The sequence below is a fragment of the Melospiza melodia genome, chromosome 4, assembly GCF_035770615.1.
Source record: "Melospiza melodia melodia isolate bMelMel2 chromosome 4, bMelMel2.pri, whole genome shotgun sequence".
Lineage (NCBI taxonomy): Eukaryota > Metazoa > Chordata > Aves > Passeriformes > Passerellidae > Melospiza > Melospiza melodia.
The window spans coordinates 91,469,009-91,757,366 of record NC_086197.1 but is presented as its reverse complement, the minus strand read 5'-3'; the positions used below and the strand labels follow the sequence as shown (position 1 = coordinate 91,757,366).

At 38.9% G+C, this 288,358-nt stretch overlaps 5 protein-coding genes and 1 long non-coding RNA gene across 9 annotated transcripts; 3 read left to right on the top strand and 3 right to left on the bottom strand.

Moving 5' to 3' along the window:
* Nucleotides 1–2,246: 2,246 nt before the first annotated feature.
* Nucleotides 2,247–72,042, bottom strand: PTPN12 (protein tyrosine phosphatase non-receptor type 12). Its single transcript, XM_063155576.1, has 18 exons — nucleotides 71,882–72,042; nucleotides 40,317–40,425; nucleotides 37,176–37,252; nucleotides 35,877–35,972; nucleotides 34,828–34,866; nucleotides 34,033–34,104; nucleotides 32,597–32,656; nucleotides 29,990–30,132; nucleotides 28,539–28,605; nucleotides 27,871–27,948; nucleotides 27,685–27,783; nucleotides 18,446–18,531; nucleotides 10,127–11,082; nucleotides 7,115–7,192; nucleotides 5,702–5,787; nucleotides 4,748–4,778; nucleotides 4,131–4,247; nucleotides 2,247–3,554 (listed from the first exon to the last, which is right to left on the bottom strand). Exons 1-18 carry the CDS (start codon nucleotides 71,978–71,980, stop codon nucleotides 3,493–3,495), a joined length of 2,355 nt encoding a protein of 784 aa, XP_063011646.1. The 5' UTR covers nucleotides 71,981–72,042; the 3' UTR covers nucleotides 2,247–3,492.
* A 33,375-nt stretch (nucleotides 72,043–105,417) lies between these two features.
* GSAP (gamma-secretase activating protein) lies at nucleotides 105,418–150,853 on the top strand. Of its 4 annotated transcripts, none has more exons than XM_063155573.1 (32): nucleotides 105,418–105,502; nucleotides 108,980–109,053; nucleotides 112,502–112,558; nucleotides 113,260–113,329; nucleotides 113,748–113,801; nucleotides 113,931–114,019; nucleotides 114,438–114,507; nucleotides 115,514–115,563; nucleotides 116,868–116,972; nucleotides 117,903–117,962; nucleotides 118,598–118,641; nucleotides 120,225–120,313; nucleotides 124,800–124,877; nucleotides 126,992–127,069; nucleotides 127,541–127,633; nucleotides 128,918–129,135; nucleotides 129,430–129,499; nucleotides 130,134–130,216; nucleotides 130,832–130,885; nucleotides 134,556–134,681; nucleotides 135,092–135,147; nucleotides 135,571–135,602; nucleotides 137,117–137,178; nucleotides 137,810–137,980; nucleotides 138,710–138,805; nucleotides 143,189–143,259; nucleotides 143,877–143,971; nucleotides 145,089–145,208; nucleotides 146,531–146,592; nucleotides 148,488–148,592; nucleotides 148,743–148,836; nucleotides 149,394–150,853. In XM_063155573.1, the coding sequence occupies exons 1-32, from the start codon at nucleotides 105,418–105,420 to the stop codon at nucleotides 149,492–149,494; spliced, it is 2,712 nt and encodes a 903-aa protein (XP_063011643.1). In that variant the 3' UTR covers nucleotides 149,495–150,853. The 4 variants fall into 4 exon arrangements, with proteins under 4 accessions (XP_063011643.1, XP_063011642.1, XP_063011644.1 ...); XM_063155572.1 differs by having other exon boundaries at nucleotides 113,745–113,801; XM_063155574.1 differs by lacking the exon at nucleotides 137,810–137,980 and having other exon boundaries at nucleotides 113,745–113,801.
* An 82-nt stretch (nucleotides 150,854–150,935) lies between these two features.
* CCDC146 (coiled-coil domain containing 146) lies at nucleotides 150,936–208,846 on the bottom strand. The gene is made up of 17 exons (XM_063155570.1): nucleotides 208,377–208,846; nucleotides 186,043–186,125; nucleotides 181,615–181,821; nucleotides 173,941–173,998; nucleotides 173,237–173,410; nucleotides 172,574–172,647; nucleotides 171,292–171,519; nucleotides 170,213–170,399; nucleotides 166,845–166,940; nucleotides 165,695–165,865; nucleotides 164,962–165,050; nucleotides 164,681–164,845; nucleotides 161,252–161,480; nucleotides 155,854–155,982; nucleotides 153,862–153,999; nucleotides 152,238–152,483; nucleotides 150,936–151,309 (listed from the first exon to the last, which is right to left on the bottom strand). The coding sequence occupies exons 1-17, from the start codon at nucleotides 208,839–208,841 to the stop codon at nucleotides 151,130–151,132; spliced, it is 2,919 nt and encodes a 972-aa protein (XP_063011640.1). The 5' UTR covers nucleotides 208,842–208,846; the 3' UTR covers nucleotides 150,936–151,129.
* On the top strand, nucleotides 195,715–200,654 carry FGL2 (fibrinogen like 2). The gene is made up of 2 exons (XM_063155569.1): nucleotides 195,715–196,453; nucleotides 199,154–200,654. Exons 1-2 carry the CDS (start codon nucleotides 195,715–195,717, stop codon nucleotides 199,858–199,860), a joined length of 1,446 nt encoding a protein of 481 aa, XP_063011639.1. The 3' UTR covers nucleotides 199,861–200,654.
* Nucleotides 208,847–215,985: 7,139 nt separating the features above from the next.
* On the top strand, nucleotides 215,986–253,298 carry FAM185A (family with sequence similarity 185 member A). The gene is made up of 8 exons (XM_063155563.1): nucleotides 215,986–216,352; nucleotides 223,355–223,464; nucleotides 226,662–226,754; nucleotides 231,072–231,210; nucleotides 235,321–235,362; nucleotides 240,746–240,841; nucleotides 243,128–243,262; nucleotides 252,717–253,298. The coding sequence occupies exons 1-8, from the start codon at nucleotides 215,986–215,988 to the stop codon at nucleotides 252,830–252,832; spliced, it is 1,098 nt and encodes a 365-aa protein (XP_063011633.1). The 3' UTR covers nucleotides 252,833–253,298.
* LOC134417841 (uncharacterized) lies at nucleotides 241,376–281,137 on the bottom strand. Its single transcript, XR_010027634.1, has 4 exons — nucleotides 280,924–281,137; nucleotides 271,113–271,205; nucleotides 267,364–267,595; nucleotides 241,376–241,456 (listed from the first exon to the last, which is right to left on the bottom strand). It is a non-coding gene; the product is annotated as an uncharacterized LOC134417841 (long non-coding RNA).
* Between the last annotated feature and the right edge of the window lie 7,221 nt (nucleotides 281,138–288,358).

Genomic DNA, 288,358 nt, shown 5'->3' with positions numbered 1-288,358 from the left:
TGCCTCAAGCCTTGAGAAAATTCTCAAAGCCTGATTTGTGTGACATTGTATCTGGTTGTTCAGTTCCATTGTCTGAAGTCCTTAAGTCCATAACCACTTGTTCCTCCTCAAAATTCCCTTTTCAAGGCAATATTCATTGCTTTCTTTCCCCAGTCCAACCCCATCTTCCCTTTCTCTGGTGTCAGGGCTATGCTGCAGGCAAGAGCTTTGTGTTTGGCTGCTTCCCAACAGTCTGACCTGCAGCTCCAAGCAACTGCTCCAGCACACAGGGTTATCACACTGCCCAGTCACTGCATTGCACTTGATCTCACTCATTCTTTTAGGGATTTATCTCCAAAGAAACCCAATCCAAGATTCCAATATACAAAACCCCAGAGGCAATTCCTCGAGATTTTAATTGTTCTGCCCAGTTCCCAAGTTAGAAACTTCTTTTAAGGAAAATTACATGTAAACACAGCAGGTTTTCCTAGCAGATAAGAAACAAAAATGCTGGTGTAAGGCTCTAGTTACTACCAAAATAGAATGTTACCTGTCAAATTAATGCACAACCTTAAATATGCTGAGTAACAGAGATAAGCAATGGTATTAGTAGAGGTCAGCTTTCTTCTGAGCCTTGAGAACTCACATTTCTAAACCACAGAGAACTCATTCTTTTCATGTGATAATTCACTGCATGATTTAATTAAATATTAATATCTTTAGAAAAAATTAATAAATTGTATATTACTGCTTCTTGCTACAGTGATCAAGTCCATGCCTGAAAAGCTGCACTTCAGAGATGAAAGTTGCAGATTGCTTTCAGAAAAAGTAACATGTAAGACTGGAACTAAATAGGATTCATTTCAATATATGCATAAAATGACTTTAGTGATAACTGGCAAGCCAATGTCATGCTTAAACCCTTTTAGACTCCATTTCAAACAAACCACAAGTGAAGATCTAGGGGTTTTTTTGGATGAAGCTGTTAAGAAGATAATATTTCAAAGTTATGATGTGAAACTCCTGAGAGTGAAGCACCCAGAGCTGCAGTTATTTCTGCACCACCACCACCAGCAGATAAGCAAAGTAATGACATTGGGCAGGTTTCACCTTGCTCTTCAAACTGCCAGCTTATCTGAAATACAAGAGGTGAAAATGTAAAACTCATAGCAGGGAACAGCAAGTTGTGAATCAGCTCTGCCAAAAGAAACAGAAATATGTACTGGACAATTGCAGTTTTTTAGCAAAGGCTACAACCTTCCTCTGAGGTTTCTTCTGTGACAAACAGCCTGGAATATGATCCACATCTGTGCAAAGCAAAGAGGGGAAAAAAAATATGAATCTGGATGTCCTTTAATTAAACATAACAAGATGGCCTGTATGTAGTGCACAGATTTGGGACAGCCTTTGCTGTTAAGTGAAATTCATCTGTGAAAACCAGAAAATCTACTACCTGCACAGATTTGTGTTTTATTGGTGGACAAATATGGAAGAGATCCTTGAAAAGTACATCCAGAACATATTTGGAAATTTTCTTATTTAACTTTGTTCCCCGAATGTTCCAATGATTTGGTGCTGACAGCCCATCTTGCCTTACAAATCCACAGGAGCTCTGTAAGAGTGCAAGTCTGAGCTAATCATCTGCAACATGAGGGGAGGAAGACAAAGTTCAGGCCAGCCTTATTCTGCCAACTGCAGAACATTCCAGCTGTCTGAGCTGTTTACAAGTCAGGAATATAGTTGATATAGATTATCCCAGATGGCACATATCATTGAATTATTTATTTTTAAATGAGTAACTGCAAAACTACATCCATGGGAAGTATTTATAGTGCACACAGTTCTTTGAAAGAGCTCCCCAGCTTGGCAGTCTGTCACATGCACAAAGCACATGGTGATTAAATTCAGAGTCAGTAATTGCCAGTTCCATCCCTTCAGGGTTACAACAGAGCTGCTGTCGGGCATTTGCTCTCTACCAGCAGAGACACTCAAGGTACAAGCAGCACATCAGACAATGTTCCCAACTCAAGTTCACATTCATATAGTTTCACTACCCAAAATGAACATTTTCTTCTAAACATTCTTCTTTGCTTCTCTGGCATTCTTGCTAGCCAGAACTTTTAAAGTAGTTACTAAAAATAAGGTTCTGAGTGTCAGTGTTCTGTTCAAGTATGAGATCTGTAAGCTAAGCCAGACTGCCATCCTTCACTGAGTTACACCTGGCTTTTGGACACAGTTTTCTTTCCTAACAGTAAAAACACCCAGAGTGAGATTTTTACTTTCTTTAATTTAAAGATTGTATTACAGAAAAGTTTATGTAAGGAATCCTTATAAGGATTAACTCTTGACATAATATATTGCCAAGATACAGTGTAGCTGCAAGGGCTCCAGGTGAACCTTCATATAAGTTGCTTTCTTACATACACAGTCGCTGAACAACAGAAATTGTATTCCCCATCTGTAAGAGAACACAGTGGTATTGAACAGTCCTTTTAGCAGTGTGTTCTGGTTTTCCCAAATTAGAAACACGCCCTAGTAAAACTGTGAAATCCTACTACACAGGAAGGTGATAGAGATGAACTTTTGAAAGATTGCAACTGATGAAACACTAAAATGAAAACTAAGGAGTGTTGATTATGTGAAATGGTTTCTCTTTTACTGGCAGGTCAAATATACTAAGAAACGTACAAATCTTTTTGATAATCTAATTCCAGATGAACTCAAAACACTGAAGAAACATACACAGGCTAAGAGAATTCAATACTGTTCCAAGGCACTTACTGAATCTCCGTGACCAGATGAAAACCAGAACAAATCAGGTCTGACAATTAAACAGTATATAATATAAAAATAACCTTTTGCTTACAATTTACAAAATGCATTACAATCTTAATCTCTGCTAACCTGCAATTCTGGCTGTGTGTGTCCAGCAATTTTTGTAAAAAACCCCAGAAACTATTTTCTAAAACTTCAGGGCAAATAACTTACAAATAAGGTACACAAAAAATTTAGATCATGCAGAGATTTCTTACATCTTCTGTTAATATTTTATGATTGCAACTTTATCAAATTATATACTTACTTGCCTTGTACATATACAAAATAATGCATACATGGTAATCAAATGTTAGCAAAAAGTAGTCCATAAACACAATCTGTCCAAAGTATTACTATATTAACATATGTCTACAAGCAGCGTGTAACAGGGTTAAAAGACATTAAGGCAATAATACTTGAAGTTACAAAATAAATCATATGTAATACTTTCTCCTAAGTGTAGTAAGGCAGGTAGATGGCCCCAGCAAAAGGTTGTTGTAATACTGGAATCCACTGCTGTGAACCATGTGCCAGGCTCTGCGTGGGATGCACTGCAAGGATGTACCATTGACAGTCAGATCTACACTGCCCCGTGTTAGTCGCCCCCCAGGAAAGTGGAACTCTATTTCTCTAGCTCTCAGTGGCACTTGAGTTTTCCAGTATAATTTATTGATAGTATGTCCATTGCTTCTTGGATCATGTCCATTCTGAGGGTGGCTCTCTTGGTCCCCTGGGCTTTGCACAGCGGTTACCAAAACCTAAGGAAAGAAATGCATTTAATACTTCTGTCTGCTGGGACAACACAGGCTCACAAAGGCTGGCAGCAGTCAGAAGAGCACTGAGACACAGCTTCAGCTCTTACAGAATAGAAAACAACTTTGTAATACAAGGAATGCACTCTGGCCATAGGAAATACAGATATGAAGAATTTGGATACCATTGTAGTTCAGTACTTAAACCTCACTGGAAAGTACTTTGCATTAAATACAGCATTTGTTATATTTTTCCCCCTCCTTTTCTGCATACCTAAGCTGTTATCAGGTATTATTTCTGGAAGTTTTCAAAAATTTACAAAACTTTACAAAAATTATAACCCATTTGACAAATTCTATATTTTATACACTTAGTTTTTTTCAAAGTGTAACATTCTTTTATCATTTATTCTGGGGAAAACTTCTTCAGCACTGCTGAAGAACTGCTGAAGGTTTATTTGTCTGGGTTCTGCACCTCAGTGAGTTGGAGGTGGCAGCAGTAGCAGCTATCCAAACCAGTACTGATAGCCAATCCCCTATTTAAGGCATCTAGTGATTATATTTTGAAAGAATTGTAATTACCAATATCTGTTACTTCTGCAGGAAATTCTGAAATTTGACCTCTTGTGTCAGTGGAACCAGAGAAAGGAATCTGAGGTAAAATGTCAGTTGGTGTTTTGTTGCTTCGTTCAGGACGATCTAGAAAACACACAGACCCCTCACTGTAACATCCCCTCAGTCACCACTGTGCCAATGCCACTTGTTATTACACTCCAGAAAACAACTGGCAGCAAATATTATTTACAAAAACAAAGCTTTGAAAGACAATTTCTCATTTCCTAAAAGCAAAACTTGAAAATTGTTTATGAAGTAAATGTTCAGTGACAGCAACATATTCCTGCTTTCCATATCTGGATTATTATTTTGTATTAGTTTGTATGGATACTGAAATCCCACATAGCATCTGTTTATAGCAAAAGCTCACAGTGCCATTTAATACATCAACATAAAGGTTTCAGTTCATGTTTTTTCTAAACTAAAGGTGCATACACATCATAAGTAACAATATATTTAGTATAATATAAGTATATTTGACAATATATTTAGATACCTTCAGAGCAAACATCAAATTCAGGCAAATTGTTCAGTAGGAAAAATGTATTTTGGAAAAAAAAATTAGAAAAGCTTCCACCACTTACCAGGTAGTACAGGTGAAGTTGTTTTCAAACCCTGTTAATGAGAGAGATATAAAATAATTACACAAACCACTTCCAGAAAACTAAAAGAAAGACAGAAATGTAAGATTATGAAAACATCACCAAAAATCATAATATTCATGGAAATACTAATTTACCTCTACATTTTTGACTTGACTCAACATTGATAAAAATGCTATAGTAGTTAGTATGAGAATTTACAATTAGAACCTTAGCATTTAATAAAAATTTGAAAATATGACACTGCAACTTATTTGCAAATTTAGGTAGATTGGTACTCACACTACATTTACAGTGCCTGAAAATTCACATGTCTTTTTTGTCATATTTTTAAGAGAGATATTGGGAGCACATGAAAAAGGGACAAATGCAAAAAGGACTTATGTGCTTTTAAAGTTTTGCCAACTGTTCATGCAGGATGACTCTTAGCTGGATGAGAGAAAAGTGAAATCTGATGGGCAAAAATGGTTTAAAATAAATATGGACACAAGGAAAAACCATTTTCAGGCAGCAAAACAGGTTGCCCATAAGAAGTGTCCCTCCCTGGAGGTTCTCAAGACCCAGCTGGAAAAATCTCTGGTTAGCCTGGAGCGAGGCCCTGCAGAAGTTTAGATGAGAGTCTGCTGTTCCCTTCCAGTTTGAATTGGCCTAGGATCTATTAAGGGCAGACAGCAAGCTCCCTAAAAGCAGCAGATTTACACTCTTAAGGCCATAGTTTAACATATATTTAGGAGTGCTCCTTTTAAAAACACCGCTGACCTTGGAAAAACAGATCATTTATTGGAAAGAAAACATACTCTTCACATCAATTCAGCAGCTCAGGCAGAGGAAAACCTGGCCAGCTGTAGATGACCAACAGCTGCAAGTCCTCACAAGTATGGATTTCACTTGTAGCTGCCCAGCAGAGCAGAGCAGAGCAGAGTGATGAGCACTTACAGGGGAGGCCGTTTGCTGCGGCTGCTGCTCCCGCAGCGCGCTCCGCTCCGACCGCGCCGGCCCCGCTGCCTTCAGCGACGGCGTGCCTGGGGAGAAGGAACCAGCTCAGCACACTGCTCATCTCCTCAGCATGAGCCCTTCATACACACCATTACAAATGTGCTCTAAACCTCTAAACTCTTTTTATTTTTTTAAGATTAAACGCCTGTAAAAACATGAAAATCTCTTTACATGAAAAGTGCTCCAGAAAAGGCAAAATGCCACAATATAACTCAAAGCACAAGAGTACTGTGCTTGCATTGTGGGTGTCATTTTGTTCCTTTGGAGGCTCCTAATGAACAGGGAATTGGCTTCATTTTCAAAAACAATTTAGAACTTCTGTTACATCAGCTGGGCAGTAATAGTATGTGTTTTACAGATCTCCTAAGTAAACATCCAAGTCAGGACAGCCACACCTGTCCTTTACTGACATGGTGCAAAAAGACAAACAAAATGAAAGTGGTTTTAGTGATTCCAGTCCTGGAGAGAGATTTTTAAAGAAAGGAGCTTTGTTCCTTGTGTGGTCACAGAAAAGCAACAGGTCCATAATAGCCAAAGGATCACTTTGACTCTGAACTACCTATGCTTATACTGCTCAAAGAACACATTTACAAAACTTCAGCATTTTCATGCTGAAAATATTTAGATTAACTACTTGGGCCAAATTTTTTTAAATTTCAAAATGACACTAAACAAAAGTGTCAGTAAACTATATCATTTTAGCTTTTCTGGAAAGTACCAAGCATCAACCTAATTTATCACTTCATTTCAATTCATCTGTTTTGTATTCTGCCATTGCCAGCTTGATGAATGAACTATGGCAATAGGAGCACATCATCTGTGTCAGCTTTCTCTTGCAGTTACCCTTTTGACACAGTCAAAGAGTGAACTACATAAAACTTGACTAACTGGGCTTGTTCACTACATGCAGTGCAGAATGAAGTGTCATCATCTTTCCTTTGCCCAAGAAAGGGGGATCAGATAAACACAGTTCATGTGCACACCCACTCCCTACCTGGGAGCAGTAGGAACTAAAATAGCTGGGAAATTCCCTGACCACACTGCATTTTCCCACTGTATCATCTCATTTCCATACCCTGCAGACTGAAAACCAGCTTTACTAATATTGGAGTCCCCAATTACTTAAATATCATATAACACCATAGTCAGAAAATGAAAAATAATTTCTCTGTGTTCAAGGGTGTGCAAAAGTTAAATAAGTTAAATCCCAAAATAAGCCACTGCACATGCTAGATTTCATTCCATTTTATAAATTACTCCAACAGACTAACCAAAAATCAGGGGTACTCAAATACAACACTGACATGCTCTTCACATTTCATCTCCAATTATCAGCAAACATCAAAAACTCACTCTGTTCACTTGCTACTACAAATGATTCTGGTGTTCTTTCTGGGAGCGGGGGAGAGGAATCTTCACTAGCATCAGCATCTAAATCAAATATGACATTTAGATAAGTTAAAATACATAGATTTTTCTCCTAGAATTTTAGAAGTTGATCTTTTCATAAATGCAGTAATCTTAAACTTGGTATAGTATTTAAAGCAAAATAAAAATTTGCTCCAAGTATTATAAAACATTTTGGTTTACCACACTAACACTGTGGAGCAACTTCATCTACCAACATTAACTTCACATTAAGGCAATAGGATCAGTCTGTGTGTTATGCAAGCAAGAAAACAAAAACATTTTCAGTCTAAATAACATGGAGGAAAAAAACCCCTCAGTAACTCAAATGAATACTTTTTGTTCATTCTTTCAGGTCTCAGTTTTGCTTACCAAGTCCATGCTGAGGCCCACTGGCTCCCACACCACAGTTAAACAGCCTGGTGCAAGGTTCACCAGGCCAAAGGGTAAACAGGAGCCAGAGATGGCTGCTGTTGGTGCCAGTAACACATCCTGTCCCCAGCCTGCTCCCTCTCACCTCCCAGGAGTGCACTAACACAAGCCATTCTGGCAGCAAAAGCCCCTCTCTGACCTGCTAAGAAATTTGGAGTGGTAATTAAAGGTTTAAAACAATTTAAAGTAGCTGCTGCCATAAGCAATCTCATCTGACAACTGTACTCTGCACAGGATTCAGAAATACAAAAGACAAAGACACATTTTAACTAATAAAGCCATGAAGCTTGAGCTGCCAGCATCCCCAGCTGCTGCAGGGACAGAATTCCATCAAGTTGTACAAGCCATCATTTTCCAAGTGACTTCTGAGGCCTGCTCCATCTCAAGTTTACCAAAGAGTACAAGAAAACCTTCATTAACAGAAAGGGCCTCTATAAAACCATCAAATAAAGTCACCATGGACATGCACTAACTGAAAGGGAGTTTTTAGGGTTTTGTTTCGGTGTTGTTTCTGTTGTATTGTTCTCTTTGTTTTTTTCTTTTCCTTTTGCCTCAGGGTACAACTACTTTTCACTTCATTTGAATGAAAAGGGATTTAACCGTGTGGTAAGATCGTGCACACAGCAGTTCTGGTTAGGCAATCAGGGTGCTGCTGAGTTCACAGACAAGTTTCACTGGTGATGGCAGCCACATTCCCAGCTTCAGACAGAAGAGTCCTGAGCCAGTATGAAAATGAGAAAGCCACTGTAAACAGGGTTTAGGATCACTGGGGCAAAGCCATCTAACCCTATCTTCTGGAGTGCCAGAGGGATTACAAAACCTACAGCCAGAATGTAAAATGGGAAGTGTTCACTATCAAACAAACGGAGAAGAGATACACCCTTATTAACAAGATAAGAAAAATTAATGTTAGAATTTTAATCAATTCCTGTGAAATCATCAACATACCAGCAGCACAAGGGCTGTACTGTTATTTCAAGACGTTTCTGACACACAGTTACATAAAACAAATCTAGAGTGACATTTCTCCAATTCTTTATCATATTTATGACATATCACTTATTTTATTTGCATGTTCTTACAGCATCTACATCATGAGATGCACAGAGAAATGATAATTTCCAAACAGCGACAAACAATGATTGCTCTGGGAAAGAAGAAAAAAGTCCTGGCTAAAAGGAAAAATACAATAGCCTGCAAATCTATGAAACAGATCCAAGGAGGACTTCTTGCAAAGTTGAAATAATTATGACAAAAGGACTTTGTCAGCTTTGCAGAGCATCTTTTAAGTCACAGTGTTAAAGATATACAGGTATGTGCAAGTATTGCCCTATGTTTACACAATCTAAACCAAAATCTATAGATCTATAGGTACAGATCACAATATCTATAGATCTATATGAAGATCTACAGAAACAGATTGTTTTAAGGCTGCAAAACAGTTCATCTCTGGATATATGACTTTTGGTGAACATTCAGTTCACAAAGCCAGAATTTTTAATTCAGCTGGTTCTGCATCTTGCATCACACTGAGCCCCATTTCACTTCAGAAAATCATGAAGTCTGCACAGACTCCTGAGGTGAGGCCATCATGTCAGCAGCTCCAAGCACAGCAGTCTGAGCTGGATCCAGAGGTTCATGTTCTTCCTTCAGCTCCACAGCTTTACTTCTTGTTTTGTTGGGCTTTGCACAAGCAGCTGCCAAGGCCTGATCTCTTCTTCCCTGCTCTGTCCTCCATCTGCTCTAAGTGAGCCAGCCTGACTGAAATCTGCACCTGCATGTTTTGGGACCCTTCTGCCTTCAAAAAATGATGTTCTAACTTGCAAAGGTTCACAAAAAAAAACCCTCAAAAAAGTCGTAAAATATAGAAATCCACTAAATAATTTTCAAAGTGCTAATAAAAGAATAACTTGGATTTTTAGATGAACAGCTGTATTAGCTTGTCACCCCCAGCCATGTACAGAAAAAGAGGAAAGCACAGCTAAATATTTACAACATCATTAAAATGCAGGAGCCAAATCATGAACAACTTCAAAGACCAATGCAGTGAATGAGGTTACATCTCCATTTTTAGGAACAGCACATCAACCAATAAGCATGAAATTGTTATGTATTTGCACAAGCCTGTTGAAAATGCTTTGACTAGTCAACCCCCAATTATTATAGACACTTCCATGAAACTGGGCATAGAGAAAAAATATGCACCAAATAATAACACAGAAACCTACAATTACATACAAACCTACAGGAATGCATTATAAATAAAGCATTAAACAAATGCTCACAAATAAAGCTCACAGTACAGCTTCTGAAGCAGCTAATCATGGTCTGTAGTACTTTATACCAAAAATAGCTCACATGCAAACTGAAAGCTGTCAGGAAAAGAGCTGTGCCCTCTCTGAAGCTGCCAAACTACACTGATTAAATTTACATTTAGAAAATTGCATTGCAAAGGAATTTACGTCATCCAGCTCTACAGATGCAGCTAGATAAAGAGCAGCACTTCTGAACCTCAGTGAAACCTACCTTTGCCATCTTCAGAACATGTTACAGCTGTTAAGTCTTGCCTAGCAATAGACATTGGCAGTACTTTTCTGGCAGCAATGTTTTCAGTGTTAGTGGCAGCAGAGACCGTGGCACTTGCCGTTGACACGCTGGACGTGCTTTTGCTCGCGGCTCTGTCGAAGTCCAGCTCATCCGAGTCAGAATCATCTGCATGGAGGGGGTTAGTGAAACACAGGGGGGCTCGAACACAAACAGGAGTGTGATCAACAGGATCACTGCAAGGGTGCTCAGCTGGGCTGCTGGATACCAGAGAGAGAGTCTGAACACTGTGACACAAGGCATCTGAAGACAACTCTTCAGACACGGAGGTTCTTTCAGGGCCCTGCAGTGCCCACGTGGCGTGTCCCTTTTCTGTCAGAGGCAGACGGTCTGGTCTGGGTGGGGCATCAGACACCTGCTGACTCTGCACTCCTTCTGGGGAAGGTATTAAGGCTGTGTTAGACTGTGGCACGCTGTACTCCATACATGAGTTTTGAGAAGCATCTACAAACGAATCCCCTGAAATCTGTTCCTGTGGCTTAAAGCTCTTATCAATTACACAGGATGACACAGGCTTAATTTTAATTGCATGTCCCCTGTTCAACAGGGAGTTGCCATCAAAGCTTCGTGGTCCCTCCTGCAGAGGGACCTTCTTGATCTCAAAGCTTAGGTTGCGCTCCAGCCTCTTCTCTGTGTGTTCGCTGGCTTCGTTCTTCCCTGAATGTTCTGTGGATTTATTGTAATTCTCGTTGAGGTCTGTTGAGTGCTCTGATGAAACCATGTGCAAAACTGGCTTTGGATGGTATCTGTCATTGTCCTGCCACACCGTAGTGACTGTTGGATAAGCTGATGGGGGAGATGGTGTCAGGATTGGTGGTACTGGCTGAGGCTCTGGAGGCTGCAAGATTTCTTCTTTAGCATCTCCTTCTACAAGGCAACTGCAAAACAACCAAGACACAATTGTCTAAGTTTTCTGCATTTTGACAAGATTTTAGCTATTTATCCATCTCCCACTGCAGTAGTTAATGCTGTAACACCAATATCAAACTCCACACAGAGCTTCCATTGCACACAGAAAATGGTTATAGAATATGACTAGTGAGGAATTAAGTCAACACCCTCAAAATGTCTTTCAGAATATCACAAGGACATTCGTTCAGGCCACAACTAATCCTCACTAATAGTTCAAAGATTGCTCACATCCTTTCCCAGAAGCATTTTGCAAAGACATTCTAAGACAGGCCCTCTTGTGGCAGCATTTCACTATATTTTTCCTTCAGTGGCTCTGAGAAACTTGACATATGGAATTCAAATTTCAGTAAAGGCAAGAAAGATTTCTTTAAAAAAACAACTCTAATAGCCCACTAAACATCAAATATCTTCCTTCAATTTTATTTTTCTGTACATGCTCAAGAGGATTTTATTTTTATGTTTGTGTATTTGATAGTCTTGGCTTAGTTGCAAACCAAATTTAGTCAACATGAGGTATATACAACATAAAAAGTAATTCCAGTAGAATTTATGATCCGAATTACAGTGCATATTAGTGAAACCACAACACTTAGAACTGCAGTTCATCTCAAGCTACTTAGAAGGAGTTGTTCTTCAAGCATATGGTCAGATTAGATGCAGAGTTGTTGACTACAAACATTTAGCACACCTGATGAAGGCAGTTTTATAATTTCCATTCCTTTAAACATCCAGGATGAACTGGACAAGCTTAAGAGCTGGGCCCATGGGAACATCATCAGGTTCAACAAAGCCAAGTGCAAGGTGCTGCACCTGGGTTGGGGCAATTCCCAGCATCCATCCAGACTGGGAGCAGCCCTGTGGAGAAGGACAGGGGGGCTGGTGGAGAGAGGCTGGACATGACCCAGCAGTGTGCAGAAACCAGCCCACAGTCCAAAAACCAGCCATGTCCTGGGCTGCATCCAAAGCAGCACGGACAGCACACAGGAGGGAATTCTGCTCTGCCCCTCTCTGCTCTCATGAGACCCTCCAGCATAAGAAGGACAAGATTGCACAAGAACTATGTCTACAAGAGAAAGGACAGGCTCTAATTATTTTCTACATGCCACATAATGAGCAAAATCAAAGTACTGCTTTGGCTCCCCTATTTTCAAACCATGCCTAAGAAGGACTCAGCAAGTGCAAACACTTGAGACTATCATGACATATAGGAAAAGATCCCAAAACAAAAAAAGCCCAAAGACTGTTTCATAACTGAGTCTTGTAGAGCACTAAAAGCAGACCTGACTTGGGACAGGCTACAGCATGTGTTTCATCCTTGTGACTTTAACACCAAGGTACAGCAGAATGGGTTGCAGAACTAAAATCTTTATATAAGAGATTCCATGGTAAAGAGAATCATTTGGATTCTCAGTTTGTGAAAATCCAAACCCCTGAAGTCCTGCAACAGCTTCCAAATGATCTTCTACAAGTTCCTGTATCTTTGTATCTGGAAAAGCCCAGGTCCCCTTGCAGTCCTGGGTGATCTCTTTCATTCTCTGCCTGACTCCTGTCACAGAGTTGTGCCACAAATTCCTTCTCTTCCTCTCCTCCCTGCACTTGTATATTGCTGGTTTTCTTTACATTAAAACAGAAGAAATACAATCATGTCTAAGCAATTTAACTCAAGTAATTTGGGAATTCTTGCCTCTAGTTGTAGAAAAATTAATAAGGTTGAGAATAAGTTGTTTGCCTGAATTAGTAAAGGAAAGACAGTAAAAAAAAAAAAAAAAAGACAGTAAAGAAAGTAAAGATAAAATGAGGGGGCATTAATTTGCTCCAATTTAATACACACCAAGGACAAGAGAATTCCCTCCTCTTGGATTTCTCTCCTCTGTTCCAAACGGGGAGAGGAACACAGGGAGGCAGACAGTGAGTGCACTTGCACAAATGTTTACATGCCCCCTTTTACCAGCAGTGGTGTTCATCAGTAATCTCCACTAAATCCTCCTACTGAAAATCATGGTTTTCCCTTATTGACCTGATTTTCCTGACCCAGAGTTATTTGCAATCAGCAAAACTAATTCCTTATCTGGCACAGACCTAACATTATGCATTACAATTAGCTAAAGGAGCAAATTAGCATTCAACTAGATATAACAAGGATATAGGTCCACAATACCAGTCAAAATTCATGAGGTTCTTCATCAATTACTGGTCAATAAAATCACTCTACCCTTTGAGTTTACCCTCTGGTAAACAGAGCCTCAAACAGTTATCTCAGATGTATCCATAGAATTGATGATAAAGGAAATGTTGCACAAATCAGCAGCCCAAAAGTTGATTAAACACCTTCCTCCTACACATCTCAACAGAACTACTACAATGTTCCCCATTACATCTGAAGTTAAATGTCACTTCTTCATTTTTAGATGAGAGCTTACAGTGAAGAAATGAGAAATTATTTGTCAAAATAATTCTTTGCCTTATTAATATTGAAGGGTATCTGTCCTCAGCAAACTGAGATGTCCAAATAGCATCTAATGTATTTTTTCTCTTTAAATTAGGAAATAAATCCCAATAGGCAACATTTTCCCATTTTACTGACATTTTTAATATTACTATTTCACACGTTCTGCATTGCAAATTATGTTTCTGCTCATTTTCACACTGCAGAAATATAAGGATATGAACACATTCAGAAGATCTGTGTTTGGCAGTAGCTTTTTCTAAAAGTCTTGTGAATCTTGGGCATTTTGGGCTGCTGCATAATGCTGTCTTTGGGCATGTCCTTCAGCAGCTGTGCTCCACAGATATTTCTGCCCCCAGAGGCAGAAAAATATCTGAAAATGAGCTACTAATACTCAAAAACAACAGGAGACAGTAAGACCAGATTGATTTGAAGTACCAGGAAACTCACAGAAAGAGATACTCATGAAAGAGTATCTGAAACTCATGAAAGAGATATTGAGACAGAAAAGAGTCAGTGAAGCAAAGAAAGCCAGGCAATTCAAGTAAGAGAAGCTTCCCTATATTATACCTTTAAATAAACACATAGGGTTGCAAAACCTCATGGTGTGATAAAAAAATAGAAAACTTTGTCATGACTCGGCCTTCAAGTGCCTCCTCAGATCCAAATGCTCCTGATAACCTTGGAATGGCACTGCCTTGGCACTGCCTCATTCACAGCTGGAAATGGAATTCCCCTGGGTGGTTGGGGCAGCCTTTTCATACACTCATTGCCACACAGCTGAGGCAGTGCCCCAGTGCCTTCTCAGGTGTCAGGTAAACCATGGATTAGGCAAGAACACCTTTCTACAATTATTTCTCATAGTAACAATTACACAAAATTTGTCAAAAGTACTATAACTTGTCCGAAAAAAAAAACCTTCCCACAGCTTTCAAAAAATGTATACAAGAAAAACAAGCCATTTATTGCTTTCTGCAATACATTATAAATTTTCACAATGTTTTAAAATCTAATCCATTCTACTCCTAATGGAAAAGAGCTACATGACTGAAACTGCACACAATGGGTTCAGATTTAAATGAAACTTGGCCAGTGTTGAAAAGAAAAAAAGCCTTAAGTAATCCATGGTTATTCTATGCAGCATACTGTAGGATGCTTCAAATAAAAGAGAGTGATGCCAAGGTCATGGAATGCAGCTGATATGAACAACCAAAATTAGATACCAAGCTCTACATCCTCCCTCATTAAAATAGGAAAATTAAACTCAACATAAGCAGGCTGAAGCTAAACAACCACATTATTCTACTTTAGCATTAAATCACTGCCATCCACATGAAAGAAAAGCAACAGTCCAGGTAAGTGAAGCTGCTGCAAAAGTACTACAAAAATTAATGTAAAAGTACAATGAATTAATAAAAATAACCAGCTGGTGAATTTATCTCTTAAAATTTACTTGAGGCTTTTTGTTGTTTTAATTGTGGCATACATGCTAGAGACAGTTTACTAAGAAGGAACAGCCATCAATGAGTTTTGTCTTAGCTTTGTAGGAAACAGAGATGGTTTGCAGGGCTTGAAATGAAACAGAGTAACACATAACCCTGGAAATGTATTTACTATCATTAGACTGAAGTCTGAACAGAATCTGATGAGAAGTTAAAATGCTACAATATTTTACCTTTCCACCTTCAGACAGCAGCACATCGCTCTTCATTACATTGCATACAAAAAATCTGTTAAATAATCTTTGCTTTTCATGAGTTTAGGTCTAAGTCTATGCTTTGATTTCAAAATGCATTTGAACTTGAAAATAAAGAACTTTTTGTAACCAAGCCTGGCTAAAATAAACCATCTCTTTCCCCCAACACTTTAGAATCAACTACTAAGCACACAAATATTCCATGGACTAATACTGAAAGGCATTAAGGTGCTCCCTCTGAATTCTGACACATCAGTCACCTAAAATCAAGTACAGTCTGAAACTATAAACTTAAAGCTTAAACTTTTTGCAGTCTCTTATATAACAAAGTTAAACCTTACTTATGCCCTCTTCCTACCTTAACCTGAAAATAATTAAAACATATCTAACAAAGACTTTCCATCCCCCCCAAGTCCTCTAAAGAAAGTTGATTCCACAAGAAGTGATCATCAGCTGCCAAGCCAAGCAATTTCTAGTGCTGGTGTATGCACTGATGAGCTGTTCTTGTTTACCTCTGTAATAATCAAGGAGTAATATTAGAATATTTTTTATGTTGACATCAAACAGGGAGAGACATTAAGCTAAATGACAACACTCACATAATGTACAGCAAGTTTAATTACACTAAAGCATTACAAGGTGATAAAAGCTTGGAAGGCAATACAATTCCAAACCTCTGCAAAACCACTACAGTTAGATGCTTCATGGAGACCTAATAAAATACCAATTTAATACCAATATAATTACAATATCCTAAAGATACTTCTACCTTCCAAGAAGACATAAAAGCAGCCTAGAAAGTATCACTCCTTCCCCAATACATGCCCAGGCCAAAGCAAGCACTAAAAGGATTAATGACACCTCTCTGAGTAAGCTTCCTACCTCTCATGGTAAAAGTGTTTAGTGACATCTCATCCTCAGCACAGACAAGAGCTACAGGATATTAGCTGCACTTTCAGAAGAAGAGATCCTAAAGTCTAAAGAAGATCCTGAGATGTTTTCATTAGAATATTACAAACAGAGCAAGAGAGAGTGAGAAAGCCACCTTCACAGAACAACTCTGCCGTGACCTGCGTGGTTATCCAGTGGAAAGGGCTGCAGAGGAGATGTCACCACCTCACCCAGCACATTTGGGGCTGTCAGAAAACCACTAACAGATACCTGTCTAAGCAAACATGGCTTAGTCCAGTAACAATATGGAAAACAAGCATCCTGAGGCCAAGAAAAAAATCCCTTTTGTTTTTTCCTGCTCACTCAGGATCACCTGAAGCAAGTTCAGCTGAAACCAAGCTCCCCCAAAGTACCCTGCACTATCAGTCCCTATAGCCCTTGTTGCTTTAGAAAGCAAAGCAAATGTTAAACTTCCCTTAAAAATGCATTTTGGTTTACTAAATATACATTATAAAGGCATTTACAACATAGGTTATAGAGAATGTAAAGCCTTATTTCTTTTCAAAAATAGTAGCTTTAGCAACTTACTTGTAACTTCTTCAGAGACAGTGCATGTAAAACTCAACTACACATTTGGCTGGCAACCTAAAAACGTTTCCCTGTGCATATGGGGATTAAATTAAAATGTTTCACTGACTCTGCTCTCCCATCCTCCCCAGGAAAAGGATGTTCATCTATGCCAAAACATCCACAATGCACAAAACCTGGCTCTATGTCCTGCCTCAATCAGGCTGTAGATTTGTAAAATTACCCCCCACATCAAGAATAAAACATGCTCATTAGGGGGTATTTTGAGCAGATGTGACTAATAGCAAATAAAGTCTTTCCTCAGAAGCATCTTCCAGGAGGAGTTTAATTAATTGTTTTTCAAAAATAATCTCCATTTTAGAAAGACAACAGCTTTGCTAAAAGCTTCCATTTATTCACCTCTAGGAAATCAATCTGCCTGCACTGCTGGCAGATGGGAAAGTATGATTTTATGGAAACAGGCCCAAAAAACCCCAGGCTTTAAGGAGAGATTAAAAGATTTTAACTTAATGCAGCAAGTAAAGAACAATGCAGTGCAGATAAGACAGATGTGTGCTTAAACACGAATTACATGAATTATACATATGTTAATATGACAATAATATATTAAAATGATAAAAACAAAGGTACATCTAAGATTATTTCAAGGAACACTAGTAAGGAAATCATCTATTGGACAGAAATTATATTTCTAAACTCAGTGATGAAGTTTCAAGAGCTTGGAACTCATCATGAACACAGGGTAACTGACTCCTCTGACATCATCTTCATCTACACAATTGAATACAATCACATTACCATCAATCCAAACAAGGTAACAAATATATTGCCTACATAGCACCAATCCTGTCATTTGTCTGTAAAAAGCCCTAACCTACTTCCATCTCTTTCTTTGTTTTAAAGGAATTAGACTTTACTTCTGCCTAAATGTTATCCAAGAATATCACCTGGTTGATGGTTCCTTATGTCATTCAGCAACTTTAGGAAACCCAAATTCTCACCTCATTCTGTTTACCTACAGGCACTGTAACACAGGCAGATCACCTGCCAAAGGCCACTCTAAGCTCTGCACAAACCAGCTGGGGGACTTGGACACCTTGTTCAGGAGAGCTGCTTCTTTAGCTGTCTCAACACTTGGGTTGGGTATCCATTTTAGGGTGATGAATCTGTTGGTTCAGATTTACTTTTGGGTTCTGTAAAGCTATGCCTAGGCATTTTAGGAGCTAGAGAAAATTTTCCTCTGCTGAATGAAAGGATTGGTGAGACCAATTCTTCTCAATAATAACAGCCTTTGGTTGTCATACTCTAGTCAAAAGCAGTATTTGTCTGAGATTTTTCTAGGATAAATGGGTATGTGTCATTATGGTTTTGTCTCCAAAAAGGAGGATTCAGTCATTATTGGAGGCTATTTGAAGTTTGTTTTGCTACTGTCACCTAGCAGAATTAAAACACAAGTAGATTTAACACATCTGACTAGTAAACATGTCTATTCACAGATAATCATTGCAACGTTGGTGTAAGTAAACACAGACTTCACAAAAATATTGTAGCTTATATTTAGAGTCAATTATATGACTTCTATTTGCATTTTGTATATTTCTATTTATAAACACAACATATTAATCTTAAGGTTTTATGCTATCAGTAGCTTTATTCTATTTTTTATTAATCTTTCAGCCTAAAATAGTAAAGGATCACAGTTAGGTACCTGCGGGTCCGTGGAGGCTTTGGTGGAGGAGAATCCTGTTTCTCAGCATCTGAAGAACTGACAGCATTTTCTGTATTATTTTCATCCTGATTAAAAGAAAAAAGGATACTTTTACTCATGGCTGTAAAGCTGATACATAGAATATGTGAACTGTGAGGTCCAAAGATCTGTAATGACACTTGGCAGGAATACATAACAATATGACCTATTTTTGGCTGTCATATTTTGTGTAAATGTACAAAATTATTTTTAACCTTGTGTATCCAACTTCACATTTTTCTGACTGAAGATTTTGGTCTGTTTGCCATTGAACAATCCACCAAAGAAAATACTCAAAAGCTGATCTTTCTTTGGTAGTGAGCAAGCTCCCGTACACCCTCCCAGTTATTCACCTTGAATAATTAAATGAATAATTGGATAATAAGGCATTTATTTTCCAGTCAGTCTAATTATTTACACTTGTACAATCACCCCAATGAAGATAAGAGTAATCTACAGTGTTGTAAGCAAAAATGAGAAAGATCTTGCCCACTTGTCTCCTAATGCATTGATCTGAGACACTTTCGAATAACCTCCCATTTGTGTACGAGAAAGTTCAATTTACTCAGCAAAGCATGAAGATTTTAATTTCCCTTTAGGACCATAAATATAAAATATTTTTTATATATGCACTTACATGTATATACATGTAAAATACTGTTGTGTGTTAACCCTGACAGGCAGCTAAACCCCACAAGAGCCACTCTCACTCTCATTGCTCCACTCCACCTCTGGAAAGAGGAATGGCAGGAAAACTTATGGGTCAAGACAAAATTGTTTAGCAGGCAAAGGAGAAGGTGGAGAAGATAAAAAGAAATCACAGAAGCAATGCAAAAGCAATCACTCATAACCTTCCACAGGAGGGCCTTTGCCAGTTCCTGACTGTGCAAACCCTGTTCAGCAAGAGCTGCAGCATTAGCTACAAACAATCTGCACTGCTTTCACCACAGATCTGAAACACAGCACCCCAAGAGTGGCTGTGAACACTGTTTAATGACAACCAAGTCCCTAGGCAAAAATAAAGAAAGAACTACATATGATTAAGAATCAAAGCAAAACATGCAACAGCCTAAAGCTGACATTCTATTTCCAAACATGTGCCACAGCCAAAGACCCAACAAAACCAAGGAGGACCTTAGTGTTATCTTAATTTTAATGCCTATTTTACCTAAAGGCTATTCCTGCAGGAGTTCTCTTTTGAAAAAGCAATCTTTAAAAAGAACAACAAATATCCCAAATGGGTGTAATAGATTTCAAAGCCCAATACCATGTTCAGGCAATAGGATCTGCTATCTGCCAGCCTGCCTGCTGAGACTGGTGATATGGACTGACCTCCTTCAGTCTTATAGAACAAAAGAGAATTCCCTGTTAAATTTCTGCTTCAGATGTGATAGTTGCATTTGAATTCAGTGAGCAATTTTTGCTTTGGAAGATAAACTAAAAGTTGCCTCAACAGTTAACTAACTTTATTTAAATTCAGATTAATTAGTTATATGTTTTTAACTTCCATTACTTGTCTTAAAGGTTACCGTACTGCTGCTGGCTACTGTGAAGAGTCTATTACCAAATTCTATTCCTCAGTGTACTAAGTGAAGCTTTACCTGTGAAAAAATGGAGACAAAAATGAACTATTTTGATCTTTCCTACTGTTTTTCCCTAACTGCCCCCATTAAGTTGCTGTCAAATATAACATTGCACAAGTACTCCAGCAGAAACACTCCATTGTTCCTTAATGAAAGGATGGTGTCAGCCCTTTCAGGGAATTGCACAGGGAGTTCATTGTCCTGCTGACCACTGGCTGTAACCATCAGGAGCTTTTTGGAGTAAGATTCAATTAGCAGATAAAAGCCACTCACATTTAAATGAACACCACTGAAGCTCCCACTGCAGTCAATCAAGGTTGTTTGGTTTCCCACAATCATAGAACAGTTTCTGTAGGAAGGGACCTGCAAAGGCCATTTAATCCACACCTTCCTGCAATGATCAGGGACATCTTTGAAAAGATGAAGTTACTCAGAGCCCTGTCCAAGCTGGCCTTGGCTGTTGGCAGGAATGCCAGGATGGGGAATCTGCAGCCTCGCTGGGCAACCTGTTCCAGTGTTTCATCACCCTCACCACAAAACATTTCTTCTTTCCATCTAGTCTGAATGTACTGTCTGAATTTAAAACCATTGTTTTGCCCTACTGCCCTGCTAAACAGGCCCTGCTAAAAACCCTGTCCCCATCTCTCCCCCTGGAAGCACTGCAAGGCCACAATGAGATCTCCTTGGAGACTTCTTTTCTCCAGGCTGAGCAACCACAACTCTCAATCTGTCTTCTAAGGAGACCTGTTCATCCCTCTGCTCATCTTTGTGTCCCTCCTGGGGACTCACTCCAACAGGTCCCTCCTGTGCTGGGGACCCCAGTGCTGGAGGCAGAACCCAAGGTGGGGTCTCAGGCAGGGAGCAGAGGGGCAGAATCCCCTCCCTTCACCTGCTGCTGCCCATGCTGCTTTGGATGCAATTAATAACTGGGGAAAAATATGAATGTGTGCTGTTTTGGGGTTTTTTAATTAGTATGTCTACAGTGGTTTGCATCCAAATTTAGGGTCCCCAGCACTGGAAACATTACCATGGGGCATGAACATCCAATCCCTCTACCAGCTTCTCTCAAAAATGTAAAAAAGCAATTTCCTACTTTTTGACATCAAGTAATGAGTGACCATAGAGATCATTTTGCCTTTAACAAGTATGGACATTAATTTTATTGCCTCATTCAGGCAGAGGACTATGCTGAAGCTTGGTGCCAAAGATGCTGAGGCTCCCAGCATTCAACAAGAAACTCTGTTTCCTGCTCAATGGTTGTGTCATGTTCCTCCCCACTTCCCCCAGTTCTGCAATGCAAACTCTGAATCTCTCCCTTATGTATTTGTCACTATGGCTAGCACTGAGTGCATTGGTGTTGTGCTGAAAAGGCTCCCCTTACTCAGAAGTGCTAACAACCAAAGCTAGAAATGAATGCATCCTAAACAACTGCATCCTGAGCACAGAGTGGGCTGCTGGCCTTGCTTCAGCACTGCAGCCCATCCCAGTTGCACAAAACAGAAAGACACTAGAGAGACTCCACAAGAGTTCCAGTTCCTCCCCCTCACCACCAACCTCTCCATCCTACAACAGAGCAGGAAAGTCTCCCAGTTCAGTTCCACCAGCACAGAAATTTTCAGGAACACATTTCTTATTTATGCATTCATTTTTCTAAAGGGTATTGGCAAGGGAAAGGGTGTGCCTGTTGGCTCTAGACTAACTTGTCCAGAAAACAAACCAGCAGCTGCATCCCTGTCCTTCTATGTTTGTAAAGTGAAGTGTTTGTGAACAGAATGTTTCCTGAGACATGCTTTTCTCACAGGCAGAAGCAAAAGCTTATTAGAGAAGCTAACATATGTCAAAGCTTTTTAAAACTCCACATATACAGTAACAAGCTGTTTCTAGTTGAGACAGGCAGAAGTAGCTGAAAGGGCACTGCCATTTTTGTTACTGGTAAGAAAACATAGGTGTAAGCCTTAAAAAAATGTATTTAAACTCAAATGTCCAAGGCACATGCACAACCACGGAGTTTACAAAAACAATTCCTTGAAAAAGAAAAATTTAAAACCCAGCAAGAAAATCTGCACACACAAAATGGTACTTTTAAACTTAACACCAGAAAAACCAGTGGTTACCCCGATTTTGTACACAGGGAAGGCTTCAGACAGAGAGGTGTCAAAAGTTTCACTTGTGAATCAGGTTCAACTCCAGATCCATTCACTGTTTCAGTTACACTGAACGAGGAGCAAGAATGATTACAGGATTTACTGTCACCAAAAAAACAGAGGTACTTTGCTACTTTCCTTAATTAGCTCAATGGATTGATGTTTCTGTGAAGGCTTTGTTTACTTTTAGAGAAGTCATTCCCTGTCACTTGTTCTCAGTTCTGTGTTACAAGAATAGGGAATAACCAGTATTTTGAGTATTTCTCACCCTTGAGTGACACCAACTCACAGATTTCCCTGTCATATACATCAAACTAAGCAAATAGGCAAACATGCAGAACAACTAGCACAGAGCAGAAAGGAGGAAGCTCAGCTCTGAAAGTGAATACAGGGTATCTCACTGGGATGACTGCATCTGTTGAGAGGAGCAGATGGTGGTATTAAGAAAAAGCCTTCCACAGCCTTCCTAAGCACAGCTTAACATCAGTCAGCACTCCCTTGCTTCTCTAGACAGATGTTGCATTCTCAGGCAGAGCACAATTTTTAAAAGTATCAGCTCAGACAAACCAGGACAACACACGTAGCTCACAGGGGATATCATACAGAATCACGTTTTAAAAATAGATTAACAAATGTGCAGTTCACTAAGTGTTCAGTGTAGCACCCTGCTTTCTCACAGAAGACAGCTACCCTACTGTCTCACTGCAGTGTCTTCTCACTGTAACACGGGGAAAGAAAAGGATCTTTCCCCAACCTTTGTGTCTATTTGCATCAAATGTTCAACAGTTCAAGAGTTCCCTTGGAGTTGCTCCAGTGAAGGAGCAGCTACTGAGATCAAGTGAAAGTGCTCATAGTTAGGAATTTCTAGGTACTCTGTTAAATTGCAGATATATACAACGAGCACATACCTACCTACAAAGACTACATTAACAAATGACAAGGCCATAAACTCAAATACTGTGTGTAGATTGCCCCTAGTCTACTAAAATGCAGAGTAACTTGTGTTCCTGTAGTAATGAGGAGAAACAAGGAATTCTCACTGGCCAAGGTAACCCAAACTGTGCTATCACCTCCCAAGGGGGGTTTTTCTCCCACCTGCTTCTGCCCCTGGCTCAATCACCAAACAGTGCTGTCACTAACTTCAGGCAAAGGGAGGATCTCAGTCTTAGACCGAGATTTCACACACACTGACTACAATTCAAAACCTTTTTCTCAGGAATTGCAATGTATCATTTTCTTTTGGAAACTCACTGTGGAAATATTTAATGTCATTCAGAAGCTTTCTGTACTAGTAAAATACTGGCAAATTTACTGCAAAGACTCCTCCAGAAGTAATCTCATGTTTTCCCTTAAAAGGAATTGAGGCATTCCTTTTGCCCTTTTTATAAAGCAGCATGGGAATCACTGAGCATCAGTAGATAAAAAGAGAAATACTTCAGATTGAAATGATACACTCAAGTGACTCAGATTTAATAAAACATTCCAACAGAGGCAACAAGATCAATGTCGCTGAAGAAATACATGATTTTTTAGAAGGCTGCAATGACAAAAAATATCCTTCCAAGCTGCCAAACAGCAAAGAGAATATGAACAGCACAGTCTTTTCACTTACAATTTCTAAACCATTAATGTTTCAAATAACAACATTCTTCTTATAGCAGCTGATTCCTCTGTGACTTCTACAAGTGCAGTCAACCACAGCAACAGAACTCTGTTGCTTTTACAGCACAAAACGCAAGAGACGCTGAGAGCACCAGCACTGCCAGATTTTGGAGAAAGTGTTCATTAATACAAACTTCTAGTCATGGATAAGGGCAAAGCAAGGACTTGCAGTACCCTAACATGCTTGGTACTGTCAAGAGAAAAAATTCAACAAGAAACATTTCTGAATTGAGAGTGAGCTTGGTTGTTTGTCTTTTAACCAATTTTCTTTTTCTGACTTCCAAACAGAACATCCAACTTGATGAAATTCCATATGATTCAGACTTTCCAAGACAGCTACAATTCACAGCTTCAGTTCACTTTAGCTCATGAAGAACCTTCTCCAATCACTCATAAAATATTTTACTGATACAAATCTGACTGATACCTTATCAGATGACCAAGACTAATGATTTCACATATCGTTCAAGGCTTCCAAATACAACACCAAGTGTAATATTTTCCCAGCAGTACTAACAAAGCCAATGAGGGTGAGAAGCACAGCTACTGACTTGAAATACATGACAATATGATCAAGAATTTCAGTGTGAAATGCTTCACTCCAAGACTCTGTTCCAATTTAATTGTTTGGTAACTTGAAAGTACTACTAAGTATGGGAAGAGAATAGTTCTGATTATCAAATTCAGCATCTGAATTCTTTCCTTATCACAAAAAAATGGCTCCTGAGTAGCAATTCTTTACCCTGAAATTTGGCTGCTTGGGGAACTGTTGAAATTACTGGTATCTGAGGAGAGCTTTCCTTATTTCATTTCATTTAAATACTTAGTGTTATGTTAAACATTTGCAGTTCTACACGTTCACAATAGGTATAACTACATGGTAAGACTATACATTTCCTACATATTGTGTATTTCTGACATGGTTTGGGATCTATCAAATTCTGAGGGGAATTCTAACCCTGTCCTAAGTCCCTGTTCAAACCCTGCATGCCTTGCTGCTGACTTTTTCCAGCATTGTTTCCAGCAGGGCAGAGCTGGCAGGCTCCCAGGAACACACGTTCAGGATTGTGTCTGAGCTACTTGCCCATGAATGCTGCCCCTCAGTGCCAATCAGATCAACCTTTTACTGGGATTTACTGGGATGTTGCTGGCAAGCCCTGCTCACAGAGCTCTGGAAATCAACCCATTTCAACACTGCCTGAAATGAGAACAGCAGGAGGAAAACAAAACCATGAAATCGACCCTACGGAGCGCTCCAGCTCTTCACAGTATTATCAAAATAGAATAAATGACATTTCCTTTTCAGCCCAGTAGCATCTCCTACTTAACCAACAGTATTATAGCCAAAGTAGGCACATAAATTTATTTGGAATTGTTTTCATTGGCCATAACCAGAACTGTTCACATATTGAAGATTTCATAGTTGCTGTAGCATCTGCAGGCAAAGTAACATACATGAAGGAGCTTTAGAATACTGCATTGTATTTAATAAAGTTACTTGAAAAATTCCTGCCTCAGATTTAGTTTTTTAAGCAGGATACATCCCAGATTGTTTGTTTGGTTTTTTTTTAAAGAAAGCAAACTAGAAAATTTCTGGGGAAAATCAGACATTATATACAACAGATGCTACATACACTCCTGCAAGTAAAAATGGAGCTTTATCAGAATATCAAAGTGATGTCTCAAGTGAGCTTCAAAGATTTGAGAATCAGGTTAAAACTACAAGAAAATATTTAACCAGATATGTGAAGTTTCCCTTACAAATCCTGAAGTTAAGCCTATACCAGTTAATTCCTTGAAAGCAAATTTTGTAACAAATGGACAGTAACAAATTTAAGTACCAAACTTTTAGATACAGAAATTTTTCACCTTTGAGATTTTTTTCCCCTCAACCTTTCTGCAGAATGATTCAAGTAACAGTAGGAAGAAGCATCATTTCCCAAGATAAAAAAGGCTCTGCCTAGTCAGACAATGATTTACTTGGCCCTGCTTCCAGCAGTGACCAAAAGGGAACTTCCAGGGAAGAATAAGATCAGAGCAGGCATACTGGGATCCTTCCCTAGAATGTTTTCCAACAGATTTCAGCTCTGGAATTTCATAGGTCAGAGGCCAGTGAAACTCATGGAAGAAGACTCCAAGATGGTGAGATATTCACCCAAAGATACAGGCTGTCAGCTGCGAGGAGCTCTGCAGCTTCATGTTGCATTTGTTATACAAATGCCACTTTTTTATTAAGTCTTTCAGGTCTCACTGGTGTCCCTTAGAAAAAGTTAAGGGTAATCAGCATTCTGTTGTTAGTCAGCCTCTGTTGTATTTAACCTCAGCCATTTTCTTCACCATCTCAGTCTGGCTGTTCTTTAGATTGAGCCTTCCAACACCTCTGATCTTTGTCCAGTTGTTTAATGTTCAAATTCTGTAACATTTTTGAGATAAGCAGACTTGACATGCAGTCAGTAGTCCAACTGCAAGTACCCACACAAGGACATTACATTCTCTGCTCTCACCAGTTTCCCAGTAAAATTTGCTAAAATTCAATTTCCTTTACAACTTGTTGATCATAAACAAGTAAAACTCAAAACTCACACTCCACCACTGCCTTTTCAGAGCTGGGATTTACCCCTCTCTCACCCCCATATGCATTACCTATCCATTTTCTATCAGGTCTTGTTTTATTAGTCAGCAAAGCTCTCAAGCTGTGCTGAAGACAGCACTTGCCTTTGTTACAGAGTACCACCAGACTTTGCCACAGCTTTATTCATCTTCTGGAATATGCAAGTCATTTAGTGTATATATAGTAATAGGAGTAAGTAAATAAGAGACATTTTTGATCCTATATAAGAGCACAGACATAGGTCAGATTTAAGGCAAATAACCAGAAGATACAGTAGACTGATCTATTATTTTATAATCAAAATTCAAGTACTTAGAAATCACTTCTGTACAAAGCTAATCAATCTGCATATTCCAAACCCTGCTATGCTCATTTCTCAAGAAAAAAAATAAAAATCACACCCCAGCTTAATCAAACCTGTAACAAATAAAAATAGCCAGCCCTATCCATACTTCCATATTGCATTTAGTCAACAAGCTCCTTATCATGACTAAAGACCTCATAAGTACTGCATGAACAATATAAATTCTCAGGAGTTAGCAGAAGGGTGGATGCATTTAATCCAAGAATTGAAAACATTCTAGACTTCCTAGAAAGCACATATAGGATAGCTAAATCCCTAAACTAAAATGAGATGCTTATTAGAGAAGCACAGTTAAAATTGCTTCCAGATATTTCAGAGTCCTGGAGATACCACTCATACTCCCTCTAGAGAGCTATGGAATCTGCACCAATTAGGGACAGAAAATCACTGAATAAACAAAACACAATCCAGGGACAAAGGGTGGTACAGAGTTCTGGACTGTGGGAGAGAAAGAATATATTAATCCAAAAACCCATTTTTCATACAGTGTACAGCAACAGCCAAGAAAACATACCTAAACATAAAAAAAGATGATAAACCTATAGGAGACATGAAACTTAAGGGGAAGGATAGAAAGACAGAAAAATCCTCAAATACTGTAAATACCAATGAAGAATATTTTTTCCACTTCCTTCTCCTTTGTTAAAAGGGTAGAACATGAAGCTCTCTGCCAAAAGCATTTTAAACTTTTATTTCTCTCCCCTAACCTATTTTAATGCAAGCAGCGCTTTAAAAAACATGAGAACTTAATAAGATCACACCATTGAACACTAAAAACAACTTCACAGGAGAATTTTCATCAGAAGCTAACAGCTACATATGGGAAAGACACCTACCACTCCATCTGCAATCTTCCAGTCTGCACAACTTTCATATTTTTGCAGTTGCTTTTCAAACAGTTGTGCTATGGCTCGATGGACAAGCTCATACTGCTCCTGTGAGGTACCAGATAAAAATTAATGCACAAGATCTTTTCAAAGAATAGTGATATGTTATCACACTTATTTTAAAAGAAATTATACCTTTGTTTGCACTGCAGAATGCCTCTGTGTCCTCATTTCCTGTATTAAATTAAATACATTGAATTCTTCAGGTATTTTCTGAAATACAGAAGCAAGTTATTTACAATGACATAACTGTCACAGCAACAACACAAAACCTGTTAAACATCAAAAAAAAAGTGTAACTTTTATAGGTAACAATAAAAAAAAGCTAATCTGTTCTCTCCACACTGCAACTATTAAATATTTTTTTCAAAGCAACTCCAAATTTACCTTTGATTTAGACCAGATGAGAGCATTTCAAGCATTTTTGAAATGAAATAGCCAATGCCATTAATATGGCACTGCAATGTTAACAATGCTTCATAAACTAAAAATCCCAGAATGAAGTTATGCCTTTACATATGAGCTGCATGATAGATCAGAGAGACTGAGAAAGTTAAATTTAAAAATCAATTTATATTGAAATAATTTTTTTTAAATTAGAATTTTATAGTGACCTATTTAGACAAAAACTTGCTGTCAAAGGAAATTCATACTAAAGCATGAGTGCAATGAAACTAAACATGCAACCTGTAAACAGCTCCAGAATGTCCTAAACATTTCCCTATTTTTGAACACTTGGAAGCTCAACCAATCATTGTTATGAAATTACAGAATGTCATAAATCTTCTTGTAGGATTCCTTACCCCAGCTTTAAGCAAATTCCATGTATAATCTATGGCACAGATGGCTCCTGTTCTTCCACACCCTGCACTATAACATAAAAAGAGAGGTGTTAGATATTATTTAAATTTGATTAAAAAAACCACTATAAGCCTCATATTTCAAAAGTCCACATTAAAAAAAATTACCCAAATCCCTCAACTATCATTTTAATTTCACTCAGCCTGACACTATAGTGTCCTAAAAATAAAATGAGCAGAGCAAAATGAAGCACTGAATCTTTTAATGCAAGTTTTCATTGCCATTTGGAACTGCAGTCATGAAAGATGATTCAGTGTTGACAATTTTATTGCCTCTCCCTTTTGTCACACTATTCCCAGCTACTACTGCTTCATCAGGTGTGGTCTTCTCCAAGTTTAATGATAAATGATGTAAAATGGCAAAACAGAAGATATTGAAAGACTTGCCACATTATACTGATTTAGTATCACATCCATATTTTTTCCTCTTTAGCTAAAAAAATAAATCTGAAAGTTTAAGAATGACAGCAAACTATCTCATTTATTTTTCCTAATTGTATGAATTCCTCTATTTTACACATGCAGAGTTATAATTAATTAATATTTATTACATTATAATTACACTGCTGTAAAGAATCAACATTCAGAATTATATTGACATTCAAAAAGAACAGGACAAAGTGAATAGATTTCAGTGCTAGGTCAGTTTATGTTTTTAGACCTCACTTAAGAGTGACAACTCAAAAAAAGAATGCAGCCCCTAAGAGAATAACTAAGCTCTAAAGACTTAATAACTCCCACGAATTTAACATGTCCTGGCTTATCAATCTGAATTCAATTTTCCCTGACATAACACATGAACTTTTGTTGCTTTAGAAAGCATTAAAAACAATAGGCAAGATTTTCAGATAAATTGTCAGAAAGTGTCATTGCAGCAAAATATTTTCATAGCAATTCAGTCTCAACAGTTCTGGCAGCCAAATTTCGGGTCAATCATGAAACTGTTGTTTAGTAGTAAAGACTTCCCAACTGGAAACTGCAGTTTCATAAAGATCTTCATCATATTAGAACACAGAGTTCTTAGTGGTGGTATGTAGTCTCTCCTATTAAAAATGGAGCCTTTACTCTCAAGCTGATTTGCAGTGATCTTCAAAGTCTGTTTTGTCCTCACAAGGATTTATGTCTTAACTTCAAACCAGGTCCCCTTTCAAAGGTTCATTCTTTTCTGATTGATATTCTGTCTTAAACTAAAGTAAAAGCAAAATTTCACTGTGGCATCAGTTTTAAGAAAATGAAGTCTGTATGATTTTGAATTAAATTTTGTCATGAGAATTTTTCAACTAAAACAAATAACTCAATTCTGACTCAAAACCAAAACTAGTGCATCCCATAACAAAAGTCTAGACTTCAAAAAATGAAAATGCTTAAAATGAAAAGATAAATCCATTTGATACCTGCAGTGTATGCAAATAGGAACATCCTCATGTTCCTGGTATTCTCTCATCAAGCTGATCATGTCCAGAATAGAATCAAAAGACGAAGGGACGTCGTGGTCAGGCCAGTTGACATAATGGAATTGATAAACACTGCGAGTCTCCTGAGGGAGGGCAGGGAGAGAGCTCTTGGTGACAGCACACATTTCACTTTGCACCACAGTAGTCCTATGAACCTTTGCTTTGACAAGTCATTTACTGGATTAAAAAACCCTACAGCTTATACCGCTTCCAAAAATAGAAGAGAAATTCTGAAATCATATTTGAAGTGCTGATAATGCATAAGAAGATGCCCTATGGGACAGTTCAGAAGGCCCTTTCTATTACATGGGTAAAGGCCCAACAGTGCTGCACCACAGGAAAAGGCTCTATGTCCTTACAGCTATAACTTGGAAATGGAGAAAGAATCTTTTATCTTTCTTTTTCTCTTTGTACTTCAGTAACTTACATTAACGAAGAAAAATGGGGGCAAAGGTGTTGTTTTGTCACACTACAAAATAAAGTGTGTGCATGTGTGCACAGGCTCACAGAGGGAAATTAAGAAAACAACAGAAACAATCGAGACCATACCTAAATATGGATCACACTTGCACTTTATTTTGGCAGAAGGAGCCACAATAAAGGCAAAGTAAGAAGCAGCTTTAGAACAGCTTAGTTACTCAGCTCCCTGAATCCCTGAAAATCCTCCCTTTCATCACTATCCAAAGCATCTGCAGCTGCTACCAGCAGAACCAGCAGCTCGTTCTGCTGCACCTTCCCATGCTGGTGTTCACCTCTGGGTTCCAGGATCCCCCTCCAAGTCATGTACTGCAGAGCATGAAGGTTTTGATCCTCATTACAGCCTACAGGTTTCAAGACCTACACTACCTTCTGTTTCATTATGTGAGAAGAAACATAGCAGGCCTCTTGAGCATGAAAATTTATCTATTTTTGAGGCTTGACTTTTCCCAGCTCTCTGAAAACACCATAGCTAGCTAAAACAAGAGAAAATACAGCCTAAGAAAGCATAAATTTAAAAATCTAGGTGATTATGTAAAACCAAGGTCATCACTAAAAAGGAACAGTTACAGCTATCTATTAAGGTCCACCAATAAATTTCACTTAATTACTTTGAAAAAGACTATTGATTTTTCACATAAGCAGAATGGTCAGGGGAAAAAAAGGATTTGTTTTTTATATGAAAATCAAAGAACTTTTAGAGTCCTTTTTCTCTACTGCCACTTATACACTAAACAACCAAAGTTCTTTCTTGAAAATAATCAAGTTTCAGTCGAACTGGTTTTCCTCCTAGAAACTAAAATAACTTTGTAGATTTATGGAAATTTTAAATCCTTTTGCATAGCTTCTTTTTGTATGATAATCCACTGCAAATGCTACAGAAGTGACAAAACATATAATTATTCTGGAAAACCTGAAAGCAAACTTAAAAGGATATTACTTTATACCACAAATACACTTTTCCTCCCCAGTGCAAGGCTATGCTTAGAATACTTCAAAGAAAGATGAAAAGTCTGCAGTTAATTTTACAGGAATCCTCAAGCAAATCTGCTACATAAATCTGAAGAAAAACCACTTTATCAGATGCACAGATCAAATATCAACACATCTCATTAACCCTTTCAGTTAAATTGCTCCTCACAGGAACAAACTTGTTTCCTTGCTAAGATCAAAAGCTCAGCACAAACCATAACTTTGTGTTGCTGCTCAGTTTTTAAGCAGTACACAGGCTTCTAACTGGGACAGAACTCCCCAGAGACAACAGCCAAACATCATTTGCATGTGTAGTACAGGCAAGCAAAATCTACACCAGCCACAGTCTCTGCTGCAACTGGTTCATACAATATTTGGGTATTAAAGGAAGGCAGGTTCTGCTTTGGGGTTTTTGGTATCCAGTTCTGTTTTGAAATGCACCATTTCAAACAATGTCACAAACCCCAATTACTACACAGAATTTCTGTTATCTAACCTGTCTCACAGCCCAGTCAGTTATTCAGTTTCTGTTACTGTTTATAAATTCATGCATTCCCAGCAAATACTGCAGACAAAAATTATTCCCCTAAATCACTCCCCTCATGATTAAGCAGCTCTCATAACTGCTGTGGTATCCATTGTTGAAAAGGAACAAAGCTTTGATAAAGAAAACATAACCACAAATGAGACTAACCTGAAATAAATAATTTATTAATGCTGATTGACAATTAAAATGACAGGTATTCTGTAAAACAGACTGTCATGCTTTGTGTTTTTACAGGAGGGCTCTACAGTTTTTGTTTACTGGTAGCTGTTTTTCAGTCAAATGAAGTCTGACATTTGACATCTGACATTTCAGTGTAAGTTTACAAGAAAAGCTTAAGCCATTTGGGTAAACAAGAACATAAAAAAGGCAAAGAGTTTCACTATTCCTCCTTTATATACTAAGATTTTAAAATCTCTTCCAAAATTTATCATTTACATCCACAATCAGCCCCTAAAAAAGTGAAGATACTTTCATGAGTTTCTGACATTGTATCATTTTGGAGACTTTTGAACATTCATTGAAGGTAAGACCAGAAGTAACTGTGTACTTACATTTTGAAATTCAAGTAATAATGTTCTAATGAAATAATCTGTTCTTGCTTGCTCAGCTTCCTAAACATAAGAAAACAACAATGCATTGGAAAAAAAATATTAAAAAATCAATATGCAACACACGGGGCATAACTAAAACATCAAACTTGAAACTCAGGATTTTTTTTTTTAATTTATTGGTTTTGTATATATGATTTCCTCAAGAGAGGGGCAATCAAAACACTGATTAACCAGCAAGTCAGCTTGCTGCACAGGATGTGCAAAATGGGTTACTTTTAAGTAAAAGTGTGAGTTTTGAAATTGTCTGTACCAAAGTCATCAACAAGCCATATAAGAATATTTCTAAGTACCTCTTTTGCTTTATTTTTCCATACTTTTAATTTACAATTGCCTTTCACAGCCATCCCTCTATAACACTTTTGCTGTATAAATTTCAGCCTCTTACTACTCTCTCCTGTGATGTCTCCTTTAAGGGTGCATCTAAAAGAATCACTAATTATCTTGGTTGTAGACAAAAAAATCTAGCTTCTAGCTCACAGAATTTTCAAATCTTCCTCTGGAATATCAAGGAAAGTTTATTCTGCAGAAATCAAACAGTATTATTGTACTTTAAGTACCAGTAACATCAGAATTTGAAGATGCCTTTAAAAACTTTGCATTACAGCTTCTCACAGAGACTTTAGGAGACTGAATATATGCTTTAATGTGTTTCTATCTCCTGGGAATTTACCATTTCCCATCAACAATTGCAACACTGCAGGTTTTAAAGCTATGCAGCCCACACACACCAGAGTACCCAAAGGTAATAGATTCTGCTGGAGCTAAGGCAATTACAACACACAAACCCCTTTCCCCAGTATCTCAAGGAACAGGGCAAAAAGCAGCAAATTTGAATCAATTTACCCTAGGAAAAGTTACTCAGAATCTTTATAGGCTAAAATTTGCAAGTATGTATTTTCCTGACAGGATGAAATGAAGTGTACTTAATTCTTGTTAGACTATTTCAAAGTAGTATTAATAGCTGAATAAGCAGGCATGTAAACTCTTTCTGAACACCTAAAAACATGTCATGTTAATTCACTTAATAAAAATAACCTGTTCCAGTGGTACTTTCAGCTCACTCAGGACACACAAGTCATAACACACAAAACAACTGCACAAGATTTTGATTTTTTGAGTCTGGTGCAGACATTCAAGCAATAATACATAAAAATATACAAGAGCAAGGGACACAGGTTCCCTTCTTTAAAAAAAAAAAAAAACAATCAAGGAGGATTCGAAGAACCACACAGCTTAGATGTGCATGTTTCTTTGAGAGTCCTTGTGTAAAATTTAGTAGTGAACAACTAAAAAGCCTACTACATACATTTCATTGAATATTTAAGTTAGAAACCCACTAAATACTTGAAAATTAATTTATAAAGCTTTATACTTACACAAGAAATACGAAATGGTCCAAAAGTTACAGCTGCTTCTCCATAGAGAGGCCAGTAACGCTCACATTTTTTCTGTTAAATAAAGAAGCACAATTTAATTCATGCATGGTATTAAAAGATGATTAACAGAAGCAGAGCAGACAAAATCACAACCCTGAATGCCTTATTCTGGACTTCTTTTAAGATAATAAAATAACTTTCCTTTTGGATAACAAGAGAAAAACAAAACCAAGACCTCAAACAACCCACAGAAATACAGGCAAAAGACACTTGGCAAATTAGAATGCAAACTTCATGTCTGCCTGTACCATATGCCTAAGCATCATGCAGGGGGGAGCAATGAAAGCTTAGTTTTCATGAAAGTTGGGAATTCACAATTCTGAATTTCCTTCTAAGGTCATACAAATAAAGAAGAGAGATTTAAAAAAAAAATTGTTTTTGCAGCTGTATGAATTGACAGGAAATTCTGAAGGACTTGGGATTTTCATAGTTGGCCTCCATCCCACAAGGAGCAAGACACTTTTTCCACAGTGACACAGCCAGAAACAAACCCTTGGTACAGTTCTGTACACAAACACATATTCCACTGAGATGACACCTAAATAATCAGATAACCCTACAAATGGGGCAGAGAAATGCAGTCTCATGAACCATTTCCTATGTACAGACATGTAAGGACAAGCATTCTCACTTCATCTGGTATTATTATCACAGTTACAGATTTGGCATATGAAGTTTCACAGCTATTGCCCCATATGGGCACAGCTCATTTATTTTTGTATTTAGGACACATACCCTTCCCATTTCAAATTCTCGACAGGCCATTACAATTATCTGAAAAGAAAAAAAAAAAAAGACATTTCAAGTTAGATGGTTTTGGATCATGTAACTTAAACCCTTGCTTCTGTCAGGAGATACTGATACACTTGAAGTGGTTACTACAGAAGAGACTAATTATTAACAATTTTTTCTTTCCTGCATACACATGTTCCTCTGATTCTAAAACAGCAGCCAAATCTCATCTTTCACAAAATCTACATCACTAATACAACACTTCAAGGCTACTTAATTCAAATTCACTGTACAAATACCTTATTTATTCAGTCTGACTATAAAGTCTAAATTTATAAAAATATAGAACCATTTGCCAGCTGGAAGAAACATAGCTATATTTGCTTAAAGGAACACAGAAAGCATAAAATAGGAACATTCCCCCCCCCCTAAAAAAACCCTTGACCATCAATCAAATAATCAAATTTCTTAGGTGAAGCTATATCAGAAAGCATGAGTAGCACAATAAAAATGCACCAACAGGTAAGCTATTTGTAACAGTAACAGTAAGTAACAATGACATAAGTGTCAAACAACTACCCCTCCAAAAAAAAATTGTCAAACCTATCCAATTTCCACAAGTATTTAAAAGTTAATTCCTGACAAAAGCTGTTTAAACACACATAGAATATATAAAGCAATAACTAACCCAAAATTAGCATAAAAAGAAAGGTAACTGGTTTGGGGTTTTGTTTGTTGTTTCACATGCTGGTTCTGTATTTGATTTTGTCAGTCTACATTAAGTCAGAATTGTAAGGTCTCCTACCTTACAGACAAAACAAGCAAGAACTTATTCATAAATATGAAGGACTTAATGTTCATTAAAATAAATTATTACTTTAAATTTACATTATTAAACTGAATAAATTATATTAATTCCATTTAACTACAAAAGGCAACATCTGGGAAGCAATAATCTAAATTACTGTCAATATTTTGATAATAATAATAAAAAATACACAATCACAGTGCCATGAAATAAGGTAACACTGAATTTTTCTACAGCTACTTACAGCAACGTTGTATTCCCATATCATCCTCCAGAAGTCTATGACTGTATTGGCTAAGGGACCCTGGGTAGCAACATATGCTTTTGGCCCATGTACTCCCTGGATTGCAGAAAGGAACCATTAATGTTTGTAAAGAACATTTATCTGCACTGAATTAAAAAAGGGTTTGGGTTATAGTGGTGTAAAATTAGAATATCCTTTTTTAAAAAGATATATATGTAACAGGAAGGGTGAATACAAAACATGACTCCCAATTACATTAGTGGGAATTTAGCTGGTAATCCCAAGGAAGCCCAAGATCACAGCAGCTACAGCACTGCAGAGACTGTCACAGGAAATAACTATGTTCAAACTCTGAAGATTCCCTTTAAGTCTGCATTTTCTTTGTTACTCAAACATTTAGTGATGAAAAATTGAAAATCTCTCTGTAAAAAAGCATCCTCTTGAACAAATTTAAGTTCCTCCCTCCCTGTACTACATTTCAAAATTACAAAATTTTTGAATTTATATTAATAAATATAATTTTATATTAATTATATTAATTACATTAATTATATTATATTAATTATATTAATTTTCAGTACATTAATGTTCAGCTTTTCAAGATAATTGCTCATGACAGAAGATTTATTGCAGGAAGATTTAGATTTTACCTGTTTCTGAAAAATAAATATTATGTAGATGCAGCATCAGAATAAAGCTACAAAGACAGCTAAAGATATTAAGACTTTGAAACAAAACTGTAATAGGCTTTTAGTCAAATTCTGACTTCTCTTTACAAATGCTGGATTAATTCCTGGCTATTGTTAGATTAAAAATGTTAGAATATTAATTCCTTTGCCACACTTCTTCCATGAACAGAGTGAAATGTACATTAACATACACAATTTGTCAAACACCTCATTTATAGTCCCTAAAAATGTCACCTGTTAAAACAACTGCATCTGAATTTTCCTACGATAAAAATCTCCAATGCACTTGCCTGTCACTTTAAAATTAAGTATTTTACATTAATTTTAATTTTACATTAAAATTAGGTGTTTTACATTATATTTTATAATATATTTTACAATATATTATAAAAATATATTTTACATTATATTTCCACTTAGGAGTAAAATCAAAGCTTTAAAGCTTTGTGTTATAAATGGCATCATGTTTGCAAATTTATTCAAGTCATAATAAAAGAATATCTTCCCTTACAGCTTTAAAGTCTTATGTTAGACTATAATATTAAAACTGCACTGACAAGGAAAAAAAGCTTAAAAAGAACAGAAGAACTGTTAAACCAGTAGCACATACCTTAATAAAGTTTGCATTGATGTAATCTGAATCTTGTGGAGGAGTTTTTAAGGTCAGTTTAACTCTGCTGTGATCAACTAAAAACAAACCAGATCAAAAAAAATTTTTGAACAAGGATTACAACACATGAAAATCAATACAGAATAGTAAATATAATATATACAGTAAAAAATATAATATATATAGTTCATTAAAGAACATTTTCCAAAGGTGAGTCACACAAGCAAGTCAATACATTTGAATAATGTAAAAATGTAAACCAGCTCAGGTAGTGAGTGACAAGCAGAGCAGCTCCTACTGCTCTGAGCCTCTGATGCTCAAGCTCACAGGGTATCACCTCCTGGAATTCCAGAAGCAATTCATCACAAAGAGGCAAAACACAATTAATCAGAAGCCATCAAAAGTGCAGTTACACAGCATTGACAGAGATCCCAGTGGTCAGAATTAAGACACACTTAGGGAAAGCAGAAAGCACAAACACCAGTGCGCAGTTAAGCAGCTGGCAGCTCTCATATCTCTGCCAAGGAGGATTCCATCAGCTATCACAGCAGGAAGCAGGACCAGGGTTTACTGCTCAGGCACAGAATAACTCCTATACTCCCCAAATCCTGGGCTAGGCTCCTTGCTGGAGCACTTCTGAACCAGAAAACAGCAGATTCCTTCATTTAGGGGGTTTGGGACATGTCAAGTTTCTGCCTCAAACATTACTGACTGTCTCAGAGAAAGCTTCTGATAAAAGCAGCAGCTCTGGAGATCAAAATCCTCAGCAATATAAAAATAGCCTTATTATTTGTTGACAGAATAAACGAAACATTTTGTTATTTTTTTGGCCTTAAAAAATTGCATATTTAATACAACAACTTGATTGTAAAAATGGTGTAGGTGGTTGCTAGGTTTGCCAGTCCTTCCAGCTCTTGTTGATAACAACACTTATTAGCTACAATATAAAAATTGTTCAGACTATCTTTACACTAGAGGTTCTTTTAGTTGAAAATCCATATCAAAAAGGAAATTATATTTAAATGGGGCAACAGAAGTATCTGTAGAAACAGCAGCTGCTCAAGCAATTTGTTACTTTTTGCTCTCAGGGTCAGTTCCTCAACCACAGAACAGCTGCTAAACCTTTGATTAGACCTAAATTCAAGAAAAGACCAAGAACAAATATATTTCAAAAGAGAAAATACAGTTGGGTTTTTGTTTTGTCAAAACATCACTGATAATAAAACAAGGAATCATGCCTAGAAGAAGTAAATGCTAAGAATTATTTCTATACAGAAAGCTCTCCCAAAAAGCTTGCAAAATTGTGAAATTTTTCTGCCAGAATACCCATAACATGCAAAAAAATCTGTTACCATGTAATGCTTCTTGAAAAAGCACAAGTGTAAATTAGGAGACTTTTGGATCACAAATCTAAAGACAACACTCTCATATAAAGGCCTAGAAAAACCCTTAAAACACATTGCACTGTTACACACTGACACAAACACTGTAAAAGCAAGAACATTCTCTAAACATGAAATGGTGTCATGGACTTTACACTAAAAACTGCTTTTAAGTGGCAGAACAGACTAATTAAAGAAGCAGGCTAATGAGGGATCCTATCTTAGCACAGTAGATCCAAAATTCTGGAGCAGTTTCCAAATGTCAACATCACCATCCTGTCTCTGTGTGCCACAACTCATCTGTTACAGAGCTTAAGGTCTGGAATAGAATTTCCCCCAAAAAATCAACTGCAGTTCTCAGCTTCTGTAGATGAAGTGCTTGGATGTTGTTATATATTGTTATAAAGGCTCAGCTCACAATAACTAATTGGTTCCTCAGGTGACCAGTGAACACCATGTTGCATTTAGCTACCATTCAGGATGGCTCAGTAAACTGTAAGGGGAACAAGCATCCTACTGTGAAGCCAGTGTTGAGTTGGTGCTGAGGTACTGATCTCTCTGGTAACAATTTCTAATAAATCTCTGATTAAGTTATAAATGTATATAATTTCCTGGATTTACAAGAGATAGACATGGGTACTTTGCCTTCCTCCTGCTTCTCATTTCAAGCTGGTCTCCCATCACTTCATTGCTGGAGACTTTGGATGTTTGAGACATTGACTTAAACTGAAAATACATCTTCAGTTTTCCTCAATATGTTTGAGGAAACTTTAAAGTTCACTCATTTCCCCACTGTGGGCTTTATTCCCTCCCAGATCCAGTGGCTCAGGTTTTATTTGCACAGGAATAAAACCACTGTCTCACCAGTTCAGCCTGGCTGCCACCAAGATTTCTCTGTATTGTTCACAATCTACCAAAATGCCAGGACACTGTTAACAAGATGACAATAACAACTTCCTCTCTCTTTTTCACTCTACCTATCAAACATTTCCTCCCAACTAATAAGCAGAGTAAAGCCTACCTGTTGCTGACCTTCTGGGACAAGAGGAGTGGCATTTGTCAGAAGACTGCCCTTTAATCTCACTGCCAGCTGTTCAGACCCAGAGGCACAGTGAGCTGTGCCTCAGGAGCTACACAAACTGAGGATGTAACAGACAATCTTGTATTTCAGATCACTGATCTGTAATATCCACACGGTGGTGGGTTTAAAATCTAAATTGTGCTCTGACTTTTGCTTTCTGTGTCCACACATTAAAAAGAATTTCATTTAGACTCTAGCAAAATAGAAACCAAAGCTAACCCAGCACTGAAAGTTTTTCAACACCATCTGCAGGATACAAACAGGCAAAAAAGACCTATTTTACATAAAACAGGTTCATTAAGCCTCCTTAGAATTTCACCTAGAGTATATGCTGACATTTCCTTGTTTTCTACAATGAATAACATGTTCCTAAGGAAAACATACATTTAAGTATCTAGTAAAGTTCTCAGCTACTCTGAGCTAAAATGAAAGTGTCAGCTCGATACAGCTTCAGAACCAGAACACCTTTATCTTTGGGTGATATCTCTCCTGATAAAATATAAGAATATTCAGTCACTTTGCCTTCCAAGCTAAAAATAAAAATAAAAACATCTTTCAGCAAATTATCTCTAATTTTGCCTTTCAGTAATAACTAAAAAGTAAAATTCAAAATACATTCAAAATTCAGAATAACAAGTCCATTCCTTTGTCCTCTATCAACATGTAAATCAGACTTACATGGTAATATATCCTTGTATCTATTCTTTTTAACATTTTCTTCTTTTTCTCCAGTGGCTGTTGGGTAGATCTTCTCTGTTCTGTATTTTGTTGATAATCTTCTTAACCTCTGGAATAAAAGATTTCAATTGTTAAATTTCCAAGCCTCAAGATAAACAGCACAAGGGATTAGTTTCATTGACGAAAACGATCACTTGAAAAAAAAAAATCTCTTCTCTCCTTTTATGATATTCACTACAATGAAGTTTAAACACCTTTAGTTTAGTATTTTACTTTAGTACTTTACTTTAGTACTTTTAGCACATCAACAGGTAGCACATACCCAGGTTGATGCCAGCTCTATGCATGAGACATGGAATTTTGGAAAAGCCACTAGAGCACCTGCATGAACTATGGCCATATTTTACTTGGACAATACATTGCCCTGTTGAGTAACAATTTAATTAAGAATACCAGTGAGAACCAGAAATATATCAGGGTACCTGGAGGAAGAGCACAGCATGGGCTGGCTCAGGAACAGCTGGTGCTTGGCTCTGAGGCACCAAGCTTCCAGCACTGACAACTGAACAGAAAGCAAAATCTTGCATTTAACCAGTGCCAACTCCTAACACCCAGCTCCTGTGGAGATTCAAGCTCAAAGAAAGAAGGTCCCTGTCTCTCAGGCACAAGCTATTCACAATTAAGATGAGTGACAGGAGGTCTGCTCTATTCACAACTTTCCCCCTCCATCTATTTCAAATCCTAGAAGTGCGAGAGAGTCAAAATCTCTAATAATAAAAAAAACCAGTCCCTGCCTTCCAGTAATCTAGGAAATAAAAAGAGCAATACAGCTTTTATCATTCCAAACAAGTTAGGCCTTTGCAACCTTAAAACTGAGGAGTAAAAGTTCTCATTGAAAAAAATAAATACAAGAGGAGCCAGCAGTGCTTGTTGTGTAGACATTCAGATTTAAAAAGAACACCAAAAAACGAAGAAATTTAACTCTGGTGGTTGCAAAGCCAGCCACTCTATCAACACTGACATGGTGGTGCTGCATAAGACTGCCAAAAGGAAGATTGAAAGTAGCTCCAAACAAATTTAGCATCTCCAGTGGAGGATGTTCTGCCCAGGTAGGACAGACACTCTTCATGTTTCCCTCCCTCTATATTCAATTCATCACTGTACACCTGAAGACTCAAAACATTTGTGATTTGTGCTCTTTTGGGGAAGGGGGACAGTGGGAGAGGTTTTTTGCCAGTTAAAAATGTAAATCTTGTTTGTCACTGACTATGCCAACAACCTACAGGCAGGAAGGCCTGTAGATGATCTGTCTGTAAGCCAGTTTTAGTAGCTTTAGAACAATTCAAGAAGAAAACACCTGGGACACTCACTGCACATTTTAATTAACAAAATGTTTTCACAACTCAAGTTCTTCAATAATTCCTCCTAATTTATTATGCAATTGAGGTGACTAATTACCCATATTAGGTCCAAAATTGTCCTAGCCCACTCTCAACTTTAAGAATAAAATCACATAAAACTTACCATCTCTCTTACAGAGAGAAAAACATTTTCATGAAATTTATATGGATATAGCAAAAAAAAAAATCAAATTACCTATGCACATGTGGATAAAACCTGTCATTAATTTAATCGAATACACATCTAATAAACCAGAAAAGTGACGTTTGCAGAGCAAAAATAAATGGCAAAGAAAAAAAAAGGCAAATCAAGAAGCACCAGTTTTCAATTTTTTTTCTCTTCTGCAAGGACTTAATCACAGATTCAATCACTGAACACTAAAAAGAGCACCAGAAATAGCCTGCAACTCCTTTTTTTTTTTTTTTTTTTTTTTTTTTTGAATGAATGAAATGAATTTTCTTAAGAAATCTGCAATATTAACCAATGGAGAAAAACAATAAAAATCTGGAGATGTGGTAGTGTCTGACCACACAGTGACCAAGCTGCTAAATATTTAACCTCAAAGTATTGTGAGAGTGAGGTACAGGAAGATTCAATTCTTAAAAAGACACAAACAGTTCCTGAAGCCCTCATGGCAGACTACACTCATCTTTGCAACACTAAAAATAAATTCACAGCATAACCTGAACACAGCAGGCAGAGAAAGCTGGTTTCTCACACATAACACACAAAGAATGCCACTGCATGTAGGAGACTGCCCTACATAACACTGACCTTTCCTAAGTCAAAAAATATCACTTGTGCTAAGACTGAGCACACCCAGGAGTCTAGAAAAAGCCAAATGAATGCACATAATTTGGCTAAACCAGCTATGAACTGCAAGGCTGAGAAATACTTTGAAATAGGCTATGAATTCCCAATTAACAGGGGAAAAAAAACAAAGACCAACAAGGATACTTTCCAAGCACAGTCATTAATATGGTATTGTGCATTGTTCCAACATGGTTGTGAGTCCTACAGGGTTTTCCCCTCCATCTTACTGATTATTATAGGGCAAATGCCATGATTCTGCTTAAAAGAAGTTTACAGAAAAAGCACATCTAGAAACCATGACTAAAAGCAGAAGTTATTTTACCTGAGAAAGAACACACTCAAGGAAGTCAGGTTAGGTACCAAAAGTAGGAAGATGCTCCTTCTTGGGTAAGCCCATTTTAAAAGCACACAAGAAAAAAAGGCATGCACTTCCACCAACACAATTTGGACAAACTCTAAGCCAAAAAGGTTTGAGTGACTACTACCCACTCTCATTTTCTAGAAAACAATGCTATGAGAGAATCCAACAGATCCTTCTTCCCTACATGATTCAATCTCCCCTGCTCTGCAGTTTGCTAAACAGATCAGAAAGTAGGATTAGCTTAGCTCAGCTCCAAGGCAAAACCTGAAAATGAAATACAGGTTGATTTTAGCACACATCTGTTCCTAAAACGCTTCAGGATCCATGCTTTTAATGCAGGTTTGCCACTTGCTCTGTGACATAGGTAATAGAAGATACCTAAGTACAGTCCTGAGAGCAACCAAAACAAGTAAGGAGCATTCTTTACAATTTACAGTAGTATCTGCTACATAGAATAACACCTATTTCATGCTTTGGAAGAGGAAGAATTGACTAAAGAATAAGGAAAGAATTTTTAAAAGTGAGCTTTGAACAGACTACCAGAGGAATGGAGAAGAGCCAGACTCAGCAGAGCATTCTGCCCTACATGCAATAGAAAATTCCTGCAGAAGGCTATTGCAGTGTGTGCTGACAGCCTGCTGTGGGATGCAAAGGATCCAGTGCTGCCTAGGTTACAGCCCAGAGTGACCAGGAGGAGGAGAATGTACTCAGTAGCAGAATGGGGGTAATGACAGGGCAGGAGAGAAAAGAATTCTGTTCAGACTACACTAAGCTGACAGGACAGGCAGCAAGATCCGTCTCAGCCCAGTTTCAAGCTAATTCTCAATAAACAACTCTCTAGAGTATAAGGCAAAACTCATTTGGGTTAAGTCAGCCAACTGCCCAAATGCTTCCCTGAAGACACTTGGGCACCAAAATGCTTCCATGAAGATACAAGAGCAGGGACATGGCAGGTCCAGCCTGGTGTCCCTGCAGACAACCCTGGGTGCCTCTGTGACACCCCCTGCTCTGTGGGGCTGCTGTCCTGGTACCACGGAAATCCTCACTGGCATGTCCTTTCAAGAACAAACAAAATGCTCAAAGACAAGCATGATGAGCCAGAAATATGCACTTGAAGAGCTGCATTCACAAGGCCTTTAGTTCCAGTCATTAGCAAAGCTCAATTTTAATTCTGCTTATTCATTGTGTGACAGAAGTGGTTTGTGGGGTGCTGACAAACACCACATGTGACAGTGAGGAGATGAGTCTTTGAAACAATTTAAGTTTCAGAAACACAATTCCAACTTCTACAGTGGTTTTACAATCTGTACTACAAATCAATTTCAGTTTTTACAAAAAGACAAACCAGCTTTTCAAGATCAACTTGTGTAATCCTACCATATTAAGAAGAACTTTGTCCAATCAGTTCAGGAAATACAGATCTTTGACTTTCATTGTCAGTTCATTTATTTATTTAACACTTTAGAAAGCCTTTAAAGACACAATGCCTAATATCATAGAAGTGCTGTTTGTGGATTAAAGAAAGCATTTATAAAGCCTACTGAAATTTAAAGAACTCACTTCAGAAGCATAAGCTTTATTTAAGATATAAAAGTTCCTCTGACTCCTTTCTGGGCTTCTTTTCAAGGAGAACAAGACAAATATTTCACCAGAGTTTCTTATCTCAAGTCTTCAAACTGCCTCCCAAGCCTTGTCAGACATTTCTAATTGGCAAAACAAGTGATAACAGAACAGAGATGTTCTCTTGACTCTCCTTTCTGACCATTCCTGAGGAGCAGGACATACCAGAGTGCCAGAACTGAGGTGCTGCAGTGTCCCACTTGCCATGTGACAACAGGCCATAGAACCAGGCTCAGGAAGCTCCACACAGCCAGATGTGGCAGTGGTCTCCTGACATTGTGCCAATCACACAGGAACATATTTTGTTCTGCAAAATTTGCCAAAGTGCATTAAGAAATACTCAAAGAAACAAGAAATTAAAGAAAAGCTTCCATTAATATTACCTTAAAAATCAGAGCATAAAAGAAGATGCTAGGAAACACTTAAAAATGTTGTATAAATGCACTCATTTCATTAAATAAGACAGCTGTCTCTATCATAAGGTGGGCATTGCATTTTTCTTACTAACAGGAAGGGAAGAAAAAAAAACAAGAATTATGTGCAACTCTGGTCTCATTCAAATAATTTAGATAAAGCTCACCAGGGCAGAGTACATTCCCTAGTACTTATACAGTGAAAAAAATGTACCTGTATGGAGCAATGTGAACTAAATTACCACAAAAATTTCAAAATTACTATCTTCTGGTTATCTGTAGTCAGATAACTCAGGTTTCAGGTTCTGTACCTATGAATGAAAAAATGCCAAACATGCCTTTGGCAACAGAGTTCATTGCAGACTTTGGTGTCAGTGCTCCAATGGGGCTCTGACTCCCTAAAACTGCTTTGCTTCCAGAAATATTTCAAGTTCAATGCCTTGCAAATCCAGCTGGAGTTTTCCTATACCACCTCTCATCAGTGAGGTGAGAAACACCAAGGAAACACCAAGACCAGCTGATGGGGGTAAACGCAGGGGGAGAATGGACTATTCAGGAGAGCAGCTCCAAGCTGCAATAACAAAGAATAAATGAACACAGTGAACACCACTTTGTCTTAGGAGTACTTGTAAAATAGCATACACTTGTGACCCATGTCAATATTTCCTCCTTGATTCCTGTCAGCTTTCAAACAGCAATTGTTTTTGCAAGAGTTCCTAGCCCTCATGAAGGAGGGAAAAAGCCTTCCCAAACACTAGCCAAACATAAACACTGAAAGGAGAATGATTTGGTTTTATAAAACTTCACTGTATCTTAACATTCACCAATGGCTTTGGCTGCAAAAAAGCCAGGCTAGCACTGGACCTACCTCTGAAACAAAGCCCTGGAGGGAGATTGCAGGCTCAGCTGATAGAAGGAGAAGTTTTCACTGCCTTGGCACTCTCTTCTGGCAGCACCAACTAACCCTGGAGCTCCAGGTGCTCCAAGGGAATCTCTGCTGAAGTGATTAACACACACGCCTGGTAACTACACTCCCTTGGGAGCTCTGTCCTCAACATTTCATAGCAGGACTCTGATGAGCCCAACAACCCCCACGGCATTCCAGGAAGCTTGTGGGAACCACACAGAGGAAAAATCCCTCCAAAATTACCCAGACAGCTAAAAACAGCATTATTTCAGTATTAGATTGTATAGTGTGTTCTATGCAGGTGTTGGACTTCAGTGAACCTTGTGAGTCCCTTCCAACTCAGGACATTTAATGATTTTACATCATCTTAACTCCGCTATTTTCTCAGGAAAGAGGTGCATTCATGTTACTACACTAATTGGAGATTTCTATCCCATAAAGAAGTAGCAGCCAATGGAGACAATGCTGGTAGATCCTCATGCAGAGAAGGCAAAATGATAATCCTGCAAGCAGCCTGTTAAGGCACACATCCCACTGTCTCTGGTATCACCTTAAAACCAGAATCAGGTAGGAAACTCCAACCAGCAGAATTACTCTCCAGAATTAGCTACTGTCAGAGTAAAACCAACATTTCCTATCTTTCCAAAGCTATATTTTCCCCAAGAAAAATGTTAGAGTTGGACACATCTCCCACACTACCAATAAAGACAGCTTTACACAGACGCTATCAAAATGTGGGATGACTGCTTCAAGTCTCCTTCCCTTTCCCTCATTTCTAAATGAAATATAAAATTTATAAATTTTTATAATTAATATAAAACTATATTTATATTAGACTAGGATTAACATGCAAATAAATTAGCAGTACTATCAATCACAGTTAGTTTATGTTCAGCATTAAAGTTAAGCCACACACCTACTGCCCATTTTACAGGGTTGGAGAAGACTAAGTAGATCTGCGGTTTGGCAACCAGCAAGGAAATAATTGAGCAAAACAGAACATTAAATTACTAAAGCATATTCTGGTTTTAGCTAGCAGGTTGCTAATGTATGTTCTGAGGTATTTTAGAAAGTCCTGCAGCACACTCATTAAGAATTGAGATTATAATTTCCCATCTCTGAACCATACTGCTTCCCCAGCACACTCACATTATTGCAGTGAATACTGTGAACATATTACAAGAAGTGAAAATGTGCTGGACAATGAAACAGTAACAGTTCTTTATGGATGATGAGTGAAAGAGCATGAAAATTTTCTATTAGTATGAAAGCACACAATTAGAATTGACTGCTTTGGACTCAAGTCTAGGAAATACCTTGATACAAAACCAGAAAAGATTAACATTAGCACACACTACAACTAGGAGGCTTCTTAAGTGTTAAAGTAATTGCAGAACAATTGTTGATAATTCAAAACAGAAATAAGCCTCAAATTTTTTTTGCAACAAGATGACTTTTTGTCTTCACAATATAAACTCTAACAGTCTATGGAAGCAAAGCAGTTGAGAAACAAAGAAATAAAACCCATAAGCCAGGGAATCCCTTTGTTTAAAATAATAATTTCCAAATTACTGGATTATTTTCCTGTTATTCCTTCAGTATTAGGCTTTATGCATGCTGGAAGCACAGGCATATTAAAAGTATCACATTTAATCTTTATTAATGTGACAGGAACTGGTTATAGGTCTAGGTAAACTTCTTTTTAAGAGTCACTCTGAGCTATCCAGGAGAGGTCACCACACAAAAAGTCCACTCCATCTTTACAGTCTATCCCAGACTCTGATGCTGAAGTAAATCAAATTTTGGCATCCTGGATGTGACACTACTCTGTGAGCACAACATTGAGTGCAACATTTGAGTGAAAACTTTTATGGACCATGTCCTTCACCCAAAATAGAGATGAAGCAGATATTTGTCCTCCTCTCTGTTACACACACCAGATTTACTTCAAAACCCAGCAGCTCTGATGTAACAGGAACAGATACCAAAGTAACAACGTCCCAGGACCAACCCTTGGAAACCTAGAAGGAAGTATCTAAAGTTGAGTTGAGACTTTTTCCACAAAGAAACACCCCATAGGCAAGAGGTTTTATTCCAGGTCAATCAGGCAGCTAAACAGAACAAAAGCCATATTTTTCATGGTCACAGGAGGGGCTGGACCAGTCACTATTTGTGACAGCTTTGTGGCTCTTCAGCTTCAGTGCTTGTGTCTCAACCAACACAGCATCCTGAAACACTCAAAAGCACCCTGTGAGAAGCATTCACAGGAAAACCTGCACAGCAAATACACGAGGTACAATTCATATCAACAAACAGCATGAGGCTCTAAGTACTAGCTTCTATCATTGAAGAACATTGGGAGTTTTTAACCATAAAAATTCTCCCTGAAATATTTCATCATCTATCACCACCTATTACTCCCCACAGTCTTTACCATTCCCTTGCCTGTGACTTCATAGTCTGTGGCATGAAGCATTAAGATCCATGAAGAATGCATCTTGCTTTTGTTTCTGCTCAGCACCAAAGAAAAGGGGGGGAACCAACCCAAATTCTCCTCCCTCTTCCTTCACAAGATGCAAAACCCTTCCTCTTTTCCCACGCCTTGGAACACATTTCCTTGAGGTCAGTGTTTGTTTTCCAAGCAATTCATACAAGGTGGGGAAAAAAAAAAACAAAAAAAACCAAAAAACAGCACTATGACTGAAACAGGAAACACTGAGCTTTCACTCCAACAGAAGTAAACTAGAATTTCCTACCTGCTAGTCCTCCACTACCAAAGCTGCCATAAATAAAGGCACAGGAGAATAGTCTTAGAGCCTTATAAAAACCTTGTTTAAGCCTCTTAATAAATCTGCACACACTCCCTCAAAAAAGGTCTGCCATAGCAGTTATGTCTTGCCTTCCCTAAAGAGTTTTAACAGCCATGTCTTGCAAATTTATCTGAAACACAGATCCTGCCCTGTAAGACTTCCACTGAGAATGATTTTAAGCTGAAAAGCTGGAGCCTAAAAACTGCTCTGGGTAAAAAACAGAGCTGTTTGTGCACTCAAGAAACACTGTAACTGCAATCTAGTTCTGAGCCCAAATTACCTTACTGAAACATCTCTAGAGCTCAAAGGAGCTGCTCCTTTCAGTGACATCCTTTGGAAAACAGCTGAATTGCTATTCAATGACACATGTTTAGTGTTTAATATACAATTCAAATAAAAATATGCCAATTTTGTCTTTCACCAGAAGTCTTAACTACTTTTTTTTTGAAGCAAGCTTGAACCTTGTAGACAAATATTTCACCAGAGTGAAATATTTTTTAATATTAATATTCACACAGGATTTTTAGAGACTTTCAGCAATTTAGGACCCCCACTATTCTGCAGATAAGACTAGGATACTGATAATACTGACAGTTATGCCAGTTCATGATTGGCAAATAAAAGCGCCACTATTTAATAAATATTAAATAAAAATAAGAAAAATTTTGACAAATACTGAATCAGTACTTCTTATGCAGCAACTCGTACACAGGGAATATATAAGGGATTGCGAAAAAAAGATAAGACATCAAACAGAAAATACATTTTTACTATCTGGAGAAAACACGTTTACAACTATTTTCACCCGTTCTTTGAGGCTGTGTTTGGAAGCCAAGGAATGTGCTAGCCATAAAGAGGCCATTTATGATAGAGTTCAATAGCATTTTAAGGGCTAGAAAGAAGCAGCCTCATTAAAGTCACAAACTTGTACTAAGATTTCAACTGTAATAACCCTAGCTAATGACCAGCACAATATTTACAGAGAGACAAAGTAATTTTGTGTTGTAATCATTTACATTTGCAGTATCTGTCAATTTTTGCCTAACAAATTTGTCCCCAACAATTCAGAAGCACACACCTTCCAAGCATAATTCTGGTCCCAAAAACAGACAGGAGAGGGAATCCAATGGCCAACAAAATTCCCATAATTCTGGCAGAAAGAGCTATAAAGCAACTATTGAAATCAAACCAAAGCAGTAAAGGCTAATACAGAAACAATAAATTCATACAACCAGTTATTTCCATGCATGACTTTAGATTATTTCTCTCCATTAAAGTTCTTGTTTTAATGGCTGAACATTCAAGTAGAACTGCTAAGTGTTCAAATGCTTGAACAATATGAACTTTGCTATTTAATTTGTTTCTGCTGAATTCAAGGAAAGCTCCTTAAATCTTTTTCACTCATGCTATATTGTATGCAATTGTCTCCTACCAAAAAAACCACAGGTATTTGCACAGTATTACCATTAAGAGTACATATTGTGGTATTAATATAGTGTTACAAGTCAAGGAGAATGTTTCTTACTTGCCTCATATTTTGTTCAATAAGCACTTCAAGAAAAGGAAAAGGCTGTGCTTCTCCAACACAATTATTTGTTTGACATACCATTAACACTTTGAATTCCATGGTAACCTTAACCCAGGTATTCCCAGGCCATACCAACCCAAAAAGAAACAGTTTTCTCTGTGGCAGGCCTGTATCTTGACAAGATACAAAGACAAGAATACCTCAGTGAAGTCACCAGAAAGGAAATGAAAGTGATCTTTTAATCAAACAGTTTGAAGTTTAACTTTAAAAATCATCACAATTTTTGAGGAAATTTTTAGTTCTGAAGACTCACAAAAGCTTGTACCTAAAGGATAAAGTAAAAGACATTTATTGTACATCCTCTTAAAACCACTATACTCCTCATACTTCTACAATAAAGCCTTTATACATATTTTTTATTCTGTACATCAAAACCTCAGTTCAAATTTTAAATTCTTTTCCAAATAGTTTGTAAGATGCCTTTTTTACATTTATAATGCAATCATTTCTGTAATTTTTATATTTTGAAGAGCAAGGAAAAAATTACCTCATATGAAGTATAGGCTCAATCACCTAAAGGTTTTTAAGTATTCCACAACTTAAATTTGCTACACAGCTAATGTGCAAAATACAGTCCTTCCTGCCAAATTTCAACAAATAGAAAGTTCCTCAATTCAACTGGTAAGAATGAATCTGGTTCAGACAAGGGCCTTGTCAGTCAAGCTGCTGATAAATTTAAAATAAACCTCAGCTGCCATTGCTTTGAAAAGATGAATATTTACAATCCAGAATGTACAAGTCGATAGTTTGTTTGGTAAACAATAGCACAGGGTTTTTATCTGATCCACAAACAACTTTATTCAACACCTCCAGGTTCTGGATGACAGATTTACTTCCAGGTATTTCAGAAACACACAGGAACACCTTCAGATCCCACCTCAAGATCTTTATCTATAATTCTCGTCTATGTGGAATATGTGACTCTGCTTCCTTTCTTGGAAAAGGAAACTGTTCCAATCTGAGCCTCAAATAAATATTTGATATGTTGCCAATTCAAAAGAAGAGTATGTGAATTTCTACAGGAATTCAGTCCAGACTAGTCTCTTTAGTTTGTTTTCACAAGGAAAACTTTATAAAAAAAAAAAAATCATCTGACTGAAGGGATTTCAGAAGCAGAGTTTATCAAAAGAACTTCCCAGACCAAGCAGGCATTTTCCTTCATGACCTCTCCAGCAAAGCAGTGCACACTAACAAACATCTGATGACAAACCAGAAGACAGTAAGAGATGAAGATGGGAATATAACATTAATCAAGTGAACCAATTTTCAGGGTAAAAGAAAAAAGAATAAACCTCAAAAGTGCCAAATAAAGTTGTAGGCTAGAAGTTATAATGAAGGAAACACAAATACATATCATAAATAACTAAGTAGCAACTCAAGAGTTATAGAAGTAACCAAGGGGAAAAGGCACAGAATAGTTACTGATAACCTGTATTCAGTAGTTAGTCCAGCATGCTGGTAAAGTACAGATGGGACAATACAAATTCTCAACAGACAACAGGACACAGAAAAAAAAGTTTTTCTTAATTAACATAACAGGTTAGTTAAAGGTGTGATTCTTCTGTTTTGATGGACTATGTTTTTAATTTTCTTTGTGGTCTGAAATTAGTAAAACAAATTCAACTTGAAATTAATGAAATTTCCCTCTTAGGACAGAAGCATTCACAATCTACTATTGCTTGCATTGCCTAAATGCACACAAAAAGTGTTAATAGCTTTTACATTTGTTTCTTGCTAACTCATATAAAACATGAATTCTTTTTTATGGCAATGGTTTTGGTTGTGATAGTCTGGTTTAATTTGGAGATACTTTCAAAGTGACCAAATAATGCTAGCAAATATTAGCATCTTTCAGGGAAAAAAATAGATTTATGTTTACTCTGGATAAGGAAGCAATATTTTCCTTTTTAAAAACAATCCCTGAACATTTAAGTCTAACACTCTCATCCTAAGAAATGTCAGGCTATACTTTCTATGACCCTTGTACCATGAAAGGGGCCTGAAAGACTTTTCTTTGATTTTAAATCCTAATTTAAGTTCCTTGAAATTGTCTCATTGTAACCACATTTACAAAGTTACCAGATGGTAAAGAAACCCAAACCCAGTCCATTACTGTTTAATGAGTACTAGTGCAGAATAGTTGAAACACTTGAGAGATCAAACAATAATCTGCAGCAATACTTAAGCATGACATCTCCTGCTGTCAAGCTTTAAGCAGTGTTTATTTTCTCTGATAAAGAAATGTGGATTTTATTACTTCAGAAACAAAATGTCTATTTTTGTCTTTAAAGAAATACAAACATTTTGACGAATATTTTCAATAAGTTTGATTTCTAAGCACTGTTCTCTGCTTAGGAACATTCCTGGAAAATCTGTGGTTTTGTTAAATCTTCTGCTACTTGGTTCCCAGTTATACTAACATGGACAAGCTGCAAGGCAGCTATTAGGCAATTATTAGGCTTCAAGTTTCATAGAAAGAACAGGCACAGAACTGGAGGAAACTCAGAGGCACTGTGTGTGTCAGAGGTGAGAAGCTGGAGCAGCTGCTGGGAGTTGGGGTTGTTCAGCCTGGAGAGGAGAAGGCTGCAAGGAGACCTTAGAGCAGCCAGCAGCAGGGATGGAGAGGGACATGTCCTGGTTCCAAGGACACGCAGCCACAGCACATGGGCAATGGATTCAAACTCAGAGGGCAGGTTTAGATAGAAGGTAATATATTTCCTCTTCCTTATATATTTCTATAAGGAAGATATATCCCTTCCTAAGATGTTAGGAAGAAATGCTTTACTATGAGGGTGGTGAGACACTGGAACAGGTTGCCCATAGAAGCTGTGGGTGCCCCATCCTTGGAAGTGTTCAGGGCCAGGCTGGGGAGGATTTTGAGCAGGACGTCTCTGCCCATGGCAGGGCCATTGAATTAGATTATCTTTAAGATCCCATCCAATCCAAACCACTCAATGATTTTATGATCTACCTCTTGCTGTGCTCCAAAGATATCTTATGTTCTTCACAGGCTGGGAGGACAACTGCCAATGTTCTAACTTGAATAATTTTATTACAAACAACTGAGGCTCATATGCTGGTGACCTGAAGGAACAAAAAACCCCAAAACCCAACAACAAAACACAACTACTTTAACTGCACAGACATCTCTCCTTCAACTCCAGAAGTTACATAAAAATTGACTGGGCTCTGCCTTTTTTTCCTTTTTCCTAACAACCCCAAGGATCTAAATGAAAGAACAATTAAGTTTAAAAGAAAGACAGCCACTAAGCAGCTGGCTTAGCAGGAGAGCTGTCAGTGGATGGGTTCCACTGACAGCTCTCCTGCCCTGTGTCAGTGGAACCCATCCACTAGATGTCAGTGTCCTCCTGGGCAGAGGAAAACCTTGGATCCCAAAGGAAAGAGGGCAGCTGGAAGTCCCTGGTTATCAGGCCAGCTGTCCAGGAGGAAATTCTTACAAAGCATCCCTGGGCCACAGCAGGAGCAGCCACTAACAGCAGCATTTGTGGGTAAGAGACAGAACAAATATAGCACCAACACAAAGCTCAGCCAACAGAGTTGAGAACCTCATGAATAAGAACTCTTTTGTGAAACATTACTGACAGTTTTCAGGATGCTGAACATGAGTGTTAAAAAACCTGAAAGATAAAGCTATTTCTGTTTCCTACTTCTTTAAATACTCCAAAACACCAACCAGTGGTTTTGGACCAAAAAAAAAAAGCAACCAAACCACAAGAATGGGTTCCACCTCTACTAAAATATGTCAGGCTTAAAGAAGCTTAGACTTGGAAGCAATAGTGTAAATTATTACAGCATAGTGTGAAATCCTCTGAGACAGGCATGAAACACCACACCCTAAATAAAGGGCAGAGCCAAAGTCAAAGTTCAGGCACATTAAGTGACTGCTGTCAGAAGAAATGGGTAGAACTTTCTATTCACCTGCACTACATCTAGATATCAAGGCAAACTAAGTTTTGAATAGAATATTTCAGTTGGAAGAGACCTAAAATTATCATCTAGTCACGCTGCCTGACCTCTTCTACAGTGTCCAAATTTAAGTCTAAAAGGAGAATACTGATATAAAAGGAATTTTGAACTTGACTGCAGGACTGTACTTGTAAACCAATGACAACTCTACAACTTCTGTTGGGCTGATGGGCAGGGGTATGGCAGAGGGGAAGCAGCATCATGCATTACAAAAGGAGACAGACAAACAAGGAAGGTGAGAGAAAACAAGCCATGTTTTTATGCTATATTTTAATGCACCCAGGATTGTAAGAAACCTATACAAGGAAATTATAAATTATCACTGTAGTGGTAGCACACACAAGAAACCTCCTGGTTCTTCTGGAGGAGACTGGGAAGGCTATGAAGTTGAAAAAAAAAAAAAAAAAAGAAACTAAGTATTTCAGAGGGTTATGAAGTACAGATTTCTTTCTTTTTGAAGATACTGGATCAGTTTGCCAGACCATCTTTCAATCCCCCAGCAAGAAAAACACCTTGAAGCCAATCTGAACGAGCACAGGACCTGGCTAAAGACACATGCTGAAGAACCACTTATAGTTACTGCACACTTACATCTGTAATGCTTGCCAGACAGGAAAAGGCTAAAAAAAATTCACCACAACTTTTTCTCTTAGAGAAAAAAAAAAAAAAGAAAAAGAAAATGGGGGAAGTTGAATGAAAGGAAATTATACAGAACCAAAAAAGTGAAACACTAGCAAGCAGTCCAGGGCCTGCTGAGACCTGCCAGGTATCAGTACCTGCCACTGTCCTGACCAGGGCTGGGCTCTGTGTCCTGTGCTCATCAACCTGCTGCTACCAGCCTGAGCTTCTACTCAGAATCTGCCACTGAGAAACACTGGGAGGATGGCTCCATTTCATTCCTGACATTCCCACAGTATCCTACAGTCACAATAAAGTATTAGACTAGGTGCATATTTGATTTGACACATGACACCATTTTAATACGATGAAGAACCTGAAAAGTATCCTAAAATTTATCTCATCTTCCTCCCTCATTACTAATATACCTATTGCACTATGTACACCAGACTGCATTGCACTCCCTGGAAAGGATTAAAAAAAAATCCAATTAATGTTATTATTTTCTCCCAACCACCACAACTGCAGTTATGATCACTTGAACTGTTCATTTTTTTCTAACCAAGTTATTTTTAAGTGACTGTCTGTCTTCTACTCATACTATTTGCCCATGAAGTCTACGACAATTTTACCCTTTTGCTCTTATGCTGCAAATCCAAAGAAATCTCAAGAAAATTGCCCTCAATACAGAAATAACTCCAGCTTTTATTTCCCATGTGCATGTATGCCCTACAATAACACTGTGCTTGCTAGTCCATCTCTTTCCAAGATAATTGTTTTGATAATCTTAATGAACAAGTAGTACTTGAGAACAGCAAAAAAAGGCAACCAGGGGAACATCCTGGCCAAATTCCAACCCTTCAGCACTTCCTGTAAGCCTTATTTAGATCATGTCTTCATCCACCTTGCTGATAATATTGGTTGGTCACACACATCTGTGGATTTATCTACTCATCTTCTTTCCCAATTATGAATATACCTATTGTACCATGTGTAGCAGATTCTAATTCCAACAGCACTAAAAAAACCCCAGACACCTCACACCTCTCCCCCAAAAAACTCAAAATGTTTAGAACATTTTGAGATCCTTTCCAGGCAGCATAAGACAATCCCATTCATATTATTCAATTGTACCAAACACCACAACTATTAATATTCAATATATTCAACTAATTTACTGTGTTCAAGTAACAAGCCCAACATCTCAGCACAAGCAGCCTTTACAAAGGAATACTCCTTTCATGGTTTATTGATTCTGATTTCATTATTATTAATTATGTACATAAATGTTTAGCTACCACCCAAACCCTGTGAATTACAAATGCTAAAGGGTTAGTGAGACTGAATGGAAACCACAGGTTTCTTATTCTAAGAAATCCTCAAAAAAAGGAAAAAGCAGCTAAAGTAGATTCTAGGCTTTTCTACCTTGTAGAAAATGGCAAGTTACCACCTTGGATACAATTCTAAGGCATACTTTAGATTTTAAAGAAGTTTCCCTCTAGCTAAAACCACAGATGCACAAACCGCTATTTATCTGCTTCCTTCCATCCTATATTGCAGAAGCTGACAAATGGGATACAGGAAAGACAGGTTTTGATGGTCTACATGATTATAAGATAAGGAGAGAGTGGTTTTTTTCTTTATAACTTTGGGATTCTTTAAGTTTGGTATGAGCTATGCTTCATTAATGCAAGTCTGTTCAGTTTCTGGCACAATGAACTAACACAAGGACAGGGTTTCACTCCCACCCTACAGACATGGGTCAGCTGGTTTGTCTTTCTGCACCAGAGGCAATAGTTAATACCAATGACAACAGCTAATCATATATTGAGATTTTCTCTAACTGTTGCATCGAGTTTTAACAATATTTCACAGTTGTATTACACTATTTCACTTCTTAGCTTTTTACTCCAATTCGTCACTTTAATCTTATTTCCTAAACCACCAATCTCCTTTATTGTCATTCCTTCCTCATCTCAGAGCAAACGTTGTCTGTACAGGAACTTGCTAGGGACACTGGCTGCAGCCCACACTTGCCCATCTAGGAACAGGAAAGCTGCTCTTTTCTTGGCTTACACCTAAATTAAAAAAAATTCTGAGCTGTGGTCCAATTCACATTCTAATTCTGGAAAACCAGAACTATTTCAGCAAAGCCACAGAATTAGCAATGTGACTTGGTGAGACACTGTCAGAGGACTCTGGAAGAGCAGCAGCCACTGGACTGGCATCACAAAGCCCCAGTGCCTGCAGAGACCAGAGCCAGGCCTTGTTTGAATGCAAAATGCTGGTGACAGCTCCTGGCACAAGCAGAACTTCTTCCACATTTTTACTGTCTCTTTCACCTCAGTGCATTGCTCAACACACATTAGTCATGGAGAGAGCAGCAGGCTGCCAACCTGCACACAAATAAGCCACAAACACCTTTCCTGCTTCAGGTCACTAAAATACAAAGCAACCTCCACAAACTCCTCATTTTGAACAGCTTCTTCCTAACCTTTACTCTTCTCTGCTGCCTTCTCCATCAAAATGTTGTTTTACCTCCCTCAAGAAACACGCATCATAGCATTTTACTACTAAACTTACATTTCTATTATTTGTAAGTGTAATTAAGTGCCATTTCTCCAATCTCCAAATTTGTGAAACTGCTAGTCACAGCTCTTCAGAAAGACAAAATAAATAGATAAAATACAGGAAAGGAAGAAAGTTGCATTACCAAAATTATTTCCTCCAATCTATCAGAGCCACTCTTGGGAAAAGTTAAATAAGGAAGAAAGGAATTTAAAATTTCACAAAGATAGCAAATATTAAACCAAAGTGGGACATTAAAAAAAAAGAAAAAAGGCAACTGGGAAAAATGAGGCTACATAGCACTACACAGCTTAAAAGGAACAAGTAGCATTGCTGCTTACAGCCACCAAAACTATATGACTTGCTCTTCAGTGTAGAAATAGATGTCCCTTTAGTCAGAAAAAATCCAAACTTGTAAATTCCTGCAGATGTTGAGGATTGCCTATAGCAGGGTTTCTACCTAGAAAACAGGCTATGGATGTTGTATGAAATTTGGGGAGAAACAATGACCCTTTCCAAATACCAGAATTCCCTACAATTACTACTAAGAGAATTATTTAAGCACAGTTAAATAGGACTCAAAATTTCTCAATCTTATTTTCCCTTAATGGAAGTGGCAGCATTCCAAACCAGATCCATACCTTTAAAAGACCTCAATCCGTTTTCAGCACATCAGTTAAATCCAACATCAACTTCTGTATCTGCTGCTGCAGTTTGACTTTAAAGAACAGTAGCATTTTTCTAAAGCAATGCCCTCTTTAATCCTTCCATTGTGACTTCCCTTAAAGGCTACCTTCTTCTCATTCTCATTTCTAGCATTGTGCATCAGTATTCCACGAGGCACCCAGAACAGCTATTAATGCTAATAAGCCCAGACAGGAATACACATTTGTTCTAAAGACACAGTAACTGCATGACAAGTAATAGGATGAGACATACAGAATTGCTAAGTCCTGGCTTTAAAATGCAAAATACAGAAACACATACTCTACAGCCAAAGCAAATTAATTCACAGGAGCAGTGAAGTATCACAATGTCTTCTCAGGATGCAAGTGCTCCTTGTAGCAGCATTCTGGTGAATAGCAGAGGATGTGAGCGTGCTGAAGTGCACCACTTACTAGAGGATTGCATCCTGGCCCCAGTGCAAGCCTCACTGCTGTTCCTCTGAATGCTGACTGCATTCCTTGTATTTATTTCTGAATACTCAAATTAGGCTTTGGTCTCCATGAATCTCTGTAATAACCAAGTTTTGACAACAGCTCAACATTACAGAGGAAAGGGATCCATAAACAATATTACCTGGTCCAATACAAACCCTGAAATGTTATTCCTGGTGAAATGAACAAATCACAACAGGAAAATTCATAAGGGACACTGCATGAACATTCTCACAAAGACCATTTAAACCAGACAATGGTTAAATCTCATTGTCCACAGTCATTAAAAAACCAGTGACTATCAGAGCCAGGTAACATTCATAAATGTAACTTGCTCTTTAAGAGGATAACAAGGTCAATAAAATGTGTGGCTAAGCTACTCTGCTCTGAATTTAAAACCAAGATCCAAATAGACCAGCCAGTTCTACTATGACCATTGAATTAAGAAAACAGACAAAACCCCCACACATATACTTTCTTATAATCCAACAGTAATCATGCAATACTCACAAGCTTAAAAGGGTACCAAACTATACTATAGATAATAATTTACCTTCAGTTCATCAAATCCAAGACAACCTGCATGAAGCTAAAGCTTGTTCTGAAGAGCTTCTAGTCTAGGAGTCAGGCAAAGTTGAAGAAGTGTATGAAACTTATTCACATGGTTTTCCACTCATCATGCAATGGCTTCTATCATCCACAACCAGAAAAAAAACAAAGGTTTTAAAAAAATAAGGAAATAATTTTAGCAGCCCAGGGATAAGTTAGCACAAACAGAAATGAAAAAAAAATAGTAAAATCCAATCACAACATAAAGAGAGGAGAATAATTAAAACATTCAAGACAGATCAGAGTTGATACAGCTCAAAAAAGCATGTTGCAATTTGCATAAGGTCTGACAGAAGTACTGTGCCCAGTGGAAAACTACACACTTCATAGGATGATTCAACAACTAGCTGACATAAATACAGAATTCCTGAAGGATATCTTGTTTATATAATGTCCAGAAGCTAGATCCAATAAGCCAAAGACAAGTCAAAGACAAGAGTATGAGTACAAGAGGAAGCTCACATGAGCAAGCATTTCTGTCTTGTCTTCTACAAAAATCTTTCCCCCATGACCTTCGAGATAACATCCAGAAGCAAGTCAGACAACTTTGTGCAAAATGTTTTGTGAATTTTAAGGGTTTTTCAAGCCTAGCTGGTAAATTAAAAGATTTTAGGTACTTTTCACACCATATGACAATCCTATATCCACTAACCTACCAACCTCAGGAAGGAGAGGAGGTGGGATCTCCATCCAAAGAGATCTGCAGCTCAGGCAGATGATGTTGGTAAGCTGCTGTGGTGAGTTAACCCTGGCTGGTGCCCACCAAAGCCACTCTACCCCTGTCCTCTGCCACTGGACAGGGGAGAGAAAAATATAACAAAAGGCTCATGAGTTGAGATAAGGACAGGGAGAGGTCACTCACTGACAGCCAACACGGCAAAACAGAATTGACTTTGAATTTACCTGAATTTATTGCCAACAAATAATGAAAGGTAAAACAAATATTAAAAACAAGCAAAACAAACCAAAACCTTCCTCCAACCCTCCCTCCTTCCCGGGCTCTACATCCTCCTCCCAAGCAGAGCAGGGAGATGGGGAATGGGAGTGACAGTCACTTCATTACATGTTTTTCTTCTGCCACTGCTCAGGGAGATGAGTCCCTCTCCTGCTGCAGCATGGGACCCCTCCCACAGGAGAGTTCTCCAGAAACCAGCGTGACCCTCTCAGCTGTCACCAATAAACACCAGATTCCAGTACCACACTAAACAGAACCTGTTAGCAGGGGAAGGAGGGGCAAAACAACCCCAAGATAATAAGTAAATATTGTCTGCTTTGTTAACATGTTTCTTATTCAGGTGTTCCATGCAAACTATTTCATCTACACCATCAGTACACAATATGGAAAGTCCTGACTTCAGCATCAAGTTCTGGGGGTGTTAAAGTGGTAAGTAATACAACAGCCCCATAAAAAATAAACCACATGGCACTCAAAGAATAGAAGAAACTAATTTTTGCATTTACTTACAAAAGCCAATTCCAGTGCCTCCCTGACATGCCCTACAAGATCCTCTACCTAGCAAAAAATCACGGTTTGAGTTTTAGCTCAAAACTTACTTAGAAATAGAAATAAATAAGTCTCTAGAAATAAATAAATTCTTTACCTACTTATATCCCTTCACCGAATTCCCTTGTTACTTCACTGCTGCTTTTCTCACTTCTAAACATATCCTGACCTCAGATACAATTTATATATCTGGAAGTTATCTTTCTCTGTAAGAGCTAAAGACATCATAATTGAGATTTTTTTATACCCACATACCTTCATTGGATGATCATATCATTGTACTGTATCAGACAGAATATTTTTTCTATGAATCCAGGAAGGGAAGCCCATTATGTATGCTGTAAGGCTGGAGAAACAGGATGCTGGCCTCATTTTCACAGGATCACCAATTTAAACAGTGCTAATGCTTTCTAAATTGCCATGCCAGAAAGGCATGTTGCTAAAGCTTTGCACCAAAAGTACTGCAGTGTTTGATCATACATAAGGTACAAATGCAAGCTCACGTTCAGGATAATCCATATCAGAATTAGTTATGGAATTAGCTAGCATTTTAGAAAGAAAGAAATATTCTTTCCCTTCAGGAAATCACACTGATTTATGGCAACAGACTTTGGGATACATACTTGTTTCTTTCAGTGTTATTGGTCTCTCATTTAAATCATTCATCAAGAGGCTCTAGATTTCTGTAATTTGTAAAAAAGACAACTAGGCTTCTCTGCCACAGTTTTACCTGCTCTTTTTAGAACAACAGAAATAGGAAGTTGACATCTCAGACAACTTGCAAGCTGCATTGGTTGCATTTGCAACCACAAAAGGGAAAAGAAATGAAAGCTCTCATTTCATCATCTTAGTCAAAATATTAAGAAAATAGATGGTACCAGTTAAAGAAGCAACTGTAGCAGGGTTATTACAGAATGCCAGGGCAATTTCCACAGCAGTTCTGTAGAATAGCCTCTGGAAAAGTTCTTCTGTTTATAAGGAAAATATAAAAGGTTGTGATAGGGCTTAACCTGCAGCTTAACAACAACTTCTTCCAGAACACTCAGTTTGAAAAGCAGACTCCTGTCCAAAGCTTTAAGTGCCTGTGTAGCACTCGATGCAATTCTGTAGCAAAGAGCTATTAAAGGAAAGAACATATATTCCTCCCTTCTGGGCCTAGTCTTCATGAAGTAGAAATAACAGAAAAATAAAGCATCTATAAAACACCATATTTCTTTACTAAAGTAAATTCCAGTGTGTGCCTACAGTACTTTCCAAATCCTTTCTACCTGCCTAAAACCAGACATTTTTCTCCATTAACATTTTCATATAGTCCCCTATATGTCCATTAACATCACAGTTCTGTTTATGCAATCTCAAAGAAAATGAGTTAAAATTGATTTTACAGTCTAATTTGGTCATAATAAAAACCCACACAGTTTTGTGTAACCACCTAAACTACTAAACTTGACATCTTAGAAGTAACTGTTGAATACTTAGAGTTATCTGGGGACATTCTCATTTTCTAAGAGATTATTTCCCTCCTTTAGCAGCTTGTGCAATAGGGGTGCTGCCCTATAGACAATTTATAATTAATTCAACTCTGCAGGAATTCTTAGTTTTCTTGAAGCAGTTCAACTAACCTACATATATCCTTCCCTCCAGAACAGTGTTTCCTTTTCCAGCTTTATTTCGAGCTAAATGTTTCCCCTGAGTATTCCTGCTGGACAACTGTATTCATTTCAATTAACAATTACCTATTGGCTAAAATAATCAGCGTATACAAGAGGGAGTAAGTAATAATGAAAGCATTCCAGTTGCAATCCTGTTTCCCACGTATGAAGATAAAGATTCAAGTAGAAAATATAGGAAGAATTAAAACTTATTTTCTACACATGTAAAAACAGTAAAAAAAGAGCTGCAAACATGCAAGACGTGATACATTTACCACTGAGACATCTCCATGATTAATTTTACTGTCACAGAGCAGCCAGTCATCAGTTTCCAACCCAGCCTACCCACAGACTGAGAGCAGTGCACTGTTCCTATCACTTGTTCTTCTGTCTGTCCTGCTTTTTAGATTAATTGATCTCTCAGTTTTGTGCAGTGAAACAACTAGACAACTAATCCAATAAGAACCTTTGTCTAAGTAGGAAGCTATACCCAAGTACCACACGTGCTACCCTCACACTCGAGGAAAAAAAGACACTGTTCCATCCCAGGGTAATGCATTACAGAGTCAAACAATCAAATAAGAAGTGAAACATTTAGGACAGAGTAGAACACTATTCAGGCTTCTCAAGAGCAGTGCAGTTCCCACAGCAATCAGTCATTTTAACAGGATGCATAATCTACACTGACAAGTCCTCTGAACACTTGGACAGGAAACCCATGAAACATCCTTTCAGTTTGGAACCAAGTTGTTCAAAGATAGCTGTGTCCTCCAAGAACTACCAGGAGAATTAAAAAATGCCATACTCTCATAAGGGAAGACAAAATGTATTTTAAAATGTAATCAACAATGGAAAACAATATGAAAATTCTGGAACACATTTGAGATTCTCAAATGTGACAAATAGCTGAAAATCATGCCAGTAAGTCCAGGAAAAATGTGCATGAACCAGAACCTAGAACTAGTCTAGCTCAGCACAAGAAATTAATTTCTCATCCATGATATTGACCCTAAAGCAAATAAGAAGATAGCAAGGACAGCAACACCAGCAGAGGTGCTGAGTGCTCAATATCAATAAAAGCAGGACCATAAGACATCACTCATCACCACATTCCTTTCAGCCTCTCTTTGGCCGTATTAGCTGCCCAGAGGGACAAGCCTTGCCAGCTGAAAGATGGTCATTTACCTCTCCAGACCCCCAAAAACCCCACTCTTCCACTGATCCACATAAAAGCTGTCCTTCTAGCGGTCAAAAGGGTCCAAAACATCTGTGTGTTTTCAGAAGAAAAACAAAAAGCAGATGTCACCCACATGAGGCAGCAAGAATAAAGACAGCAGGGCAAATGCAGCAAGATGGAAAATTGTTTAAGAGGACACCACTCTACTCTGACCTTAGAAAAACAAACTCAGCTACACCTTACGAGACTACATAAAAAGGAAGTTAATGCCAAAAAGTTTGTTTTAAAATGACAACTTCAGTGTCATAACTAAATGAAAGAGGTTAAAGCAGTACATACATTCTTTAAAGCAATATGGTTTTAACTAAGCTGACTTCCCCTTAGAGGCTGGTGCTTTCCAAACCATGACTTTAGACACCAAAAATCATAGCAAAGATCAGGCAATTAAAACAAATTTCAATAATGTTTAGGAATCAAGGCCTGCTCTCCAACATGTACAACATAAAGCATATAGACCTTCTGCCAAAAAGGAAGGAACACAAGTTAGATGGATACCTTCATGTATTAAGATTTCTCCAAATCACAGCAAATTAAAAATAGCACAATCCAACCAATCCATACAGCACTTAAAACTTTCAGTCTGCTCATTCTGTTGCCCTTGGCCCATTCCTAACACTAGGCAACTCAACTCTTTCTGCAGAACCAAGGGAGCTAAGAAGTAAAATTAATATAGAAAATGAACTGTCAGAAGCATTATGGTAGGATTTCCTTCAAAATTATTGATGCTTCCTTACAAAAACCTGAATGAATGAATGAATGCAACACATTTCTTTATTTGCTTTGTTCCTAATGACATGTGTAGCCCATGAGGCAACATCATTCATAGCTTCAGTCATCTTGCAATGGGCAGATATTTTCCCCCATTGAAATAACTGCCTTGCTACTTTTAAGAGCTGATAACTAAATTCTTCTAGGTTTTACTTTCACAAGACACTTCCATTAGGACAATATTGTCTTGAAGTCTTCTCATAAATTAACACCAATAAAATTGCCTTTTAAAGAAATTAAAAGTATTGGCTTGTAGGAGGACAAATAGGAGCAAAAATTAGGTCAGCTAAACTAGGTCATCCATTTATACCTCTATTTATCTGGTACCTTTTGGGAAACATTTTTCTCTACTTGATCTTTTTAGCTGTGTAAGATTTTTTTCATTCTAAAGCTGATGACAAAAGAGCAGCTAGAACAAGGCCCTCAGGGACACAGGCAGTAACCTTCCTATGCAAACCTCAATGACTGAAACATCCTGACATTCAGAGATACTTCAAACAAGTTTCCAACCCAGAATGACAGCCCTAAAGTCTGCCAGTCCTGACTCTGCTCTTCTGCTCTCCTAACTTTTCCCTTATCTCACTGCACTCTCAGCTTCCCTAGTGAAGCTACTGGCTTTGCACTCATTGTCTCACCAATAGTGGGTCTGAACAATCTGGTTTCCTTTAGGTGCAGAGGGACTCCAGACACAGCTCCAACAATACAGCTGCTCTCTGTGCCCCAGGTTCCAGATCCAGAACTCCACAGCCACACCAGAGGGCTCTCTTTTCATAAACACATTCTGATTGCTCAAATTTGAACAAATAATTCATGAGTTAAGTTTATATTAGCAAGGGTTTTTTTTGTCAGATGAAGTAGGAAACCAAAGGGCTTAATCTCTCTGCAACATTCACGTGCTAGTTAAAAGAAACAGAAATGCAGGTCCATGCTTCATTTCAGGCAAACACACACAGCTGAGTTATCCAAGCTTGTGCTGGCATAACCACAGCAATTGTGGAGTACAGCAGCTTGAGGAAAACACCAGGATACAAACAATGCACTTCCTAATGGCACAGAGCTCCTGCTCTATCCAATTCACTTGTGCTTTACTCAGTTCCTTATCTGACCTTTAACACTGATGCCTCTCCCTAACTGAAGGGCTGTTATATAAGACCAAGGAAAAAACCATCATCTACCATCTGATTTCAGTTCTAGAAATGCATACCCAAGGTACTCCACAGTTACATGTTTTCCCAAGACTAAGAAGAAATGCATTTCTATTTTCCCTATGCCAAAAAGTCCTTTGTACTAAGCATACTATAGTCAAACTGTAGCAGCACACAATGGAAAATCCACAAATCTTAAATAGTAACAGAGAAGAAAATAGAACATAATTTCTGTTTATTACAAACTAACAGCTTAAAGAGATTAATAAAGAAGCCTCAGACTTCTGTTGCACTCGTGATCAACAAATGTATACACATTAGATAATCTGAATATCTGCTTACCCTTCCCCTGCTTGCAGAGCTGATAACTTAGCTATAACAGCACCAAGAAAAACAACCTGAACCTACTGCAATTCTAAAGTAAATTACATGCAATCCAAACCAAGAAATACATACTACAGATCAGTGACACATATGCAGAGTACTACACTGACTTACAACCATGCTTATACAAATACATAAGCATGTACATGGAGCTACAGAACTATAGATTAGGGTCTAAGGTTGATGAATTATGGTCACATGAGACATATCCATATATAGGTATCTACTGATATGTATCTATCTACATAGATACATAACTTAATACAGCAAAAGGTGCTGCAGAATTGAGGTAAGAATAAAAACAAAGTATGTATTTGACATGCTATTTAAATTATTTGGATTGCATGTAGTATGCCATGAGGTGCAAGGTCAACACTACCATTTGCTCCTCCTGAACAATTCTTTAATATTCTGCAAAATCCATACCCAAACCTTTATTCCATGAGAACAGTAGAATTATACACTGCTGTCTTTCGAAAATGAGCAAACAGAACTTATTACCACACAAGCCATTTGACACAACCCAGAGCATTGCCTAACTGACTGGGTTTAGTTTCATGTGCTGAAAGAACAGCAATTTTAGGCAGAGTTTGCAAGTTCTTACACCCCAGGGTCACTACAGCAGCCTTGTGGCTGTGTTCAACCACCTCTGTGAAAATTCAGAATGGCATCTTTGAAGCAACAGAAACAGCACTCATTTCCTCAGAAGGGGACAAAGGAGCTGAATATTAAAACTGAATGATTGTTCATGCAAAACTGTATTTTCATATAACATGGAAGGAACAGTATTTCACAAAATTTCAGAAGCCTCTAAAGTCTGGGCTTACTGAAATGACTACACAGTGACATTGCTCCAACCAGCTTTGGTCCATGTAAAAGAAGCTTTATGAATGGCCTTGATGACTACAGCCACACACAATGGAGTCATGTGCTGGGGTGTGCCCCCACAGACAAATTAACAGCATCTAGCTGAAATATGTCAAAAAAACTTTACAAATACATTTACCAGCAAATTTAAGCATAATATGAAAGGTGACTACTAACAGATCCATTCTTTAACCCTGAAATGATAAAAATGCACAAGGCATATCTGAAGTGACAGCTGCCTCTGACCTATTAACTGATTGCTAAGAGCAGAGTTCCTTCTGACTGATCAGCTGTACAGCACACTCAGGGGTCATTTTCTCCCAGGCAATTACCCCTTCTGTCACTCTCTAGGGAAAAGAAGTGCCACAAACAGATTTTTCAGAAGAACCCAATTTACAAGAATTCCATGTAAAACTCTGCTTACACCAATTAAATCTTGGATTTGAAGTTTCAAGAAACAGTTTAGCATGTAGTTGATTCTACCAAAGAATTTTTCCCAGTTTAACCTTTACAGATACAAATATCTCTTGAAAAGACAGCATGTATTTTATAACACATATGACAAAGCATTAGTTTTTCTAACAATATATTACAAGCACCAAACTCATTAAATAGATACTAGAAAACATCACTTTCAAAAATGTCTATACGATGAGATCTTAAAAAAACTGCAGAGACAGTAAAAAAAAAAAATGTTTTATAAGTTTCCAGATTATATGCCTGTCTTATAAATTTGAAAAGTATCTTCACAGATACTCAAGAGGTGCACTAATAGCATTTGAATCAGCAAGGCTTATGCAAATGCACCTTAATACACAGAGAACCTTCAAGAGGGGCATTTCTGAAGTGCTACAGTTAAATAGGTATTTCTGGTACCCCTAATGCTGCTCCAGAACCAGAACAAAATCTATGTCATGACTGGCATCAGTATGTGGACTTTCACTATGTTTCTTAGTAGTTTTAATCAGTGATTTAGTATAGTGTAGACTGTTCATTCATTTTAAGCAGTCTTTAGGCACTTTAGAAATTGTGCTTTTTCCTAAGAAAACTGCCCAAAAAACAAAACAAAGACAAAAGCCTTTAAAAAATGCACAAAGCAAGTTTTATAACATCTGGTGTAGCACTTCCTATGAGCAGCTACATTTTATCCTTACAAGTCAAGCACATTCCATCTCCCATTTTTAAAAATAGCATTTTCACAAAACAATCAGTTAGAAGTGCTTAAATATAAAAATGTCAAAACCCAAACCAACGAGATGTAAAAGGCATAGAAACTAGCTTTTTACCTGTTTCAAACCATTCAAATTCCCTTTCATACTTCAGAAAACGGCAACTTGAGTACTTTACTGTTTCCAAAACTAAAAGTTTCATTTTAGACAGACTGAACAGAACACAGACACACAATATTCAGTTGAGTTAGTTACCTGAGCCCTCTTGAATGAAAGGTACAGGGATCTCTGACAAGGTGTAACAAAGTTGTTAAAAAAATTATTATTATTTAGACTGATGATCTAAGACAAGACTATTTTGGCACCACTTCCTCAAAACATCAGCTGAGGATCCCCTACACAGTATCCATCACAAAAAAAAAAAAAAATTCTCAGCCACACACAGTATTCCATGACAACAGATTAGCCAGATATATAACTCAGAAGATGAAGCAAGACTGTCATATACTACAAAGCAATTGAAACATCTGATTTTTGAAGGTAAAACTTCACACTATTCATATTTCACTTCTCCTATAACAATGGCAGTCTACATCAAACAAGAGAAATGAGTGTCAGAATGCTTTTGTCATGACTATAACATAAGAAAACAAAAATGTGTTTAATCGCGGGTAGATTAAAATTTAAAATAAATCAGCAAATAATATTTATCAAGATCTTTCTAAATTCTAGAGTAGCTGGTTTCTGTTCTTCCATATGGAACTTTGACTTCCAACCTTTGCTTGATGTAATACACATGTTCATTACAAAAAAATCAGAACCTAGACCATGCTGGTCGTATTCAAACAGCATGAAACACCAAGAGGAAGCAATCTATACTTATTACCTTCTACCCAAATAGCAACGTCAGCAAAAACCCAGGGAAAAATAAACTCCTGGGTGTAGTACAACCATGGTAGCAAAGTCCTAACCTGCATTATTTTAGGAAAAAGCCCACTTGCCCCATGTCCACATACACATGATTACTGGCAAGGCTTACAGACATGTCTGTCCTGTTTTCAAACTATCCACTTCATTTAATCCTAACTGTGCACACCCAGAGTACTGAAGTGATCCACTAATAACTCCTGCTTACTTCCTAGTGCAAATTAATTAACTGCATTTGATTTCCAGTAACAAACCTGCCGCTGGTGCCCAGATCATAGGGTTTATCTTGCTGTTGGGGGCAGGTGGGGAGGCACTGCTGGAGTGGGTAATAATCAACTTTCCACCTTCCAAGAGGAAGTTGTTTCCAGCTATACCAATGGCATTATTAAATTGCAGCCTTAGTCATCTACACTCTGGACTTTCAATAGCAATCAGCCAGGCTTATCAGCCTACCTGTGCACACCTTTAGGTTCTCTGCCCTCTCCTCCAGCACTCCTGGGCACCCAGCATGTCCCTTCAGTTCATTCACTCAGGCCTATGTACAAACCTCTAAGCCTATTACTCAACTATTGCCTATTATTCCAAGGCAATAAAGACCTAAGAGTAAAGAATTGTTTTCATTTGCATTCACCCACTATTCCATTCATATTTTAGATTACATTTTGACTTGGAAATGAAGCGATGAGTAACAGCAATTCCTATTCCACAAACCTGCCACTATTTAACAGCCACAGAACATCCTGCGCTTGAATGAGATAACACAACTTCCTCCTCACCCCTCAAAAAACATCTACTCATGCTTTAACTGAACAGAATACTGAAACTTAAATCCCCTTTACCTCTCTTTCCTTCTTCCTCTTCCATCATTTCAAAGAAGACCTAGGCACAGCTCTATTAAGACAGCCAAATACACCCCAAAACACATACTCCAAAAATTCCAAAATACCCCAGTACATTCAGAGTGAAAAAAAAACCTTAAAAATCAGCAATTATAATTCTTGTCATCACACTAATCTATGTCTGCTTTATTACATAAAGATGAGTGAATATTAGAACTGAAGATCCTAATTTCCTGGTTTTCCTTTAATTTCCAATACAAAAATCAAATATGAAAGTTTGAAATACAATGTGTTAAAGGATAAAATTTTCAACAATTCTCCCCAAAACATTCAACACTCTTTCAGGTAATGCATCTTTCTCCAGAAATGTCCTGCCTATTAGTTCCTATAAATCCTATTTTCCCATTTTTACCCATATTCTCTTTTCTTGCTGCTACAGGAAAGCAATGGGAAAACTCACTGTCTATGCTGTTGAAAGCCACAAAAACAACATGATGTCAAATAGAGAAATTGAAACAAAAGCTATTTTTCCATACAGGGGTGCCACTGCTTCAAAGAAAGGATGATAAAAAGATCAATTATATATCATTTGACTATAACAAAGCTAAAACATCAGGATAATTATCAGATATGAAATGGTAGAGGTGGATTAGGAGGTCTAGAACAAAGTGCTTAACATAGAGATTATTAAAATGTCCCTCATTTTGCAGTAGCCTAGGCCAGCCTTTTTGTAAAGTATATATAATCTACATGAACAAGACAGGCTCATCATACAAGGCAAGATGTCAATTCGTGTTAAATAGCAATTCTATTGCTAAAACTACGACTTAATGAAAAGCTTCTGTCAAATTCTGCAACCTTTAAGCTCCCATGTGAAGATTTAAAAGGCTCCTATCGCTCCAATGGCGTTCTTCACTTCACACTCCTCTCTTCCTTTCCCACACGCTCAGATGTTTCAGCAGCATACTTTTAGCATTTGCAAAATCCTGCCCAAAGAGCGTGGCCGATTTCCCACGGGCTCGCTCCCCACCCTGGATGAACTCGCCACTTCCCAAAGTCCGCTTCCTCTTCCAGCCCTGGAGCTGCCAGCGCTCCCAACGCCCCTCGCCTTGCGCAACATCCGCGGCCTCCTCCCCACATTTCGGACAATCTCCATGCGACGCTTACATTGAGATATTTTTTGGGGTTTTTTTTTTGTTTTTGTTTTTGTTTGGGGTTTTTTGTTTGCACAGACTGACAGCTTAAAGGGCTAACGATGCGCTTTTAATCCCAAAGAGCCACACATAATAAAACGAGCTACAAAGACAGATACGGAGGGCACCGACCCGCTCTCCTTCAGCTCCTCTCCATTTTGATATTAAGTATTTAAATGATATTGAAAAGTGCCAGCAACATCTGCCCAATCAAAATTATTATTGTTCACAGCTCAGACGACCAATTCAAAAGATAAAACTCCCGATATATTGGAGCAGCCCTATTAAAGAGCTAAAATAAACCAGGAAAAGCACTAATTCTCCGACAGAATTTTTCCCCGAGCGCACACGTTAACCAAAGGCTGACGGTGAACTGATCTGGAAGGAAGAAAGGACGAGGGATACAGGCAGGGCTGCGATGGGGGATGGGAGACGTTAGCGAAGGGAAGATGAATATTCCTCCAAGGACTATCAATACGTTTAACACATCTCCTCGGAAAGAAGAGAAATCTCAAGCAGGCAGCTACAGGGGCAAATCAAAGGGGAAGGAGCGCCCGATTGTCCCCAGCTGCCATCACAGACGGCAGCCCTGCAGAAAAGGGGCTGCCGGGGCGAGGAAGCGCTCGCAGCCCCCCCGCCTCGCCTCCGTCCCCTTTATGTGCTCAGGGAAGCAGCGGGGCTGGCGGACGAGCAGCCTCGCGGTGAATTTTGCAAGAGCCGCTGACCACCGGCTGCCCAGGAGCGGGGAAGGGCCGGGGCCGCGGTGACAAACCTCCCGGGGCTGGAGGGCAGGAAGGAGCTGAATCCAGGCGGACACTCTCCCTCCCCCCGCCGAGCTCCGAAGCGGCGCTGGGCGCAGGGAGCCGGCCGAGCCGCGGGGCACACAATAGCCGGTCACCCCCGGGGATGCGAGCCCGCCCGCCCCGGCAGCCCCCGCCGGCGGGGGACGGGGAAGGGGCTGCGGGTCACCCCCCCGCCCCGGGGGCGGCAGGAGCCCCGCCCGCCCCGCCCGCGCCGCCGCCCCTCACCATGAAGTCGCTGGCGAAGTTGTCCTCCCCATTGTGGTCCGTGTCCTTCATGGCCTGGACTCGCTTAATGAATTTCCTCAGGATCTCCTCCTGGCTCATCCTGCCCCGCCGGCCGCCCTGCGGAGCGGGAGCCCCGGCCGCCCGCCCGCTCTCCGCCCGGAGCCCCGTCCGCCGCACGACCCGTCACCCGGCTGCCTTCCTTCCCCTCCCTGCCTCGCCTCTCCCCCGCCCGGGCCTGCCCGCGGCCTGCTGGCCCCGCTCTAGCTCCGCTCCCGCCCCGCTCACGGCCGCCCAGCCGCCCGCTCCATCCTCCCCTCCCTCCGCCCGACCCTCCCTGGAGCAGCCGACACGGACACGACACGGCCCCTCCTCCTCCCGCCCTGCGCACGCGCGGAGCCCGCCCAGCCCCGCCCTCTCCCCCGTGCCCCGCCCCGACCCGGCAGCGCTCCGCGCTCATTGGCTCTCCCGACAGTCGCCTCGCTCTATTGGCGGTCGCGCACGCCAATCACCGGCCGGCCAGGCTTCGAGCGAGCGCTCTCTAGGCTCCACGCCTCGCCCTCTCCCGCCGGCCCCCCCCCGTTTCCCATGGATGGGACCGCCCGAAGGGAGCCTCATGGAGCGCTGGAAGGGACCACTTGGCGCGCGAGGGGGGGGCTGAGCGGAGCGGAGGGGAGCGCGGTTTCCCCTGGCTGGAGCACAATGGGCGGCGGTGGGTGCCCGCGGCGCCGCGCCGGGAGGCAGCGGCATGTCGGGACATGTAGTCGCGACAGCGCTGCGTCCCGGGGCTGGGGCTCCTGCAGCATCCTACTGAAACGGCCGATCAGACGGGTCCCGCCGCGGGTGGGAAGCCCGCAGCCGTGGGAAGTGCCGGGGGTCCCTGCCGCGGCGGGGCCGAGGCGCGGCGGCGGTGGACGCCGGGCAGCGGGAAGATGGCGGGGCGGGACAGGGGACGGGCGCGGACACCTGGCCGGGGACCGCTCCTCGCGTATTTGTATGTATGTATATTAAGTGTATCTATATGCGTGTGCTTATCTTAGTTTTTCATACATATATGTAAGTGTATACTCTTTATGAAGTGTGTATATATATATGTATGTGTGAGCGGATAGATAGATAGATAGATAGATAGATAGATAGATAGATAGATAGATAGATAGATAGATAGATAGATAGATAGATAGATGGTAGATCTACTTAATAAAAGTGTCCGCAGGCGAAGCTGGTTCATGGAAGTGCCGAAGTGCCGCCGGCCGGTGTCTGAGGTGGCTCCGGGCCGGTGCCGGGCGGGGAGAGGGTCCCGCACCCCTCAGCACTGCAGCGAGAGGGCTCAGGCACCCCGTGCCTTCCTATTTTAAACATAGCCTAAAATCTCTGTCTTACGTGGTGTTGGAGGATTCGACAAGGTGCTATTTCGTTCCTGATGTTATATGGAAAAGTTAAACTCCTTCATGTTTGGTGTCCTGATGACATTTATTATAACTTCTGCTTAAGCAAAGCAATTGTGGAGGTGTGCATATGTATAGCCTTATAGCTTAATAAATAATCCAAGTGAAGTTGTTTAAAATGTAGTTTCATTGATGAAGATCTACACAGCCTTGAGTGACGCTGTTGATGCAGCAGAAGTTTGTCACACAGGCAGATGGCAAAGGTCCAAGCTGAGGAGCATATCCCGGCTAAGTCACTCCTGCCCGTTCCCTGTCCCGGGAGCGTGTGGCGCCTGCAGTGCCACCAACACAGCCCCTGTCGGGCAGGACATCAAACCGAACCTGCTCTGGGAGCTCACTCAGCTGCAATATAAGTCCATAGAAAATCAGTGTGTTTTCTTCTCTGTTCATTCCACTCTTTGTTACCAAAGGAAACCTACAGAAAGCTTGATCCTCCTGTGTTGGTGTAAGATATTAGTGTTTTAGAAGGTTCCCAAAGAATACCACTTCCACAGCAGAATGAGTCCAATGGCACGTTACCACCCTCAGCCAAACTCATTGCCCACTAACTCACCATCTTCCTAGTGGAGACAAGTTTTGAGATACAGCGTAGGAACCTGAACTGTAGCTGCTGATGCATGGACACACATTTCCTTCTCCTGCATCTGCCGCAGACACAGCCATCTCTGGCAGAGGGGTAGGCTGGAAAATTGAGAGGCTTAGCATTTTCACATGACCTGCTGCAGACTTCAGCATCTTATTAAGGGGTTGGGGTTCTTAGCTGTTGATATTCATCAGCAAATATACAGGAGAGAGACATAAGGACACGTGAAGGAGCTGGGAAGGCATCAGCTCTGTGTGAGATTTAGTGAAACCTTTATGAGCACTCCACACAAATATATCAGCTGTCAGTGCTCAGTCTCCTCTCCACGTCCTTTGCCCTGAAGAGCCACAAGGATATCTGCTTTTCTTGTTTTAATTCCTCTCTTCCTTCTTTTCCAAATCTCCTTTTCTACAATACCAAAAAGCAGCTTTAAAGGGTAAGACAGAAATTAGAGAGAGACCTGAGACTGCAAGGATAGCTGGGGCTTGGATCATCAGATAATTTTTCTATGCTACCTTGCTGGATTTCCATCTGCTTAGGAAGGTTGCTGTTTGCTCAGCAGTTGTCCTGGTAAACCTGCTCCCAGTGCCAGATGGCAGGTAACTTCAGAAAAGTGATACTTGAGACTACACAACCAATTAAGGAAGTCTGGAATGTTATATGGTTTTCTTCATTTATTCACGCAACTGAGTTATAGAGGAGGAAAAGAAATATCATTATGAACCTGATGTTGTTATTGCCTAACATGGAAAGGACCCAGCTGTTATTCTGGCCTCATTCACAATCTGCAACTCAGCTGTAACAAACTGCTGTGAACCAGCAAGTGTGGCCTTTCACTTGGTTTAACTGATAAGGTTATCAGTCTCAGAAGACAAAAAAAGCCCCCAAACTAGGCACGTGTCACTAGCCATAACAAAAAGTAAATATGAAACAGAGAAATGAGGAATAGCGTGGAGAACTGTGCCTGGCATTGTCTGCCTGTGCATGTGTACCTGGACCTGGGAGAGCTGCAAACCAAAGAGCGCCAGTTTTATCTCCCACAGCCCTGCAAATGGTGCATGAGGTTGTCTCATGTCTGTGCTGTGAACAGACACCTCAAGCCTCAGCAGCAAAAATAGCATTTCAACCCAGGCTTTTGATGTGAGGCTCACAGTATCTGGGTTAACCCCAGACATCTGACCAATGCAGCATGTGTGCACGAGTGCCTATTTGTGTAGCTGTAGGAGAGGGGCGGAAAAACAGACACACAGCGTGAATTACTCACCCTAGACTTAGAACAGGAAGTTTCAACCCAAATCTGTAGAAGAAAATTCTAGTTTTGTCTTAACAATCCATATAAGTATGGTCCTTGGAGAAAAACAAGTAAATCACCTACAGCTTCTCTGCTAAAATCTCATTTTGCCTTGCCGTGCACTGCTCCAGCTGCAGCAGGGAAGGCAGACAGATGCTTTTTTCTGTTCCAAGGTGGCTTCTCATGTTCCCACAAGGTAAACATGGAGCAAATTGGTAAATGTGCTTCCTGGCCTGCATACCATGGTACTGCCCAGTCAATGGGTGGGACACATCCCAGTTTACCAACCTTCAGAGGATTCCCTCCAGCTGAGATGGAGCACAGGCTCACATCAAAGCTCTTTGGCTTCAGTGCCTCCGTGGCTTGGAGCTGTGTTCAAACCCCAGCACATATCCACCCAAAAGTATGCTTCAGAAAGAAATCAAAGAACTGGGGTGGGAGGGAAGGGTGAAAGGACCTTACAGCTCTAAGGGCATCACCTCTGACAGTTTTAATACCTCCTTTGTCCAGCAAAACAAGACCTTGTGTATTGCTTGTAATTTCGTGTGACTGCTTTACAATGATTGCTCACTTTGTCAAGGTTTCTTCTCCCCATGTAGACCCATGGGCTTTCACTTTTGGAGTAATGCAAAAGAACCATAATACATCATAACACTTTATGTTGTTGCATACTTAATAATGTAATACTGAAATTATAATTAAATTATGATAAATATATCCTATACATGAAAGCCCAATGAATTTTATCTATCCTGGGTGTCTGAAAAGTTTTTGTAATCAAAATTATTTAGAATAAAAAATAGATGTTAGCATTAATAGATTTCATAATAACAGTGCTGAAATATACTTTAAATGCAGTTAGTTGGAAGTTTTCTAAAAATGTGTTGTTTCAATGGAAAATGCTGTTTCTGTAAAAGTTACATTTTCCACAGGAAACAATTTTGCCAATGTTTTTCTGCTTTCCGACAAAAACAATGCACTGTTATACTTACAGATGCAGAAATGTCTTTACCATTGAAGTCAGCACAACTTGGGTTAGGGACTCAGCACATGAAAGAACTGGAGCATGGAGTATAAATGCCAGGAAGCTGTTGAACAGCTCAAGGGTACACATAAAAACTAAGTCCAAGCGAAACATTTGTCTTTGATCTGACAAACTGAAATGCAATGTGTCTTTCCGCAAATGTCAAAATGTTTCATGCTGGTTGAAAATAGTTAAATGAAACATTCAGGAATATCAGGATCACATACTTTTTGTATACTCTTATCCTCAAAATATTTCAGTATTTAGTCACTTTTGTTTCTGAAGAGGATAGAAATACTGTATCGAGTTTTCTGGCTGATCTTCAGCTACAATTTAACCACTCAGATTAAAAGTAACAAACTAAAAGACAGCAACCCCCATGAAGTCTCAAAATTCTAATTTTGGAAACAAAAGGCATTGTGGACAATAGATCTGAGTAAGATACATAGTATCCTTTGTATACTACAAAGGATAAATCAGAAAGTAAAAATTCATTTACTTTCTGATTTAAACCTGAAACAAATCTTATTTTAAATGAGTCATAAAGACCTGATCAGTGTCTGTATAATATGTTCCATTCATATTCATTAAGTGCCATGTGACTGCTGAATTTCTTGACATTTGCCTCTATTACTCTAAGTTCAGCAATGACAGACTCCTGTAATTATCACTGAAAATACTCCTACTACAATTTAATTTTACCTGGCTTGCTTAGTTTTTATTTATTTATTTACCATCTTCTGGGATTCATTGTGTGATATTGCTAAAACCCTTTATATGTGACATTTCTTATGCGGGTAATAAATATTTTAGACCAGAATTACTGAGTTTCATGATTAGGGCATATTTTGGAATCCTATCTAAGAGTAACACACACCTCCCCACCTCATACAAACACAGTTTCAGTGCACAGAAGAAACTTTGTTCTTGCTGCAGCACTTAGTGAAGCAAGTGCTTCACTAGTGAAGCAGCATTGAGGTTTAAAGTGGGTTTTAGGTATCTCTAGTACATAACTGAAAAAAAAAATAAGAGAGTGCACTATGATCGTCAGCATAATATTCTACCATGACCAGCTTTAAAAAGAAAATACCTGTGAAATATTGTCCAGACTAAAAATGTTTCTGCTTTTTTAAAAATGTAATTAAAGATTGTTGACTGAGGCACTTCTTTGATTTTTTGTGAGTGGAAAAACAAGTTTCAGAATACAATCAAGATTTTCTGCAAGTTTTTAACAGTATTAAAATAAATAGCAAATGGGTTTCAAATGAATTGCTGTGTCTCCTTTTGATAGCTGCTGTTTGATAGTTACTGTAAACCCATCCCTGAGAGACCCGGTGGCTGTTATCTACACATGTCACTATTAGTGCAGTGGGAGACCTGCTCTGTGCTATTGGACCAGGACAATCTGGAGCCATTTTCCATCGGATCTTTTGACCTTTTTAGAACTGGACCCAGAATTCCTGAGCCCTGTCTGTGGCCGGCAGTGCCCCTGGCAGGGCGCGGGGCGTGGGCTGCTGCGGGCCAGCTGCAGCACTGCAGCCTGGGCTGCCCCGGGAGCCTCATTTGCCTCCCTGTGACAGAGCTTTCCTCGAGGGTATTCCCCAGGCACGGCCACAGCACATCTGACATGGAAACAGCAGCAGCAGAAGGTAAGCCCGGGCACGGGCCATGCTAGGGAGCTGTGCTCTCCAGCCTTCGCCTGCAAGTATCAGAAAGAGCATCGTTAACAAACTGCTGTGTTTAAAAGACACCAGGGAAGAATCTGGATGTTCTAATGGGAGGAAATTCATTCAAAATGGGATTTTAAAATGGGTAATTGAATAAAAATGAAGTTTTCAGTATCCCTTGTAAAAAAAATAATCGTAGTATGACATTTTGCATCAATGAATACAAAAGGTTACTGTAAATGGAATGAGCTTTGCTTAATTTATCTTATTCAGTTATTGTGAATCAGCCTTGAGAACAAAAGAATTAACCAGTTCTAGTTCAGGGTTCTTATCCATTAGCATAGCAATATTTGTATCATCCTTAAGACTTGTTTATCTCTAGTTTTACACTCATCAGCACAGATTAAAGTATTTCCACTTCTCTAAAATGCATCTTTACTGAAAATAAAAATTTGCTAGATAGAATCTAAGCCAAAATTATGAAACCCTGCTCTTTTACCTGGCATGAGCATTCTCTGGATGCACATACTATTCCATTTTATTCTGAAAATCGTATTAAAATAATAACAAGGACAGAGACTGCTAATGCATTAGATGGACTGGTGAAACTGAGCTCCCTGAGTCCCTCCTGTGAAAAGCCTGCTGTTATGACCATTAGTAGTCATAATGGCCAGTTTAGATTCCCAACTATTTTGTAGATTTAAAAAAAGAATATTTTTAATAGTCTCTTAAGGGAAATAGTAAGGTTTATAGCTTGGGAAACAAAACCAGATGGGAAGGGGGAAAAAAAATTAAAACTAAAGACACCACTCCCCCTCAAGCCCACAGAAATTATACTCTAGGGAGCCACCCTATATATGACCATATCTGTTTATATGTTAACTTCAAAAAATATGGATACAATTATGACTTTATTCTCTAATGTGAGTTTTCTCCCCACATTTCAGGGAAAGGTTTGCTGTTATATCTGTGCACTATAGCAAAGTGACATAAGGCCAGCATATACTGTGTCCAACAATATTCATATTTCATTATCAGAGAGCACAACAATAGTTCCATTGTGTAGGGCAGCTCTCCTTGGAGGTGGAAGGAAGGCTGCACACAAGCTTCCAGAGTGGTCCAGAAATACGATGGTGACACCAGACTGGCTCGTGTAAACAGGAAATCAAACCAGGATGTAAACTGGACTGCTTCCATATTCAGTAATATTTAGCTAAAAATAAACAGTTTAAATAGAGGTAGGAAAGCCAATTCTCTCCGTAAACTCATTTTTCAACTTGAATTTTTTCAAGACCTAATAGAAAAATGCAAATAAAATGAGTGTCAGTGTTGCTGTATCAATATGTTTGTAATGAGATTGCAGTAAATATCAGAGAGCCTATGAGTGTGAAAAGGACAATGGAAAGTCTCTTCCCAGATAATAATAAGGACTTGGAGATGAAGACTGAAAAGGGATAAAACTTATCTATAAGTATATTAATGGATTAAAAAAACAAGGAGAAAGAACTTGTACTTCAGCTGAAAGACAATGTAATCATAAGAATAAATAAATACAGACTGTGAAGTCTAGAACATGCTGAGAAGGCAGCTCACACAGAGTAAGGAGAAGCTGGGTTGTTTTTTTTTTTGTAAGAGTATTATCAAATACTGCCTCTTCAAAACCATCATGTGGAGTTCACCTGGGAGCTCCTCTGCAGTCCTGAATTTCCTTATGAATTCTCTGACTGTTGAAATTAGGCCAAACTGCTTTCCTATTTTGGGAACAGGTGAATATAAGGTAAGAACTGGAAAAGACCAGCAAAAGTCACCAAGTCCAAGCTCCTGCCATTACATGTAAATCTGAATATAATCCAATTAATAATACTGTCATCTCCAAAGCTTCATCTCCAAATAAATCACATTATTTACCTCCACTGGCCACAAAAGAAGAGTATTCCAAAACCCCAGTGCTATAACTCTGGGCGGTTTTTCCTTATTTTCAACCTCAAATTTTCAAGGATATTCTTTGCAGCACAAAATATCTCTTCATCACAGTCATCTTCTTTTTACTATATTAGAAAAGTTAGGCTTTTGCTCTAGTCTTATGCCATAAACTGGTCATCATTCCTATCAGAGTCTTCTTCATAGCTGGAGACTCAAATTAATTCTTTAAGATGAATCAGTCTTTCTTGCATGGGGAAGATTAGGTATGTGCCAAGTTCCAGATTACTGAAAAACTTCCCTAACCTCTGCATCTGCTTGCTGAGAATGAAGGCTAAAAGACACAAGGAGTAGATGTAATTTTGAAGGAAAATAAGGAAACACAGGAGGAAGCTTTTTGTTTAGAGTTTCACCGCTGCTAAGCAAGGGCAGTATGTCATTTCCCAGAGTGATGCTTGCTGCCTGAGAACAGCAAGGAATGGCCAAAGGTTCTCTAATGTGTTGCTGTCATTTTTCCCACCTGGAGTACTGCACCCAGCTCTGGGGTCCTCAGCACAACAAAGACATGGACCTGTTGGAGTGAGTCCAGAAGTGGGCCACCAAGATGGTTAGAGGGATGGAGGATGTCATACAAGAAAAGGCTGAGAGAATTTGGTTTATTCACCCTGGAGAAGAGAAGGCTTTGGGGTGATCTATTTGTGGTCTTTCAGTACCTGAAGGGAGCCTGCAAGAAAGATGGAAAGACTTTTTACAAGTCCAGGTTGTGATGGAATGTGGGGGAATGGATTCAAACTGAAAGACAGTACGTTTAGATTAGATATTAGAAGGAAGTTCTTTGCTGGGAGGATGGTGAGACACTGAACCATGTTGCCCAGAGAAGCATCCCTGGGGCAGACCAAGATGGATGGAGCTCTGAGCAACCTCATCTACTGAGAAGTCTCCCTGTCCATGGCAGGGGGCTGGAACAGGATGATCTTTAAGTTCCCTTCCAACCCAAACCATTCATTGCACATTCCATTAACAACTAATCAAGGCCTTGGCATTGCCACAGACTATGTGACACTGGAATAGGACCCAGAAAGCAAGTATGCCAATTGACCTAGCCTTCAAGGAGGGCTCTTTCTTGAAAAAACAGTCCACATGATCCAGTCTTGTCACCTCAGGCTCACTGGAAATGTTGGATAAGTAAATAAATAAGATGCTCAGTTTTTTCTCCCCCTGAATGTAGAACTTCCCCAGAAAGTTGGAGGCTGGAGAAGTGGAAGGAGAAGAGCCCAGACAAACTTGGCCATGAGACAAACATCTTGGTTCAGGAGTCATAGTTTGACCTGGAGACACACAAAGGATATCCTGGATGGCAGAGGTAGAATTTAAGTGATGGCCATTAGAAAGAGGAATCACATTTAGTAGAAGTGGTGCATGTTCTCATTCATGTGCAAGCTCTGAGGAGAAAGGATTTTTACACCATCTAGAAGTTGTTGAGAAGGTGTAAATGCAAACTCTGTGACAAGACTTGTAATGCAACTGCCCTCCAGTGCAATAGATTTTGCTCCAACTTCCACCCTGTTCCTAGCCCTCAAGTCCCCAAGGATTGCCTTTCTTCCTTCTTTAGCCTTTTGCCACCAAAAATTTCATTAGCATATTCTTATTTTGATCCTTAATGAAGGTGATGAATAGTACCATTGAATGCTCCTGTGCTCATGACTGAATTCTGAGAAATTCCATTTGCAAAACAAACAAATCCAGAAAACCAAAAATACTAGCATGTGACTTCCAGTAGTTAAAACTGTTCCATTTTCATCGTAGAGACCTCAGGCTTCTTAGCTTCACAGCAAACTAAAGCTGATTATAAAATCTGTAAATATGAACTAAAATAGAAAGAGGAAGACAAGAAGGATTCAGTTGTGATAAAAGGAAATCTGCGCAAAGAATGAGAGTAAAGCACAATGCAGCTGTTACATTTCAGCATCACTTATTGAAGAAAATTAATATCAAGCTCTTTTAAAATGATCTTTTTTCTTCCTTTCATTTAGCTTGTAAGTACAAAAATGCAGTAATTGCTTGAATAAATTCACTCTTGAAAGTGCTAAGACCTCAGCATTAACAGAACTTGCTTGCAGTATTGATTGCATGTATGTTTGCTGGTTAATTATTTAACTGTGACACTGTTTTATTGTTCCTGGTTGTTCTACCAATTTATACTTCTGGCAAGTATCAATTTCTGCTCATCACAGAAGAAACTCTACTTGATTAGAGTCAGAAACCATTCTATTTGGTTCTATTTTCTAAGTGCAACATGTTCTCTGTACATGGAATAAATTATATACCTGCTACATTGCCAGATGCAGTCAGTAGGCAATCTTCTGCAAACATGGGGGATGTTTGTTGTTTTCACATCAATATAGACCAGCTCAGTCAAAATGCAAAATTCACACTCATTGCCATCTGGATTGTTGTAAACACAAAATCCCTGGACAGTATTGTACAGAAACTTAGTGTTTACAAATGGAGAATGGCTTTCCCTCCTTTACTGATGTAACTTCAGGAACAAAACTAGCAAGATAAAAATCACCATGAGGTATTATAGCATACACTAAGCATTCTCAAAGCATTTGTGTCAAAGAATTTAACAGGATGTAAATTATTAATATCAAGGAAACAATGGCATAAGCATGTGGGCAGAGCAACAAAGATCAAAGTTGTGCCTTTCCTTACAGGAGCATCAGGCAGATCGAAGGTATGCATGATGGAGAACATACCTGAGTACTTCTAATTATGACAGCAATAATCATAGGCAATGTACAAAAATAATAAGAGGTAAATCTCTTCCACTAATGTTTTTTGAAGTTACAGCTCTGTGAAAGACATACTGCCTGGACCATTAGTATTTTTTATTAGTATGGTGTCAGTGTGTTGGAAAGATATAGCAGCTAAACAGCCAGGAAGTCTCCCAGAACAAGACTCATAATTGACAAATATTTAATAGGTCAAATCTGCTATATAATTGGAAATATCTGCAGAATCCATTAGCAACTCTTTGGATTACATTGTTTTTCTCCCAAACAAGCAAGAACCAAGCAGCCTTTAACACAGTAAAGCACACCATTTTCCCCATAATCTGTCTGGCAGTCAATGAGTTGGTAACAATGTGTCTGAATGCTTTGAATAGTAAATACAAAAACAGCGAAAGCCAAAATGTTCTCAGGTCCACACACAACTGCTAAAGTGGAATGCTCACAAAGTTATCTGTACTCATGGGTTAAATCTACTTTAATTTTAGCCTTTACTTGCACTACACAAATCCAGCCAAGTCAACAGTCACATTCTGTAAAACTGGTATAACCAAATAAACAGCCTTTTAATATGCTCAGCAAAATTCACCATTCCTGAAAAGCCTGATCTAAGTGCAAATCTACATGTTGCCTGAGTTGTTTTTTTGGTTTTGCTTTGCTTCATTTTAAATGAAACATTAATGGTAGTCTTCTATATTGCTCACAGAAATGGAGATCCACAGGAGAGCAAACATTCAGCAGGATTTTTATTTAGCAGCCTCTCAAATGCAGTGATCCTGACAGCACTGCTCAGCCCATGCCAGAGCATGGGCACAGCATCTTGGGGTTGTCCCCTGCATGTACTTCAAAGGCAGGGATCCAGCTGCCTAATTGTGTATCCTTTTAATTCATCTCCCTTAGAGCCACCCCAGAGAAGCCATTGCTAAACTTATTGCTCACTGCCCTGATACCAGTTTTTAAGCAGGACTGCAGGACAGACCTCAAATATTCTGAACTAATACCCTGTACTGAATCAAACAGAAGAAACAATAATAAACAACAGAATTGATAAACACCAGGATAAATATGGTACAATGAGGAAGAGTCAGCACAATTTTTCTAAAGAGAAGTTGTGCTTCACCTATCTACCAAAATCCTTTGACACTTCAATAAAACGTTGGCAGCACAGATCTGCTTGATACCATCTGTCTGGATTTCCAGAAGGCACTTAAAAAGTTGCCTCCCTTGAGGCTCTTGAGGAAGCTAATCAGACATGAAGAGATGTTCACAAGATGGGAAGAAAGGAGGTTAAGTATCAGTTGCCTCTCAGAGTAGAAAGAGATCACACATGGAGTCCCACACGGCTTTGTGCTGAAGTTCACATTGCTCAACAAGGATCACAAGGGATCAGAAAACAGTGTCAAAAAGGGATGAAAATATTTGCTGATGGCACTGAATTAGTCAGTGAGAGTCTGATTGCAGACTCACATAAGAACTTCCTACCATGTAATGACTAGGCAACAAAAATTCACAGTAGAGAAATGTTAAATGAGGACAAACATTGCTAGAAAATCACTACAAAAGGAATCAAGAATATAAAATATTCTTTTTCTGTTGTATAAATACATTACATATCCACATCTTCAGCAGTGTTTATAGTTATGTGTCCATCTGAAGACAGATACAGATGCAGAAGTCTTGTAAAAGATACAGATAAGTGCAACAAGTATGAATAAAGATATGGAGTGATTACAGGATGAAGAACAATAAAATAGATTAAGGAATTTTTTTCTTTTTCAAAAAGAAATCATATACTAGAGAACAGTAAAATCAGGAGTGGCCAAAATAAGGTAAATAGGAAATAACTGTTTCTTTCAGCCCAAAATCTGGAAGATATCAAATGAAGCCAGAAGATGCCAGTTTCCAGGCAAACAAAAGAACCTCTCTTCACTCTTCACATTATTAACCAATAGAACTTGTGCCAGGACATTGTGGATGCTAAAAATGTGCCTGAATTCAAAATAATATTTTGACAAATTAATGGAACAAAACACCTAGGACTATTCAATACAAGCCCACATCATATAGTTTAGGAAGTCACAGAATTACTGATCAGCAGACACTCAAAATGTATTTTTGGGAAGGCTTCTAGAGTGTCCTTATAACCTTCTCAGGAAATTTACTTGGTAGTAACTATTGGAAACAGGGCACAGAGCTAAAGGAAACTGCTCTTACCCATATGCAATTATTCAGTTTTGGAGCTGGAATTGGAGTTATGCACTGTCAGTGTTGAATCACTGTGCACAGAAGTAATCTGTGCTTCACCTGCAGAATGAAACTGGAATTTCTGGGCTGTGCCATCAAACTGTGCTTCAAACTGGGCTGTGCTTCTGGGAGAAACACCAAGCCTGCTCTACACATGGAGTCACAATCTCCAATGTGCTGTGAATGTCCAAGGTCTCTAATGTATGCCACGCCTCTGCTCACATCTGTCCATGCTCACTGTCATTGCACAAGTGTCAGACTTCCCAGGAAAAGGGTTGCTGCATACCTCCCAATCTTAGACAAATACACAGTTTATCTATACTGTGCCAGACAATTTCTAAGTGAGAGATAATTTGTGTTCATGAGAAAACAGAAGGATGGTAATCCTACTTGGAATATTTTATTTTATCTGGAGTGAATGTGACTTCTCTGACTTGAACAGTTTTTATATCATTTGGTGGTCCTTGCTTTCATTGTCTGCAAATGAGCCTCTTTGTCTCTGCTTGGTGGAGGCACCTAAAGGTTTCCTCCACAGTTCCATTTCTTTACCCTCATCAATTTTGTTGTCACAGTTCCCAGTCCTATAAGGAGAGGTGGTTGAGTTCATGAGAACACCCTCAAATTTCTTTTTGCCAAAGTGATCTTCCTGGTCCATCTGCACATGTGACTGAGGCTCTGGGGTGCAGAGGTGTGGTTTTATAGTGAAGTAAACCAAGATAGGGTCTTAATCATATTCATTTGCCTTAGTGTTTGCTTTGCTGTTTCAACATAGTTTTCCAAGTCCATTGACCTCCAAATAATACAGGCTGCAAGTGCATTTATGAGACCTCAATACCTTTCAAATATCTGAAATTCCTGGCGTATTTCATGTGTTCTGTTATATGAAACAACTTTATCATAAATGTTGCTGTTTAATGTTATCCTGTTGTTATTGATTGCCTTGCTGACTAATTATTTAGCTGAATTTCATTAATAACAGTGGTGCAATAGTTGCTGCAAGCATGTCCTGGTCATCTCTGTGTTTGAATAATTCCATTGCCAAATGCTTTCAGGCTCTGCCTCAGAAATTAGCACAAGCTTATTGTAAGTTTATCTTTAATATTCTTTGTACAACGAAAAATATTTTTTTTTCTTCTGTTTCTGCCTTGTGTTGAATTTTAATTTTTTTTCAATTATTCTTGCATGTTTTTTGGTCAGCACAATACCAGCATGAGTTCTGTGGGATTTTTCTCAAATCTCCAAATTTTCCTCAAAAGAGCTGTTTCCTTTTCTTGGGACTAGTTCACTTCCTGCAGACAATTCTGTTTTTATTTTAGATGTCTGTAAGAATAGATTGTTTTCTACCAGCTATCCAGATGACTTTTTGTTTTTTTAAAACATTATATTACTTCCCTTTGTATCTGAGGGATTATTTGTAGATTATGGTAAGTGTATTGTGCTGTGCCCTGGTCCTACATCTCATACTCTGAAACAAAGTGAGACCTGTTTGACAAAAAGTAATATAAGCCTCCAGTTTTACATTCAATTACAAGCTATATTTTCCCATATTTTCTCACAGAGAAAGGTTTTCTCACAGAAAATTTGGCAGAAGGGATACCAAACCTTCCTTACGAATATTTTCCAGGATTTGTTTATACAATTTACCTCTCCAGTGCTTGTCCAGATAGTTTTCCTTGCTGTCCCATCATTGTGTCTCACTTCAAAGGTCTTGTGGACACATTATGATTTTCATGTGTCTCACAAATAAATATGGAAAGTTTTCTTACTGTTACTAATGTGACTTTCACCTGGGGGTAGAGGGGGCTGGTGCTTTTGGCTGTTTCTGAAAGAACACAGATAAAATTTCTGACATCTAATGACAATGTGAAATAATTTCTTCTCTTACTGAGCATAAATTTGCTCCCCCAGTTAAGTGTTCTCCATTTGCTCCATTCCTGCCACAAGGCTGCTCCAAGGGCTGCTGGTGAAGGAGCTCAGAAACCTATTTGACACATGTTAATGAATTATCTGACTTTCCAGCTCACACTCTGTTTTCAGTAGCCAGCTCAGCAGAAGCAGTCAATCACCAAAAAGCTGGAGCCTTCATTGATTTCAACTGCTTGGCTTTTCTAAAGGAAATATATATGGATATAGATATTTATTATTGATTCTTCTCACTCTATCTCCTAAAAGCTTAAGCAATTAATCAATAATGAATAACCTCCTTTATGTTTTACAGTCACATTTTAAGCTGAAAAATAGCCTGACTGGCAGCATGTGTTGATTGCAGACACCCCCAGCAGCAGCTGCAATCCAGCTTCTGAGGGAGATTCTTCTGCAGCCACCACCAGGACAGGGGACAGTGTGGGAGCAGGTGCTTGTGGCTCTGTGTCCTGCACAGGAGATCAGCCCTGTGAGGAGGAATGGGGGTTGCCAGCATGAACACTCATTTGGATCCACCACCAGAAAAGGGCTACAGGGAATTCCTGATGGTGCTGCTGGAGTGTAGCTGGCCCTTGCTTTGGGTGTTTTTCATTTAGAGCATACTGAGAGCTGCTGAATTTGGGATCTCCTCTTTGTGGCACAGCCACAAGAAGTGTAGGCTTAGGACTTAAGCTTAAGAACATTAATGTTAGGGGATTCTGATATGCACTTTTATTCTGTCATTACCAATAATTTGCAAAGGCAGGAACAAAATCAATCTCATAAATAACATAATCCATCTTGGCAGAAAATGCACATAAAGGTATTAACATTTTAAAATACTTCCAGCTTCCACATGAAAATCTGTGAAGCATCTGTTTCAAAAAAAAAAAAGTTTTTTTAAATAGTTTTCCGGAGGTCAGGTAATTTCTTCACATATTATTACCTCATAATTTAGTTGGATGTAGATTATGGCCTATGAATATCAAATATTTGATCTTCTCACTCCTTTTGTTGATATTTTTGTTCACATTCCTCATCATATACTTCTCTAATGTAATCTTCTTCCTTTTGACCTAACAGTGATCTCAACTGTTTTTCTCAGAAGAACCTACCTTTCAGCAATGTTTATAACAAAATATTTACAACTATTATTTTGTTGCCACCTTTTGATTTTATCATTCGCAATGAGTTATGGTTGGTGATTGCTAAATTAATATCTTTACTCACTAAGGCTTTAATTTCTACTAAAATTGAATTTAAAAAGTTTCTTGACTCAAGCCTTAAAAAGCCAGATGTTTTTAAAAATCTTTCTACATTTTAAAACAAGTGTTTATTAGACAGACGAAGAGAACATTTAAAAGTTAATTTTGCTATCAGGACAAAGAGTTCAACAAAACTAGAATTTTTCCAACAATACCAGTTGAAATAGCATAATAGGATAAAATCATAAGGGTTAGAAATTGAGTGTAAAAAGTATAGGTCTGATGAATGAACCTGAGATATAAATGTGCATCCAATTGCAAGCAACATACATTAAAACCCTTCCCCATTCCCTTTTCCCCTCAAATGCAATGTGGGAAGTTCATAGGTAGTGGTCTCTCACCATAATGGTAGATTAAAGATTGCTCAGTAATAGTCACTAAGAGGCTTAACATTAAAAATATGACTATATGAGTGGTTTTACACCTTTTTTTTTTGTTGGGTTTTTGTTTGTTTGTTTGTTTCTTTGTTTGTTTTTTTGGTGCTGGTAATTTGTGTTCACAGAGGTCAAAGAGTGAATTTCAATGGATTTTTTCTGTTTCTTTCCAAAATTTCAACCAAAAAGGTATTACAATATTTTTGATCACATCAGGTCAGGTCACAGTCCAGCTGGGTCCATGCCCCATGCTATCTCTAAAGTGGCCAGTGGTGGATGTTGGGTGAATGAATGCAAGGGAGGATGCAGATCCACAGCCAGGTCACCCACAGGCACTGGCACTTTGCAGCTAAGGACATCCTGGAACAAATCCTGGAGTTTATACACTGACATCCTGTGCTACAGTTATCAACAGTATCTGTGAGTGTTGCAGCTCCTTGACATGATACATTTCAAGTCCAAAACATTCTATGATATCTAGTTCTGCAGCATAATTATATGTTACCTGGAAAAGTACATCCCTTTGCTCGGTTTAAATCTGTTGCTCAACAGGATTTCATTTGATTCCTCCTCAATCCTTGTATCAGGATTTGTACCAGAAAATGATGGCTAACACCTATTGTATTAACAAGTTCTCTCTCAAATCCTTCCTTAAATTTTCTTCTGCAAGCCAGTCTGTCCAAAACTATTCTGAGTTTCTTCATACAGAAGTTATTATATCTGCTCAATGTTTGAAATTTTCAGCTGCCATCTTTAAACTGGACTATCCTGAATAATTCATTACCATTCCCAAACTAATCTCTACATATCCAAGATTGTTTATGGCCAGTTAATTGAGAAGTGTCCATCTCAGTAGAGATACTTCCAGAGGCTCCTTATAACATGCATCATTGTGAGGACAAGAACTCTGAAGAGAACTTTTTCTTTCATTAGATGATACCCCCATTTATTTCAAATACTTTAGTTAGGGACTTAAGCTTTTAAAAAATCTGAAAACATCAGTACAGTTACTGTAGACACTGGGTGACTCTTGCCCATTGACCTCTAGCATCTCCAGTAGCTTTGTGAAACACCACATCAGGTATAGAGGTTTTGTTGATTTTTCTCCAGCATATCAATCTGAATGCAGTGTTTACTTTTTTGTATAGTTTCCACCAATATATTAATATGTACTTTCTTCTCATATGCCCTTTCTGTTTTAGAACAGCATCTATAAGGAAAACATCTTTTCATTTTTTGTACTCTACGCACAACAAGCCAAAGGATCTTTATTAAAAAATTAACACAACACATTTGCAGATCTTCAAGGGCAAGTTTAACTGTAGAGAGAGGCTTGAAGGCCTTTTGGAAGTAGTTCAAAGCCCACTGAATCTTCTTGCAGCTCCAAAGATTTCCAATGCATTTAGATGACTTGGTCACTGTGTGTTTGATGCAAAGAAAAATTTGCAGCCAAGGCTCTGCTGTAGAAAAGGCTTCTGACTGGTTATAAAGTTCCCCATGAGGCTGATGCTGTTCTGTAGACTTCCAAGACTTCCTACTGACTACAGTGAGCACAGAATAAAGCTCCACCATCCCACTGCTGCTTTGGGAAGCCAAGCCCATTTCCAGCAGAAGGAATTCTTCCATGGAGAAGAATCCTATGCCATATTTTGGGAGAACAAAATCTCAAAGTCTTTCCTCTGGAAAACTTTCATCTGAAGTAACAGCTTAAAGCAGTTCTGCACTAGATAGTAAGTGTCTAATTATTAAAAATGATGCATCAAGGTAAGGAAAGAAAAAGCTGGTCTGGTATTTCATTGAACTTTTTTCATTTGTAAACTCTGTAAATGAGCAGTGACAAAAATGTCAATACTGACATTTTATCTACCCTTCCTCCTTTAATTACATATTTCACATTTTCCAAATAACTCCTTATCAGCTCTTTTAAAAATTCACTTTATGTCTATTTTCCCAATGTTTTGATGCATAACTTCCATGCATGTACCAAAAATTGCACATTGCAAGTCAATTTACAATGCAAAATTTCATGTTAATTTTTTATATGCAATTCAAATTTCAAGAACAATGGCACATACATTAAAAAATACTGCATTTTGAAAGTATAATCTTAGGTAGGCAATAGATTGCTATTGCACCTACAAAAGAATATCATTAAACAGTGAAACATGTCTCACAAGTCACAGCAAAAACCCATTAGCACTCTAAGCAGTAGTTTGTTTACATTAAAATTAGCTCTGAGAAGGTTTACTGAGAAACCAAGTGCTTATATTTTCCATTAGAGTGCTGAGTGCAGAATGTAGAGTTGCTTCCATTTTTGTGTGGCTTCTGTTCTTCTAAGCCACATGGAAATACCCATTTACTTTGAATTTTCTGTAAATTTCCAAATGAATTTCAACTGAAGGTTAGGATGCATGAAAGCAATAAATAAGGCTGTGTTGACTGCTTGCCTTCAGGGAAGCAATCATTAGTTCACACTCAGGAATGTGGTGGTGGGTCTCACCAGGGATGTTTGGAGCTACAGAAAGGCTAAGGGAAAGCAGAATTTCCAAGCCTGAACTTCACACTGGCCCAGTCACTTTTCATTTAATAGCAGAGGATGATTTGTACAATGAGCAAATGTAGAATCTGGCCAGCATTTAACTAGCTGGATGAATAGGAAGTGCTATAAAGGTGTTATTGTCATCTAAAAATGACCTAAAGAAAAGTAAAAATATTCACACTTTGGAAGCCTCTGGTATCTCTGCCCTTTAGATAAGATAGTGCAGCATCAGTTCTGCAGCCCAGATGTCACATTAGAGATTATTCTGTAACCATGAGCTAAAAAAAAAATCCCTTTTTGTTAATGATTCCTGAAATTTTGGACAGTTGGTAGCCCAGATTCTGAATTTGTTGGTATGCCCCATAAATGCTTCTTAAAATGCCACAGATCCACTGTACAGTCTGTTTACGTGAAAATCCTGTTTCAAAGCACGGGGAGGGGGACAGAAGAAAAGGGACCTGCTGAAATGTACTTGTTACTTCTTGGGGTTAATTTTGATTTGCTGAGCTGCTCTTGACCTTTTACTATCCCAGACTTTTACTACCCCCATTTCCCATATTTACACTAAGATCCCTCTCCATAGCCATGAGTAAGAGCAGGATGACCACAGCCACTTTGTAGAACCACAGTCAATAACTTCAACTGTGATCAAATGTTGGTTACTGGGGCAAATGTTTTTTTCATTTTCAGCTAGGGAAACTAATATTTATCATTTATACAGCATTCCACATATCTGAAACACTGAAAACATTTTAAATTGATTAATCCTGTCTGTCATACACATTGAGGTCAAACTTGCTTTTATGGGCAGCAGTATTACTCAGGATTAACTCAGCAGAATTCAGCTTCTTCAGCATTACATGATAATATAATTTGGCTTTTAGTAATTACAAATATTTTAAAGAGGTTAAAACATTGAATGAAATTTTGTCCTGATCTGCAAAGCTCTTGCTGTGGTCTACAGGATTCCACAGTTTTAGGCAATGGCAGGATCTGCTCATTTTGAGGTTATGTTTGTGTAAGGGATAAAATTTATGCCTGAGACAAATTCACTGAACAGAGCTTTTTGCCAACACCACAGGCCCTTGCCACATCTGCACTACAAGTGCAAAAAGTCAGAGCAGGGCAAGAGGTTACTGAATCTCCACCTGGCTGCACCAGTGCAAATACAGGGAAAAGGGAGAATTTCTCTTACTGCTGAGGAAGAGTGGAGGGCTGGCACACAGAAAGGACAGTGAGCACACACCACTAACTAGGGCCAGTACAGCAAATCTTCACCCTCCCTGTATTAATGCACTTTAACATATTGGATATATATTTAAATATCTGTAGGTTAAAAAAAAAAAAAAGAAACAGTCTCTCCCTAAACAAAGAGCAGATTGTTAATTCCTACTCATGACCACAAGAGGAAAACCAAGAAATAACTAGGTTATTTTATAGCTTGGGAGATTTAGCATACACATTAGGAATATGCTTTCCAACCTAAAGGATTGTTAAAAACCAAAATGGGTTAGCTTGGAAGGCCATGGACCAGAAAGGCTTTAGGAAATGGGAAGTTTTAAGAGCATTTAAGCATACTTGCATTTAGGATGGTCTAGGACACAGCTGATCAGCTCAGTGGGGGATGAAGCACCAATCTCCTGAATTCCCAGACAGCTCCTCAGTGCCACGATTCCATAGGGGTACAGCTGCCCTTAGTCTGGTACAATACAAACAATCCTGAAGGCAAATGACCAACCTGAAACAATTGTACAACTGACTAAATTAAAGAGAAAGGAAATGTCCTCACAATTTTCTTACTACTCTTTATCTCAAAGTTATGTATTAAATTGGGTCAGACAAGAAAACAAACATCATATTCTGATGCAATCCAGTCCTGTCTGTTTTGCCCACATCACTGTTTCTTTTTCCCTATCTTGATTACAGATCAGAGTAGTCCAGGCTTAAAATTGTAGTTGTCAGAACAAGAGGTCACTTGAGTCATTGCAATTTCCAGAAATGTGGCTTATGCCCTCAGAATTTTCTCTGGCAAGGTTTTATTGAAAATTAAACATATTCCATATCACCCTGTTTTTGCAAAACTTTAAAAGAGCTGACAAAGTGGGACAGAATGGCTGAAGGGTTTCTGCTTGGGTTTTTCTGACTTCATAAACATTAGAACAATACATTCCTGGTTTGGCCACTTTTATGGCTGACTGCCTGCACTTCTGGTAAAGAAATGTTTAAATGAACCAAACTGTAAACTGATGCCCCATTGCAGTCATGGTGACTGCAGCACCCCATTAGAGAGGGCAAAACATTTTGATTTGCCTTGGAACCAAACTCTTCACTGCTGTAACTCCTTTGATCTGTGTAAACCTGACTTTTGCTTTTTTAGTTTTTCAAATTGCAGCTTGAGTTTTCACATATATATTTTTTTACGGTAAAAATTACATTTGTCTGTAAAAATATAAACCCTGATCTGAATGCACTCTTGGTCACCTAATACTGTAAAATTAGAAACTGAAAGCTGAAAGGACACATTCAAGAATATATAGTCATTCTAATTCATGTTAGAGGAAACAAAACGAAAAAATCATGAGATAGAATTCACTAATTTTTTCCCTTAAATACCAATCTTATTCCCACAGTAAGATTACTATAGCTAGTGTCTAGAAAGCTAATTTTCAGATGTGCACCAATACTTTGCCCATAAGTATAATCTGTAAAGATGAATGTGGAATACAGATGTTAAAAACATTACATCAAATTCTGGTCCAAACCAAATTATATTCCTACTTTGTCCCAGTAAATCCCCAGCACAGGTTAAAAGGCATAACCAGCACCCAACAGAATAAAAGCTGAGCACTGGGAAAAAGCTTTACTGTATCAACCACACTGAAGCAGGAATAAAAAATACTAGCATGAAAAAACAGTAGAAAGTAAGCTACGTTTATTCTCTAAATGGCAGGGAAAAAAGTCCATATTATCTGTGGTTCTCAAATGCTTCAGAAGATTGCAGAGTATTTAGTGAAAATCTTTCAAAATTGCCAACTAAACTGATGGACATCTTGTTTGTACATGTTACATTACCAAAATTGGGCATTGCTATATTTAAATGAGATTTTGTGGAAGCTTTTCAGGTCTTACCAGTTTCAGACTAAACCAAACAGTGGTTCATTGAAATTGAAACATTTTACAGTCAGTCTGGCCTAAAGACAAGCCTTAAGTGACTTTAATTCTGGAATTGTTTCAATTGAAAAAAGAAAGTTTAAAGTTGCTATGCTACTTATGTTAATTTGGTTTTGCTACACACAATTTTTCCCAGCTTTTATATTTATTAGTTATATTTCCAAGATTTTAATATCTGCCTCTAATTCTTTTTTCATTTATTTTGTATTCTAGGTGGGTTGTGAGAGGTGTAGTCCAGGTGGGAAAGGCTGCATTACAGTGTTCAGAAAGTATGCTATAAAATGTAATTCTTAGCAGCATCAGCTGTAACTTCATGGGCTAACAGCAGCTAATATATGAATCTAGCATCTGGGACAGTGTCACACCAATAAGCCTGTTAATTTACAACAAGATTTCAATTTTTGTTTATAAATAAATAAATAAATAAATAAATAAATAAATAAATAAATAAATAAATGTATATAAACTGACTGTGGTCCTCACACACCCTAACATACCCACTTCTTACTGTTCAAAGAGAGCCCATTTTAAGCAAAAATGATACATGCCTTACATGAACACAGTTGTCCTAAAATCTGCAGCTTTATCTTTCAGGTCCAGCAGTAATTCCTATGTTTTCCTGGTTCTGTAACCTTTATACAACCATGGAGGCCAATCCCAACAAATCTGTAAAAAAACCCCATGTTTCCCCACTTTATGAACACAATTCACCCTCACAGACTATTAAGCCTGATCTAGTTCACTAGCAGGCCCAGCTCGTGGCTCTAATAATTTTGCTCTTTGAGTTAATTATTTTTACACATTCCTTGCTTTGTAGTACTTTGTATTTGTAGTTACAAAGCACCTTGGGGTGGGGGGCAGACAGACCACTCTTGCCCATCTTCCTCCACTCACTAAACAGTTGCACAAGTTTGGGTTCTTAGGTAACTCTCTAAAAGACTTGGATGTTTTTATTATTAGTCTTGTTTTGAAACTCTGTATACCCCACTGGAGAAGACAAAGCCTTCCACCTCACACTCATCCTCTTCAGTCATGGGGATGACTCTTACTTCACTGTTTGAAGGAATCACATACTTTCTACAAATTTTGTGTATCCAGGACCCCTAAGTGAATTCATGGCCTTTCACCTGAAAGGATCAGTCTGTCCTGATCAAACTGCTCTTCCAGGAACAGCAGCATGTTTCAAAACACTCAGATTCTCCTGGTAGTGACAGCTCCTATGGAAAGGGTGGTGAGAGGGCAGTCATTACAGTAGGATTGCAGGCCTGAGCAAATTGAAAGCTGATTTTAGGGTATTTGCAGTCCCCTGAAACAAATGTTCTTGTATTGGCCATTTGAAAGTGAAAATTGTACTATCCATGCCAGGTTAGCCCATCAGATGTGCTGGAAAAGTGGTGGCTTTATAGAGTGGCATAGCTGAAAATGAAGGCCTGAGAGGAGGTTACAAATTACTGCTCTGTGCTTTCCCCAGTTTAGGGGAGGTGACGTCTTGGGGATCCCATCTTAGATAAAAAGACATAGGATAAAAGGCTGAAATAAATGACTCATGATCATTAGCTTCTTAGTCATGGGAGAACTACAAAAAGCACCTACAGGTGGTTAGATTTGCATGCTGTGCATTCATCCTGTGGCCTCAGTGAGTTTCTCAGTGGAAGGAACAGAGCCTGATCAGCGAGCTGGAAATGCAGCTCTGCAGGATGCTGCCTGCCCTCCTCAGTGACTCTGATGATTACTTCATTAGGTTGTTTAATGGAGCAAATTTTCTACCTACACCTAGATTTTAAACAAGATTGCTCTTATTCTAACTTTCCATATATTCACCAACTTCAAACCTTTCCAGAAATGACAAAGAGTAGAGCAGCAGCAAGCTGTATTACTCTCAACTGACTTCACTGCCTTTAGTTCAGGCAATCTGAGTTGTCCTGATATTTAAAGTGACCCATGAAACTGCTCTTTACATTCAGAACTAAAAATATTATTTCAGGATTTTGAGAAAAAGAGATATGTACAAGTAATTAAAATGTAGAAAACAAAAGTGAGGGTGTTTACGGTAAAATATTGAGGTGTTCTTAAGGTACCTAAATAATTGTAACCTCACTTCAGAGAGAACTCACACAACAATCAGAAAATTGGAATTAAGGTATTTGGTTCACTTAGCTTTTAAGTAATTAAAACTGGTTTCTAAAGATGTATTTACATTTTTATGTAATTTTTTTCCCAGCCTGAGAATACCACTCAAGGCTATTATTCATGAAGTTCTTAAAACAAAACTTTGTAGAAACATTCATTTTGCACAATAAGGGACATATAACTCATTAGCTAACCTCATCAGGCTCCCAGTCCACAAAGCAGTATAGAGCATCTAATCTGAGGTCCTTAAGCAATTTAGAGCATGAAAACTAAGCAAGCTTCTTGTTCCCATAACCAAGAGCCACAGTCCCACAGTTTGTGTGCCCAGCACCACCCTGCACATTTCCCTACCCACAGTCCCTACTAGGAATGTGTGAACATGTAAAACCTTCTGCAACTGCAAGGCACTGATGTTTTCTGCGGCCAAGGAGCAAGGTAAGAAAATGGGTTTGGCAAGTAGTGAACACAGAATCAATCTGCATCAGGAGGGCCCTTAAGGATCATCTAGTCCAACCCTCTGCCACGGTCAGGGACATCTTTTCCTGCCATGGAGGAGGTTGCACTAAGTCTCATCCAAACCTGAACATTTCCAGGGATGGGGTGTCCACAACTTCACCTGGGCAATCTGTTCCTATGTCTCACCCACCCCTCACCATAAAACATTTCTTCCTTATAAGCAATCTAATCTACTCCCTTACAGTTTAAACTATTAGCCTTTCTCCTACCACCACAGGCCTCAGTAAAAAGTCATACTCCATCTTTCATACAAGCCACCTTTAAGTAAAGAAAGGTCACAATAGTGTATTCCTGTAGCCCTCTCTTCTCCAGGCTGGGCAAATCCAACCCTCTCAGCCTGTCCTCAACATGAAAGGTGCTCTAGCCCTTTGTGACCCTCTTCTGACACTGCTCCAACAGGTCTGTTTCTTTCCTGTGCAGAAGATGCCAGACCTGGATGCAGAACTCCAGGTGGGGTCTCAGGAGAACAAAGAAAGAGGGGCAGAATCCCCTCCCTCTCCCTGCTGCCACACTGCTTTGGATGCAGCCCAGGACACAAATGGCTTTCTGGGCAGAGAGTGCACACTGCCAGGTCATGTCCAGCTCTCCTCCACCAGCATCCCCAAGTCCTTCTCATCAGGGCTGTTCTCAATCCCTCCATCCACCAGCCTGTACTGATACTGGGGATTGTCCCAGCCCAGGTGGAGGACCTTCCTCTTGGCCTTGTTGAAGCCCATGGGTTCATCTTGATCTCCTGAGGCTTCTGAAGGACACTGCCAAGTGCAGACTGTTTCTGCAGCAATTGAACTGTCCCCACCGGTCTGCAGCTGCTTCCTGCCCTAGGGCCAAAGCTAAAAGCAATGTGTGAGCTACAACTGATAATTAACATTAGCTGGCTTTTGTGCCTCTGAAAAGCAAACCACTCATTTACATGCCTTCAAAAAGATACTTATGGAAAATAAAGTATAAAATGGAAATTAGAAGGTCTAGGTGAGAATTTGACAAGCAAATACTCATTGATGTAAGGAAAATTAAAGGGAACTTTATTACAATATTAAAGATGCAAATTATGGATCAATGGCACTCCCAGGCAAATAAAAACAACAATTACAAAGAATAAAGCCTCTGTATGCCTATTCAAACACGAGTTTCAGAAAAACACAAAGAAGCGTAATAAGGATTGTAAGAAGTTGGGCATATATTTTACATTAAAGGATATTAAATACACTCCTCACCTTGGAACAAGGAAACTGTGATAAATGCATATAAAATCCTGAGTGGAGAATGATAATGCACTTTTTTCTTAACTTAAAAACTACAGTACACCACATAAAATTATCAGGCAGGAGAATTAAATAGACAGATGTACTCTTTTCCATTTATTAAATCCTTAAACTAATTATCATAGGATTTTTTGGATTAAAAAAAAAATTAGTATATTCCAGATTGTCTTGATTCCTTAATTTTATAATCTGGAAGAGTTGCAAGAGTAGAAAAAAAAAACCTTTTATGCTTTTATATATTCTTTCTCTCAGCATCTATTACTGGCTACTGTGAGAGGCAAGATGTTATTTAGATGGACCTTTGATCTGACTGGCTTAGTGAGTCTGAAGTTTTACACAAAACAAATAATCACCCATGTTTAGCAATTTTTTCCCTAGCAGAGAACATTGATGACAATAATATTTTTCTTGTAATAAAAATACAAAAACAGCAGAAGGATTACAGAGGAAATAACATAGATGTTATAAACTGATAAATTTAAAATAAAACATGGGCAGGGTACATCCAACACTGTAAGAATGAGAATGTTCATGGGCTAGCATACAAACCTTCTCATTAAAATCATCTAACTATCTAATAGTACTTTAAGTCAGTAACATGTGCATATATCCACAAAAATATGGCTTAAAAAGATTTCTAGGAACTATAAAATAAGGATCTTTATTACTAGGTGAAGTGGTTGACACAGTCTCTAATGACAGACTTATGAAAGGCCTGACCATGATCATGATAAGCCAAACACCTCTGGCCATGCAAAGGAAAACCACACTCCTGAGTGTCCTGAGAAAATGGAAAAAACAGTGCCTATACATTACTTCTGGGTTTTAAAGTTGGTTTTTCAAAGGCCTCCTCAGAAGATGTTCAGGAAAAGCTACAAGCATGATCTAGAGGATAGAAAACAGCTTCTCTGAAGAAAAATTTAAAAGATTAATTATGATTGACTTAGGAAAGAGCACAGAAGACTAAGTGTGCTATAGGAAGGATGGAGCAGGAGTTTGAAATGAATTCAAAGCAATTAAATGATGGAAGTTTCTTAAATAATTCTCTAACTTTTCTCTTACTTCTCATGTACCCTGTAATTAGACTGTGATAAAAAAGGTCTTTGAGCCTAAAACTTAAAAAGGAATCAAACATTTTTATGGATTTTGAGAATATGTATAGTTCTAATTAATCTGAATACCCTGGAATATTAAATGTTACACTTTGAGGATAAATCAGTCTCTGACTATCAGAGATCAGAATGAAACCTAACATTGAAGACAGGTGCACAGTATCATTATTTGGCAACCACAAGGCTACTTGCACCTTTCTCAGAAGCTGACCAAAGTTCTTTGGAACTTACCATTTTTGAAGGTACAACAACGCCTCCATATGCAATTTTAAGTAAATTTTTGGTTTCTGTACTCCTGCTGTGATAAGACAAATTATTTGTGCTGTGGGAAGAGGTGGAATCAAGCCCAGTTGCAGCATTCCTCAGTTTTGGACTGATGTCATTTCTAGTGGAATGAGGAGTCAATGGCCCAAAATGGGAGAAAGAGGAAGAGGACAGTAAAAGGTGACTTTTTGTTTAGAACCCAGGGCAGACTGGGCTATTAAAAAAATCAACACTAGTTAGAAGAGTTTTTAGAAAAAGACACAAAAAATACAGAAAATAGATTACCATTGTCATACTGTGCTAGTGTAATCACCTAACACTGCAGTAATATTCTACTTAAAAACAGTTGTGTCTTCCTGAGGAAAAAAATCAAGTATTTTTAGTAATAATTCTTATGATTGAGAAATCTAGTGACTGCTTTCTTCTAAAAATACATGTACTGTCTTTCAAAATGAGAATTTAATGCTTTCATTTGTAGCTGTACACACCTAATGTAATAACACCCAGTTTATTGTTGCAGTACTGAATGCATAACTTAGCTGCATATTTCCCCCCTATTTTTGTACTTATAACATTGTAGAAATAACACATGCATAGCAGAATTGATTCTGTGGCATTTTACCATGTCCCACTGAGCTGGGAACCAAGCCTGCAAAATCATACTCATGAGAATATTCCCCCCAAGTCAGGTCAGAGAATAAAAGCTCCTCACATGAGTAAGGCTACAGGAATAGACTGCAGGAGGTCAAGGTCAGTGGTGAGTTTTGGCTGAGTCAGGGTTGGAGGATAAGGCCCTTATGAATCCTATAAATAGCTCATTGTTAAAAGAGGCCAGACCTAATTCTGGAAGTATTTTGGAAGAAGAAACCATTGCGTGACTGATGACGTGCACCTACCCAAGCCTCTCTGATTTATTAATGTGACATTTGTTTGGAACCAACATATAATAAATAAAAGATATTTTTAGGATGTGCCAGGGAAATGTATTCAGATTTTTAGAGAATAATTTGAGTATATTAAAAATGCTGCACAGTATCAAAGAAATGGTTGTTAGAGTGCACAAGTAAGTGTTAAAAAGCAGTGGATTGATCCTGATGGAAGCAGAAAAGCAGGCCAAGCAGGCTAACAGTAGGTTTTACTCACCTGACTTCAACCAGCTAAAAGCTCATACCTAGCCTCCTTTTACAGTAAGTCAAGGGAAGCAGGTGTCTCTAGTACCATTAACCACGTCCTAAGGCTGCAGTTAGGCAGAAACTGACACTGACCTAAGTGAGCACCAGCATCAGGAAAAGCAGTGTCCCCAAGGTCTTCTGCCCAGAATGAGTGGTTTATTCCAGTTCTGCAGAGTGACTTCATTTTTGTTGACATAAGGGTTCAGTAACCTTGATAGATAGCTGACATTACTGAAACCATCCTCTTCCACCTCCTTCTTTCTTCCCTCAAAGTTACTTCTCAGTTGGATCAGTCCTCTGGTCTGGAAACTATGCCAGCAGTGGCTGGGCAATGGACCAGAGCAATGCTGGGCAAAAATGACTGCTTCTTTCAAGTTGAATGTCAGAGGAAAGCATTTTGCAAAGAGTCTGGATGAGCCATGTGAGTCTAACACTTCACTGCCACCAGTACAGGGAGATCTTCTATTCCATTCCCTCCCTGCTGCCAGGACCACACAACCACTGCTTCCCTCTGCAATGGCTGTGGACTTGGAAAGGCCTTCTGTCACTGGAGACACCTTCAGATACTGGTAGAGAATTAAAACATTTAAAAAGTAAATAGATTTTAGTGTGTCAGCCAGTACAGCTGGATCACAGAGGTGTTAGATGGACAGCAGAGCTGGCAAACGAAGAAAGAGGCTGAATGACCTGGGGATGAGGAAGGGAAAAGAAAACAAGAAGGGAATGAAGTCTGGGTCCATCCTTTCAACAGTCATGAGCTGTTAGATCAGCTGCCCATCAAACTGCACCCTCAGGGCCACCTTCCATATTACACTGGATATGATCTAATTGGAGGCAGACATGGGAAGGGACAGTGCCACTTTCCTCCAGGCTTTCAGCTGCACATTCCCAATAGGCAGGGGAGCAGAAGTGAGGGGAGAGGAGAGCCAGCATCCACAATCAGATAAAATGCACCATAAATTAACTGTTAAAACTGGGTGGTTTCAGTTACTCTCTGGAGTTCTTATATTTCCTCATTAACTAAAAGGATCCTAGACAAAAAAAAACCCCTCACACTAGAACCCTATTTTCAAAGTGCCTGAAGGTCAGTGAGACAAAAGTCAGACTGATGTGTTCATTCTGTGCTGTCCCTGTCTATAGTCTCCATCCTACAGCACCTTACATTTTGAAGGAATGCATTTGTGCTAAATATTTCTTTCATTTTACAAGAAAAATTATAATGGAAAGACATCCAAAAAGTGTAAGAAATAGGAGCTGATCTGCTGATACATACATTATGATACTAATTACCAAGATAATTGCAACTCTGTTGCTAAGTATTGACACTGTCCTCTTGCAATTCAAAATGAAATCCAAACTGAAACATCACAAAGGGAAAAAACACCAAGTTTCTAAACCCTGCTGATGAATCCCAATCAGGCTGGAGCAGAAGAACAAACATAGAGCCAAGAGCTCCTCCAACAGCTGTTGAGACAGTGTGTGCTCACAGGGCTTTCAGGGGTTGTCTCTGGAAAGAACAAAGGAGCCTCAGAGCCCGGGCCATGGAGGGAGAAGCAGCGGAAACACAAATGTCACTTCGATGACAGTCAGAGACTTCCCGAAGTCCCATTCTCTTCCTCTGCCTCACTTTGAGGAATACCTTAACTGTTTCAGGAGCCTCATTCACTCATGTTCCTGGCTTGAGCATGGTACTGACTTCAGTGAAGCCATTTAAAAGAAGGTGCTGTTCAACACAAGCATGAATAGCCAGATTATTTTTTCATTAGCAGCTGAAAGACTATTTCCTATGATGAATTATTAAACAAAGTACACAAAAGCACCTCCATGAAGCACTGGCTTTCATAACAGATGCTGACTGATTTCAGTGAAATAACTCAGATCTGTGTTGATATTCAGTGATTAAAGAGACTCAGAAAAGGTAATCTCACACACTGAAATAAAGGTATTTCATTCTACTAACTCTGAACTGCACACTTTACTACTAAAATATTGATTTCAATTTGCATCTTATTTGTGTTGCCAAGAGGATTTAGTAAGCATATTAAGCACCAACTTCAGGAAGAAATTTTGTGTATATTTTTTGTGTTTGACTGGATGAAAACATTCAAGGAAGCAACTGTCTAGACATGATGACAATAAACCATCTATGACTGGAACAGCAGGAGAAGAGGTTGCCCTCAGTAAGCAGTACTTCCCAAAAAAGTCATGAACTGTTTGCCAGGCTGTCATGTGCTCAAATAATTATTTCAGATATTCATTCTTCATAAGAAGTCCTATGTATAATTTCCTAAAGTGGAACACATGGATGGTTTATGGATCTGTGTTTTTGCCCATGAACAAAGCTTTGTTCTGTTGAGAGCTGAAAGGTGCCTTACACCAATCCATGCCATGTCAGGGGGCAATGCTTCATCAGACACACACTTGTGTCATGGCATAATTTTGTAATTCTTGCAGTATCAACTGTGTGAAAAGGGATTATAGGGACACAGGAAGTTAGCACAAAAATTGTTATTAGCAGTAAAATAATGCTGATGATGGTTATCAGCAGGGTCATTACTGCTCTCTAATGATTTCCCTGTGGTCAAGACTCAGTCCAAATAAAAATTCAAGGGAGATCCTCCTGCTACTAAGGCAGGAACAGATCTGTAAATTAAAAAGAAAATAGAGAAATTTAATTTGTCTCTTTTTTTATGAGAGCTTTAGTTTCACATCCCACTCCTGGAAGTTGCTCCATTGGGATCAGCTCTTGTGCCTGCACAGCTTCAGACTGGAACTAAAAACCAAAATTAAGTGAGTCAGATAATCAGAAAAGGAAACTGAGTATAAATTGAGAGCAAAATCCACAATTTAGTTTCATGATGCAAGCAAAAGTGACAAATGGGTTATAACATTAATTTCATGTGACAGAGATAAGAAAATGGGTTGTTTCTTTAAACCAAGAGCTTCTTTCTCCATCTAGCAAAGTCAGGAGATGTTACCAAAAATATATCAGGCTCTGTCTTAATTCAAAGACTGCTGAAGGGTTTTTTAGATGCTTATGGCTTTTTTATCAACTGTTTAATTTCATGTATCAGGTTTAAGGTGGCCTGATACTCTATACTGAGTTATTTCTTGAACTCTGAATGAGTCAGCTTTGTGGTTTCTAAGGAATGTGTTGCGCTTCTAGGAAGTCAACTTGGAGCTCTGGGCCTGCAGATATGGCCTCTGATGTGCTTAGCCAGACTGATGGCTCAAGGAATACAGAGTTTTACATAATAAACATGAACTTTAGATCTGGGTACAGGAGACTTTCTCCACATGAAAATCTCCCCTTTTGCACATACTTACAGAATCAGTCAGTTCGTTGCTTTTGTTTCCCTCCTTTGCTTGCCTCTCCAGTTGTGTCATTTCCAGTTGTGCCATTCTCAAACTCATTAAATAGCCCCATCTTTTATCTTAAAAAATCCATCCATTCGGGACCTCTTGTCTGTTCTCTACTTTTGTGTCTGAAATAAATACTCCAGTCACATTTTCAAGCTTTATTTCACAACTGTGAAAATATAAGCTGAAATTCTTTCACAACCACTTGATCTAAGGAGCTTTAAGAAAAATGCTGAATACAAAACTTGTGGTAAAACTGTAAAAGTTGGCAATATGAAGATTGAGAAGAAGAGCATGCTTGCTTTGCATTTTGATTATCAACCTGCCTTTCATCCACATTTTGCAGACATACCTGATTCTGATCTGGCCTCTTTATAGCTCCAGATCTCAGCAGTGATGGGGAAAAACTTGGTACAGGGATTAGCTCTTATAACAGGCTCAAGTTGTTCTGTATGTTGAGCTTGGTGTGAGTTCTCACAGCACCTCCCCACTTTTATGCCACCTTTAACTGGCTGATATCAGCCAGCACATTTCAGAAGGGAAATGGTAATTAGGCTATAGATAGCCATGGAGTAGCACCTTATCAGTGCTACAAATATTTTCAACAGCTAAAATAACCCCAAGCAAACAAACCACAAACCCCTCTAAGATTACATGAAGTTTTACCTCCTTTGCAGTTGAAAAGCACAAACAGGCCAGGCCTAGTCTGAGAGGACATCCCAAGCTTTGCCAGCAGTTTACAGACAGACAATCCATCTATTCAACAAGCAATTTCAGAGTGAACAGCCTCAGAAAACAGGGATGCTACTTGAAGTTCTGGAAAACACCTGGTGCTTCCTGGGGAATCACAAGCAGGGCAACTCATCACGGGGCCTCCTGGTTTGTGAATGCCAAGTGACTGAAGCTCAACTCCAGGCCTCACTGACATGCTGAGGCACCTGGAGTCACTCCGTGGTGAACCTTCCTAAACGATTGCCCTTTCTCCTCTCTGGTGACCAGTGACAGCAGGGAATGGCCTGGAGCTGTGCCAGGGAAATGTAGATTGGATATCAGGAAAAAGTTCTTCACCCAGAGGATGCAGGGACACTGGAACAGCCTCTCCAAAGAGGCGGTCACAGCACCAAGAAGCGTTTGGACAACGCTCTCAGGCGCATGGTGTGATTGTTGAGGCTGACCTGCTCAGGGCCAGGAGCGGGACTCTGATGATGTTTGTGACTCCCTTCCAACTCAGAATAGTCTGTGATTCTTTCAGCCGGCCTGAGGAGGAGCCTGTGCGCCCGCTCCACGGGGAAAACGAGAGCCTTTGAGTCGGCGGGCCAGCAGCACGGAGACGGCCGGGCGGGCAGGCTCGGAGGCGCTGTGCCGCCGCGCTAGGAAGCGGAAGGGCCGGCGGCGCCGGGAGCGGGCCGGGAGCCGCCGGAACCCCCGAGGGCCGCCCCCCACGCAGGGGGCGGGCTGAGGGCAGCGAGCCGGAGCGGCGGCGGCCCGGGCCGGGCCGGGGCTATGCTGCTGCGCCTGGTGCCCGAGTTCGAGCTGCGGAGGGACGTGCTGCCCTGGCTGGCGGAGCGGGGCTGCGCCGCGGCTCTAGGTAACGCTCCGGGAGGCCGAGGAGAGCCCCATCCCTCCGGCCGGCTGGCCCTCCCTCTCTCCGGCCGCCTCCGTGCCCTCCCGCCCGCGGAGGAGCCGGGCTGCGGGGAGGCCCCCGGGTGCGGGTCCCCGGGAGACCCCCGGGCAGGCCCGCAGCGGGAGCTCCGGCCGCGGGGGCCGGGGAGGGCGGCGGGGGAGCGGCCCCGGGGCCCCCCTTGGCCCCTGGGTCCCCTCGGCCACTGGGCCCCCCTCAGGTGCCGGGGCTCGAGGGGAGCGACCCTCGGGTGCCGGGGGACTTGAGATGGGCAAGTTTGCTGTTCTCAAGGAGTTTCTGACATCCCGAAAACACTTCTACACATTTGCTACACTCCACAGCTTGTTTCTTCTTCCTGCTTCTTCACACGTTTGAGGCTTTCTCTTTTTCTTCTCCTCTCCTCCCTACCCCGCCAAAAAAAAAAAAAAAGTTTCAGCATTACTCCCTCTCCCACACTGCTCCCCTTTCTGGGGGGAAAAGCCCCACAGCCTGAACGCTTTGGTGTGCCTGGTGAACGAGTGCTGGTTTAAAATTAGATGCAGCGTCAGCTGTCACAGCACCGTGCGATCGCCGGCATAGCGAGCGCTCGGGGTGGTGGTTGGAAAAAAGTGACCTCCCGTGTTCTTGGCACTGTGGCTTTTTGCTTGTTATTCGTCTGCAGAGCAGCTGGCTCAGTTCTGCTTTTCAGAAACTGATGAAAAACTTAATCTAATAAAATTATAATACAGTAAAAGTTATTGCTTCGGTAGAAATACCGTCGATATGCAAGTGTGATGAACTTGAAACGCCTTCAGTTGTTTTTACTTTACTTAAAATACTTAACTTGCTTCCTGCATTGAGGGGCTGCTTGGTGACAAACCAGAAAGTATCAGCTCGGAGAATAAGGGAATTATTTAGCAACCCATCATTTAAAAAATCTGTTAAAAACTAAAAAATACTTCACATTTTCTGCATTTGCTGAATAATTATTGAAAGGTATATTGAAGGGATCTGAGGTAAAAGTCTGAAATTCTCCATGCATAATTGATTAATCTATGAATTTATTAGTTCATCAGTGATGAATTCAAAGATAAATCAATTTATATGCTAATGAAATAATGGTCTCAGAATGGCACTGACTTGTATTTGAGAAAGAGAAAATTGTATTGAGTCTTTTAAAATGTAATGGAGTCTTCATTCAGTAATGTCCCTGGTAATACAGAAGCATAAGAATCTAGTTTGGAGGGTGCATGTGATGAAATACCAGCCCTGCTGTATTGCATTTTAACTTATCTGTTCATAGTGACTTTCTCCTCATGCAGTGCTGTCATATTAGTAATGTGAAGGTGGGAGGTAGGGATTTGAAAAGATTAATTTAAACATCAAAGAAATATCTAATCACAGAAAGCAAGTAATTTTTAGGAGTCATGGTACTTTCTGTCAGTGTTTTCAGATGTTACTTATTCATATTTATTATTTTCTTTCCTAAGAAACTTGAAAGCACTTGATAGCATGTGAGAGCTGCTAATTGCGTGCAAGCTGGGAGTAGCTGTGATGAGAGGAAGGGAGCGGCAGGCAAAGTGAACCAGCCTTGTTCTCTTTATTCCACTTAATTTGGTATGAGCTGTGTATAATGGTCTTCAGGAAATCAAACTCTGCATCCTCCTGATTATGTTGGTAAAAGCTGTGTGCTGGGCAGGCAGGCTGGCTTGGCTCATTTGCAGCCCTTCATCTGCTGGTCTCAGCTGTGTGCCTGAGGAAGAAGTTGTAGTTCTATGTGCAGGATTTTACTGCAGGAATTTCCAAGGGCAGAGACCATTGCCACTTCTTTGCCTCCATATTCCCACTGACTGTTCTCTGGAGAAGAGAATCTCTTTTCTGACACAGAACTTTTTCAGCACCTTTAAGATGTCTGTGTCTGGTGATAGGTAAATTCATTGACATGGACCTTCTCTACCAAAATTCTGTGCTGAGGAAGTATTGCATGAGAAAATGTGGAGACCGTAGTACTCATCTTGAAAGTTTGAGGTGGTTGTTAAGTTCCAGGAAGCTTCAGATAAAAAAAAGAGAACATATTACCTTTGACTCTCCCAGCTGTCACCATCTAGCCCTAACATAGTGGTACTATAGTGTACTCTGAGTGATCTGAAACCAATAGAAAGTGATGTGTTGCTCAATGTACAGGAAGGGTTTTCATTGTCCTCCCACAATCAAATGGAAAATTTACTTTCTTCTGATAATACTTGAAAACAGTTTTTTTTTCCTTTCTTATCATTGCAAGCTGTACAAGCCAGTTTATAATATCAGGCTTGTCAAACTAAGTTTCACTAAGTGTCTTCCTTCTATCAACACTTCATGATAACTGCCAAGTAAATAGTGTCAGACTTGACTAAATGCTTGCAGAAGGTTGAGGAGAGTTCTTTATGTTGATGCTTACTGAACTGCAGGCCACCTTTACTATAAAATTGAGACCAATCATACAGCTTCAACCTTACTAAGGGCAAAACTTCCATTTCCAGTACAAATTCCATCACAGATAAACACAGTTTTGATGGCTGCAGTGATGAGAAAACATAAAAGCAGCATCAGGAAAGCATACATTTTTCTCACCTTGGGTACAATATTTTATCTTTTTTTCTGGTGGTTTTCTTTTTAATTTGTACTGCTTTGTCCAGATATGCTCTTCTCTTTCTGTGTCCATCTTAGCTTCCTGCTTATTTATTTCTACTTTAACAGTACTCTTTCATTCACATCCCAAATTTTGTGTCCTCCATTGTTTAGTTGCCTGTACTTGTAGGTATGTTGTATATATCTCTATGTGGTATTTGACCTTGTGGTTCTTTGAATTTCGGTGAGTTTTTTTCTTTATTAATTTCTTTTTGGAGGAGGAGGAGCTAAGAATGACACAGGAGAGGTAGTGTTGGTGTTATAGAAGTAATCTAAAGTCTAAAGATGTAGTTTATTTTCAGGCTTTCCTTTGAGATGCTGAAGAGGCAGGTGTGAGCAAATGATATTTTCCTCAGGTTTGTTCTCTCTTCCTGTAGTGACCAGAGGACTGCAGTATGGCTTAACCGTCTGAACCCTATGTTGTGTATAGTGAATTAATGCTAGGGGGTAATTTTGGTTTGGTTTGGTTTTTTTATTCTCTGAAAAAGCATATTCCATTTTCATAACAAAAGATAGTGGTAACTAAAATAATAATTCTGATGAAGAGGTAGGTGTTTACAAAAATAATGTTTTTCTTGCATGTTTTGAAGTCCCTTAACTATCTTTGTTGAAGTTATCAGATTAAAATCATGGTGTAAGAAGTACTCGCTCTTTTTCCAGAAAGGAGTCATTTTGGCTTATGCAAATAAGTATTTACAAGAAAAAAATGTATTTAGCATATTTGCTTTAAGTGTGCATAAATTATAGGATGAACTAGCTGAAATGAAAATCTTGTATTTTTTGTACTTTTTATTTCAGACACTTCTGAGAATTCATCAGCATTCTACGTTGTAAATGTTGAAAGAAATGGAAAAATTATTTATACCTGGAAGGTAAGTCCACCTTGGAATTTAATAAAAATATAGTTGAGAATAATACTCTTTGTGAATCTAATTGAGTTCTTGTAGTTTAATTTTTTTGAAGTAAGTGTTAGAACATGGAAACACAACTGATTACAACCTGGGGGGGTTGGGCAGTGGGAAAATACCTGTCTCCACTTCAGTCAAAGGTTAAGAATGATGAAATAGAGAGTAAAGTACTCACTTAAGTCCATAGGGTTTTTGCCCTTGATTTTTTGCTGGCCCAAAATCTCTCCATGAATGAAATGCAATTTCTTTAAAGCACTTCATAAACACAGAATTTCACACTCAATTTCTTAGTGAAGCCTAGCTATTAAATTCATGTGCAGTGCTTTAGTTAAATGTTTTCTCCTACTAAAATCTCTTAAGATACCATTTATCTAGCACTTTTTCTGCATATACTTTTCTGTAAGATTCATCTATAGCACTTTATTGCAAGTAGTCTGAAGTAACCCCTGTTTATTTGATGTCTTGAAGTATCTAGAGCTGGCTTCTTAACATAGGATTCTGCTCTCCATGGTATATGTTTAATTTTTACTTCCAAGTGGGTTTTCTAATGGTTTTAGAAAGTGAGACTTTGTCTTCTCATTGTTCTTTTGATGAGACAAGCTGTGCTTCTTGACTGTGTAGCTCAGAGGAGTTTGTACATCCAGCTGGATCCTGGAGGATCTTGGTTCTTGAGGAGTACAGAAATGAGATGAACTCCAGTAGAGTAGGGGTGCCTTTCATTCCTCTCTGGCTCAGCAATGCTAAAACTCTCCAGCTTCCCTAGGGTTAAGGGAAGAGGTGAGGCCTTCACCAAGGCTTTAACTTTAATATGCTTTCACTGTGGGTGGATGTTTCCTTTACTACAAGCATAGGGAGGGGAGTCTGTACAGAACAACAATAACCCTAAAAACAATTCTAAAGAGTGTGTCAAAGTTTGGGGTTTTTTTCATTGCTTAAGACTCTACAAGACTTAATACAAATAACCATGTAGCTCAGCAGGAGATCTGGTACTCTGTGTGTGTGGTGTTCCTGCTTTGTAGCACCTGTGGAATCTCACACTAGGCTTTTTTGGGCCTCTGTCAGTCTAAATGCCTTGTGTGCTCTTCAGGCCCTTGCTGGCACAAGGGGTGAGCTGTAGCTCCAGGTTCACATGGCTAGATGTAGGTGTGTGCCTGCATGCTGGCTGTTTAGGCTGCCACTGTAGCCTGTAGGGATGTGGCCAAGGCAGCTGGTGGAGCTTAGGGAGCTGCCACTGCAGCCTGTTCTTTGGGAGGAGGTGTGTGGGGTGGAGGGTGTAAGCTACACTGAGCTGGCCTGGCTTGTTTCCTTATGCATACAAATAGAAACAAGCTTTGTCTTTTACGTGAGAGATGTCGGTTTCTCGGCTGTTTTAATGACCTGGAAAGGCCCGGGGTGGCCTTGGGCAGCCCGTGCTCCAAAGGACGAAAAGAGGCTTCAGGTTTTTTCTCGGTCTTCAGTGTTTATTTGTTTTTTATCTAAAAGATTTTCACTCAGCCCAACAGAGGTCTGCACAGCAGCCAGCCATGAGCACACTGCGAGCCCCCGGGGCGGTCACTTATCTTTATACCCAAAACTACGTACACAATATTTACCTATTTCCCCCAATACCTTTCACCCTTCTTGACCAGTACACCTTTAGTAATAACCAATCCCAAAGTGCCAACATCACCACAGAAGATGGAGGCCAAGAAGAAGAAGAAGAAGAACAGGACACGCCCCAATTCCTCCATCTTACTTCTCTAAACCCCCCTGTACAGAAATCTTAAACCCTGTGTTTCACACTCTAATTAACTTATCCCTTCACCATTCACCCAGTGAGATCCTCCCATCCTCATACAGGTGTCGCCTCCCGTGCAGGATCAAAGTCCAGCCCCAGACACTTCTGGCAACATTCCAGGACTCCCGAGCCCCCCAAGGGTGGTCTCGGTCACTCTGCACCTCAGTCCTGAGGTGCTGAGATCCCACAGAGAGACAGTCAAGTGTATTCTGTGTGAAACCAGGAGAAAGTGGACTCTGAGTTTTATTTCAAGCTTATTTTAGAGTATTGTGTTGTACTGTGGTTTTGACAGCGTCTGTATTTTGTGCCATTAATAGTTAATGTAGAGGAATATATTTTTAACAGAAGTGAATTTTATTTGCAAGGTAATGCAAGAATCTTCAGAGTGCACATGAAAACAAGTGTCCTAGTTTATGCCCAGTCATGGGCATTGATGTAGCTCTGTTACCAGTCTTGTGAAGTGTATTTTTCAGTATCTAAGTAAGATGGTGTTAACATTTCAAACACACTTGAAAAAAAAGTTATTTGTGAAAGCACTTGCTTAATCTTAAATTAGGAGTCCTGGAGCCTGTGTCTTAATATAAAGACATTTTGTTTTCCTTGTTTAAATCAGAAGTCAAAGACTTTTGTCATTGCCACAACAATAATGACACACTCAGAAATAGACCCCTTAGGAAGCAAATACTCAGGCTTTTGTTTCAACTTCACAAAGCACGATGCCATAAATTTGTAAATAACCACAGATCTCTGCCCTCTCCCCCTAAGCAATTGTTAAAAACAATGAAGCTCACTGTGGAAGTAGAAGCCTGTGTGGCTGGATTTAATGTCAGTAGTTTAGCAATTTAGTGCCTATACCCAGAGTACATTAATACACGTCAGTTTGATTTGCTATCCAGTATATGCTGTAAAGCAGAATTTTCTTTTCCAATATATTTGGGAAATTTAATGTATGGTAAAAATAATGTAGTAGTAATGTTTTGATTTGTAGTCCCAAACATTTGTACGTGCTTCAAACAAAATCATCATATATTATTTATCAGCATGCTAGAAAGGATATTTATTATGTTACTCTTCAAAGGCAGAAGGCTAATGGTGAGCTTATAAAATACTTAGCCTTCAAGCAATCACTTCCTAAGGCAGTGAAATCCTTTTTCCAGGCTACAGCCAGATCACTGGGAGCTGATTTTTGGTGATGTTCGATGGTTCTGTGCCCTCTTTTGACTCACCAAGTTGGTGAGGTTCAGAATTCCAGCCTTAAACCTCCAGGGGCCAGAGCATCCCTACTGATTCTTGTACAGACATCTCTCTTCCTGGCCCTATTGCCTGTGGCTAAAACCAGTTTAGAAGCAAAGTGAGAGAGAGGCATTAGGTTTATGCAATGGCTTGTGGGCTGTGGATTGGCCACATTTCAGCTTTATCCCATGTGTTAGTTCTAAAAGGAAAAAATAAATCTTTGTTCCCTTGGAATTAGAATTTGCTTTCTTGGAATTAGATAATTAACTGCCTGTTTATTTACAGGAGAGGGAAGTGTGTGAGGGTGTGTGTCAAGGGGCTGGGAGTCCAGGGAGGTAGGGAAAAAAAACCCCAGTGTTTAACTTTGTGTATATTTATATTGCTGTTTGTTTCCATCCATAGGGAAACCAGAGAAACACTCACATTGGATTGTATGATCTTCAAACGAAGCAAAACGAGGTGAGAGCAATACCAGGTTTCTCTCTGGTGACAACTGTGCTGTAGTGTTTCAGATTTTGATGTTTTGCAACACAGTATGTTATGTCCTTAAGGGGTGTATCCTTGTTGGAAACAGAAAATATGGGATATTGGAATGATTCTCAGTAGTGTTAGAATGCACCACATTGCAGAACATCTGAGAGGCTTGAGAATAGTAAAGCATCATGTCTGCAATCTTCATTTCTAAACAACCTTTTAAACAACAAGTCCTTTCCACTTCCCTTCATATTGCACACATGTGCCAAGAAGTAAATGTTTGGGGTTTTCTTTATATGTGTTTATTCTTGGTCTGTTTGGTGATACCATTATAAGAGATTATTTTATTCTAAAACTGAACACATTGCAATTCAATAACTAAAATCATGACAAGTTTTTGAAGGTGTCCCCATAGTAGTATGAAATGAGTGAAATTTTGTTTTTATATAAAGGTCTGCTATGCTCTAGTGGCAACACAGAGCTCAAAAGCACCATTAAAAAACAAACATGAGTAAAAGGAGAACTATTATGATGGCAACTTGAAATGTGGTTCTTCTGGGCATGAAAAGATATGGCTTAAAGATAAAAACTGTGGGACAGCAGTGTTTTTCTAAGAAGCAATTACATGGTTTCCTTTATGGAGTTTGAAAAAGCACAGTTATTAACATTACTGTGTTTCTCTGTAGCACCTCTATATGTTTGAGAAGAATCTGCACATAATCAGCTGTTCAATCAACAATGAAAGGACCTTATTGGGTAAATATGTGCTTTATCATTAGATATTTTTGGTCAAGATTTAGTTTAGTAGGATGATACATTTGGGTTTAGAATTACTTAAATGTAATTAAATGTTAATTAAACCTATATGTTGCCCACAGCAATTTATGAATTTCTGTGGATCCATCACCAGATAATGTAGGTAACAACATAAAGACACAGCTGTGACAATATTGCTGTTTTAATAAATCATCTAAGACACACTGCCCCTTTGTTCACTTTCTCCTCCTGCATTTGTGCATACCTGCTGCATCTAGAAGAGCTTCTGACATTCCTTTAACATAAATGTTTTTGGTAAAAGAATTGGTATGCTCATTCTTCAGGGATGTTTGATGAGATTAATGTCCAATATGCACACTCACTGTGGTTTTGTTGGTGTTTTCTTCTCCCACAGCAGTCAGCTTCTGTCAATATACAGAGGAAGAAAGAGCAACTCAGCTCTTACAGTCAGGTACTGCAAGTGGATTTTTAATACTGTTTGAAATATTGTACCTTTTTGCTTTCTTTCTCAGGTATTTCTGTTTAAAAAACAAACTTGCTTACATCAAAGAATATTATCTAAAACTTCTTCTTTTTGCAGTGTCCAAGTATTTAACCTTGCTAATTGAAATTCATCCCATTAATAATGTGAGAGTGCTAAAGGCTGTGGATAGCTGTGTTCGAGTACAGGTAAATTATTAGTTATCCAACTAATCTGAAGATAAGCCAATTTAATCTGCTGTGCTAGAGAGAAAACATGGTTTAGTGCAGAAATACCTCATGTTATCTTGCAACTGTTACAGAGGTAATGTCCCCTGTTTCTTCAGAGAAATAAAGAAATGAAACCTCATAAAATGTGTGGTATAGAATATTTCTCCAGCGTGAAGGCTACTTTTTTATTGCTCTTCAGTCTTCCATAGTTTGCAGTTATAGTGACTGGTGACTATTAGTATGTAATAATAGCTATTTTTATTAATTAAATATCATTAGTGTGTCTGATTAAATTTAAAAATACATAAATACCCAGCTGAAAAAATACAAAAAAAAAAATAGATAAATGTTCTAAACTACTTTGGTTTTTACTTATTCTGTGAAATTTTCTGTGTAGTTTCTTTATCCAGTTGAAGGCAGAAATGCTTCCAGAGAAAGTCGTCTCTTGCTAGTTTCAGAAGATAAATGTGAGTTAATGTTTTCAAAGTACATTGTCATTCTTTTACTTCAAGATGATTGTTATAGATTATATTTTTGGTAGACTTTTATTGGGGAAAAAAAACCAGGAAAAAGAAGGGTGTGAGTTATTCTAGATATTCCAAAGGTCTTTCAAAAACTGTGTCATTTACCAGATTTTTTTCAATGTTAACAGAATGACCATCTTTGTCTACAGTTAGTTGCTTAGCTCTTGCATTCATCAGTTATCTTTATTTCTAAAAAATCTAAAATACACTCCTTGTAGCTGCCTACATAAATCCAGAGCAGATCAATTGACTGAAAGATGTTATTTAACATGGGGAGTGGGACAAGAATAGAGCAATAGTTCCTTGGACTCAGCTAACATTTCATGTTCAGCCTAATCTAATGGCAAGGAATGGATAAAATGGACATTTGGAAAAGACTGGATTTTCCCTTCTTATTATAGAGTGAGATCTCTTATTCCATCCCCTTGGAGAGGCTAGACACCAGCCTTGGGAAGGTGGCCTTAGGTGGACAGAGCTAAATCAGAAACACAACATCTGGGTGGGTGTTGCACTTCTCACGCAGGCCAGCTGTGGATAACTTCCAGCAGTTTTGTGTGGGAAAGGACTGGGAGAGGTGTTCGTGGCAGGAGGTGAAACAGGTCAGGGATGCTCTTGGACATGGGCAGGCAGCTCTGCAGACTTTTTCTCTCCATGGGGGCTCCTTGGCTTGGTTGGGACATTCCAGTCACTGTTTTTCAAGCCTGGGCTGGGCTGAGCAGGGAATTCTGTCCATGAGGTGTTATGGCTGAGGCCACTCTCAGCTCAGCAAAGGAAGAGACTCCAGGTCTCTGTGTAGGCACCTGTGCTCATGTGACACAGATTTTCTCTTGAACTTTCCTGGCCCTAAAGTGTTCTTACAGAATTCTAAGAGGTGAGCTTGTTTAATAAGCTGTATAAAAGCATTTAAAAATGTTTGTTTGTAATGATTTTTTAAAATTTTATTTTAAAGATATTGAACAATTTGACATTCATGTTGTTGCAGAAGAAGAACACAAAGTGGTAAGATTAAAAAATCTTTGGGTTTGAGGTTTTTTACTTTAATGAATTTAGGTGAAAGTTTTGAATTTTTTTTTGTCTTATGCTTGGGCAACACAAAGTTTATTAAAGCAAGCATTGATTATTATGGCAACCTATGCAGATGACCACAAAGCTGATTGAAAAACTTTACACCTTGTAATCTATGAGGAATTTTTTTATTTTACTGGGTTTGTCATGTGTTGCTAAATGCTTCTGTGTGTTAGAAGTTGGGAGTAAACATAGTGTTTATTAATTCTAAAACTATTTTAAATATTTTCAACCATTTAAAATATTTTCAGAGTTGCCTTCCTAACCTTGTCTATTGTGAGTCTGTGTGGAGTCAGTAGAGGATTTACTTAAAAAAACAAATGAAGATGTAAAACTTAGATACAGTCTGAGTACAGTGAATGTTCCAATCTCTGTTTCCCCTCATCTCTTTTTCTAACATGAGTTTGTCAAAAAATTGTGGATGTTCTTCTTGAAAGACTTATTGTTAATGAGCACTTGTCTAATAATATAATAAAATAATGTCTAATATTGTAAATGATTGTGTCATGAAAGCCAGTGTTTTGTGTTATGGAGCTGAATGTAGTCTTTGAAGGAAAAGTTTAGGACCTGATTTTTGTCCCTTTGTAATCTTTCATGGTTTTCTCAGTTTGTCATGACCCTTCAAGCAGTTGTATTTTATGTGCTAGACTACAGTAGTGGAGTAAAGATTTAAGTATAATCAGAAAACAGATTGATCTGATATCCTTCTGACAAACAGTTTTATTTTGGTTGATGTGAAATCTCCCTAACTCATCCAAGTGGGCATGTATAAATCCCAACAATTTTCCACAGTTCTAGCCTTTTCTCTACTCCAGCCTTCTCTCTCACATGGCTGAGACTTGGATAGAAATCTCTTTTGGAGCTGACCCATTCCCTTCAGTAGTTAATGTAGCTGATTCTGAACTGTGGTATTTCCCTCCTCTCTGAGGAAGGGTGCCTCTGCTATTCTTTGTTCACTTTGAGCAGTTTAAGTGGTGAATTTCTTGCAAGCAAGGAAGACTGAAAGAAAAGATTTGTTAGTAGGTGTACTCTGAAAACTGTGCTTCTGATCTCTTTAAACTGAGCACCTTGCACACAACAAAGGTGGACTTCATGCTGCTGACAAGGAGCCTGTTCCTTCCAACCTCCTTGCTCTTTGTGTGTGTTCTTGCACTGCTTTTCTCTTTAGAGCACAGACTGTGCATAATTGTTACAAAACTTTATTTGACGGCTTCTAATGTTTTATTCTTTCCCTGTAGGTGATTCAGAAGTCAGGTCAGCTTCCAAGAGCCAGAGTTGCAGATGACCTCGTTTGGGCACAGTGGGATATGATGGAGCAAAGACTCTTCTACATTGTTCCAAAGGTGAGCTGAAAGTCATTCTTGCAGTTTTGTTCCTGCCTGCCTGGTGACAGTGAAGTTTTAAGTGTGTGGAGTAGCAAGTAGGGGTTTGTTTTCATTAGGCTGGTCTTTCTTGCTCTTGCCTTGAATAACCTAAAGCAAAAGCCAAACTTGCTGTAGCTGCTGTTGTGCTTAGTACATTGCAAGAAGACTGGTGGTCTTAATGCTTTCTATAAAAAAGATGGGCTTGGTAATTTCTTTTTTTTTCTTGCTTTAGAAAGGTCTTTTATTCAAAAGTATCTAAATCTATCCAAAACTGCTGTGAGTATAATGCCTCTCTTCTAGGGAGTTCACATCTAGAAAGTATTTTGTGTGCAAACTTACTGAGAGACCAAATGAGGACAGGTTCTTGGCAAAAAGCTTTGAAACTCTCAAAAAACCCAGGGTTTGGGTTTTTTATTTTGTCTGAGGGACTAATTGCTCTTGATGCATTCTCTGTAAATAAAAAAAAGATTTTTCTTTACTCAGCCACGAGAAGAGTGAATGTTAGGAAATAACAGGAAGTGAACTGTGATGGAGAAATGTATTTATGTTTTTGTGTCTGAGATACCCATTTTGAACTGACTAAAGCAAGATGCAATTCTTTTTGCCATATAGGTAGATATGGAAAACATTTTTTAACTTTCTAAAATGTGTGAGACGTGTATTGCTGTGCTGAAATGAGAGCCCACGCAATTATATATGATTGGCAGATAATGATCTGGGACAGGAAGGAAGCATGTCACAGTGCTATTGTGAGGGGTTATATGTGGTTTTAAAATTCTTTTGTCCCCTAACTCTGCGTAGCTGTTAGCAAAGCAGGTTGAGTGTGAAGAATAGTGCTGAGTATCCAGTCAGTTCTCAGTCTGTATAATATCCTTTCTTACTTACAAAACACATTCTTTTTCATTCCAGGAATCAAAGAGTACTTTAAGGTGTGTCCAGTTTTATCCTGAGGAAAATTTTAATTCAATAGTAAGTTCAGAGTGTTTTATTATAAATGGTTTACAGTGGGATGTAATTATGTTTTCCAGGTACTGGTACAGAGATATTTTGTCTTTTTCATTGTTGAAACTTTTTCAAAGAAAAACTGGAGTTTTTTAGGATTTTTTTGCATGATTTTCTTGTCAAGAATATATTCAGTCAGACTCAGATTTTTCCCTACAGTAAGGTAACTTCATTGGAATTACACTTTTTTTGACCTAGAAGGCAGTAAGTGACATTCATGATACTGTACTGAACTTATACTCACTTATTGCAAAGCAAGCTTAGCAAGTGCACTAGACAAAGAAACCATGTGATTTTTTGTCAGTTTTAAGTGAGACAGGAACATTTATTGCAGCCAAAATACAAAAAACAGAACATAAAAATTACAACATGTGATTGTTGCTAGACCTTTGTTTCAGTCACTTTTATTTTCTCTTTTTAAAAAATAATCTGTTTTATGGAGGTCTTTGAAGTGACTGTAAGGATTAGAGGAGAATAAATAAACTTGTTAAAATATTGAATTTGGTGAAATGTGACTATGACACATTTTACTGGTCTGAAATGCTAAACATAGTATATTGACCTCTGTAAAGAACAGGTTTGTTTTCATTTTTGTTTAACAGCTGGAATCACACCTGGATATTGCTGTAAATGACACACAATTAAAGTAAGTTGTTTGTTTTTTTAATGTTTTGGTTTGCTTTCCTTTCAATATACATGGTAACATTTTACAAACCTAGGTAAAATTTGTCCAAACCACAATGTCTTTGTTTGCAGTTGCCTACATGGCACTGGAACATGAGAATAACATGAAAACTGTGTCCAGACCTCCAGTTCTTATTCTCATTGGGGTCATCTGTAAAAAGTAATTTAATCCTTGACTGCTTCTTAATTTTTGTAAATGACAGTATTTGTCTAAAGAGCTAGCTATAGGTTAAACCTTCTGAGTATGCTGAACCTATTTAAATTAATTTGCTTTAACCTTGGGCAGGTTTTAATGGTGATGTTAAAATACCTGTCAAGGAAAGCTCTGCATTTTTAATTGCTGTTGCAAGTTTTATTGGGCAGTTAAACAAACCAGTAGCACCTTTTTATGGCCTGTGAAGACACTGCCTGTACTCTGTTCTCCTCCAGCATGCTCCTTCCAGCAGCCTGCACTTCCAAAGATGAAGATTTGTCTGATTCTGTGTCTGTCATGCACATGACTGCATCTGAGCTTGTCTCCTGAGGGCTCCCTTTTCACTGAGGGAAAAAACTAGTCAGGATGGTTTAACTCTGTCACAATCCTCATCTGTCTTTACATTCCAAAACAGCCCATTTATTTTTGTGAATATAAAGGGAGGCCAGAGCTGTCAGGCCAGGTATCAGTAGCTGAAGGTGGTTTAGTCCCACCCTGCCCAGCTGTGGTCTCAGAATGTCTCAGTGCTGTGCATAAGGCTCAGTGTAAGGTGCTCCTGCCTGTGCAGGTTGTGTCCTTTTACAGTTGGTGCTGAAAGAACACAGTTCTTGTAAGGGCTTCAATGCTGTATTTCACTTTATTTTATTGGTTTTCCAAATTACTGCAGAAGACCAAGGGGAAAATCTCTACAGGATCAAAATACTTCCTGGCAAAAAAAACAACCAAACAAAAAGACCACCCAGCAACAACAACAACAACAAAAAAAACCAAAGCAGACTGACTACAGTCTTCTGCTGCATGTTTTCCAGGGTGAAAATAAGCCTTGTAGATTTAAAAATATGTAAAACCATTGAAACACAAGCAGCATGAGACTGAAAATGTCATGGTATAACAAGTTCCATGTGAGTGTGATTTTGAGCTTTTCTTTTCAAGTATTTCCACTGAAGGTAGTGTCCTTATTGCAGATTAAAATGTAGCTTTACAGCCGTGGGCTGTACAGTTAGTCTGCAAAACCTCTGAGTTATTAGGTGTCACAAGTACTTGGATTTCCAGTATGTCATGACAACTTGCTTTCACTTCAAAGTATAGGAATGGTTGGACAGTCCAGTAAGTGAATATGAAATTGTCAGATATGTTCAAAATTGGTGGTTAACAGTGTGCACTCTTGGGATTCCTGTTTCTAACAGGATTGAGCAAATTGGTTAAAGCCCAATTTAACTTGTATTACAGAATATTTGATTATAATTTAATTAGTATATTTTGGTTACATAGTGACTGTTCGGGTGATCTTTTTGTTGTGATAAATCTCTGTGGATGAAGTGATTTACTTAGTGATCTTTATTTGCTCATAGACTTGTGAATTTTGGATATGATTACTGTCAAGATCAAGATGTTGCATCTAAATCTTTGAAAAACCTTCAGGTTTTCACAAGTAAAGCAGGTAATGAATAAATACAAATATGGTAAAAATTACCCCCACTAGTAATTATCATGCAGTGTAATCCTAATTGATTACTGAATTTATTCATAAATTATTGGAAAACACACACAAATACAAAAATTTATAATGTGAGGGTGAGATTTGTATTCCTTTAGAGCACACTTGGCAGGTAACTGGAAGGAGAGGGAGAAGGCAACTGTGCTTTATTAGTATTAATAAATTTCTTACCTTCTGAAAGCTGCAGTGAAGTTGAGCTGAAGTACCCAGAGTTTTATATATCAACCTACCAACAAGAAAACAGTCACCCAGAAACCTCTTGGTAGCCCAGCTGCAAAGAACTGGTACCAGTAAAATCTCTCAGCCTAAGAACACCTTAGCATTTTCCTGGCAGTTTCAGAGCCCAGCAGGTACCAGAACATTGCTGTGTGTTACATTCAAGCAATCTAATGTTAAAGCTGACCACAATTATGTCAGAAAGTAAACTCAAGGAAGGTTTTGTCTGGGTTTCTGATCTAGTATGTATTTGTGTTACAGAGGGGACATAAGTACACAGAGCATGTGCAGTGCAGGCTTTAAGAGCTTCATATTGCTGATAGTGTGTGGTGTTTAGAGGTCCAAGTATGTGATACTAAACTGGCATGTGCTACTCAGGGATTTATTATATGTATGATTCCTTAAACTTAAACCTGAAATGTTTCTTAAACCTTTAGGATTTTGGAGTCTCCCTCCATCCTAACATATGCCATGAGCTTTTTTGGATTAAAAACTGGTCTCAAGAGGTATCTGTTCATCACAGCTGTTTTCAGCCTCTCAATTAGACCATCCAGGCAGGCAGAGATGGTGTCTGTTTGGCCTTTGGCTGGTCAGCAGAGCTGTACAGGGAAGTGTTGCAGGGGAGGCTGTACTTGTCCCTCCCCAGGGCCTGCTGTGCACACAGGGGCCTGCTGAGCTGTCTGCCCCTTGCACTGAAATGACCATCGCTGCAAATCTAGTGAAGTACAGCTTCCTTACATGGATTTCTTTTCTTACCAAGGCAAACTGCATGCTTATAGAGATTAGAGGGAAGGAATTAGAAGTAAGAGAAAGCCAAGGTTCTATCTTTCAAATGTAGATTAGGCTTTTTCTCTGTTAGCAAGACAATTTCTTATATAAACAGCCAGTCCAATAATAGAAAATATTATTTATTTATATATCTGTTTCCTTTAAAAACCTATACTCCTCTGGGGAGGAGTATATTCAGATTGAAGTACCTCCTTGAGTTTAGGATGAAATTCAGTCATCCTCCAACAAGACTCTTGTTTAGTTACTGTGAAGTAAAATGTTTTTTTCTGTCTGGTGACACACAAAGTCTGTGTGGAACCTTTCTAAAGCAAAAGCAAAAGTGCTTTTCATTGCACTTACTGTAAAACAGATAATTTGACAATTGCACTTAAATGAGATTACTGTACATGGCTTTTCCTTGAATTTTGTTTAAAACTGAGGATTACCTTGCACAACTCATTTTTGGTAACTAACAGTTTGGACCAAGTTATTTTGGTGCTAAAATCATATCTAGTTGTTGAAGAATACTGTAGGTAATAACAGTAAAGGTTCCCTTTTGTGCCTCAGGGGTGATTTGCAAAACTGGATTGCAAGCTCTTTGTGGAGCAGACTGTGCCTGCTGTGGGCCTGCTAGCACAGCTCTGATGTTAATGCCATATCCCTGCTTGTACCATTCAGACATCCCTGGCAAAGTGGAACTGGCAAAACTTCAAATTGGAATATTCCATACAATTTCCCATTTAATAAAACTCTTATTGTCTCCTGCCAGTCTGAACTCTGAATAAAATCACTTTTCCTTTCTCAAACTTCTGCAGCAGAAAAAGTAGCTCTGTTCCTTACACTCAGCACAGACAAAGTATCTCCAGGTAAAAACCCCCATGTAATTCTTGAATAGCTGAGATCAAGTAGTTTCAGTCTCAGAATTAACTTGGCATGTCCAGAATTCAGTGGTTATTAGATAAACACTGTACTGTTATGTGTTCTCTTAGTGCTTTAGAAATATTTTTCCATTGAATTTGCACAATATTTAAAAAAATGCGGGCAGTAAGAGGTCATAGACACTGGATTCCCATCAGCTAACTATCCCCTGAAATGTAGGCATCTGGACTGTGTTTGTAGAGAGAAATAGGCATCTCCAGAGGATGACTCAATCCGTATTTCTTTGTTTGCTGAATAAGGGTCTAAATGAGAGATGTTTGGATGGCTGAGGTTAAGTGAGGCAAGTCCCTCCTAAGTCAGTACAACTAGACGAAATGCCCTGATGCAATGTTGTATTTGAGTTGTGACATTTGGATGCTTTGTTGGGATGCTGTTACAGCCTTATATGTTGAGTTTTTGCTTGAACAGAAATGAGGAATTTAGTTAAAGTTTCCTAGGGAAAACCTAATTTCTGCATAGCGTAGGTGACTCTTGTGGTCTCAGTGGGCTGACTTTGTCGAGTGCCAGAGCTGTAACTGCTGTTTGCTGAATAGGAGTAGAATTTAATTTGAAAATTCTGCTTCTTTTCTCTTTCTCTTCTTTTCTTTCCTTTTCTCTCTCTCTTTCCTTTTTTTTTTTTTTTTTTACCTTTGTGGTCAAGATCTTTTTTCCCTTTTATTTCTGGAAAGATAAGTGTCCATCCAAGTATATCCTCACATGAGTCTTCTCACCTTGCAGCATTCAGCTACAGCTTTTACTGTTTGCAAATGATTTTGAAGTGAGTAGTGTGGAAGACCTGGCTCTGCATACAGTTGCAATTGGCTGATAAGCTTTCCCTGCAGCAGCACAACCCAGCTCTAATTTGCAGAGAGCACTGCTAAGGGTAGGAAAGGAGTCTGTGATGTATTCTTAGTGTCTGGCTGCCCTGCTGGGATTGCCAGGACTGTGTCAGATGTAACTTTGCTTGGACACCTGTTGGTCTGAGGCTGCCATGTTTCTGTCTGCATTAACAAAGCACCATTTGTTATTTCCGGTTGTTTGTAGCTCACTTTGTTGACACATGGAGCAATATTGTTGAGTTGAAAGATGCACATCCTATTTATAGTCTGCCATAGCTGCAGTTTCTGTGGTCAGCTTGCACATTGCCCGCTGACACTTCAGTCTGAGCACACTCACTTGCCTGTTGTGCAATGTACAGACAGTGTACACAGAAGACTCCAGCATACAAGAAGGAAATTTGCAGCTCTGGAAGGGAGCTGTTGATAATAAAACAGCAATCCAGTGGGTTGCTGGAACTTCTCCAGTCTTCCTCATGAGTCCTGATGCTGCTACTTTAAAAATTATGCATGTTCTGATAGAAGCCAAGGGCTCTGGCAAAATGCCCTGTCTGTTGTCTGAATGACTCAAATATCCAAGCAAAACTGTATCAAACCATATTCAGTCAGCTAAGAATAAGCAGAAAGAAAAATTGCATCTTAAGAAAGCAGTTACCTTCCCCAAAAGGCAGAAACAAGAACTGTCTCAGCCATATCTTATCACAGCTATGGTACAGCCTTGTGGTGTGAAATACCAAGGCATTTAATCAAATAAAGTAACTGGGTACCTGTACTTTATTTGTACTTGTGCTTTTTCCATACTGTGCCATTTTCTGCATAACTTGTATACACAGCCTTTTATTTTTTACAGAACAGTACCTGTATTAGTATTATTTCTTTTCTTCTTTTAAATGATAAATTTCCAATCAAGGTAAAAGGTGAATGGTCATATTTGTGGACAAGCTTTCCCAGCTGTATTGGGATAATGTGATTTGGAGGCTGCTTTTAACATGTATGCCAAAGCATCAGAGTAAGGGGATTAAAGTTTTTATGAGAAATGAAAGCAGGGTTACCATCCAGTGGGGTCATAACAGGAGCAATCTGATCTAGAATTATTCTGGGAGTGGGAAACCTTCCTGTATGCAGTACCCTGGCTGAAATAAACTTGCCCCAAGGACTGACTTCTCTCCTAAATAAGGTAATGGCAGTTCTTTGGGCTGGAAAGGGGAGAAGTGGCTGTCACTTCTAGTGTGAGAAAGCTTTGGCAGTGTATTCATGCTGCTGCCAATATGAGATTACTTGAAAAGCAAAGAAATGGTGTTTTATTATGTTGCTGAGCATATCTGACAGCTCCTGAACACAAAATATCTGGATTGAGGCAGTCTGTGGAGAGAAAGGCTTGATCAGTTTTCTGGCTGCAAGCATGATTTCTCCTGGAAAGGGCTAAAATGTACTTCCCATAAAAGAAAGAACTGGCCATGACAGGACCCAGGTTTCCATTGTGCCAGATTGCCTCCTCTGTTCTTTCTTTTGTTTCATTAGGTAAATGATGATTAGAGTCCATAATAGATACTCCTATAATCCTTATCTTTTTTGAGAGATTATTTTTAGTTTCTAATTTGAAACAGTCTTGATTTGGTTTTATGCAGTATAAAGATGTCTTGATGTTCAGCTGGACAAGTGAAGTTTCTTTCTCTATTTTGTCTTTTTAGGAGGCTTGTGTGTGTGTTGTAGTCTAGTCTCTGATATTCCTCATGAGATCATATACTCCATATATTTTCTACATAAAGGTAAGACTAACTTGTTAACTTACTGTGCTTTATTTTGGAGAATGTCAGTGTGCTGAAAGAGTCAGAGAATGCCTTTCAAAACAAATAACTACCAAAGTCTGCAGACAATAAGCTACTGTGGCTGCTGTTTCAAGACAGCAGCTGCCTTTAGCTGCCTTTAGCTTTGGCTTTCCTGCTGTAGGGTTCCTGCCTGATGCTGAGTGAGTAGCTTCAAACCAGTGGCCTTGTAAATGGTTATTAATTTGCTCCCTTTTTCTAGCCAGACTTTCCGGCATGCTGAGCACAGACATCAATGAAATCTGTGGGAGCTTGCAGGTGTGTTGTACTTATGCCATAAGGCATTTGTATGGGAAATAGAGCCAACAGCTCTTAGCTTGAATGTCTGTTTAGAATTCCAGTTCAATGTGTCATTTTCACAGCAAGAGGTGCAACACCCACTGACTCTAAGAATAGTTGCTGTGTAAGTGGTGCTGGAGCTCTTAAAGTTAAGACCTTTGTTTGAAAATAATAAAGGGCATTGTTTTATTCCAATCAGAATAAAAATTCTCGTTATCAAGATTTTCTTATTTGATACATGGACAGAGAGGCAAATTATTTCTCAACTGAGAAGCTGCATAGTATGGAGTAACTGTTCAAGTGCACACTGTCTGTGTTCTACCTTAACTGATTGCTTTCTTGTGTCAGGATGCTTCTCATAGGTCAGAGCCACACATACAACTTGCTTTGCTGCTGGAATATTGTGGGATTGAGAGAACTACCTTTGTCTGTTCTTGAAGGCATTAATAAATTGGGAAAAGTCCTTTTTGGGTGTGACACACAGTGCACTGCCCTGCTGTGAAGGGCTGATATTCCCAGCCACACCTGACATGTAGCCAAAGAGTTTTTGGATTGCTTGGAGCCAACCATGGCCCTTGCACATCCTGATCTGTACTAGGAAGAAACTGAGGATAAATATGGTGACATTTCCTAGCTAAGTCTGAAATCACCTCTGTGGAGTGGAGTTGTTTGGGGCAGAGCTGTTTGTGGGTTCATGTAAGATTCATCAGTTGTACAAGAGAATTTTAATAATGGTCCTGCAGCAACCCACAGATGCAGTGGTATATTGGGTCCATTACTCACATTTTGGAGGCCATAAGCCATATTTTGAAGACATTTAAGTAGTTCAGTTTATTCTGCAGCCTCTGTAATCTTGGCTGGAAGCTTCCCACCCCTGTTAAAGCAGTCACTGCAGCATAAACAGAGAAGATGTTGCAGTTGAATTCTGCAGTGCTGGTTTTAGCTTGCATGTGCTCATGCTGGCAAGTGACAGAGTGGTGATGGGGAGTATACTGACTCACTGCAAGCTACCTTCAGCCAGTATTTTGTATGAAAAACTCTATCTTTTGACACCTCTGCCTCTGTAGTGTTGCTGTTGGTGATTTTTCTCTTGGTAGTCCTGTAAACTGTGGATCTTATCTTGAATTTCCATGCATTATTAAGTAGGATCCTGGTCATGACACCATTAGTTACTAGAATCTTCAGCTTTTCTCAGAGAAAATTTGAGGGCATTGTGTCATTCTTACTGAGTGCCAGAAGTGTGGTAGAAATCTAGATTAAAACAACAGCTGTGCTGTTGCAAAGCCCATGCAAACACAGCAGGTCTGAAATTGGCCTTTGTATAAACAGAGCTGAACTAAATTAGAGCAATAGGGCATGCAGATAAACAAAGTGGAAATTCTTTAAAGCAATTGAAAGATCACCAAAATGTGAAACACAGCTATATAAAGGATTTGTGTTTGGGTTTTTCTGGGAGAAAGGTATTTATTATCCCAGAGCACAAGCTTGCTCTGGGATGGAGTGCTTCTCTAAACACAAATGTAGGCTGGGCCTACATGGGTAGTTTTCACACACTAAAGAACTGCATTGTGTAGGTGCCAGTCTACTGAGTGTGCAGGAACTCGTTCAGGATGGATTAAATCTGTCTGTGCAGACAACCCCATAAAGCAGTCTGAAAGATCCCTGTTTGGGTCTATGGGAACTGCAGAAGTTTCTAGCTATAAAGTCGTAGGTGGATTGTAACAAATGGTGTTTATTGTTTGAGGTTTTTAAAATGTTTTTTTTTTTTTTCCCTTCAGGTTACAACAAAACTTTTACAGTTTCTCTAGAAAGAGCAGAATCTCATCAATTGAAGGAAGTGGCTTTTATGAATCTTGGTGGGTTACTTGTGTTACTTTCCTGTGTGACTGCCATTCTCTGTGTAGTAGGGAGACAAATGGCTAACTCTTCTCTGGGAGGAAAGGAATTTTTTTTTACCTTGGCTTTAGGGAGTAGTGTTATTTTGCTGCTTTTCTTCTGCTTGCCTTTTGTATTTAGCGTTTGATATTGCAATGCCTCAATGTTAGTAAGCAGCTTCCTCTGAAATTGCCTCAAAACCTGTGCTGGACACCAGCTGCTGAGTTCTTTGAGTATCTCAAGTTTCTTGAATCCTACCCTGGAAACCCAAATGTACTGCTAGTGTTTCCTGTGTTAATACAGCAGCAGCTTTTAATTAACTTCTTTTGTATTTCCTAGATATAATCAATTCCTCACAGAGAAGTGGGCCTAGTTGAGAATCATGTGAAAGAGCCTCTTAAAGTAAATAAGTGATCAAGTGCTAAATTGACCACTGTTGTTTCTTTAAATAGACTATTATGTGGCTGCTTATTTGCCTGGCCAGTTCCTGCACCTCCTGAACATTCAACATCCTGACATGCTGTGCTATAGTTTGTTTCTGACAGGTATAGTAAAACTGCTTTAAGTAATGTAATTGTTGTTGTGGAAACTTGTTCATATCTCTTTACATGAAAGTTGTGTTTCTCAATGTTTCCTTATTGCATAGTGTTCTGACAAAGGAAGGATACTCAAAAAATGACATTTTTGCTACTTTCCATTTTAGAAAGAGAAGCTGAACTGGCATTTCATACTTTATGTATTTCATACTTCTTGCTTGTTATGAAATGGAAGAAGACCTTTCACTGAATTTGAAATTCTCTTCCTTGGTTTCACAGTTTCCCTTCCCCCAACTTTGCCCATGTTCTTGGTCCTCCACTGTTTTCAAATTTCACATGAGATGTAAATTTGATTTTACATTTCCTTCCTCCAATTGAGTTGCTCTAAATGTGTGTGTTTGGAGGGTGTGGGGAAAGGAAATCTGTGTTTCCTTCACCTGATCAGGCTGATGCAATTTAATTTAGAGTCTCATCTGAGATCCGTGTTACTTCATTTCCAACGCATTTCCAACAAACACGTCCTTGTGGGAAGTGGTTTATTTTTGGAAGTGGGGTGCTTTTGTTTGAAAACAGAAATCTGTTGTTCTGATTGGGTGAAGGGGACATAAATTGTGGAAACTGGTGCAGGGGCAGCATCATAGGAAGCTAATACCTGTTTTGTATGTGTAATGAAATACTGTCCTGCTAAAAATGAGTGGAAAGCATCACTGCTGGATGGTGGGCCTGATTTCTCTGATGCAAGGCTCTGAAATACAGTACCTGTGTGGTACCATGGTGGTGAACACTGGTACATAAATAAAATGGTTTTGGTCTGAGGCTTCAGGAATAATTGTAGAGCAGAACCTGCCTGTTCTGGCCATTTGGATTGATGGCAAGAGATCCACCAGTAGAAATTTGTATCCTGAGTCTGTATGTGAGCAGTTCTGATCTGCACAAGCTGTACCAATATGTGCTAATTGTAGTGTTGAACTTGTGCTACTGTCCTTGTGCTCTGCTCTGTTCCATCACATGTACTCTGATTTGCCTTGGAGCAGCATTGTGAGCCTGAAATCTCTACACTTCTCTGTGTCAGCAATAGGGAAGGAGAGAACTGAGTATGGACTGTGCTCCTTATCTGCTTTCTTTATGGAGCCAGCACCATTCCTACTCCTCTTCAGTATACTACCAGGCAGGTAGTGCAAGAGGCCGACTTTTTCTTATTGCTGGGGGCCTAGGAAATTTAAGAGAAACACACTGGTAGCAGGCAAATTTTATGTTCTTCCTCTTTTTTGTTCTCAAACCAATGTTCTCCAGGTGAGGATGCAAGAATTGACACGTTACAAAACTGTTCCATCCGGTGCCCATGGGTGTCAGCAGCCCTGGACTGCAGTGCAGGAAGTCTGTACCATGTGAGCATCAGTGACAGTGCCTTGCTGCAGCTCCTACACCAGAGCAAACGAGACTGTGAGAGATTGGCAGCTCTGCATTGTGCCCTGCTCTACTTCCAACACACAGAAGATCTGGAAATGCAGGTGGGAAAAGAGCTTCCTCTAAATTTTTTTCCAGTGACTGGCGTCTTATACAAAGAAGGAGCAGGGCATGAATGGCATCAGCCAAAGAGAGGTCCTGATTCACCTGGCAGTGCCAAGAGGCTCATCAGCTGGGCTGCCCTAAGCCCTGATCAGCCCAGGCTGTCCTGAAAACATCTGTGTTACTATCACTACTCCATGCAAAGGTCTAACTACCAAAACCAGATTTTCTGTTCTCTCTTACAACACGTGATTAAACAGAGAGATGTGACAAGCTCCCTGTTCTCATTCTGACAGATTATTCAATGGATTTCTGAGAACCTGTCAACATGTCATTCTTTTGACCCCATTCAAGAATTTATCATTGGTAGGTACTTCTTTGCTTGCATTCTGAGTTTTTCTGCATACTCCAGTTGACACTAAGGAGAGGCCATGGCAGTACAAAACTGACTCTTATTTCTGACCTTTTTGGTTATGATTTGTGTTAACTAACCTGCAGTTTGTGCATTAAGAGACAGTATCAGTAGCTTAGAAGATACATAGACATCTCAAATCAGATTGGCAGTAAAGCTTTTCAAATGCATTTTTCTGTCTAATGGAACAAATGGATTTATCATTATTTTAGGTCTCTGGAGATTCTCCTTAGCTCCATTCTCCTCCAGCTCTAGCCCAAACCAGTTTTTTCAAACAGATTTGGCTTATCATGATACTCTCTTCTAATAGGTAGTTTCTCAGTCTAGCCAGTGCAGAGTCTTTGCACAAAGGACCCCTGCAGTGCTGAGCTGTAGCCAAGCAGCTGACCCAGCCCTGCAGCCATCTGGACTTCTCTTCCTCCTTTTGTGCACAGAATGGGACCAGTTCCACAATGGAGGAAGCTGTTTCAGAGACAGCAGCAGGATTTGTCCCTAAAAAAGTGTCAGATAAGGAACAGTGAAGTGTAGTCTTGTTAACTGATAGTTTATACAATCTTGCCCTTATAAATCTTTTCACATTACATTCAGCCTCCCTGTACTGCAGACTGTGTCCAGAAACTGAGAACCTGGATAAACTCCTGCCCTACACATCACTGCAGGACTGGATTGGGGTAAGATAACAGCTGGTACTTTAATTAATAGCTAGAGGGTCTGGGTTTTTATCCCTTAGTACAGCCTATAGCTTGTGTGTCTTACCTTTTCATAGATATGCTACAAATTGATACCTTTATGCCTGTGCTTTATGCCTGTTTTAGTTTGCCAAGTCTTACCCTTGGTGGTGTTTTCCATGAGGCAATTTTTTGTCAACAAATAAAAGCATTTGCAAAACCAAGAACAGTTATAATAATTGAATGAATGGTTAAATATCTCAGTTTTCATAATGAAGTATTAATTTATTCCTTATCACATGAGGTTTATAGTGAATACAGAATACATTTCACCAGCAAAATCATGCACTTATTTCCAGGACAAACAGAATCTGTAGAGTTAAGATTTACAAGTAAGCTTGAAGAAGTAAAATAACTTCAAGCAAGACTTTACAGTTAGAGCAAATAGTGTCTTAATTTCTCTGCAGTGACACTGTTCTAATATATTGTTTTTCTTAAAAATAAGGGCACAGTTTTGGCTAGCTAGCTAGTTTCCTGGAGGAAATGGGTGATGGAGATTAGATGCCCCATGTTCTATGCTAAATTGTAAGACTATAAATATTTTTTCTGTATTTATAGGCTGTCCCTGGAGTAATATGTGCCACAGACATTATTTCTCTGCCTGTGTTAGAGGTAAGTTCTGGTATAAAACCACATTTGTATTTGCAGATTTGTAGCTGCTTTTTTTGTGGGTTGGGGGTGTGCTAAATATTAATGCAGCAGTATCCCCACAGACCTACCCAAAAATAGATGTGAACAGAAAATTGCCCTGTTGGAAATGATTTATGCATTTACTAAAATATCAGTTAATCAGACTCAAAGATGGTGGGGTTTTTTTTCCCTTTCTGAAGACACCTTTATTCAGCAGGGAGGATTATCCACAAATTAATTCTTGTTAATCAGATTGATACTGCTTCACTTTCTGACTTTGGTAGCTGAAGGCAGAAGTGGCATAACAGACCAGTAGGATTTCTACACATGCCCACTTTGAGGGCTATTTCATTGTGCTGCCATTGGTGTGGATGGCTTGTGACCCTCTTACTTTGTTTTGTCCAGAGCATCTTGTGATTGCACTGATGTCAGGCTTTGGCTACTCAATCTAGACAAATTGCTGCACAGCCTGGAAAGGGCAGTGCAGTATGGAGAGAGCAGGATAGGTTGTTTGGGTAGGAAATTGTACTTTCCATTGAAAACAGCATGAATGATTCTTCCTGTCTTCCCATTCCACTCCCTCAGCTCCAGTTTTGGAGAAATTCTTGAAATTTTCCTAAGCACTCCCCTACAAAACCTGAAACAGAATTTTTATAAGCAGTTTATTGTGGAGAACTAACTGGAAGAATGTGGAGTTTAGACACATAGGATTAGACTCTGGATACCTGACAATGTTGTTCCATGTAGCTCTTTAAAGATGTGTTTATAATTAGTCATAAAGCATCACTGTTCACAAAACCTTTTAAAAATCAGTGAAATTGCCACTGCTCTCTCACTCTGCAGCAGTCAGTGCATCACAGCTGTGCTGCACACATTCCTAGGGTTGCTGTCAGGGAATAGGGCTTTGCATGGCTTTGCTTGGAAAGGCTGCCCTGAGAACTGGGACACCTGGGAAAATCAGATCTTGAGAAAATTTGTGTGCAGATAATCCCTGTAATTCACTGAGGTCAAGTTAGCAGGACTTTAATTTGTCTGAGATTGAACCTCCAGCCCCTGGGGGCACATGCCTTTAGCAGCTATACTTCCTGATTGTGGAACTCATTTCCTATTTCTGTCTGAAACCTAAACAGATTGAAAAGGTCAGAGTTGAGCTAAAGACAAATATTTCCTGCTACTTTTGATGGCAAATTGCTGTGACTCTTGCATGAGGACAAAGATGCTAATGCACAGGGTAAGATTTAATGCTCTGGACGTTTTGTACCACACCAGTGTCACAAACTCACCACAGCTTGAGTTTAAGTGGTCACTTGGTGTTTCAGTTGGTGCATGTTGGCATCAGGAGTCAGGCCCTGGTGACAGACTGGTTCTACAAGTAGTATTTCTGTTCCAGAGATTTTATGGCATTTCAGAGGAAAAAATGGTTAATTGCTACTCTGAGAACTTTTTGGAGTTCTCAAGCCCATGACAGCTTTTGGGAGGTCTATGTCCATATTCACATTAAAAAATTGTTCTGTTTGGGTATCAGGTGTTTTTATCACTAAATTCTTGTTCATTAAGGTATACTGACAAAGGGGGAACAGTTAGTCCAATTGTCCAAAAGCTCTATATAAGGATTGCAGTTAAAAAGTCTAATTTCCCCCCCTTTTTAAGCACAAACCAAACTTATTTGCAGGGTGCAAATAAGTTCAGCTGGAAAGGGAGAAGGCAGGAGGAAGAAGGGAAATAAAGAAAATAGGAGGAGGTCCAGGGGAAGAGTGGAAATTTATAGTGTAAGAAATTGTCAGAGCAGCAGGAAAGAGTTTCTCCCCTGTGCTGTGCTGAGCCCCTGGGGCTTTACAACTCTCTGAATGCCATCACTGCTGGAGAGACACTGCACTACAGTCCAGAGAGACATGGGCCTCTTGAAGGGAACTGTCACCTCACATCTTTTCCAAGGGGTGTAGCAGAGAGCTCTCTATCTTCAGCTGGAAACCCACTGCTTATGAAAGGCTTCAAGGGAGCTTTTTGTGTATTGCAAACTGGTGAGGCCTTGCTTTGACTTCTGGTAATACAGTGTCTTTTAAGTGTCATGCTTAGGTGTTAATTCTTGACTCTCTAGAAATGTCTCCCAAATAAACACCTAAGATGAAGAAGCCTTCTCTTTTTAGTCCTTGCCCTGGTGATCCTCTAGAAATAATAGATTTAATTGAAAAAATCCTTTACTTTAAACTTTTGACTTTTTAATGAGGCTTGATACAATGAAATTTTGGGGGATTAAAAGCAGACAACACTCAAGCCTACCACTTCCTGTTTGAGATGTCTTATATGAAAGAAAATTGCTGTCTTGCCTTCCCCCTGCCACATATCCAAGTCCAGTGTGGCCTGAACAGTTCTGCAGTGGTGGTGCTGCTGTTGCATGGATTGGTCACTAGATGATACCCTTATGCTGTATTTAACATTCCTCTGATTTCATATGGGGAACATTTAGGCAACATTCTGCAGTTGTAGGTTGCAGATCTCATGAGTGAACATATGGTGCCATATGTGATCCTAGTTTGCAGCTGCTAAGTATAACTAATATGAAGCAAAACCCAAGATTTATTGTCTCTGCTGCAGCTACAATAATAAAGTGACAATAGGCACTGGCAGCAAGAGGAAAGTGGCTGGCAGGATTGAGTCTTTGAAATTTATTTTCCTTGACAAATTATAGTTTATGGTAGGAAGTCCTTTTGAGTTTCTTCCTTTTGAGGTTTTCTTTTAAGGTTATTGTTTTTGTAGGATAGTTGAGAGGAGAGAGCAAAATCCAGTGCAAGTGGAGGAATACTGTGAATTCAAAGCTCTCTTTATTCAAATATTGTTACTGTAGTGTCTGTGTTGGGAGATAATGTATGTTCAGAGGGGCAAGAACAGCTCATACCATCTCTTGTTTTTTAACTGTCAAAAAGAACTGCCTTAATCTCATCTCTTCCTCAGCAATGCCCCCCATTGCATCTTACCCCCCTTATAAACAGCAGCTTCAAATTTTTATACCCAGTCCGAGAACTAGCTCAGGAAACTGGTGTGGTTTTGTTTAGATTTTGATCCTCCTGTCTGTTCACAGCTGAGTTTAGATTAATTTTAGCATTAGAGTAAAATGCTTTAGAATTGCTATGGAAATTTTTGGATTTGTTTCTTTTCTGGGATGAAGCACTGTTACTTGGGGTTGGTAAATGGATGTTTGCAATCTAAGTCTTAATGCAGCTGTCATGGCCATGGTGGTATTCCTCTATTTGGAACTGCTAGAAACCTCAAATGGGATTTATTTGACCAAATGTAAACATTTACATCTAAGTTAGTAGCCTAAGGCCCTTTTTACAGTCAGAGGAAGTCTAGACAATATGCCCAGTGTAGTCTGTGGTGCAGTTCTTCCCATCTCAAACATGTAAATAGGTCAGATGAATTGTGACCCAGAAATAGTTGTTCCTTCCCAGGCACAAAATCTTGACCTCAAGTCAAGTAAGTGCCACTACTGCCATTCCATCAAGACAAATTAGTTTTGATGCTTTGGTTTATTTTTTTTCACTTAGATTGTTTTTACACTAATCACATCTTTGCAGTCATTTAGTGGGAGGGTGATGAGGTATTTCTTTAAGAGGACAGCCTATATTCATGCTTCCTTTGCAACACTTTGCAGTTCCAAAACTCCAAAGGCTTCTGGGAGAAACTCAACTCCAACCTGGAGAGTGTGAAGTATGCAGAGCCACACTTGCACTACCACAGTAAGGTGCTCAGGAGGGAATGGTGCAACCTTTCAGAAGAGGTGAGTGAGAGGCCCTGGAACTCCCCAGAGCTGCCTCTGAAATGGGGATTTAAAGTCAATCCTAGATGAACTGGCTTTTTTATTTTAAAGATAAATAAATGGGAATCTGATTATCAAAAGTGCTAAGACTTGCAGTCATTTCATCTAAGGTGATTGCCTCTAAGTTTTTTTCTCTTAAAATAATGCAAGAAATTAAAGAAAAGCAGAGCTTATTTTGTATTGTCGTGAAGTTTACATGTGTGTGAGTGTGTGAGAGCACAGGCACTTGGAAGATGGTGTGAGGCCCCACTGTGTTCTGTTTCCATTCCAAGAGAAAACCAAATTGATTTTTGACCTTCATTCTGTCAGGGAGTATTTTATTTGGTCTTCTGTTTTGTTCATTTTGGGAATTTTGTTTGTTTACAAACCAGAGAGAGGAGAGAAGAACCACAGCATATTTGAGGAATATTTTTGAAAATGCCAAAAAGTACGTACTGGTTTATATTATATTTACCCCTTCTTATTTTGCACAAATATGTTGGAGGAATTAATGTGCTATTTAATTAGTTGTTTAGGTATCTGATTAAAAGATACCTTTTTTATCTTTAAAGAAGATTATCCTGATGAAAATCAGTTATTGGAATCCTTGTAATCACTACAGCATGATCTGAAATACAGGTCTCTAGAGCTAGGGAATTTATGGTAGATGTGAAGTCATTCTCATACGACCTAGACAGATAGAATTTTTTAAAGCTATATAGTATTTTTACTACATTTAGTCACATGGACTGTTCTCAGATGTCTTTAGCTGTCTTTGAAAGATCAAAGGCTCATTTGAGTTTTTAGCGATGTTATGAAAGCCTTTAGAGTATTGCATATGAAACACACTGATTTTGGTTTCAAACCCCAGGGTGCTTTCTCATCTGGACACTTGGGACTCTGGTAAGTGAAACCTTTCTTGATGTAAGATTTAGGTTTATTAGAATGTTTCCATCCAGCTGTTGTTTGCTAAAAATGAGTTGCTATGTGTGTTTTCAGCTCAGAAGAGTTTGAGGTTTTAAGATGAGAAGAAAACTTTCATGTACTGACCAGGAAATGCTTGAAAATAAAGTCCTTAGTTCATATTGGATCTAACAACATAAGCAGTAAAATGTGGTCTGCTAAAGAATATCTTCAGGATTTTTCTTGTGGAGCAGAGTATCAATGACACCATGTTACTGTTGAGTTTTGTCCACCTGTAGCTGCCTTTGCAAGATCAGAACTTGTGCAGGAGATTAGGCTGGTTAAAAAACATGGTATAGAGAGAGCAGGTGTAACGAATTTCTTTAGGCCAGAAACACTTGAGATTTTTTGATGCTCAGTTCCTCTGTCACAAATAAGTAAAACTGAATTTAGTGGTGTATTATGTTCCTGCTGTTCACACATCAGTGCCTTCTACGTGCCCTGCCATGTGTGCTGTGACATGAAGCTCATGTGAGTGCTGCTTGGTCCTTTTATTACCAAGAATTCTCAGTGTACTCATTCCCAGCCCCTGACAGCAGTCATCTGTGTCACTGCTACTTACTGCAATGGGCTCTGACTTTGAGAGACTTTGTATCAACTTTGTGAACCTCAGCTTTGTGTTTTCAAAGGTGCTTATTAAGAAGTCAGATATTTAAATGTTACTAGATAATTTCTAAATAGCTTCTATCCAGTAACAAGCATCTTTGTAGTGTTTCCCTGTAGATTTGTCCCTGAGTCCTTTAAAATCAGCATCACAGGTCTTTGTGCTGCTAAGTGGTGGTGTAAATATATTTGAAGGTGGGCAAAAAAACGAAAATTTTGAAAGAGTTCAGCACTTGGTTCCATAAAATCTTGAGCTGGTTTTATCTGTATCAGGAAATAGAGGATTGGTTTTCTTCCTTTGTTTTAGTAGAAGCACTGAGTAGGAAATACAGGTTATGAATTTCAGCAGACGCTGTAATCTCCTTCCATTTAGTTAGAGAAGTTGTGTTCTTTTCATAGTGGTCTACAAATCTGAGTACCAGAAGCAGACAGAGCATGGGAGAGAATCAGTGGGAGGTGATTCCCTGAACAATTTACTTTCTGTCTGGCCATTTTCTTGGAAAACCCACACAGCTGCTGGAGTTTGTAAATGACAAGATCTAAGTAGCACATCAGCACTGGTGTTACCAGAATGGTCTCTCTGCCTTTTTGCTCACTTGAGTCACCACTCTGTGATAACTCTTACTTAAATATCAAAGAGAAGAAGTGAATGGCAGACAAAGGGTTATTTTCCATTTCTGTATCCTCCTATTCAGTCCATGGTTCTTCAGTGTCTTAGTTCTGTATCAGAGTAGGTCAAACCACAGCTTCTGTTTGCTTGTCTGCTCCTAAGTCCTTTTGAAGCTGGTGGAATGCTTGTGCTATTTCTGTAGTGCCATGTCCTTGACTGATTGCTGCTCTGTTTGTTCCAGGGGCAAGGCTGGTCCCTCTCTTTGAGGAGGAGGATTATCAGCAGCAGCTGCTCATGGGACTGGTATGTTGTGCTGCTCTCAGTGTGCACTAGGGGACGCACAGGCTCCACAGATGTGTCAGGAGGGACCTTCCAAGTCCCAGTGCTGAGTGGAAGCTCACTCAGGGTAGCTATGGGGCAAACATGGCATTTCCTAAGTTTTAGAGTTCATCTAAAATATCATGATAATATCATCATAATTATATTATCTTATCAGGTCATTGTAAGGCATAGGGGAAAAACAGGAATAGAAAGCTGATTTGTCAAAGTGCTTTTTCCCAATATAACTTTGTCTGGAAACTGGGAGGTCATTTAATCTGTCAGCTATTTTTGGACTGCTTTATGCCTTTAAAACATATATAAGTGAATTCCTCCCCCTCCATTCTCTCAATTTGATGAGCAGAGATCTTCTTGCTCCTCAATTTAACAGCTCTTTTACTGTTTCTTTTTCCTTCTACCTCACTTCTGAGACTGCTATGTCCATTCTGAGGTCCCTTCCTTTCCACTGTTTTTACCAGTGATCTCCCTAAAGGATCTACCATCTATATGCTTCTGGGAAATAAATTCTGTCTCAAATCCCTAGCTGACCTCTGTCTAAATACATGTCTTGGCTTATCCCTTGTTCTCTTACTTTTAAAATCAACCAACTCTTCAGTATGCACTGGAAGATCACAGCAGTGAAGAGCAGATCAACCCTGTCCTGTCCACATCTGAGGCAAATTTCCTTCTTTGCAGTGGTCTCCCTGTTTCCAAGTTTTGCCTCTCATTCTCTGCACCTTCTCTACATTCCTTCCTCTCTGTTTATTCAGACAGATCCAAAAAACAGGTCAGTTTGTCTATGCCTCCCTCATACCTGTATTGCTGTATTGACACAGTGAGATTAGTCTGTATACAAGTTCCTTGAGACAGGGATTTTTATTTGCTCCAGTTTCACTCAGCTTCTTAGTAACTCTCAGAAAAGAGCCAGCATGGACTTGAGTTGCAATCTGAAGCTACATGAGGTCAGCAAATGTTTCAGAAAGGAGAGACTAGGGAGTGGCATGGACTGTATGTTAACAAACACTCAACTCTAATGACTTCACAATTAATGTTTAACCTGATATTGCTATCAATCACCCTGATTCTCAGTTCTTCGCAACTACCACAAATTGTACTTGTGCTAGTTCTCTCTTTCATAAAATGTCTCAGGTTTATTTGTTTGTAATAAGTACTTATATTCTTAGAATCCAGTGTTATTTAAATCCTTTCATCCAGTTCCCTTGGCTTTGCACAGAGAGGTGTGAGAACTGTAAGTTTTTTCTTTTCAGTATCATGGAAAGTTCAGCTTAGTATTCATTTTGCTGAATTTGCACCAAATAACCATTTTGAATATTCACATCTGCTGATGAGTTTGGCAAGACTGCACAGCAGCTTGGGGTTTCACTCTGAAGTGGAGTTTTGTAATGGGGAAATGTTTTGTTGCACCAGTGCCTATTGATCAGGCCCTGCACCTGCTGCAGTTTTTGTGTTTCTTTGAAGATGCCCAACAACAAAAAAATTTTTGCTTTTTTCCTAGATGGTTGCTCAGCTGAAGGATCACCTTATGAGACATCTACAATATGTTGGAAAAAAGAAGATTGACCAAATAGTTTTGGATTATGTTGCAAACCTGGTTAGTTTGGTTTCATAGTCACTATTGTGAGCAGTGTGTATTTGCTGGATTGTAGGTTCTTGGGTGTGTACCAGTTGTATATAGCATATATTTGGTGGGAAGATTTTTTTAAAAGATATTTAAATATATTTTTTCAGCCTAATATTGTATAAATGCATAAAGAAAATTAATATTATTTAAATATTATTTAAAAAGTATTACCAGTCACTCAGAATACAGAAGAAATGGTTCCATTTACAGCTTGTCTACTCCCAGAAATAAAATGATAACTCATCCTGAAAGTTTAAAGCTGTTAGATCCATTTGGTTTCCTGTAGAACACATTGCTGCAAGTCTTGAATAATGAAAGTGCCACCAGGGGAAATAAAAAACGAACAAAAAAAGATGTCACTACAATGTGACATGTGGGTAAATCACCACCACTCCTACACAGTGCCTTTGGTGGGCTGTGTGTGTGACAGGAGAGTTTTGCATGAAGAAATCTTTGTAAACTACTGTGAAAATTTGCCTTCTAAATTCTTATTTTTCTGTCTTTCATCCTCTTAAGAGACCTTTAAAAAAAAAGCCACAAAAACCATACCTTGTGCACAGAAGTTATCTACTTGGTTTTGTCTGCCTCAAGATCACATCCTTTAAGTGCAGAACGCAGAGTTCTCAAAAGCTTGCATGGCAACTGTAAATCCTGTTCTTTGTGCCAGTGTTCAGTGAAAACTCCCCACAGTGCTGTGTTCTAGGGATGAAAACCTTGGGAAACTTCCTTGGGGCATCTGCCCCAAAGTGTGTGTGAGTCACTTACTCTGTCAGTGTCACAGCGTTCTGTGAACCCCTGCAGCCCCACTGCCCCTCCTCACTTTTCAGGCCTCACTTTGACAACTTCACAAGTTGTTTCACTGGTAATTGGCAGACTTTTATGTGTCTGTGTAGGAAAGAAACTGAAACTAGTGGTTGATTAAAACAGGAACAGTACAACATGAACCAAAGGTCTGTACCTAAAAATGGTGCTGAAAAAAGCCCAAGTGGAACATTTCTTCTCCTTTTATTCAATTTCTAATAACTATTTTTTCACTTTTAGTAAAAACTAAGATAAAAAAAAGTGAAAACATCTATTCAACCTTGATCTGCAAGGCTAAATTATTATAGACAAAATCTTGCAAAACAAATCTCAGCCCTCCCCACAAGCAAACTCTCAGGACTAATTCTCTCAACTCAGTTGACAGGCTTATTCTTAGAAAAGCTACTATAAATGAAGATAAAGTGCCTCTAAAAGTTGCTTCTGCTTTCTGCTGGTGCATCTTAGGCACTGTTTGAAAATCTTTAGAAATTATTTCCTTTTTAACCTTAGGTTTCCCCTCATCCTAATTAGAAATTCATACATCTCAAACCTTTCCATATCCTAAATGTTTTAGAGTTCTTCAGGGGAATGAACTGGTTTGAGTCTTCCAGCAGTTCTTCTGTAGCATCAGCAGTGAGTAACAGAGCTATTGAAACTAATGAAACAGGAAGAGACTTGAAGTTTGTCTGTTTACTTTCCTAAGATATTTTGCATTACATTCAGGAGTGGCTGAGATGAGGCTCCATGTTGTGTAGTCACTGTGTAAATCAATTTCAGAAGAAGTCAGAGAAGCCAAAACTTGGGAGCACTGAGAGTTTCTTATAAAACAAGCAAAGGCTGGCTGCTGTCAGAGAACTGTGTGTTCTTGTCTACAGAGAAGTGAAGTGGGGAAGTGTGAGTGACACACCTCAGTGGGAATTCCTTGTTTGCTGAGCAGCTCTGCAGAGCTGGGTTGTGCCTGGTCCCAGTCCATGTGCCACCTTTCCTGCAGTGGTTGTTGTGTGTCCATAAGCTCTCTCTCCTCTGCAATCACTTTACCTTAGCTTTGCTCCATAGCTGTTTCTCTCATCTTTTTATTTCAGTGAAGCAGGAAAGAGGAGCAATAACTTACAGAAGCAGTGTGACATTTTCTGCCCTGACAGCAAGTGGAAGGGGAGGCAGGGTGAGCAGGCAGCCTGTGGCACAGGAAACAGGCAGACCTGAGTATACTGCTGAAATTTCTCTGCATGTCCCTGCAGTAGCTGCACATTTCCCCTGATGTCTGTAGGCTCAGCTGCAGAGGAACAGAAGACAGACACCATTTGGATTTGAGTTTCCTTGGGAGGAGGACGACTGTGTCATACTACTGCACAGGAGGGGATCTGAAAGACAGCAAGACCTTGTCTCACTTCCTTTTCTCCTTTGCTCCTGGTTCTTTTCTTTGACTTTCTTTGGCTTTAAAGTCTTTCCTGTAGAAACAGCCAGGGGAGCTGAGCACTTGTAGTTCCCAATTACAGGGGAACTTCAGTTTCCTTGGCACCGTTGCCTGGAACTGTGGATGTTTCAAGACAAGGTGACAGCACTGTCAGCCAAGGCCCTCCTGCACGTGCTGTCTTGCTGATGGTCATGTGCTCTCTTGCTAGTTTAGAGCACTCCAAGGGAAATGCCTTCATGTATGTGCCCCAAAAAACTTCTCACTGTGTGTCTGTTATTCAGGGGAAAATGGCCTCCCCTGCTGTGAGTGCAGCTCTTAACTTGGCTGCCCCAGCCACCCACTGCTAACCTTGGACAGGAAGCTGCCTGTGCTCCTTCCATCAGACAGATAATGCTGCCTTTCTCTCATGCACATTATCTTGTGTGTTATGCTCTGAAAAAAAAGATTGAGACGTGGATTATCTTTCTGTATGTATTTCCTACAATGCCAAGGGTAGATGTTGATCTCCAAAGAGAGTTGTGCTGTTAGTGTGGGTGTCACACACAAACATTCATGTGTTTAAGATGCAAGTATGTTGTGAGAGCTTGGATGATTGTAACTTAAGAAGTTGTTAAGCTTTCTGTGCCCTGTGAAAGCTGTACAGTTTGCTGTGTTGTTAACCAAAAAATGCTTATTCTGGAGTAGCATACTCTTGAAAATCATTTGTGTTGCACAGATAATTATTGGTGATTTTGGAGCTTGTAAGAGCCTTCACTTCAACACTGATCCTTCAGATCCAGCTGCAGTTCCTGATGCAGAGGCCTTAGCTGCACTCTCTATGCTGGCCAGAAATGAAATTCATTCCAGCAGCAGGTGTGGTTCTTGTGACCCTTCTGTGGAAACTGGAAATCACTTATTTCCTAGAAAACTTGCTATACTTCAGAAAGATCAAATTGGATCTTTCCATTGCATTTAGAAAGTGTGGAGATGGCAAGGATTGGGCAGTTATTTTGCATCAGGCAGCTGTGCAAGCCTGGCTCAAGTCAGGGTGGATGGGAAAGGTGCTGCCTTGTACAGTTTTCTGGCCAAGGCACACAGGAACACTCAGGAACATTATTGAAGATCAATATTCCAGTTCTGGCCTTTGCACGCAGATCTCTCCTGTGTGTCCTGTTTCTCTCTTGCTCAGAGCCTGTGATGAGTCAGACAATGGAGAGGGCAAGGCCTATGAGGAGAAAAGAGAGTAGGGAAAAAGCATTCCTGGATTCTGACCATCTGGAGGGAGGAAAATTGTTCCTAACTTCTTGTGACACCTCTTTGCAGAGCAGGGCTCAGACCAGTTTCCTGAGTTTCCTGGGATTGATTGATTGCTGTGCTTTGAGGCCCAGAGATAAAAGGCCAGAGGAAGTGTCTCAGTTGTGTTACTGAGATGTGGAACTGGGTGCACATGACAACCATGAGGAAGTTGTTTCAGCTCTTCCGTGTGTGGTTTCTCTTTGAGCTGCAGGAGCTGAGAAGGCCCAAGTGAGAACAGGGCTTGTGGCTTTGGTATGTGCTGACTCTGTGTGGTGGATGTCAGTGTGGGAGCACAAAGAACAACAACATGGGCCAAGGGATTGTTTCACTTCACTGGGGACAAAAAGGAAACTCCATAGATGAGGAGAGGCATTTGTTTGTCTCATTTTTCCTCCTTTCCAGGACTAGATCTGTCATTGCTCCTGCACACTTTTCTTGGCAAACTGAACATTCCACTGTCTTTAACATTATCTGCTTTTGCTGAGCCCTTGGGACTGTTCCTTGCCAAGTGCTCAGCCACTTGGACATGCTGTTTTTGCTTTCATGGCAAACAGATCTTTGAGAATTTGCTGCAAGAGCCTGAGATCAGTTATCTCCAAGAAGCACAGTGTGTTAAGTTGCTGTATGTCTTGCATGATGCTTTGATAAGCTGGAAGCACTTTAATCAGCTGGAATAGGGCAATTCTGTTACAATTCAAAGTTTAATAACTTTACATTTTTAAGGCCCTAGAGAAAAAACCGAAGACTTAGTAGGAGTCCCATGAGAAGATTTTAACATAAACTGGTGTGTGGAATGAATGAAGGCCAAAAGGCTGCTGTATACAGGCTCCTGGGAACACCCACTCTTCTCTTTTTTGTTTTAGCTGAATCTGGTGCATCGAATAATGAAAGAAGTTTGGAGGAGATACCAGCTTCATTCCTGTATCTTCTGCTTGTAAGCAATTGATTCGTTAAAGTTTTCAGCCTGCCTTTTCAAATATGGGCATAATGATTTTGGTCTTCATCAGCAGTACTGCTCTGAACAGTCAGTGCTTGTGCTGCTGTCAGTGTCAATGTTACTGTCACTAACTCTTCAGTGCTTGTGCTGCAGTCAGTGTCATGTTACTGTCACTAACTCCTCAGTGCTTGTGCTGCTGTCAGTGTCATGTTACTGTCACTAACTCTTCCTAAGGCTCCTGCTGGCCTCTCTAGGCCAGTGTGAATATTAACCACACAGGCAATGTTATGGCTGGAGCTCAAATTTGCTGAATTTGGAGTGGTCCTAAGCTGGTGGTGGGTGTTAAACACCTGTAAAAGCCAGGTCAGTCACACCAGCACCATTTTACCTGTTGCTGCTGATTCCAGGTACTGCTGAGAGCTTTGTAAATGTGCATCAGTGGGGGAGGACATGGGGACACCACAGAGACTTTGTGTGTCTGCAACACTGGGCAGCTGGTGCTGGCTGAGACACCTCAGTACACAAGGCAGCATCCCATGGCCCTGCATCCCAAAGGCAGGCATGCAGTGCACTCCCAGCATGGCAATTAATGTGTTGCTACTTTGTCATCTCAGTGATGAGAGAGGAAGTGCAGCAGAGTTTGCGGTGTTCCACATCATGAGTCGGATTCTGGAAGCAGCAAATGGCATGTGCATGCCTTTACCTCCTGGTAAGTTCTGAGTTTTGCTGTTTTTATCATGGGTGAGGAGAGCAGTGCTGTAAATTCCTCACAGCACAGCACAGGTTGCAGCTCATGTGTCAAGTTAGCTTTGGCAGTACTGACAGCTATTCAAGTCACTTAGAGAGGGGAAGGCTCTTGATAAACCTGTACAAGTGAAATGAAACAAAACTAAATAGTTACCAGAAGCAGAGAAAACTAAACAGATGTTTCCAATGGAATGTGTGGGTGCAGTCTTATCTTAGAACTAAGATTTAGACTCCATTCACATATATATATATATATATATATATTTAGTCAACTGGACTTCAGTTTCAAGAGGCACCAGGGAAAATCCTATCCTGTAGCAGATAGAGTGTTTTTTCTCATGGTCTTGCCCTGCTAATAATTTTCAGTTTTTTCCTGAAGGGATTATTTCCAGCCTTGATGGAAAAGCTGGTCTTGATAGTAGATTTTCATTTCCTAGAGCTCCTCGTAATTCTTTACAGCATTTTCAAAGCACTTTTTTATTTTCATTAGGGAGAGACGTCTTGACATCTTAATATCTTAATGCTTTCCAATTCTGTTTGAATCTTCCTGGGGTTTATTTCCTGATCTGTCTTTGGTCATTGCAACTGCTTTTGGTATGAGTTTGTCCCTCAGTCTGTGTGGGCACAAATGCTGCCACATATTAGTGTTACATGATAAGACCATCGTCAGTCAAAGGAAAGCTGAAGTTTTAATGCTGCCCGTGGGAGTGTCTTCATGGCACCAACATCCTGATGGTGGTGAAACCTCAAATTTTGATTAATTAGGAGGAGAGAGGGAGATAAAAGACAAATGAATAGAGCAATTCAGATATAAGGCAACAGCTTGGAGACATTTAGGGACAGTGTATGACTTTAATGACTGTTTTCAATTCCCTTAGCTTTCTTCTTTCTGACAAGATTGTACTTGAGAGGACTTGAAGGATGTCTAGATAAGATGACCTGACTTGATAAATTGATTTCCCCACCAACTATAAAGAATCAGAAGTCAAGAGAAGTGATGGTTTTAGCTAGAGTAATTTCAGTCTTAAATAATTAGGAAAAACTACATATTGTACCAAACAAGTTTGTCTCTTTCATAGGTTTTCACACTCTGCACCTGGGACTTGGTGTTCGATGTCTGCCTCTGCACACCCTCCTGCACTACATTGACAATGGCATCTTGCAATTGACAGAAACGTGTGTCAGGAAATTGCTGAGAGGTACAGTGAGCATGGTGCTTCATTTGTTACAGCCAGCTAACTGGCAGTGTTGTCCTTTGAGCCCCTCCCCTTGGGCACAGGTTTTATTGCCCAGGACTCTCAGCTCTCCTTAGAGTGTTGTTTCAGTGAGGGCTGTAGCTGAGGGTGTTGCCTGTCTGAAAGGAGAAAGCTGGGGCTCAGTCTGTGTGATTGGCCTTACCCACAGCACACAAAGAAATATCTGTGTGGAGAGAATTTAAGTTTGCTGTTTTTACACTTCAGACTTCTTAGAAAAACAAATACTAAAGATCATCATAGGATTTGTTGGGGAATTTCTGTGACTCTGTGACAAAGTGCACACCTGTGTGTGAGGAAGTTGGTCTGCTACCCAGCCCTCAGCTCTTGCTTTATGTTTGGAAAGAGAAGAACAGGCCTGCCAAGCTGACCTCCTGGCTGGGGAAGCTTGTGGAGCAGATCATCCTGAGTGCCATCACATGGTGTGTGCAGGACTACCAGGGGTCAGACCCAGCCAGCAGGGGTTTGTGAAAGGCAGGTCCTGCCTGAGCAGCCTGAGCTCCTTCTGTCACTGGGTGACCCTGCAGGGGGTGAGGGAAAGGCTCTGGGTGTTGTGTGCCTGGACTTCAGCAAAGCCTTTGACAGCATTTCCCACAGCATTCTCCTGGAGAAACCAGCTGGTCATGGCCTGGATGGGAGCACTGTTCACTGGGATAAAGCTGGCTGGACAGCTGGGCCCAGAGAGTGGAGGGGCATGGAGCTACGTCCAGCTGGTGGCTGGTCCCCAGTGGGGTTCCAGAACTCAGTATTGGGCCCAGTGCTGTTTAATGTCTTTATCAATGATCTGGACAAGGGGATCAAGTGCTTTCTCAGCCACAAGACCAAGTGCTGGGTCCTGCCCTTTGGTCACAACAACCCCAGACAGTGTCACAGGCTGGGCAGAGTGGCTGCAAAGCTGCCCAGGAGGTGCTGGTCAGTGGTGGCTGAACATGAGCCAGCTGTGCCCAGTGGTCCAAAAAAAGGGGCAACAAAATATGTTGTATCTGTATCAATCTGTGCTTGATCTTGATAAATTATTATAAACTTGAAGAGTTGCGCTTAATCAAAGTGCATTTGAATTACAGTATAAATTGTTACATCAAATGGTGAAGTTATGGACAAATATGCAGAAATATATTTGTACACATGATAAACATGTAAATAATAGTCTTTAAACTGAAATTTTCATTTCACTAAGGAGGAGATGTTTATTCAGAATGTCTTCAGTGAAAGCTGAAAGTTTGTTATGTGATGTTTGTTTGATTTGCTTTTTTCCCTGCTGCTTATAGATCTGGATGACACTGAACAGAATGAAAAGCTGAAGTTTAGTATTGTCATGAGGCTTCCAGAGGTAACTAATGGCTTTAGATGTAATTTCTTGGATTCTGGAATTGATAGGAAATTCCTGCTTGTGCATTGGGTAAAACCAATGAAAGACTTGGCTGTGATTCAATTAGAGCCTGATTCAAATATAACCAGAACAGCCACAGTTTCCCCATCTGCTGCTCCTGGACTGTCGGTTACCCTGATAACTTAAATTACAGATTTGTCCATAGTGTTTTACAGAGTCTCCAGTATCCTACAGAATTTAACAAGACTGACACTGTTCTGCTGAGTACTCATTTGCATAAGGCAATGAGGGTTATTTAAAGGGGGTTTATGGGGGTTTTGTGTGTGCTTTTCAGCATCCATGGAGTCTTTCTCACTTGTGACCTCTGTCTGGTTCTATACACTTCAAAAAATATGTTCAAAAGCTGGTACAATAAAAGCTGTGAAGCTGTGTTGTACCACAGCTTTGTGGCAGGGATGGATTACAAGATCTCCCCTCAGTTAAACCTCACAGTCTCACCCACTGACCAAGCTGACTTGTGTAGCCACAAGAGTTGGTTACTGCTCCTCCATAAATCGTTCCAGCAGGATGGGACATGTATTTCTTCTTCTCCCGTTTTGCTGTTAGTGCACAGCACAGGGCTGCAGGGGAAGCACAAGATGTCAAGAGGCAGAGGAGCACCAGGGATCCCCCTTGGGGAATGCCTCACTGCAGAACAGGCTTTTTTCCACATGAGTTGCCCATTGTTTGCTCATTATGTGCTGTCACTTGTAGTTCAAATGGCCAGAAGTGCTGCTTGGATTTTCCTCCAACAAAGGCTTCTTTATTTGGCAGCAGTTTTGAGAAGGGGTAGAGGAGGAGAACTCAAAGGATGTTCTTTGTCCTCTGTGCCTTGTTTTGGGCCAGGGCTGGTGAGCTGGGGTCAGCACAGGGCCCCTGAGTTGCCAGCCCTGGGCCTGGTGCGTGGGGAACTCCATTGCAAGCACGCTCTGACGTGAAGGGCTGAGCTGGGAGAGTGAGGGAACAACCACTGCTGGCTATGCACAGTAGAGTCAGTGCTTTATTGTATCTATTTACAGCTTTGGGAAAAAATGCTGGGAATAGCCTGTTTGACAGAAAGGTCACTTTGGGGTGACTCGGACTATTTTGAGCAGGTTGCATGTACTGGATGACTTCAGTTTAATCAGAAGCAAGGATTTAAGCACCATGAAACTGTACAGCATTTACTAAAATGAACAGCTGTCTGCATTGCAGCACAGCTAAAGGGGAGGGGCAAGGGAAGATCTGCACAGGGAAAACAGCAGAAGGTGGAGTTAATTTCACAGTGTGTTCCTATTCTTTTGCTTATTGGTTGGGATTGGAAGCTTTGGGAAACCTGGTTTTGAATCTCTGGGCTCTGGAAATGTGAGACAATGTTATCAGTTTCCAGGATGATGACCTGAATAATGGGATCCAAAATTACATTCCCAGTATCTTTCCTTGCCTGTTCTGCTTGTCTAAGGTTCCTTAAGACTGAGCCTGAGAAGCCCTGTCCCGAAGGAGCTTTGAGGAATGGGGCATCTACTTTATCCTATTGAAATCAATCACAGTAAAGGATAAAAGTTCAATTAATACTTAAGTACACATGTCAGGTGTGGCAGTGGCACTGGGACAGACCAGATGAGGTGAGGACTGAGTTGAGGAGGTTTTGATTTCCCACATTTTGAGAGCACATTGTGATCTCTGAGTTACTGACTATGAAAGGAAGGCTACATGGCTAAACATGATGACCTCTTAGCCTTGTCATTGGGGTCTGAAAGCAAAGCACATCTGCATTGCAGCCTGGATTTTGTGTCAGCTTTTCCTGCCTTTTTCTCTAAGTTTCCACTGTCCCATGCTATGTTCTCAGGTTTTGGGGTTTGTTTTTTGCTTACTAGGCTCTTGGTCAAAAGGTCCGCCAGTACTGGAATCATCCGATAAATGCCAATTTCATAGCACGGAAATATGTGAAACTCTTGCTTGAGAAGCTGGGAAACAGGCAGGTAAGGGCACAGAGCCTGTTTTAAAATCTTGTGCTTAGACAGTATTGAGATTCCTGAGCTTTCTGTGGACTGTAACCCACTAAAGAAACATTGAAACCTTGGTGCATCTGTGCAGCTTTGTGAAGTAACTCGGAATGTTCTCCCTTACAGTGCAGCAGGCCTGTCCCTGAGAGACTCTCCTTCCCTGTGGAGTTTCTGCCACTGAACTACCTGACTAACATGCTGGCAGAGATAGAGAATCAAGGTAGTGTTAATTCTGTACCTTGGAAGACCAGTGATTGTTACCCTTTGATGCTCACTCAAATGTATCCTGCCTATACTCACATTACCGAGTTATTAAAACTCCAGTGATGTCTGAACACATAGGTTTGGTCATATTTCTGCTGAAGGGAAGTGTCAGGGGCCAAGAGCCTCCATGTATGGGTATCATCCTGTTTGGGGAGGAAACAGAGTTAAACCATGCAGCAGATTGTGAGCAAGTGCCCTGGGCCAGTTCATGGACTAGCACCAACACAGCCCCTCTGCTTCAAGCTGGGTTTGGATCTCCAGTTTGGAAGTCCAGCCTCCAGAGAGGATTCCCTCTGTGTGGGTTATAATTTACTTACATCCCACTAATAGGATAGTTTTTGCCATGAATGAGCATCCAAAGGGCACCAGTGAAATCTGTAGGTATTTTGGGTGCATGAAAACACATCCCTTATCTTTTGGTATTGGAGATGAAGATGTTTAATAGACAGCAGGACTAGAAGTATGCAGGAACATGTACAATTTTGTAAATACTTCCTAACCATGTTTTTCTAGGTGTGCATCCATATGAAAACCAAGACCATGTAAATGCAAGATTTGTAGAGGAAACAGCACTCAAGCACACTATGACACTTCTGGGCCTCAAATACTCCTGAAATAGCATGCTGTTGAAGAAGGCTGTCAAATGTGGTGCCTCTGTAAAAGTATTTATTTAAATGAAATGTTGTTTCCAAAATAACCTGCAGTTTTGGGCAGTCACCAGTACTGACATGAGCTACTAAAAGAGTGTTTGGTCCAACAAACTGAGGTTGAAATTACTGACTTCTAGATAAGTCCTAGAGAAATGCATTTGACATAACCCTAGGTTTGAAATATATCTCTGGGTTCATTTTGAAGTAGAACAACAGTGTCAAAACATGCTGTGAAAATTGGTATAAATGTCACTTCTTTTAACAAGACAATGCTGGAAAAGGCAGTCCAGTTGCAGGGTTACGAGAACTAGTAACTGTTTACTTGGATTAATAAAAGGATTTCTTGGTGTGATTGTGTAAAGCAGGTAAGAATAACAGATGACCTTTTATGTCAGGCCTGAGTGAAGAGATAGTCATTCCTTGTTGGTGGTATCAATTATCTTATGGTACTTCTGCTTCTGAAGCTGCATTCTAATATTTTCAGTTTTGTAATTAGCACAAAATGTAATCTCTTTAAAGTGCACGTGACTTTGTGCACAGATTTTGTTGAGGGTTTGTTTGTTTATTTGAGGTTTTTTCCTTGTTTTTTAAAGATATGTATAATATATTGTAAGTAAACAGTATAAGAAAAAAGCTTTAGAAATTGATCTTAACATTGGCTTGCAGAGAGTTTTACATAAACTTTTAGTGTTACAGTTCAAACTTCAGCTTCAGAAAGAAATTAGGCAGGCTGTTTTTCCTTTGTTTTCAACTTCTGCTTGTATGTAACTGAGCCAATGTTGTTTACTCTTTTGTTTTAAGTTCTGAACTGTGACATTAATTTCAAATAGGAATAGCAATGTGCTACACAGAGAAAATTGCCAAGTTGTGCCATGCAGGATTTCTGCAGCCTTTTTTGGCTTTAAAAAAAACCTTTACAAAATTCCAGACTATTAAACTAGACAAACTCATTAATATTTTATACATTTGGGAGGTTTTCAAAACAACCTCTGACCTCTCTCTGAGTGGTTTCCATTGATGCTCCCTGTTCCTGAGCAGTGAAATAAAAAGATCCAGTTCCTTGTCATTGCCACCAGTGAAGCTTTAGCTTTCTTAGTGACTGCATAGTGAGAAGAAAAACATTTCTCTTAACATAACTAGAATTTCTCTGGCAAGTGTAAACTCCAGTCCCAGACTGCAGAAAGCCATGTTGTGTGTGGCTATAAGTGATGGACACTTTGTACTATATTAATAACAGGAGAAGTTTTCCTAGCCTTTTCTTTTTAACGAATGTATTTTAACATACCTTCAGATGCAATAAAACTTTACCTGGAAAAAATTTAAGTATAGCATGAGGATCACTCACTTTTCTTGAAACTTGGAAATACTGGATTGCATTTGGGATACCATGAGAAAGGATTCTGGATCACTGACCAGTGAGCTGTGCTTTTGGCATGAACAAATACTTCATTTTCAGCATGGAATTTGGCTGAACACCAACAGATCTTTGTTCAGTGCAGTGTAAATGCTGCTGACTCTTGTGATCCAGCAGCTGGTAATGGTCTCTCCTACTTCAGGTGTTGTCTGTTCAGATTTCAGATGGCTCAGCAGGAGGCTTTTTCAGATGTCTTGGCCGGGGCTCACTTGATCTGATGAGTGTCCCTCCTCCTCCTCCTGCTGCTCCTCCTGCTCCAGCTCCTGCTCCTCCTCCTCCACCTCCTGCTGCTCCTCCTGCTCCTCCTCCTCGAGGGCAGTGGAGTAGTAGCTGGGCAGTGCAACTTCTTCCTCCTCTGGAGGCTCCTGTCAGAGAAACACAGCTTGGTCACACAGGGCTTGTGTGCTTTAAAATTCCAGTGCTGCCCCAAGCCAGTGCACAGAATCCGTGACAGAGGTAACACCCTTAGTCTAATCCCTGGCAAACCAGGAAAGCTGAAGGGCTATTAAAAGGAAAGCATGAGGCTTGACCATGTAGATATGAGTTTGTCATTTCAAATAGACAGTTTGATCCTGCCATGCTTTTGTTGTTTGTCAAGAAAACAGATTAGATAAACCTGTAAAAGATGTAGTAATTATGCACCAAACATCAGTGGAATAATTCTGTTCCTGAGTACAGTTACTAGAGTGGGCCTTTATCCACAGCACTGAAAGGAAACTTGAGTCACAGCATGAGGAGAAGTTTTATGACAGAAGTTTCTTATTCTAAAATATTATTATGTAGGAGCTCTCTGCTCTGGGATCACTGATCATCTCTAGGACAGAGGCAGTGTAAGATTTAAGTGCTTCAAGTGTTTCAAGTGTAGGGTAAGGTTTTAAGTGCTGTCTGCCATGCTGCTCTGCCTACCCTCAGTATCTTGCTCAGCAATCTGATTTCTTGCTACTTCTGATCTGATGCTCATTGTATCTTGTATGCAGGAGACATTAAACTTACTTTTCCTGAGGCCCACACTCCACCTTTTGCAGCTTTACCTTGAAATCCTGTGAACAGCAGTATTCCACTGATGGCTGCCCTGCCCTTCAGCCACAGCATGGTCACACAAACTATTTTAATAACCAAAGGTGAGGCTTTTAGTATATGATCTCCTTAAGATTCAATGACCAGCTTCAAGTGGTGGTGCCAAACTAGAGTTAAAACTCCACAAACCCACTGTAGTGGGTTGTCAGTTGTTTCTTTCTGTACCATCATCTGCACTGGCTCCTGGAGCTCTTGCAATGTGTGACAAAAACTTACTTCAGCTCTGGCTTCAGCTTCTGCTTTTTGTATCTTCTCACTGTCTAGGATCTTCCACTCGTCCGTTTCTGCTTTGGGAGGGGAAAGGCCTTGGCTTATCATCCATGAAGCAGTCATCACAGATTGTTCCTTGTCTCTGATTTCCTGCTGGAGTCTAAGGGCAAATGCTTGCTTCATGGACAACTCTGCAAAAAGAGCCCTTATCTGCTGGGTTTTGCGATTTATGTCGCTCTGCAGTTCGTTGCTCTGGAATGCAAAACAGCTGCATTGTAGTTAGGGCTTCCCTTTAGGCACTCACTGGGACTGACACTTGGGTCAGCATTAGGCACTGGAAATAAGTCCACCTTGACAAGGTTTTAAATAGTAGTTCAGTTCTTGAAAATTACTTAATTTTTGTGAACACTTAGAACAAAATAAAATGGCTACTCAAGGAGTCACATTTGCTCCAGCACAAGAAAAGAAAAGCACATTTGTTTTTGCTTCTTGACCTTTTCAGCTGGACAGCAAAACTCCCCCAGCCCTCAAAGGCCTGGGATCCCAGTTCTTTTTGAGTTTATACACAATTGGCTTCATAATAAAGCTGGAATAAGCCCAATACCTATGAGATAATTGAATGACAATGCTGATGCAGGGGCTGTGGGTTGTGACATTGTCCTTGGAAGGGGGATCGAACAGAAAAGGAATGTGACAGAAATATTTGAGTTTCACTGCAGATGATTTAAAAAATAAACAAAAGGCTTTAATACTCTTTAAGTAATTGGAACTGGGACAGCCAGAGCACTTGCAAATGCAACTTTTGGCACACTGCCATTTTTACAGTAGCTTATTAGCCCACGGCCATCATTTCACAAACACAGTTAACAACCATGATATTTCTCTCTGTGTTTAAAATAAATGATAAAAAACTGTTTTAAGCTTTCATGTGTGCCAAACCTAACGTCTAAGACAAATTTCTACCCTGGCCTTATTTTACATTAATTATTTAGCTTTTTTTTTTTCCTGTCTTTTCCTCAGCTCTGCTCAATTTGCAGCTTTTTAATTAGGAATATGGGGGCTAGGAGCATTTTTGGTCTTTCCCAAACAATATTACTTGCAGTTAATAAAAGCAAATTGCTATAATTATATTTTAAAAACTGTATTGGAAATAATGGTTCCTGTATGGTTCCCCCTACCTAAACAATAAAAGAACTTTGAGCCAGATACCAAGTTCATCTTTTTGTATGTTGGAGTAGAATTTGCGTGTCCTTCCTTTATTTCTTTTTTTTTCCCCTTATTTCTTTTTAGCCTTTGACCTGTTTTTTGTGGAAAGGCTGTTAAGTGCATTGCAAAAGGAGGATCCTACAAAGCTTCTAAGCATCTACTTCAGAAAGAACTACTTCTGTATTTTAGTGAAAGGTACCATTTATGGTGCAATTTTGTTTTTAAAAGAGAGGACATTCGCCTGATAGTTTCAGTTTATCTGTATTACTGTTGCTGTTCCTGTCTGTAATTTCTGAAGGACTCACTTATGACTTGCCTCTCAACATTTCCAGCCACTTTTGTAATTTGCAAGTGAATCACCTCTTGCCCAGATAGTGTTTCATTCTGTGCAGGCTGGCAGGCAGAGCTGCCGTGCCCTTCTTACCCTCCTGGCGAACAGCAGCATGTCCTGCCTGCCGCTCTCCGCCACCGTGCGCATTCTGTCCGTCAGGTCAGAAATGTTCTCACAGAGGAAATCGATCTTCAGCAGCCTCTGCTCCTTCTGCACCAGCTCTGCCTCTATCTGCAGCAAGGAGGAGAACACAGTGTAAGGACAGGACAGGGGAAGGTGCAGCACAAAGTGTTCTGTGAATGCCCCCAGCTGCTGAAATAATACCGGTGAACAGTCGTAAATGAATACCTTCACTCTCAGATTTCTCAAAATTTACACCTTCTCTGCCAAGGCCCAAATTGCTTCAGTTGGTTGCTGTCAGTTGTACAATTCTTCCATATCAGGCCAGGCCCTTTTGGGGACAGGGGTTACACCACTGTTACTGCCTTGCTGTGCTTTTCTTGAAAGCAATGGGGCTTTTTTCTAGTCATAATTTTCTTCATCTTCCAGTTCCTTGAGTTACACCACAATGGAAGCTTTCAGGTCTTGCTTTAAATGCTTTTCCCCTCCTCATGCTAAAAAGGTATGGGCTGCATGAACAAATTATAACTACAATGACTTTAAATCCCATGGAGATTGAAGTAGACATTTAAACTTATCACAACTCCAAGAGAACCTTCTTCCTAATGTGTAGGCTGGTGGTAGCAGGCTCTGGCCTGCTCGGCTATGCAGAGCTCCCTCCTGTCAAGGAATATGGGGTAGCAAAGCAAAAAGCTCAGGTAATTCAAGCAGCTGTGTTCAGGGTCTCTCTTTACAAACTGGATTTCAAAAGAAGGACTCCGGGCTGTGCTCAGAGCTTGCTGCTACTGCCCTCACACCTTCAGAGCCCTTTGCAAATCCCCTCCAAATACTGAACACTGTGGGAAGAGTTTTGTGCTTCTATAACCGGGACAGACAAAACTGTGTAAGAAAATGCTGTTCTTTTACCTTCTTCCCTCACCCAGAGGGCTCTGAAGTGGCTTTCCATTGGACCTAATGCTTCCCTCTGGAGTCTCTTGGGGCAGTCACCAGCAGTGCTGCAGTCAGGTGTAGCTGCTGGGCTGGCCTGGCTGCTGCTTCCACCAGGCTCTCTTTGGTGGCTCCTTTTTCAGCAGGGAAGGAAAGCAGTGGGGCCCAGTCCTGCCAAGGGGCAGTGTTTGCTCCTGTGTCACATGTGCAGACTTTGTGACAAGGCTGGCAGCTCTGCCTCCTGCTCACAGCCCGTGGATAGTGGTGAAACAGCTCATGGCCGCTTAGCAAGGACTGACAACCCTGTTTGCTAGCAGTTTATTATTCTGCATTTCTCTCCCTCTGCTCCCTTTTCTGTGCCTTCCCCTGGTGAGGTGGGGCTGCTCTGAGGTGCCAGTGATGTGAAGGGAGTCAGCAGAGGATGCTGCAGAGCCAGGGGTACCTCAGAGAGCTCCCCCTCCCCAGCCTGTCCTTGTCACAGACACATTTTATGAAAAGTCCTTTCCTTAGGATTTTTCCTCCTGAGAAGCTGAGAGGCCTCAGGAACAAAATGCAAACAATGATTATCTGCTGCTGTGGAATGCAACAGGTGCATCTGTGATTGGGCCATGTGGTTGTTTCTAATAATGGCCAATCACACTCAGCTGACTTGGACTCTCTGTCCAAGACAGAAGCTTTTCTTATCGTTCCATTCTTTCTCCATTCTTAGCTGGCCTTCTGATGAGATCCTTTCTTCTATTCTTTAGTATAGTTTTAATATATATCATAAAATAATAAATCAAGGCTTCAGAAACATGGAGTCAACATTCTCATCTCTTCCCTCATCCTAAGACCCCTGTGAACACCATCACATGTCCTGGAAGAAGTCAAATGTCCCAAGTTCAGTTGACCTGGAAAGCAGATGCTGGGCTGGAGTTCACAATGGCCAATCATAATTGTTTTGATTCCTCTTACAGTAAGTTTATTTTAAAAATAAAAGACACTATTTGCAATTTCTAAAAGAGGTCAAGCACAGCAGGATATGAGAAGTGACATTACCTTGTCAATCCTTTTTAGCAGCTCAGGTGGAGATGGGTCCTTCCCTCCCATTTCTTGCTTTCTGCTCTCGTTTGTGGCATCACCATAGTTTTCCTCCAGCTTTTTAATCTTGTCCCTGCATTGGGAATACTACCAGACAAAGAGCCTCAACAGTTATTTATTCCCACCAAACTCATCCCCAGACCTTGGTCTGGAGACTTCAAAAGAGAAGGATTCCTTTTACTGGGAAGGAGGGCAGGTAACATAAAATTATGAGCCATTTAAAAATTTTCTTTTAAAAGAGAACTACAGTGTGACAGTTGCAGGACAGAGGAAACCCTGCTGTTTGACAGAAATTGAGTTCTGCCTGTTTCTTGGTGCTCAGGCTACTTTTTGTTTTTTATCCTCAGGAATACAATAGAAAGCCCTGCTTCCCTGCTGGCCAGTACTGAGGGTCTCATCCCTACAGACATCCAAGTTTTCTACACTAACATTCCCAGGCACGTGTCCTGAAGTGACTCAGTGGTGACACTGAGCAGTGAGGTACCCTTGGGGCTCACACAGGCAGGTGTGCCCTGACCTTTCCCATGTGAGCCCTTCCCATGGAATAATGCTTCCCAGAATATGCTACTGGTTCATCCAGGCTCAGCCTAAATACTCACTGAACCAGTGACTGGGGCTGCTTTCTCATCTTTGGACTTGCAAAACTGACAGTGGTGGGGCTCTGATGTGCACCTGGCTGGCTGTCAGTGAGGTGTTAGCACTGCCACAGCTACCCAAGTGTAAATGTCAACCATCCACTGCAGGTGATGAGTGATTAAGGAAATAAGTGGTCCCAGGCTCTCAAAGTTATGAACAGTCACCAAAATATGAAGTAAATGTTTAGATGTTGCCAGGATGAGGTTTGTCACTGGAAGTTAACAAGTCATATTTAACTAGAAAATAGAAAACTGACAGATATTCTCAGGTGGCAGTGGAACATTACCAGAACACTTAAATACCTATTTTCCTAGTAAAACAAGCACCACACAACTCACTCCTGTACATTTTGTCTAAAAGCAGCTAAAGTAAAAACCTTAGATGAGTGTAATGAACAATTTCCTCAGCAAACCATGATTCTGAATATAGCTAGGTACTGAAAGTTACATTTTGCTAACAAATAGCTAAAACTCAAGCCCAAAAATACACAGAATGGAAGAATGTAAAAGCAGGGCCAGCACAAACAGCAGGATGCAGCTATGCTTCCAGTGATCTTTTCTATCTGGGGCCAAATTTCTCAACCACTAACTCAGGGGAAAATGCCTTGTTGGAGGCAGTGGTATCTTAATGAGATTAGGGGCAGCTCACCAAAGAAAATTGTGCAGGACTGAATAGTTAATTTAGAGAAGGACTAAGCAGCAAAACCACAGTCCAAAGGTCATAAAAAAGTTTCATGTTAAATGTAAACACTAGCCTCACTTTTAAATGCAATATGAATTGGAAGCAAGCCAATCCAAAAGCATCAAAGTGCGTTTAGAGATAACCTTGCTATTCTGTGTCTGCTTAAGTAGCATGACTACAGGCATCTTTCTTTATTTTTTTACTAATTTGTAGTGTTTTCCTAGGAAAAGACTATCTGAGTCATAGCAGATTCTAAGTCTTAAAATTTTAAAAAAATCCTTTCTCTCTTTCTTAGAGTGGGTTTGATACAAAAGACAGGAAAAGACTATAAGAGAGGCTTTTCTGCATTGGATTGTAATCAGTCAGGATGAATTGTTGAAGGAGGGAACACATGTCTAGATAAAGCAACTGGTCTGAAAAAATGGACATCAGGTTTTTATTTTGGAATCTCAGAGAAGGTAGGTGAGGTATTTACCGCACTAAAAAAGGGAAAATACAAGACCTGTTTTAAAAAATGGAGGGGTGCAAATGGAGCTTTGGAACCATGATAACTTCTCTTTCTGAAGAATAAATCTGGAACACATAATTAAGTTTTCTTTGTAGGCATCAAGAAGATAAAAATGACAGGGATAACAGCCACCACAGTGTGTTGAGTCATGCCAGATCAGTGTCTACTATGATAATTCCACAGGTCTATGGATGACAAATAGTAGGTGTAATACATTTTGATCTTTATATAGCTTCAACATTTCATATGATATTCTCATAAACAAGCCACATAAATGGGTTCTTGATTAAAACACACAGTAAATACCTCATCAGTAGAATGAGGTGAAGCTCAGAGAGACTGCAAGTATATTTTGTAAAATATTCAAATGCAAAATTACCTTTCTCTGAAAAAAAGGTCTGAACCAAAAAGATAATAGTAAATAAAAAAGTTAGTAGTTACATGTAGGCAGGAAAAATTGCCTGTACAAGCACAGAATCAAATCAACTGTTTGGATGCCTTTTCTCTAAAAAAGGGTCTGGTTGTTACACACATTAACATGATGATGAATCACCATGTCATGTGTCAGGAAAGGTGCCACCATAGCTGGATGCATAAGCAGGAAGGAAACCTGCAAGATGCCCGAACGAATCCTTTCACTATCAGCCACAGGGACCAGGCACTGCCCTTCAAGACAAATAAAGATTATATTGCCAAGATATAAAAGAAATGCAGAATAAGAATGATCTAAGAAAAATCTGTAAGAGCTGACTGAAAGAAACAAGGTTGTGTATTCCAGCAAAAGGATGGGAGAGGAACATGATTAACATCCTTCCACTAAAATGAAGTGTTACAGAAAGGAAAAGAATGGTCCATTTGTAATGTCCCTGGAGGACAGAATACAAACCAATATTCTTACACCACAGCAAGAAAGATACAGGCTAAAGCTCAAGAAAATTTTTCCACTGTTAAGGAAAGGCTGGGATAGCTTACTTGGGAAAACCTGTTTCTCAGTGAAGCCACAGCTTAGCCCTCTCAGGCAATCCAATGCTGCTCTGGGAGCTAATTGCTTAGATAAATTCTTTATCTCTCTACTAGTCCCTTTATTCTATGATCTGGTGATATAGTCTGAAGATTTTCATGTATTAAAACCTGGACAAATTTTGTTGCCAAATGCCTCAAATAAACTGACAATCCTTGTATATTGCTTGAGCTCCAAGGCATGAAAGTCCCATCTACAGCACCATGACAGCTCAGCAGGTCTGCGTGTTGGACTAATTAATGATTAATGCTAAGTATTTCTCATTGATGCATGAAGGCAGATTAGTTTTTATGGGTCACTTCAGTCAGCAGGAGCAGTCCCTTGATGTGCAGTCCCAATTAAAAGTTACATAGTTTTATGCCCGGAGAAAACCACCTTACAGTCTCGCCAGGTACTTTTTGTATAAAGAAGTGTCTGTAAATATTTCTATTTTTAAATCTTTACCTAGATGTTAACAAGCCTACCTAGTCCATGTTACTTGCACTTGCTTAGAAGAGGTCTGGTCTTGCTTCAGATGATGGTATTTTTTAGCTTAGCTATTCACCAATGTCTTGTGGAAATAGGAAGCTTCTGATGAAAAGCATGCAAGTGGAACATGCATCATTTTGATGATTAAGCAGCTCATGTGGAATGTAGGAGACCCAGGTGGAGTGTTTGTTCTTGCTGAACTGGCACACAGCCCTGATCTGGGCTTTTCCCTTTCCCAATGGGCACTACAGCTGCTGAGATTATGGGTCAGTTTTTGCAGTCTGTAAATATTTCTGATTTAATTTTTTTTCATTGATAATAATGAAAATACCTAGTCCACGTTACTAGCACTTGCTCCAAAGGGGTCTGGAATTGCTGAAGACAGAAGGAGGCAGGAAGGGCAGGAAAAGGGGAGGACAGAAGAGGCACAGGTACAGGATTCAGCCTGCCCAGCCCAGACAGTCTGAGACCGTGGTAACTGAACAGCAGCTGAGTCAGATTTCAACATGGGGTCAAATCTGTAACCAGTGCAAGAACCAGCAGTGTGCATTTGGCAACCAACACCAAAATTCAGATTTGGGCTCATGGTTTTTGTTTACATCATGCAGATAAAGGCAAACAATTTGAAACTACTTCTCATTGGACTTAATTCTATTGGCAGTGTGAGTAAGAGCATTAATGATGAATGGTGGAGCATAAGGAGATGAACTAGTTAAGAGCCAGTCTGAGCCATGTAATATTCAGTAATCACAGTATCTAGTTAAATTTTAAAGGTTGATAAAGGATTATTTGCCATACTTCACTGGAAAAGTCCTCACTTGGGAACACTTATTAGGACTACTGCAGGCATAGTATCACACCACTCTATATTTTCCCACTTTTAAATTTTATGGCAACATTGCAAAAAGATTTTAAGCACCTCCAACAATAGCATTAAAATCCCTTTAACAGTGATTTTAGGTTTCACATGAACTATCATCATAAAGGAGAAAGTTGCAGGAATGCAGAACAGAAAAAGCAAAGTTTCATGATTGATTCTGTCAGTTCAAAAAAACATCTGCATTTTGCTACTACTGTATTTGACTCAGTGAATCTCAGTTTCATTTTAAATCTTACCTGAAAACTTTGGGGTCTTTTTAGTTTTTTTTTTCATTTAGTCTTCTTTTTTTTTAATACTGCCTCGGTTCATATTTTAAGTCTGTGATGGCCCTGCAAAGGTCTTTGGGGCATGATTTGCATGAGGTATTAAAACACGTACTATGCTTTGTTCTTGTAGCAGAGCATACAATTTCTTCAAAAGGCCAGAAGTAAGAGAATAGTGCAAGCACTATTGAACAGTGAGCCACAGCTCCCACTGATGTGGGTTTGAAAGGCAATGGAACAGCCCAATTCATGATTTTGTGCAGGCATTAACAGAGTATGTATGGGAAAAATTACCATCTGGAGATAAGGTCAAAAGTAAATGAGCCATTTCAGAAAGCCAGGAAAGAATGTCCCAAGCACTGCAGTTTGTTAGCTGTTTAATGCTATTTTGTTACTAGGACTAAAACTTACACTGTTTTTGTGCAAAAGAAAATATATGTGGATTATATCATTGTAGGCAGCAGAGTTTCCAGAGTAGGCTCAGGTCAAGTGTGAATTGAGTTATTATTTTAGAAATTTGATGTCCAAGTGTATCTCCCACCCCTCCACCTACTCCATCAATACAGTTTTAACAAATTTTACAGTCTCATTTTTCCTCCATGACTCCAATTCTCCAGCTTAGTCATAATGACATTTCAGGCTATGGGGTGGGTTAGCTGGAATTCCATACCCAGGAAACATTTGGCACATGTGAAACAAAGACCATGAGCCTACTACACATAAGCATAAAAACTCACATATGTGAAGTTAAAAACATGTATCAGAGCTTTGCTAGACAGGTGTATTACTAAACTTGCTGCTTTAATTAATCTTGTACATCCACATATTTTTTTCCAATGAAATCACCTTAAATTTTAAAATACAAAACAATGGTAAAAAAAGTTTCCTTTAACACCAACCTGTGTCCGAACTTTCACCAGTTGTGCATCCAGGGCATTCTTCACTGAGAGCTCTTTAAAATACAATTTAACCTCTCTTTTTTTCTCAACTAACTTCAGCTTCAGAAAACTGATCTTTTCATCCATAACTTGCATCTTAGTTTCTCCATTCCTACGCAACACCTCTTGCCTGTTTATTTTCTCATACAAAACGCCCACTTCTTCTTCTCGTTCTCTGAGCAAAAGACCACTGAAATAAAGCCAAAATTTAAAGATAATTTTTTAGAAAAATGAGTCATATTCAGTATATTCCATTCAAGAACATTAAAAAGTTATCTTAAAAGATAGTAATAATCTGTGACAATGTATGAAGCTTTCTCAATTATCATTTTAATCTAATGACAGCATTTTAAATAAGTAACAAAATAATTGCAATGTGAAAATCAGAAAACAAACTCTTGGAAAGGCGACTCTTGTCTCTCACATAATTTTTAAGGTCTTCCGGCTTCCCACAGCATTTAAAACTGGATTAAGATCAGAGAGATCTAGATAATCTGCATTTTTGCAGATGCCATAGCTGTGCACAATGCACAAACCAAGCAGGTGGCTACAAGTGCTCAAGGCATTCAGTAGCCAAGACACCATATTTTTTGAATATAAGTTCTGAAGCATGACCATGATCACCACTGGAGAAATATCTACATAATGCAAAGCAGCACTGGCAGTGCAGTGAGGGGGCTGCTCAGCCAAACCTTGCAGTGCCACAGACCTTTAGCAATCCTCATGAGGAGTGCTCATAGGCTAAAAAGTATTGTTGCTTCATGAATGTCAAAATTAAGCACTACCTTAGATCAAATTTACAAATGTACCTCTCATTTCGTTGCTCAATAACCCTTTCATAATTTTTGTGTAGCTGTGAAATTTCCTTTTCCACGTGTGTGGCTGCAGCAGTAAGGCTGTCAACATGCAAATACTTTTCCTTTTCTTTATTCTCTAGCATCTCTTGTTCAACTTTCACATAATCATTTTTGATGAACTCTTTCATTCTCTCATTCTTTTTAATCTTCATATAGTCCTCCTGCAATTTTCTTTAATGTAACAGAAATGTGGGAATATTTTTAGTTCTTTCAATTTGAAACCAATTTCAGCAATTAAAAGCAGAGCTTAAATGTATTTCTCAAGCCCAAAGGGCTCCTCTATGTCTCTGCTTCACAGAAGCTTTACAAGAAGAAGAAAGACATTCTGAGAGCAGGTTGTTTTGCAAGTTCTTTCCAGCCTGAAAAGAACTGGATTCTGGCACAAGAAAAATGCTATAGAGGGAGCATTGCACTTATGAATGCTTTTACATTTGCACTTACAGCTCTTTTATTCTGTACTAGGTAGCCCAAGTAGCCATAAATAATAAAGTTTAAGAGCATATACATGAACTATGATGAAAAGCCTTAATGTGTCGAAATCCTGCCACTCTATTTAAAAAACAATATTTAAATTATTTTTTGGTTGCAACTCAAAGTTTTTCAAAGCTACTGTTTATAAAACAGTGTGTCACAACATTAACACAGGAAAGAAAATTATTAGATTGCCCATTATTATTTCATCTGCCCATTTGACAGATGAAAAAAACAAACCAAAACATAGTGGGAGGTTAGTGACCAGATCACACAAAAATAAAGAACAGATATTATTTCCAGCATCCTTTTTGATCACTGGATGATGGCTTCTAATTTAAAAAACAGATTCTTGTCACCAAATGGAGTATTTACTATCTCACAGAACAGAATTTAGAGTTATTGCATTTGATCTGTGGTATCACTTCTGGATCAAGACACAGCTTTATCTATCTACACCAGGAAGATACTCATGTCAACATACAAAAGAGGTAGTGAAAGGAGAAGCAAAGTCTCCTGTTAAAATACAGACGTGCAGATGAAATATCCTTCCCTCATGGGCTCCATCATTAAATTGCTGATTTGCTGTATACAGGGCAGGGAGCTGCTTTCTTTCATTTCCCCCACATGTATAACACTTTGAGTACCACAGGGTATTACTGAATTTAATTAAACATCTGTTAAGTCAAGTTTCAGACTGAAAGTATAACAGAATTGCAGAAATGCAATGTGTTTTAAATATTTTCTGAAAATTTCTCGCCTTACTTGGACTGATACTCTGTCCTACAAATAGCATAGGTTGCAGTGAAGTCAGTGGTACTGATACTAAATTCTGTTACTGGGATTTAAAATATTTTTCATAGGCAAAAGAGTTACTGAAAATTCAATATCTCTGACTAGTTTTAAATCTAGTTTTGCAGAGCCCAAAATATCTGTTGGATCTGTACCGAGTAGGGACACAATTATAATATTTATATACTTCTGATATCTATACAAAATTTATGTCTTCTTAGCCTTTTTCCCCCTTCTTTCGTCAGAGAAGGCCTCAAAATTTTTACAACAAAATGTCAGCTTGTACATCTTGACAAAATTGCTTCAATCACTGAAGTTCTACCTCTTTTTTAGCTATCTCTAGCATGACTTTGAAACCAAACTACTAGGAGATTCACAAAAATATCTAGTGTGTTGTTTTTCTGATTTAACAATTTCTTGGCACCAAATAATGAAGTTTTTGGAAAATTATGTTATTTTTAACTGAAAATTATGTTATTTTTAACTCAGTTTTGGTTTTCCTCTTTTGCTTACCAAGTTGGCTATTCACTGTCTCCCTACTTGCCCAAGGACAGAATTCCAAGACATTGTAATTCTGTCAATATTGCAGAATTTCATCACTAGGATCACAAAAATATGGCAAAAAGATAACCTCACTAAATAATGGTATAGGAAAAAAGAGAGTCACAGCTATTCTGCCTCATTATCTTTGCTGTGAATGTAACCTTTCATTCTGTCTAAGTTTGTTTGGAAATTGAAACCACACTTTATCTGAAATAAATGTTATGTAATAAACTTCAGTGTGAGTTTGAACCAAAATCCCCAATTTGATCTAATTTTATAATTAGACAGCCATTTTCCTAGCTAGTGACTCATTTAATAGTCCCATGCACCACTTCATTAGGGAATCATCTGTGTCAGACCTCTATTTCTCTGAGGACAGCAGATATGAGTGCAATGGTGGTGCTCACATTGAACGAAACAGCACGATAATGCAAAACCTGAGAGCCAAAAACTCTGATGAGAAATGACAGAGTAGCCAGACAAACTTCAAAACTACTTTCTGACAAGCATTGATGCCCAAGCTAGTTGTGCAGTGTTAGTGGGATAAGAAATTGGAAGAGATTATGGAGGGGTATTTCTAAATGCCTTTGTTTTAATCAGATTTTAAAAGTCAGGATAATAACTACCAAAGATATGGGCATAATTAAAGATGGAATAGATTCCCTCCTAAGATTTTTTTCTAGTCTTAAATTTTATAATTGTGAACTACAGTGTACTTCAAACTCACCTTTCTCTGGTCATAACAGCATGCCTTAAATTTTCTATATTATTTTCTAGCAATTTTACCCGGTGTTCACCTTCTTTTGCTTTCCACTGAGCAATACGCATCAAATCTATAGATTTGTCCTTTTCAATTTGCATAAGTTCACACATTTTAACAACTCCTTGGATTCTGAAGAAATGAGATATGTGAAAGAAATAATTATTAGCATTTTATGCCGGCATTCCTTGGATAAAATTTGCTTTTGAAGACTTATTTGAAATAACATATTGTCATTATTTTCTTACTCTTTTTCGTTTTCTTTTTTCATCTTCTTGCAGATGGTTAGTTCACTATCCAATCTTTTTAGTTCTTTAACAAGACTTTGGAGTTGAATCTGAAATTTAAATAAAATTTAGTAAGCACTTTAGATATACTAAAGAAATGTCTTCAGTGAAATTACAACTCTTAGATGAGAAAAAGACAGTGAGAAGACATTATTATAAGAACTTTTTCTTATTACAATGGAATGTTTTTATTACAACAACATAAAATAGCACAGTTTTTCCATTTATATTAAGCTTACAATTACTATTAGTTATGTAGATACTTTGATGCTGCATCTTAAATGCTTGGTTCCCTCTATCTGGAGTTCCACTCTTTCTACTGATCAGCCAAGTCCATCACTATATAATTATTTAGCAAATGAAACACTGAAATTGTATCTTTACAAATAAAATTTCTTTCTTACTCAATTCTGACTTTTAAGCAGTCACTGATGTTTGAGCAGAATTGCATTCTGTTAAGTTTCTGGATCTTTTGATTCCAGTTGTGTTCAGTCCTCAATAGCCTGGACCATCAATCCTAAATTGAGAGGCCTTTTCTCCCTTCCCACGGGTACTGAGAGGGTTTTCTTGAGAGCTTTTTTTTGAGAGTGTTGAGAGTTTCCAGTGTTCTGGTGGAACTCCCCTCACTAGTAATTTAATTTCTCCCTACGCCAGCTGGTATTTTGAACAATCTTCCAAATATATAATTTTTTACCTTGGCTTTCTGAACATCCCTGCTTTTCAGTTGCTTCTCATCAGCTTTGAGCAGAGTCAGACGTGTCAGTGTGGCTAACTCATTTCTGCATTTTTCCTGCTCTTTGAACAGTGAGCGTTCTGCAGCAATGCATTCTTCTAACACACGGGCATCTGTTTCTGATATCATTTCCTAGAGAAGATTAAATTTAAATCCCAATGCAACAATGTATCTGTGTTGGCAAACCCAAAGCTGGAAATACTTTGGGTTTATCTGCAATGTAAACAAATACACGGACTACACAGATTTAAAACCATAATTAATTATTGCTTTAAAACACCATCCACAATCCCTATAATAACATTTCAGAATATATTATCATCTAGGAGCATTTCTGTTCCTCAGTGTGACATCTCTCAGCTCTTGTCCATTGGACAGAATGGATATTTTGTATAATCTTTAAGGAAGTTCAGTGCCATGTCTTCAGGAGGAGGTGATGGAAGCTCTCCAAGCTCCACTGACTGCATGCCTGTCCATGGCACACAAGGTTCATATCCCAAAGAATGCCAGGCAGGTACTGGAAGGCACATGTATCCAAATACAAGCAGATCCCCACTTGATAATGTTAATGAATTCAAACAAAACACAGAAAGAAAATGGATATAAAGGTAAGAAGACAAGGAGGTATGTCTGAAATAGATTGCTTCTTATGAGGTCATTTTTGTAGTGGCAGGTACTGATGCTCTTATAACACAGGTATCTGCATTGCCACACTCTGTATGGCTGTGCTGCATCCACAAATGACAGAACTGTGAAGATGAAAAATCTTAATGTACAAATGCTGAATTTTTATTGTTGCAACAAGACACGGTTTCATATCCAAAGGAAATGTATAACAATATATTTCTAACTGCAGTGTCACCAACAACATTTAGAAAGACTTAAACTAGAAAGATTTTCTTTCTGCCTTCTATTATATGACCAGTAACACCACAAATGTTTTTAAAAATGAAAGAAAACTGGTCTTTAAAACTGAAGAAACACTATTGCATTTTCTCACCAGAAAGCTGCAGCTAAAAACTCAATTTCTTTTCTTCAAACAGTCCCTTTATTCTCATGATAGAAAACCTACTGTCAAAATGAAAAAATGTGAGAAAGCAGAATTCAGCACCTGTTCAGCTAAATCTCTCTTGATCGTTTCAATCTCGTCCTGCAGTTCTTGTCGTCTTTCTAATAACGCTGCATTGTACTTTGAGTTACTTTCTGCCTACAAAAATAAACCAAGCACATAGTGATGCAAATAAAAAGGAGGAAAATTTAAACTGCTGATACTGTGTTAGAAGTAGCTAAACAAATTAAGAAATTAATTTTCTCCCTTCTTATAATTGCTAGTACAAGAATACTTAATTGAGTAGAGTTCCTCAGCAACTTACTGAAGTTTCTCAAATTTTTCATTCAAGAACTATGAACACTCAACTTCATGGAAATTTAGAAGGTTTATGGTTTTCAGCAATTAAATTGTCATTAAAAAAAATAAACACAGAGATAATATATAAAAATATAACCTAAATTAACAGAGGATTTTCAGAGTGAAATTCTGAGCTTACTAAAGGGAATAAAGAGTTCCCTTCTACATAAAATGGATATCACATTTTTTTCTTTTTATCACTACAGTAGGATTTTCATTAGACCCTAGAAAGTCAAATCTAATAACACAAACATTGATATATTATTTTTTCATGTACATTATGGTAAAATTCTAATCTATTCAATCAGATTTTAACACTAAGTATGTGAAGGAATACAGTAAAACACTACCTCTGATTAAAATATATCTGATCAATCTCACTACAACTACTTACATGATATAACTTGTAAGACAAAAAGCTGTACTAGCCTCACTGTAATTAACTTCACTTAAAAATTCTTTATGGTTATAAGAAAGCAAGAAAAAAATGCATCAGGCTAACTATGATGGAATATAGTGATGCCTCTGTGTAATTGATGGGGACAAACAATTTAGCAGGAACTGCTCATAGGAAAAGGAATAGTAATTTTAAAATAAAAGAGGGAGGATTAGATATTAGGACAAATTTTGTTCAACAAGGGTAATGAAAGACTGGCCCAGCTTTCCCAGAGAGGTGGTTGATGCCTCATCTCTGGAAACATTCAAAGCCAGGCTGGACTGAGGTCTGGCCAATCTGATCTAGATGAAGGTGTCCCTGCCTGCTGCAGGGGTTTGGACCAAATAACCTTTAAAGGTCCATTCCAACCCAAATGATTTTAATTTCAAATCTGTAATTCATATGGATGGGAAAAAATTGCATTTAACAACACACCTGGAAGATATCCAAAGATAATACACACAATCCTGTGATATCTTGCTCAGATCACAACCAGATGTTAGAGTTCACTATAAATAATACTGATAGGGAGATATTTTGCACTTGTTATTTTCCCTTCTGTGATAGTATTGTAAAATTAAATTCTGTTCACTTGCATTATGGCAAAGGGAAACAAGAGGCGCAGTACAGGTCAAATTGTGGAGTTACTTTAGTTTCAGCTGCAGCTCTGAGATTTAATTTGACTTAAGTTTACTAAAATGTCATTTAAGCCTGTCCTTAGAAAGCGACTTTTGGTCTTGTGTAGGGATCAAAAATAACTTTTCTGTGAAGCATATATTAATTACCACTTCTGCTGCGTAAAAATAAAAAGCTCATCTAAACATCTTCAATCTGTTCAGGTTCACATAGGACAGGGCTAAACGTAGGCACCTTTGGAGGAGCAGCAGCTCTGCCCCAGGCTGGAGGCAGCAGCACCAGCAGTTCTCTTTCACACTAGCAATTTTCAATTGCTAAACAATTCTGGTGTTTAGCAATAGCTGACCTTTCACAACGAACGTACTAACGAGAAAAACACATTTGAAGGAAGTGCTCCTGTAATTTCCTTATTCTACAAACCAGTCATTCTACACTTAGCATATGATTCAAAAGAAGAAATTTAGGGAACCACACTGATGTACTGCTGCTTCTGCAATCACATATTTATTCCAGCAATTCATTCTTGTGATTTTTTTCACTTTGAAACACAATGAATAAATGTAAATCTGGGGGTTTAAGTAGTTAAAGAAATTTTATCTACTTAAAATACTGGTTTTAAATTTTTGCTAGGTGTGCTCCCAAGTCTTACAAATTAAAATTGTCCCAATATAGCAAAAAACAAGCAGAATCAAGTTGGCCACTTGACTCTTCCTTACTGCAGTACTGTATTTCAATGCAGAGGAGCAGTGATTTCACAATTGCTCTTCTAACAGAGCAATCAAAAGGAATCAAAGAAAATATGGAACATGGGAGGATGGGCTAAAACAACTCTATTGCTGTGGCTATTTGCATTAGAGTAGCATCCTGCAGCTTCTGGTGTAAAATACTGATCGGAATTCCATTTCTGTCTCATGGCATTCCTTTTCCCTTGCTCCTCATGATGATGGTTTTTGTAACACACATACAAGGTCTTGCCCTTCCACAGGGTGAAGGAATTGGGCAGGGATGGGTTTGGATCTCACCCCAGGCTGTGAACTCTAACCACAGCTGCTGGTGAGTTATGGCATTTGATTTTAGCATTACATGTTTTTAAACAATTGTGGCTCTCCATCCAGGAACATTTCCTCAATGGGAACACATGCAAAAATACCAACTCCCAGATTCTCTTAGCTGATACTGAACAGAAACTCTTTAAGCATTAAGATCAAAGTCTGGAATATGAGTCAGCCCTTTAATCATTATTCAAGGAAATTCAATCCAAAACTTTGTTGTATTGAAACTTTGTTTTTCTAGAGCTTTCCTCCCTTCTCCCAGGTGAGCTTACATTACTAGGCAATACACAAGTGAATTCAGGAGGAATTTCAAGGGAGACAAAAAAATATTGTTCAATAATATTAAATATTACCAAGTAATAATTGGAGTTGTTTAAATAGCAAAGCTTAGTATATATGATATTTGATATGTATAGCTATTTTTTAAACTTTACAGTTATGTAAGACTCTTTTCTGCCCTGAATTGCTAAGAAGGACCAAGAAAAATTTGAAGGACAGTGTCAAGGTAGGAAACATCAAGTGCTGTGAAAAAACATTCACCTGACTAAACAAGATTAATTTTTTATAACTCAGAATTTAGACTGAGCAAGGAGCAAGTATAGGAGAAAATATATATAGGAAAGAGAGAATGGAAGAACCAGTGATGAGAAAAAGAAAATATAAAACCAGTAATTTTTTAAGAAATAATTGGAAGCGGAAAAGAAAGAAAATGCTTTGAATACACAAGAAGAATAGCACTTCCCTTTATCATTGTCAAAAGACAGTAAAACAGAAAAGAGTAATGCATTATTGAAAGAGGAATGCGTGAAATACTAAAGCAAGGAGGAAATGAGGAAGATGAAATAATGGTTTCCTCCCTTTTCCCTTGTAGGACTGTCAAGAGATTTCATAGAAATATTTCTTAGGAGAAAATTTACATTCTTTATGATCAATACTTTCATACAAACCTCTGATTTGAGTCTTTTATGTGTTGCCTTATCTGCTTCCAAGGAATCCCAAATGCTTTTCAGTTGTAACTCTAACTTTTTTAAACTTTTCAGTTCTTTATCTTTCTTTGTTTGATGGTTACTGAGAATATCTTGTTGATTTTTGTTCTCCGAGATACATTTATCCAAATTATTTTCCAGGATTTGTCTATATAGACAGACACAGAATTTTAGAAACAGGTAACTTAATCAAGACATATGTGTAAACAGGCACAACTATTTTAATGGCTTTGAGTACCTCATTACTATGGCTCAGCAAGACAAACTTGTAAACTACATACAAAAATTACCTAAAAAGGTAGCATTTTTATAACTATAATCAATTTTGTCCGTGAGGTCCCACAGTCTGTTCTAAATATGCTAAAAATGTCAGCAAATCTAATACACATAGGAAGAAGAAAACATTTTTCATATAAGAGAACATTTCAAAATAAGATGCCGTGGGCCTTCAATACAAAGCTTGAAAAGCAAAAATTGTTGCTGAGCATATGGCCAGAATTGCAACTACTATACATCTCCCTCTGCAAAGGTGGAATCATTGGAAGCTTCTCTTCAACCTAACAGTTTATTTTACTTTATCAAGTAAATAGAAAATTATAATTGAAGGGAATATGATTGACCAATCCCCACTGAAATTCAGGACTACATGAGAGAAGACATTGGAGCTTCATTTGAAAATGAAAATACTGAAATACTTTATTCTTCTTCAAATTACTTTCAGTGGGTTACACAGGAAAGAAAATGTGTGCACTAAAGAGAGAATCTCTCTGAAATATTTCACTTTTAAGAGCAAAATCTCTATGAGATTTTATCAAATGCTTATGTTTTTTGATGTTCTTCTTCAAGCCAGAGCCTAAATTCCGTATTCCAAATTTTTACATAAACATTTTGGAAGTGAAAACCAAGCCTGATAATTTATAATTTGCACGGGATGCAGCATAAAACTTGAAAATAGAAGCAACAACAGAAAAAAAGAAATAAACTTTTGAGAATAGAGAATCATTCACTCTTTCCATATGGCTCATGTCTCCTACTCTAACCTGTCTGATAGGATGGCAAATTCCTTCTCTGCATTAATTTCTAGTGATTTTGTCAAATTATTGCATTGTCGTTCATTCTTTTGTATCAAAGTTTGTCTCTCATCCAGTTCCTTCATTACTTCTTTTTTTTCTTGCAAAATCTCTTCAGTCCTTTTTTCAGTGGCTCTCAGGGTGCTATTCAATTCTTCTATTTGGTCATTAAGGGCTTCATTCTGCTTCTCTGCATCACTGTGGATATATTTTAACAAAGCAGTAAGGGTTAGATTTTCCACAGGCATATTTAAAAGACAAAATGTAAGTTGCCAGTTTTTGTGGACATACAAAATAATTTCACAATAATATATGTCAAATGTTTGAAATCAGACAGTGAGAACCTTCACATTCCAATACAGTCCAACAATAAAACTGCAGATAGCCAGGGGGCTATGGGACAGCTTAGCACCATGACAGTATTAAAAGAGTTCAAGGACATTGGTCTCTGTCAATATTGCTACATACATGGGTGTGACATTTCTAACCATTCTTCCTAAGAACTGGGAACTCGGGTTAGTTTATTCTGTGATGTGACACAAATATACAGACTCATTTAAATATTTCATTAATAGCAATCTGCACAATGTAGGTTTTACAATTGTTTTAGAATTGCTGTAACACTATAGGGCAAACTTCTTAGATTTATGATGGCAGAGTTGCATAAGTAGAGTAGCGAGGAAAACGTAGAAGAAAATCATCATACAAGTTTTAAACTGGAGAAATTTAACAGTCAAACAGTTGATGTGTTATTACAGATAGGGACTGGAAGCAGGAGACACAAACTTCAGTGTAAGCCTGTGCATGAACAGGGTACAAAACCCTTCATTCATCTGGATGGCAGCTGGGCTGCTGGGATCTGTGGGTGACCTGGCTGAAACTGCACAGAGCTAATTTGATTTTACACTTAGAGAAAACAGCACATGCCATGCTTCAGAGGAGAAGAAGCCCAACTTCATGAGAGAGAGGAAGAAAAGACTGGCTGCTGGCTTGCATTTCCCCTGATGAAGTGTTAGAGACTGCAACTCATGTCAGGACCTTGCAGCAAAGCAGCTGTGCCTCCACAGCTGGTACAGGACTAAGGGAAAATGGGTTTCAGCTCAAGCCACACTGTCAGCTGTGGAATTGTTAGTTTAAATGTTGATCCTAACTTTAATCAACAACCATCCTCAATCATTTCTATAACCAAGGGATGAGAAGAAGATATACATATATAAATTCATGTATATAGAATTATTTACTAAAAACATACATTTTTTTCTGTTTCAACTTCTCAGTTTCTTTTGCAAGTTGCTTTGGAACACCAAGGATCCTAACTAGCTCAGCCTAGTAACAAAACAGAAAGGTTTGATTAATAGCTACAAAAGCTAATGAGTTTTCATAGCAGTAATATGAATTTAGAACTGCTGTGAAAATCAGTTGGAAACATTTTTTAATTGTTTGAGTTTTTCCCAGAGAATTGTAGCTCCTACTTTTAAAACTAAACATTGATGTTGACAATTTAAGTGTATCTTCAAGATAAAAATTATGCTTGAATATTATGAATACATCTTAGTATGCTACTTATACCATGGAAGGAAGCAGACCCAGATATATTTTTAATTCTCAGTGTAAATCTGTATTAACTGTAATCTGAACAACCTAAAATAACACAACATAACTAAGATGTCTTTATAGAAACCACTTTTTAATCAAAAACATAACTCTCAGTATTTCCTACAGGAATACTAAGGATATGTGCAATAAGGATGGCACAGCAGCATGTTTCATGCCTATTGGAAAATGGTCTAATATTTAATGTAATGGCACAATGAATTTGGAATGACAACACCCAGAAGATTCACTGCTCCTTTGGGCAAAACCTGGACCCGCACACACACTCACAGATACATAGGCACAATTATTTTTGTGTTACTTTTAAATAAGTAAGCATCTCCTGAAGCTTTTTCATTTCTTCCTCATCTGTCAATATCATCTTTTCTTTGGATGAAACAGCTTCTTTCATTGAATCAATTTCTGCTTTCCTCTGGATTACTTCTTCGCTGAGCTCATCACAACTTTCCTTCAACTGTTGAACTTTATCATTTTTCTTTAAAAATGAAATAAAAGACCAGATTAATTGTATTTCCCCTTTTACATTTTGCAGGTTTCTGATAACACAGACTCACTACCATTGGATGATGATAACATTTTTAGTGACTAGACACAAAATGTATGTTCTTTACCAGATGAGTGTTTCTTCTATCAATACTAACAGAATTTATTTCCAACAAAGCCACAAATATTCCTCAGGACTTATGACAACAAATGTATTTTTCATGTTCACATCCTAGAACCAAAAACCTGCAGCTACCTTTACATGCAGTATCTATTTGCCGAATATAGTAAACATTTCCTTGGGTAAATAAAATTCCAGATCTTTTCTGAATCAGTTATTTACTAGTTATCAAAATTAAATGATGTAATATAGCCTATAGAATCTATTTATTTAAAAATTTATTTTCTATATATGCTATTTAAAATAAACTCTAGAAATGCACACTGAGAAAATTTTCTGTGATTTTTTATATGTTAGTTGACAGAACACAAAACATTGCTTTTCTCACGTTTCATACTTACCTTTTCTTTTAACATTCTTTCATATTCATCTTCCAGAAGCTTTTTTTCCTCTCTCAAACTACAAAATCAAAGCAGAATGAAATATACTAGTAATAGAATAATCATTACTGTAATACAGTAAATGGTAAAAAAGTATGAAAGCCTATGCTGTGTTAGACTAAAACACATGGTGAATTAGAATGAAAGGTGCTCAGTTTTAAAGCAAGTTTGCTGACTGGTGACTGGGGGTCCTGAAGGTCTGGGTATGTGTATATGGAGGTGCACAAATCTTTTTCTACAGTGCACACATCTAAAATCTGAACCTGATTTTTCTTAGACTGATTTCCTCCTGCAGGGGTGCCTTCATGCCTCACTCACCCTTGCCTTTTCCTAGTTCCTCCCAAGCTCAGGAAACAAAATGTTAACACAGAAATGTGGCAAAAGGAGAGAGGAGATGGGTAATAAATAGCTACAAAGACATCAAGTATCAAAGAAAGTGCAGCTGCTAGTGAGACACCTTGTTGTTCCTATGAATGTTTTCACATACACATTTACTCTTGAGACAACTGTAACTGAAGCTCCTCAAATCTGGACTGGATCCTGTGGGAAAAAAATCCTGAAAAGTGGCAGGGGTTATAGGCTAAGCCAAAGGAGTGTGGTAGAAAAGTAAATTGAATACCCACAGTCATCTTAAACTGTATCCAAAACTAAGATGCAATTTAATTTCAGGCAACAATCGAGACAGATGCTGAAGTGAAGAAGAAAGAAAGGAAAAAACAGGAAAGATTAGACCTTGTGGGTGTTCAGTAACACTGTCCTGAGAAAGATGAAGGAATGGTTATAGAAAGGGAGCTCAGCCAACAAGTTTGTTGGATTTACAATAGGGAGCTTTTTGGGAGCAGGTAGGTAAATACTGCCAAATACAAAACGATCCCTCCTGAAGGTGGATCCCCAGAGCATGCACAGAACAGCTCCTGTGAAGGTAAATGGGCTACAGCAGTCTGTGTGCCATCACAACCAAACTTCACTGAGTCCTCTGTCCCAGGGATAGCAAAGAATCAACTTCAGGGCTTCAATTCATGTTTATAACTCCAGTAGGAGGATGTGCTGGTCAACTTCTGTTGAGACTCATGGCAGTCCGGCAGAACAAATAACTCTTTAAATTAGGGAAGAATTAAGAGAAAGGGACAAACTTCCATAAAACAGCTGTGTCACTTGGAGCGATAACAATGGCAAGGGACTCCTGGGCATCCCCACCCACCCAAGGCAGCCATTACAGTGACCTCATAATGTGGCTGATACAGAAAAGAGGCAGCTGATTGCTATTTCTTTTTTTTTTCTTCTGAAACCTTCCAGCAGCAGTGCAAGACTTTGCATGGTGGTGGTGGTTCAGGTTTTAGAAAGTGTGTGGGCATGGGAACAGAGATCAGTCTCCCAGCAGCCAACCTCATGGAGGACCATCCCTAAGACCTTCTGCTCAATCCTTTAGCAGGGCTGATTTAAGATTCCCTCCTCCATGCCACCACTCCCACTCTCTCAAGAAACTCTTTCTTAAGTTTGAGTCCCCCAACAAAAGGAGTGAAGCTAATACCTGGAAGTCTCAGGAAACATATTTCTAGTTAAGGAAAGGAAATAGTGGAAAAAAGAGAACTGGGTTAGTGGTGTTGCAATACAAACAAAACAGCTTCTCTCCCACAAATAAGAAACTCTGGCTCAGATGAAGAGCAAAGAGAAAAAAGACACAGTGTAGATGTTGTTGACATACAGCATGTATGATATTTGTATGGGCAGACTACAAGTATGCCTCTACAGGGACTGGTAAAGACAAAAACTAATTTGAATGTCAGCATTTGAACACTCACAGAGTGACCTAGTTTGCAGAACAAAATCTTTTAAAGAAAAAGGTTGAATTTAAATCAATTTTCCTTCAAAACTGATAAAATTAATTTTAAAAAATTAAAAAATTCCAAAATCATCTTCCAAACCCATTTTGGCAGTACTTCTAATTGAACTCCTTGGGACTGGCATAATCACACTAAGCATAATGAATGCCCACTTTGCACAAATATCCATAACTGTTTGACTGCCACAAAATATTATTAAATAAGTCCTGTGCAAAATGATTAAAGAAGTACTGCAGGGCTTGTGGTTAGTCTGTGCTGTGCCCTCTTTAATATCACGCTGGATGATCAAAAAAGCAATACCAGAGATCAGGAGGGAGAGCAAAGCTGACACTGTTTTCTTTTGTCACATTCCTCACTCATGAGGGCAGATTCCTGTGGAACCATTCCAGTTTCACAACAAAGACTTTTCCACCCAGCAAAAGTAAAATGATTTGAACACTTGATTTTCTGTGACATAAACAAAGGCAACACTGAATGACAAGGGCCAAGTTACCTGAACAGCTGGCAGACCAGCTACTTCCACACAAAACCCAGTGGAAGTGTGAAAAGAAAAAATGGCTAAAAAGAAATAAGTTAAATCTCTCCCTTTTGAGAATGAGTTTGATCCAGCTGCCCATAGCCAGAAGCCAGGCAGCCCTATGCTAGCATCCCCACTTCAGGGCTTCCTTACTGTCAGGGAGAAAAACTGGGACCTCCAAAGGTCATCTCATGTTCCAGGTGACAGTTTTAGGATGAGTTGAATCACCAGTTGAAGACAATATATATATCTCTCTCTGGACTCTAAAGGGGAGGCAGGGTGATTAACATACATTTAGGAATCAAATAAGATTCTTCAAATAATTGAAGTTTAGTTTCTGATTTAACAGATGAACAGAGAAGGTTAATGTAAGATAAGCACAGAAATTCTGGTTCTTCCATTTAGCATTTGAATCTTATAATCTTTGTTACATGGATATCAACCTCCTGACTGTTTTACTTAGACATCAATTGCAACAAGCAAAACAGTTGCAATTGGCATTAGGCATTTAAATTTCCCATTATTTTATAGCCCTTCTCTGATGGATGTATTTTTCAACATCATGTGGATTTTATTATTATCATTGTTATACCTCTAACAATACACACAATGGAAAGAAGATAAAACTCTTAAGTTTAGGCATTAATGTGTGCAAATGTTTCTAACATTGCTCTTCTTATTTTATGAAGCCTGATAACAGTACTGTACATGAAAAGCTGTCAGAGGGGCAGTTGTAATGAGTTAAAAAAAGGCAGTTGGAAAACTGGGCCATTAATAAAAATACATCCCATATTTTTCCCTGAGAGACATTTACAGCTGCAAGCTGACACAGAAATAAAAAAATTAAGACAGAGAGAATAAGAAATGTAGGGGTAGTTGTCAACAGAAGTCCATTTCACTTCCTCAGCTCACAAAATAACCACAACACTGTCAGCATTAGAAGTCCCATCATGGAAGAAGTGAACTCCTTCAGCTGCTGTCTCTCAGAGCTGGGATTGCCTGGAAATCCACAGAAGGTGTTTGGCACCTCACAACTCCAATTCAGTGACCACAGGTAGAAGTTATCCCAGCTGACAAGCTGCCAGCATGAGCTTCCTGTAAGGCTAGGAGCTGTAATTAATTTGTAGGTACCAGAAAATGCAGTCACAAGACCAGCTGATAACTTCAGCTGTGGTGCTATTTATTTTACTTATGGCCTGTAATTCTTTACTAGAGGAGCTATGGATAATAGCTTAACTTTTCACTTTCTAATTATTGAGTGACTAATACAGAAATAATTACAAATGTTGAAATAGTTTTCCTTATTTGCAATGCTTCTACAAGGACAAAATCAGTTTTGCAATCCTGACTTGCATGCAGTTGCAGAGTGCTTCAGTGAGGAGCTGTTTTGTTACCTGAACAAATCACTTTAAGAGCTGGAGATTGGACCTAGGCTTTCAAATAAAACTGTTTTCAAGCATCAGGCACCTTTAATATCACAAACTCTTGTTATAGATAAATTCAGTAAAAATTAATTGCTTACTTTTAAATGAATTGCTTAGATGATAGATTTAGATTTAATATTTATTATTTCTCAACAATAAACAATTGTTGATACCATTGTGTAACAAAGAAAACCAGATCTTTATTTTGTCTCATAAATCAACTCCAAGACTCACACAAACATTAAAATGAAATGTCTCCTTAAGCCAGAACAAATCCTTGCTGATCAAACTGATTGTTCGTTTCTTGTTCCACTAATTTGATTTTTTGATCTATATTCTTACTTACTGAGGCTTCTTATCAATAACATGAAGAAATGTCATGGCTCTGAATGCAATTTTAGCAGAACTGAGTGGAGATGACTCTTTTTCCCTTTACTTTATGACCCTTGCCAAGTACTTTCTGAGAGGGAGAATACTCCCAGAGTCAGCTCTGACTTTGGGATGGTGGCCCAAGCTTTATAATAAGGTCAGTAAAATCCTTCCAACCCTTGTTCTCCCCCTGAGCTCTGAGGCAGACACTGAGCAATGAGCCCAGGACTTCCATATGGCAGAACAGGCCACAAACTGGGAGAGGAGGCACATAGCTGCAGTGGGAACACACCCCAAACATGCACTCACCCTCAGGGTGACTTCCCTGACAGCTGAAGAGTGTCAAGAAATACACTAAATACCTCATGTACCTATTGAAATGATGAAAAAACTCACAAAATTCCTGAAAACCTGATGATACTTCAATGCTGAAAGCAATTGCATTTATTTTGGGAATGCTGACTATTCATTGGAACTATAAAGAATTAAAACAGAAAATGAAATATCATCTTCAGCTGTTCAGAAAGGTCTGGAAAAAATTTTTACAGAGGCAAGCAAATGGGAAATTAAATAGGGATAGAAGAGTATGGAATATTAAGAGACCTTGAGACTTTTGCTAATGTTAAGGCATATCTGTACGGCTCCTCGAGTGTGAAATGTTGTTGTCAGATTTGAATCAAAGTTCAAATAAGGTGCTAAGTACTCTTAGATACCAGAGAAAGTGAACTGAGGCAGGAAATAAAGTCAGAGATAAGAGGGATGCTTCAGAGAAATAAAAGTTTCCAGAAACAGGGGAACAGAGATCTGCAGAACCAGGGAAACAAGATCAGATTACTCACTTCCAGCTCAGCACTAGGTCTGAGTAGACATTCTAAAAAAAGGATAAAGCAGTAGATAAGTAACATAGATAAACCCTTCAAAACCTTTCCCCCTCCATGTTCCCTGCCTGCTATACATATAAAAGTAAATAAACAACATGTTTGTTTTCAGACTGAACAGCCATTAGTCATAATTCCCAAAGAGAAATTTACTTGTAAGCGCCAAGCACAGCTGGGACTGTATTAACACAGTTGGACAACAAGGGAAACTCTGTTCCAGAGAGATCAAGGGCCAAGAGAGGTTGGGCCATGACTTTTTATCCTGAGAAATTAAGAAAACCAAACAGCAACCTAACAGCAAACTTCTAATACTTTTGATGGAGCTTCCCTCCCCTCTGTGACATTGTCCATGCACCAAATATTTCAGAAAACATTGCTTTACTCTTTGGATAAAACCAGCAAGCATATGGATCTTCCTTTTACATCAGTGTTACTATTAGATCACCTGCTACTCACAACTCTGTTCTGGATATTCACTTTCACTGTCTTTCACAGGCACCAAACTCATCCCTCCGTTACAAACATGCATTCACACAAATAATCTGGTTTTCTTCATAGTCCACTTCTCATTTCTTCCCTACATTCACTCACCCATTCTTCACACATATTGTGCTAGTCCTGTTCGTTCCAGACTAGTCCAACTCAAAATCAGTATGATTTCTTGAATATTTCTGGAACTTCTCCCCCAGTAAGCAAATCCACATATAACCAAGGCACATCCTTCTCAGTCCACACCCAGAAAACACATAAGACCCAATGCTACCATCAGATTCCAAACAGGGAACAAATAAATAATCTGTAGCTCCCGAGTTTGAAAAATGGGTAAATTAAAAGGGCAAAGGGTTGGACAAAAGAGATCTATCAAACCATTCTGCAGCAGTGAATCAGTTGCTCATTGTCTCATCCATTACAAGAACTGCAGGGCACTACATGAAGCTGTAGGGGTCAGGTTAAAAAAGTAAGGAGGTGGCAGCTCTTACGTAGTTAATCTGTGGAACACTTTGCCCAGCATGTTGCAGTGTCAGAAGTTTGTTCTGGAGGAGACAGGAGAAGTTCAAAGGAATAGAGGTCAGCTGAGGATTCCCAAACACAGAGGACTGTATTTGGCTCATGAAATCCCCACATCACGAGAGGCTGGAGCTGCAGTTTTGGTTTCCATGAGATAATGCACCTCACAGACATCTGGTCAGACTCTACAGCTGGGTTTGATCCTGGCCAATACATAAGACATAAGTTTCTTACTACAGGGAAGGAACATTTTTTACAGCATGACTGACCCAAAAAGTGGATTTTTAATCTGCAAGACAATCAGTTCATATATAAAAATTAATCCAGTGCAAGGATGTGCAGGATAATTGAAATAATGCCAAAACTGCATTTTGTATAGAATAGAATTCTCATTTTCACTGGAGATAGAAAATAGAGAATGGGAAAATATTACCTAAACATAAAAATCCTCACAATTTTTTTGGAAATCGATGCAAAATCAGAGAAAAATGGTGAAAAGATACATGAGGACAAATGGTTAAAAAGCATGATACTTCTAAAGAACTCATTTCTGGACTGCTTGGAAATTGCAGTAAATTCTGTATTTAATAATTATTTCAGGAAATTTCATGTTTCTTAGTTATCTCATAGCAAATAATTTTTTCCAGATGCTTTCCATGTTTCTTTCCCACTCCCAGTTTGTTTCATTCTCAAGTTTCTTTTCCTCTTAGAGCAAACACTTGGCTCTATAAAACCAAAAAAAATGAAGAAAGAATTGCCAGCAAAACCTGCTCCATGCAGTGTGTACAGTGTTACTGATTTCCTTGCAGAATAATAATCTTAACTGCTGAGATGCTGACATTGTGTGCTTGTGTTTATATACATACCAATGACACTACAGCTGGATTGAAGATGGGTAAAAATAGCAAGTCCCCCACAAAATAAAAATCTGATTTCATCTAGGTACATTATTTTTACAAATGCAATACTTCTGCTTGTAATTTTACTATTAAATATGCAGATAATTGAAATGTATACAATACCAAGCTCATTCTCGACTGTTGTCTTTATATAGAAATGTTAAGATTTCACTCCTTCCACAGCAAATTTATCATTTTTCTAATGTTAAAATATACAAGTACTTCCCTTTGAATACCTGAATAGAAAAACTTGAACACACAGTGCTAGTGATGTTAAAAATAGTATTGGGTCTATTTATGACATTGTTCCATAAAATCCAAGCCAACAGGTCTCTGAGACACTTTAAACATTTGTATTGAAGGTGTTCTAGGCTAGATTTGCTCATGTTAATTTTCCCCACCTAAATATTATTCATCCGATGCAGTAAATTTTAAACTTAGCATTTTAAATTTAAGCATTTCAAAGAACCCCATCCATGTTCTAAATTTAAAACTATCTACAAATCAGACCATGGCAAATTTATTCATCACTGACATGTTGCTGTGACAGGGGAAAGTTTGTGGCAATTCATTTAATGACAGCCATCAAGAAATGTGCCCATGTAAAATGTAAAGGAGATTGATTTTTTTATTCTATTGATCACCTTTTGACATTACCTATGATAAAATCAGCAGCATTTGACCACTTTCACCTACCATTCTATCTTCAACCGATTTTCATTCACTCTTCCTTTAGTAGCATTGTATTCACTTCGGCAGCTGAAAAGTTGTTGCCTTATTTGGGAACCTTCACTGGGAGCTTCTTCAGAGAGCTGTTCTGCTTTTTCCAGTTCACTTTGTTGCTCCAGTTCTGCACTCAGGCGTTCAGCTTCCTGCAACAGATGGCTCTCAGATTCCTGTAAACTGCATTAAACAGACTGGTTTAGAACTAGTCAAGGCGAAGCACAAGCTTTGTATTTATACTTCTTTACATACCTATAATATTTAATTGAAGGTTTGCAAGATGAGATGGAATTAAGATCTGTATAATTTTGCTGACCTTCTAGTTGACCCTGGCTTGGGCAGGAGGTTGGACCTCCAGAATTCTGTTCAAACCCAAATCATCCTATGATGCCACGAGAGCAGTGGAATCTGGTCTCAAGGGGGTTTTTCTGCATACCTACAGTTGGAGTGAGATTCATTTTATCGAATTTTAACCAGATGGCAGACTGTTACTTAGTCAAATTTATTTGTCTAACACTTCCTGGACAAAAATGAAGAGACAAGGAATCCATTTTATCCTAAGAAGTGCCAAAGGCTAGATCTGATGAAGACTGGAGACCTATAATAGTGAAGTATCCACCAGGACAAGGCCCAGTCTGGACTATATGACAACTTTAAGTTCTTAATTAACACCAGAACATCTACCCAGTGATGACCCAGCAGTCTTGCTACTGCTGTAGTGCCACCAAGACCTGAAATAACTCATGTTATACACACAAAAGCTGAAAAAAGAATTTCTGGACATCTGTGGAACCTTATTATAAGGCCTGTAGATCAATTATCTGCTTTGTATCACCAGACTAGCTCCACAGAAACAACAAAGTAACACCTGTCAGTGTCTGGAGACTGGTATTCATAATATACTTAAAAACTTGTGTGGTGATAGCTGAAAACATCCTAAAGGCTGTTAGTAAAATACACTGGTTATTATGGAAAACTCTTAAAGGGAACACAATATGAAAATTCATAGACAATGTATTACACATAAACCTATGCTTTATGCTACAGAAATATTGTGTATGCCTCCTCAATATCACTATATTATGACTTTTATATAATGGTCTACTAAAATGTGTCATAAATTATGCAGAAGAATGAAGAACTCTATCACTTGTGTTTTACTAATTAAAAATATAGTGCAATATTTTTTAAACAAGGGAACTTAGAATTTTGAGAAACATATTGAGAAACTCTAGACATAAATTTTGGCTCAAATTTGACATTTATGGCTTAAACAGAAAGAGAAATTACATATCACACCAAAGAATAGAGTTGGTAAAATGATAAAATTATGAAAAAAATACAAAATATAAAACTGATGATACTGCACAAACATAGTTGAAATAATATATAAAAAAGTTTTGATTCATGCAACATTTCTCCCTAGATAAGAACTTCCTGTTTCTAAACTAGAAAATAAGAAAACCACAGAATTCAAGAGAAACCATGTGCCTTCATCATGAAAAAATAATTTCATGTGTTTACACATATATGTTAAGCAAAAAATAAACAGACTTACTGACACTGGATTCTGTATAATATTTAAATCTTTAACTCTAACAGAAAGTATGCAGTTGTGGGAGAAAATATAATTGGTTGTAGTAACACACAATTTCAAACACAATTCTTTCATAACATATACACTTTACAAACAGTTACATAAACATGTAAGTGAATTCATAAAAACAAAATTTTGAGTATTTATTCTTTCAAGATAATAAAAAAAAGAAAAACAGAAACAAGAATTGAGTGTTGAACCTAGATTTTGCTCCCTACAGATGTCAACAGTACTTTCTAATTTGAATTTAATTGAAGACAATGAAGAAATAACTGCACATCTATCCAATGTACAAATACAGAATCCCATGACTGCAAAAGTAAGTTTATGCAGTCTGATGTGGCAACTTTTGAATTTGTGAAATAATTAGTCATTTAGCAGAGGCTTAAGATTCCCAATCTGTTAATGAATCATCATTATTATCTGAGTATCCTCCCGTTTGGGTTAACAGAATATCCATACTAGGCTCCTAAACTGAGATAATATAAATAAAATCTACAACTAGGCCACATAATTGAGCGATTAAAAAGGTTTTCAGGGGCCAGATACAAGATCAGATACTTCAACTTTAGATGCAGCCTTACTACAAAGCAGATGGGTGAGACAGCATCACAATGGGATGACAGTCTGTTCTCAGCAAACATAAATTCAAAACCACTTAAGACTCTCAAGAAAAATATAAAATATATTATCTGCCAGGTGACATCTTTCAGCTTTTAGAAATGCCAAATTGTGCCAAACTGAAAGCAAGAAATAAATTTTCCCCTAAACAGAGGACTGCACTTATAGCTCTGTGTACATTAGCAACAGCCTTGGAAACTACCTGCACACAGAGTAATTGCACTCGTGATTTTAGACAAATCTGTATTGTATATCAGAGACATCAGTTGCAATAGTTTGGCACAGCTGTCACAGGGAACTGTGCTGCTAAGATATATAAGGCTTTCTGCTTGAGATTTTTATGTGCTAATAAAGGAAAGAAAAAAAACACATAGAGCTTGAAAACCTCATCCTGTGTCATTTCTCTTAACATGGCATTGCAACAACACTAGGAGAGATGGGCATTAATTAGGAAAGGAATTGAATTCAACTCTATTATCTGAAAAAATAAGTTCTTGATCCACAGAACTGTACAGCATGTGGTAGGGTGAAGAGCAAACAATTAAAAAGCAGCATTGATCTTGTGAAGGGTTCTTTGCAGGAAGAGAATATATATACATACTGCACTTACCACCAGGACAATCCTTACAGCTGATGGAGAAAACCAGACCCTTGCAGATGTCTGGATAAGGAGGAAGTGTGTGGTCCTTATTTCTTTCTATAGAGTGTTAAGGGGCCCTTGGTACCTTGTTCAGATAAGCACATCTACTTGCTTAACATATGGACAATTGAATCCTAATTTTGATGTCTGAATCCCACTTTTGGTATTCTTAAAATATACCGGAGATCATGATGAATTTTTGGTAATTGATTTCCCTTGCTTTCTTTTAGCAGTAGGAGAAATTTATCTGTGAGAATTAGTGCTTGCTCACACATTGGTGTTCTGCTGTGACACACAACTACACCCAATACAGAATGGGGCATCATGATCTCTGATCCACTTTCTTACAGAAGCATGGCCAATTCATACTCCTGTAAGAATGATGGAAAGAATGAGAGATGTAATCTACCATCTAACATTTTCATGCTTTTGGTGCATTCTGTTAAGGGTAGTTTTAAGTGTGACAGAAAGGACAGCTGAGTCCTGTTTACACTTAGGCCCTATTCCACTTGCTATACACACAAAGAGATTGCCTTTACATAAATAAATAAAAAAGAATACTGTAAATAAATAAAAAAGAATACTGTATAAATACATAAAACACGTAGGAATATGTTTGTATTTTTCCAATGAAAGACTGTTTTCAAACTAACACTGTCTGAAAATCAATTAATTAGCAGCTACTGGTTTCTGCTTCAGCTCAGTGAACACCAGTGTGGTAGAAACTCTATCAATTAATCCAAACACCACAAAATATGTTTAGATCTGAGCAGTTAGAAAAGTCTTCTTGTATTTTCTAGGAACCTGAACAACACTGAAGTGCTGTTTTTAACTGTGCTTCTCAGAAAGATTTGCTATCTATTCCAGTAATCTGAAATAAAGTCATGTGATGTTTCACAGTCAGAACCATATTCAAACTCTGCATTTTATTAACACAAAACCAGAAGACTCAGCTATCCTCAAAAAAACTGTTATCTAAGTATTTTGAGAACCCTTTTTCAAATTACTTCACATTACTTTGCACTTGCTGCTATTCAGACTGCCAGGAGGCACAGCAAATCCCAGCATCATCCAAATAAGGGGCTATAACCTGAATTAGTTTTAGGATACTTAAATTAGGCTTTAGCTTTAATGACAGAATTGCCATAAAGTTTTCAATTTGGACTGTCAGTGAAAGTGGATAAAATATGGTTAATACAGTGGATATTATGGTATGCATTACAGGAATGTAACAGGAATATCATGATGCTGATTTTACTGATAATTACAGGTATGCTGTCTGTTACAGTCTGTACATCCATTCCCAATATTATTATGTTTGTATCAGAAACAAAGATGTGTTTCAAACAAGTATTTAAGTATCCCAAATTAACTTCAAAGTTCCTATTAAATAGCAGTGGTTTTCAACCTTGTGTTCTGGCTTCCTGTTTATGAACTATAACAGCAAGAAAGCCTTAAATGATGATTAGGCTTCAGCATGAGCAGAAAGTACTTTAAAAACAAAATGCTCTGGCTACTGAAAGTCTGAAAAGGAATATTATACCTTATCACAGCCTCATGCAGCAGGGTGTACTGTTCCTTCAGCTCAGCTACCCTGGTGTCTGTGATTTTTCCAGCAGAAAGTAGCTATGGAAGGCAAACAGACAGTTATGAAATATCCTAAGAACTAATACTTTCATTCTGTTGCAACTTTTTATAACTGTAATTGGCAGCCTTTCAGTTTATACAGACTTTGGTAACATAACAAATTAAATACACAATCAAATCAAATAAACAGACAAAAAATTGCTTATTTTCATAAAAATTCAAGGCATAAATATAAGAACATAAAAAATTCTTCTATCACAACTACAGTGCTACTTGCACTGTACCATTTCTTCTTTGACTTTTGGTCTATATTAATATTTCATGATAATTCTGTCTTTTCTTTGAACTCAGGCCATAAGTAACCTCTTTTCATTGCTTAACAGGTTCAGTTTTGGTACAAACCCACTGGCCTGCACAGGCAAAACTGAGGCCTAAAGCATCTCTGCTGGCAATAGGGTTGTAAAAAATATAGGAGCTAGGCTAAAGCTGGATTACCCCCAGGCAACAGAACACATTACCTTACACACCTGTGCACATCTTCAGCAAACACCAAGATCAAACAGGTCCTTTAAATACCTCCAGAGACAGTGACTCAAACTCTTCCTTGAGCAGTGTGTTCCAACACTTGACCACACTTTCAGTGAAGAAATGTTTCCTAATATCCAATTTAAACCCCTCCTGGTGCAACTTGAGGCCATTTACTTCTGCTCTATCACTTGTTACCTGGGAGAAGACACTGATCTCATGGCTACACCTCCTTTCAGGTAGTTGTAGAGAACACTAAGTTCTGCTCTGAGCCCCCTTTTCTCCAGGTTGAACACCCCCACCTCCCTCAGCCATTCCCCATCAGACCCTTCTCCAGCTCTGTTCTCTTCTCTGGACTCTCTCCAGCCCCTCAATGCCCTTCTTCTAGTCAGGGGCTCAAAACTGAGCATGGGATTTGAGCTGTGGCTTCACCAGTGCTGAGTGGAGCAGGACAATCATTGCCCTGGTCCTGCTGGCCACCCTTTTCCTGGGTGATATTGCTTTAGAAAACCTCTCTTCCCCTCCTTTGGTCACAAGTAAGGAGAAGTTTAAATCAAATTAAAAAATGTAAGCTGATCCACCTCTATAAAAGTCCATGGCTACCCTGGTGGGGCAGCAAGTCAGACCTGCAACTTCTATGGGACCCTGCCAAGAAATGAGATTATGCAGATCTCCTGAAATAAGAAGTGAAATTACTACAGCTCCAAGAAAATACTATACTACCAGTTATAATACAACCTTCAGAATATTCAGAGGAAACTATTAAGAACTAATCCTATGGCCAAGAAGCAGAATACATGTCAATATGTCAAAGGAAATATATATTTTCTTGATAACTGTTAAAGTTTTTTGAAGATTTGTTTCAAAATATTGCATCATAGCAAAGACAATCTTTGCTCCCTGAGACCCCAAGAATAGAAGGTCTGCCTTTCATTTGTTTGCATGAGATTAAAGATAAGCAGCTCTCAAATATTTATTTTGGCATTCTGTATGATCAAAGATACTGTTCACTTAAGTTCAAAATACTATCTAGGTCTTCTGTGAGAAAGAAAATATTTCCCTTTCTCAACCCATTTATTTCTTAGCCTCATACAGAGGTATAGTTGTCCTGTTTGTGTGGTGCCTCACTAATGTGCTTTCTCCACACTCCTCTGATCTGTACCTGTGAATTACAGGTTTTTTTACTGCTTAGGTTCTCACTGCAGATCTACACCATGCTTGACAATGCTTCCACAGAAATAACCTTGCTTGTCCTGGAGGCTGTGTCTTTTTAATGTCCATAAACTCCTTGCAGATTTCACACCTAATTTCTCAGTTCAGTTCAGAGCTAAGAGCTCTATTTCAAGAAGGTTGGGCCTATGCAGGTTGAAGACTTGTAGCATTGAGGACGACACAGGACAGGCTGCATGGATGGCATACCAGCATGCCAAAGGCAATGGTCTCACTTTCCTGGAAAGTTTCATCACCAGATAGTTCCCATTACCACAGCATTTTTGGGAGAGCCATCAAAGAGATAGCACTGGGCTACCCTGGTCCCTGGATTTGTTATTAAAGTTTGGTATACCCTTTCCTCCAAGATTCTTGGGACAGCAGAAGGGAAAGAGGCAACTGTTTGAGGGGAAGAAATAGTTTGTGGAAGAAGGGAGCAAACGTGACCCTACTCTAGAAAAATTGAATTAATTGTGATGATAAAACCAGACAAGAGATATGCCCCTAATATAAAGATATATAATTCTTTCAAGGTGGCCTGTCCCACATTAATGCTAAAATAACCAAGAGTGTTTATGCACTCACGGTCTATTTTATTGCTCAGAAGCTCTCACATTGCTGGGGTAGGTGAAATGTAGATCTCCTCAGTGTAACTATTTACATTGCTACACTGAAAAGTAAAAGAGTGAGAAGATGGAGAAGTAAGGAAAAAAAGGGCTTCTAAATGGCAATTGAGGATGACTTTCCTTTCAGTCCTGTGTTAACCATAATGCCCTTGTAAGAACTGAGGTAATTTTATTCTACTGGTGATCTCAGATCTGGAGTCTGGAACATAGTTGGATAAATATTCTTGACTTGTTGAGTCTTCCAGTCCCATTCCATGTTAAATACAGTTGTATTTAACTGTATATTGCTTTTCTCAGATTTTCTTTCTCATTTTATAATGTACTGAGACACCATATATTTTCAAACACACTCAACATTGATAAATCATCTGGATAAACCAGAATAAATTTTCCTTATCTAAATGCAGAATTACTGGAAAGTTGGATGAAGATTTGTCTTTTAACAAATGGTTGCCTGGCAACTTTCTGCTTTCCATTTCCCCATACTCCCATAAATGCAATTACATGGAATTATGTGTCTTATTACTGGATTTACTTGAATCTTTTTCTTTTAATGCAAAATTTCTGTTATGTTTATTTTACCATATTAAGTTACCCTTAACTTGCCCTTGTGATTTTCTAACTGTTACAATTTTTTATATTGCTACGTGATTCGAAGTCTGGCTTTTCTACCAGAAAAACAAAACAAAATCTAACAAATCAAAACCAAACCCAAGTTCCAAAGCATTTTTTTCCTTCAATCAGTGAAAAGTCCCAAAGTGCTGGACATTCTATTCTATTACAAAAAATGTGGAGGAAAATTTTGCAGAAAAGGTGAAAGGGAAGGACATATCCTTAATATTTTTCTAGCAAGAAAAGGTAGATATTTTGTCTCTGAGCAGGACTTATTTAAATGTAGGAGTCCATGAGAAAAACAGAGCATACTTATGTTCAAATAGCTGTTATGTACAAATGAAAAACTTTTCTCTCTCCAAGTTCATATCCACTTGCTACCAACAGTTCCCCACCAGACCCATCTTCAAAATCTCCTGATGAAAATGCCAAGAACAAGTGAGCACTATGTGAGGTTATACACTGTCTGAGGTACCTCTTTTATATCCTTCCAGCTTGACTTCAGCCACCTGAGCCCCCGGATCCACGGTAGTTTCTCCAATCTTGCAAGGTGGAGATGTTAGTAAGAAAGAGAGTATGTCAGAATAGGAATGGGAATTAAAACCACAGAAGGGAGAGGACCCACCTGATAAATGAGGTATTCATCCATGTGAGCAAAACTAGCGAAATCTGACCCTAACTTGATCAACACTTCCTCACTCTGCATTAACTGCAGTGGGCATTCTCCATTTTATCAGATTATATTCAATTTTTTCTGACAGTCAGCTCAAAACAATGCAGCAAGGAACTCGTCTGAAATTCCAAAACAAGTTTTCTCTAATTCAAATAAGAACTCTAGGCACATTTCCCATTTCAAATTTCAAGGCTCTTAAAGTTCTTTTGGGATTTTCCAGAAATGAATAAAATTCAGCCAAATATTAAACATAAATAGATGCTGGAATCTGAATATTGGTCTAACTTTTCAGAGTTTTTTGATAAAAAAGCACACAAAATAAGCACAGAAGATAAACAAAGTCACCACCAAGAAATTACCACTTAACATCAATTACCTACAATCATTATTAAAGTGAAGCACTTGAGGCTTCTTAGGAAATACTCAGTTTCAGCAGTGCCTAGGATCTCTGCATTTTGGAGAAAGGATGTAGCTAACACGTGTTTCTAATTATGTTTGCAGTTACTGCAAAACAACTAAAATGTATTCTAAGCTCAAATGGAATAATAATGCTTTCCCTTCCTTCATGCTAAGTTGTAGGTTTTGTAACTGTAACAAGACATTTTGACTACACTTAGTGTAATTTTAACACAGAATTTCCAGCATTTTATACTCATTTTCTATTTCAAATATCTGAAATGTCTCATCAAACAACTCTTTTGCCTCCTAATAGAAGACTAGAGAAAAATATCAAGGCATTGATATATTTTATAGTTTGTATACACTTAGGATTTCAGTATAGTATTAGTCCCTTGGCATATGTCTCTTCTGGCCAGTCTGTTCTGTCAGGTTTGCAATTTCCCTTCTGTGCTGTTTATTTGAAGAGCTTTTGTGTATTTTTCAATTAATCTCAAATATTCATACACATATGGAAGATCAACACTTACAAAATTATAATTTCTCTACCCAACAACATTTCAGGCTTCAGCACATTTTTCAAAGTATTTCAAAACAAGAAGATAAAAGTCACTAATTTAAGATGGTAAACAGTTTGCAATAAATTGTAGTTATTGGTATGCAGTTCTGCATTCCATTTTGGAGATTGGGAAACATTGAAAGCACACACAGAAATAGCCATACTGCAGATATTTAGAGAATGACATGCCTTCCTTAAGTCAGTATTCTAGAGAAAGGTTACGATGACAGAAAGTAAAGAAAAATGCACTGACAATTTTAAATAGATACTGTAAATGAAATTTAAAAATAAGATGTGGTCACCCTCACCTGGAACGACATACATTTGTTACAGGAAGTAGACTTCAGAATAAGTATGGGAAGCTGATTTAGAAAAAGGCTGTTTAATAGCTTTTCAAGTAGAAAAATATTTGTCACTGAGTTTCCTAAACACTTAGCTTAGGTGACAAAAACAACACTTGAAGCCATGAGGTTACTGGTTGCACAAATGTAGTCAGGTGGGAGTAATGGCATACACACAAATCATAAATACACTTATGTACAGTAGATACATTGTACTGCCTTACACTGAACTTCTACAAATTTAATTTTTTAATTACAGATGGATGAACCAGGCATCCTTTAATGAAAAATAAACTGCTGAAGAGCCTCCTAAAACTAACAAATAATAACTAGGAAAAATAATATCCCAAATTCTTTCCCAAGGCGTAGTTCATAACCGTAGTGTTGTTGCCCCGTTCATGGGAAAAAGCAATCCCTACATGGAAAATATAAACATCAGCCACAATCAAGATGGCACAGTGGGTGAGACTATGCTGCTGGCCAACTGAGGCTTGCATGGCTCAGAAAAGAGGGCATAGGAGACTGATAAGACAGGCATTTCAGGAAAGGACAGCTTTCCTGCTGTCATCAAATTTCGTTTGGCTACAAATCAGGATAGTAAGTAACCAGCACAGTCTTATACTTGGTGTTTTTATTGGAGCAGGTTTGCAGGAATCAGAAAGGATTTTTTCTGAAAACAGAAAGAAGGGAGAAGCTTTTGTATTTGGTACATCATCATTCTGAAAGTGCATTTGGGTTTATTCTCTCTGTATATTGAACTAACTACAGGATCTTCCATGGCTACAGATAAAGGAAATAGCAGTAAACTAGAGATTTTGAGCAGGCAGATCAGATGACACGAGAGAAAGAGAGCTAATAAGAACATAATTTTGTGGACCTCCTTCTTCACAAATTTGGTCCTCACCTTAACAGAAGGAGTGATTTTTCTTTGACCATATGAATTTTATGATGTGCATTATATTTACAGTTCTGATATGAATATCATATCCACTGCTTACATGATCTGTCAGTGGTGCCTTTCTGCCTGCTGCAGAATTTATAAATAAAGCAATGAACAATTTAAGCAGGTAGGAAGCCATGCAGCCATTAGTTCTATGTAATCTGTATCTGAACAAGAATATTTATAATACCAAATGGAATAGCACTGCTTTTCCTTTTCTGTTCTGATGTGTTCTCACAGACACTTGAGGAAGATGAATAGGTAGCCCCACAATCCAGTGGACAGCATAAGGACTGCTTGCATGAAGAGTTACTACTGAGTTAAAAGAGAAAAAAATTTAGCTAATCAGAAAGAATTCTAAATCAGAATTTGTTTCTAGTAAGGAATTTCGGTATACATTCCACATTGTAGAAAAACCTGAAAATTAATCTAATTACTGGGCATTCTCTTTCTCAGTCCAAATGTATCACAGAATCACTGAAGTGTACAAAAACATCAGAAATATTACTGCAGCAGTTCAATCTCAACACATTCCATCTCTGCCACAAAAACGGTTTGTATGAATGAGTCCCAACGTACTTCAGGTTTGTACATAACAATCATTTGAAGTGCTTAGACAAACCTGGATATTTTGCAGCAATTCTTCTGCAGGAGATGTTGACTCCCAGAACAAAGCCAGAAATCAAACAGATGCCAAGCTCTTGTGTTTTAAATTACCATAGTCACTAGTTAAATTAACATCTGCCTACAGTCATAACTTTGTTGTTTTCTGCTTGACCTACATTCCAATATGTGCCAGAAAAAGAAAAAAAACCTTATTCTAAAAATTCATGGGAAATGGTTCATGCTGGTTTTGATAAACTTTGGATAAACAATCTCAGACAAGTCTAATAAAATGAAATATATCACTTCTTTAACCTTGCAGTCACTGGGAAGTTCTGTGAACACAATTAAAAACTTCAGTAGAATTTCAGAGTATCTTGAGCTGTCAGTTATTTTTATCTTTAGGAAGATGTCTGTATGATAAAGATATCTCTTCAGTCCACAGGAAAAAAAATAGATTCCTAAAAAGTAGACTAAAAGAGATTAAAAGCTAAAAGAAAATTAGCTTTAAGTAAAAAGCAAAGACCTTAGCAGAAAAGACTCAGTTACAGTCATCAGCTGTTATTCAGTTAGATCCTGTCACAGTTGAACAAGATTGACTTTTGGGGGTTGTGATTGCTTAACTAATTTAAAGTCTTTTGTATTATACAGAACACTCTAGATCTAGAAACACTCCATTTGGTAAGAAACTTTGTTTATAAACAAACAGCAGGTCTTAGTTTAAAATTGGTCCAATATTTCTGCCATAAGTTAAACTGCATCAGCATCTTACAGCTTAAGATTACTCAGTGTCCTCCTTCTTTGCTGAAAAACTCAGATTTGAAACTTTGCTTCATTTATTCCAAGAAGGATAGGAGACATGAAACATGAAAAAGGCTGTGTCATACTATTTTGGGTTCCTGGAGAAAGAAAAGAGATGTGACAAACTGTTGGGAATGGATAGGAAGAAAGGCCAGAACTCAATTACAAGGGTGCTCCAGGTAGGAGAAGCGTAAGACTGGAGGAGAAGTGGATCTTCTGGACTCCAGGCAGACTGGTGACAGCTTAGGAGCAGAACATCAGACCAAGAATAAAATCAGGAGGATAACAGAGCAACTCAAGATTACTGAATTCATCCAAAGGAGGAAGTAAATATCCCAAAAGGAAGCTATATATGGGACTAAGGAATAGATGTCTCAGGACAGAGATGTCTGAAAAGCGGAGATTCTTCACCTTACTGTCTGAACTTTATTTTTACATTCAGTATGGGCAAAAAATTCTGCCCTTCTAGATGTTACAAAGTTCTACAAAGATAGTTTAGGCTTTCAATGTAGCACAGCAATCACAAATTACAACAATATTTGTTATACATTTAAATATTTCAAGGAAAATCATGGAATGTGGTCTGTCAAGGATAATTATTATTCATTTTGCAAACACAGAACAGTTTTTCCAGTTCAAAGTCACAAAGCAGATAGCAGAGATCATTGTAAACTGAACAAACAAGAGTGTGGGGGAGAATGTGGCTTCCCAAATCACAAGGATTTAAGAATTCTATTCTATTTCTAAAGCCCCTCCAAAGAGGCTGGGATAGCTTTTCTCCATTTGACAGTAGCAGCCATACACAAGAACAAGGCTTCAGAAATACCTGATTTTAGACTGATACATGAAAAATTAGCATCAAACAAAAAAAAATTAAAAATTTTTAAAAATTGCAAATTAAAATAATACATTTTATGTTTTACAAACATTTCAGTTTTGGTAAAACCAAAGTGATGTCAGTATCTTACACCTGGATGGCAGGGAGTGGCTTTTACCTCATTGCTGGGGAGCTATTACAATCTGACAGGGGCAGATAGAGTTTTGTCACATAACTGAAAGCATCACGGCAGGTTCTGGGATGCTCATTTAGAACACAAGGAAGATCCATTCAAAACCCATCTCATAGGACAGTGCCTCGACTTTTGTACTATGCAGGAATCTGAAGGAATTTTTGCAGAGGTTAAACAAGTAGGGTTTTTTGACCAAGCCTCCTTCCTGTACTATCAATATAAGCATGTGGTGTGAATAGTAGCTAGTAACATTACAGAGATCAGGAACTTGGGGATTATAAGTGTGACGAATATCTGCTTAATGTTTAATCTGTGTTATGACTAATTTCAAAAAGGGTTCAGGTTGGACTAATTAAACAAGAACTGGTGTAAATACCCTTTAATTATGCAAGTTATTTGACCCTTGACTGAGCTGTGAATGCATAAAGACATTCCCATGTAGCCTTGTTTTGAGGTACAAGGAAAATTACACAGATCATTAAAATTGTACAGGTATCACATAAGAATGGCAAAGGTGGCTGTAGAATGCAAATGGCAATTGTCACCTGGAGAAGTATTTCACTTGGAATCAGTCATGTAAAGTATATGATTAACTCTGAAAGTTGATATGAGGCACAATAAAAAGAAGAGCAATACCTCAAACAGAAGAGAGTTTCTCCCTAGGTCTCTGCCTCACTGTAGATTTAGAATTTGGGACATTAATCAGAACATCAGGATTTTCTTTGGGTTTCCTGTACAATTAGTCTAACAAGTAGGATCTGATGCATAAAAGGGAAAACTATCTTAAGTTCACTTCCCTTCATTTAAAAAGGCTCAATAAGAAGTACCCCAAATCAGATAATAGTGAATTTTAACTATGATGTGCCATAGAATTATGAATATTCCAGATATTTTAAGGTGGGCTAGGTGAAATAGTAAGAAGAAAGTGCTGTTCATCCTCATGAAATTGTGACTCTGTACTGAAAAATGTTTGGAACCAAAACTATACCTGTGTTTCAACATGTTTGGGGTTTTAAATAATTTGTATGACTATATCTATTAAGTTTTAAAAAATAGGGAGAAGGGGACTGACTGTCAGTAAAGCTATTGCTGTGATAAACCTCAAACTGGGAAAAAGGCTGGGTTTCACTTTCTCTACCTGCTTTTTTTTTTTTTTTTTCCGAAAAAAGAAAATACTTATACAATAAGGAATTAAATTAAACTGCATAATTTACCAGCACACATGCATTTCATCATCTGGCTTACATACACTAGCTCTGAGTCAGAAATACTCACTGAAATGTGCTACTCTTGCAAGCACTACCTAACTTTGCTCTGCTATTAATCACTCGTGATGCAAGCACTCCCACCCATTTCTGAGAACAGTGTAGGCTGTCTGATAACTGGCAGGCTTCGAGCTGCCCTTATAAAGTTGTTCCACTTGTGCATACTTCCTCATTCTGCTAGTTTGTCAGTGAAGATGAAGCTCCTCATTTACATAGTCTTGCTGAAGTCAACTCTCCTTGCTTTGACAAATGTTTTTGCAGTTATTTTAGAAGAAGAAGAGAATGCTAAAGAAGCAAAACTTACTGAAACTTGTCCCATAAAGCTCAAAGCTAATCGGAAATGTGATGAAGGAGAGGATTGTCCTTATCAGATAAATTTGCCTCCGATGACCATCCAGATACCCAAAGAATTCAAACTGCTTGAGAAGACTCTCAAAGAAGTACAGACCCTTAAAGAATCAGTAAACAAGCTGAAAAAATGCTGCCAAGATTGCAAGCTGCAAGCAGATGACAACCAGGAAAGAGACAGAAGTAATGAATTCCTGCTACCCAACACTGCAGAAAACAGCGAAAGCCAAGATAACAGAGTACAGGAACTGCAAAGCAAAGTTAACAGAATGGCAACAAGCTTAAAAAATGCAAAGAGCCAGATTCAGACACTGCAGGGTCGTTTAGAGAAGCTGAGCCTCATAAACATGAACAATGTGGAACATTATGTTGACAGCAAAGTTGCAAATTTGACATTTGCTGTGAATAACCTGGATAACAAGTGTTCTTCTAAGTGCCCAGCAATGCAAGCAAAACCTGGTATGTAATCTGTTAATTCTTACTGCTGTATAAGCTTTCAGTGTTTCACATTTCACTAGTGTTAGGTAAACAACTTAAAATATATTTTACCCAAATAGCTGTGTTATTAACTGCACAAGTATCTGCTTTTTAAGTGTGTATTTATACTCCTGTAAAACATTTCAGCAGCCACTAGAGGGTTACTGAGAGCTGCAGGTGTTCAGTCCCTCCTAGAGTTGGACTTCATTTAGGGATTGGAAACATGAAATTTTAAAAGAGAAATTTGTTTGCAATTTAATAAATAAACATGAAAAATTAACCTTATTTTACACCATATTACCCTTCATTAGAGACATGAAGCATCAGTGACCAACACATTTTCTCCTTGGATGCAAAGGGTTAAATTTTCTCTAGGTGTGCCTTAGAAAACTGCCTTTTATTTTTTCTCACTACAAAACTGCAGATACTCTGAAAAGGGGTGCCAGGTATCAAGTGTATCTAGCAAAATGCATCATTTTTAATGGATAATAATTTTCTTTTCATCACAGCAAACACCTGAAAGGTTCAGCTAAAAAAAGCTTACTAACAGCACTTCTCGACTGGGTAACATATGTACCATCATTTTAACACTAAACTCTGTGCATTAATTTAATATATAAGCAGCATAAAAGAGAAAACAGGTGTTAGCACTGAAAAAATCCACTTTTTTCTTCTGCCATTTAATTATCCTAACAAAGGAATAGAACCAATGCTCTCTTTCTAATGTTTGATGTTATTAAGTCAAGATTGAGGGGTTTTCTTAAAGTCATAAAGTTTTTATATTACATTTAGGAATCCTTGAAAACAAGAAATGCTCCATAGATTGTCAGTGTATTCTACCACTTAGATATCAAACATAAGAAGATAAAGCTCTTGAGAGACAAAACAGAGAAAGAGGCGGCTGCATTACAATCTTTAAGTCTCTTGCTTAGCATCCAAGCTTAAAAAAAATTATATCTACACATATTGGAAATGGATAGATGTGTATGTACAGCTGAAATTCCTGAAAGTGTTCTTCTTTGAAAAGAGGAAATAAGTAATAATAAAGGTAATGCTCTTACTATATTAGTAATCAGATAAAAATCGCTACAAATAAATTATGTTCAGATACCAAACATTCACAAAAATAATGAGTAATTTTTGTTACATTAATAATGAATAATAAATCACATTCAAATACAGTACTCAGATAAAATAACAGACTAAATTAGTTTTTGATATTCCTCACATTTACTGAATTGCTGGATAGTGTTCGGGGCACATGATTATGTAGATATTCCTTATATTTTTCAACAAGACACTAAAAACATTTGCAGCAGCAACATATTCATTATGAAAGCTGGCAAGGAAAACAGCTACAACTTTTTCCTATTCAGGAGCCATTCCTGCATCCACTGTAAGTAATAGTAAAACTTTATTTAAATAGGAGTTGAATTGCATTATAGAAGTATTTTATCTAAAATGTATATTCTCTGTTAACTGCTCTGAAATTTAGTCTACCAAAGATTTTGCACAAAGTTCAGTGAAATAAATGAGAATTTATTGTGGATTTAGATTAGGCTTTAAAGCCCTTGACTCCTATACTTTGTGGTTTCATAAATGTCCAGTTTTCTGGCAAACAAGAGGTCCTGAGTCTTGCTCCCTGCTGCAGCCTGAGATCACTTCTCCCTTTCAAGAAGTAACTTGTTCAAATTTTCTAGGAAAAAATTACAACAGAATCTGAACATGAAAACACCCATACATTCAAATCTGCAATAGGAATGAACACTATGGTTTTGACTCTTAACTGAACTTGTGAGAGCTCTCCATATCTCTTAAGAACACGGAATCCTAATACCATGCTGTTGAACAGAATTAAATTAATGGATGACATTGTGGATCAAAAATGGATTTTCACTCTGGGGAAAAAACCTGGGGTATTTTTCTTCTGCATAAAACACATCACCCATTGGTGGGGAAAAGGAACCGTTAGCAGTGAATGCTAACATTGTTCTTTTCTGTAAAGCCAGCAATGCCACATACACAGGAAAGCACCATCACCATCATCTTTCTAGGACTCACACAATTACAACAGATGTAACAATTTTATTACTTTTTTCCTGCTTCCTAAAGTACAGTCAACATTAACACACAAAGCATTCCTGATGACGTTATGTTCTCTATCAAATGATGTTTACTTAACAATAGCCAGGTTAACATCATTCCCACATGGACAAAGCTCTTTCTCTGACATACTGCCAGATGGAGCTGTAGATTTGAGGCAGATTGTGAAGCTATCCATTTAAATACAAAAGGCAGCAAGTGTGTAAAGACAAAGCATTAGAAATATGGACGGAAGAAATCAGGTTGAATTTACATGAGATAAAAGGATAGAGTAGAGAAAGGGACAAAAGCAAAGCAAATAATCAAAACACCCTTATATTAGGCATTTTGCTTAAAAAAAGTAGTTTAGCTGGGTTTTTTTAGTCAACTATCTGATGCAGAGATCCTAGGTGACATCTGTTATACAGTAAATCTGATGGAAAAGATATTTTTCCCTAGAACTGAAATTGTTGCAACACTATTTGTGATGCAAAAGCCTCTCTAATGCAAGTTCTGTACGCCATATCAGTCTGGGTAAAAATTTGTTATATTTTCAAATTGAAATTATGTTCATTCTAACACTACTTGTTCTTTCACCAGTTATACAAATAATGCAGAGAGACTGTGCTGACCATTACACAGCAGGGAGAAGGAGTAATGGAATCTACAGGATTAGCCCTGATCCCAGAAACGGGAGCTTTGAAGTTTACTGTGACATGCAAACACAGGGAGGCGGCTGGACAGTGCTGCAGCGGCGTCAGGATGGCAGCACTAACTTCAACAGGACCTGGAGTGACTACAAACATGGCTTTGGAAACCTCAGCAGGGAGTTCTGGCTAGGCAATGACAAAATTCACCTCCTGACAAGGAGCCAGGAAATGCAACTGAGGATTGATCTGGAAGATTTCAATGGGATCAGAGAATACGCCAAATACGAGCACTTCTACGTGGCCAACGAGTACCTCAAGTACCGCCTGAGCGTGCACGGCTACAGCGGCACCGCCGGAGACGCCCTCCACTACAGCAGGCACTACAACCACGACCAAAAGTTCTTCACAACCCCGGACAGGGACAACGACAGGTATCCCTCAGGAAACTGTGGTGCCTACTACAGCTCTGGCTGGTGGTTTGATGCCTGCTTGTCAGCCAATCTCAACGGCAAGTACTACCACAAGAAGTACAAAGGCGTTCGCAATGGCATTTTCTGGGGCACGTGGCATGGTATTTCTGATGATACTCCCACTGGATATAGGCAACCCTTGAAATCAGTAAAGATCATGATCAGACCCAAAAGTTTTGTGCAGTAATTCTACACATTCCTCTCAACTAGTTTCCATTGGATTGCACTCAAAATTGTACTTACTCAGTATTATACTCAGAAATCAAGTATTCAGTTATGTTTGGCAAAAGATTGTTCTAGACAAAACAACATACTTCCACATAATCTTTTTAGAGATGGTTTGACCCATATAATGCATTAAAAACCAGCATTAAAATATCTGATAGTTATTGCTAAAACTTAACACCAGTTAGGTCTTGGTTTTGTTATGCAAATATTCTAAACATTGCTTTTGGTGCTTTTACTGACTGTGATATACCACATTTTATGATTTAAAACTTTAATATTGTCTTCCACAAGTTGTCTGAATGATTACCTACATTTTAACCTGAAAATAAGTCAGAGATGTAACTAATATAAATTTGTCAACCCTTTGTAAAAAACCTAGTTTCTGTAAAACAGTCTTTTTCCATCATCTATCCTTCATAACTTCAAAGGTATACCACAGCAACATCAATATAAATTAGGAAAAGTACTAAAAATTATTATTTTTAAAGAACTAGAAAACAGAGGGCCACATGGCTTGCCCAAAGTCACAAAAAAAAATGCTTTGAAGAAAACAAAAAAACGAAGATGATTCCTCAAATTTCATCTCTTTATCAAAGGTTTATCAAAGTTGGTAGAAGAATTGAATAAAAGCAGAGGAAATAATTATAAAATCATAGAATCATTTAGTTTGGAAAAGACCTTTAAGATCAAGTCCAACTGTTAACACAGGACTGCCAAGTCCACACTAAGCCATGTCCCTAGGTGTCACATCTACACCTGGAGAGAGTATGTACTGAACAACAACATTCTTGCTCGTTTTGGTTCCTCCATTCAAGCTCAAGGTCCTATTTGTCATTTGTGGGAGAAAGGAGCCATTATGTGGCTTATTGCACATTTATGCAGGCAGGTAGACAGGAGGAAGGAAGACACATCAATAAGAATCCATATTCTTTGCATTAATGCCTCTAAATACAAAGAGTTTCCAGTGCCACTTTGCTTTCTCCTGAATCCTTTAGGTAAGTCTGCTTTCTCCTGAATCCTTTAGGTAAGTCAAATGTTACAAGATGCTCTTGTAGAGACTCAAGCTCTCATTCAAATAATTCTCAATCTACATATCATTAGATTCTAATGAAACTAAGAATTATAAATATATTGTAACTTAAGAAAAGACTGTTCTCCCCTTTTTTAGACTACACATTTTGTAGCCACAGAAACATAAAAACATACTGTCAGTTCTAAGCAAAAAAGAGAATATATGATCAAAGATTTTTTTTCTAAAATATAAAAAATATAAACATGAAATTGTCAAATAGTGCAGGAATTTCAATTTAGAGATACTGCTATTAAATATCACATTGTAGATAGTGAGCACAAGTTTGACTGCACATATTTAGACCATGTCTCTATAAAGATAGTGACCAACATTGAGTGGAGGTGCCACTTATCTTAGCAAGAGGCTATTCTACTATCTTGCTTACACCAATCCTGAGATGCAGAAAAACTACACTAAAACTCTATACCTTTAGCAGCCAAGTGTGGTCATCGTTGGCATAGCTTTTTAGATTAAGAGAGACATGAAAAAAAAAATAGAAGTATACATCTGACCTAATACTTTATAAATATTATATCTACCTTTTTTTTTAAGATTACAACAAAATTATTATGGCTATAAGTAATGAAAATGAAGAACACTGGCAATAGCTAAATTGTAAAATATTAATATATATTTTAAAGAAGTAAATAGTTTGAAGGATAGTTCAAATGTAATTTGGTTTATTATATTTCAATTTTAAAGAGCAATGAAAAGTTTTAACTGCAAGATGTATCATCTTTGCTTGAGAATATGTTTTGAAGCTATAGAATATTTATTTTGGGATAAAAAATAGTTGTCTAAACAAAAAAAAAAGCAATTGAAGATGTGTCGGTTAGAAGAGTAAATATCTAATTGCATATGATTACATTTAATCATTTTGCATGAAATGCACAATTTGTTCCTATTCATTATATGATGACTAGCTAAGTGCGACCTATGGTATCTACAAGATTCCACTTGAAAATGTCTTTTTAATACTAAGTTGTAAGAAGAGAAACTGTCCTTTTTAAATCTTGTTTAAAGGAAACTTTGTAAAACACAAATGTTAACAGAATAAGCAAATGTGACTAAAATCACCTGCAAAAGCTTTCTCTCATGTCTTTAAAAACAAAAAGAAAAAAAAAAAAAAAGAAAAAGAAAGTGTAATGCTGTTACAGAAATCTGATTATGACCTGCCTGGAACTGTTGTAGCTGAATCTCTGTCAATATGCGCTAGTTTTACAAAGTGTAACTCCATCTCCTTGTTGCAAACATTATTTGTTTTTGCTTGGTGTAATAAAATAAGAATGTCCTACTGTTAAAGCTGTACTACTGTCATGGATGTACATAAGGACTATTAAAAATTTCTCATAAACAATTTTATTGATATTCTGTAAAAATTGAAGCAGTAAGAAAACACCAATAACCAACACAGATGACCATGTGAACATGCCAAGAGAGTACTTGCTAGTAACGACAGTTCCTTAGAGATCTGTTTTATGAACCTTCAGCTACCAGACAATACCAAGGGCTGAAATCTCAGATTTTTTTGTAACTATTCATAATTTGGAAGAGGAAAAAGTAATTGCCCAATGAAGAGTTTACACCACCTCTATCTTTAACATGACACAGGAGAAGCAAACCAAGGTTTTGACCTTTCAGATCACATACAAGAATCATCAAAGCATGTGAACACAAATACAAATACATACCCCAAATTAAATCATGCAGTTTTTTATACAAAGTAAAAGCCCTTGATCTCTGCCTAAGGCTTAATAATTCAAAACATGCCTTTCAGTCTATGGAAAACATCTATATAACACTGATTAGCATATGAAGACACTTGTGGTTTTAATCCTGATAATATTTAAATAGCAAATTTTAGTGGAAACTAACAGCGGGTTTGCTAGCTGAATTCCTATGGCTTGTTTCCAAAATATAAAAGCACAAGCCCATCCGTTCAGCGTGATCAGCCAAGCAGACTGTAATGTCTTGGCTTCCTACACATTGCTTAAACAAAACCAAACCAAACCTTAAAAAAAAACCCCAAACAAACCAGAGAAGAAATTCAAAGAAGGTTTGAAAGCACTGGTGCTTTTTCCTTCCCTTTTAATGCAAATACCTGTTTCCTTAACTGTGTTTATTGGGAAAGACTGCAGTCAAACTTGGAGTGAGTTGAGAACAATATGTAGCTTGACAAATTGGTGGGGAAAAAAATTTGCTTTTAAGTGTTTATTTGGAAAAGAACTTAAGAAGGTGGTCAATCCCTATCCAGACCCCTGTTGAAAAATTAAATCAAAATCAAACAAAAGTGCCAAATTTACCTAGCTTCTATGATTTACATGCCATGGAAAAATCAAAGCAGGAAGAATGCAACTTGAATTTTCACAGAGAGAAAAAAAAAAAAGAAGATAACATAATTAAATACAGGCCCAAAAAGAAAGGGGATTTGAATATATTAAAATATTTTTAGATTTTCTGTGTTCTTTTTCTTTCAGGAAATATAGGTAAAAATGGTACACATAGGCCTGAAGACACTGACATAAGTTTTAAAGAAAAATGACTGAGCAATACCATCTATAGGGCCCTGCTAGATGCAAAAATTTCCTATACTAAATTGATCTCTTTTGTTCACTGCTTTAAACTTTTATGGAGTTATAATTCTTCTGCCAGAAGTTAATTTGGCTGTCACACTCAATAGTAACCAGAAACAGAGAACAAAATTTTAAGATGGTATGTCAAGTCCAACCTTCACACAAGTCATGAGAACATGGAAATTATGAAAGCAATGCTATTTTCTAAGTCCTCATTCATCAGCTTTTTCTTACCTTAATTAAAGGAGTAATCCATTTGGAAAATAATAATAGGAAAAAAGAACCCAAATTACCTGGTTATGTTTATATAATCAAGACAAACTGGAAGTTTAATTAAGACTACATTTCAGCAGGACTAGTATGCCATCATTTAAAATTACACCGTACAAAATAATAGTTGGCTTTACACACTTTTAAGCAATTACATGGAGTGAATGATTTTTATGGAAAAGCAGGATGCACTTTGAGAAACAGAAATCCTCATGCCTTTCTTCAGACAGAGTACAAGCCTCTCCACCTCACTCTGCAGTTTAACCTCCATATGCTAAATCCAAATACAATGATTTTTTCTCATGTAGACATTTAAGGCTCTGTTCATTCAGGAGTATTTGGACACAGGTGCTTGGAATAAGTAAATCAGGAATCTCCTTTTTAACCCTTAAAGCAACCTCGTGTGTGTAACAGATGATTCTCCACCAATGAAGTTTCCACTGAATGTACGATTGGTCACATTGCTCTGGCTTCCTCATCACATGGTTGTGCTGACATAAAATCCCAGGTAGACCCAGTTTTTAGTGCAAATTTGTCTTGTCTCAAATACACATGTTAGGTGAGAAAACAGGAAGAGATAGCTTTGGAAAACAATATAGCAATATAGTTGTCAAGTTTCACGAGTATCAGAAACAGCTGAGAAAAGGCCAAAATGCAAGAAGATGTTACAGTTAAAGGTTATTCCTTCCCACAGTCTCACACTACAGAGCTCCAGTTCCTCTGTATGGTATGAAATCTGCACACTTGACTTTATAACAGCATAAAAAACCAAGACACCATAAATACTTTCAAACAGGCTTTTCAGAAATGAACAGAAACACCATCTGCTTTGTGATAGTTCAAACACACCCAACCACTTCCAGGCCTTGTTTCCTCTCAGTATCACCTGTTATTGGTAAGAAAAACCTCTCTGTAGAATGAGCAGGTCACACCAGCTCTGTTCCCACTCCTGCTGTTTGAAAGCACTTGTAAATCCACTCAATTCCTCTACAGCTTTTTTAGGAACAGTCAACTCTCCTGTTGCAACAACGATTTGCTTTAACATCCACAATACAAATTATTTCCTACTTGCTGGAAGCTGTTGCTAAAAACCATACTCCAGCTTACAGAAACATAATCAGCCCTAGCTGACTTCCCAAAAGGTTTATTTAATTAGCAGTCAGATTCCTGTGCATGGAGGTGGAGACAACATCTGTCTCAGCTGTCTGTGCCAACATATTTATATGATTTTTTGTTGGGCCAGGAGCCTTTGGAGCTTGTCATGTGAACTGTGCCAGGATCAGCTTAAGTTTAAAAATGTTGTTTGCTTTCAACATACTAATCTGTGTCAAGATTTTTATATCTTTAATAGAGCACATACATATTTGGTGAGTACTAAAACAAATTATGCACTGCTATAGTTACCATGCAAAAATATAGTGATAATCACACTTTATAACAGCAGAAAGCACATTACAGAATGTGTACAGGGACAGAAATTAAAACGGTGATTATGTAAAAAAAAAAGTTCTATCTTTTAGGTACCTTTTCCAGGGAAATTTTCATTTAAAGATAAAGAAACTTTTTATTTAAAGGAAACTTGTTTACACTCACCATTTAACCTAAGTTAGGAGAAATTAAAAGCCAGTTTGATACCAAAAGAAATTGAAAACAACTCTAATTTCTAGAAGGGCATTGTTAGATGTGTCTATGTCGCTGAAGAATTATATGAAATATTGATTCTTGGTATTTATATTTGAAAGTTGTAGCCAACCTTTATGTGACTTTCTCTTCTTTCCTGCAGCACAGATGAGAAAAAGGAGAAAAATGTGAAACACCTTTCTCCCCTCAAACAACATTCAAACACACGCATCATTCTTTGACATTAAAGCTCTTACAGATAGCAGATAGACATGAATCAGCATCAGATAATCAGAAACAAAATTTGCTTGAGAATTCTTTGTCATACAGTTAATTTCTTGAGATTTTGATTGAGATTTTGCTCGGTGTTTCCACTAGAACTGAGATTTTGGCTAGCATCTCTATTAGCAGTTCAACCGCTTTTGGTGGTCAGGAGTTTGAGCTTCAAAACAGTAATGAAAAATATTCATGAAAGGTTCTTTCTGCTTCTTGGTGGCAATAGGACACTTGGACATCAGAGATGAAGAAATGTAGCATAATAGTGACAATTTCCACCAAAAAAAGCCACACAAATGAAAGATTTGGTGCTGGTATCAGATAAGGGACACTGATCCTTTTATAGGATATCCAGTGCAGCAGTTTACAACAGACCAGTCAGGAAAATCTCCCCAAGAAGTTTATTCTTCTGCATGTTTAGATTTAGCAAATAAACGGATGATGTATGTTAGCAGGAAGGGATTATTGTGGTACCTTCCAAACAAGGTGCCACTCACTGGATCTGGAGAACAGCAAAGCACTTTTCATTCACAACTGCACTATTCTGCAGAACAGGTAGCTGCTTAGTAATAAATCAAAACGCTTGGTGAAAAGAAGTCATGATTAATTGGGTGGCTTTTTTTTAACTCTGTCAAGTTTTTAATATTTCTACCTAACCCACAAAGCTAAACAATGTTACTATTAATGTCTTACTAAAAAGAAAGGAGAGATAGTGTACATGTTTTAATTCTTGTTCTTTGTATGTTTGAGTATCTGCTGCTTACATGAGAAAAACAAGACTGGCTTGATGGGAAGAGGGCATATATCTGTTTTTGAAGAAATCTTATAATAACAAAAGGTGTCCCTTCTGATAAGTACATGCTGTGCAGGCATAAAGGACCAGTCAGTGAAACTGAGATACTATGATACAACTCTTCTTCTGTGGAAAAATCCTGAAAGCCATCCCAAGTAGTTGAAGCCAGCATCAATGCAAGAAACCTCTGTGGTGACCAAAGCCATATATTTATCCCTGAATTATGTATAAAGTTCAGCAAAAGAAAACAAATACGTCAGTGGAAGAAAAGAAATGTGAATAAGTGATGAAAAGCCAAACTCACAAGTAAAGTACAAGTGCAAATTGTTAAAAATTGCGGTAAAATAAATGAGTCATAGTTCTCTTCTAGAAATTGACCAAATGACCAGAAGACCTCATTTATGAAATATTATGCAAATTTCTTACTTTATTTTTCCACTGCATGTTTTTTCCTGAGTTGGGAACAACTCTAAATACTAAGTTTTTCCTGTATTTGCCATTAATGGCTTACAGTGTTATCAGTGTTAAACAAGTTAGCTTTAAATTTGATATGCAGAATAACCTCTTTGGAAAGATTTTTTTGAGAAAAAAAAAATCAGGCAAATAATCTAATAATCTTCTAGATTAAGTGTAGAAAAATTAGTTTTCACCTTGATTAAAAATAAGGAAAACAAAGCAAAAATGCAGAATACAGTTTAGAAGGGGCATGGGGGCACTTTTGCTGCTGCCTTGGATTGAGAATAAAGGGGGTTTGTGCTGCAACAATACTGGAAGCTGTGGGCTCCCCATACACTGGCACTGGACTGAAAACAGCAGCTTCAAACTATGTCCAGTATGACCTAATAGCAGGATAGGAAAGGTCCAGTCCTATTTTCCCCTTCATTACAAATCCTTGCCATGTCCTTTCTCCTGACCTTAGATTGTAGGCAGAGAGTGAGAGCCAGGGTAGCAAACTGATCTGACAGATCCAAGATGGAAAGAGTCCAAGGTAAAGCAACTTTAGGTAAGAACTTCAAGAAAACTATGAAGTATGAACAAAGTCTGATAAGGATACAAGATAGAGATATACATTTTTATTATAAAAAGGGCAGAAATTGGCAGCTCTCCCTTTTTAATGTGGGAAAGACAAGAAGAAAGCTTCATTATTTACTACAAAGGAAATTAACCAGGGATATGGGGAAAACTTTATAAAACCCTGGCAATGATGACATGCTGGAAAAGGATATACAAAGAGCTACCTCCAGCAATTAAAGAGTTAAGAACAAATTAGACAAATATCTGCAGAGAATCTACTTCAGTGGCAAATTTGGATTAGATTTTCTCTTAATAACTCTTCTGGCCTTACATATATAAGGATTCCATTTGATATAAATATTTTATATTTAAAATTTTTATATACTTCTAGTATTTCAAAAGACTCCTTAACATATAACAGTATAACAAAAGACTCCTTAAAAAAATCACAAAAGAAACTGAGCTCCAAAAGGTTTCTTCTATCACCATCATTATATCACAGTGCCTTAGGAGCCACTTACCTGTGATTTTTCCTGCAGCCATGGAGCCTTTTAAAAAATCATGATGCAATTACCTCTACAGATAGAATACTACAAGACCAAAACCAAGATCTCTGTATTCTCATTTCCCTTAAGGCCACGATCACTGTAAAAAATAACATGATTCTCTATCAAGCACAGCATCCCCAGCAAGAATATAACACTGCTTCACAAAATTTTCTTATCACTTAGAAAAAAAGTCAAAGAAATGAGGACGATATAGATAGTCTGTGGTAACAACCTTCAATTATTAACAGCAAAAGATACACCTCAAAATAAATTACTGCTACAGATAGAGAAATCTGGGGCATGTGGTACCTCATCTAAACACTGAAATGCAGGACTTGTTGTTAGGTCAGTGGGTGCCTGCTCCTCCTGTGCTGTTAGGTCAGTGGGTGCCTGCTCCTCCTGTGCTGTCAGGCCAGTGGGTCCCTCCTCTTCCTCTGCTGTTAGGTCAGTGGGTGCCTGCTCCTCCTGTGCTGTCAGGCCAGTAGGTCCCTCCTGCTCCTCCTGTGCTGTCAGGCCGGTGGGTCCCTGCTCCTCCTCTGCTGTCAGGCCGGTGGGTCCCTCCTGCTCCTCCTCTGCCTTTAAGCCGGTGGGTCCCTCCTGCTCCTCCTGTGCTGTCAGGCCAGTGGGTCCCTCCTGCTCCTGCTCTGCTGCCAGGCCAGTGGGTCCCTCCTGCTCCTCCTCGCTAGGAGCTGCAGCAGCCACCTCACCGGTAGGTGACTCATTCTCAGTTACCAGCTCTGGGTCAGCGGCACTTCCTTCATCAGCATGACTCATTGTTTAAAGGTCTAGAAAGTAACAAAAACACCAATACAGTTCATTAGATCCAGGATGTATCTGATTGTGAAAGATAAATGTGTAGTGTAAAAACCACTACATAACCATGTCAGACCCACATTCAAACCATAGAAGTCACAATGAGAGCAGATTAGATAACTCTACACTTACAACTTCAGTGCAGCCTCTTGCATGAAGTCTTTTATATCATTCTATCATACTCTTGAGTATTTTTAAAATATCCTGAAGAAAGCTCTTATTCCAGTTAGGTAACACAGTCTTTTAATAAATGCACAGACAGAGAAATTAAAGAAGGTTGGAACAAGCAGAATTGTTGGAAAACATAATTTTGCTATATTTACATTATAGAAAAATCCCATATTAATATCTGTCATATAGGAATAGAAATCTCTAAGATACCTCCATTAGAAACAGTTAGATAAGGACCTTCAGTACTTACTTCTCAGCAAGATTGGACTTAATGCCATAAAGTTTCTATAATTCCACTTTGTGTTTACTATCTTGGTCCAGCACTTGAGAATTATGTTCCCAAGGTTCAGTCATCAGAACTCTTTGGGATGTGTGAAAACGCCAGGGTGGGTGAGGGAAATAGGAGGTGGAATACAAGGGGATACAATGCTCCTGGTACCCTGATAAATCAGCAATGTCCCTCAGGTAGGTTTCATCATTACATCAAACATGAATTAATATCTGCAAAACCTATCTTCTGGCATAACAGCATGTTTTGTATGTCCAAAGAATTTTAAAATACCAACTTTTTACATGAAGAAACATGAAAGGTGACAAAAACATCACAAAAGAAAGATAAAGGAGACATGGGATGATCCACCAGAGGCAATAAACATCTTACAGAGGGATGAGAGGGGAAGAGGGACCTGTGAGGCACACGGAAACCTTGCCATGACATAGTGAGATAGGGGAGGCATGGAGCACTTGTAGAGCAAGGAACAGTTCCAAGTGGAGATGGAGGAGCTCAAGAATTCCTTCACAAGTTCACTGAAGTTGTTTTAGATGACAGGAAGGGACAGATCAGTATCACAGTATTTTAGTGCAAAATTTTGGGAGAAAGATAATTGACTTTTGCAAATGTTCACCTGACACCAGAAGGTCTTTCTACATTAGCTATTATGAAGATGATATTGTATTCTGCTATGGAACCACATCACAATAAAACCCATATCAGCTGCCAAAGTTGCAGAATCCTCTTCAAATTAGGCAGTCTTGACATTATTTAGCATTTCACATAATATGTGGGAGACCTTCCTCTTTTTTTAAAAGAGTGCTTTCTTTTAATCTCACTATAAATCAAGGACAACCAAAATTAAAACTGTAATAAAATTAAGAAGAAATTTTGAGGCTACTTCTATAATATACACCAGATTTTTTCAATGAAACAGATTGTGCAATTTGGCATTGCATAGCCAGAAAACTGACAGTTAAGAAAAATATAACTTTTTATAATTGTGGTGGGAAAATGGATACAAAAATGTTGGGTCATTTATATTTACCTTTTGAAAAGTCACTTGTCTATAAAGTAGTGGAAGTTAAACTGGCAAGTTTATTACTTTCTTCAGTACTGTTTAGAATTCCTTCAGGAACATTTTGACTTTTAGAGAGCTTTCAGTGTCTGTATTTGCTTATGGAAAAAAAAGCAATTTCATGATCCCTCCTGGACGAGTCAAAACATTGTGAAATAACTGTAAACATCATAGAGGCCAAGAAATAAACTCTGAGTTACTGTAAATAAACATGTACACACATTTATAAATAGCAAGTGACTTTTCATCCCTAAACAGCTGCTGAATATTTTAGCATATGCATTTTGTGTTTATGGCTACTGTTACTTTATTTGTTCCTCTCAACTTAGAATTTAGACAGAGGGAAAAGCACTGTGGCAGAAACTTTTACTAGAACAATGCTAAAATGTGAGAGTTTCATTGGTGTAGGCATATTCATCAGTACTCATATGTGAAACTTATGGTTGACATCAGTCAAAAATATTCCTCCTCCCAGAACAGCTGTACAAAAGAGTCCTCACCAGGACTCCAGTTTTCTGGGCAGGGAGAGAATAAAAAAAAAAAAAATCTTCTGAATCTGAAAAGTTTATAGTGTTAAGACACAACTATAGAAATCTGAGACAGAGAAAAAACATTAGAAAAACCTCAGCTAATGTGACAAGCCCTTGTCTCCATGTGGTTTTAAGAGAGGGCAGACATAAACATGTAGGTTTATGAGGCATTAAATAAGTTTAGCAGTCTTCCATTACCTGCTACATTACTAAATAGATAAATCAGCTTATATAAAATCAGATCTATAAACCTCAAAAAGCAAAGTGGAAAATTTGTGTCTTTGCAGTATCTGGTAAATAAAACATCTAATTGAAATAGGACTGAAAGTTGTCGTGATTCCTAACTTCATGGAATAGCCCAACAAGTAAGGATGTTTTCAAACTGTAGAACTGCAAACAATATCACAGCCTTGATCCAAGGCACAGAATTGCAGAGAGCAGGAATTACAAGGCTGTTTTAGAACCTGGGTCAAATCAGGCTGAGAACTGTCTTGTGAAACAGCTTCAGGGCAGCAATAATAATAATAATAATAGAAGTCTAAACTGAGATTCCCCAAACTAATTTCAGCTTCTTTACTTCTGTCTCTCTCTAGCAAACAGCAACGTTCATACACAAATCAGTACAGAATTCAGGCAGTCAACACTTAGCTGCACTAGTTATTTTCAGAGCAACAGATGCAAAGAGCAGTAAAATTTTATTCTGAGCACACAGAGATGCAGGTCCATGTATGAAGGTGAATCACCTATCTCTGTGCTGTCAAATGATTGCAGGGGTTCCACGCTGCTGTCTCCCATCACAAAAGCTCCATACCTTCTTGGTGTTTCTCATGGGCAACTCCTCAGAGCACTGACTCTCCCTTCTTCACAAAACAGCCAACACACTGCAGCTCCCTCCTCACGTACTCACCTCACTCTTTTATAGCATCTTCTCATTGGGTACAGCTGTGCCTGTTAAAGTCAGGTCTGTTCCTAACCTTTGATAATTGACCCAGCTGCAATTCCTCAGGGGTAAGATTGCTTTCTACACTACCTTTATTTTCCTTATATTCTATCCCCCTACATCTCTGCACAATTCCAGCCTACAACTGGATGCCTGGGGAGGGAGAGAAGTACCCACCAGTCATGGTGTGGTGATGCTTCTATGAACCCATGCCCTTTCTCCTTGAACTCACTCAAAACTTTCAATATTGGTAAAATCCAGGGGAATGGAGATTTTCATTTCACCTTGGTATGACATGGTGCTCCCTGTTGCATCTGGCTCCTTGATGTCACCTAGTTCTTTTACTGGATGAGTCACTGAATAATCACAACTTTTCTATGCCACTAGGTTTATTCCTAATGTTGAATCATCATTTGACAATCCTTTTTCTAGGCTGAAGCAGCCAATCCACCTGCTGTCACTGGCATGAAAGCCTTTCTCTGCCTTCCACTGTCCTTAATCCTTCTCCAAAACTTTTTCAGTTCTACCACATCCTCTTCAAAGAGAAGGGATGAGACCTACAGGTAATATTAATAAAAGGAGCACCATAGATTTATTCTATCACACAGTGATCCTCTTTCCATCCCTTAAAATGATTTTCAATGCTTTTTCCCCAATGTTAAAGTAGAAGACCTTTTGTTTTAACTGGACAGAGTCTGTGCTTCAGCATGAATGGACGTGAGTCTAAACAACAAAACCATGCCAACAATGCTAAACAATATTAATCAATACTTGAATCTAAAACTGCATCATGTACAATGGGACATTATCAAAGGCATGTGAATCAGAATGGATTGTTCGATTAGACTGCACAACCTCACCACTTTGGGGAAATGAGAGCACACCATAAACTGATAACAACTTCTACCTAAACTGCTCAACAATTTCCTTCATAAGTTCTGCTGTTTTCTCTTATTTTCAAGTCTGCTGTTGGGGATAGAACCACCCTGAGCCACACACAGACTTTATTTGCTGGAGTTCTTATTAGATATGGCTAAGATAAGGAGAATTTGAATGGTAAGATTTGTCACTTCCATTTCACATGGTTTCCATGAGGAACTAACTTTCCTCAGAAAATTTCTGGTAGCGTGACAAACAAGAAAATCCCTGAAATCCAAACCATTGTGTGCTTTGCAATGCTAAAGTACAGAGGAGGAAACAAACAAAACATAATTTGCCTACCTACTGAACTCTAGACCTTAAGAACTAAGAAGATTCAAGGAAGCAGTTCAGAAATACACCACTAAAAAAACCCCAAAATACAAATACAGGTGGCCCTATTTTCCTAAGAAGTGAAGTTAAATTAATTCTTCATTACAATTAAAGCAAATGGGTAAAATTAATCCTGCCCAGGCAGACTAAGTTTATACCCTCTGGGTACCTGCAGCAGTTCGTGATTATTCTGTGATAAACACAAAAGTTAGAAAAATGTATTCCTTCTACAGCCTCCCCTGTAAATAATTCCTCTTTCCTTGAAATCTCTCTTTCACCTTAGCCTAAAAGTGCATCTGATAATAATTTGGCTTAAAATCTATTTTAAATCACTTTATAGAACTTCTGTAAGTTCTAGGTTTTTTTGATCTTTTGCACGAAATACTGAATATTCTTTGGCATACAACACCAATAAAATGGCAAATAAGGATTGTAATTCACTAAGAAATCATGCAGCTATCAAAAGTGGAGTTCTAATTATATATTCACTTATAAATTTGATAGAGTTTTATTTTCCTGCAAATGACAAGTCAAAAAATGAAAGAGGGAAACAAGTAAGTAAGTAAATAAATAAATATTCTTTCACTGTTGGAGTCTGCTATATGCTATACAGCTGATCCAAACAAAAGCATGAAAGTTAAACAGAATCAACATAGGGAAAAAATACAGATTACATAACTAAAATATTAAACACATGAGGTCTCATATGTATGGAGAAAGAGCTTCTTCCTAGCAATTTTTAATCTTTTTGTATTTTGTGTTTTGTTCAGTATTTTTAATGAGAAAACCCAACAGCAACAATGAAATATAAACATAACTGAGGCTTAAACATCTTGGAATGATTTCTGGAGCTAACTTCTCAACCATGCAAAGCCTGACAGCATTGAAGGTGATGCAGAGCCCAGTTCAGTGAGGATTGTGGGCGCTGACAAAGCTCTGCCTGCGTGAGGAGCACCAAATACCAAGCTCCTGGAGGAGAGGGGGGCTGTGGGAAAGCAGCACTGTGGTTTCAGAGCAGGGGGGAGTCCAGGATCAGGATCGGGAGCACTGACCCGGGCAGAAAGGGGATGAGCAGCGAGCCCCACCTCACCGGGGCCGGATTGCCCCGGAGCAGCCGGAGCACGGAGTTACCCGAGGTATTTGCTGAGCTGGCTGGCATCTAGCGGAGTTAGAGCACATTGCAACACACTTGGCACACATCTGCAACAGCTTTCCCCCTGACAAACAACCTGACATCCAAATTTGGTATTGGTCTCAAGGGTGAGAATTTTGCAGATTTTTTTCCCCCAAATCCACTATTTCTGAAGACTTGGGGAAAAAAACCAACAAACCCCAACCTTCCAGCCTCCATCATGTCCCAATATATTTTTGATACTTTTTTGGCTTTCTAGAATTCAATTTTTGTATACTAGACTATCATGAAACAGGCTAGCCCTCTTTGTGTTTAGCCTAATGATTTTTTGAGACTGAGTAATGTAAACCAATGCAATAATTTAACACATGAATGTGAATCTTCATTAAACTTTTCACAGTGAAAATTACCAATGGACCAAAAAAATAGGGCCATTCTCTTTCCTCTTGGACACTTCAGATTTATAACTAATCAAAGCCAGACAGTGACAGAAATAGAAATAGAGCTAAAGAGATGAAAAGTGTTTGATGACTAAGTATCATGCTTGCATGGTTATTTATGAAAAGAAACACATGGAATGCAAAAGGGAGACAGGAATTAAGTAACAGGCCCAGATTTCGTTATTACTTGTGTTGCAATCTTGCTAAGACAATGCAGCTTTCTGTACATTTTTCTCTCTCATTATTGGCAGTAAACAACAACTATTACTAGAATTCAGCCCCTGACTGTACATCATCTATTGCCCACATGCCCCATCTCATTTTTTAAAAATTGTTATGTGATGAAAATGTGGGGTATGAAGTCCAGAAGAGTCTTTTAAACTCACTCAAGTGGTTCCCTACTTATTTGTAAACCCTGTAAGGACAATTGTCTTAAGGCTTATTTGTGGAGACCTCAGGAAAATATTTAATTGCTTGGCTTCAGAACTGCTACAAAGCAGTACAACACCTAACATATTGACCAAAACTTACTGACAGACAGCGAGTCTGGTGCTTTGTGCTATCACTTCAAAAAAACCAACAACAAATAACTGTGTTTTTCCAACACATCTGCCAAACTGTTTCTATACCGGCTGGCCGGGGACATTTCAGCACAGGCAGGCCGGCTGTAGCTGAGGGGCACTGAGGGCCGGGCTGCCCGCGGCACCCCGGCTCCTCACGGCACGGGCCCGCCCGGGGGTCGCACTCCTGACCCTCAGGGACTCCTCAAACAAGGCTGTGGCGGCGCCGCTTGACTTACTTCCCGCCTCGACGTCGGAGCCGCTCCTTTGCCTCTCTTGACCCCGGTCCCCGCCCCGGTCCCGGTTCCCCCGGCTCCCTCCCGGCCGAGCGGCGTCCCCGTCACTATGGCGACCCACGCATCGCCTCCCGCCCGCCTCAGCCGCTCCCGCTTCTGATTGGCTGCAGCGTCCGCCCCGCCGCCCAATAACAGCAAGCTCTGGGCAATGCCCCGCCCTCCCCGCTCTCCGATAGGCCCGTGGGCATGGCTGTAGTTCCTTCCGCGCGCTGTAGAACTACGGCTCCCAGGAGGCTCCGCGGCCGAGCGACCGCCTGTTTACCGGCCGTGCCGGTGCCGCTCCCCGCGTGCAGCCCTGTCACGTGACCGGCCGGGGGTCACGGCCGCCCGCCGGGAGCGGCCTCGCCCCGTCCGGTTCGGTCCCGTCAGGTCCGGTCCCGTCTGTGCCGGGCGCTCCTGCACGCGGCTCCCGGGCGCTCTCGCCCTGCCGGCGGCAATGAGGGCGCTGCCCCCGCGCTGGGCGGCCCTGGCTGTGCGAGCGGCGGGCGGGCAGTGGGCGCCGCCCGTGCCCCGCCGCGGTCGCAGCGGCCCCGGCCCGACGCGGGAGTGGGCGCTGTCGGTGAGCCCGCGGGGGCGGCTGCGGGTGCGGCTGCCGTGCCAGGTGAGCGTCCGCCCGCTGGACCCGCAGCGCTGCCCGGGCGCGGACCGGGTGCTGGTGGCCGTGAGCGGCGGCAGCCCCGGGCGGGAGCGAGAGCGGGACCCGGTGCGGGTGGAGCACGACGAGGCGCTGGGGCAGGTGGCGATCGTGGCGGACGGCGTGGACAGCAAGACCGCCGTGGACATCCGGACGCCGGTGATGTTCGGTGAGGGCCGGGAGAGCGCACGGATCGCGGGGGTCCCGCCGGCAGCTGGGCTGGGCTGGAAGGCGGCGTTGGGAATCGGCATCGGGCCCCCGGTAGTTCCGAACGCCCCGCTGTGTGTCCTGAGCTCCGGCGCTTCCTGCGTGTTGGGCTGCGCGGTTTGTCGGTGACCCTTTCGGTAAGAGTGGTTTGTGCTGGAACCTGAGCTGGTCAGGGGCACTCGGGCGCTCGCCGACATCTGGGCTTGGCAGCGGCTGCTCCAGAGAGACCCCGGGGCAGCATCCCGGGCATCCCTGCCCTCCTGGGGCTGCTCCAGAGAGACCCAGCCCGGGACAGCATCCCGGGCATCCCTGCCTTCCTGGGGCTGCTCCAGAGAGACCCCGGGGCAGCATCCCGGGCATCCCTGCCCTCCTGGGGCTGCTCCGGCAGGGCTGCAGCATCCAGCGGCATCCCGGGCCTCCCTGCCCTCCTGGGGCTGCTCCAGAGAGGCCCAGCCCGGGACAGCATCCCGGGCATCCCTGCCCTCCTGGGGCTGCTCCAGAGAGACCCCGGGGCAGCATCCCGGGCATCCCTGCCCTCCTGGGGCTGCTCCAGAGAGACCCCGGGGCAGCATCCCGGGCATCCCTGCCCTCCTGGGGCTGCTCCAGAGAGACCCGGCCCGGGGCTGCATCCCGGGCATCCCTGCCCTCCTGCGGCTGCTCCGGCAGGGCTGCAGCATCCAGCGGCATCCCGGGCATCCCTGCCTTCCTGGGGCTGCTCCAGAGAGACCCGGCCCCGGGACAGCATCCCGGGCATCCCTGCCCTCCTGGGGCTGCTCCAGAGAGACCCGGCCCGGGGCAGCATCCCGGGCATCCCTGCCCTCCTGGGGCTGCTCCAGAGAGACCCGGCCCGGGGCAGCATCCCGGGCATCCCTGCCCTCCTGGGGCTGCAGCATGCAGCAGCTCCGGCAGGGTTTGTGTGTGGAGTGGGTCTCCGCAGGATCAAAAGAGCCCGGGAGGTAACGGCGCAGATGAAATAAAGAAGGGCTCCCTTGTCCAGTACAAACATTGCGTTGTCTTTTTGGGCATAGGGCTATAATCGGTGCAGGGTTTCTGTGTATGGAACACGGTTTGGGAGAGCAGCTGTAGTGGCTGAAGCCAATAAACATCTCTGCTGAAGGGACAGTGAAGTTTTGGCAGTGGCCCTGAGTTTAGGGAGTACAAACTCAGAGATCTGTGTTCAGTCACTAATGTGTTTTTGGTTTTTTCCTATACATTTGGGCAATTTTCTATACTGTACAGAATGTTTCATCCTGCTGGAAAAACTTTTGATGTACAATGCGCCTCGTCTGTTGCTTTCTTAAAGTTATTGAAGATTGATGCATTATTTTATTTAAAGCCCTGCTGCAGTTGTGATACGAGAAATGATGAATAATTCCACCCTACTTACACTTCATTCATGTAATCTATGACTTTTATAGAATATGATGTTACATATAGCAAAGACATTCTGCACCTTTTATCTTACTTTACTTTTTTTCCCACCCTGTGTCTTAGGCAAAATTCTACAATGTGCTTTTTTTTTTTTTTCTAATTTTCGTTTAGAAGGACCTGAACTGTATATAATTCAAAAATGGAGAAGCCCTATGGGTTTGACATCACATCATTCTCACATTTTCCAGTCTTACTCATCCCTATAATTTAATTCCTTTAAAGTGCTGCTTAAAACTGAAGGGCTGTTTCTTAAATATGTTTATCACAACTTAGGGTCTGTTTTGTTTCCTAGCAACTAATAAGTGCACAAATACTTTGTAATTAAATACAGAATATTTGTGCATGTAATCTGCATATAACCCTCGCTGCCCTCAGTGTGCTTTGCTCTGTCAGAATGCCTGTGCTGATTCCTGCCATGACTCCAGCAGCCACTGCCCTGTCTCTGGTCATAAACAGATGCTCAGGGATGGGTAAGAACAGAGCAAATATAAATGATATTTCATCATCAAGGGTAAGAACAAATGTAAATGATATTTCATCTAAGCATTCTCTTAACTGTCAGTTGTTTTCATCAGAGGATTTTCAGAGCGTGATACAGCTCAACCCCTCAGTGGATCTCTGCTGAGGGTCCCTTTATACATGGAAAGAGTTTCAGCTTCCTAGTAAACTCTTATCAGTCCCACAAATTAATTTCCTGCTCCTTTATCATTTTAGTATGTGGTATTCCAAGGTCCTCCTGCAATTTATCAGTGAGTTTTTAGGTAGTCTGAATAATGTGGTGCCATTGATATAAGTTTTCAACCTTGGTATTTGTGCTGATTTCCAGCTTCTTGTAGTGTTGAAGGTGGTGCACAGCTTATAGCTGAAAGACAATATGGAACTAAGGGTATTGTTAAAGGCATTTGAAAATCCAAGTTGGTTCTCTTAAACAGATCAGCTGTTGCCTCTTTATTCATTGAACTCTAGCTGGACTGTCTTCTCTAAGAGTCTTGTAGCCTTGACTCTTACCTGAGAATTTTCAGTTGCTATCTTACAGCTCTTCTTTTTATTTTTTTTCCTTCCCTTGCTTGACTAGCACAAAGATTGCCTTGGCTTGTCTGTAGCACATTCACAGAGTCCCTCCCATAATTACTGAGCCTCGAACAAACCCAGTGTCTCACTTATTACCCTTCAATTCTCAGGTGTGTCTGGTTAGTAGTCCTTTACTATTTCAGTTTCTCCAGGATCTCTGAGTGACTATTACAAGTCACTCCAGAGCTGGTTATTCTCAAGGTGCAGAATTCATTGTGTTAAGATGTGAAGAATTTCAGCCTTCATAAAGGGTTTCAATGTGAGGAATCTTCCTGAAAGTCTTGATAGTTAATTCTGATTGCTAGAAGACAATAATTTTGTTTTTGTCCTGTCTTTGAGATTCTTACTATATTCTGAATGTCAGCCAGCACTGCAGACAGTCTTAGAGGTTTTCTTCTTGAAACAAGTTTTCTTCTTGAAACAAGTTTTCTTTTTTTGTGGGTTTCTAAGCTGTTCCACTTGGGTTTGTGGTAAGCTCATGCAATTCAGGTTCCCTGGACAATCTGTGGACTGTAATGTCCTTCCACAAGTGCCTCTTTGTCACCCCATAATTAGCAGGATGTTACTGTTGTTCGTGCTGTCATCCAGGTGCATCTAGTGATATATTTACAAAAATGTAAAGGTATGGGGTTTGGGTGTTTTAAGTTTCTACTCAGTGAAGTGGAATTTTTGCTTGCGCTGAGATTCTACTTTTAAGTGGCCTTTCAGCTCTAGTCTGTGTTTTTTTTTTTTTTATCTTCTGAGTATTAGTTTGTGCTTGAGTAGCTCCGTTTATTTATTTAGAAAAGAATTATCCATTAAATTTCATTGCATAAACAAAAGATCTTATCCCTTGTAAAAACACATCTCAAACCAGAAAGGAACTGTTGTTGCTATGCAAGCACTGTGGCTTTTCTCTGCCTTTCCTTGGATGCATGAGGAAAATGTTAGCTCTGTTCTGCTCAGGTGGTTCTGCCTGAGCTCTCTCAGCTGCAGGAAGTTCAGGAAGTTGAGAGGTTGATGGGAATCTCTTTTCAGTGTTTTCTTCACTTTGGAAGTTAAGGCATTTCATAACAGCTTTCACAATTTAGCTTGGAGCTTATCCAGGAAGCTGCAAGTTATCTAAAGCTCCTTAGAGCCTGAAGGAAGAGCATATGTGGAAGATGCTGAGCTTAAATGTGCATTTCAAACCAAAGGCAACCTCTAAGCAGCTTAGTAGTACCAGAAGATCCTCTGTCTGTCTTTGTGTCTGGTTTTGAGTCCTATAGGATTTCAATATCATACATGATCTGATAATCTTCTCTGATACATCTAACCTTCATTGATGGCGGATGTCAAGGTATTTCTGTTTAATTAAGCTTATTTATTTTGGCCTGTGTTAATTGAACCTGAAACCAGCCCTTTGATTTCTGGTTACTGTACATTGACTGCAGGAGTATGCAGAAGTAAACTGTACTGAGGGCTTGCATAACCATAATTTGAGATAATTCTAGGGCTGCTGAGTCATCTGAAAAGAAATAATTATCCACTCTATTTCAAGTATTATAGCTTAAGGCAGCTTGATAACTGGGGTGCTTAAATACCCTGGGGTACCTCTGCCTACATTCTGTTACCAAAGTGTTTCAGTTTTCCTAAATATCTTAATTTCTGATACAAGTCTTTTACACCACAAAGATTTTCATGCATTCTTTGTGGTCTATGTGGCTAAAGTTGGCTTCAGCCCTTGTCTTTGCTAGGGAGGAATCAAACTGGCTATTTTTGGAGTTTTGGCACTGAAACAGATTGGATCTTGTTCCTCCTTGTTAAAATTTCATTTGCAATATTATCCAGCTTTCAGTCTGTTGCTTTATGGAGTTGTTTATCCTTGGTTTGGGAACTCAGAAGGAAAAAGAGAGGCTCAATTCCTTGTCCACTAATTTTTATTATATCAAGGCTACCAAACTGGTGTGACTGCAGAGGATAAGGCACAAAGTGTATTCCAGAAGTCCCTGGTGTTTCTTAATGACTTGTTTATGAATTTTCAGATTTCTGGGTCCTCTTTTAGCACCCATCTTTCATAGCTAGCCACCTTTTCAGATGATGGCAATAACACACTCTACGGGATCAGAAGATTTTTTGTTAAGCTTATTCTTGTAAAAGTCTCAGTGTGTTTGTATCATGACTAAACTGAGCACTCTCAAGCCTTTTTCTTGTCCGTTGTAAGAGCAGGAGGGTTTCAAGCTGATTTAATTCAAAGATTTGCACAAGCAAACTGGGTTCTGGCACTCTCTTCTCAGAAACAAAATAGCAGAAGTCTTGGTTGTAGACCTTCCCAAGCACTGTGCAGTTGTCCAGTGGGTGAATTGAGCAGTCTGGGCAAGACAGCTTGTTCAAAACCAACATTGCTTTCCAGTTTACCTCTTATAGCCTTTTTTCTTAAGGAATTGTTAACCTCTGAATGTGGTCCACATCCTTCACCAAATTTAACCTTGGCTTGCTGCAGCCATGAGGATCGTGCTTGCTGCAAAGGTGTTGTGTTTCAGCTCTGTCTCTCGGATTCTCCTAGTTTGTCAGGTGACAAAACTTCCACTTGTTGTTAATAGGAGCTCTCAGTCTCTGATGTTCATGGTCTGCAAGCTCACTGTTGTTGTGGTTCCAGGGGCAGGACAGGAGGACCCTGCTGTCCTGGGCAGCAGTGTGACGGTGTTGATCTTCAGGCTCTGTTGGCTCACAGGTCTGACTTGGGAATCTCCTTGGGGCAGAGCTTGTTTTGCACATGCTGATTATTCTTTCCATCTTTCTGATAACCTTAGCAGGCAGTGGCAGTGAAGGGAAGACTTTCACATTTGCTTAAATGAAGGTTTCTTTACCAAATAATCTCCTTTCCTTTAGGGAGTAATGGGGCTCACTATCTGATCCTGTCAGATCTTAGTTCTTCTCTTGTGTCTTGCAGCAAACACTTTCTTCTTTTTACCTTTTATCCTTAGAAGAACTAAATCACTTCTTTCCTCTCCTGCCTTTACCTTTTGCCAGCCACTATAGTGGTAATTTATACAAATTATTAATAGAAATTATTATTAATATAGACAGAATCCCCGGACTGTACATTCTCAAAACTTTTTCCCATTCCTTAAACCCAAGGGTGAGACAAATAGCAGAAAAATGCTTTTCCTGCCCCTGCATCCTATCTACAAGACCTGCTGATTTTTCTTTGTGGCAGTCTATGAACAGTAGCAAGGTGAGGTGACTCAGACTGGAGGCAAACGTGTTTCTTCATGCCAGGGCAACGTCAGGCTTTGCAGAGGCTGGGGTGAATGATGCACACCAACACTTTCTGCCTGGTTTTGGCTGGTGGAGCAGCAAGGCCTGTGTATTTGTGCTGTTGAACCTTATTATTCTACATATGGCCTCAGAGACACCTGCCAACCTTCTACCCCAAAGAGGGTGTCAGGGTGCCCAAGTGTCTAAGGAGAATCTCTAATGGAATTGGTGGCTAAGGTAGATAGGAGATGGAGGTGGAGTTAAAAAGAAAAAGATAAGACTTCACTAAAGGTTCACACCCTGCTGATTCCTTGCCACAGGTTACAGTCATTCTTCTTTTTCTTAATGTTCTCTCTTGGAGTTGGGTATCTCAGACTCTGGCTTGCTAAACTTTCAGTGTTCATAGTTGATAGTGACTACTCAGGCTGTTCAAAGTGCATGGTCAGACACAGCAAGCAGGTTTTTAGTAACAAAGAAGCTGCTCTTTTTCCTTACTGTGTTTGGTTACTGTGTTGTTTCATCCTTCCCGGATGAAAGTTTGACAAGAAAGTCTCACAGGTATGTATGCTTAGCCGAAAGATTTTTAAATGTTGAGTCTGATGAAGGAATAGAAATGAAGTTTTGATAAGAAGAAAAGAATTGCTGAGCCAGTCTTACTGGATAACTAAGGAGGTAAAGGGTGTGTTAGTTAGAAGGGGTTTTTATGGCTCAGAGCAAAGGATAAACCTACCCCAAACAAGATGTTTTTACCAAGCAGAAAGATAGCACAGGCAAACAAGTCAGCAAAGTTGCAAGTAGAAAAAGGTCTCAGAATTTTCCACTACAAGAAAACTGAAAAACAACTTCTAGCTCAAACTGTAATGTACTAACTTTTAGTGATTGGAGAATAGTAACATGAACATGGTAATTACAGTAGTTATGACAGGCTATAGATAAAAGTTAAGGGATAGATTGGTTCTACTGCATTAAGATGCTCAGCAAAGTCTATAATGCATTGTAACCCAAACCAAAGGGTCTGCAGGCCTGCCTGCAGCTGGAGCTGACAGCTGTGGGCACAGGCTCTGTCACCCATGGCCCTGGAGTGCTGTAACTCTTGGATGGAATAAACTGCATTTTGGAGAGCTGCCTGGAGCCCCACATCCCTCATTCAGGCTCTTACACTGTGTAACATGATCAAATACTATGTTAAAGATATCTGACTTTTTTTCTTTCTGTTGCTAATAAAACACTGTTTTAATTCTAGATTTGGATATCAAAACATCAGGGACTGGCTGCGTGAAGATTCAGAAAATAGAATGTGATAACTGCAAAATAGAAACAGAGAAGGGGACGAGTGTCTTGCAGTCGATAAAGGTACAAAGAACCTCCCTCACTGTTTGAGAAGGGATTGTGTGGTGGGATATAGTGTTAAAGCTTAAATACCAGTTCTGGAGATGAGAAATACTCTGGTATTCTCATTGCAGCACTCATGTTGCTCTGTGCACAGCACCTCACCTTGAATTATTGCATACAATTGCAGCACAAAAGTCAAAACCAGTGAATAAGGAGGAGTCAGAAGTCCATGTGTCTGTGATAGCCAAAGGCAGCAGGAGCAGTGAGTCTGATTCCTGTCTTCCCTACCCCTCAAAAGGAAAAAGAAATAGACTGGGGTTTCCTGTATAAGTAGGTTAATAGTTGTGCCTGCTCAATCAAGACTTTGCAAGTTGCTGCTGATTTTTTTTAATGTGTATTTTTTTTTGTTTTTTAATAATTGGTATATCAGAGCTATTGACAGTCCCTTTAGGTTAATTTTCAATCAGAAGTTACACATTACATGTCCAAAATACCTGACTGAAATATAGCTGATATATACTGTATGTATCATAGTCATGAGGTTGTTTTTTCAGTCTTAAGGCTTCAAGTTTGCTGACTTAAGCCGTTGTAAAATTAATTGCAGTTTATCTGACTTAGATGCTATTTGGAATCAAATTCACTTGATTGTTTGGGATTGAACCTGCAGGAATTGGTATAAATTCAAAAGAAGGGTCAATTTGTTTTGAGATATGAGAAATTTTTTAACATTTTTCTGTATTGTGGTAAGAGAGGATTTTATAGCAGATGTAGGGAAAACTGAGCTTAGGGAGGGGTGTAATATACAATAGAGCTAGGTGTGCTCTACAACTGGGGAACTATAGACAACTTAAGGCTTCCAGATTCTGTGTAATTGTAATTTTACTCTTCTAAAGATACCTAAAATCTAACAGAAGTTAATAGCACTATCTGATGCCCACCTAAAATTTTCATTAAAAATTATTCTGTTATGTAGTAATGACAACAATGAGAAACTGCATAGCATGAGAAAACAAGGTGGTTTTGGGCAGTAATAATGGCAGTAATCATGGCATGCCATCACATCAAGAATTTTTTGTGGTGTCATGGAAAAAGATGGTTTTGAGGAAAGACCACCAACTTCTGGGAAGCGTGTCTCAAATGCAATCCAAGATGTGAAATATTTTTCACAAAAAATATTTTGTGAAATATATTTCACAAAAAAGAGCTGGATTTTAATCTAATCTTGTTTTTAAGTACTATTGTTCTAGTAAGGTGACTGAACTATTTTTTTCTGATAAAGCTTCAGGAATTATATTCAGTATTATCAGAGAAGCAGAATTATTTGGGAGAAACAGAAGTATCAGCCTTCAGGGTTTTTCCAAAACTACTAAAAGTGTTATGGATCAGATGCTGTAGTGAAGCATAAGAGCTGATTCCCTTTCTGGGAATTTGCTTTACTGAGCAAACTGAAGTGATAGTGCCCTCCCCTGGATGGATTAAAGCTCTTTTAATGTTGGTTTGCTGTTATTAACAAACCTCATTAACTAACAAAGCAGGAGAGCCTTTCTTTACAGGAGAGAGAAAAGATTGTTGATAAATTACTTCAAATGAAAAAATCTGATCATGCAGGGATTATTCAAGAGCACCAGCAAACAGCTTCACAACTGCTCATTTTCTTAACTTGCAAGAAATTGTTAGTATAAATTGTAATTTGAAAAAACTTTTTGATATACAAAGCTTTTTTATATGCAATCTAGAGTGCATTTACAAAAGACTTAAGGATTTGACCTCTACTTTGCTTAATCATGCATACCAGTAATTGAACAGAAAGGAGGAGTCTCTATGAGGCTTATTAATGGATTTTGTCTGGCAGTTTTGCTGTGGTAGACATTACCCAGCCAGTGAGATTTGTTGAGGGTGGTTTTATTGAATTTTGTTTTGTTTTGTTTGGATGGTGATTGTTTTTTAATTGGCTGAAGTCCAGTTCACCCTATCCCTTCCAAGTCTCTAGGTCAACTAATGGCAACAGTAATTCCAAAATGCAGTTATGGTCTTCTTCAGAGTATGAATTATTCACAAATCCTTTATTGAGAAAGCAGTACTTCTTTTAAATTTTTTGTGGTGCTTCTTATGATGACAGTGCCACCAGGGAGACCCTTTAATCATGTTTCCATGTTCCTCAATTACTTCTTGACTGTGCTGATGATAACAAGAATTTCCAGGCATCTCTCTCACACTGGCAGAAGACCTGCTGTGCTTCCTCAGCACACCCCTTGTCAGAGCCTGATTCATCCTGCACCTGTGTCCTTCTCTTCTTCTGAACAAATTTTTCTGGTTTTCCTCTGACATCTGTTAAGGTCTTGACAGCCTTTTGCCGTTTCCTTATTCAAACCTTTCTCCCCTGCTTAGACAATTTTTGCTATGAAAAATTATTGCTTTTTTTCTTTCAGCTAGTGGAATATTTCCTCTTAGTGAAAAAGCTGCTTCACCACTGTAACTGGTTTCTTCTCTCAGCAAATCCTTCTGTCTGTTAGGTGTCTCTAGAAATACTTACCTCTGAAAGCCTGGTTGGTTTTTTCTTAGGAAGATATTCTAATAATTTGGGATGGGGAAAATTAGTGTCTATGTTGTGGTTTTATTTTACTGATCTATCAGGGGCCACACTGGTGAGCCCTTGCTCTACACTGGTTTTTCCAATCTTGCAAGTTCCCATATTCTCCTCAAGGTACATATTTGGAGAACTTGCTGTTCAACCATTATTCTGATAACAAGTATGGTGTATCTGCTTCAAAGGAGTGTGATGGCAGATTGAAACATTTAATTCATCATGTTACTGTAGAAGGAGAGAACTATCTATTTAAATCTAATTTTTCAAGATTTTTTCTCTTTTACAGATGGCTATATTTTATTCACAAGAGCTGGTGGCTTTGGTTTTGTTTTTGAGATTGTTTTATATGTATTTCTGTACTTTTCTTTTCTCGTGTATGCAGCAACAGCTGGAAGCTGTAAGGGCTGTAGAGCAGTGTTTGCTTCTAATCTGGCTAATTTGTTAATAACTGGAGATTTACCTTATGCAAAACAATTTTAATTAGAATTTGTGTGCAGTAAAACGCTGTAGAATCTGGTTCTTTTTGCAGGACTGAGGCTTCCAGTGGTTAATGTGGTACAACTTGAAAAACAAGATAACCATAACTAGAGAACCAGTTATCCTAACTGTATGATTTTTTAACTTTTTTCAGAGCCATAAAATTGATATAAGGACAAATGGTGGTAAAGTAATTGGTCTTGGAACACTTTATGGCAATACAGATATTTGTGCAACAGAAAAGGGGGTAAGTAGGAAGTAAAACTTTCTCTTCAATGGCTTATTCTCCTCATTTGTTGTAAAAGGACTAAATTAAAAAAATGTGCTAAAGAATATGTAAATAACTCTCATTGTAACTTCACTGTTTCTTATGTTTGTCTGTTAAATTATATTATCCTGTGCTTGATTTGGATTGATAAACAGGCTCCACAGAAAGCAGAATAAGTGCGTGATCATTCCATCAGTACAGAGGTCATTCTACTGATACAACCCATCAGCTTTAATTATATAGACCCCTCAGGACATTGTTAAACTTTCTCCTTGGCTAATATGTAGGCATTTGGACTCTGCAGAAGGCTCAGGAGTTTTGGTGGGTAGTGGCTTGATATTTGTAGATGCTGTACACTTGTAGTGTTATGTAAGAATGGAAGAGTAGAAGGTTTTGCAGACTTCTTTGCAGCTGAGGAAATGTAATCACAGGTAATCTTGCTATGAGATGCAGTGGGAAGAATCACAAACAGAACAATTTTGTTGAGAACTAGTTTGGTTTTTTCAGTAGATGGCAGTATGAGACTAACCACAAACTACTGTACGCTGCTTTTGTTTCTTGACATAAGTAGTCAATTCTCCTTTATTTAAAGTAGTGTAGAGCTAATCTCTCTGCAGTTCTCACACCCAGTCTTGGTTTTAGGCGTTGTAATGTCCATTAAAATACCTAAATGGGCTGCATTAGGATTCCCTGGATCTGAGGTGTTGCTGTGTGACCATGTGGAGCCAAGCCAAGGCTGGGAGTGGCTGTGGCTGTGCTCTGACAGAGTCCACGGGCACCTTTGACCAGCAGGAATGGGAAGAGTCAGAGAATGGGGTAACCCTCCCTTGCCAGGGTAGATTTGAGCCCAAACTAGTGAGTTCCAGGCATCCAAAGTCACTCCTGTGAGGTGCTGTTTGGCATTGCTGTGCACCTTGTGTGTTCCCAGGTCAGTTCATTTACCTAGAGCCTGCTGTGAGCTGTTCTTGATGCCCTGCTGTAAACTGAGCAACTTGCCATTGGATTTTCCAAAAACTGTCAGCATTAATTTATCTGTGCTTCTTTGGAAGTGGGTGTTAGACTGCCTTTTGTGTAATAAATGTGATAATTGTATCTGTATGGGAAAATATAGTTCAGAAAATTGTTTTACTTTGAGCCTTTAAATGCTTTTAAAAAAATTAGCTCTTTTCAGAAACATCACCCTTGTGAAACAATAAAACAAATGTCATACAGATTAAATTGAAGTGCTTCTTTGTGATCATAAATATTTGTATGTAGTATGTAATATTACAAGAAGTCAATCTTAGAGTTGTAAAGCTGTAGTAACGTGAGTGAAGTGAGTCATTTTAGCACGAATTCACAGCTACAGAACAATATTTTGGCTTGTGTTATTGAACTTCTCACTAACAAATTTTGTAGTGTGGTTAGGAAGGACAGATTTTGTTTCTCAGCTGGCCACTTCTGTTACTAATCAGTCAGCCTTATGTCTCCTCTGTGTGCTTGTGTGAGATGTTTCTTCCATCAGATGCAGTCATCATTATGTAATTATGGCTCTGTCAGCATTTCCAGCCCCCTGCTGGAGGTGGGGAGGGAGAGGATGTGGTAAAAGGCACTAAGCACTTGGAAAATTAATATTTTTTAAGGGGAGAAGTGGGAGAAGACACTAGTAAAGCATTTGAGCAATGATAGCAGAAAAAGGAAGGCCAAGAGCAGGAATGTGTGGAGAAGGAGCTGTGTATGTCCTATGTAAGCATAGCAAGATGTCAGTTTTTATCTTGACAATGTGTTCAAGCGTAAAACCTTCTCAGTCTGACTTGTGCAGATGAGACCAATGGCACTTGAGCCTGAGGTCAGTTTCAGGAACTGCAACCCCCAAGTCTCCATGCCCAAGGGAAGGAATTTTTTTCCTGACAATCTGTTGGTTCAATGGACAAAAATAAAGAAATTGGTTTGCCTGGGGCGTTATTAGCTAATCTGTGCCATGGAGACTTTTCTATAACACTTGCTCTGTTGAGCCAGACATCTGTGTTCTGCCAAAACTCCACAAGAGTTAAAGAATTTGGGATTGAAAGCATATTTATTTTCATTGAAAAGCAATCCTATTTTTCCATGCTTTCCCCATCTGAAATACTTTTTTATTCTTATATTTGAGCAGTCTGACTTCCCCTTCCTCCCTGCCCATACCCTGATTTGGGTTATTCTGAGACAAACATTCTTTGTATTGGTAGTTTTTGTTTTATTGTTTACAGTAACTTCTTTTGATCTGGAGCTGAGGAAACTCTTCTTATTACTTTCTTAAAATTGTGCAATTTTAAGAAAAACAGTTGAGGCTGGTAAAAGAGTTGGTATGTGAGATTATTTAAAAATTTAGTACTTTATTGTAAACAAATAAATATATCTAAATAGAATTAAAACTTGCATTCTATAGGAAGAGTGGTAGCTATTTGAATTTCCCTTTGCCTGGTTAGGAATGCCACAAGGCAGCCAGTTTGTATCCAAACGATGCAGATATTTTTATTTTCTTCCTCCCCTTTCAAGTGTGCTTTGCACTATTTTCATTGTGCTGATATCAGTGATGGCCTTCAAATGGGAAATGTTCTTTGCAAGTCATTTAACTCTTAGAACAGGTGGGATCATAGAGCCTAAAATGAGAGTGCCTTTCCCTTTCCTTGCTGCTGTGACCATGTGTCACAGCAGGTTTGCACTTTGCCGTGCAGGGTGGGGAGTGGGAAGCATCCCTAGGACAGATGCAATGTAAATTAGTGTTTAAGATCTCTGGTTATTAGGGTTTTGTTGCAAGCAGTATTAGATGAAAAGTTTGTGTTCAGTAGTGACAAGTTGTGCCTTTGTTACTGGATTTTGTTTCTGTCTGTGGCGCAGTTCTAAGCAGCAGCACCTGCAGTGATTGTAGGCATTGACTGGCACATATCTCTAGTTCTACCATAGGCTATGCGTAGCATTTTGATTTTCTTCAAGTTTAATGTATTTTGCTAAATTATTGGAGATCTAATCAGTATTGTAGCATGGGAAAGGTCTCAAGCCCAGTAGTTCCATTCTGTAATCTTATAATTTAGGAGTTCAGTGTGAATAGATGGCTAAGGCCACAGTGTGATTTGGCTGTCAAATAGCCCATACTAAAGCAGCCTCTTCAGCTCAGTTTTTGGGATACAGTGCAGCACTGAGTTTGTGTAACACTAGTAGTTATTTGTCAGAATATCTCTTGCTTCATCCATAGCTTATTCTTTATATAGTATTATACTGGAAGGATTAACAGACTTATTTTTTTATATTAACTTTATTTGCACAAGATGGCAATGCTAAAATGACAAGGAGGATGTAAAAATAATTTGAGTGAGGCACAGTTTTATCTAGAAAGCCATGTATTGTTTCACATAATGAATGAGGATTTTGTGCAATTCACTGAAAGTCTGTATAAGCAAAATAGAAACGAATTGAGTGGGGTTCAGGTATGAGCTATTGCATTCTTCCATCATAAATTGAATTTAACTGAACAGAACAGAATTCAGTTTCATATGGTTGCTGCACAAGGATGTGAATTTTTATGTTTTGTTCAAATACATTGATGTTTTATCATGTGACTCATCACTTTTACATAGATAAGCTCATCTGTCACCTTTTATTTCCCAAATGTGCAACTTTCCACATTCTATCCTTTCTCTCTGTTTCTATTGCTAAGAAGTAGAAATGGTGGTCTTATCCCTGGTTTTTTAAGGCTTTGTATGCCTTGAGGCTTAAGTCCAAGAATAGAAGCCTGAGTAACCAAGGTAATAGGAAAATTATCCTGAGCTGGGTGGGGCTTTTTTGCAAACCCTCACCAAAGATATATCTACAATGTAAACCAGTTAAAAATCTTCATAAATAGCTGTGTGTAACAAGACAGAGGATGTTTCGATTTGTGGTGGCAGAAAATTGATCATCAATGCTCCAAGTGTCATAATGCTGTACGAAGATTCAGTCTTCGTAATTAAAGTTAATAATTCATTTTGCTTTTCAGAATGAAGTGTTTAATTTTTGAAAATTAAATTAAGCTTTTCTTTCCTCTGTTTGTGACTACTTGGGTTCTTCACCTGAACTGTGGATGTAATAACTCATAGGAATGTTGTGAAGAATCATTAGTTCTTGAGTCAGAGCTCTTGGATGAGAAGGTTTTTTTGTTTTGTCTTGTGTAGCCTTTAGCTAAGAACCTGCTTCCATTTTTCCCGCACCAACACAATTTGTTTGTGTCTTAACAGTGTTACTTCCCACTGCTTTTTCAAACTGTGATGACAAATTGTTGATTGTGTTTATTTCTCCTAGAGTGTAAATATAGAGAAGCTGCAGGGGACAACCATCAATATATCCACTGAAGATGGGCCGCTGAAAACTAAGTATCTCTATGCAGAATCAGCATCTCTCTCTTCAGAATCTGGTGATATTATGCTGGGAAGTGTTCATGGTAAGAAGGAGGTCTGTCACAAATGAAGCTGCTTTGAAGGTGTCCAGTAATGTTCACAGTAACAAATGGACCAATGCATAGACTATCACTAAACCACCTGTGCACAGTATGCAAGCAAAACAGTTCTGTTTCTCTTAGAGGCAATTGATTTTTTGCCACCTAGCAGACTGTATTTTTGAAAACAGTTTCATAACCACACTTGTTAATAGCAAAAAGCATATATTATACGAAAGAAATGTCTTTCATATAGTAACACCTACTAAGAACATCAAAATGTTCTAAAATTCAGCAATGAAAACGATACTGAAAGTTGTCAGCAGGCTTCTCTTCCCCTCTCCCCATCTTTTATTTTCTTCATAGGAAAAGCAACTCTTAGACAGATCATCTACTAAGAACTATTGTTGGAGAGAGTCATAATGAGGAGTTTTTATTAGAAATGGCCTGTGTGTTTGCTGGCATCTTACGTTAAGAGTGGTGGCAGTTTCTGTTTTTAGAAGAAGTTCTTAGAACTTCTTAGCAGTCTCTAAACCATCCCCCCTTTGGTGTCCTTCCCCTAGATCTAAAACTAATAAACTACAGAGTATTTTATTGAAGCAGCAGCTGAGGTTCAAATCTGGTGTGGTTTTCTGATTTAACAAAAGTCCCACTGAATTCAGACTGTGCTATAATGCATTTGTGGTGATTTAACATTGAGTAAAACAAACTGGAAGATGCACAAAGAAAATTACTCAGCTCTGTCAGAGTTCCAGATTTTCAGCTATATCCCTTAAAAAGAATTTACTACAATTGCTAAGAAATTATGTTGTCATCTTGCTTGAGAAATTACTTCTTTCTTCCTTGAAGGAGCAATTCCTCTGTCCCTTTATATTAAATGTGAGAATGATTTCTAAACCTGTTAGGTAAAGTTAATTTTAGCATGCACTGACAGAAATAAGCTGCTTTTTCTCTTGTAATTGTATTTTTCTAACATGTAGGTTTGTATTATTTCTGGAACTTCTGTCTAATAAGCTGTGCTGGTTTGGCTTTTTCTAACTTTTATAGTGATATTGTGGAGTAATCAGTTTGTGAGCAGGTTCAGTCTTTGTGCACATTCAAGAGTTAATTTTTATTTTCTTGTTACAAAAATGAACTCATAACTGCTGTAGTTAAGAACTTACTTTCTTCAGTAATGCCTGTTGCCATTAAGCTGAAAAACAATGTGAAAACAAATAGAATTGTGTCCAAATTATGCAGACATTTCTTATGGTACTTCAGGATTATTTTTATGACCTCTCTACTAAATGGGCTTGGAACACCTAATGTTATTTTAGCTGTATGTTTTTTGAAAAATTGCACATTAACTTTTGCTTGGTAATTTTACCCTCCTTTTTGAGAAAAAATATTTTCTGTACAATATCATGTTCCCCAGTCATGTTTAATAGCCAAGGCTTTCAAAGTACACCAACATGTATTAGCAGACAAGATAACTCCTAATATAAATTTCTGCTATTAAAAAATGGTGACTTTCACTTCTGATTTTTGCTCTTGAGGTACCTCAATTCCAATGGTTTTGTCTGTAAACACCTGGACAGATTGTTTGTTTCTTGGGCAGTTGAAGTCACCATTTCCCTACAGCTAACACTATAGGTGGCATCAAATCAGCACATCCTGCACAAAACTAAGCTGGATTTCATTGCTTTTGCACTGGGAAAATTGAAGTTAGGGCAGCACAGACTTTACAAACCTGTCTGAGACACATTTTGTGGTTGAAACTCAGGCTGTAATATCAGGACACTGGGAGAGCTCAAACTTTCACAGCTGCTCATTTGCTTCACGCTCCTCTGGCAAAGGAGTCATGCATTGTTTTAAAGGAGTTTGTTGTGGGTAATTTTCATCAGCTTCTGTAACAGCATTAGAGGTGTCAGGTGCCATTAAGCTTTTGAGTTTACACCTGAAAAAGAAATTTGCTCCTGAGGACTTTCTTCTTTATCTAAGAGCCAATGCCATTACAGTGAGCCTTCTCTACCAAGGGGCACATGGGAGGAACAGGAAACCCCCCTTTGCAGCAGTCCCAAAGTCTTGGGTTGAGTTGCATTAGCTATTAATTTATTTAATAAATCTAGTTCAAATTTGGATTAGATGTCAAATTCCTTCCCAACTAATGTTTAAAGTAGGCTCAGTTAGACCAAGCTTGCTCAAGCCTTGTCTAGTTGAGCTTTGAGTATTTTCAAATGCAGAGTTTGTATGAACTTTCTGGACATCTTGGTCCACTCACTCCTGAATTGTTTTTCTGTCAGGGAAAAAACCTTTTTTAATCATAATTTCCATTACAACTTGTATCCATTATTGCTACTTCTTCCTACTTCTTGTTGCACCACCATGAGAAGAATGTCTTTTTTTCCTCTATACCTCTCATTAGGTAGTTGAAGGCCAGAAGAAGACTCCTCAGCCTTCTCCTTTTAAACCAAAACCAACATGCTCTCAGGGCATCTCTAGCTTGGTCTGGGTCCCTGATCTTCTCAATAGCCTTCTCTGGCCTTAGTCAAGGACATCAGTGTCGTTCTTGACTTGAAAGCACAGAACTGGACACAATATTCTAAGTGCAGCCTCACAGAATGTCTTGACATTGTGCAGCATTGGTGGTTCTGCCGTAGGAGTATGTAGCTAAATGCAATTTGATTTCTACATGTTGCATATTTTTCAAGGGTCTACTTATGAAAACAGGTAAGAAAACCCCCAGAAAAATGCAGAACAGCCCCAGGGGCTGTATGCTGACAGAATTTGATGTACCTTCAGCTGCTCCATGGGAGCTGCTGGCTGACAAAACCCCAGGTCTTTTTGTAGGTTGTACCAAACCAAGTGCCAGCCATGAGAAAATGAGGGAAAGGATGGGAAAATTATAGTGTGGATTTTAAAAACAGCAAAGAGTGAAGCCAAACATCTTTCAAGGTCATTGGAAAATGCTTTTGTTTCTGCTCTGATTTTTAGAACTCCTAAGTATTTTGTACAGTATGTGCTTGAAAAGATGAATTTAAGACTGTTGATGATAGGCTGCTTTTCTAGCTTTCAGCCCATGAACCACTAAGAAAAATACAGGTCATATACAGTGGAATACACTCTGCCCTAATGGTTGTTTACTACTGTGTAATTACACAAGATAGGGTAGAGCTTAATCCATCTGCAATTTTTAAAACCTCTTCTGAAAATCTGAAAATTATGGTTACTGTGTATTGCTAAACTGCCCTCAGTTTCTGTGATCAGCATTAGTCTTCATTCTGCCTTTCTCTTGGGAGGATGAGAGAATGGCAGGGATGACATGGTGTGGTTTAGTTTTTAATTTAGAGCATTTTCTGTGACACATTTATGCATGGAAATGGAGAAGTTTGTACAATTTAGTTAGACTTTTAGTAGGATAGATGTCTCTTCTGTTAGGAGGTACATCTGTTGTCCTTCCAGATTCTCTTAATGTTGTAGGTGAAAGGGCAGAATAAGTATTTTGAAATTTCAAGGCTGGAACACTTGTGCCTGTTTAAAGTGATGCAAGTTCAGTAGAAGACCATTCTACATTTTGTGCCTTACACGCTTTGTTTGATGTTCTCCACTTTGTCCAACATACTCCAACTGAAGTCAATGGAAATGTTGACAAGGGGTTATCATGCACAAAACTCTTACAAAATGTGAGAGTTTTGTGTACTCTTAAAAAAGAGTAAGTTTGGAGGGAGTAGGAAATGTTCAGTGGGTCCAGGAAATTGCCTTTACAGATAACACATAAGATTCCCTCCAGCAGAGATGGGGTATAGGTATATAAAAGAGGAAAACAGAACCTGTTATTCATGCAATTGAATTTAAATCATCTCTAGTGCTGTTGCAGGCATCATAGCAATTAACAAAAAATTGCCCAAAGTAAGGCAATATTGTGCATTAGCCTTGCACATGCCTCTCTACATTTTTTTCTCCCTCGAATCCAGGTGGTATCTTTGAATTCACTCAATGTCTTTCTTGTCTGGAATCACTTAATTATAAACCATATATATTGAGACTTTTGTTTGTAAAGCAACAATATTAATAATAAATAAATAAATAATATGTTTCAATAAAATGTTTTTAACATTTTTCCCCTTTTCATTATAGGTAATACCAACCTTCAGACCAGAAGAGGGAGTATCACAGTAGGTAGGTTCTGCCTTCTCTCTGTCTCTTTTGCTCTTCCCTTATCCTTTCTAAAGACTAAATATTCACAGGGGAAGTGAAGAGGAGGTGATTTCACACAGATGTTTTTGCCTCCTCTTCAGGAGTAGCCCTGATAAGTGTGGCTGAATAAGACCCTTGCCAAAGTCAGCCTTTTGTGGTTGGGCAAGGCACAAGATCTCACTGGACTTTGCACAAGTGAGACTGAGTCTAGCTGTCATCTTTTAGATATAAATGGGATAAAAGGACTGAGAAAATTCTTAAGTCTACATCAAATGCAGTTGTGCCCTTACTGTAGTTCTCTCTTATATTTATTGCTATCAGTGATTAGCTATATTTAATTTTTATATCAGGAAGCTTATCATTGATGTATTACTTATTTGGGGAGGTAATGGCAAGGCTTGTGGTAATTTCAGTATCCTCAAACTATTATGCCAATAGTTTTCCCTTCATAAATGGAAACAGCTCATAAACCTTTTCTTGGGAAGCTGGGAATTTATATGACAGGGTAACTCAGAGCTATCAGTTATGGTGTACCTTATATCAGTGCATTTTATAGCACACAAACACCAAAGTGAGAAACTCAAATTCTAATTATTGATATGGCAGGAAATTGAAGTAACACTGAACTTTGTCTAAGATTTTGTATATTTTGAATGCAGAAAGATTTCCTCAGGCCCTGATCTTGAAGATTTTAACTGTAGTCGCTCACTCAGCATGTTTCAGGGACCGTGTCTAGGATGTGTTCAGGGACTGTTAACAACTCTTCTTGTGTTTCTAAGAGCTCTGTATTAGCATTCCTGGAAAATGAATGCAAGACACATTCTTATGAGTTAGTCATTAAACCACAGAATTAAATTCAACTTGCTAGGCTGTTTTTCCTTTTCTTAAATAAACTCATAGGGTATGAAGAGTGTTTAAATAAAGGTTTCTTAATATAGGAGGTAGCTTTTTCCATCAACAGATGATGATTATTTTCCTTAACTAACCAGGTTCAGCTTTTAAGCATTGGGACACTCTTACTGTTGAAGAAACTATTTTTCAGACTTCAATTCTGACAGCACTAGATAGTCTTCATCTTTTCCTAAAGAGCACTAAACATCCCTAGTATTTCTATGGGTTTTTCTAAAGGTAAAACACTTTGAAGATTCAGACTTTCAAGTCTTAAAATGTGAGAACACTTCCTACTCAACCAGTTTGCTGAAGGCCTTATTTCAGTTGGAGGGGTCCCACAGTGACCATCCAGTCCAACAAGAGTTGGGGTGTCTTGTTTGGGGGCTCTTAAACTCTGACAGGCTTGGGGCACCAGCCTCTCTGGGAACCCTGCTCCAGTGTTTGACCACTCTCTCTGTGAAACAATCCTTCCTGAAAAAGAACCATTGCCATGCAAGGTTTCACTGGACACCAGGGAGAAAAGCTCAGCACCTCCTTGTGCCCTTCCCCTCCCCAGGAAGCTGCAGAGAGCAGTGAGCTCACCCCCAAATTCCTTTCTCCAAAGCGGGCAAGCCAGGTGGATTGGTTGGTTGGGCTTTTTTGGGGCAGAGTAATTGATCAAAAAGAGCCTTTACAAGTAATGGATATAATTGAATATTGGGATAGAAAATAGATCATGAGTAGGTAAAAGGATAGCCTGGATAGGAAAGGAATTGTTTCCTTGTGAGATTTCTTTGCTTTGTGTGTTTGCCTCATTTGTTCTGCCAGGTCCCATGGTGAGTATGGTCAGGTCTGCTAAGGATTTTTCAGTTTTGTGTGCAATTTAGTGAATTCTTAATATTAATAATGAAGTCTATTTAGTGAATACATTTCAGTTTCTTATCATACTTTTCATATGACAGTTTTAGAACAATGAACTAAACCAAAAATTTTTGCCAGTTTCCTATCAATAAGAAATACTAGATAGATAGCTGAGCAGGAATTCAATCTTCATCACACTTCAGATACCTTGGGGTTTCATGCTTCCTCCAGTCTATAATCAAATAATGATAAATATTTTGTGTTCCTATAGAGGTTGATTTTTGTCACTGATTTTACCATAAACAGGTCAGTCTTTAGGTGCTATTAGGAAAAGCATGTTTTTACTTAGATTTAAGTAAAGATCACTTGTATTTAATCCTTTCTTTAGTGCTAGGCTGATAAAGTGATGCTAAATGTTCACTTTGTAGGCCTTTCACTGTTCTTTTTGTGCAGTGTTTCTCAAGTTATGTGACTTTGGTTTTATTCTTCAAGCTCTATTTATTTCCATAAAACTTAACAGACTTTTGTCCTTCCAAGGACATCTTGCTTCACCGTGCCCTTTTATTTAATCTTTTTTCTCTAGTACCAGTAAATTCTTAAATAGCTAAAGCTGCACAAGGCTGACCATCTGTTCTATTTCCAGTAAAAGGCTTTGTCCTTGTTCTCCTCCTTGAAAAACCTGGAGAAAACCTTTTCCCTGTTGGTCCTTAGCAAACTCAAATTCAACTATACATTTTTTCCTTATTTTTACCTTCAGTTATTCACATTCATATCAGCTAGCACTGGGTATATATTTGAAAATAAATTGCCTTAGGTTTGATCTGTCATAACCATAAAATATGTATTGTCTCCATTGCTATTTGTTATGTATTTTATGCTATCAGCCTATGCTTCTTAGTATGGGGTAATTTTTCATTGTTGAAATATTTATTTATTTGTGCACTCTGTTGTGCCTTATCTTTTTTTTGAATTAATTTTCCTTTATTCCCCTTTATTTGTTAAGAGTTAGAGACACAAACTTGAAACAGGATCTTTATGGACTTTGCAGAAGTGATGAACTATTTATGTTTCTTGGTATTCTTAATTGTATCTACACACTTGTATTTAATATCGTATCTGTAACATTTGTTACATAAATCATACTCAGTTGTTTCTATGAAATATATTTCATATTACTTCCATAGGTCAAAGCTTAACAGTTGTTTGCTGTGCAGTGTTGTAGTGTCAGGTTTAGTGTTTGGGTAGTGCTGCCAAGCTTTTGGTGGTTTTGAAACTCTGCTGAAGTTTCTTCAGCCATAGGAAACTTTGTATTAGTGAGGTACTCAGAGAGTCAAAATCTGGCAAGTCATCCTCCCAAAACAGTGAAACAGTGCTCCTCAATGGAAAAGCGTTCCATTTCCCTCAAGGTTGTTTTTGGCTTTTCTGGTAAATCTGTGCCTTGGTGAGTCTGTCCCTCCTGCCCTCCTCCTGCATCCTTTATTTGTGTTGATGCCTTCTGCCAACACCATCCAATCTCTAACAAAATAAGAATTCTTTTTATTTTAATATTTATTAATTGAAGATCTAGGAAAACCACTTTGTTCAGTCTTGCAGATTCACAAAAGTTATCTTCCCACCGGGAAGAATCCCACAGGAGCTGCTTTTGCATTTGAGAAGTGGGAAGAGAAAGGCTTCAGGGGATCAGTGTTGTCCCTCTGAAGCACCATCAGCTGGTGGAATGTGGACTGTTTGTAGCTGTTCTCCCTGGAGAGAGCTGCTCTTCTGTCACTGGAGACTCTTCTTCCTTCCTAGAATAGATAAAGGAACTTATTCTAGGTTCTGTTGAAAGCAGGAGAGTCAAAGGCTGGATGTTTCTTGTATCTGTTGCCAGCAAAATCTCTGTCGAGGTTATGTGGAGTTGGTAGTTGGCTGTTACTAAATTTGATGGGGAATCTCTGCAAAAACAGCCTTTGCATGAAAACTTCTAGTGATCACTGCTAAAAAAGTGCATTTAAAAGGTTGATGCATGTCAAATTTTCCAGTTCTAATGACTTTAACTTTTCAACTATTATGAACAACCTTTTAGAAAATCATCAGTTGCAATCAATATTTCATTTTCACTTAGACAAGCAAAACTCTTCATTATTAATGAAGAGTTAATTTTCTTCTTTCAGATTTTGAACAGACTTTCTTTAGTACAGTCTTGAAATGGCAGAAGCATTCACATCCAGTTCTAGTTATTAATGTTTTCTTTTTAGCCAAAGCCCTTCTCAGTTTCTCAGCTGACTAAGTGTGGATTAGCTGGGTTTTTTTGATTACTTTCCCCTCCAAAGAAATCAGCTTTAGCTATGGGATAAAGATTCTTTTCTGTGTTTTTGCTGTTGTAAGCAATGCACTGATCTTTGGCATCTGTGCTTGAAACCTGGGATCAGAAAAGCTCCAGATGAATTTACTTAGAGCTAAAACTGTATGGCAAGTATAAAATGTTAATATGGGACATCCTTGTTAGTTAATCAGGTTCATTCTCTCATTAATGCTTTTACTTTTTAAAACTTTTTCATTCAAGTTTTATTTTTTTAGCTACTTCTAACAGTTTGATTGTTGGGGTTTTTCTCTGCATATTCAGAAACCAGTGTCTATCAGTGTCTCAGGATTTCTTGCCAATACTTTAATTTCTAGCATTGTCTCTAAAAATACCCCTCAGTAACTGCCTTTTGCTTGTGTACCAAGGTATTTTTTTATGCTCCTCTAGATTTTTTTTTTATAATTTCTTTGCAGTTTTTATTAAGTATAAGTTTGTTCAGTAGTTTGAACTCAGTAGTTTGAAAGTAATTGAACTCTTTGGGACTTCGCTTAATATTGTGGAAGTCTATGTATTTAAAATTGGAGTACATTGCAAATAAAGACTACTCAAGTATACACTTAAAGCTTCTTAAAGGCTTTCTGCTTGTAAAAATGCTTTTTTGCAGAGTTGTATGATCATAAATTTCTGCTGATAAGGTATAAAAGAAAATTTAGGCCTCTCTAATCCAAGGCACAGAACAAATAATGTTGTTTTCCTGGACATATTAAACAATTGTTGATAACTCAGATGTAGTGAATCAGACCTTACAAATCAGCCTGTGTTCAGTTTTTGTGTGTAACAAGATATTGCAGTGCACCCGTGCTTGGTTTCTGCATGGGGTATCTTTCCTGGGTAAAGTTCTCCCTGCACAGGGTCTGAGCAAATGAACTCTTTTGGAAGCTAAAAGAGATATTAGTATTCAAGTTTCATGCTTGATTTTCACACAAAGATAAAGACATTCCTGTAGAAAGATGTGCACTGCAGTTGGGCCCTTGTAATGTAGAACAACTGCAGAGCCACAGCCTGAGGAGCAGAGTGTGCCCCAGTCCTGGAGTGGGGAGATAGAGGAACAGGTTTCTGAAAAATCCTAAGTGAAGGCTGACAGTCTGTAAATTATTTTGTATGTGTATATTATGTAAATTATTATGTATATTATGTATAATCTGTAAATTATTATGAATATTAATAAATATTATTATTCTCAAACACAAAAGAATTTATAAAAATCAGCTTGAGGTATAAAGAAATATTCTGGAAAATGTTTACTTAAAAAGAGTGATGATACACAAATTCTTTTCTTTTGTTTTTTAGATTCATCAGATGGAAGTCTAAAAGCTTCTACATATCATGGGACAATAGATGTTTATGTCAGTCAATTAAGAAAAGTGGATCTGAAATCCCAGAAAGGTTAGCAAACTAAATCAAATATTTTTTCTAGCAGATTTTGATGTAAAAGAAAAGGAGATAAGGGTTTGTTTTGGGGTTTTTTATCTGTCTGTAAAAGATAGTTTCTGATTGTTGGTTATTTCCTTTTTATTTTTGGTATCATTATTGGAAGATGTCTATAAATACTTAAAATACAATAAGCTCTATCAGGAACAAGAATACTTAAGATGGATTAAATGTGTTTGTGTTTTTCAATGTTTCTCTTTTTTTTGTCTGGCAATATGCCCAGCAGAATTCTGCAAGGCTGACTGGGGTTACAGTGTTCCTTTGTCTTGAGCACAGTTTTCTCCATGGTGCTGTATGGGCAGTGATCACTGGCACACACACATTTATTTTTTCTTGCCTTCTGATTGAAATGTCCTACTATGAAAATTTGAAGGCAGAAAAGCAAAGATGGGAGAGCCTTACATTACCATTTTCCTTCTTTTTCTCTCCTGCTCACTCAGTTAAATTCCTCTTCATAGTTAAAGCTCACACATAAAGTTGAATTAATATCTGCTTTGCTGAATTCATTCAGTTTTGCCATTCTGAAGATATGATACTGTAAATTAGAGCCCTGAATGCATCTTGTTAATCCTAGTTTGGAAAAAAGAAAGAAAACACCAAAAACCTAAAATGCCAACAAACAAAAAAAAATCCAAACCAAGCCAAAACACACCACAGCATTTTTATACTTGACTTTAATGTTGTGTCAGACACTTTGGGTGGTTTGGTCCACTTCTGTCTCCTGTGAAACAAAGCCTGTGCCCTGCTAAATCCTAACAGTTACTCAAAATGGGACTCATGGTGTCAATGAATTGAAATAATTTGTGCATCTTTCTGTACAATCTATTTTGGCTTCATTAGTGCAAAGATGTTTATTTTTATATTGTTTCTTGGTTACCTTTAGTATCACTTATTTTGCTAAGTTAGTATCTCTTTGAGCTAGAAGAAAAGAGGAATATATTCAATAAAAGCTAATTAATGTTATTTTCAAACTATTTTCTAACATCTCTTCTGGCAGCACAGTTTAGTAAAGGCAAAGTTGAAGCTGTGTTTACCCTGTAAATTCAGAGTAACTGCCGACAGCTGCAGTGTAGAAAATGTCCCACTTGTGCTAAATGAGCTGCATGTGTGCTGGGTTTTGTGAGTCATCACTGAGCAACTCTCCAAAGAGGACCCAAAGATGAAGACCTTTTCCCTTCCCTATTCTAAGGCTTTTGTGTATCCAGCAAAATGCAAGCCTAAATTATACTGGAAGTAATTTGTTCACCAGAGCTGTCACAGGCAAGTGATTCTGCTGTGTGTGAATTGCTCAGCCAGGGTTGCTTTCTGGTACTTCTTTGCTGTTATCCTTACCATGTTCTGCTGAAGCTTCTGGGATGGATGACAAGAAACTGTTTTATGTTTTTCTAAAGTAAATGTTGAAATTGAGCAAAAACTAAGGAACACATAAAAAGGAAGCATATTCTGAATTTCTCATGTTTTTGATCTCATGTGTAGGAGAGAGCTCTCAGACTTTGTGACTGAGTTATTCCAAAGATGACTAATGTGGCCAGGTTGGGGGCCCAGTGTCTGCCTTTGGTCTGATGCATAGATATTTAGGGGCAGCAGAAGTCAGAATTTCTGGTTTTAATCTCAAAGTAGAATTATTCAGGCCACCAAAGCAGCAGTTTTGCTACTAGTTTACATTTTAGTGAGGCACAATCTAAACTGGATAGTCAGTTTTGAGACTGCATCTGTTGGAGGTGTGAACAGCTGGCCCTGAGCAGTAAAGCAAAGACAATTGCCAGTGTTCACAGTGAGTGAGCAGCCCCTCATCCTTCCAGAGGAGCAATCCTTTCATCATGTGCCATGCAGTGACTGGGTTATTTGTCAAGTCTGCCCTGTCCTTGCTCTGGAATATGAATATACAACTGGAAGAGGAACTTAGTGAGATCTATTATATTTGCTTCCCTTGATCATTCCTGTAATAACATCCTCTATTTATTTTTCTATTTCTATCAAACTATTTATTTTCATGTCTGTGAAGGAAATGCTGTGATGCCATTTTCTATATATGACATACTCTGTTTATGATAAATGAAGATACCTTCATTTATCCTTTCAGTGACCACAAACAAGAGGTTACTGTTTCTGAAGACTTTAAAAAAAAACTCAACCAAGCACAACCAAATGATGATTTGATTGGAGTTAGTGAAATAATGGAGTATTTCATGCTTTGATCTCAGGGTTAAACTAACTAGCTTGCACTTCATTTTATACCAGGTTCAATTACAGTCAAGGTACCTGCATCTCTCAAAGCCTATTTAGAGCTGTCTGGAAGAAAAGTGGATGTGAGCTCAGAGATCCAGTTAAAAGAAACACAGAGTGCCTCCAAAGATGATCATGTAACACTAAGTGGTAAGGCTTACTAATCTTGGCTTCCAATAAATGTCTGTCTGCCCTAAGTCAAAGGCATCTAAATTTCTTTATTAGTTTATTGCCCTTGGCAGCTGCTTGTTTAATCTGCTTCACTTTCAGATGTTTGCTTGTGCTGTTCTACTCCCCATGTTACTGGATGATGTTAAAATTTTATTTGGTAAATGACTTGTGAATGTAATCAACTTCTAAGAAAAGCCTTAGAGCCAAATTCCTCCTTAGTGTTAGTCCAGTGAATTTGTGGGAGATAATTCAGGGCTGAATTTAACCCATTGCTTTGTTGGCTTAGAAACTCAACAGACTTTCCCAAGCAATCTGTTGTATTCAAAATATAATAATTTAAAAAATCTGTCTGTTTCTGAGTCAAAGGGGGGGAAATAAAAGGGATAATGGCATATTTATAAATAGTATGTAGTGCAAGATAGGCTGAGAAATGATGGGTGGGAGATGAGAAGAGCAGAAGAAGCTGGAGCTGGAGGAATAGAGACAGAGTACATGGAAAGGTACCTGCAATTACTGGAACTATTCTTATAAGGCAATTAAAATTGAATCTCAGGTCTTGCTGTTTCCTGCTTTAGAAAACAGTTGCACAATTCACTGTCAGGGTGTGTATTTCTCTCCCCCACTCCAGATGTTGCTATCTAGAAGTTAAGGCTGTTGCTTTTACCAATTCCTCAGTTTGCTCTAGAGAAAACATTAACTGAGTGTGTCTGAGGGCTCCAGCTCTGTTTGAATGTGTTATGTCAGTGTGACCTGCTGTGACAGCACATGGGGTAAGGCTTGGAGTTTTAAACCTAAGAAAATAGGCACAAAAGCTCTCTTCCTTCCCCATGTAAGATGGGGATCTCAGAGTCAGGAAAACATTGGAACTGTAATTATATAATTTTAGTATGTAGCCTGCTTATATATCCCTTCCTGCCTAGGAACAGTAACTAGCCCTTAAATTTAGTACTGGTTATTAAATACAGTTTCTACAAAAACCATAATTAGAGGTTGTCAGGGTAGAAATCTGTGGAAGGACCCCAGGTTCTAGCATGACTTGGTGTAATGAATCACCTCAGCAGTAAAACAAGACTTCTCAGTGAATGAGGACCACCAGCCAATCAATCATCTGCTACTTTGGCAACATTAAAGATAAGGATGGTGTTTCAAATATCCCCAGCTGAATGACTTCTCTGTTTTCACAACCCAGTCAGTGTTTGTGTGGGACAATCATCACTGGAGCAGATGCAATTTTTCAACCACTGTTCTGTATGGAAATCATCTTGGCACTTGAGGCCAAAAGCAGAAACTCTGATTAGTTAACTCTCAAATATACAAGTTCCAAAAGTATAGAAATCATCAAGAATTCTGCAGAGGCAACAGCATTAGGCTGATGCTTATCAGTTGTTTAAAGAAGTTACAGCATTACATAAAAAGGGAAATACTTCCTCCTTCTGTTTCTCTTTACCTTATGATGTATTCTTTCTGCACTTGTCCCCTCACTATCAACAATTGCTTCTTCCTAAAGGTAATATTTGGTAATTTTATTGTACAAGTGGATTTTCAAATAATTGAAAATCATTTAATACCATTTCTGTATCCTGGGGCATTATTCACTGTTGAAGTTTCAGGTACAAGGTCCATAGCTGTCCTGCTGTTGTGACTGAAGAAATGTAAAATAGAGAGTGAAGAGGGGCTTTGCCAAGTGGTTAAAAACTGTGTCACAAGAGCATGGCAATTTAGGAGTTTTATGCTTTTGAGTTCAAAGATTAGTTTAAAACCAGATGATTTTTCAGAAAATCCAGTTCTCATGTGAATAACACAGGCACTGTGACCTTTTAGGAAGCTTTGCTTGCCTCTGGGAATATGTGAATGTGTTAGAGAGAAGGCTGTCCAGGGGGAAGACAGGGCAGAGTTCTGTGACTTGAGTGAACATGCAGATATTCCTGCACTTTGCTGCTCTAGGAAATCCTTCCCTGCTGCTTTAGAGCAGTTCTCATGTGCACCCTCACCCCCAGTTCCACCCTGAGGGCAGTCAGTGCACCCCAGCCCCACCAGCACTCCCATCCAGGCTTTGCCAGCCAGCCAAGGAACAGAGTGGGATTTAGTGAAAGCAGGATGATGGAAGTCTGCAGTGAGTGCTCCAGAGACAGAGGGTGGGAGTGGGAAAATGGGTTTGCTCTTTTAGGAAAAGAAGGGACTTTCCTGCAAAATGGAGACACTTGCTGAGAAAGGGAGGGAACTGGAGAGCAGTGAGGGAGCTTTCATTCTTTGAAGTAATTTGCAAGAGCAAATTACATCTGTTTCCATTGGCAGTCTTGAAAGCAGTATGTATGTTATAATGAAATGTCACAAAAACAGAGTTCACGCTCAGCACTGGTCCAGCTTCCATCAGTGGAAGTGTTTGGCTGCCTTTAGAGTGCTTGAGTCATTCCAGTAATTTCTGATTGTAATCATGTCAAGGTGTTCTTTCTTTGGCCTGGCAAGAAGAGAAGCCCTTCCTGCTCAATGTCTGCCTGCTCCCTGTCTCCAGGTGTGCCTGTGTTCTTAAATCTTATGCCTGTGGAGGTAATTAGCTGTAGGTACTACCTGTGGTAAGAGAAAGAATAGGAGGCTAAAAAGTGTCAAATATTTAAGCAGAAAATGAACTTAGAAGACTGTTATGTCAAAGGACTTGAAACATGTTGAAAGTCAAGGTTGAAGTTCATATAATTTTGATTTATATGCTTTTTAGGCCACTTTCCAATAAGTTAAGTTCTAAGTATAAAGGTAGGAGCAATTACCTGTGTAGTCCTGAGAGGAGCAATATTTAAATAATATCAGGAAACAATAGAGTTACACCATTGAAAACAAACAGCATGTTAACATGATTGTTCTGTAAAACTCAAAATAATCCTTTGGCTTTACATGGCATTAGTAATACTTTGCTGGGATGTGTCCAGTTTTGAGTACTGTGCTTTGAAACTGTAGAGTCTCTCAAGGAGAACATGTGATCAGAGTCCTGAAATCATGATTAACAAGAGAAGACTGAAAAGTTTCATTTTATCTCAAAAGACAAGACAAAGGGAAGAGAAGAAGCATTTTTCTAGTACATAAGAAGTTGCCACAGAGAAATAAGGAAATCAATTGTTCTGTTGACTGGCAATAGGACTAAAAATTATAACTTGACCTCATGTAAAGGAAACTTTGCTCAATAGCAAGGTAAACTTGATTGTAGCACTTGTCTGGGGGGCAGTAGGACTGTCAGTGCTGCAGGTTGTAAAGACCAGGTGATGTGAACTTTCTGACTAAATTCAGTGCTTCCTAAGGAGAAGCTTTCAGCCCTGGTGTCTCTTGTCTGAGGTTGATGTGACCATCTGCTCCCACCCACCCCACAGTAACAAAGGAAGGTTATCAGGCATGTGGGTGGATGGGGACTAAATGAAACTCAGACACTGGAAACATTTCAGCCACTTTGGTTGCCAACTTGTGTGTTGACCACTGTGAACTTGCTGGAAAAAGTCTTGCAGTCATTCAGAGACTTTATTTGAATCCTTGTAGCAAATGGTGTCAATTTTCCAAACCTAATTGTCTGGAAAACAAACCATGTAAATCTCATCTCTGAGTGATGCCAGGGACTCACCTGACTTTGGATGTTTCTCCATCCTTGCCCCAGTTCTAGTGCCAAGTTCATATTCAGTGGCATGCATTCACCTGATGCCATCTGCTTGGTACCGAGGAATCCTTTAACTTTGCAGGCAATTCATCTGGTTTGCAGCAGCTCTGTGAATTTCCATGGTAAATGTCCCACTGCCACAGACACATTTTCTGAAAAATCCTTTCCTTAGGATTTTTCCTCCTGAGAAGCTGAGAGGCCTCAGGAACAAAATGCAAACAATGATTATCTGCTGCTGTGGAATGCAACAGGTGCATCTGGGATTGGTCTCATGTGGTTGTTTCTAATTAATGGCCAATCACAGTCAGCTGGCTCAGACTCTGTCCAAGACACAAGCCTTTGTTATTCATTCCTTTTCTATTCTTATCTAGCCTTCTGATGAAATCCTTTCTTCTATTCTTTTAGTATAGTTTTAATATAATATATATCATAAAATAATAAATCAAGCCTTCTAAAACATGGAGTCAGATCCTGGTCTCTTCCCTCATCCTGTGAACACCATCACAGTCCCCCCATGTCCCAGGTGCTCCTCAGGGGCTGTGGATGTTTGTTGTTACTGTGTCTCCCTGTTTTTACCTTCTCAACTGGCAAACCTCTCTGAGTTTTTCTGTCCCTACACAAAGAGCTTATGCTTTGGTTTTCTCCCAAGTGGAGACATGCTTGCTCCCAGTTGTTGTCAGCATGACAACAATTGCAGCAGTTAACAGGACTTTTAGGTTTTGGTACTAATCCCATCCTGGCTGCAGCACAAGAGCTTTGCAAAGCCACCTGAAGCATGTTCTCTTAGCCATGCCTCTGATGGCCATGCAGCTAATAGAAATCTCCCATGTTAATTTATGCCTTGCCTCAGATGTGTATATAAGACATGCAGAGGAAATCCCCCATTGACTCCTCTAACTCCTTTTCCCCTGTGAAAATTTTCACATTGCCTCTACCTTATGGGTTGATTGAGTATCCAGTTATTCTTTTAATACTGCAGAACTTCTTAGCTGGCCTTCCTCTTCCTGTGCCTCTGGAGAGTCAGCCTGTCTGTAATTACCAGATTCCTTTGAAAAGATGGACATTGACACTATTGTCCTATCTCAGACTTTTCAGGTTTCTCTTACTTCCATGCTTTAGGTCTTCTCATTCTGCCTGGTTCTCCCCATAGGTTGTGGTTAGAAGCACCTTTCTCCTTACAACAATCACTCAGGCATGCACTGAATTGTTACAGCTTTCACATCTGCCTGATGTTCCCTGCTGGAGCAAAGAGGATCTAGCCAGATGTTTCCTGCCATCAGGAATGATCACTTCTCACTGTTCCCTCAGTGGTCCCTCACACAGTAGTGCTGGGAGAGCTGTGGCCTTCCCTTTAGGATTGCTTTGGGGCCAGGGTGCCAGAGGGGGCTGATTGCAGTCTCTTGTACCATGTTCAAAGCTTTATGGATGGATGGGGATAAGAGTGTTCATGATGAGAAATTCTGTATTGCTTACTCCAAGGTAATGTCTGTGTTTTTAGGTGCCTGGAGTTCAAGGCTTGAATACAAACACAGCTGAAGGGGCAGTGAATAACATGAGACAAGCAACTTGCCTTTAAAAGGGAAATAAGTGAAAGAGCTTGTATTATGTCAGTCTGCTGAAAGTTCAGGTTTTATCTGAAGCTTACCAGCTGCACAAGTGCTCCCACTGTGCAGCTGTCTTGGGTTTGTTGCAGTCAGCATTGCAGTTCAATCCCAGGAGTAACACTATCTGCTGTCATGCCCCCCCTGTTTAGTCTGTTCTCAAGGCATTCAGAACTTTCCTTCTTAGAAGCAGTTTTTATTGACTCTTGGCCACTAGAATTGAGTGGGAAGAGCTTTGTTTTATAATGTCCCTCTACACACTGCCCTCTGTGAAGCCTTGATCCTTAAGCAATATCTTAAAAAAAATAAACAAAGACCCAGGTTGTATCTGGAAAAGATTACATTCCTTCAAGTCAAATAGAAAGTTCATCCAACTTTTATTAAACATATTAGATGAGATGCTATCCTACAGATTTTTATTGGTTTCAGCTTGCATTCAACTCAAGCTGTTCACAACCTTTTGATATATAGCCCAGTCCTAACACTACCAATGAACAACACTTAAAATATGATCCTCTTCTTGTGTTTTGTGAAATGAAAATAGAGGTCTCAACTTCTGCAGTCTCCAGGAAGGCAAGTAAATAAACAGTCAGTGCTTGACTCTGAAGTTTTGCCAAGGTGTTACTTTCCTTTAAACACCACAACCTTTTGCCTGGGCTTTGAATTGAAAGGTATACACAGCATGATAGTGTATCTGTCTTCTCCTGAACTCCTGCTGCTGTCTTGCCTGGTAGGTTTTGTAATTAATTTCCCCCTCCCCACCTCATTCTCAGTTCAGGAGGCTGTTTGCTTTTGTGATTTAATCAAGCTAATAAAGTCTTCCTCAAAATCCACTCATGCTCTCATGGTATCCAGAGTACAAGCAGTGAGTACAGTTAAGACCCAAGCAGTCATCAAAAGGTCTCCAGCTAAACCTTGTTGCTTGATTAGTGCCTCATACACAAATTAATTCAAATATAGGAAATAACTTTGAACCTCCTACTAGTAATGGGCTTAATAACCTTAATATTTGCCTCACAGGCAAATTTCCAGGAGTATAAGGAACAAAACTTTTTTCTACATTCACATAGCAAAACCAAAATGAGAAACAGAGCTCAGACAGAAACTCAGCTTTAAAATGCCTCTTGTAAATTTGTTCCTGTGTTCCCTAAACTCTGCTTTAACTTTCTTGCCAAGGTGTAAGCAGTGCATGAAACCAGTTACAGCACTGATTCTGTGCTTCAGTGTTTGTGTCGTGTACAGAAGTACAAGCCATAGTCACAAAAACATGAGAGAGAGGAGCTGGGACCAAGCACTCCAATATGCACTTTCTGGAAATATATCTCTGCCACGCATTTATTGTGTTCTCTCTCCCTAGGAGAAAGAGCTGTATTTCAGTGTTCTACAGCCCTGTTAAAGGATCAGCTGAAATTTTCCTTTATACTTCTTTGTTGGTTCAATTTCTTGTCACCTGGAGGCTGTTTCCTTAAAAACCAGACTGATGAAATGTTTCAAGTGCTATCTATGCTTAAAAGATTGTGTTTTAGTTTTTGTTCTGTACTCTCTGATACAATACTATTGAAAATCAGTGTTTCAGGAAAGCTTTGAGGAACTGAACTTCCAAATTTTAATGGATTCCATATACAACACATTTGTCCAACTTGGTGATTCATCACAGATTAAGTCTGCAGTTAGATGATGAGTAGAGGTCTGTGGGTTCTGCTTTACTGTGGGTATGACACTGACACTGAGTGTGCTTGAGACTGCTGCTGTCTGGAGCAATGAGGAGTGCAGAAATTGTGTTGAGACATCCCCCTGGAGACACCTGAAGGCATGTTGTAGTCTGATAACAAGGGACACTCAATGACTGCCATTGCTGGACTCCTGAGAACTCTGTACTTCCAAACCACACCTCAGCCTGTTGTGAATTGCTGTGGGTTTGGCCCATAAACTCAAATGAATCCCTCTTAGAGCTGCTAAAGCACTGAAATGCTATTGAAAAGTTCTGGCACACGGGCCTGAGTTGTGGAAACCAGTGCAGTGATGTCACTTGGAGTTTTGCCACTGTTTTTGCTGTGGCCAGAATTTGATTTCAGCTGTGTTACAGGTCAGAGCAGAGCATGTTTGCAAAATTGGCTCAGAATCTGCTTTCCTGCCATCCCTCTTGCTATTACAGGCTCAAATTATTCTAAACTTAGAATTCACACAATTAAATGAACACTAAAGTAATAATAAATTATATTTTGTAAAGATGAACCAATGTGAAGGTTGATCTTGTGATAAAGGCACTGATTTGGCACTTTAAAGATCTCAGTTTAATTCCCAATATGGACACAAATCTTTTGTATAAATTTGGAAGATCACTTTTCTCTCTGGCTCTCAGGTTTTTGATTATAAAATGAGGCTGAAGAGTTGAACTCTCTTCTTTGTTAGTGAGCTTTTCAGAGCATGCCTGTGAGTACAGAGTTTATGTGAAACCTGTGAGACAGATACTCAGGGTTGTGGGGTTTTTTTAGGTCATTATCATAAGGAAACAGTAATACTTGCAAAATGCCTGGGCATCTGGACAGTCAGATCTTACCATGGCTCTTAAAATCTTTGAAATTACTTAGCCAGATCAGTATCTCATGTAGAGCCATGGTTTAAGCAGAGCTGGCTGTTGAGCACCAGGCAGCCACTCACTCCCCACAGTGGGATGAGGGAGAAAAGCAGAAAAGTAAAAGTGAGAAAAGTCATGGTTGGGATAGAGAGATTTTGAGATTAAGACAGTTTGATGGATAAAGCAGAAGCAGTGCACACCAGCCAAGCAAAATGAGGGATTCTTTCACTGCTTCCCAGGGCAGGCAGGTGTTCAGCCATCCCCAGGGAAGCAGGACTGTGTCTCATGTACTGGGTCAGACAAATGCCATCACTCTGAGTGTGCCCTGCTCCTCCTCCTGCCAGCTGTGATACAGAACATGCCACCATACAGTTCAGAATGTCCCTTTGGTCATTTGGGGTCAGCTGTCCTGACTCTGTCCCCTCCCAGCCTCCTCACTGGCAGGGCAATATTAGAAGAAAAGGCCTTGAAGCTGTGAAAGGGCCGCTCAGAAATAACAAATTTTATATATTGTCAACACTGTTTTCAGCAGAAATCTAAACTATGGTTCATCCTAGCTACTATTAAGAAAAAGTAACCCTATCCCAGAGAAGGCCAGTACATGTAGGGTCTGTGTGGCAAGGTTGCTGGGAGGGGCTCTAGGGGTGGCTTCTGTGAGAAGCTGCCAGAAGCTTCCCCGTGTCCTGCAGAGCCAGCACCAGCCTGCTCCAGGATGGACCTGCCACTGGCCAGGGCTGGACCCATCAGTGATGATGAATAACACAGTTAAAGAGGAAAAACCCTACAGCAGCTGGAGCAAGGAGTGAAATATGTGAGAGGAACAGCCCTGCTGATGTGGAGGCCAGAGCAGGGGCAGGGGGTGCTCCAGATGCCAGAGCAGAGATTCCCCTGGGACAGCCCCTGGGGTCTGCAGGGCTGCAGAGATCCACCTGCAGCCTGGGGAGGGCTCCGTGGCAGAGCATCAGGAGCTCTCCTTCTGCAGGGGGAGGCGTGGCAGAGATGATGTGTGACCAGACCAAAACCCCCATTCTCTGTCCCCCTGTGCCTCTGGTGGGGAGGAAGTAGAGAAATCAGCAGTGAAATTAAGCCTGGAGCAAAGGGAGGGGTGAGTGGGATATGTTTTTAAGATCTGGCTTTATTTTTTATTACCCTTCTCTGAGCTGATTTGGAATGAATAAAATTAATTTTTCCCCAAGTCAAGTCTGTTTTCCCTGTGACAGTAACTGCTGATTGAACTCTCTCTGTCCTTATCTTGATCCATGAGCTTCTTGTTACATTTTCTCTGGGCTGTTTATTTGAGGAGGAGAATGGCAGAGTGGCTTTGGTAGGGACCTGACATCCAAGCAGGGTCAACCCACCATAACACATTTCTTAGCTTAGAATAAAAAAGTGCAGTACTATATAATAAAAACCACTGTTCTATTGTGAAGATGTATTATGGGAAAGCAGATTAATGTTAAGAAAAAATGTATCAAGAAGGAAATGCTTCTGCTAAAAGTACACAAATTCTACCAAATAAAAGTGCTCTAAGTGCTTCCAGGGAGCTTATAAAAAAAAGACAGTGTGAAGATGATATGTTTACTGTGTGTCAAATTAAACTAAGACAACTCTCTTTTCCAGGTCACATGAATCAAAGGGATGAAACAGACAAATGGATTAAGGCTGACACACAAAATGGCAAAGTGTGTCTTAAAAGCCAAAGCTGGATCCAGTCTGTCAAGCTGAAGAGTTCTTAAAGATGAAATAGGCCAAAGAAGTTAAATCAAGAAACTACAAAGGAACATTTCTGTAAAATTATGAAAAGTTTTGGATGAATATTCTTAATATAAAAGAGAAACTATTAAAAATGAGAGAATTTTAACCCAAGATTTGCCTGTGACAGTGCTGGTGCTAAACAGTCTGGTTTACTTTTAGTGCCTTTTAGGAACAGGATGATCTTACATATTCAGAATTCATATAATTTGACCCACTTACCATAGCAGTTTAAAAGCTGATAGCTTTCAAACAGAAGTTTGGAGTTGTTTTATAAAATGTAAAAAAGCATTTTCAACACTTCCAAGATGCCATGCTTTGCAAGCTCTGTTGTACTTTTAAATTAAATGTCTCAATACTGTGGGAATTCTGCTGGTTTATGCAAAATGCAGAGAATTTTCTTCAACCAAATTGTATCATGGATAGGAAAAAATCACTTTCAGTGTGGTTCTTATGTGGTCTTCTCATTTGGTGTTTGAACCCTGAGCAGTTTCTGCCTGGCTGATGGGAACTCTCTGTGTAGAAATACTTCTGTGAAATGGCAGAACTTGCTCTGTGTCATCCTGAACCTCTGGTCTGTGGATAGAAAGAGGAGCTCCAGCTCTGTCTACCACTGCTCGCCTGCAAAGAAAAGCTTTCAAGATAAATAAAAGTAGCATGGATCTGGCTGATTTGAAGGAGGAGCACTCCTCCAGCTGGACCTAGGGGAGAGTCCACCTGAGCATTCCCCTAAGGAGAAGCTGCCCTAGGAGGGAAGTGTTCCCTTGTGGCTGAGAGCTGGAATCTTTGCTTGCTCTGTCTGCAGTGAGTGAGAGCTCTCTCCTGCAGAGCTCCTGGGAGGCAGAGAGGGAGCTGTGAACCTGCACAAGGACAGGTCTGATTTGGTGGAGGGTTCTGTGTTACTGTAAAATAAGCACACAGCAAAGTAAATGGGGGTTTAAAAAGCCTTTCCATGCATCTCTGTGGCACCTTATAAAAGCAGGAGTGAAATTTGTGTTTTAAGCTGAAATGTCAGAATCTCTGCCAGCTCAGGGGATGGTGAGGATCAGGAGAGAATTCAGAGTGCCAGCTCAGGCTTTAGGTTTTGTACATATGTGTATGTTCTTTAAGGCATAATGGGACATTATGAAATTAACTTCTTTTGCCACAGGATTCCCCAAGAGATATAATTGCCCCTGGCTAATGGACTTCAAGACTCAAGGGCAGCATACCTACTGTAATTCAGGGAGGTTAAAAACTCCCCTTCCTGTTTATTGTTGTGTGTACTGCTTGTTGGGATGAGGTGGGCACTAATGCATATGACAAATTATAGGTTTTAGATTTTTAATATAAACAGTAATATATAAAGCATTTCTAATAGTATTACTAAAGGCATTACAATATTACTAGATATGAGTTATTATTATACTTTTTAAAGTTACAAAATTAATAAATTAAATGGTTTTTGATAGCCAGAAAAATATTTGAAACTAATGTTTTCTATGCCCTGCTGCAGCCAAAGTGAAAAAAGCACCTCAAAATTCACACCACATGAAAACAGTCTAGTAGGTATTTCACAAGATTGAATCCATTTAATGGTCCCATTATTCACCTGAAATACAAAGCCTGTCGGCCTCTGAGATTAAGGTTGTGGTTTTTGAGACTGCTGCATCAGCAATTTAAGGGAGAACATAGTAAGAAAACATTTTATTTGTTCCATATTCAAAAGAAAGCAAACTCAGACTTTGAATTCATTAATTTTCTAAATCCAGCAAGAATTAAACATCAGACTTGTTAGTTACTTGCTTAAAGAAGTTTAAATCAGCCAGCAGAAAAATTGTGCTACTACTAAAGCTACTGATTATATTCATTCCAAGCTAAAACATGTTGAGACCAGCTAGGATGTTAATATAAAGGTCAAGAATGAGCTGAAGGAGGACAAACCCTTCCTTATGAGTTTCCCCAAAGGCATTGAACAATGTCTTGTTCTGCTCTAATGAGGTGAAACTGTATTTATCTCTAGACAAGGGAGGATTAGTAGGTTATCAGCAATTAGAGTTTGAATGGCAAATCCCTTGTGAGCCCATATATCTTTTTTTATCCATTTGATGAGAAGACATTCTTGTAAGTGGGGCAAATTTATACTCCAACACTTTTTTAATCTGTGCTCCCTCTAATTTGGTTCTCCTGCTCTCTCAGGTGCCAGCCAGCCTACAGTTCAGACCTGCAGACACAAACATGAGGTTGTTTAGAGAGCTGGACTCAGCCCAAGAGGCTTTTCTGAGAATGAGGGCTGTGGGTGCTCAAGTGACTGTTGAGAAGTGCAGAACTGTGCTGAAATGCATGGGTGTAGTTGTGTATTAAAGAATCTGCAGTCGGTGCCTACTCACTGCTCTCCACTCCTCAAGAAGGCTGTACTTGATGGGTACCAACCACATCAAGTGTGGAGCTCTCTGGGGAGTCAGAGTGTTTATGTCCTGGAGAGGACCTGCATGGCAAACAAATCCTCCAACACATGCGGATTTATTCCTTGCTTACTCTGCATGGGACTACAAAAACTTTCATTATTGAAAGATGAAGACAGCTTGAATCAACATCTGAGAGTTAGCAGTGCTGTCTGAGTGCAGCTGTCTTGCTTGAAGGCATTCATACTCTTGTGAGAAAGATTTGCTATGCTTCCTTACTAATGCAACAAATGGCCTTTTATTAAAGTGTGATTAGTTTTAAGGAAAAATAACACAGTGGTCTTTTCATGCTCTAGAGAAAAACCCTTGAACTGTAGAGATGCTGCACAATTTCTTCTTATTTCATTTTGAAGAATTTGTTTTTTCAGGCTCTGATCTGCATGTTTTGGTGAAGGTGATTATCATATCTGAGCCAGGAAGGATGGTCAGCATCTTTATGTTCCTGTTTCTCCAGTTCAGCTGTGTATTTCAAAGTAGCTTGTCTGCAACAAAAGTTTAATAATGACAAAATTTTTCAGAGGTTGTTTTTACAAAGAACACTAAAAGCAATTTAATGAGGAAAAGTTCCTTGCTTTAGCTAAAACTCTCAATATTATAAGGGTGTTGAGGAAAGTAAACCAGAAGATAATTGGTTAGGTCATAGAGTCACAGAATGAATTATGTTGGAAGAGGTCTCTGGAGAGTATTTTAACTTGATGTTGCTTTAAGTGTATCCAACTATTCCAGGTGAGTCATGGCTTTACCAGATGAGTTCTGAATATCTTTAGGGATGAAGGTTGCACAGTCTCTGGGATCCTCTTCAAGAGTTTGGCCAGCTTCCTGGTTAAAAAATTAAAGTTTCCTTGTAATCAGAATGTAATCAGAATTTTCCATATGCCATTTGTCCTATCAGTGCACCTTTGACTCTGGTCTGGCTCTGTCTTCTCTTCTCTGTGCTCTGATGAGAGTTAGAGACAGCAATAAGGTCTCCTCCATCTCAAGTCTTCTCCTGGGATGTAGCAAAGCAATTCTCTGAAGGTTTCTCACAGGTTACATGTTCCAGCACTTCAATGGTCTTGATGGGTTCATCCACACTTGCTCTAGTGTGTCAGCATCTGCCTGAACACAGATCTGAGAGGGTGATGCCACTGGAATAACAACGCATTTTGGAAGAAAATATAAAACCAAACAAGACAAATAAACCAGCTACACCTGAAGATATTAAAGCATCTCCAAGCTGTTTTCTCATGGCTCTATAGGAAGGCTGTGGTAACTGTGCAGGTCCCTCTGTTTTTCTTTTTGAACCAGTGTCTGTGGCACCTCCAAGTATTTTACCCTTTCCTCATTCACCTTCTGCTTGATTTTGGGCAGCCTCTCTACTGTAGGTATCTTCTGTCACCCACCTCTTTTAACAGGTATTGTTTTGGAAATGGAATTGAGTACACAACAGGCAGTGCCACAGGAGCCTGGTGGTTACCTGCATTTACTGGCTCTGGACCTGCCCTAAGGCTGTGTTTTGTTTTGCAGCTTCTGTGAGAGCTGAACCAGAAGAGAGTTGTCTGTGATGCCCAAACCTACCCATGGCCACTCAGATCCCCCTCAGCATTTTGTGGTCACTGCTCTTTTGCAGAACTAGAGCACAAAACTAATAAAACTAGATCAAAATTTGAGAAAATCAGGCCTCCTGAGTGAGACACTCAAAAGAAGAGCACCTCTCCCTTCTTTCTTGGCAGTGTCAATCCAGCAGTTTTCAGTACCTTCCCAAGCTGAAGAAACAGAACCCATCACTTGCAGTGCTGTGAATGTCTCTTTCTTTCCATGCCTTGTGTGAGCTGGCTGCCAGCCTGGTCCTGCTGAGCAGAGCACCCTCCTGCCCAGCCTCTCCCTGTGCTGAATATTCCAGAGCTCCTGGGGAAGAGCCAACTCTGCAGCTCCCATCCTCTCCAGGAGATTCAGCCTGAGCTGGTGTGTCACAGCCACAGCAAGGCAGTCTTTCTCCCTGCTGGCCAATTCCTAGGCTCTGGAAAAATATAACATACAGCATCCAGACAATACTGGAAAAAAATCCAAATTGAGGTGCTCTGTGATCTGTCAGTAATGCTGCTACAGTGTTTTTGTGTTTGGTTCCCAAAGTGGAAATGCTGGAGGTGGTTACAAGGGGCAGATGTGCCCAGCTGTGATGCCTGCACCACTACAGCAGGAAAGGGAAGTGGGCAGGAGTGGAAAAGGGACAGAATTAGTGAAGCAAGAAGGGTTTGTTTGCAACCACTGCAGGATATTTTTTTTATAAAATGTCCAACACTGACACACTCTATGAACCACATGAACACAAGGCTGCATCTGTTTTTATATTAGGGAGGCCTGTGCCATTGAGGAATGTGTGCACAATTTATATGAGCTATAAGCTCTGACCTATAAAAAATCAACTCATCCAAGTCCAAATTCCTGTTTTTCATGGAAACTGCAATGTATAGTGGCTGTCTGAAGCATGTATAAGGGGAGCTGTTACTACTTTTTTGGAAAGATATGATGTCCCATGCCTGGAGCTACAGTTGAGTGGTTTGCCAGAAATAGCCATTCATTAATCATCAACACATGGTAAAAAGATTGTTTATTTAAGATATGCTGTACTATGACAGAGCCTGATTATTTTATTTATTTATTTATTTATTTATTTATTTACTGTATTAAATGAGCCAATTGATGAATAAAAGTATTTCAGCCAATAATTACAGTTATCTTTGGCAAAACAGCTATCTCTTGGTATAAGTCAGACAAAAAAACTGGCCCAAACACAGGGCTTGAGCAGCACTGGAATACCTAATTGAATCCTTACCCAAAGTCTGAATCCATTTTACTGAGAGGGGGTAACTGGGAAATACAGTTCTGCAGCATGGTCTGAATCCTGAGCCGTTCCAAAATTCAGCAATTTTTCAGAATCCCAGAATGTGCTGAGTTGGAAGGAACCCACCAGGATCATCAAGTCTAACTCCCAGCCATGCATGGCACCATTCCCAAGAGTCATCCCATGTGCCTGAGAGCACTGTCCAAACACTTGAACTCTGTCAGGCTGGTGCTGTGACCACTGCCCTGGGGACCCTGTTCCTGTTTGACTGGGTCCATCATAATAAAAAGCAGAGATTTAAAAAAAAAAAAAACTTATTGAGCTGAGGTTACAGAAACCAATCATCAGTAAAAAGTAATGGAAAATAAAATCTCAAACATGGGAGAAATGTTTGTAGTGCAAGTAGTGCAAGGAGAAATTAAGCAAGTGGAGGCAGGGAGCTAATGGGAAAAGCAGGAAGCATTCTGCAGGCATGCTCCAGGCTACAGAATGTGGTAAGAGTACCTAGGACCTGAAGTATTCTGAGGTCCAGTAGTTTTATCATTTTATGGCATCCAGTTCATACGCATTCAGTGGCTGAAACATGGCACTCCAGGAGCCTCTGTGTCACTTCCAAAGAGAGAATCACAGTCAGTGAGAAGACAGTACTCTATTTCTGTTTCTTGTTTAACAGAAGACTTAGGAGTAAATGCTGTTGGTCTTTTACCAAATTGTGTGTAGGAGGTCTTCATTTCCAGTTCCATGTTTGTTTGCATATTTGGATAAAACCTAAGAAATTCTGTGAGTTCTTACAATCTCCTTTCTAATCAACAGCAGCCATTAGGAAACACAACAACAAAACCAAACAAAAATGTAAGTCTTCTCCAAATGTTAAATGTATTGTAGCTATTAAGACCTGATGTAATTTTTGTTTAAAAGGCAAAAATTGTAAGAGGAATTGTTGATGAGTTTGTTAATAATGTAGTCATGAGTTCAGGAGAAATGTAACCAGTTTTATGTTAGTGCAGACAAGAAAGAAGGAAGCACATAATTTTTAAGGAGTAATTTAAGGAGATCTTTTTAGGGAACCAAACTGTTACAGATGAGATGTAGTTTGGGGAAATTACAAGCCTAGCTGGCTTCTCTGTCAATGACATGTTTCCTTTCTCATTTTGCATCTAGAAATGTTAACACAGAATGTTTTACAGGGAACAGAAGTGTTTCTCTAAAGATGCCAGTATGTTATTTCCTGTAGTCTTAAGGAGTAGTCTTAAGCAAATCAAGCTGACACCACCTTTTCCTACATTTTAGAATGCAGAGAGTTAGATTGTTTTTCCTCTAGCAGAAGAAATCAATTGTAGCAGCACTATGTACTTCCACATTAGATTATCCATGGTTCTTTCTGCCATTTAGAAACTGGATTAACTGAAAGGTCATTAGCCTCTGGATGCAGAAATATGCAGCAGGATACCAGGCCTCAAACTTTTTCTTCCTTCTAACATTTATTAAACCTGGAAGCAGGGCAGTATGTTGGCAAATGTAATCTCAAAATCTACCTTATTCTGGAAAGAATGTTCAATTGAAGGCCCATAACTGTTTCCTATGAAGCTGCTTTGGACTGAAACTTGGAGAACTTTGTGGCTCCACATGTTTTCTATTTTAATCTATCAAAACAGTAAAAATAAAAAAAGAAAAACAATGTGCACAATACAAGAGATATGACTCAATACTTGCAAGGTTTAGTCTGTTAAGAAATGTCTGCTAGGACTGGTTAGTGTTTAACAATAAATAATGGGGAATTCCTTTGGAACAATGAAGTAGTATTTTATGCCACAAATATTTTAAGGCAACTTTAAACTAAAAACATATTTCTTCTATTGCTTATTTAGAACCTAAGCCGCTAGCATGTTTAATTCTCCAGATAAATGTGATTTTTACATAGATGATCTCTTCCATCTCCTTAAACAGAGAATGAAATTTCTCTACAATGTTGGTTTCACACCCTCAGAACATAAATTACACCTAAAATCAGTCTTTACCTTCTGAAAATCTAAGAACCTGAATAGGGTTTTAAGAATTAATCTGAAAACAGAATTAGGGCCTGATTTAGTTTTTATGACAATCTTTTGCTTGTCATTCATTACTAAAAACATACAGGTTGTGAAAGAAACACATCGTTTTATAAAAATATGTGACAGTGACAATACTGTCATTGCTGTTGATGTTGCTGAAAAGCTACTGCAAGATAACTAACTCTAGAATCATGCCATATTTTACTGTGCTTTTGATGTAGTTATTGGCAGAAGATAAAATTTTTATCATCATTGCCATATTGATCTTGAACTGCAATTAAAAAAAAAAAGATTTTCCTAAACTGAGAAACATGCAGGATGTGGAACATATCAGAATCTCACTGTGAACTCACTTTTATCTTCTGAGTGTCATTCCCAGTATATTCTGTGGCCTGGCAAATTCTAGAGCAGGATTTCTTTGGACTTGTTGGAAAGAACAAGTTAAAAATGCTTGGGACTGCATTATTCTGCATATCAGTCCACCTAGTAGATGTTGTCCCAGACTCAGATGGTGCAGGACAGGAGTTTCCTATCACTGAATAAGTGGTGTGAAGGGTTAGAGACTGAGGCTGGCAAGGACAAAAACCATCCTCTGTCCAGAAAATGAGACTCAAGAAAATAAAGTTGGCAAAGTTTACCTAGTTCTGAACATCACACAAAGGGCAAAGATAACACTGGGTGGAGACATGTGTCTCATGGTTGCCTTTTTGTTTTGCAAAGACGTGTAACTCTCCAGGGTTATCTTCAGAGTAAAAATAACTGGTTGGGAAATTCCTTGGCTGGGTCAGAAGAGTTTAATCAAGACCTTTGGAGAACCCATGGCACATGGGACTCTTAGGCAGAGGCAAAGTCGTGGGTCATCCCAGGCCAAAATAATGCAAATGGGTTTCTAAAAAGTCATGTCAGCTCCTTGGTGATGGCTCACCCAGCACAACTTGGAATTTGCACAAGTTTCTGTTCCCACTTCATCTCACTTCTACAGGAAGACGGATCAGCAGGCAGAATCAGAAAGGGCTGACATGCTGTTGCTGCTCTAAACAGAGACATGAAGTCACAGAATAAACAAGTCAACAACAGTAATCTGAGGATAAAAGAAAAACCCTTGAGGTTTAAGATGAGAAAAACTGTAAATCAGAAAATTATGAAGATATTAAATGAATCTGATTTTTTTTTTCAATTACTACTGTTGCCTACCAATCCTTCAAAGCACTTTTTGTATCTAACAAGTGTTTAATTAGAAGTAGAGATTTTAAGGAGAAAGTTCTGAGATGACATTGAGAAAACTACATCTGAGAGAAGTGAAGAAAATAAGACCAATGACAGCAAAATTGTTTGTGGTAAGACAAGGAAACAGTGAGGAGGATTTGGAAAGTGTGAAGCACACTGGAAATACCTTTTGAGTTATTAAGTATGTGTATTGGTCTTGTGGTCTGTAAAGCAGCTATTAAACCCTGGAATGGCTCAGCAGGAAGTACAGTACTTGCAGAGGAACTGTTAAAGTACAGTAGGAGCTCTCCTAGTATAGACTGTCTATATAGGATGGTATTTTATATTTCTTACTCTCATAAAGTTTTATTAAGTTATCTATTCAGATAGATCAACCATGTCTAAACTTCAGTTCCTTTCCAGTTTCAGGCCCTGTGGCATGTCTGGCCACTGTGCTGTTCTGGGTGTACAGGGCCTGGTCTGTAATACTCTTAACCCCCATGGAAGGGTGATGGGAATTGAATCCACATCTTTTGAGACTCACAGATGAAAACTGAGCTCTCAGTTCAATTCTCCCAATTTTTAAGAGTAAGAAGGAAGACTCCAGCAATTACAGGCCCTCCAGTGCCTGGTAAAATTATAGAGAAGGTTATTTTGAGAGTAACTGAGAAATATTTGAGAGACAATGCAGCCACTGGGCACAGCCACCATAGGTACAACAGGGGGGGAAGTCCTGCTTAACCAACTTTATTTCCTTTTATAACAAGGTCATCGACATAGCTGACCAAAGGAGGCCAGTAGATATGGTGAGTTTGGATTTTAGCAGAGCTTTGGATACTGTCTCCAAAAGTATCCTGGATAAACTGTCCAGCAAGTCCCTAATACCCTGGGTAAGCAACTGGCTCACAGGTTGGGCTCAAAGGGTTACAGTAAATGAGGTTATATCAGGTTAGTGGCCAGACACCAGTGCTCAATTTGTAATGTTTTTATAAATGATCTGGATGCAGGAATTAAATGCAAAGTGTGCCAATGATACTAAACAAGATTCCCTGAGGGTAGAAAGGACTTACAGAGAGATCAGGACAGACTGAAGAGCTGGGCAATTGCCAGCTGCATGAAACTGAACAAGAGCAAATACTCAGTTCTTCACCTGGGATGGGGTAAACTTGGTTATACACAACCACTGGGAGATGAAAGGCTGGAGAAAAAGCCCTGCAGAAAGGGATCTGGGAGTCTGGTCTGCAGAAAGTTGAACATCAGCCAGCAGTGCCCTGGCAGCCAGCAGGGCCACCTGTGTCCTGGTGACATCAGACACAGCAGCACCAGCTGGGCAAGGGAGGGGATTGTCCTGCTCTGCTCTGCACTGGGCAGCCTTACTCCCAGTGCTGGGGGCACTTTGGGGCACCACAATATAAGAAAGACATTAAACTATTGGGGACCATCCAGAGAAAGGTGACCAAGATGGTGAAATATCTTGAGCACAAGAATTACAAAGAGTGGCTTATGTCACTTGGCTTGTTCAGCCTGGAGAAGAGAAGGATGAGGGGGAAGTGCTGACCAATGACAAAGCACAAGCTGTGTCAGGGGAAGTTCAGACTGAACTTTAAGAGAAGGTTCTTAGAGGCTGGTCAGTAAAAACCAACCTGGGAAGGTGGTCACAGCGTCATAGCTTGACTCCCTTTATATAAGTGTGCTGTGTTTTGAGCACAGGCACAAATCTACTGCCATATATTGACATTCAGTCACTGGGAAACAGGCTCTCACAAACCCTTGGAGTGAGCTTAAGGACAGTGAGATGGCTGAGAGCATTAAGCCCAGCCTGATTTTCTTATTCATGTTCCCACGTGTCCTTGAGGTAGTGTCCTTTGCCAACAGAAACGTTCCTAAGAGGACATTGTCTGCCATAAAAAGATGGAATCTGTATCTCTGCTCAATTCTGGCTGACACTGGAACATGCAGAGGGCCCTGCCACACCACAGGAGTCCTAAGGCACCAATAGGGACGCCCTCTATATAAACTAGATGGGTCAAGGCAGATACCTAGCATGGCACTGTGATGCCAGTGAAGAAAATCTCATGTTTTGGGGTTTACAACCTCCTCTGAAGTAAGATTAGGAAATATTTTTTTGGTAATTTTTCTACAGTACAGTGTTGTGAGAATGTGGAGTTGCTCACAGCCTTTCCGAAGATATCTCAGGTATTGTCAGTAAGGTGAATGCAACCTGAGATGTCCAAGAAGGGGAGATAATGGCAGGCTGCAGCCAAGTATTGGATATGTGTATCAATCCAATGGTAAATGAACCAACAAGACGTACAGATTTTAGAAGATTATTGAATAGATGAAAAAAAAATGCCCAGAGCACAACTTTAGTATCTAATTGGCAGGAAAACTATATTTTAAAATTGAAGTAAGGTTTCTGGCACAGCAGAATTCTGAATCTCTGGAAGAGGCTTCACAGAAACTGTTACTTTCTAATATTAGATATTAGTTAACTGTGATTGCAATCTAGTTTTAAATATTGTGGGGTTTTTTCACCTACTGAGAATGGTCTAACTTTCCCACCCATATATGTGCATGCAGCACATAGAAGCCTTTAGTATTTGTGCAATTGCATTGCTCCCTCTAAATTACAAGGATGCACTGGTATGACTTTTTATACTTAGTTCTCTGTTACAAATTAGTGTCTCACACCAAGATTTTTTAATGTGTGGTTGGTTTTTTTAGCTCTGAAGCACAAGTCCATTTTTCAGGAACTAAAACTCATTGCCATTAATGCTGGAAGTTGCATTTGAAAAAAACCTGATACACAGTCTTCAAGGTACTTAAGCAGCCATGCAAGGTAATAACTGCTCCACTGACCTCAATGGGAACAGTCAAGAATACATTATGCACATACTTTCATTACCTTGTTCATTCAGGACCAAAAATCAAGAGATTGTCTTTAATCAAAGACATTTGATTGAAATCACTGGAGTGGGGTGGTAGAAAGAGAGATGAGGATTTCACTTGTACCAAACAGCCAATCTCATGAGAATCTCTGAGAGACAAGGCAGCAAGATAAAGCTGGGGCCTGGGGCTGTGGAACAAAAGTTAGCACACTGTGACAGTCCTCCTGGTATATGGAGCAATGTGCATGTGCTTTGCTTATTCCAGATCTATTTATATGCTTAGTATTAAGATCTGCAATAGATTAATAAATGGATAAAAATATTTTTAAGGAGATTCATATTCTTATTTTTTAAAAAAAGTTGCTGACTCTGAAGCTGGTAACTGGTATCAGATGCATTTAGAAAAATCTACATTTGTCATACCCTGAATCCTATTCCCTTTAGAGGACTGAATGACAGCATTCATTGTTCATTCTATTGTATCTTCAGAACTTAGCTATTTAAAAGGCCAATTCATTTAACCAGAGATTTATTTTCGATTCTTGCTGTATTTTTTCATGTGTAGAATATTTCCCACAGCAACTTCATTTTTTTCCTGGTAATAAGAATTACCCTTGAATCAGGCTCATTCCCTGAATAAGGCTCAGAACAGAACTGCTGAATGTATTATACAATCAACATTTGAAAAATTACTTGTACCTGCCCAAGGCATGCAGAGCCATGGCATGGAGACTCACAGCACCTCCACTGAAGTCACTGGAGTTTGTTGAAAGACAATTGATTTGCCTCAGAATATAGGATTAACGTTATAAACTCTTCTAATTTTAGAGTAACATGCATAGCACATTCAAAATATCCTTAATGTACATATTTTTCTATATTAATTTAATATTTCAATATTGTATATTAATTTTTCTATATTAATTTTAAATTCTTTTTCTTAAAAATAAGATACCTGATGTTGCAGGACACATTAACATATATCCTTTGGAAGAGGCTCATTCTGACTTTCATCTCCTGACCATTTTTAAACAGTTTCTGAGTGGAAAATATTTCTTTACTTAGCAGCTGGATACCCTCAATTTACACTAGAGTTTGCCAAAGAATTTGTAAGACCCATTAGCTTTAATATGCACAGGTGTACCCATCTCATTTTATGGAGCTGCAAGCTAGAGTCAAGTCAAACAAAGACTTGTAAACTTATGGGTAGGTTTATGTGGAAGAGTCTCAATGTTCTCTTCTGAAAATAGTAGGGTATTAGCATTTAACAGATTGGCTTTATAAGTGTTTAAAGAAAAGATACCATCTAGGAACAAAGTGTTGGAAGGGGATTACTGGGTCACTGAGTTGACTCATTTTTCCATTTGCAGGAACTGCAAAATGTGACCAGTCCATTCCCTTATCAAGAGCCATACTAACATTCCTTAACATTTTGCCCCATCTCCCTTCCCAGAAAGCTCTTTCATAATTCCCTGCTGTGATAACCAAAAAATCTCCCAGCTGCCAGCCTAAATGTGTTTACTGACATTTTGTGGTGTTTGTTTTGTTTGGTTTTCCTGTGTTGGTATGTGATGTGCTGGGCAGACAGGACTGATGGCAGCACTACATACTTCAACTGCTTTGGGAAGACTGCTGTGCACAACTTCTATTACCACTGTCATTGTGGAAAAATAGCTGAATATCTATCTAACCCAAAGGACACAGGAGATTAGGACCCATGTAAATAATAATTAATGGTGTACAGTAATATCTGTAAGATATAAACCATGGGCTGGTGTAAGATAGAGATAGAGAGTGGCCTCCCAGATCTGAAACACAGCCACTGAGCTTTGGCCTAGAGGCTGAGAAGCCTCTGTACATTTGGAAGGCAAACAACTTGATCAGAGAATATCTAAATTTAGGGCTGGCTAATTGGTTGTCCAAATAATCTCAAATTAGTTGTGCAGGGGCTGTGTTCAGCCACTGCAGGCAATGAGGGGATGTGTGGAGGACTGGAAGAATAGTCAGGGGTTATGGAATGGGTCTTGGTGAGGAGGAAGCAGGGACCAGTGATGGCTACAGACTTATTGTGGAAGGAAATAGGACATGGGCATTTCAATGGGGAAAAAATGAGGAAAACTGGTTCATTGAGTGGCAACATTTTAAAGGATAGTTCAAGATGAACATTTCCAAAAGTGGTAATAAACTTGTTCATTGCCACGTGATAGTGACAGAAGCAACATTATAACTCTTCCCATGAAATTTAAACAAAAAATGAAATCAGCATTTTAAAAACTGTGTTTGTATGCTTATTTTCAAAATGAACCAAGTATTTTGTTTTGCTAATTTGCTAAAAAAATTAAAACCACACAAGTAATTCAATGCACAGAAGCCAGAGCCATTAAGTCAGAAAGTACAAGGAAGGGATATAACTTTCATAACAGCAGAATTTCAAAAGGGAACACACATTCAGAGGCAGCAAAAAGATAATTGGGATGTCAGGCTTCAGTCAAAAAGAAATTATACAGAAAATACAAGAAGCAAAAATGCTGTAATAGAAGTTCATGGTAAAGAGGAACTGAGTTTCACTACGGATGAATCTTAATCTAAATAATTTAATTTCAACCCTGAGTACTTCAGCTTTTAGGCACCTCTTTTATTTCAAAGTAGTCACTGCCTTGCCATGTTAAGACACAGGTATTAAGTTCTAATGCCCTAGTTTATGCTTTACCTGGGTTCAGAAAAGGAACTGGGAAAAAACCCCCATTAAAATATCAAGACTAATTAAAACAAAGCCACAATCTTTCCAAGGCACCCTAAACACCAGAACCTGGGAGAGCATTTGCAGGAAGTGATACATAATGTGAAAGCTCTTCTCTCTTCACCCTTGTTTAGACATCAACTCCTGGACAGAAAAACTTTTACCTGATACAGTGTGGGCACCTTTAAACTGTAACTGCAACCATTAGAAGAGTGCCAAATACTCCCAAGAGCCAAGTCTCAAATCTTAAAACTCACAGAAAAGCAGCTGAATGATGCCAGCAGGTCAAATTTCTGGATGAAATAGTAAGTAATTTTTTACAATAGCAATCCCAGAACTATCACCCTATTTCTTGCGCATACCTTTGTGCAACCTCCAATGTTGACAGATGTCAGTCTGTGGCAGTGAAATGCCAATGTTTTCACAGCTTCATCTGTCAGCTGAGGGCAGTAAGAGACAAGGCAGTGTTCCAGGTACTCTGTGCCCTTGCAGAACTCAATTACAATGCTTGTACACCAATCCTTTGATCCACTTCCCACACTTCAGTTCTCTAAGTACCTTTCATTAGAAGTGAAGTCATTCTGCCATTGACTTCTAGAAAAAGAAGAAATGCATTAAGGGGCTGTTTTCAATTGTTTGTGTGTTATACTGTGGGTTCATTAGGGTAACATTTATGTAAGTTCCACTGTATGTATTAAACCATGTTGAATTTGGGTTCTTTAAATTGAGCACAACCCAGTAGGTAAAATGTTGTGCTTAGAGAAACAGGCCCAGATAAATTCATTCTACTGCTCTCTGCAAATTCCCAGTTTTGTGCATAACAACTTCTCTTTTAAATGAACAGAAAGCTGTATCTGAATAAATCACTTTTTTTTTCTTTTTTTTGGAAGGGAATGGGTAAGAACCTCAGGACTGTCACTCAAGAGTTCTGGGCTCTGATTTGCTCTGTGGAGCTCTGGCCAATTAACTGTGATACTGATTGACTACAAGTTCTATCCTAGTTTTCAGAATGAATAAACATTTGCAGATAATACTGACTCCAATTCCAGCACCTTTATAACTCAAATACTAGCTTTTTCATGTATTCTGTAAAGCAGACAGTCTTGGAAAATAATAATGGAACTCCTGTGAAAGGTCACTTAGGTTCTTAAAATACACTTTTCTCCTTTGCACTATGAAACTTTTTTTACTTTTCAGCCTGAATCTTTTCCAAGCCTGCAAAACATCACTTCTAGGCTTACAAAGAGAAGTTAGACCTTCTACTGAAACCTTCTCTGGAAACCTCTTGAAAACAGTTGCCTAAAATCACATTTCTTCACTTCCATGTCATAAGGAACACAGGACAGCCTGCAGCTCTACCAGAGGTTTAGCTTCAGTGAGAATCTCTTATCTTCTGTCATGTCCAGCCTCAAACCCTGGTGAGAAGCCTTCAATGTGTCACTGAGCTGGGTTCCAGCCTGCTAATCTTGGCCTAAGGCCAGAGTAATTTGTCATTTACTGGAATAGCAATTCTACCTCTACAGGGAGAACAAGGAAGAACACATAGTGGGTTGAATAAAAACCACTGCTTGCATGAAGCTTTTCAAAGCTTTCAAGAATTAGTCCTGAGGTAAAAAGACTAAGCACCACAGGGATAAATAAAATGTGTGAGCGCACACAAAAATGCATGCATTTTTTATGCACAAATATTATATATTTATATTTATATATATTCTGACAAAATTACCTCTGCAGTAACCAGTACTAACACACAGCTAATTTTTCCTTATGTTACATAGGAACTCACACAATAACACAGGGTTGATCACTAGAAAATATTATTTTTACTATGACAAAAGATTATGTATTTCTGTGTGATTTTCATAAGTGTTACCTAAATAGATGCAAAGAAACTTATCAGATCTGAAATTTGTTTCATAGAGTGTACTTTTAAGATTTTTGTCTATATCTTCACTCTGATTTCGTTCTCTTTTTGCCTATTGGTACAGCTATATCAAGGCAGTTTTTCTCAGCTTTGGGTCCTTGTTTTATTTTACAAAATATTGGAAGTGTCAGTGTTTGAATCTAGGATAGGTTAAAGTGGAAAATTCAGAATCTCTATTAATTGGCTTCTCTACCCTTCCTATTTCAATTTTGGATTTATGGGCTGATTTTCACCTGTAATACAGAAACATTCTACACCCAGCAACTAAATATTTTTCATCCATGTGCAAGAGAAACTGCAATCCTTTCAGAATTAGGCCTCAAATGTGATGACTTAATCACTACATTCTCAGCTAGGGTATGTAACACAGGCTGAAGCCAAGATTTCAATGCCTGTTAGATATGTTTATCTTGTTTTCACTAGCATAGCTTTTCTACATACTTATTTAAAATATCCTTCAAAGTTAGGTTCTGAATTTACTCTTAACTTTAGGAGTACCCCTACATGCTTTTGCAAATAACATTCAAATTATATTTGCAATCAAAAGAGATGGAGCTCTGTTTGCTTACTTCATCTCTGTAACCCTGGTTATATATCTATAGAGAAAATAACAGATGAGGTTGTGAGGATAAATTATGTTTGCAAGACATTTAGTCACTATAAAAAGTCAAATGTCATATGAAGAAAACATAACATTCCAACTTAATTGCACAATTTTAATTGTGCATAAATAAGGCCTGAGGACACACAAACATCAATGAAAAGGTCAAATACTAAATTGCTGTTAATTAAGTGAGCATCATCTGAGTTATGAGTGAACAAGGATCGTGTTTTCAAAATATGGGATCTCATAAGTGTTTACATTCTGTTATAGTACGTAGGAACAGGCAGTGGGATTACAATGGAATTACCCTCTGCAGATTTTCCATAAAATCATATCCTTGGATTCAATTTCCAAAAATGACTGGTCATTTTGTTTTGAGTTACTCTGTATCTCCTCTTCTTTCTCCTGCCTTCTCTAGATCCATGAAAACAGGGCTTCTGCAACTCCCACATGTCCTCCCTGCTGCTGCTTTTTTCCTCAAAAAAATTCAAATTCATTTGGCACACAGGGAAAGCAGAAACACTTCTTTTTAACAGTCATTTTTTTTATTTCTTCTGTGTAATGAGACACCTGAAATAGCTTCTTGGCCATGAGCATGGCACAGCAGAGCAGTGAATATTCTCCTCTGAGAGCAGCAGCACTGGCACCACAGGACTTTCCATGAGGTACACAAGATGCACATACTTGGTCATTAGTAAAAAACATGGAACTTTGCACAGAACATTCATAAAAGACAAGTCAGAATTATTCCTAGAGAAGCAAAAGGCCTGACGTGCACGTTGAGCAACAAGATTCAATCCAGATGTAGCTCTTGTGGTACAACAACTGACTCATTTTTACAATATATGGCTATAAAATGGTGGATGTTGAAGATTTGTAATGGAAAAACTGTAGAAGCTGAGGACTGGGATTATGTGATGGCATTGGCTGAACCTGCAGCCTTATGATCTGCAACTGTTGATTGATACCATTAAATTGTAATTGATACCATTAAAAATCTATTATTTAAGCTTTTCTGTTATATATAGTTAGGAATTATTCTCAGTTACAAAAACAAGTGCTCTTATTTGGATGTCAATTCCTAACAAGATAGATGTTCTTTCTACTACTGTAAAGTTACCCTCTAGTGTTTCTTTCTCATACTGTTTGCAAATACAAAGTAAAATACAAAAACAAAGTAAATCTATGCAATCATATTGAATTTGTCAAATCTCCAAATGGATTTTGGTAAACTTCAACCAACCTGTGATAAGGACAAGTAATTTCACAGTTTAACCATACATTTTGGAAACAGTAATTTCTTTTTCATTCTGAATTTTCAAACCAAGTTGATTTCCTGCCCATTAGGTTCTGCATGGAAGTAAACAGCAGAAAACTGCCCCCTCTTCACCCTTTTCAAGGCAAAATTGAACAGATCTCAGGTATATGGCATTGTAGGAATGAAAGGGGGGAATTTTTGATGTAGAGTGGTGTTATGAAGAATGAAGGATGACATGCAACACCAAAGATCAATTTTGGATATGGTTAGTTTAATGAACTTGGGGTGCTTCCAGGTAACACCAAGAAAAAGGCAAAGTTTTTACCTGAATCCCATTGTCACTGAAGTTTTTGCTTTGTGATATAGAAAGTTCCAATATTTTTCCATGGCAACCAAGAGCTCTCAAACCCTAAAAAATCTGGAAAAATTAATAGAGAAAGGGGAAAAAAATCATCTTGAGAAACAAAGAAACTGAAGAAAGGTAATGTGATGTGAAGTACTTCCACCAAAACACATTTATGTATCTCCACAATTTGGGGTGGAAGAACTTTTTGCAATTTTTTGGGGGGAGGAGGTGTGTTGCTTGTTTAGTTTGGTTTATTTGGGTTTTTTTGTTGGAAGAACAAAATACTACTTGCTAAGACCAAATGTCTTAAAATTGCTGCCTTACCATTAAGGGCTTTATGGCTTCAAGACAATATTTGAAATGGTGCTGTCACACTCAAAAGTGTATGAACAGCCCCCTTATTCAAGACAGTAAGGACTTTCATTAGGACTGCAAAAGGATTTAAAAATGCTTTGTGATTTTTACTGCTTCTACACCAGGAAACTGGGCAATGTTCTGATCCTAAGCGCTCTAATGTAAAGGAAAATTAAGTGTCGATTTTGTAAAACTATTTTTTATAATCACAGCAGAATATCTCTGTAGTTCATATCAATAAAGTAAACTTTACTGGAAAAACAAAAGTTATCCCTTTATTCCATATGGTTAATAAGTTATCTACAATTAGGCTGTGAACAGCACTGCCTAATTGCAGGCAGAGAGGAAGTATCATCCTGAAAAAACAGGCACATGCAGATAGTGTCTGGAACCCAGATGTGGACACAGTAATGATAATGCTGGAAGAGTGCGGCTGGAGTTCAAATTTTGCAGATTCCTGAAATCTCACAAGCTGGATAGATACAAAAAATGGAACAATGAAAGAAGTTTCCAATCCTGGCTACTTATGAAAACACAAAACTTTGCATTTTTCTCAGCAGACGCAGTTGTCTGGTGAAAACTACTTTCAACAGCTTCGTGAAAATCCACAGATTTCAAATTTTTGTTGACCAGAGTGCTCCTATTCAAGACAATAAAATAGTTATGTGCTTAAACCTAAAATGGGTTTATGCCAGAACTTCAATTTCTTACAGCAAAGACTGATGGTTTGATAGGTGTGATCTCAAGGACATAATTTGTTCTTGGATTTTTCTTTATCAAAAGTGGCACCACTTTAATGCACTTGCTAATGAAAAACTAAAGAATACAATGAAGATTTTTTTTGCTAAATGACAATTAATTCTGCTATCACTTCAAGTTAATTTATAATAATTTTATATTACTAAAGTGACATTACATCACAGAAAAACTATTTTCATAAATGAAAATCAATACATTGAGGCATTTTGTTAGCAATTATAGATTTAAGAAAAAGAGTGAAGACTTGAAAGACAAGGAATGTCATTAGGACATTACATAAAAAAACTATGAAACTTTCATTTTTCCAAAAAGAAGCCTCTTCAAACAATCTCTATGCAAAAAACTTGATCTATATGAATTTTTAAACTATTATCTTTGTATCTAACATACATACAAAGGCATCAATTAGTATTAGTTTTATTAGACTTCCTGATTTATTCCTTGATAAATGTCAGGAATCTCCATCCAGGATATTGACCTATTTCTGGAAAATTTCTTCTTCTATACTAAATCTCCTCATATTTATGGAATATATAGTTGGAGCTATCATATTGGAACTCCTAGAAACAAATTCTGGCAAAACAAATACTGTGCAACACACAGACTAGGATCACCCGCTCTAGGATCACCTACTCTCCAAAAGCTCTCCTATTTCTCCTTTAGTGTCAATAAATTACTCCTGTATCTTGGATGCATATTCCATTGCTATGGAGAAATGGAAGACTTTGTCCAGCATCTCTTCTATAGCATATTGTAATTTCCATTTTGAAAACAATTTAAAAAGAAACTTCTTGATCCTCTGTAACAGCTATTTTTTTTCAAGTAATTTTTACATTTTTGTGCTTTTTCAGTTATTTTGTACCATAAGGCCTACAGACATTTGCAGAAACTCATTTATAATTATTTCACCATGGTTTCTGTGGGTAAGAAAATTACTGTTGACTGTACCAGTTGGTGAGGGTCTTCACTTGGCTAGAGACAAAAGCCACCTGAGGCTATGACACAGCAAGGAATAACTCCTCATTATTTATATTCTCATGCTGAAGTCTCTGCCTTTCTACTGCAGACTACAATGAATGTATTGTCTCTCTCTAACAACAACTGTGCGCTAGGATATTTCCAACTTCTTCTGAGATTTCTGTCCACATATCTCTTTGCAACCTTCAGGGTCAGCATCTGTAATGTATCTTTGTTCCACAGATATACAGATGTTGCTTCCTGTTCATACTCCAAACCAAACAGATGACTCCAATGTGACTCCAGGCCTTGGACAGCTCTTAAGAGGTGTCTCCCACCATCTATGCCTGAGCCTTTTACTATTCAATTACTTAATTTATCCTCTAAAATGCTCAGATTTTTTGCACAGATTAGCCACAGTCAGGCACCAGTGTCATGGATTGAACACTAAAAGAGAAAAAAGCAATTCTTACCATGCAGATTTATTTTGCTATTAAAAATTCACATGTGTCAGGACAAAGTTGAGATTCACATAGTAAAAACCTCAGGGAAATGGGTAAGCAAATGTAACTGTACTGTTTCTAATACCTGAGCTAATGTGATGGTGGGCCAGACCTGTTTTCAGGAACTGCAGGGACATTTTTCTCTTGCAGTGTAGAAATCCCACTGTATAACACATGCCATAAAATTCAATTTCCATACCTAACACCATTTGTGGTTAGACCAGGTCATAGTTTACAAGCTATGATTGCCAGTGTTTCTTGAGACAATCCAGATGACAGGGATTCCATTGTGACAAAATATCCTGTAACAACATCAAGCCTGATTTTCCACATTGCTGAGTACTTTTAATTGCAGCTGATTTGCATTGGGACTCCAGGTGCTGGCACATCTGACATTGATCACAATGACTCTGTTTTAGTATTTGCTATTTTTTATAGCATTAAGTTTCTGAGTCTCCAGATTAAATGCTCTCTTTCTCCTGTCTCCTAAACAAGCTGGAATTTGGAGCCCACTTAAATATACTTTAACTTTTTCTTTTCCCTGCCTTGGGAATGTGTGGGATTTGTCACATCCTTTCCTTTGGAAATCAAATGCAACTAATTCATTTGCAGTCTGTAGCTGGTTATACCTAATAGACTTAATGATATATTTTTCTTAACTGTTACAAGGCTATTCCTCAGTCCTAATGTCCTAATTTTCTAACAGACTAAAAAGCAAAGCCAGACTATGGGTTCAAGTCACTGCAGATTCAGAATCCCACTAAGAGTGCTAAAAGAGTGCTAAGAGTGCTAAAAAATTCCTCTAGATTATTGTGGAAAATCAAAATGCCATTTTTGTTTGAGCAGGGTTTTCTTCCCCTATTTAGAAACTTATTATTAAAATATTAGTAAATATTTGTGTTGCAGCCTGGCCTTCAGGACCAGTCAGGATTTGAAGATCATTAACACATAAGAAGTGAAAATGCAGCTAAGTGCTTACTCATTCATATAACCTCTGCTCTGGACTACCCAGGGATTGCAAAGCATGCCCAACTTTAAACAGCACACACCAGCAACTCATCCAGAAGAGAGAATGGGGCCTTAAATAATTACAGCAGAAAACTTCATGCATGAGAGTGCCACAGCACATGCTGCAGTTTGAGGCAGCCACAACACACAGAGCATCACCATACAATATCAGAAAGCTTCAAGCATCAGCCCATACAGAGCAACACCATTTCAGAAGGGTTTAAGCATCTGCTTTTCTTGTTCTTTAGCCCAACCTTTGATACCCCCATGTTGATGCCCTGCCCCTGTGTGCCCTCTGTTCCCTTTGGTGTTGGTCAGTGCCCCTGGGCACTCCCTGGCTCATTGCTGTCAGTGCTGCTCACAGCTGTGCCCACTGGGGATGGGGCTCATCCCAATCACCACCAACTGCACCTAAATGACAGTCACTGCAGAAGAAAGTAGAGAAGCAGAGAATATTTCTCTGTGTGCTTTGTACATCCTTTTATCCTTGATTTCAGAAGCGATTCAGAGTTGTTCCCATTTTCGAAGTATTGTACCTATTTTTTATGTTTCAGGCTATTTTTTTCTTTCTCATTATTACACTGCATATAACTCACCCCTGACATTAAGCTTCTCCATTAAGCTTGCCTCAGCCTATGTCAGGGCTGTTTTTGTTCCTGGATGCTTTATGTAACTCAGGAGTCAAGTAAGCTTATTTTATTATTCTTTGCTATGTTTTTCTGTCTAAATCCTGCTTGATTAAAGACATTTTCTTCAAATGTCCTAATACTTTTATACCAAATTACTTTTCTAATGTTCCAGGAATATGGGTGGTCCAGGCCATATGCATCAGCAGCTTGTGTTGGAAGGAGGGAAGTGGGGCAGCTGCAGGCTCTCAAAATCACCCTGGGAGCAAAGCTGCCAGAACCTTGTCATGTAGACATTGGGGAGAAATCAAGGCATTCTAACAAACATATGGAGAGTGTAAGAATAAAATTTGTGACTAGAGCTGCTTCTCTAACCCATGGAAGCAGTTCCAATGAGTCTGTTTTCCTAAGACAGATTTTGGTCCTAAGTGCTGATGCTACCATCTCTGTAATAGAAGCTCATATCCCTTGCATATATTGTAAATCATTTTAGAGTGTTATCTAAAATTTTTGTAATGTTATATCTGCATTCAAGGACACATTCACCATACTCACAATTTAAAACAATATAGTCCCTATTGCAAGGAGTTTAGAGGAGCAAAACATGAAGCAAAACAATGAGGGATGGAAGCATAGCTAAAAAAAAAGAGAATCTTCACAAGGATTTTAAACTATTTTTCTTTCAAAGAACTTAAAATCTTTGTCTAATATTTTCATTTCTAAGATTCTTTTAAGTTTTCTATAATTTTAAGAAACTAATCTTGAGTACTTCAAGAATGACAGAACCTGATGTCCTTCTACGATAAAAAAATATTAAAAAGTGTGTTGTTTAAAAAAATTTTGAATAAAGGAAATATTTTCTAAAATGTAAAAGGATGAATGCTAAAATTAAAGAGTGAAAAAATTAGTATTTAAAATGTAATTGTGTGGGGTTTTAATTTAATACTATGTATTTTCTGAGAGTAAGAGCAATATAGTCAAAGCCCTAATGAAAAAAGTACAGAAATTGCATTATACCACCAATTCCTCATATGCTTGAAGTTCACTTCCTTTTCATTGCATATTTGGTTTTGTTAATGAATGGTCTTATTTAGCAAGATGCTTAAGCAACATGCAACTTAAACATGACATGAATTAATTCCCTTTTTCTACCTAGTATTCACAAGTTTCCCTAGGCAGATTTTTTCATGCAAAATGTACAACTTCCTATGCAATATCAAAATCTGAACATATGCAGTGATTACTTTTATTCAGTTTCCAATTTTCATTTGAGAAGTAGGCTCAGGATAAGTATAATAAACTCCTGCAAACATTAGACTTTTAATATCTGTGTTTGAAGAAGCAACAGAAGAGAAAGGCATCAACACTGAGGGAAAAACTTCCATTTTGATTAAGTCATACCTGAGACACAAATATATCAGAAAATATGGCTCTATTGTATCTTTTCTCCACTATGTTCCCTTAAGTATGTGTCAATCCCTACTGCAAGAAATTCTGCTCTGCTTTGAGGGCAGAAGGATTCTGCTGTCATTTGAAAAATCAGAAAGGAAAATTCTCTTTTGTAGTGCAAATCTAAGTTGCACCTTCTTAGTTTAAAACACCTAACAGCAAGACAGGAAAAGCAAGAAAGATCCACAGCATAGACTGCAGGAAAGCACATGAGCTTTACAATTTTTCTTTATTTAACACAGCATATGGGTGTTGATTACTGTACATGTAACAGTGCTCTCTGTTGCAATTTCAAACCAACACTTAACCTAAGCTGACAGAGATCACAGTATGACTTCCTCTATAGGCTAATAAAATGTATAATATAAACCCAAAGCATACAAATAGTAGCTTGTTATAAAGGAGACTGATAGGTTTCCTTTTATCAAGTAGAGTTTTAACACTAGGAAATGTATTTAATATTTAATGTATTTATTTTATATGTGCATGAATTTTACATGCCTAAATACAGCAAACAGCTAAAACCACAGTTTTTTCCTACTATAACTCATAGAAATTACAAAAATTAAAATGCTCAATTTATCTGTCTTGTGGGAGAGAAAAAACTGCAAGCCTTAGCAAAACAGTGTGAGCAAAAAAGCTTGGATTGTTGCCAAGGTCATGGGTTGTGCTATGTGAAAACTAGAGTAAGAAGAAACACAGCATTTTAAAAGGCTTGCTGTGGCAAACAAAGAGAAAAAAACCCATTTTTGTTGTAACACTGTGGGACTAAATTCAAGGCAGCATAAATTTCATTCAGATATAATTTTGTGATATTTTAAATATCACATTAAGTGAAGTCTTCTTGGATTCCCTAACCCTCTTTATTTAGCTTAAGTTTTTTTCACTTTCTGGCCTCCATAAAAGATACAGGCATTTTAATTTTTTTTTTTTCACATTCTAATTTTTTTTTTTGCACAAAACTTGTGTTACAGCCAAATAATCAAGTTCTTAGTAAGAATTGTGTCTGGACAGTGACTGAGTGAGTAGTCTCTATGGAAAGTTTTCTTGACAAGGACTCTTAGATTTCTGTGTTTGGTTCAAAGAGTTTGTCCCAAAAGTAAAAGTAACATCCTTCACAAGGCAGGACCTGCCAATGTTTAACCTGACTCCCCTCAGTGCTCTTTTTTCTTTCCAGTTTTAGCAGCTTGACATATTGAAGATACCTTGTTAGTAATTCTTTCATTGGCAATTGTTTTCTAGACCACAATGGAGAGCAGTGCCTCAGTTGGAGCTAACACTGAGCTCTCTCAGCTCAGCTCCTGAAGAACCTTGTAGAAATGGCCTTACACTTACACTCCATCACTGACCCCAAAAGAGAAATGTAGGCAATATTTATAACAAGTCAATATACAATTTGCAGCCAACATTGAAGGTAAACAAAAATTAACGATGGCATTTTTAAACTAGATCTTTAAACCCCCAAAAGAGTGAGAATAACTAATTGCTTAATTAGAAAGATGCTGCTCTTTGGAATGGCTGAAAAACTGAGCTTTCTGAAAAAAAGTCTGTTGGAGATAATGAGAATTTCCATTAGCTCCAGCACTCAGAAATGATCACCACTCCAAGTGACAGAGTTGGGAAACAAATCTAGAAAGACTCAGAACCTGTTTAAACATTTCATTTGCACTAATATACTTTTTTAATTTAAGGAACTGATATAACTTTAAGGAAAAATGATCTTCTAGCACAGCAGCAGCAAGAGTCACCAGCAGCATTTGTGTGCAACAGCAGTTCTGTACCCTGCGTGGAGTTATCCTGAGTCCTTCCTCAGAGTGTTTCACCTAATCAGTTGCATATCTTGCACATAGCTAACTTACACACAGAGGTTATAAAAATGAAGTAGATAGAAAAGCTTTCAGCCAAATTGAGAGATTTGTAGACCTGACTACAGGTCTTTCAAAACTACAGATGTTTCAATACAGTACAGATCTCTGGTATGTTTAACATTACTGTACAATTAGCTTTTCAATGCATTCCCAGAATTTCTTTTGTGTTCCCTGATGAATAAAAACTTAATCCCAGAATTCTGTAGGATAGAATCATATTTTGGCTTGTATAGTTTGTTGCAGCACAAAGAATCACTGCAAATCCCAAAGTCCCAGTGCTACTAATGAACTGATAACCTGAACAGGGCCTCATTGTGTAACCACAAAATATAGTAGAAGCTAGAATTCATAAAGTCACCCTGCAATAATTCAACCACTGTGACAGTTTGGGTGTTATTTCACAGTGCAGTTGGTTTTCATTCAAGAGGACAGATAAATTTAAGAAATGCAACTTCAGAATAGCAAACTTTTATAAAGTCCATAAAGAATGCTGAGCCTGGCAACAAAGCCAGCTGAATTTGAAAGGTTAATATTCTGTAACCACACTGAGATTGAGAGCTGAAATGGCCACATTATAACTTTTTAAATAGTCAAGGCATGGATACACAGCTGATCAACTATGTGACAACACAAGCTATACACTGCTTTATCATACAAGAGGACAAGAATGCCATCATTCCTAAACTGGAATTATGTGCCAGGGACATGAGCCACTACATTGCCTGTGTCCATTTTTAGACATGTTTTTATTCACATCTCTTAATTCTAAAAATCATGACCTATTAATTTTCTTTCTTCAGTTTTCACATGTAGTGATTTCCTATAATTTAGGAATTCTGATTTGGTAGATTCGAAATTCCCATTCTCCATCCCCCTGGGCCACTAAGGGGAGGGGACAGAGAATCCAAAGGTGAAGCTCAGCCCAGGAAGTAGAAAGGGGTGGGGTGAAGGTGTTTTAAGATTGGTTTTATTTCTCATTGCCCTACTCTGATTTGATTGGCAATAAATTAATTTCTTCCTCTGGGTCAAGTCTGGTTTGCCTGTGGCAGTACCAGGTGACTGATCTCTCCCTGTCCTTACCTTGACCCACAAACTCTGCTGTATTTTCTTTGTCCTGTCCACTGAAGTGGTAAAGCAGCTTTGGTGGGTACCTGGAGCCCAGGGTCAACACACCAATGAGTTTAAATTTGTTAAAATCTGTTACTTTGCTAATGCTGACACATTTGAAAGTGTCTGGAAAAGCAATAAAATGAGTGGATTTCTACAATACCTTTACTAGTGGTTAAAAAATTTTGTCATGATAATCCAGCCATTCTTTGGCAGTAGAAGCAATAGACACGTGCAAGCACACTCAGAGCCCATGATTTGGCTGACAGACTGGAAAACCCAGCCTGCTAAATGTTAAACCAGAAAATGCAGGCAGCTGTCCCACCTGCCCAGCTAAACCACCAACAGGGTAATGTGGTATTATTGCTCCAGCACTTTTCACTTGCTCCTCCAGGCAATATTATCAGATTTTTATATGCCAACAGGCACAAAAAAAGCTCTTGTTACACTTTAAAGCAGAATCCCTAAAACTACCCAGGGTGTCAGAAACTTTAGGTACAAAAGCAATTCCAACTTCTTTGTACTATTTTATAGGTCTTTCAATTTTGAAATGTTTATAAACTTTGCCTTCCCCATTCTCTCTCACCTTTGACTCTAACACTGTACCACAAAACAGGGATCAAATGTCCAGCTTTGGAACTCCTTCCATTTGCTTTTGCTTCTAGAAAATACATTCTTTCTCTATATTCATTACCATGTTTTCTTGATAATTGTAAAAAATTGTCAATTTTATTTACTTCTTACTATTTGACAGTAATAAAGTATTACTTCAATATTCACAAAATTAAATATTATCCAAGTTTCAAGAGAATTGTGACAATGGAATTGTGACAATGGAATTGTGACAATTGTCTTTGGTTATCATATTCTTTTTCATAGCCATATTCCAGCACTATAATATGCCATGGCTATTAAGTGACACTACATCAACAGTTAATTGTTTTTTGCTTGAACTGGAATAACAATGAATGAATTTTTGAAAACACGATACAGGAACAAAGTTATATGTATACAATATTTTTCAAAACATTAAGATATCTATACTTAGATTCTAAGAATTTATTTGTAAAACAGAAAGATGTGTTAACAGGACTTATTATAAGTAAAATTAACTTTAGAACAATCCCTTTGCAACAGTTACAGAAATGTGATCTAGTACCTTGTGCAGTCTGCCATATTCAGTACAAGAATTTGCTTCAATGGTGAAGTCATCTTAACACCAGCCTCTGTAATCCACTGGCAATCAGCCACATGAATGTGCCTCATGTAGGGGCAGCATTTACTCATCAGCTTGAAACTTAAATCAGCATTTTGCTTATTTCCTGTTGAAACATTTAAGATGCGAGTTACACATCTGACATACATTAAAAGCATGATCCAAATACCCACTGAAATCAACTGAAATATTTATTTCAAATTTTCTGAATGAATTGCAAAAATACATAATCCTAATATTTTTTTTATCATTATACTAACCTTCAATGCTGACCTTCAAAAGTTTACATTCTGCAAGGGCTTTACAAGTTGTGTCAGAAAGTGTTGGAGAGTCAAGATAGACAACAGACATTACCTGTTGACATTTTTCAACCAGAGCTTTTGAAGAAAAAAGGTGAAATTAAACATTCATATGTTCATGCTGTCGTGTAGGAAAAAAAGATCAGCAAATATTCTCCATATAATATAAAAAGTTACAATTTCAAACAAATAGTTATAATCCATGTAACAGTAGCTTCCAGAGAGTGAGTGGCACATAAAACACTGGAATTCTCCATATGGTTATTATGTTTGGAAACACAAGGAAAAGAAGCAAGTACCTGGAGACATGAAGTATGGCAGACCCCAGAGACAGTGATATAGTGAACAATCACTTTTGCAGAAGCCTGGAAGTTCTTTTTTGATAGGCAAAATCAGTAGCAGAATGCTGTTCCCACATGTTATAGTTGCTTAACCACTGAAAGAAATGAAATGCTCTTGTTTATAAACTGGAAGACCATAATTCAAACATACCAATGAAAAAAGAAGACAAGACAATTGAAGTTTTCTGACAGTGAATGCAAGTGAGCAAGATTTATAAGCAAATTCAACAGTAGTAAAAAATTCTTTTGCTTAGAACTTCTCCTCTTGAATTGATTCTTACTTCTTTGAAGTCATTTGAGAGGATAGCTCAGTTCCAACATCATAAATTTTCTCAAAAAGTACAGTTTATTTTCAGTTTCTAAAAAATACATCTGTCTGTAAGAGTTAACAGTTTGCTGATTAGCAAATCTTGAATCCAATTGCAGCCATTGGCAGTATTTTTGAAGACATCAGCTCAAATTTACACAAGAAATTAAATGTTTATGTCTTAGCAAGCCTAACAAAAACAGTACAGGAAAAGCTTGAGATCTTCTCAATGCTTTAACATCTTACCTAGGCACATGGATGCTCACTAAAACAAGAAATGCATTTATCTCACTAAAAGAAAAACAGATACATATTGCTCTGAAATTTAAACATAATCTAAGGGATCTGTTAAAAAAATGTGTCCTCTAACCTATAGTCAGGTTCAACATTTTCTACAGCTGAACCATTTATGGAAGTGGCAATGAATCTTACCGTCTCATTGTTCTACCTTTGTTTTCCCAGTTTTATGATTTATGCACCTATGGTAGATGTTGAAATTCAGTTTGAAGCAAGTTCTGAATGTAATAAATTATCTTCATTATTTCTTTCCAGATCCACAGTAAAATGTGTGTTGGATTCAGAGTGGGTACAAGGAAAGGTCCTCTGCAGTCACAATAATATTGAGCTCTTCTACAGAATCCTTCATGCAGGACCACAACGACAGCTCTGCCTACTCCAACAGCGCAATATTCAATGAAATCACAAATGGACTGATGCATCTGTCAATTCAGTTTACTCCAGGGAGACAATTTTTTAACTGCTAAATTCAATAGATGTCCATTCACTCTTGGGCAAACAGAATGTTTCTTTTCACATATAAATGCTGTGCAAATGACAATTTCTTTTCAGCTTCTACACAAAGTATAGATGTGAACAATTCCTCCCCATGAAGTCTCCTTGATATTTGCATGTAGAGATCTCACTGTTTTCCAGGCTTTTGAAGGTGTGTAGTATAACAGTTGATGGTTGAACTTGGGGATCTTAGAGATCTTTTCCAACCTTAATGATTTTATGATTTTATAGTAACCCTGTGCAGCTCAGACTACAGCCCCAGGAATTCAATTGCAAAACATCCACAGAAAAAAAAAAAAAAAAGTAGTCTGGCATGTCCTCCTGGGTACCAAATAAGGCCTGTGGAGAGAAGAATCCAAAGAAGGAATCTTGTAATATAAATAGACTGAGAGAGATTTTTGTTGTGCCCCACCTCTCCAGCTGCAGCGGAAGCATGAGGTGCTTGGCTACCTTGCCTGAGGGGAGCAGCAGTGCAAGGCACAGGCTCTGCTCAGGCTGGGAGCAGCAGAGCAAGGCACAGGCTCTGTTCAGGGTGGGAGCAGCAGTGTAAGGCACAGGCTTTGCTCAGGGTGGGAGCAGCAGTGTAAGGCACAGGCTTTGCTCAGGCTGGGAGCTGCAGTGCAAGGCACAGGCTTTGAACAGGGTTGGAACAGCAGTGCAAGGTACAGGCTTTGCTCAGGGTTGGAACAGCAGAGCAAGGCACAGGCTCTGTTCAGGGTGGGAGCAGCAGTGCAAGGCACAGGCTTTGCTCAGGGTGGGAGCAGCAGTGCAAGGCACAGGCTCTGCTCAGGGTGGGAGCAGCAGTGCAAGGCACAGGCTTTGAACAGGGTTGGAACAGCAGTGCAAGGTACAGGCTTTGCTCAGGGTTGGAACAGCAGAGCAAGGCACAGGCTTTGCTCAGGGTTGGAACAGCAGAGCAAGGCACAGGCTTTGCTCGGTGGGAGCAGCAGTGTAAGGCACAGGCTCTGTTCAGGGTGGGAGCAGCAGTGCAAGGCACAGGCTTTGCTCGGTGGGAGCTGCAGTGCAAGGCACAGGCTTTGCTCAGGCTGGGAGCAGCAGTGCAAGGCACAGGCTCTGCTCAGGGTTGGAACAGCAGTGCAAGGCACAGGCTTTGCTCAGGCTGGGAGCAGCAGTGTAAGGCACAGGCTTTGAACAGGGTAGGAGCAGCAGTGTAAGGCACAGGCTCTGCTCAGGGTTGGAACAGCAGTGCAAGGCACAGGCTTTGCTCAGGGTGGGAACAGCAGTGCAAGGCACAGGCTTTGCTCAGGGTTGGAACAGCAGTGTAAGGCACAGGCTTTGCTCAGGCTGGGAGCAGCAGTGCAAGGCACAGGCTTTGCTCAGGGTTGGAACAGCAGTGCAAGGCACAGGCTCTGCTCAGGGTTGGAATAGCAGTGTAAGGCACAGGCTTTGCTCAGGCTGGGAGCAGCAGTGCAAGGCACAGGCTTTGCTCAGGGTATGAATGTTGTCCGACACCACTAGCAGACAGGAGATGGTCACAGAAAAGCAAGCCAGAAACTGAGCAGCAGCTGGTCACCCATCTCAGCATGGTAACAATCCAACAGGACATTGGTGGATTGTTCTGTCATATGGATAAACTTTAATTTAAACTGTGCCATATGGATAGAACTTTAATTAACATGACTTTATGAGGACATGCTCCCAGTTCTTGCACTTCTAGTCTCTAGCATTAGTAGCATATGACTGGTCCCCACTACTACTTATCAGTGGAAACTAGAATGAAGCCTGCTTTACTTCTATCTTACACTGAGTGAGGAGATTCACACCTTGGGTTTCTGGCTCCTCTTTCTGAAAATTAAGCATTTGGGTTCCTTTTGCACATGAGATGTTTTGAATGGAGTGAATGTCTTTAAGTTATAATCAAGGCAGACTGTCTTTTCTTTTCTGGCATAATGCCTTATCTTTTAACTTATGCCCAGACTGGCTTGCTCTTTATTTTCAGGCTGAAGTGGCCTTTAAAACAGATTCTTTGTCAATTGTTTTAAATACTTTGATGTTAAATATCTTTTCTTAAAGTTCTGTGGCACTCTTTGCACATTTTTCTTTGTGCAAAGGGATACCAGCCCAGAGGGAAACTGACTTTGTGTCTGTCAAATGTATTCTTAGACTTAAAGTGTTTGTGCAGATCTCACATACAGACAGACAGACAGACAGACAATATGGTGTGGCTCATAACACACACTGGCACTTTTAGCACTGTGGATGCAAATAATCTGTTGTGTTTTGAGTTCAGGACAAGTGTAGCATATTTGCTTTTCTACAGTGGGTCTGTAACAGCCTGCAAAATGACAGAATGAAAACTCTACCATCCAAATAAATGGAGGAAACATTTTACTGGTCATGCATGGTGATATAAATCCCATCAAGTCCCATCCCTCTGACAGCTGGCTGTGGTCAAGGTGGGGTCTAACGTGGTGCAGCTGTGTTATCCTGGATCAGGCTTCTCCAGGAACAGATGTACTCTAAGCAGCAGATGAAGAAGGAAAAAGAGCAGAATCTTGTTCTGAGGCTGCAGGGAAGGTGGCAGAGAGGGATTATAAAGAAAGAACCATCTCATAACCACAAGCAGGTCAGAGCATGTAAAGCCTGTTGCTGCACTCCAGGCTCTCATACCACGTCCAACTGAGATGAGTCTGTTGGACAAAAGGACATTGTGGCTTTGGGAATGTGGTTGATGTGGGCAACACATCAGTGAGGATCTGCAGATAGTACTGCAGACCTCACCACCAGCATGGATAGAGTGGGTTTGCCCACCCCAAATGATTGCAAAAGAACAAGGTGCACTGTAGGGCTACTGTGGCAAAGGCAATCAGTCCTCTTTTCTACTGGCAGCGATCATCAGAAGATAAATGTCAGTAGGGCAAGATGTGTGCTAATTCTCAGGACAGAATATGAAACTCAGTTTTCCAGATTCCAGTTTTGTACTCACTATTGGTATATGCAATGAGACATAATCCTGTCTTGTTTCCTCACCCCAAAATATTCAGTATGTATGAAAGGGAGTAACTTAATGGTGAATATCTGAGGGATGAACTGGGAAATCTGTACTTTCTGCTGGTCAAGAAGCTCCAGTTGCTTTAACAGGGCATGACCAAGTTAGCTTACCTAACTCTGCAACAGGCCTCTTGGTTGTTGGCTCTTAAGCAGCACAACAACAGAAAAATATGAATCCTGGGATCTCTGTCTAGCAAAGAGCAACAAAGATCCCAAGATAGGTCTGAATCACCTCTGGAGACCTCTCCCACTCTCTAATTTCCATATAAATATATGAAGTTGATTTTCTAGTCACTACCTTATCTTAGATGCCTAAAATGAAGTGAAATTCCCATTCTCAAAGGGAGAGATGGTAGGTAGCAGGTAATCAGATCAAACTCAGCAATCCTGACAGACATAGCATGACTTTTTCTGGAATTCAGTAAGGACTGCATAATGTTAAATGCAGTCTAAAGGACTTTTAATCTCTATCTGGAAAACCACTGTTTGCTTAACATAGACATTTGATACCAGAAACAGCAGAAATCTAGACCTTTCCTCCATTCAAGCCAAACCAAATTATAGGGAAGCAGTTAATAATAATACCACTGCACAGATTGTTTCTAATTTCTTTTTCATTTGAACTGTTGTTTTACTTAAAAATGGACAATGGATCTCAGGCATCAGGTTGAGAAAGTTCCAGTGTGAGATATGCATTCAGATAAGATTAAATAAAATTAATTAACATTTAAATCTTACTGCAATAATATATATGTCTCTTTCCTTTATTTCTAGAACAATAAAATATTAAATTTCTTTCCTATGTCCCCTGTGGATTCTCTACGAAACTTCAGGCACTCTCAAAGATAAGGTACAGAAATGTGAGATTTCTTGCAGATTTTAGTAAAATAATTGCTTTCTCAGCTCACTTGGAATTTCTGTGTTTAATAGATTGCCTCAAGAGTGTACAGCTTGGCCTGAGATTCAATGTTAGGATACATATGGAGTTTAATACTGTATTCCTCACCCCAGATGAGGAAAATCCCACTTAAACCTCAGCTATCAAATCAATTGTGAGGAAGAATATTGAGGTTATTGAATCTTAGGTCCCACAAAATTCTGAAAAAAAGACTTTTTCTGCATGACTCAGTAAAATCATTCTATAAATGTCTTATTGTTCTTGCATATACAGATCAGAAGTGAATGCAAAAATAAAATATAAATGTAAATAAAATTAGGTAAAGAAGTAAAATACAATTCATTATCTGTAGGAGTTTTCAGTCTAATGTGTAAATTACTGTCTTGGGCTTTTATCTTGATTGCATAATAGTATACTATGATCTGAAATGAAAGTACAACAAAAAAGAAACATGGAGCAAACCACAGCTAAAGATCTGTCCCCAGGGATTTAGAAAATAATTGCAGTGAAATGATGAAATGCTTATAAGAATATCAAAGTTCATTGAATTTAACCTTTCTATAGTTTCTTATCCTGAAGAACAGGGGTACACAGGGTTTTTATTCAGGTTTGGCTTTTTTGCTACACATACACTACTTTACAATTCTGTCTTTCTCCCAGAACTGATTGGATTTGTGGAATCCAGCTTTCAAGACAGGACTCTGTCTGCAGCACTGAAAGGATTTTTAAGAAACACTTTTGTGATTCCAGTATTGGCAATACACTGAGGGTAGAAATTTGAAAATCAACGTTTAGAATTGAGGAAGTACTGTCTGGGGCACATGGGACTATCTTTTTTTCATCCTGTCAAGATTCATAAAATGAATTGTGACATCCTTTCAGATGTTTGGCATATTACATTGATGGCTCCACTCCACATGTTATTTTTCTTTTAGTTTTCCACTGTCCAAAAAAAAAGCACTTATATTAACATATTCCTGAATTAGCATTTTCCTAAAATAAATAACAGAGCATTTGTAACTTACAGTATCCTTCAGTTACACAAGTTTGTATTCAGGAAATGTAAACAATCATTCTCTCCTTCAATAAATAAAGAGCATAGCTCAGATGTGCTCCCCAAGTGATGGCCCCTTTTTCTTTCCTTGATATGACTGAAGAAGCCAGAATTTGCCAAAATGAGAATTCTCCCAATGAAGCTGGAGCAGAGGGAAAACAGATGTTGAAAACTGGTGAAGTCTACATGTAGGCTTCTCCAACACCCCTGCAAGACAGATGTCAAGAAATGAAAGGGACAAATGAATTTTTCCCAGTGGCTTGTGCTCTCTTGTCCAGCTGTGGTAGCCTACAGCAAGTGACAGACTGCTGTAACACATTTTGGGCACGACATGCAATTGCTTTATACCCTCAGGTCTTTCCAGTTTTGTGTCTAAGAGCAGAAAATTTTCCACCAACACTGTTCAGCTTCAGGAGGAGAACAAACAGATCTTATGCTTTCTAGGTGGAGCTCTGAGAATGTCAATGGTATTGTGGGGTACCTTTTGAACAATACACAAGAGAATCTCTGTATTTTTAGGAAAATATGTTGAAGCTCATTAACAAAAATATTTACTGCCTATGCCATACAGATAAAACTTTAATTACCATGACTTTATGTAAAACCACACATGCCTACAATTTATCCAGTATCATTGCCATGTATGAACATAATAGTCAAAGAAAAGATTGCACT

Excerpts from the sequence above, each read along its gene's own strand:
- PTPN12 (XM_063155576.1), bottom strand. The coding sequence starts at position 71,980 with ATGAGCCAGGAGGAGATCCTGAGGAAATTCATTAAGCGAGTCCAGGCC. Across the intron at positions 37,253-40,316 it reads ATACAAGGATATATTACCAT|TTGATCACAGCAGAGTTAAA; the intron begins GTAAGTCTGATT and ends GTTTGTTTTTAG. Across the intron at positions 30,133-32,596 it reads TATTACTTGAATTTCAAAAT|GAGACTCGCAGTGTTTATCA; the intron begins GTAAGTACACAG and ends GCCCTCCCTCAG.
- GSAP (XM_063155572.1), top strand. The coding sequence starts at position 105,418 with ATGCTGCTGCGCCTGGTGCCCGAGTTCGAGCTGCGGAGGGACGTGCTG. Across the intron at positions 127,634-128,917 it reads CTATAGTTTGTTTCTGACAG|GTGAGGATGCAAGAATTGAC; the intron begins GTATAGTAAAAC and ends AATGTTCTCCAG. Across the intron at positions 137,179-137,809 it reads AGCAGCTGCTCATGGGACTG|TATGCACTGGAAGATCACAG; the intron begins GTATGTTGTGCT and ends CCAACTCTTCAG.
- FGL2 (XM_063155569.1), top strand. The coding sequence starts at position 195,715 with ATGCAAGCACTCCCACCCATTTCTGAGAACAGTGTAGGCTGTCTGATA. Across the intron at positions 196,454-199,153 it reads AGCAATGCAAGCAAAACCTG|TTATACAAATAATGCAGAGA; the intron begins GTATGTAATCTG and ends TTCTTTCACCAG.
- CCDC146 (XM_063155570.1), bottom strand. The coding sequence starts at position 208,841 with ATGAGTCATGCTGATGAAGGAAGTGCCGCTGACCCAGAGCTGGTAACT. Across the intron at positions 161,481-164,680 it reads GCTGTTATGACCAGAGAAAG|TGGTCTTTTGCTCAGAGAAC; the intron begins GTGAGTTTGAAG and ends GCTTTATTTCAG. Across the intron at positions 155,983-161,251 it reads TGGTGAAAGTTCGGACACAG|TATTCCCAATGCAGGGACAA; the intron begins GTTGGTGTTAAA and ends TTTGTCTGGTAG.
- FAM185A (XM_063155563.1), top strand. The coding sequence starts at position 215,986 with ATGAGGGCGCTGCCCCCGCGCTGGGCGGCCCTGGCTGTGCGAGCGGCG. Across the intron at positions 216,353-223,354 it reads CCGGACGCCGGTGATGTTCG|ATTTGGATATCAAAACATCA; the intron begins GTGAGGGCCGGG and ends TTTTAATTCTAG. Across the intron at positions 231,211-235,320 it reads TATGCTGGGAAGTGTTCATG|GTAATACCAACCTTCAGACC; the intron begins GTAAGAAGGAGG and ends TTTTCATTATAG.